At 34.6% G+C, this 259,458-nt stretch overlaps 24 protein-coding genes, 3 long non-coding RNA genes, 2 other non-coding genes and 2 pseudogenes across 58 annotated transcripts; 13 read left to right on the top strand and 18 right to left on the bottom strand.

Moving 5' to 3' along the window:
* The first annotated feature begins 7,968 nt into the window (after positions 1 to 7,968).
* On the top strand, positions 7,969 to 9,819 carry LOC146899177 (uncharacterized). Its single transcript, XM_085736707.1, has 2 exons — positions 7,969 to 9,477; positions 9,682 to 9,819. Exons 1-2 carry the CDS (start codon positions 7,969 to 7,971, stop codon positions 9,817 to 9,819), a joined length of 1,647 nt encoding a protein of 548 aa, XP_085592833.1.
* Positions 9,820 to 28,492: 18,673 nt separating this feature from the next.
* LOC146899176 (uncharacterized) lies at positions 28,493 to 30,229 on the bottom strand. The gene is made up of 2 exons (XM_085736706.1): positions 30,092 to 30,229; positions 28,493 to 29,374 (listed from the first exon to the last, which is right to left on the bottom strand). The coding sequence occupies exons 1-2, from the start codon at positions 30,227 to 30,229 to the stop codon at positions 28,493 to 28,495; spliced, it is 1,020 nt and encodes a 339-aa protein (XP_085592832.1).
* Positions 30,230 to 30,424: 195 nt separating this feature from the next.
* LOC146899175 (uncharacterized) lies at positions 30,425 to 32,137 on the bottom strand. The gene has a single exon (XM_085736704.1). The coding sequence runs from the start codon at positions 32,135 to 32,137 to the stop codon at positions 30,425 to 30,427; it is 1,713 nt and encodes a 570-aa protein (XP_085592830.1).
* A 5,444-nt stretch (positions 32,138 to 37,581) lies between these two features.
* LOC146899174 (uncharacterized) lies at positions 37,582 to 39,035 on the top strand. Its single transcript, XM_085736703.1, has 2 exons — positions 37,582 to 38,387; positions 39,023 to 39,035. Exons 1-2 carry the CDS (start codon positions 37,582 to 37,584, stop codon positions 39,033 to 39,035), a joined length of 819 nt encoding a protein of 272 aa, XP_085592829.1.
* Positions 39,036 to 40,011: 976 nt separating this feature from the next.
* On the top strand, positions 40,012 to 43,359 carry LOC146899173 (protein GRAVITROPIC IN THE LIGHT 1-like; annotated as a pseudogene). Its single transcript, XR_015022571.1, has 2 exons — positions 40,012 to 41,523; positions 41,694 to 43,359. The product of XR_015022571.1 is annotated as a protein GRAVITROPIC IN THE LIGHT 1-like (transcript).
* Positions 43,360 to 46,100: 2,741 nt separating this feature from the next.
* On the bottom strand, positions 46,101 to 50,089 carry LOC146899172 (Pentatricopeptide repeat (PPR) superfamily protein). Of its 2 annotated transcripts, none has more exons than XM_085733734.1 (3): positions 48,324 to 50,089; positions 47,087 to 47,320; positions 46,101 to 46,999 (listed from the first exon to the last, which is right to left on the bottom strand). In XM_085733734.1, exon 1 carries the CDS (start codon positions 49,962 to 49,964, stop codon positions 48,600 to 48,602), a length of 1,365 nt encoding a protein of 454 aa, XP_085589860.1. In that variant the 5' UTR covers positions 49,965 to 50,089; the 3' UTR covers positions 46,101 to 46,999; positions 47,087 to 47,320; positions 48,324 to 48,599. The 2 variants fall into 2 exon arrangements, with proteins under 2 accessions (XP_085589860.1, XP_085589861.1); XM_085733735.1 differs by having other exon boundaries at positions 48,564 to 50,089.
* A 1,346-nt stretch (positions 50,090 to 51,435) lies between these two features.
* On the bottom strand, positions 51,436 to 51,508 carry TRNAE-CUC (transfer RNA glutamic acid (anticodon CUC)). The gene has a single exon. It is a non-coding gene; the product is annotated as a tRNA-Glu (tRNA).
* A 4,746-nt stretch (positions 51,509 to 56,254) lies between these two features.
* Positions 56,255 to 57,028, bottom strand: LOC146899170 (uncharacterized). Its single transcript, XM_085736702.1, has 2 exons — positions 57,005 to 57,028; positions 56,255 to 56,970 (listed from the first exon to the last, which is right to left on the bottom strand). Exons 1-2 carry the CDS (start codon positions 57,026 to 57,028, stop codon positions 56,296 to 56,298), a joined length of 699 nt encoding a protein of 232 aa, XP_085592828.1. The 3' UTR covers positions 56,255 to 56,295.
* LOC146899169 (uncharacterized) lies at positions 56,887 to 58,416 on the bottom strand. Its single transcript, XM_085735173.1, has one exon. It carries the CDS (start codon positions 57,727 to 57,729, stop codon positions 57,040 to 57,042), a length of 690 nt encoding a protein of 229 aa, XP_085591299.1. The 5' UTR covers positions 57,730 to 58,416; the 3' UTR covers positions 56,887 to 57,039.
* Positions 57,764 to 58,766, bottom strand: LOC146899168 (uncharacterized). Its single transcript, XM_085736701.1, has 3 exons — positions 58,762 to 58,766; positions 57,841 to 58,633; positions 57,764 to 57,781 (listed from the first exon to the last, which is right to left on the bottom strand). The coding sequence occupies exons 1-3, from the start codon at positions 58,764 to 58,766 to the stop codon at positions 57,764 to 57,766; spliced, it is 816 nt and encodes a 271-aa protein (XP_085592827.1).
* A 168-nt stretch (positions 58,767 to 58,934) lies between these two features.
* On the bottom strand, positions 58,935 to 59,007 carry TRNAE-CUC (transfer RNA glutamic acid (anticodon CUC)). Its single transcript has one exon. It is a non-coding gene; the product is annotated as a tRNA-Glu (tRNA).
* Positions 58,960 to 69,157, top strand: APC6 (anaphase promoting complex 6). The gene is made up of 15 exons (XM_085735172.1): positions 58,960 to 59,571; positions 60,939 to 61,012; positions 61,225 to 61,264; positions 62,732 to 62,777; positions 62,916 to 62,995; positions 63,081 to 63,262; positions 63,398 to 63,523; positions 63,673 to 63,747; positions 63,941 to 64,066; positions 64,602 to 64,671; positions 64,927 to 65,009; positions 66,031 to 66,144; positions 67,124 to 67,220; positions 68,154 to 68,189; positions 68,859 to 69,157. Exons 1-15 carry the CDS (start codon positions 59,203 to 59,205, stop codon positions 68,958 to 68,960), a joined length of 1,620 nt encoding a protein of 539 aa, XP_085591298.1. The 5' UTR covers positions 58,960 to 59,202; the 3' UTR covers positions 68,961 to 69,157.
* An 886-nt stretch (positions 69,158 to 70,043) lies between these two features.
* On the bottom strand, positions 70,044 to 77,354 carry LOC146899165 (pathogen-related protein-like). The gene is made up of 4 exons (XM_085735171.1): positions 77,127 to 77,354; positions 76,900 to 77,032; positions 70,570 to 70,868; positions 70,044 to 70,409 (listed from the first exon to the last, which is right to left on the bottom strand). Exons 1-4 carry the CDS (start codon positions 77,271 to 77,273, stop codon positions 70,275 to 70,277), a joined length of 714 nt encoding a protein of 237 aa, XP_085591297.1. The 5' UTR covers positions 77,274 to 77,354; the 3' UTR covers positions 70,044 to 70,274.
* A 2,860-nt stretch (positions 77,355 to 80,214) lies between these two features.
* On the bottom strand, positions 80,215 to 81,833 carry LOC146899164 (uncharacterized). Its single transcript, XR_015023668.1, has 3 exons — positions 81,530 to 81,833; positions 80,826 to 80,931; positions 80,215 to 80,751 (listed from the first exon to the last, which is right to left on the bottom strand). It is a non-coding gene; the product is annotated as an uncharacterized LOC146899164 (long non-coding RNA).
* A 1,399-nt stretch (positions 81,834 to 83,232) lies between these two features.
* On the bottom strand, positions 83,233 to 86,677 carry LOC146899162 (SecY protein transport family protein). The gene is made up of 7 exons (XM_085735170.1): positions 86,619 to 86,677; positions 85,574 to 85,941; positions 85,226 to 85,453; positions 84,766 to 85,120; positions 84,551 to 84,678; positions 84,264 to 84,399; positions 83,233 to 83,757 (listed from the first exon to the last, which is right to left on the bottom strand). The coding sequence occupies exons 2-7, from the start codon at positions 85,915 to 85,917 to the stop codon at positions 83,518 to 83,520; spliced, it is 1,431 nt and encodes a 476-aa protein (XP_085591296.1). The 5' UTR covers positions 85,918 to 85,941; positions 86,619 to 86,677; the 3' UTR covers positions 83,233 to 83,517.
* Positions 83,725 to 84,208, top strand: LOC146899163 (uncharacterized). Its single transcript, XR_015022570.1, has 2 exons — positions 83,725 to 84,053; positions 84,125 to 84,208. It is a non-coding gene; the product is annotated as an uncharacterized LOC146899163 (long non-coding RNA).
* A 3,434-nt stretch (positions 86,678 to 90,111) lies between the features above and the next one.
* LOC146899161 (uncharacterized) lies at positions 90,112 to 94,247 on the top strand. 2 transcript variants are annotated; one of them, XM_085733885.1, is made up of 7 exons: positions 90,112 to 90,202; positions 90,287 to 90,355; positions 90,861 to 91,028; positions 91,407 to 91,577; positions 91,756 to 91,965; positions 93,283 to 93,371; positions 93,474 to 94,247. In XM_085733885.1, the coding sequence occupies exons 1-7, from the start codon at positions 90,130 to 90,132 to the stop codon at positions 94,131 to 94,133; spliced, it is 1,440 nt and encodes a 479-aa protein (XP_085590011.1). In that variant the 5' UTR covers positions 90,112 to 90,129; the 3' UTR covers positions 94,134 to 94,247. The 2 variants fall into 2 exon arrangements, with proteins under 2 accessions (XP_085590011.1, XP_085590010.1); XM_085733884.1 differs by having other exon boundaries at positions 90,284 to 90,355.
* A 3,605-nt stretch (positions 94,248 to 97,852) lies between these two features.
* LOC146899160 (LIM domain protein) lies at positions 97,853 to 101,822 on the bottom strand. The gene is made up of 3 exons (XM_085734055.1): positions 99,566 to 101,822; positions 99,251 to 99,442; positions 97,853 to 98,911 (listed from the first exon to the last, which is right to left on the bottom strand). The coding sequence occupies exons 1-3, from the start codon at positions 101,728 to 101,730 to the stop codon at positions 98,332 to 98,334; spliced, it is 2,937 nt and encodes a 978-aa protein (XP_085590181.1). The 5' UTR covers positions 101,731 to 101,822; the 3' UTR covers positions 97,853 to 98,331.
* Positions 101,823 to 104,909: 3,087 nt separating this feature from the next.
* On the bottom strand, positions 104,910 to 117,113 carry LOC146899158 (putative LRR receptor-like serine/threonine-protein kinase At1g53430). 2 transcript variants are annotated; one of them, XM_085732462.1, is made up of 24 exons: positions 116,878 to 117,113; positions 111,837 to 112,014; positions 111,384 to 111,455; positions 111,043 to 111,111; positions 110,777 to 110,848; positions 110,607 to 110,678; positions 110,458 to 110,529; positions 110,296 to 110,367; positions 110,109 to 110,180; positions 109,502 to 109,573; positions 109,343 to 109,414; positions 109,189 to 109,260; positions 109,034 to 109,099; positions 108,885 to 108,944; positions 108,755 to 108,799; positions 108,626 to 108,672; positions 108,112 to 108,482; positions 107,813 to 108,008; positions 107,592 to 107,729; positions 107,136 to 107,248; positions 106,538 to 106,748; positions 106,174 to 106,411; positions 105,866 to 106,016; positions 104,910 to 105,653 (listed from the first exon to the last, which is right to left on the bottom strand). In XM_085732462.1, the coding sequence occupies exons 19-24, from the start codon at positions 107,653 to 107,655 to the stop codon at positions 105,258 to 105,260; spliced, it is 1,173 nt and encodes a 390-aa protein (XP_085588588.1). In that variant the 5' UTR covers positions 107,656 to 107,729; positions 107,813 to 108,008; positions 108,112 to 108,482; positions 108,626 to 108,672; positions 108,755 to 108,799; positions 108,885 to 108,944; positions 109,034 to 109,099; positions 109,189 to 109,260; positions 109,343 to 109,414; positions 109,502 to 109,573; positions 110,109 to 110,180; positions 110,296 to 110,367; positions 110,458 to 110,529; positions 110,607 to 110,678; positions 110,777 to 110,848; positions 111,043 to 111,111; positions 111,384 to 111,455; positions 111,837 to 112,014; positions 116,878 to 117,113; the 3' UTR covers positions 104,910 to 105,257. The 2 variants fall into 2 exon arrangements, with proteins under 2 accessions (XP_085588588.1, XP_085588589.1); XM_085732463.1 differs by lacking the exons at positions 104,910 to 105,653; positions 105,866 to 106,016; positions 106,174 to 106,411; positions 106,538 to 106,748; positions 107,136 to 107,248.
* On the bottom strand, positions 114,578 to 115,453 carry LOC146899159 (uncharacterized; annotated as a pseudogene).
* Positions 117,114 to 128,541: 11,428 nt separating the features above from the next.
* LOC146899157 (putative leucine-rich repeat receptor-like serine/threonine-protein kinase At3g14840) lies at positions 128,542 to 138,778 on the top strand. 8 transcript variants are annotated; one of them, XM_085732460.1, is made up of 25 exons: positions 128,542 to 128,760; positions 128,851 to 129,025; positions 131,341 to 131,386; positions 131,488 to 131,556; positions 131,699 to 131,770; positions 131,850 to 131,921; positions 132,037 to 132,108; positions 132,386 to 132,457; positions 132,560 to 132,631; positions 132,729 to 132,800; positions 132,973 to 133,044; positions 133,225 to 133,296; positions 134,107 to 134,169; positions 134,516 to 134,581; positions 134,673 to 134,708; positions 134,802 to 134,842; positions 134,949 to 135,331; positions 135,427 to 135,622; positions 135,709 to 135,852; positions 136,141 to 136,259; positions 136,367 to 136,577; positions 136,668 to 136,917; positions 137,129 to 137,279; positions 138,219 to 138,296; positions 138,370 to 138,778. In XM_085732460.1, exons 2-25 carry the CDS (start codon positions 128,968 to 128,970, stop codon positions 138,373 to 138,375), a joined length of 2,493 nt encoding a protein of 830 aa, XP_085588586.1. In that variant the 5' UTR covers positions 128,542 to 128,760; positions 128,851 to 128,967; the 3' UTR covers positions 138,376 to 138,778. The 8 variants fall into 8 exon arrangements, with proteins under 8 accessions (XP_085588586.1, XP_085588584.1, XP_085588582.1 ...); XM_085732458.1 differs by having other exon boundaries at positions 131,315 to 131,386; XM_085732456.1 differs by having other exon boundaries at positions 138,219 to 138,778.
* A 2,416-nt stretch (positions 138,779 to 141,194) lies between these two features.
* LOC146899156 (putative leucine-rich repeat receptor-like serine/threonine-protein kinase At3g14840) lies at positions 141,195 to 153,375 on the top strand. Its single transcript, XM_085732461.1, has 24 exons — positions 141,195 to 141,430; positions 141,520 to 141,694; positions 145,579 to 145,650; positions 145,757 to 145,825; positions 145,972 to 146,043; positions 146,123 to 146,194; positions 146,310 to 146,381; positions 146,658 to 146,729; positions 146,831 to 146,902; positions 147,000 to 147,071; positions 147,201 to 147,272; positions 147,525 to 147,596; positions 148,398 to 148,460; positions 148,796 to 148,861; positions 148,967 to 149,002; positions 149,096 to 149,136; positions 149,300 to 149,682; positions 149,778 to 149,973; positions 150,060 to 150,203; positions 150,491 to 150,609; positions 150,716 to 150,926; positions 151,015 to 151,264; positions 151,475 to 151,625; positions 152,809 to 153,375. The coding sequence occupies exons 1-24, from the start codon at positions 141,334 to 141,336 to the stop codon at positions 153,172 to 153,174; spliced, it is 3,015 nt and encodes a 1,004-aa protein (XP_085588587.1). The 5' UTR covers positions 141,195 to 141,333; the 3' UTR covers positions 153,175 to 153,375.
* Positions 153,376 to 157,676: 4,301 nt separating this feature from the next.
* On the top strand, positions 157,677 to 160,058 carry LOC146899155 (protein FAR1-RELATED SEQUENCE 5-like). Its single transcript, XM_085736700.1, has 4 exons — positions 157,677 to 157,707; positions 157,751 to 158,152; positions 158,198 to 159,801; positions 159,942 to 160,058. Exons 1-4 carry the CDS (start codon positions 157,677 to 157,679, stop codon positions 160,056 to 160,058), a joined length of 2,154 nt encoding a protein of 717 aa, XP_085592826.1.
* A 1,208-nt stretch (positions 160,059 to 161,266) lies between these two features.
* On the bottom strand, positions 161,267 to 162,379 carry LOC146899154 (uncharacterized). Its single transcript, XR_015021286.1, has 2 exons — positions 161,923 to 162,379; positions 161,267 to 161,750 (listed from the first exon to the last, which is right to left on the bottom strand). It is a non-coding gene; the product is annotated as an uncharacterized LOC146899154 (long non-coding RNA).
* A 6,819-nt stretch (positions 162,380 to 169,198) lies between these two features.
* On the bottom strand, positions 169,199 to 173,789 carry EMB1473 (Ribosomal protein L13 family protein). Its single transcript, XM_085731897.1, has 4 exons — positions 173,486 to 173,789; positions 172,739 to 172,924; positions 171,297 to 171,467; positions 169,199 to 169,615 (listed from the first exon to the last, which is right to left on the bottom strand). Exons 1-4 carry the CDS (start codon positions 173,726 to 173,728, stop codon positions 169,499 to 169,501), a joined length of 717 nt encoding a protein of 238 aa, XP_085588023.1. The 5' UTR covers positions 173,729 to 173,789; the 3' UTR covers positions 169,199 to 169,498.
* A 17,282-nt stretch (positions 173,790 to 191,071) lies between these two features.
* LOC146899152 (uncharacterized) lies at positions 191,072 to 191,503 on the bottom strand. The gene has a single exon (XM_085736699.1). It carries the CDS (start codon positions 191,501 to 191,503, stop codon positions 191,072 to 191,074), a length of 432 nt encoding a protein of 143 aa, XP_085592825.1.
* Positions 191,504 to 205,725: 14,222 nt separating this feature from the next.
* On the top strand, positions 205,726 to 207,442 carry LOC146899151 (protein ROOT INITIATION DEFECTIVE 3-like). Its single transcript, XM_085732451.1, has 2 exons — positions 205,726 to 206,250; positions 206,432 to 207,442. Exons 1-2 carry the CDS (start codon positions 205,842 to 205,844, stop codon positions 207,298 to 207,300), a joined length of 1,278 nt encoding a protein of 425 aa, XP_085588577.1. The 5' UTR covers positions 205,726 to 205,841; the 3' UTR covers positions 207,301 to 207,442.
* Positions 207,443 to 210,723: 3,281 nt separating this feature from the next.
* Positions 210,724 to 215,727, bottom strand: LOC146899150 (Pentatricopeptide repeat (PPR-like) superfamily protein). 8 transcript variants are annotated; one of them, XM_085732956.1, is made up of 4 exons: positions 213,686 to 215,727; positions 211,386 to 212,622; positions 211,271 to 211,290; positions 210,724 to 211,143 (listed from the first exon to the last, which is right to left on the bottom strand). In XM_085732956.1, the coding sequence occupies exon 1, from the start codon at positions 215,634 to 215,636 to the stop codon at positions 213,696 to 213,698; it is 1,941 nt and encodes a 646-aa protein (XP_085589082.1). In that variant the 5' UTR covers positions 215,637 to 215,727; the 3' UTR covers positions 210,724 to 211,143; positions 211,271 to 211,290; positions 211,386 to 212,622; positions 213,686 to 213,695. The 8 variants fall into 8 exon arrangements, with proteins under 8 accessions (XP_085589082.1, XP_085589084.1, XP_085589083.1 ...); XM_085732958.1 differs by having other exon boundaries at positions 210,724 to 211,290; positions 211,386 to 212,455; positions 212,522 to 212,622; XM_085732957.1 differs by having other exon boundaries at positions 210,724 to 211,290; positions 211,386 to 212,401; positions 212,522 to 212,622.
* Positions 215,728 to 219,328: 3,601 nt separating this feature from the next.
* On the top strand, positions 219,329 to 223,618 carry HEI10 (RING/U-box superfamily protein). 10 transcript variants are annotated; one of them, XM_085732449.1, is made up of 10 exons: positions 219,329 to 219,469; positions 219,650 to 219,730; positions 221,180 to 221,294; positions 221,448 to 221,520; positions 222,001 to 222,046; positions 222,150 to 222,180; positions 222,357 to 222,612; positions 222,689 to 222,852; positions 223,037 to 223,277; positions 223,355 to 223,618. In XM_085732449.1, exons 3-10 carry the CDS (start codon positions 221,225 to 221,227, stop codon positions 223,359 to 223,361), a joined length of 888 nt encoding a protein of 295 aa, XP_085588575.1. In that variant the 5' UTR covers positions 219,329 to 219,469; positions 219,650 to 219,730; positions 221,180 to 221,224; the 3' UTR covers positions 223,362 to 223,618. The 10 variants fall into 10 exon arrangements, with proteins under 10 accessions (XP_085588575.1, XP_085588571.1, XP_085588568.1 ...); XM_085732445.1 differs by having other exon boundaries at positions 219,645 to 219,723; positions 223,007 to 223,277; XM_085732442.1 differs by having other exon boundaries at positions 219,645 to 219,730; positions 223,007 to 223,277.
* Positions 223,619 to 227,764: 4,146 nt separating this feature from the next.
* Positions 227,765 to 231,808, top strand: LOC146899148 (zinc finger BED domain-containing protein RICESLEEPER 1-like). The gene is made up of 3 exons (XM_085732438.1): positions 227,765 to 227,822; positions 229,076 to 231,077; positions 231,512 to 231,808. Exons 2-3 carry the CDS (start codon positions 229,109 to 229,111, stop codon positions 231,565 to 231,567), a joined length of 2,025 nt encoding a protein of 674 aa, XP_085588564.1. The 5' UTR covers positions 227,765 to 227,822; positions 229,076 to 229,108; the 3' UTR covers positions 231,568 to 231,808.
* Positions 231,809 to 234,196: 2,388 nt separating this feature from the next.
* On the top strand, positions 234,197 to 253,304 carry LOC146899147 (alpha,alpha-trehalose-phosphate synthase [UDP-forming] 1-like). Of its 3 annotated transcripts, none has more exons than XM_085732435.1 (18): positions 234,197 to 234,274; positions 243,506 to 243,905; positions 246,069 to 246,166; positions 246,424 to 246,812; positions 246,889 to 247,003; positions 247,174 to 247,275; positions 247,395 to 247,545; positions 247,799 to 247,887; positions 248,376 to 248,424; positions 248,681 to 248,781; positions 249,364 to 249,551; positions 250,158 to 250,275; positions 250,662 to 250,829; positions 250,911 to 251,033; positions 251,120 to 251,213; positions 251,303 to 251,433; positions 251,665 to 251,763; positions 252,330 to 253,304. In XM_085732435.1, the coding sequence occupies exons 2-18, from the start codon at positions 243,545 to 243,547 to the stop codon at positions 252,744 to 252,746; spliced, it is 2,793 nt and encodes a 930-aa protein (XP_085588561.1). In that variant the 5' UTR covers positions 234,197 to 234,274; positions 243,506 to 243,544; the 3' UTR covers positions 252,747 to 253,304. The 3 variants fall into 3 exon arrangements, with proteins under 3 accessions (XP_085588561.1, XP_085588563.1, XP_085588562.1); XM_085732437.1 differs by lacking the exon at positions 234,197 to 234,274 and adding an exon at positions 242,591 to 242,910; XM_085732436.1 differs by lacking the exon at positions 234,197 to 234,274 and adding an exon at positions 243,039 to 243,076.
* Positions 253,305 to 259,458: the final 6,154 nt, after the last annotated feature.

The following is a 259,458-nucleotide window of genomic DNA, read 5'->3' as shown; positions in this document are numbered from 1 at the left end:
ACAAAATTCTAGTTTGAGCGTATGTTATTGGTAGACTGCGAATCATTTAAATTCCTTTAATCATGTGCATCCATTCCTTTTAATATCTTCCGCGATCGTTAAAGCTGATAATTGTTTATCTTGAAAGAGCTTTGAGTTTCTAGCTTTCCATATTCAAAGAATTTCATTGTAATTCCTTATAAATTATAACCAATTTGCAACACTAAATTCATCCTTTATGAACAAAATTTATCCTTTATATATGTGTCATGCCCTAATTTTGCCCCATATAAAAATATGTTTCTTTTTCATTCATTTTTAAAAAAATTATTATTAAAAAGTCAACAAAATGTTAACCTTTGCCCCAAAAAGTCAACTTATGCGAAAAAAATTATTATTAAAAAGTCAACAAAATTATTATTAAATATGTTTCTTGTTGTTTTCGTTTTTATATTTTTAAGCCTCTTTTCGAAAAACTAGGACCGGATTCGGAACCTATGCGAAATTTCGAGTAACTCCAGCACGGTGGCCGAAGGTGTCGCCGCCGTGCCGGACCAGCGATGATGGTGGCCGGACTGAGGTTGAAGATGAAGATTCATCTTCATCCTTCGACCTAAACTCAGAATATATCCTAGCCGTCCGATCAAATCATTTAAATTCCTTTCATCTATAGCCCATAAAAAAATATGGGCTATAGATGTGTGGTACCCTGATTTGGCTGATGTTGCGCCACACAAGATATCTTTTTGGTTGACCTTCTCCGTTTTTGTTTGACCTTAATCATGTGTCCATCCCTTAATCACCGGTAGGGACTTAAAAGGAATGGATACACATGATTAAATGAATTTAAATGATTTGATCGGACGGCTAGGATATAATCTGGGTTTAGGTTGAAGGATGAAGATGAATCTTCATCTTCAACCTCAGTCCGGCCACCATCATCGCCAGTCCGGCACGGCGGCGACACCACCGGCCACCGTGCTGGAGTTACTCGAAATTTCGCGTAGGTTCCAAATCCGGCCTTAGTTTTTCGAAAAGAGGCTTAAAAATATAAAAACGAAAACAACAAGAAACATATTTATTTTGTTGACTTTTTAATAATAATTTTTTTCGCATAAGTTGACTTTTTGGGGCAAAGGTTAACATTTTGTTGACTTTTTAATAATAATTTTTTTTAAATGAATGAAAAAGAAACATATTTTTATATGGGGCAAAATTAGGGTATGACACATATATAAAGGATATATTTAGTTCATAAAGGATGAATTTAGTGTTAATTTATAAGGAATTACAATGAAATTCTTTGAATATGGAAAGCTAGAAACTCAAAGCTCTTTCAAGATAAACAATTATCAGCTTTAACGATCGCGGAAGATATTAAATTGTTGTCTTGGAATTGACTGAGAGTAAAATCACAAGGTTTCAACTTTGCTATCTCGCAACGGCTGACTACTCCGATACATCGTTTGCTATCTGTCAAATGAATTATACAGGTGGAGAAGCGCTCGGTGTGCAATCTGTGATTTAGTGTCTCAAAGCGTGAAGGATTTATAGAGGAGTATCGTGGTTTCAGCAGCGCAGTACCTCTAATCCTGAGTTGTTGGAGTTACTCGAAATTTTGCGTAGGTTCCAAATCCGGTCTTAGTTTTTAGAAAAGAGGCTTAAAAATATAAAAACGAAAACAACAAGAAACATATTTAATAATAATTTTGTTGACTTTTTAATAATAATTTTTTCGCATAAGTTGACTTTTTGGGGCAATGGTTAACATTTTGTTGACTTTTTAATAATATTTTTTTAAAAATGAATGAAAAAGAAACATATTTTTATATGGGGCAAAATTAGGGTATGACACATATATAAAGGATATATTTAGTTCATAAAGGATGAATTTAGTGTTGCAAATTGGTTATAATTTATAAGGAATTACAATGAAATTCTTTGAATATGGAAAGCTAGAAACTCAAAGCTCTTTCAAGATAAACAATTATCAGCTTTAACGATCGCGGAAGATATTAAATTGTTGTCTTGGAATTGACTGAGAGTAAAATCACAAGGTTTCAACTTTGCTATCTCGCAACGGCTGACTACTCCGACACATCGTTTGCTATCTGTTAGATAAATTATACAGGTGGAGAAGCGCTCGGTGTGCAATCTGTGATTTAGTGTCTCAAAGCGTGAAGGATTTATAGAGGAGTATCGTGGTTTCAGCAGCGCAGTACCTCTAATCCTGAATTGTTGGAGTTACTCGAAATTTCGCGTAGGTTCCAAATTCGGTCTTAGTTTTTCGAAAAGAGGCTTAAAAATATAAAAACGAAAACAACAAGAAACATATTTAATAATAATTTTGTTGACTTTTTAATAATAATTTTTTTCGCATAAGTTGACTTTTTGGGGCAAAGGTTAACATTTTGTTGACTTTTTAATAATATTTTTTTTAAAATGAATGAAAAAGAAACATATTTTTATATGGGGAAAAATTAGGGTGTGACACATATATAAAGGATAAATTTAGTTCATAAAGGATGAATTTAGTGTTGCAAATTGGTTATAATTTATAAGGAATTACAATGAAATTCTTTGAATATGGAAAGCTAGAAACTCAAAGCTCTTTCAAGATAAACAATTATCAGCTTTAACGATCGCGGAAGATATTAAATTGCTGACTTGGAATTGACTGAGAGTAAAATCACAAGGTTTCAACTTTGCTATCTCGCAACGGCTGAGTACTCCAATACATCATTTGCTATCTGTCAAATGAATTATACAGGTGGAGAAGCGCTCGGTGTGCAATCTGTGATTTAGTGTCTCAAAGCGTGAAGGATTTATAGAGGAGTATCGTGGTTTCAGCAGCGCAGTACCTCTAATCCTGAGTTGTTGGTTGTGCCATTGTATGGTATCAACAAAGTATTGTTAAATTTCAAGCATTGTATGGTGATTTATCTTGAAGGCTGGTTGTGTTATTGGTAGTACTAGTAGGAGCTACCTTTTACATCTATGATATTGTGTTAAGAAATGCCTTGGAGTTGTTATAACAAGTGTGCTATGCTGGGTGATTGTCTGGTAACATGCTTTGGGTAGTTTTTTAGCAGGTAGTATTGGTTTCTCCAATTTTTTTTAGGAAAATAATTAAAAAAAATTAATAATGAAAGAATGTTAAAAAAATTAATCATCATTTATGCGTAATTACTAGTGCGATCCACCTTGTTTTATGCAACCGTGGAAAGTTTTTTCGTTATTATGGCCATAAAATTTTGTTAATATATTTTTTTCGGCCACACCAATATTTCAGGTCTGGATCCGTCCCTGCTCAAGCATTTAAAAAAGTACTTGTTCAACTTAAGCACTTATTTGCATAAGCTAAAAAAGCAATTAAGTGAAAAAGGACTTATGAAAAATAAGCAAAAAGAAATAAAATGGGTGTTCTAAAAAGATCTTAGATCACCGTTATTTAAGCTGAAATCTGGATCAATAAGCTTAAATAAGCTATTTTATTTGAATATGCTTAAAATTAATTAAAATTAAGTTCCAGAAGGGGGTGCAGGAATTAAGTCTGAGTGGTGCAAATAGCAGTTCTGGGTCCAAAGCCCAAGTCTAACCCTAGGTCAAACAAAAACGGAGAAGGTCAACCAAAAAGATATCTTGTGTGGCGCACCATCAGCCAAATCAGGGTACCACACATCTATGGCCCTCAGATTCAGTCACTTAAACCAATCTCAGATCTGACGGTCGGGACTTAAAAGGAATGGATGCACATGATTAATGGAATTCAAATGATTTGATCCGACGACTAGGATATAATCTGAGTTTAGGTTGAAGGATGAAGATGAATCTTCATCTTCAACCTCAGTTCGGCCACCATCCTCGCCGGTCCGGCACGGCGGCGACACCTCCGGCCACCGTGCTGGAGTTACTCGAAATTTCGCATAGGTTCCAAATCCGGTCTTAGTTTTTCGAAAAGAGGCTTAAAAATATAAAAACGAAAACAACAAGAAACATATTTAATAATAATTTTGTTGACTTTTTAATAATAATTTTTTTTCGCATAAGTTGACTTTTTGGGGCAAAGGTTAACATTTTGTTGACTTTTTAATAATAATTTTTTTTAAATGAATGAAAAAGAAACATATTTTTATATGGGGAAAAATTAGGGTATGACACATATAAAGGATAAATTTAGTTCATAAAGGATGAATTTAGTGTTGCAAATTGGTTATAATTTATAAGGAATTACAATGAAATTCTTTGAATATGGAAAGCTAGAAACTCAAAGCTCTTTCAAGATAAACAATTATCAGCTTTAACGATCGCGGACGATATTAAATTGATGTCTTGGAATTGACTGAGAGTAAAATCACAAGGTTTCAACTTTGCTATCTCGCAACGGCTGACTACTCCGATACATCGTTTGCTATATGTCAAATGAATTATACAGGTGGAGAAGCGCTCGGTGTGCAATTTGTGATTTAGTGTCTCAAAGCGTGAAGGATTTATAGAGGAGTATCGTGGTTTCAGCAGCGCAGTACCTCTAATCTTGAGTTGTTGGTTGTGCCATTGTATGGTATCAACAAAGTCTTGTTAAATTTCAAGCATTGTATGGTGATTTATCTTGAAGGCTGGTTGTGTTATTGGTAGTACTAGTAGGAGCTACCTTTTACATCTATGATATTGTGTTAAGAAATGCCTTGGAGTTGTTATAACAAGTGTGCTATGCTGGGTGATTGTCTGGTAACATGCTTTGGGTAGTTTTTTAGCAGGTAGTATTGGTTTCTCCAAAAAAAATTTAGGAAAATAATTAAAAAAATTAATAATGAAAGAATGTTAAAAAAATTAATCATCATTTATGCGTAATTACTAGTGCGATCCACCTTGTTTTATGCAACCGTGGAAAGTTTTTTCGTTATTATGGCTATAAAATTTTGTTAATATATTTTTTTCGGCCACACCAATATTTCAGGTCTGGATCCGTCCCTGCTCAAGCATTTAAAAAAGTACTTGTTCAACTTAAGCACTTATTTGCATAAGCTAAAGACTAAGGTTTTAAAATATTTATTGAGTTACGGTGGAATCTTTACATTCTCAAACACTAATTATTGTTCCTCAGATTGCCTTTGAAGATTCTTCCTCAGAGAGGTGCCCACTGCGAGAATCTTTCTTTGAAAATTAAGTTATTGCAAATTGAATTGGCCCGCTGCAAAGAGAAGCAGCATCAGTTACCTGATACCTCATCTGATGTTTCTAACCATTTGGGAGAGCTGGGCCAAATGCTTGAAGAAAAAAAAAAGCAAAGTTGGATCACTGAACTTTTGGGATGTCTTTCCAGCCTGTGGATCAGGACCCTTCTAATCTTTGATTCTCTCCTCCTTTTGATGCTTGCCTACATGCTGTTTATGGTTGCTTGCTGGATCTTTTTGACTACCGCCTTTGCTAGTTTTATCATGTTTAGTTTGGAATAGTCTCATTTCGTAGCTTTATATATTGGTTACTGCACTGCCTGTTTGCTTGCTCTCTTCATTTAAAGAAAAAACATGTTTGTCTAGTCTTATTTATGATGACTATTACTGATTATGTCATTGAGACACACAAATTGCAGGCTTTTATTATAATATTAGCAATTACTTTTTTCTTTTTTTTTTTTACAACGAATATTAGTAATTACTTAAAATTAACAATCAACATGTATAGAGTAGGGGTGCTCGCGGTTCGGTTTGGATCGGTTTTGAGGCAAAAACTCATCCGATCCAAAAATTAATTTATTTGCGGTTCGGTTCGGTTTTGGATGACAAACAAAAAAAAATCCAATCTGATCTGATCCAATTATAAAAAACACTATAAAATAATAGTTTGACTTTTTTGACAAAATAAATATTTAGTTTGATGTAAGAAATAACATATCTACTTACAATATATTAAAAGAAATTACTATTAAAAATTCAAATTTGTCCTTATCACTTTTAACGGTGTTTCAAGTTTTGTGGCCTTAAATGTAATTTTAACTCTAAACTAATAAAAAAATACAAAAAACTAAGAAAGAAAGATAAGCATAAAAGAAATATTCTCATAAAAATAGCATTAAAAACCACATCTCTAAACAAACAAACAAAAAAGGAAAAAAAGAAGATAAGCATAAAAGAAATTTTCCCATAAGAATAGCAACGGAAACCACCTCTAAAAAAAATGATAATAATCCAATCTATTTTAACTTTAAAAATAGGAACAAAAAATTTAATTAAAATAAATTTACGCATAAATTTTTTTTGATAAAAGATACGCGCCAAAAATAGTAACTTTTTTTTAATGAAAAAATAGTAACTCAATCTAACATAAAAAACACCTGATCGTACCTGATCAGAAGCTGACTGCCGGTGCTTTGAATGAGGTGGTTGTGATGGTGGTGGAATGCGTCAGAATGCTTCTTGGAGCGGATAGGGGGCGTGTACCTGCAGGCACTCCGACGCTCAAGTCAGTAGAGATCAGAGAGTGAGGGTTTAGAGGGAGAGTGAGATTCTACCTGGGGGACTGCATTGAGTCCCCTATTTATAGAGGTGGAGGGCTGCAGAGCCGTTGTGGTGGCACACCTAGCTCTGGAGGTTACGAAATCGTGGGAAGTGTAACCGCCAGAGAGTTTATTGCGGGAACGTGCAAAATGTGCAAAGAGACGTTGAGGGTTCGTTCGAACCGGTCTCCTTTGCTTCGTGCACCCCCTTTGCGGAGAAGGGGTATGTCGCAAGCAACACTGCCAAACATGGAGCTTGGGCTTTCGAGTGTATTGGGCCTAAGTAATGGGCCAAGGATCCTTTGGATCGGTACAGAACAGTAGCCCCCCAAGTCGTTGCTCTTAACTAAGAGTGATGACTTAAGTGCGGGCGTTTGATCGTTGGCGACCGACCGCCGGAGGATATTTTTGTCGAGCATCTTTCCCGTTGGAGGGTAAAGAGAGTCTTGCTCGTTAGATCTTTTTGACCCGGGGGATCGCTTGCGAGGGTGGTCCAGAGCGTTAAGAGGGTTAGACGAGCGGACTCGTTTTTCTCTAACTTGGTTCGCCTTGTACCTGAGTGAATTTGCCAGTTTTGATGAGGCATGCTCGGCACCCTGGTGTTCGGAGAGTAGGATAGGACGGAAAGATTCCCTCACCAGAGAGTTTGGTCGAATGTCATTCCGCAATTAATGCCCTCGTTTCGAGGGAAAAACTGAAGAGACGTGACATTTGGCTTCTGCATGACATGTGTAAAGGCTATTGCAGTACTTGAGTGCCTATAGTCTGTAGAGTGTTCTCAGTTTGTGTTTCCGAGGTGTCGTCATAACAGTTGATTCAATCCTGACGTTCCATGAACCGTTACTAAAGATCAGGGCTTTTGGATGAATGGTTTGATCAGATCTCGACCGTAGGAACACTACAGGGAAGTAGAGTTGTATGTGAAGGGTTGTATTGGATAGAAAGTCGCGACTTTTGAGTGGTTTATGAAACGAGTATAAATAGCCCAAACGTTGTTTGGGACATTGGCTTCCACTGTGCATCAGAAAGACTTCAAAAATATTTGCTTCATCCATAAGCATCAGAAAGACTTCAAAAATATTAGCGTTTAGAAGGACATTGGCGACAGGCTTAGGCTTCATCCATAAGCTTCGAGTTTGTTCGCCGGGAGTTGGTCTCCGATGCTTAGGTTGGGTCTGTTTCCCTTGTCTCCTAGCGGTACTGTTTTGACCCCTTCCTCGCCGTGGTCGACTTGATAGGTGAAGGAAGGGTGGATCTGAATGCTGGATTCACTTTTTCCTTTGCTTTTTCAGGTTTTTCATGGCGGATGAGGGGAAACCTGCTGCTTCCTGGCTAGGAGAAGAACCCTTAGCAATAGAGTCTGTCTTCGCTGTAGATGGTGTGGGCGAAGTTCCCTTTGGGTTGTGTTTAGGAGAGAGTTTCTAAACAGATACTTTCTGGAGGATGTTCGCGGGAGAAAGGAGATTGAATTTCTTGAGCTGAAGCAAGGTAATATGACTGTGACAGAGTATGCTGTAAAGTTTGTGGAGCTAGCTAAATTTTACCCGCACTACACCGCTGAGAATGTTGAGTTTTCCAAGTGTATCACGTTTGAGAATGGACTGCGTGCTGACATCAAGCGGGCCATTGGTTATCAACAGATCCGTGACTTTTCTGAACTAGTGAGCAGCTGCAGAATCTATGAAGAGAATACGAGGGCTCATTACAAGATTGTGAAGGAGAATAGAGGTAAAGGTCAGCAAAGTCGCCCAAAGCCTTATAGTGCCCCTACTGATAAAGGAAAACGAAGAGTTAATGATGAGAAGAGGCCGAGAAGGGATGCTGCTGCTGCTGAGATTGTTTGCTTTACTTGTGACGAGAAGGGCCATAAGAGTAATGCTTGTACTAAGGATGAGAAACGGTGTTTCCGTTGTGGCAAGAAAGGACATTCGCTTGCAGAGTGTAAACATGAGGATGTTGTGTGCTTTAATTGCAATGAAGAAGGTCATATTGGGTCTCAATGCAAGAAACCGAAGAAGACTGAGACTACTGGGAGAGTGTTTGCCTTGATTGGTACTCAGACAGAGAATGAGGATCGCTTGATCAGAGGTACTTGTTACATTGATAATACTCCTCTAGTTGCTATTATTGATACTGGTGCTACGCATTGTTTTATTGCTATTGATTGTGCTTCTAAGTTGGGTCTTACTATGTCTGACATGAATGGGGAGATGGTTGTCGAAACTCCAGCTAAGGGTTCTGTAACTACTTCTCTTGTTTGTTTGAGATGTCCTTTGTCTATGTTTGGTCGAGATTTTGAAATTGATTTGGTTTGGTTACCTTTGACCGGAATGGATGTAATCCTTGGTATGAACTGGTTGGAGTACAACCATACTCATATTAATTGTTTTAGTAAGTCAGTGTATTTCTCCTCTACTGAAGAAGAAAGTGGAGCAAAGTTTTTGTCTACTAAGCAGCTGAAGCAGTTAGAACGTGATGAAATTCTAATGTTTTCTTTGATGGCATCTTTATCTTTGGAGAATCAATCATTGATTGATCAACTACGTGTGGTATGCGATTTTCCAGAAGTTTTTCCTGATGAAATTCCCGATGTTCCTCCAGAGAGAGAAGTTGAATTTACAATAGATCTTATTCCGGGAACGAAGCCTGTCTCTATGACACCTTACCGTATGTCGGCTTCTGAGTTGGCTAAGTTGAAGAAACATTTGGAGGATTTGCTTGACAAGAAGTTTATACGACCGAGTGTTTCACCTTGGGGAGCGCCCGTTTTGCTAGTAAAGAAGAAAGACGGTAGTATGAGGTTGTGCATCGATTATCGACAGCTGAATAAAGTAACTATAAAGAATAGGTATCCACTTCCAAGAATTGATGATTTGATGGATCGGTTAGTGGGTGCACGTGTGTTTAGCATTATTGACTTGAGATCGGACCAGATTAAAGTGAAGGATGAAGATATGCAGAAGACAGCTTTTAGAACGATATATGGACACTATGAATATAAGGTGATGCCTTTCGGTGTTAGTAATGCACCTGGTGTGTTTATGGAGTATATGAATCACATTTTTCATGCATTTTTGGATCGCTTCGTGGTTGTGTTCATCGACGATATTTTGATTTATTCTAAGACTGAAGAAGAACATGTTGAGCATTTGAAGATTGTCTTGCAAGTGCTGAAAGAGAATAAACTTTATGCTAAATTGTCAAAGTGTGAATTCTGGTTGAACGAAGTAAGTTTTCTAGGCCATGTTATTTCTGGTAGTGGTATTGCAGTTGATCCGTCTAAGGTTGATGCAGTATCACAGTGGGAGACTCTTAAGTCGGTTACCGAGGTTAGAAGCTTCTAGGGATTGGCAGTTTATTACAGGAGATTTATAAAAGGGTTTTCTAAGTTTGCACTTCCGTTAACGCAGTTGACTTGTAAAGGTAAAACTTTTGTGTGGGATGTTCATTGCGAGAATAGTTTTAATGAATTGAAGAAGCATTTGACGACGGCTCCAATTTTGATTTTGCCAAAGTCCGATGAACCTTTTGTGGTGTATTGTTATGCGTCCAAGTTGGGCTTAGGTGGTGTGCTTATACAAGGGGGCAAAGTGGTTGCTTATGCATCAAGACAGTTGAGAATTCATGAAAGAAATTATCCTACTCATGATCTTGAATTAGCTGTTGTGGTATTTGTGCTTAAAATTTGGAGACATTATTTGTATGGTTCGAGATTCGAGGTGTTTAGTGATCACAAGAGCTTGAAGTATTTGTTTGATCAGAAGGAATTGAATATAAGACAGCGAAGGTGGCTCGAATTGTTGAAAGATTATAACTTTGGTTTGAATTGTCATCCGGGTAAAGCTAATGTTGTTGCAGATGCCTTAAGTAGGAAGACTTTACATATGTCTGCTATGATGGTTAAAGAGTTTGAACTGCTTGAATAGTTTAGAGATTTGAGCTTAGTCTGTGAAATGTCATCTCAGAGTGTTAAATTAGAAATGCTGAAGATTGATAGTGAATTCTTGAAAAGTATTAAAGAGGCGCAGAAAGTTGATGTTAAATTTGTGGACTTGTTGGTTGCTGATAATCAGAATAAGGATGGTGACTTTAAGGTCGATGATCAAGGTGTGTTGAGGTTTCGAGGTAGGATTTGTATTCCAGACAATGATGAGATGAAGAAAATGATTCTTGAAGAGAGTCATAGGAGTAGCTTGAGTATTCATCCGGGAGCTACGAAGATGTATCATGACTTGAAGAAGTTGTTTTGGTGGTCTGGATTGAAACGTGATGTGGCACAGTTTGTGTATTCTTGTTTGATTTGTTAGAAGTCGAAGGTGGAGCATCAGAAACCTGCTAGGTTGATGACACCGTTAGATGTGCCAGAGTGGAAATGGGATAGTATATCCATGGATTTTGTGACGAGTTTGCCCAATACTCCTAAAGGTAATGATGCCATTTGGGTGATTGTTGATAGATTGACGAATTCGGCTCACTTCATTCCGATTAATATTAGTTTTCATATAGCTCAGTTGGCAGAGATTTATATTCGAGATATAGTGAAGCTGGATGGTGTTCCTTCGAGCATTGTGTCAGATAGAGATCCAACGTTTACTTTTATATTTTGGAAGAGTTTGCAAGAGGCTTTAGGTTCTAAGTTGAGGTTGAGTTCGGCTTATCATCCTCAGACAGATGGTCAGTCGGAAAGAACGATTCAGTCGTTGGAGGACTTGTTGAGAGTTTGTGTACTTGAGCAAGGAGAGACTTGGGATAGTCATCTTCCATTGATAGAGTTCACGTATAATAACAGTTATCATTCTAGTATTGGAATGGTACCTTTCGAGGCTTTGTATGGTCGGAGGTATAGAACTCCGCTGTGTTGGTTTGAATCAGGTGAGAATGTGGTTTTAGGACCAGAAATTGTCCAACAGACTACTGAGAAGGTGAAGATGATTCAAGAAAAGATGAGAGCGTCGCAGAGCCGACAAAAGAGTTATCATGATAAGCGTAGGAAAGACCTTAAGTTTTAAGAAGGAGATCATGTGTTCTTAAGAGTTACTCCCATGACCGGTGTGGGTCGTGCATTGAAGTCAAAGAAGTTGACTCCGAAGTTTATTGGACCGTATCAGATATCAGAGAGAGTTGGAACGATGGCTTACCGAGTGGGTTTACCACCGCACCTTTCGAATTTGCATGATGTATTTCATGTGTCGCAACTTCGGAAGTATGTTTCGGATCCATCTCACGTGATCCAAAGAGATGATGTGCAAGTTAGAGATAACCTTACGGTGGAGACCTTACCTGTGCGGATTGAAGGTCGTGAAGTGAAGAAGTTAAGAGGCAAAGAGATACCTCTTGTGAAAGTCGTTTGGGACGGAGCGACTGGTGAAAGCTTGACATGGGAACTAGAGAGTAAGATGTTGGAGTCTTATCCAGAGTTGTTTGCTTGAGATAAATTTTAGAGGACGAAAATTCTTTAAGTTGGGGAGAGTTGTAACGCCCGTCGTAATTATTTAATTATTTTAATGAGTTTTAGCATATATTTATATGAATTATGTGATTTATGAGAGATATATGATTTATATATGATTTATGTGATTTTTGTGATTTATGGATTTTATGACGAGTTTGCCCAATACTCCTAAAGGGAATGATGCCATTTGGGTGATTGTTGATAGATTGACGAAGTCGGCTCACTTCATTCCGATTAATATTAGTTTTCCTATAGCTCAGTTGGCAGAGATTTATATTCGAGATATAGTGAAGCTGCATGGTGTTCCTTCGAGCATTGTGTCAGATAGAGATTCAAGGTTTACTTCTAGATTTTGGAAGAGTTTGCAAGAGGCTATAGGTTCTAAGTTGAGGTTGAGTTCGGCTTATCATCCTCGGACAGATGGTCAGTCGGAAAGAACGATTCAGTCGTTGGAGGACTTGTTGAGAGTTTGTGTACTTGAGCAAGGAGGGACTTGGGATAGTCATCTTCCGTTGATAGACTTCACGTATAATAACAGTTATCATTCTAGTATTGGAATGGCACCTTTCGAGGCTTTGTATGGTCGGAGGTGTAGAACTCTGCTGTGTTGGTTTGAATCAGGTGAGAATGTGGTTTTAGGACCAGAAATTGTCCAACAGACTACTGAGAAGGTGAAGATGATTCAAGAAAAGATGAGAGCGTCGCAGAGCCGACAAAAGAGTTATCATGATAAGCGTAGGAAAGACCTTGAGTTTCAAGAAGGACATCATGTGTTCTTAAGAGTTACTCCCATGACTGGTGTGGGTCGTGCATTGAAGTCAAAGAAGTTGACTCCTAAGTTTATTGGACCGTATCAGATATCGGAGAGAGTTGGAACGATGGCTTACCGAGTGGGTTTACCACTGCACCTTTCGAATTTGCATGATGTATTTCATGTGTCGCAATTTCGGAAGTATGTTCTGGATCCATCTCACGTGATCCAAAGAGATGATGTGCAAGTTAGAGATAACCTTACGGTGGAGACCTTACCTGTGCGGATTAAAGGTCGTGAAGTGAAGAAGTTAAGAGGCAAAGAGATACCTCTTGTGAAAGTTGTTTGGGACGGAGCGACTGGTGAAAGCTTGACATGGGAACTAGAGAGTGAGATGCTGGAGTCTTATCCAGAGTTGTTTGCTTGAGATAAATTTTCGAGGACGGAAATTCTTTAAGTTGGGGAGAGTTGTAACGCCCGTCGTAATTATTTAATTATTTTAATGAGTTTTAGCATATATTTATATGAATTATGTGATTTATGAGAGATATATGATTTATATATGATTTATGTGATTTTTGAGATTTATGTGAGTTATATGATTTTTGTGAAGTTATAATGATGGTGTGACTTATTTTATTATTAAATAAAATAAGATTCGAAAATAAAATAATTATAGAGAAGTGGGGCTGTTTTACAAATTTAGAGAGTTTAGTGGTTTAAGAGGAAATAGAAAAGAATAGAAGAGATATAAATAAGAGAAGTTAGGTAGAAAGACACAGAACGTACATTTTTGTGAAAAAGGGAGAAAAAGTCAGAGAAGAGGAGAAGACCTGGAGAGTGCCGATTTCATCTGTTATAAGGTAAGGGTGAGACTAACTTTCAATATTATTAAGTCTATGATTCTGAAAAATAGATTTGGCATGATGTAGGTAGAGTTTTATGAGAATTGAGAATTAGGGTTTAGAGGCCGATTTGATGATTGAACCATGAAAACTAGTTGAATTGATGAAAAACTTGTGTACAGACCTTAGATAATCCATAGGGTGATTATTAGAAGTTGTTTTGAGGTTAGAACCATGAGATTAGGTGAAAATATGAAGAAAATTGAATTCTGGCCGAGATGACCTTCATCGCTCGCAATGGCGAGTAGCTTAGCTCGCTTCGCGAGCTATGAACTTCATCGCTCGCCTCGCGAGCAGATCAACTCGCAATGGCGAGTAACCCAGTGAGAAAATCATGATTTTGTAATTGATGTTTTAGGCCAAGTTTTATATGGTTTTGAGTGCCTTAATAGTTATAAGAATGTTTGAGTGACAAGTTTTATAATGTTTGAGTGCCAAGTTTTAGGGTCAAGATTGGACCCAGGGAAGTTAAAAATGGGATTTTTGAGTGAAAAATGTCAAGAACCCGAGAGCAACCAAACTTCAGCTCGCCTCGCGAGCAGACCAACTCGCAATGGCGAGTAGCCCAGAACATGAACTCGCAATGGCGAGTAGATGAGCTCGCCTCGCGAGCAACTAAAAGACAGATAACCTTGTTAAGTTTTTGCGATCCTTTTTGCACATGTAGTTATGAGTTGCTCCTAGAGGTAAAAATGAAGTTGTTTAGAATGATTAAAGCTATCCAGAATCTGAATTAGATGACTAAGATTATTAATGAAGTGATATTGTTATTTATACACTATACGTGTTATTTATGATGCTTATGTTAATGTGAATCCATTCTTTAATGATGATATGATATTCAAGCACTGTTATATGATGCATTTGTTGTTGTTTGCTGCTGTTGACCATTTAATGTCATGGAGTTGTATAAGTCGGTCTAAGTTGTAAAGATTTGAGAAGTTGTCCATAATAATGGAATTATAAGAGATGTCCATGAAGTTGTCTAAGATGTAGGAAGTTGAGTCCATTGCATACTCATTAAAGATGGGGGCTTGATGCCCTGGAGCTTTTGCTCAACTACGTTGGGGGCTTGATGCCCTGGAGCTTTTGCTCACTTTTGTTGGGGACTTGATGCCCTGAAGAGCCTATTTACGCTCATATATGTTGGGGGCTTGATGCCCTGAATGGTACCACATGCATTTGCATATCAAGAGGTTTTAAGATGATTTAAGATGTTAAGAGTTGCATTGTCAAGTTGAGTCGCATTGTCGAGTCAAGTTATGAAATTGAATTTTTATAATGAAATATGATTTTGATGATGATGTTTAATTACGAATTGATTATGATTTGATATGATGCTAAGTGATAAATGTTTGATAGGTTAATGATGTTTAATGTTGTTAAATGTATTTTGATAAATTATACACTTAATATGTTGTTTGTGAAATCTCACCCCTTCTGCTTGAAAATGTTGCCCTTTGTATGGGTAACTTGCAGGTAATAAGGATTAGAGGCGGTCGTGAGTGGACTCCTCACATTGTGTCTAGGTGCTCTGATACGTAACGGGATGGGACTTTGACCTTACTTCTATTCCTTACGTATTATCTATGGATTTTTATGATTAAATGTTGAACAAGACTTATGAGATTTTATGATGAGGCCTGCGTGCCAAAGACTTTTATTGATGTTGAACTAATTCCGCTGCGTAGTTTTGAAACGATTATGTCGAATGATTTTTGAAGGTTAAATTGCTATTTATTCAATTTATGAATTTTTAAGAAGTGTAGCATTCCGTTTAAAGTTGATAAACTCTGATTTTTAATTGAGAAATTTTTATGTTGGGAAAACGGGGTGTTACAATTGGTATCAGAGCTGGTCGGACCGTCCGGCCAAGTAGTTGAGTCGAGTAGTGTCGTTTAACAGTTGGAGTACCATTATTATGTTATTCTGATTGTTGTGTGATATGCAGAGAACTAGGATGGCTGGAAGAAACAATGTTGCGATTGCTGATGCGTTGGAAGCTGTAGCTCAGGCTGTGGGGCAACATCCCAATGCTGGTGCTGGCCCTAATGCTGAAGTGAGAATGTTGGAGACTTTCCTAAGGAATCATCCCCTACTTTCAAAGGAAGGTACGACCCTTATGGATCCCAGACGTGGCTCAAGGAGATTGAGAGGGTCTTCCGTGTTATGCAATGTACGGACGATCAGAAGATGCGTTTTGGTACGCACATGTTGGCTGAGGAAGCTGATGATTGGTGGGTGAGTCTTCTACCTACCTTAGAGCAAGATGATTCGGTCGTGAGTGGACTTCTCACATTGTGTCTAGGTGCTCTGATACGTAACGGGATGGGACTTTGACCTTACTTCTATTCCTTACGTATTATCTATGGATTTTTATGATTAAATGTTGAACAAGACTTATGAGATTTTATGATGAGGCCTGCGTGCCAAAGACTTTTATTGATGTTGAACTAATTCCGCTGCGAAGTTTTGAAACGATTATGTCGAATGATTTTTGAAGGTTAAATTGCTATTTATTCAATTTATGAATTTTTAAGAAGTGTAGCATTCCGTTTAAAGTTGATAAACTCTGATTTTTAATTGAGAAATTTTTATGTTGGGAAAACGGGGTGTTACAATTGGTATCAGAGCTGGTCGGACCGTCCGGCCAAGTAGTTGAGTCGAGTAGTGTCGTTTAACAGTTGGAGTACCATTATTATGTTATTCTGATTGTTGTGTGATATGCAGAGAACTAGGATGGCTGGAAGAAACGATGCTGCGATTGCTGATGCGTTGGAAGTTGTAGCTCAAGCTGTGGGGCAACATCCCAATGATGGTGTTGGCCCTAATGCTGAAGTGAGAATGTTGGAGTCTTTCCTAAGGAATCATCCCCTACTTTCAAAGGAAGGTACGACCCTTATGGATCCCAGACGTGGCTCAAGGAGATTGAGAGGGTCTTCCGTGTTATGCAATGTACGGACGATCAGAAGGTGCATTTTGGTACGCACATGTTGGTTGAGGAAGCTGATGATTGGTAGGTGAGTCTTCTACCTACCTTAGAGCAAGATGATGCAGTCGTGAGTGGACTCCTCACATTGTGTCTAGGTTCTCTGATACGTAACGGGATGGGACTTTGACCTTACTTCTATTCCTTACGTATTATCTATGGATTTTTACGATTAAATGTGAACAAGACTTATGAGATTTTATGATGAGGCTTGAGGCCAAAGACTTTTATTGATGTTGAACTAATTCCGCTGCAAAGTTTTGAAACGATTATGTCGAATGATTTTTTAAGGTTAAATTGCTATTTATTCAATTTATGAATTTTTAAGAAGTGTAGCATTCCGTTTAAAGTTGATAAACTCTGATTTTTAATTGAGAAATTTTTATGTTGGGAAATCGGGGTGTTACACCATAGGCGACGTGAAAGACTGGTAGCTGGTCCTTCCGAGCACATCGGATCGAGTGTGTTCGGAGTACGAGAACCATGTCTTTCCTATGTATGAGGTTGTTTTCAGAGACATGGGTTTCCGGCTCCCCTTCTCCAATTTTCAGCGAGAGGTGCTACGCTGGACCAAACTGTCTCCTACCTAGATCCATCCTAACTCTTACGCCTTTATGAGGGCTTTCGAGTTGCTATGTGACTACCTTCGCCTCCCAGCCTCTAAAAATGTCTTTTTCTCTTTCTTCACCGTGCAACGGGGCGCGGATTGGGTTTCCTTCCGCCAAACCCAGAAGATGTTTGAGATTTTTGCTGGGAAGGTTCGGAGCTTTAAAGAGCGTTTCTTTCTGGTTTGGCCAAAGAGTAGGGCCGCCTTGGATAACCTTCTGGAGATCGTGGAGGATGGTGCTCGGGAGCGCCGTCCGCGTTTCCACTTGTGCTGGTCTCAGGACCACTTTGTTTATGAACCGAGGGATTTTGGCCACACCATGGCCAACCTTTCTGATGAAGAGAGAGACCTGCGTCAAGAACTTTGGGCCTTCGTCCAGTCTCTCCTAGGGAGGGCTAAGACTGATAAACGGGGGAACCCTGTGATGAGTGCGGATGGGACCCCAGTAATAGAGCCCCGCCTCATCAATACTTATGAGTTGTTGACTTCTGAGAACTTTGAGGACTGCCTTGGTAGTTCATTCTCCTCTTTCACCTTCTTATTTGCTTTATTCTTGTTTTGTTTCCCCTATCTGACAGATCTCCTTATCTTTGTGTTGCATAAAAAATGAAGGATTTGGGGGCTCTTGTGAACGCAGCGAGTAAGAAAATCTCGGCCAAGAAGAAACGCAAGAACGTTCAAGACCTGGAGCACCTTATAGCTGATTTCGGCCCTGCTTCAACCTCTAGTCCTATGGTGGACTTGGAAGGCGAGGGGCCTTCTGAGGAGCTGGTGCAAGATTCTGCAAAGAGGCAGAGGGTGAGAGTACCCTCCGAGGACCCAATCACGCCGATCAAGGCCGTTCCTGTCTGTTCTGAGAGAGGGGACTTCCTCCAGCTTCCAAAAGTGTGGTCCGAGCCGGAGCTGTGCGGCCCCACTCGACCCTTTTCTTGGATGACCCTGAGCTGAAGATCATTCAGGACCTGGGTCCAGCTGGCCGAAGTAAGGCGATAACCGCTGGGGTTATTGCTACTATGAAGGCTTTGGAGGTCGCTGCCTCCCCGAACAACGCTTTGCTGGAGAGTAAAGTTCGGGTCGATGCTTTGGTGCGGGAAATGGATGATTTGACCGCTAGGGTTGCCACCCTCGAGGAGGATCAAAGGAGCAAAAGGTCAGTTGCGGAGGAGCGTGACCGTCAGCTTTCTTCTTTGAAGGAGCAGTTGTCTAGGGCTCGGGCTGCTCTTGAGCAAGCGACCTCATCTTCTCGGAAGCTGGCTGAGGAGAAGGCGTCCTTGGAGGAAGCTTTGAAGAAGGCGGACCTTGTTTTATCTTGGTTTTCGGGTGTCAAGCATTGATTGAGCTTGGACCTTTTTAACCTTTGATATCTCCATTTTTTCCTTGGGAAGGGCAAAATGAGGAGAAAACCCTTGAGGATCGAGGTTCGGGAGTTGTTTTCGTTATAGGAAGGTGTTAGGCACCCATAACGACTATAGTATCCTATAGGAACCGTCTTTACTTTCTACACCTAACACTTTACTTTTATATGCTATTTATTGAAAACGTTATTCACACCTAAAGGCTTGCTAGGTTAAGAATTGGTGGGAGAAGAATTTGTTTGGATTTTTGTTTTATTTGATTTGGAGGAGTGTTGGCTCCTTGCCTACGTACCCTTTTAAGGGATCAAAACCAATCGTAGTTCACTCTCAAAATTGTTTTTGGTGGGTTGTAGTTGATTTTACATTTTTTGAAAATAGAAGTTTGAAGAAGAGAAAAGAGGCCTTAAAGACTTGAGATTGGAAAATAGTGAGGTTGGTTCAATTATTTGCAAAAAATTTAGCCAGAGTAGAAATTAAGATTCATTTGGATTTTTGATTAAGAAAATTGGAAAGAAAATTCAATGGGATTTTGATCCCAAGGTTTATTTGGAAATATTTTGAGTGATGCTCATTTTTTTTCTTGAAAATAGTAATTTTCTAAGTTTCACGCTTCCTAAACAACTACGTCGTAAAGCGGTAAGATTCATACACCGTGTGTGCATTGTGTCGGTGTTTGTGTCGGTGCATTTCCACTATTTGCTTTTGGAGTTACATTGGCCCTAAGTACAAACTAAGGTCTTGCAAGAATTTTAAAGACATGAAAGTAAAAAATTACAAACCCTAGTTTTACATTCTAAATTTTGCAAGAAAACTTAAAGTGCAAGAAACCTAAAGTTATCACAATTGAAGATGAAATGCTATGAGAAAATGCATGAAATGGTTAGTATATAATATGGCATAACATGGTAGAGATTATTGGCAAGTGAAATAGCACTAGATAATGGAAAAAAAAAATATCAACAACAAGTGACAAAATGTGCCTAAAATTTGATCATAAGTCTCACACAAGCACATGACCTATAATTTTCATACCACAGCAATTTTCAAAGGTTCTTTTTCAGTCATAACATGAAAATTATAAAGCAATATCAAGCCAAAAATTATGACTCACTTTAGGCACATTTTACATTTTATTTTCACATTAGAAAAGTTCACATAACTTGTAAAACAAGAAACTACCAAATCAATACCCAAAACAGTGAAGTGAACACAAAAATCAGTGGTAAACACATCACAAAATCACATGTCAAGTACCAATATCATGCATCAAAGTATCATGATTAAAGACATAGCAAAATTTCTCAAAAATTAACAAAAAGTAAACAAATCGCAAGAGACAACACACATATTTTTTTTATCAAATTTTATCATGAAAAAATACCACAAAAAACATCAAGAAAATTATCAAGAATTCGTAGAAATTTATTAGGAATTTTTGCACAAAATTTTGACATGCAGAGGGTGTAAAAAGCAGGATCCAGTGGTGTGCATAGCAAAAAATGAAGGAAAGAGAAACAGACAAAGTCCAGGCCCAAAACACGTTGAACCAGAGCCACAGGATTGATCCAGATGGATCAACCCTAGATCTGATGGCCTAGGATGGAGGAAAGTTGAACCGGAAGTGAACCGGACCGGTTCAGGCGCCTATATAAGCCTATAGGCGCCGGTCCAATTCATTTCCACTTCTTCTTTCTCTCTGTATCACAAATCTAGTGAGATGTGCTCTCACTTCTCTCTAAAACTCACCATCGGAGAAGGTCGGAGAAGATGACCGGAGGAGGCTCCGGTACGGCGGTTTGCCGGTGGCGCCACCGTACCGGAGTCTTTCTGACTCCTTTTTCAAAGTTTTTTTACATGATTCTTCTCGTTTCTTTCTCCTCTTTGTGGTTTTGAGGTTATTTTTGTGAAATTGTGGCTAAAACGGAGTAGATCGGGGTTTGAACCTTACGGTTTTTCAAGAACTTTTCAGATTTTGAATGTTTTTTGCAGATGTTCTCCAGAAATCACCGATCTATTCCGATCTAGCTTCGTTGATGTTTTAAAGAAGAAACTGAGGAGTTTTACGTGTTTACCTGTGATTTTATTCGGAGATTGGAAGGAGAAGACGAAGGAAAACTTCTTGAATCTTCTCTAACCTTCTGGTGAACACTTCGTCGTTGTTGCAACCGAAAATAAATAGGTGAGTTTGTTCCTTTTCTTCTCCGGTTCAATTCGAATTCGATCTCTCTTATTCTCTTTCGCACCAAATCCTACGTGATCGCGTTGGATTCGTCACAACTTGTGATGGATTCACCCAGGAATTGCGAAGGTTACCGGTTCAATGATGAAGATTCTCCATAGAATCTCTGAGAACTTCTTGCAAAATTCGAACTGGTTTGATAAAGTAATTGTTGGATTGAGTCTGTTTGTGATGAAATTGTTGTGGATTTGCAAGGAATTGATGTGGAATTGTGTTCTGGAAAGTTAGGGTTTATGATTTGGGGATGAAGTTCTTCATGAACTTCATCATGTTCTTGATGATTTCTAGAAAAACGGTTAGAGTTTTGATCCTTGAGATCGGAGAGAGAAAGTTGAGAAGTGTTTTTGGTGATGTGGCGCGTAATGGATCGATCCCCCTCTGTTCTTGGCTTAGGTGGCCTTTTATAGGCTGCCAAGTGGCCTCTGGACCTATCAGGAAATGACATGTGGCGCAGGCCATGGACTTGGACAAAAGGACCTCTCTGCAATTGTTAGAAATAACAGGACTGGACTGCAAAAGGACTAAAATGTAAAATTATAATAAAATTTGAATTAAAAAAGGGTAATTTGGAAATAAACGTAAAGTGAAACAAAAATTTAAAATCAATCAAAAGGACTAAAATGAACCAATTACAAAAAATGAGGTACTTTAAAGTAACCTCTCTGCCAAAATTTTGTGTGAAATGACCAAAATGCCCCTAGGGACTAAATTGACTCAAAATGACTCAAGTGCAATTTTCGAAAAGGTTTTTTAACATGGAATTAAAGCAAGAATTCATACAAACAAATTGAAAAGACTCAGAGACAATTTACAGGGAATAAAATGAGTTTGAATGCAGGAAATGACTAAAATACCCTTTTTCATGATTTTTTTGCAAATAATATTGAAAAAAAAATGCAATTAACCAGAGACAATTGGGAATGCAAGAAAACCTTTTTGGATGGTTTGAAATGCAGGAAAACACAGACAAAATTACATTTGAAAATATTTTCAAACACAGACAGTAGAGATATACAAATACAGCAGAGTAAAATATCAGAGTAGACAGTAGCAGATTGGCAATCTCTCAAAGGTCAGAGACACACATCAGAGATAAAAGACATTTTGAGCAAGTATTTTTAGGTCCAAAATTAGGGTATGACAGCTGCCCCTATTTAAGTTTCTTTGTCCGGAGAGTCAAGAGACGAAGTCTTTGATTTGACGGGGCGAAGATACTTAAATATTAACATTTGCACTATTTTTGGACATAAAAATACGCTTTCACATTTTCAAAAGCCACGAATGCCATGCAACATTTTGATTATGAATGCAAGACAAACAACTAGGATCTTCAAGATATGTCATATCACTGGGGACCTGAGTAGACATTAACAGGGTAGACAAACCAGGGGGCAAAAGGTAGGTACAAGCTGTTCTTTGGAAAGAACTAGCCACTTGACCGAGAATACAAACAAAAGACGGGTACAAGCTGTTCTTTGGATCGAACTTGTCACTTGACCGGAAACATAGGCATATAAGCATATACAAGCTGTTCTTTGGATCGAACTTGCTACTTGATCGAAAACACAAACAGATAGGCAGGCACAAGCTGTTCTTTGGATCGAACTTGCTACTTGACCGGAAACATAGGCATATAGGCAGATACAAGCTGTTCTTTGGATCGAACTTGTTGCTTGACTGATAACAAAGACAGATAGACAGGTGCAAGCTGTTCTTTGGATCGAACTTGATGCTTGACTGATAACAAAGACAGATAGACAGGTGCAAGCTGTTCTTTGGATCGAAATGGACGCTTGACCGATAACAAATCATATAGCAAGATACATTGGAATTTTGATTTAACAAGATGCAAATTGAGAGTAGATTAACATTGACTTGATTTGAAGATAGCCATGACCATTATTGTTGGCTCAAAAAGACTTTCACACAGATTTTAATACAGACATCAATTTTGAAGGTAGAAACATGGCCAAGTAACGTTGGCTCACAGAAATTTTCACAAGGGTTTTTACATAGACATTGAATTGAATTGGAAATTGAGATTGAGAATGCAACATGTATGTATGGTATAACAATTTTACAAATGCATGAGCACGTAGAATGCATGATTATGCATGTATGGATGCTTGGAAATGCATGATTGTTTGCAATTTGGCAGGATAGTTTCACAGAGACAGACAAAACATTAGAAGATTGGGCACGTAATGGCTCATGCCATAACATATACATTTGGGAATTCTCTTTGGAGAGATTGACGTATCGAAACCAGGGCTGAGGGCATCACATATGCAAAACTTGCAGAAGAAGGAACCTTGGAGGATTCTTTGATACAAGTCGCCATTGCTAGGCGCGTCAGTGTCGGGTAAACATTGGATGTTCGCATCTGTGGTCAATGCTTTTCGTATCATCTTTCATTTTCCATTTTTCACTTTTCACTTTTTAATCCCATTTTTGCATGAACCGCCCTTTCGGGTTTTCGATCCACCGGGAACACTTTTTTTCATTGCCCCATTTTTGCCTGAATTGCCTTCACGGGTTATCAATCCAGCGGGGTGCTCATTTTTGCCTAAGCCGCCCTTTCGGGTTTTCGACTTAGCGAGCCTTTTATTTTCATTTTTTATTCTCATTTTGTTTTTTCATTCTTGCCATTGACCACAGATCATCTTGGGGAACAACCTGCTTGTAACATGTATTGAAATGGACATTGACACACATTTGTTCATGCATATTTCACTTGAGTGTACCCTGTTGCTCAGGTTTATTTTCAAAATAGACAGGAAAAGGATTTTTCAATTTTCAAAAATGTTCGTTTCAGACATTGATATTATCAAATAGAAAGAAAATATTTTGTACATAGCATTGGAAATAGAAGGAAAGTAGAATTTTAAACAAAAGCACAGGTTCAAATTGATTTGGAAGAGTGAAAGTCAGCCAAAGGCATAACTCCACGGATTTACAAAGCTTGGAACATGGTAATTTTATTGGTTGGTGGTACATTGAACATGATGACCCCTACATTCCATGGAAATTTTGAATTCACCGGTACAGAAGCCTCTGATGAAGACAATCGTTGACAGTTGCAAATGCCCCAAGGGGTGATGGTGACTTGCCAGATATAGTTACTTGTCTCTTCATTTTCAATCTCATTTTTGCATGAACCGCCCTTTCGGGTTTTCGGTTCATCGAGACGCTCATTTTTGCCTGAGTTGCATTCAATCTCAGCGAGCTTATTTCATTTTCATTGTTTTTTTGGTCCCTAACTTTTGCCTGGATCGCCCTTTCGGGTTTTCGATCCACCGGGAAGCGCATTTTTGCCTAGGCCGCCCTTTCGGGTTTTCGACCTACCACGCTGTTCTTTTCATTTTTAGACAAAGTATTTCTTGACTATATCGGCATTTACATGATTCGGAAGCTCAACACCATCCATGTGTGTAAGGATCAAAGCACCACCAGAGAAAGCCTTCTTGACAACATAAGGACCTTCATAGTTAGGTGTCCACTTGCCCCTTGGGTCGGGTTGCTGGCTTATCCTTCTTTTCAATACAAGTTCGCCTTCCTTGAACTCACGAGGTCGGACTTTCTTATCAAAGGCACTCTTCATTCGTACTTGATACAACTGTCCATGAGCCATAGCATCCATGCGTTTTTCTTCAATCAAATCCAACTGATCATACCGACTTTGACACCATTCAGCCTCAGTTAATTTTGCTTCCATGATCACACGAAGAGATGGAATCTCCACTTCCAGAGGGAGAACTGCTTCCATACCAAATACCAGAGAGAAAGGAGTTTCCCTGGTTGAACTACGCACCGTGGTACGGTAACCATGCAGGGCAAACGGTAGCATCTCGTGCCAGTCTTTGTAAGTAGTGACCATTTTCTGAACAATCTTCTTGATGTTCTTATTAGCAGCCTCAACTGCGCCATTCATCTGAGGTCTATAAGGAGAAGAGTTGTGATGTTCAATCTTGAATTCTTCACATAAAGCTTGCATCATGTTATTGTTAAGATTGGAACCATTGTCAGTGATGATCTTGCTGGGAACACCGTATCGGCAGATGATGTTATTCTAGATAAACTTCACTACCACTTGCTTGGTCACATTTGCATAGGAAGCAGCTTCAACCCACTTGGTGAAGTAGTCGATTGCCACCATAATAAAACGATGTCCATTAGAAGCTTTTGGCTCGATTCTTCCGATCATGTCAATGCCCCACATAGAGAAGGGCCATGGAGAAGAAATAACATTGAGAGCATGTGGAGGCACATGAATTTTGTCAGTATAGATTTGACATTTGTGGCATCTCTTGGCATGTTTGTAGCAGTCGTGCTCCATAGTCATCCAGTAATAGCCGGCTCTTAACAATTTTCTTGACATAGTGTGGCCTGTAGCATGGGTTCCGAAGGTACCGTCATGTCATGCATCAATTTCTCAGCTTCTTGCTTATCCACGCATCTCAACAGGACCATGTCATAGTTCCTCTTATATAGGATCTCTCCGTTCAGAAGGAATCTACTAGCCAATCTTCTCAGGGTCTTTTTATCTCTGTTGGAAGCCCCGGGTGGATATTTGTGATTCTGCAAGAACTGTTTGATGTCATAGTACCAAGGCTTTCCATCTTTCACATCTTCATCAACCTGACTAGGCACTTCTTCAATAGTAAACACATGAGCAGGTCTATCAAGACGTTGCACCTTGATTGTGGGCACATCATTCCAGTGATTCACACGAAACATGGAAGATACCGTAGCAAGGACATCAGCCATCTGGTTCTCATCCCGAGGGATATGGTGTAGCTCAACCTTTGTAAAGTATGTCAACAGACGTCTTGCATAGTCACGGTAAGGAATCAGCTTCTCATGATGGGTCTCCCATTCACCTTTTATCTGATTGATGACAAGCGCAGAATCTCCGTAGACATCAAGATGCTTGATCCTCATGTCAATTGCTTCTTCAATTCCCAAGATGGATGCTTCATACTCAGCCATGTTGTTTGTGCATTCAAAAGTTATTCGAGCAGTGAAAGGAATGTGATGCCCCTGCGGGGTTACAATAACGGCCCCAATCCCTTTACCATAAGCATTGACAGCACCATCAAATACCAACCCCCATTTGCTATTGGGATCTGGCCCTTCACCAATCAGTGGTTCCTCACAGTCTTTTGCTTTCAGATATATAATCACTTCATCAGGGAATTCGAACTTGATCGGCTGGTACTCATCCAGAGGTTGACAAGCAAGGTGTTCAGCGAGGATGCTTCCTTTGATCGCCTTTTGAGCTTTATACACAATATCATATTCAGACAACAACATCTGCCAGCGCGTAATCTTCCCAGTAACAGCAGGCTTTTCGAAGATGTACTTAACTGGATCCATTCGGGATATCAACCAAGTCGTATGATTCACCATATAATGACGTAGGCGTTTGGCAGCCCAAACTAGGGCGCAACATGTCTTTTCAAGCATTGTATATCGAGTCTCACAGTCGGTAAATTTCTTGCTCAGATAGTAGATAGCATGTTCTTTCTTTCCAGTCTCGTCTTGTTGACCGAGAACGCATCCCATGGATTCATTCAATACTGACAAGTACATAATCAAGGGCCTTCCTTCCACTGGCGGGACGAGGATAGGAGGTTCTAACAGGTATTCTTTAATGCTATCGAAAGCTTCCTGGCATTCATCATTCCATACAACGGGCTGATTCTTTCTGAGCAGTTTGAAAATTGGTCCACAAGTAGCAGTCATGTGAGATATGAATCTAGATATGTAATTCAGGCGTCCGAGGAAACCTCTGACTTGCTTTTCAGTTTGAGGGGCCGACATCTCTCTGATGGCTCGGACTTTGTCATGATCAACTTCGATGCCTCTTTGGCTGACAATGAAGCCTAACAGCTTTCCATATCTTACACCGAATGTACATTTGTTGGGATTCAACCGCAGCTTATACTTTCTCAACCTTTCAAACATCTTTTCCAAATATACAACATGCTGCTCTTCGTCACTTGATTTCACAATCATATCATCTACATATACTTCAATCTCTTTGTGAATCATATCATGAAACAAAGTGGTCATACCCCTTTGATAGGATATTCAGCTGTCATGAGGAAACCCGCATCAATTTGCTTTTGCACCTCAGCCTTGATCTTAAGGGCCATGTCTGGACGAGACCTTCTCAATTTCTGCTTGACAGGAAAGCATTCAGGTCTTGTCGGTATCCGATGCTCCACAATCTTGGGATCTAGACCCGGCATGTCTTCATAGGACCATGCGAAGACATCTGGATAATCACGGAGAAGCTGAGTAATCTTCTTTTTTACTTCTGGCTCAAGTGCAGCACCGATTTTGATCTCTTGCTTACTCTCTTCAGTGCCCAGATTGACGAGCTCAATTTCTTCCTGGTGAGGTTGAATGGTTCTTCTTTCTTGCTCAAGCAGTCGAGTGATCTCATATGGTATCTCTTCATCACCTTCCTCATCTTCAGCTTCATATACAGGGAATTCAAAATTTGGAAGAAGCGAGGACCACTGTGTTCAACGGGTTTATTATGGTTCAATCTGCATAATATGATTGGGATGATTTTAGAAAAAGGTTTTTCATGCAGATTTTTGAAATTAATAAGAAAATAAAAGATGTTTTGGTTCTTTCTGGCATTACCATTATTTCCAAGAAAAAGGCACTAAAAAGTAAAAAAAATCAAAGAGTCGCGGAAGAAACGACAATTTTTATTGCTAACGGCAATGCCGAAACAAACATGCCCTTACAAAGACATCACTTTCGCCTCGGGCAGAGCGAAAGGATTGTTATTTTGAAAAAGGTGACTCGCAGTAGTGGAGTGGGGAGTAGTTCAATAGGCCCAGAGGACCGCGTGTAACTCTTCAGCCCACTGGGTTTTGGTTGCGTCTAGCCTTCTTCGTATCCCTCGCAGAATGACCCTGTTTGCGGCTTCAGCCAGGCCGTTGGCTTGAGGGTGTTCTACGGAGGTAAAGCTTTGCTTTATGCCGATGTTCCTTAGGTAGTCCTGGAATCTTTGGTCCGTGAATTATGTACCATTGTCAGATACGACTAGAGCTGGTACTCCAAACCTTGCTAGGATGTTTCTTTTGAAGAAACGGAGTACATTTTTAGCTGTGATCTTAGCCAGTGGTTCGGCTTCGATCCACTTTGTTGAGTAGTCGATGGCGACTACCAGGTATTTCAGCTGCCCGACGGCTTAAGGGAATGGTCCCAGAAGGTCGATGCCCCACCACGCGAAAGGCCAAGGGGAAACTAAGGACGTTAGTTCAGCGGGAGGTGCTAGGTGCATGTCCCCGTGTCGCTGACATTTGTCGCAGAGGTTCACGTAGTCTTGGGCGTCTTTTAACATGGTAGGCCAGTAATATTCAGCTCGTAGGACCTTTTTCGCGAGAGCTTTTGCACCGAGGTGTTATCCACAAATGCCTTCATGGATGTCGGCGAGGACTTCTTGGGTCTCGTTAGGTCCCAAACACTTGATAAGTGGTGTTATGAAACCCCTTTTGTATAAGGTCCCTCCCACCAAAGTGAATGAGCAAGCCCTTCGTTTCAGCCTTGTTTTCTCACGCGTGTCGGAGGGGAGCTCCCCACTTTCTATGTATCGAGATATGGGTCTCCTCCAATCTTCCATCCCGATGATTGAGTTGATGTCTTGCGATTAAGCTTCTTTTTCTTGGATGCTTGGTTTGTCGAGAACCTCCTGTATTACGGTCTTGTTTCCGTTCGCAGTTTGCGTACTTGCGAGTTTTGAAAGAATGTCTGCCCGAGTATTCTGTTCGCGAGGAATTGAGTTACCTTGACAGTTTCGAATTCTTTCATCTTCTCTAGTACTAACTGGACGTACTTCTGGAGATGGTTTTCTTTTACTTGAAATTCTCCTGTGACTTCGGAAGCCACGAGTTGCGAGTCGGTGAAGATTTTCACCTTTTTGGCCCCCATGTCTTGGGCGGTTCGTAGGCCAGCCAAGAAGGCTTCGTACTCTGCAGTGTTATTTGTAACAGGAAAAGATAAAGTGAGGGAGATTTCGACAATGATACCTTTGTTGTCTTCTATAATTATTCCGGCCCCGCTTCCCTTGGAGTTGGATGATTCGTCCACGAAGACGGTCCACTCTTCTGAGTTATCCTCAGCTGGGAAAGTCATCTCAGCGAGGAAGTCGGCGAACACCTGTGCCTTCAGTGCCTTTCTGGATTCGTAATGTATGTCGAACTCGGATAGTTCGAGCGACCATTTCATCATCCGACCGGCTATATCTGGGCGACCCAGGATCTGTCTGATGGGTTGATCTGTTAGGACTACCACCGTGTGAGCTAGAAAGTACTGCCTCAATATCCGGGCTACGGTGAGGAGTGCGAGAGCTACCTTTTTGACTCTCTGGTACCTTGTCTCTAGCCCTATCAGTGCTTTGCTGGTGAAGTAAACCGGTTTTTGTCCATCCGTCGTTTCTCGAATGAGCACAGCGCTCACCGCGTCGGAAGAGACGGATAGGTACAAGTATAGTGTTTCACCTTGGTCGGGCCGCGAGAGTACGGGCGGAGCCGAGAGGGTCTCTTTAAGGTGTTTCAGAGCGTTCTCGCATTCCTCTGTCTAATTGAACTTCGTTTCTTTCCTCAAGAGCTTAAAGAAGGGAAGAGCGTGTTGAGCGGATTTTGCCACAAATCTGGATAGGGCAGTTAGCATTCCGTTGAGTGTTTGGATGCACTTCTTAGAGTGGGGAGTTGGGAGCTCGGTAAATGCGCGGCATTTATCCGGGTTCGCCTCAATTCCTCTTTCCGTTAGGTAGAAACCAAGGAATTTACCCGTTTGGACTCCGAAGGTGCATTTCTCTGGGTTGAGTCGCATGTTGTACTTCCGAGTTTGTTCAAAAACTCTTCAGAGGTGAGCGGCATGATACATCCCTAGCTGGGATTTTACAATCATGTCGTCCATGTAGACTTCAAGGACGTCTCCTAGAAGTGTCTTGTCATAGACTCTGTTCATCATTCGTTGATAAGTTGCCCCCGCATTTCGTAGACCAAAGGGCATTACGTTGTAGTAATAGTTCCCTGATTCGGTCATGAAGGTTGTTTTCATTTTATCTTCTTCGGCCATGGGTATTTGGTTATACCCAGAATAGGCGTCCATGAAGGATAAAAGTTTATAGTCGGAGGAATTATCTACGAGTTTATCGATGTTAGGAAGAGGATATGCGTCTTTAGGGCAGGCCCTATTAAGATCGGTGTAGTCAACACACATACGCCATTTTCCGATAGATTTCTTGACAAGTACAACATTGGAGAGCCAGGTCTAGGAAATAAAATTTGCCTCTAGGAGGTCTTTTACAGCTTTTTCTGCAGCCTCTGATTTTTCAGGGAACTGCTTTCTACGTCGCTGGGCTACCGCGCTAACTCCGGGATCTACGGTCAGTTGGTGACAAGCGACGCTAGGGTCGATTCCGGGCATGTCGGCCGCGCTCCATGCAAATAGGTCAGCGTTCTCCCTGAGGCAAGCGATCAGCTGTGCTCTGACAAGTTCGGGAAGATCCTTGCCGATTTTGAAGTTCTTGGAGGGGTCGTCTCCGAAAGGGACCAGCTCGAACTCACCGTCAGGAACAGGTCTAAGAAGTTTCGCATTGAGCGGATCCTTCTTTTCCCGCTTTTATTCCTTGAGGTCTCCCTTGGTGAACCTAGGATCAAGTCCGACCAAGTTGGTGTCCAGGGTACTCGCAGCAGCTTTCCCTTTGTCCTCAGCAGGTTTGCTGGACTGGGAAACCGAGTTGTGGGATTTGTTAGCTTGGAGGAAACATCTTCTTGCAGCTTCGATGTCTCCGATGAGAAAGGCGATGATGCCATCTTTTGCATGGTACTTCAGCTTCAGTTGAGCGGTTGAACATGTAGCCCCAAGTTGGGCGAGCCCGGTTCTCCCTATAATGCAATTATAGAGAGAAGGGCAGTCGATCACCAAGAATGGGATCTTGATTGTTTTCTTGGCCTCCTTTTCGCCAAAGGTGACCAGCAGCTCCACGTATCCCCATGGCTGTGTAGATGAGCCGTTGAAGCCGTAGAGTTCATTTCCAACGGAGGGAGAAAGGTTTTTCTTCGTTAGTTGAAGGGTTTTGAACAGGCTGGTGTACATGATGTCGCACGAGGCCCCTGTGTCAATTAGGACTCGTCGGACATCCGCGTTGGCCATCGATGCTCGCACGAGCAAAGGGATGGCAGAATTTGAAGCTCCACCAGGAAGTTCTGAATCGTAGAATGCCAAAGGTGGCCTTCCTCCGTGATTGGAGGGGGCCAGCAAGTTGATGCTCATGAGTTCCTCAAATTTTCTTTTCATGCTCCCCATGGAGACGTTCAACGTTCCTCCAGTGATGACGTTGGCGGCGGGGAACTGTTCCCAAGTGCACGAGTAGGGGGTGATTTCCACGTTGTCAGGGAAATCTCCGAGATGTTCCACGGACATGGCGATGGTTTTACCCGGTTCAAAACCGTCGCCGATAAGTTCGACAGTCTTTCTTTCTGCCTCTGGGTTCTTGATGAACTGTTTGAGCCTGCCTCTCTGAATGAGTAGCTCAATGGCATCCTTCAGATGGATGCATTCATCAGTGGTGTGGTCGTGGCATTTGTGGAATCGGCAGTACTTCGTTTTGTCGACCCCCTTCCTCTCCTGCGACGGAGCCTTTGGTGGCTTGATGCCAGCTACGTTCAGATCGGCCACTGCGATCTCGGCGAGGATTTTCTCTCTTAACATGGCCAAGGGAGTGTACTCGGTGAAGTGACCGTTGGGCCTCTTGCTTTCCCGAGCAGCTTTGCCTTCCTTATTTTTCTCATGGAAGGGCTTTTTGGAGGCTTCAGAAGCAGGCTCCTCCTTCCTGGATTTGTTGAGGCTGTCTACATACAACTCATCTTCGTATGCAATATAGATCTTGGCGATCGCTAGGAACTCGTTGAGAGTCCTTGGACGATCTAAACGGATAGCTTTCTTCACGTCTGTGCCTTCGTGCAGACCTTTGGGGATGAGGTACCGCTTCATAGTCTCATTGGCACCTCTTACTTGAACGGCTTCTTTGTTGAACCTCTCAATGTAGTATCTGAGAGGCTCGTTTCTTCCTTGGACGATGGCTTCAAGAGAGGCCACCGTTTTTGGTTGCGTCCTTGACGCGGTGAAATGGGTTGTGAACTCGTGACAGAGGTCGCTCCATGAGTTGATGGAGTTTCTCCGTAGGTTCTTAAACCACGTAATATCTCCTCGCCTCAGGGTAGTGACGAAAAGCTTGCATTTTACGGTGCCTTGCACCGACCGGTAGGTGAGAACTGCCTCTATGTTCTCGATGTGCTCGTCTGGATCGGTTGTCCCGTCGTACGAGTCCATTTGTGGAGGCTTCTCCAGCCCACAGGCAATAGGAGCTTCCTGGATATGCCGTGTGAACGGACCGTAAGCGTTACGATCGGTTCGGGTATCTCAAGAGTCTTCTGAATTGGAGGATGACAAAGAGCGCCCGCCGCGTCTGGGTTGAGATCTTCCAGGGGGAGTCCGACGTGGAGGAGATCTCCTAGGGGGAGTCCTCTTGGGAGGAGATCGCCTAGCTGAAGACCGTCGAGGGGATCTCCTTCTGGTTGATCTCCTGGTGTAATCTGGAGATTCGATGCTCACCGAATGTCTCGGGGACCTGGAGCGTGATCGACGAGGGCTCCCTCATCTTCTGCTACGTATGGGGGAAGGAGTCTGTTTGGCTCGAACTGATGGGCGTGTTTGCTCCAAATCCATCAAGCGTCGGTTCCGTTCCTCGATTAACGACGTCTGTCGTTGAACCGTGCGGATCAGGTTGCCGATGAGTACACCGGTTGGTGTTGCATCTTCAGGTGTCTCTGTAGGTCGCAGGGGACCCTACAGAGGTCTTTCTTGGAGAGGAACTATCTGATTTGGTTCCTCCCTAGGTGTGTCCATAGGTGAAGGTGAAGATGTCACGCCATCCCGTTGAGGGATACATATCTCACTTCGTATCTGGGGATTGGCATCGTTGGCAGCCATGGTATATCTTTTGGAAAGCTTTGGTTTTTAGGAGTATAAAAACGGGGAGAGCTTATATTTTCCCACAGACGGTGCCATTGATCGTACCTGATCAGAAGGTGACTGCCGGTGCTTTTAATGAGGTGGTTGTGACGGTGGTGGAATGCGTCAGAATGCTTCTTGGAGTGGATGGGGGGTGTGTACCTGCAGTCACTCCGACGCTTAAGTCAGTAGAGATCAAAGAGTGAGGGTTTATAGGGAAAGTGAGATTCTACCTTGGGGACTGCATTGAGTCCCCTATTTATAGAGATGGAGGGTTGCAGAGCCGTTGTGGTGGCACACCTGGCTCTGGCGGTTACGAAATCGTGGGAAGTGTAACCGCCAGAGAGTTTATTGCGGGAACGTGCAGAATGTGCAAAGAGACGTTGAGGGTTTGTTCGAACCAGTCTCCTTTGCTTCGTGCACCCCCTTTGTGGAGAAGGGGTATGTCGCAAGCAACACTGCCAAACATGGAGCTTGGGCTTTGGAGTGTATTGGGCCTAAGTAATGGGCCAAGGATCCTTTGGATCGGTCCAGAACAAAACCTATATATAAAAAAATAAAAATAGAAGAAGTTTGTATGCTGATGTTCCTGCTTATCTGGTACCATAGGGTTGTTCACTGGCTGGTGAGAGTCCTCGTACATTTGCAAGAGGGGAAGGTTCTTCTAAAGAGTGCCAAAGGTGCAAAGTTATATCAATCAAAATCAAGATTTTGGAAGCCAAGTTGGAGGTTGCTCGATCTCCGGAGAAGCATTCTAACACATCATCTGCCATTTTATTCGATGCTTTGGAAGAGGTGTCTGACGCGGTGGAGGGACTATCGCTGGACCATTAACCAAATATTTCTTAGAAGAATCGCCTTGGCATCATTCTTGTTAATATATTGGGTTTTGACTTTGTGTGTGTGTGTGTTTCTGTAGTGGTGATAATTTGGTGCAATAGGCTCCTCTTCAATGGCAATGTCAACAAATGTATGATATTACAAATTACAATGTAAAAAGCTATGACGTTAATAGTGGCGCAATAGCGTGGCGTCAGACCACCTCTCCGCTATGCTATAAGGCCGCTTTCCGCTATTTAGAGAAGCGGAAATAGCGGCTGTTATTTGCAGAAAAAAAAACCCGTTGTGTGTTTAGTATTTATGTATGTTGTTGGAATTTATGTTTAATTTTGAGAGTCGGCGTTACCCGCCACATTGGAGAAAGTTCCGCAGTTTATTTTGTTAATTTTTTTTTTGTAGGATACAAAAACGAGTCAGCCTGTTAAGCTCTGTGCAAGCTTACAAACACTCGTGTGTCTGACCCGTAACTTAACTCCTGAAAAAAAAAAGGCTCTGATGAGCAACTCTGTTTTCAGAGGTTTCTTAGAAATAGAAAATGGTAGAGAAAGTTCAGTTACATTGATTTCCAGTTTCTGTGACATTTATGAATCGGCAATGAAAGTTTTTGTGTTGAACAACTATGCTTCCTTTTCTTTTTGTGTTAGAGAGGTAGCGTATGTTATTGGTATGGAAAATACCGGAACTAGTAGTTTAGCAATCTCTCATGAAGGAAAATTTCCTCAATTTATCTTTGACTTGAAAAAATAGTTGAACTTGCCAGAATCAAAAAAATTAAAAACATCAGATGTTAAAACTATTTTAGAAAAAATGGACATAACTGACGAAAGGGATAAATATGGAACCAAAATCGCTCATTTGAAATATGAGGTCAAAATCACTCATTTAGGTAATCATGTTGATTTGAAACTTTGCACCTTTGCACCTTTGGCACTCATTTAGGTAATCTTGATTTTGATTGATAAAACTTTGCACCTTTGGCACTCTCTAGAAGAACCTTCCTCTCTTGAAAACGCACGAGGACTCTCACCAGCCAGTGAACAACCCTATGGTACCAGATAAGCAGGAACATCAGCATACAAACTTCTTCTATTTTTATTTTTTTATATATGGGTTTTTATATGTTAGATTGAGTTACTATTTTTTCATTAAAAAAAAAGTTACTATTTTTGGCGCGTATCTTTTATCAAAAAAAATTTATGCGTAAATTTATTTTAATTAATTTTTTTTCCTATTTTTAAAGTTAAAATAGATTGGATTATTATCATTTTTTTTAGAGGTGGTTTCCGTTGCTATTCTTATGGGAAAATTTCTTTTATGCTTATCTTTTTTTTTCCTTTTTTGTTTGTTTGTTTAGAGATGTGGTTTTTAAGCCTCTTTGATTAATACAAGTGTTCTTAAATTTATTGATATTAATTTGGATTTTGCATCGTTGTTAAAAATAAGTGCTTAAGTGCTTATTTGGAATAAGCAGTTAACTCCCGTTGGCCTCAGCGGTAGTTAACTGCCGTTGCTTTTTTTTCCCCAAAACCAGAAAACTTCTTCCTCCTATTCACTCATCACCTTACCTCACCATTACCTAAACTCAAAAAATCCCCATTTCAAAAATATTTTGTCAAAATCTTGGTTCAAAATCATTGTTGATCGATTGCTAAGACGTTTCTACACACAATATGCATCAAAGAACAGGTATTGCAAGTTTTAACTCGTTTACATTTGATTGGTTTTGCTGGTTTTTTTTTGTATTGTCACAAACTTGAACGGCAGTTAACTACCGCTGGGAGTCAGCGGCTGTTAACTGCCGCTGGACACTTAGAAAAATTTGCAAATGGCAGTGCTACTGCCCAATTTTTTTTTTTCAATTTTTTTCTTTTGTTTTTTTTTTGTTTGATTATGTTTATATGATATTAGATACATGTTTATTGATTATTTTAGCAATTATATGTCGTTTATTTATAGATATCGTTGAGAATGCGGGTGATGATCCGGGTGATTGAAAACCTAGTGTTGTCGATTCAATTAAGGTTGAAGCCCGGTTGAAGCTTCCGTTAAAGTTGAGGCTTCAAGCGTCAATTCCGATGTGTGGAAACTTCGTGACAACGAAGTGGACACGACTCATTTTTTTCGACCCGAGATACATGGAAAGATAAAGATGAATTGCTCAGTTGGGTTCGTCGACAAGCAAATAGGGCTGGATTTACGATTATCATTAGAAGATCTTGTGAAGGTAGAAATGCTATGTTGGAGTTGGTTTGTGAACGGAGTGACGAGCACAAAGTAACGAAAACAAAAGTGAAGCATGAAGCAACGGATCAAGAAAATGTGCATGTTTGTTCAAGGTGTGTGGATATGTCGTCAGGAAGACAATGTTTGGAAATTGGCTATTCTTAATGGCGTTCACAATCATGAGTGAAGGTGAGAAAAACACAAGAAGGGGGGGTTGAATTGTGTTAGATTTTTCTTCGTTTCTCCTAAACTGAAGCACACAGATCAGAAGCAAAGTCAGCTACTGAAGTGATATTCAGAATCTAAATGCAGCGGATAGGAACAGAGAGAGAAGAAGAAAGACACAAAGCAATTATACTGGTTCCTTCCACAAACCGGAAGTAGTCCAGTACCCCTTGCACTTCCAAGGAGATTTCACTAAAATGTAATGTCAAATTACAACTGCTCACTGCTACAACTAGCAAGAGACTTCAAATTGCTCAAGCACACACGCAAGAGACTTCCTATGCTCAAGAACACAATCAAGAGACTTCTAATGCTCAAGCACACAAGCAAGAGACTTCTAAACAAACAAAATTACACAGAAAGATGTTTGAGTTTGAACACTTGATATACAATCAGAGGTGCTCACAATACAAAACATATACAAACTCTTAAGACTTTAGAATTTCTAAGATGTGAACTTGAAAACAGAAATTCTAAGTGACTTTGAAAGCAAAGCAATTTCACCAGAGTTTTGGCACTTGTAAATTGTAGTTGAGTCGTATACCAATCTCTAAGTCTTCACTCCTTTATATAGAGGTGTGAAAGAGACGTTGTTAAATTTCCAGCACATCAAAAAGAGTCGTTGTTGAAGCTTGATCTTTCACCAATGATCTTTTGCCTGATTTAGTTATTCCCCTATGAAGGATCAATTTCAAATCCATTCCAGTTGAGAGGGAACATTTCTGCAGGCTTGGTTGTATATTCAGAGATGTTATCTTGTCTTGTAGTGGAGACACAAAACAGGGTAGTGGAGAAGGTGGTTGTACAGTTCGTACAAAGTACAATGTCAACTCTCTTGTTCCTTTTGCAAGCAAATGCCTTCAAATCCTTTTGAAATGACCGTTGCAAAGTTCCACTAGTCTTCTGTCATCTTTAGACGAGTTTCAATCCATGAAACAACTCTTGAATCCTTGAATTCCGGAAATTCAGTTGATCTTCAGCTTCTGGTGAAAATTAGCTTCTGATGAGGCAGCTTCTGATGAGGCAGCTTCTGATGACGTGGCACTTCAGAACCTCCAGTCTTCAGGAGCACTAGTCTTCAGGAGCTTCTAGTCTTCAGGAGCACTTCGCCTTCAGGAGCTTCTAAGCTTCAATCTTGTTGATTCCTTTGCTCTTTATTTTCTCATTCAGAACCTTTGTATGATATAAATTTTTGTCTATGATCCTGTACACTTGAACAAATATTAGCAATTCCAATTGTCAATTTTTAATACCTTGTTATCATCAAAACTCTAAAGGTTTATTGTTAAACACATTTTGTTCCAACAATGAGATGGTGTCGTATGTAGCAGGGCACCTTCTTGCCGGAAGATTAATGGATGACGACAAGAAGATTGTACATGACTTGACAAATTCTTCGGTGAAACCAAAAAATATTTTGACAAATTTGAAAAAGAAAAGGAAAGAGTCCATGACAAATATCAAGCAAGTCTACAATGAATGTCATAAATTCAAAAAGGCAAAAAGATGCTGGCATTCGCATTTCTCCGGTTCCGGTTCCTAAGCCTATCTTGGTTTCAAGAAATTATGATCCATCGAGTCCTATGTATTACATGCCAAAATTCATGAGACCATACATTGAGGGAATTGCGGATGTTATTGGCGATGGACATTGTGGGTTTAGGGCTATAGCCGAATCCGTGGGTTTGACGGAAGAAAGTCATGTTATGGTGCGGAGAGCACTTATTAAAGAGTTGAAAGAGCATAGGAACAAATACATCGAGATATATGCGAGCGAGCGCCGTTACAACTACATCTTGGATGGATTGCATCCTCCCAAAAATGCTAGTAGTTTTGCGCCTCCCGACAAATGGTTGACATTGCCGGATATGGGACACATCGTTGCATCTTGTCACAATAGGCCGGTGTTAGAGATGACTACCCTTGATATTGGAGTCTCAGAGATCTTTTTCCCACTTAGAGGTAGGCCTCCGGTTAACCCGAAAAGCAACATGATTTGCCTTGGTCTAATCCCAAATCATTTTGTCCTTCTTTCGTTGAAAGATGGTTGCCCACTACCTTCATCATCCACGGAGTGGAGAAATCACAGGAGCATCGAGGCGGCAACATGGGAGGATGAATTTTTGGATCAACACGATCGTTTCCGAACACTCATGGAGATTGAGCTACGAGAGAGACCGGTTCCACCAAAAAAACCAACAAATCAAGACAATCCTATTTTGTTGAATGACACTCCGGTTAAAGCAAACGAAGACTTTGAAGATGTTTTGGAACATTTAGGGTGTGTTTGGGAAGAGGGTTTAGGAGGGGAAGGGAGGGGAGGGCTTACATTCCTTTTTTAATTTAAAGACATTATAAAATGATTTTTAAAAAAATTGAATTAACAACATGATAAATGATCATATAACACTTCAAAAACACTTAATTTATCTTAAAACGACATTTTACATTGTTCGTAATTTAAAAAATAAAAATGAGCCCTCCCCTCCCTTCCCCTCCAAACCCTCTTCCCAAACACACCCTTAGATGATTTAATTTCATTAGGTGAAATATGACACTTTTTGGTCGGTGTTCATCCGTTTTTTTGGTCGATATGCGCCGACGTATTTTTTGGGATATATAATGTAATGACCAATTTTTTTGGATAATATGTAATTAACCTTTAATGAATTATATATATATATATATATATATATATATATATATATATATATATATTTGAGTTTTGCATTATTATAAATTCATGTACTTTACAGTTAATGTGTTGCATAATGTGGAAAATTTGACGAATTTCAAACAATTGTGAAACGTTAACGCATTATCGGTTTTGTGCAATGTTACCGAATAATTGATAAACTATGAAATGTTGATGTTTGTGATTGCTGGATGTTGTTGTTTCGGTTTGATTTCATGCAGAATTGCCGTTTGAAATTACATGTATAAATAGGCCAAAATGGCAGGAAAAACCATTGCAGATTGTACTGGTTCTGTTTACTGATGCGAACGGCAATTAACTGCCGCTGGTGCCAGCAGCAGTTAACTGTTGCCGGTTACTTAAGCGGCAGTTAACTGCCGTTGGTAGTTTTTAGGTAATTTACATGGGTCAATATGAACTTTTATTTTCTAATTATATTCCGTCCCAGTCCCAGTCCCAGTCCCAGTCCCACCAAATGTAACGTAGCGTTTTTAAACTCCCAAACAAACCAAAGCCTTATTCGTCATCGCACTCAAGATTTTTCTCTCTCTCCTCCTCTCAAAAAAAAGTATAAAAAACCCAGTCAATAAAATAACTCAGGGTCCTATAACTCACCCTTAAACCCAAAGAGTTTCTTTCTCTTTGTTATTATTCAACGAAAGAAAGCTTCGCAGCAAGCAAACGGCACTTACTTAATACAACACAAGTGGCTCACTCAATATTTTCCTTTTCCAATTAGCCCAGGAAATTTCGTAAGAAACTCCATAAGATTAAATTATTTTTAATTAATATATTCATTCAATCAGTTTTTATTGCTTCTTTCTTTTCATTTATTTTCTTCCCCTCTTTTCTGCTTATCTATCGGAAGCAGAATCATAATCTTAAAGTCGGTGTTTTTTCAAAAAGGAATTATTTTATTTTGAACGCGTTTTCATTTCACCAATTAGTATTCATTATTTTTCTTTATATTCTTCTTAACCTTTCTTCTAACCTCTCTTCTATCTGTATGTAACTTGCTGCTACTAAGTAAGCACTCGTTGTTTGTTTGTCTTAATTTCTCTTTATTTTTTTTTTCTTTCTATTTTCTGATTTTGATTTTTGTTTTGCAGGTTATTTTTCTATGAAAACAACATAATAACAACGTCTTGGTTTATTCCTGATTTCTTGGAGGTATGTATGTTTAATTTAATCTCCTTCCTTCCTTGCTTTGATTGCTATTTTACAAGTTAAATTAATCTCCTTTGGTTTGATTCATGTATGGATTTGGGTTTTGGTGACTGTGAAATAATCATATATACAAAAAAAATCTTTGCAAATTTTTTATATTCTACAAGGGTAGTTTAGTAATTGTGTTAATGGTTTTTGAGGGCCCGCCTATTGTCTTGTGTTGTGCTTTCTTAAGGTAGCATGTCCGGTGTCGGAAAGCACTTGGCTGACATAGTTTTTTTTGTTGTGACGTTACTGTATTTTAGTTGAGAGAGAATGATCGATGAATAATTAAAATAAATTATTTAGGTTAGAGAGAATGATTGATTAAGAGATAGAGGAACAATGTTCCCAAAAGCTATGTCACCCGGGTGCTATCTATCCTGTGTTGTGTCAGGTAGATTCTCATCGTGTGATTTTGACTTGTTTATTTATATATAAAATAAAAGGCTGTAAATGTTTGTCTTAGTTAGTGGATGTTGAAATGACTGTGGTGGGAAAACAGTAAATGGCACTGCAAAATTTGCTTGTAGAGTCATGGAAAAGATCAAAATATTTTGAACGGATTCAAATCTTTTACTAGTACTATACACACACTCTCTTCTGTTGTGAAGCACCAACCCCACTTCCTTTTCCCTTTATGATCACACACTGGTATTGATGTTAAGAAAAGTAGTATGAAAAAATTGAAACTCTTGTTGAAAGATAAATGTGTCTTCTTTATAGTTTTAGTAGTGGATGGAAATAGGTATCTCTTGTGATGGGATGCCTCAGGGGTGTTATAGTTTCTCTCATTGTTATGTTATGATAGTGAAATAACAATGATGTCCTGAATGTCCTGAATGATAGTGAAATAGGTATCTCTTGTGATGGGATGCCTCAGGGGTGTTATAGTTTCTCTCATTGTTATAGTTTCTCTCATTGTTATGTTAAGATTTAAAATCTGCAGTTCGGACAGTCACTGATGTCCTGAATGCAGCAGTTTTTCATGACTGCTTAATCCAATTTCACAAAAGGTAGTTTCATTGAATTTAGTTTTGGATTTAACTATTCCTTTTATGTTAGAATTCCTCTTTCAAAGGAAATGGGTAGTAAGTGATATTTATGCTGATCATGACTGTAATCATTCTTGTTTTGCCAAAACACAAACTAATTAAGCTGACCACTTTACAAATAAGTTCTGGTTACTTTGAATGGTGGGCCAATTCTCTTTTTTATCCTAAACAAAGCCTGAAAAGCCTATCCACAATAAAATATGTAGAAATAAGGACCTTGTTTTTTTTGGATTGAAATTGATGTTAAATTTGACCTTGAAGCTTTGCTTTTCACTGTATACAACTTTATTTTTGTATGTATATTGTACACTTTTTAATACATGTTTTGATCATGTCCTTTAGAGCTTTCTAAACATGCTTGTTTAGAAATGTCTTTTGAGGTCTTTGATATTAATAAAGCAAAAAACTTTTGTTAGATGAAAGAACAAAAAGAAACTCCAACCTCTATTAAAGGCCTTGATGTATGCGTTAAAGCATATTACTTTTTTTTATTTTATTTCTTTTATCTTTTGCTGAGAAAACTCATCATGATCACCATCTTTTGATGACTTAATTGCCCTACTTATTCTTTTTAAACACTATTGAATTATATTTTAAACCATTTTCATTCTTCGTTATAATTCTTCAATAGATGGATTCTGTGAAGCATTCAGCAGTGACACCACACAAGAGTAAACTGGCTCGCACTTTATCGAAGATTCTTCGTGTAAAATCAATGACTGGAGTTGCAGAAGTTGATGGACTGAAGAATGTTAAAGTTGATGTCAATCTCAACCATGAAGAAGATGAAGAGCTTAAGAAAAAAGTGGTCACAGAAGCTTTGCTTTCAAAAGTTTTTGCTAGCATTTCAACTATAAAAGCTTCATATGCTCAGCTACAACATGCTGAATCCCCTTATGACCGTGATGGAATTCAGGATGCTGATAAATTAATAATCTTGGAATTGAAGACCTTAGCTGAGTTAAAGCAATGTTGGTTCAAAAAGCAATTCAATTTCGATCCTTCACCGGAGGGAGCAATTGTTGCCGCCGAATTAAAGGAGCTGAAGAGTAATATAATAACCCATAAAATCGTGGGGAAGAAGTTGGAATCGAAGTCGCTTCTTAAGGATTCTGAGATAATGTTTCTTAAAGAGAAGTTAGAGGAGGCAAATAAACAGAACAAGTTAATTGAAAGGAGGTTAAATCAAAGTGGTTCATTATCATCTCTTGATAATCTACACATCTCAGGACTAAGTCCTACACATTTTATATCTGCTCTTCGCCACGCGGTTAAATCAATTCGAAGCTTTGTGAAATTGTTGGTTTATGAGATGAGGTCTGCTGGTTGGGATATTGATGCATCTGTGAATGCTATTGTTAAAGAAAATGTTGTTTATAGGAAAGAAGATCACAAGTGTTTTGCAATTGAGTCTTTTGTTTGCAGGGAAATGTTTGACTCTTTCAACCTCCCTTATTTCGATAATCACAATGATTTTCTTCCTGATAAAAACAAAACACAATTTTTCTTTGGGAGGTTCAATGAGTTAAAATCAGTGAATGCAAAGGAGTTTCTTGCTTTGAAACCAAAATCACCTTTTGCCATCTTTTGTTGGGTGAAATACTTGAGACTAGTTCACTCCAAAATGGAGGCATCATTCTTTGGTGACATGAAACAAAGGAATGTTGGAGAATTTCCCGATGACAACAACTTGTTCACTTCATTTGCTGAAATGGCTAAGAGGGTATGGCTTCTGCATTGCTTAGCATTTTCTTTTGAACCTCAAGCTGAAATATTTCAAATAGGGAAAGGTTGCAGATTCTCTGATGTATACATGGAGAGTGTTGTAAATGATGATGAAGTAGCACAAGCAGATGAACTTGAGCAACAAGTTGCTTTCACTGTAGTTCCAGGTTTTAAGATTGGTAAAACTGTTTTACAGTGTCAAGTTTACCTCTCACAGTTATTACAGCCACAAGCTCAAGTGAAAAGAAAAATGTCACTTCCATGAAACAAAGGTAGCAGCAGCAGCAACTGTGACCCCACAATTATATTCTATGGTCTGTGCTGTGGGGACTGAGTCAGCTTTGATATGGTTGTCCATTTGTATTTGGCTATTTGAAAAGAAAAGGGCTTGAGAATTTGCAATAGGAACCGTCCTTTTCTTCAGAATGTTATTTATTTATTATTATGCAGTTTAATCAAAGGACATGACACAAAGTTTTGTTGATATTAGGCCAATAACAGGGATTGTTTAGCTGTTATGGTATCGTTTACATGATATTGCATATGTTAAAAGTAGTAGGTGGTAATTGTTAGCTCTTGTTTCATTTTTAATTTCTTTGTTCTGTTCATACCCTCTTTACTCCTTGCTATTTTTTTAAGGAGAAAGCTGACAAGTACCAATTGATTAAATAATCAAAATAGGTGAAATTGTATAGGAAAATAATGAATTTGTTCTATTCAAAAGGGTTTAACTTGTATTTCTAACATAAGTTTGTCTTTTATGTATTTTTTAATTGATGTCTTCTGGACACACCTATTTTGTGTTAACCCCCTGCTTAGGAATGAGGCTCTAGTAATTTGGAGTTTAATTGAGGTAAGTAAAGTTTGGTTGAGAATTGTTCCACTAAAAAAATTAAACTCAAATACTTCTAAACAATTTGTTCTTTGATGGCTTTAATAAACTCACAAGATCTTAAAGGCTTAATTACTCTTTTGGTCCCTTAAGTTATTTGTTGGTTACATTTTGGTCCCATAAGTTATTAACGTTACAATTTGGCCCCTTAAGTTACTTTTTGGTTTCGTTTTGGTCCCTTAACTATTAAAGTTTCGTTTTGGTCCCTTAACTTTTTTTTTTGTTTCGTTTTGGTCCCTTAACTTAGTTTTTGGTTTCGTTTTGGTCCCTTAACTTATTTTTTGGTTTCGTTTTGGTCCCTTAACGCTAATACATTCATCATAACGTAAAGGACCAAAGTGGTTGACGGAGGAAGAGTTAAGGGACCAAAACGAAACTAAAAATTAAGTTAAGGGACCAAAACGAAACTTTTAATAGTTAAGGGACCAAAACGAAACCAAAAAGTAACTTAAGGGACCAAATTGTAACGTTAATAACTTATGGGACCAAAATGTAACCAACAAATAACTTAAAGGACCAAATCATTAATTAAGCCAAAAATGAAAATGGAAAGGAAGACCAAAGTTTTTGGATTGGATTAACGTTCTAATCTTAAAAATTCCACCTTTGTCCGAAAATCTCAAATGTACCATATTCTTTTTATGACAAAATCATACTAATCTATTGCAAAGCCAAACTGAACCTCAATTTTTTTTGTTGAGGGAACCTCAATTATTTTTTGTTAAAACTTCGGCAAAATTACTCAATTCACATTTTATCCAAACTTGTTTAAGTTCGAGTTCAATTCCGAATAAAACTTATCAAACTCGAAGTAGTTTGAGTCTGGTATAAAGTTCATGATTTTAAACCCGTGAACTCAACCTATTTCAAAAATTTGTTAATTTTTTTTCTTCATAATTTAATATTTTTGACATAAAGTGTTTCAAGTAAATCCAAATAAGTTTAAATATTATTTTTTTAAAAAAATATAATATTATTTAATTAATTATTTATTTTGGATTTTTTTCAAAACATAATGTCTAATATTTCGTCTATTAACTCAAACCAATCCACTCATCATTAGATTGAGTCCATTCGAGTTTGACATAAAAATACGGCATTTTACCAAACCAATCCAATTAAGTTTGATTGAATCGGATAATGAATTTCGTCATAACCGGTCCAACCCGACCCGTGATCATCCCTATTCGCCAGTATATTAATTGGTTCATGACTTTTGTATTATTTTCCTATTTCTCTTTTTTCGGCTCCGATGTTCACACTTCCTCGTTTACCATGTTGAGACGTCTCTAAGTAACACAACTATTTTTTGTTTGATACAAAAATGGCTCTTCACGCTAAATAATGTTAATTGATATTTTGAATGTATTGAAAGCTAAATTCATCCCGCATGATACCAATTTTATACAATGAGGCCGGTAGTGAAAGGGACATGTAAAGACTATGTGATAACCTTTCATTTCATGTCTCGTAATGAAGGTTGTGATGTAGATTTACATCTTAATCATATTCAAATAGTCATAATTATATTCAATTATGTAAATTGTGATGTAGGTAGGTGTGTGGATCATCCAGCTAGGTAAAGATCTTTTGGTCATGTCTTTTGAAGAGAAATGATATTTTTACAACTTTTAAACATTCTCTCTCATACTCACATTATCTTCTTACTCCCTCCTTTTTCCTTTTTATATTTTTTTGGTCAAGTTTTTATATTGTTTTTTTACCAATAAGAAGAGAGAATGAAAATGAACGTTGCCACAAAAGTTGTCACCAAATTATTATAAAATATAATTACTCTTTATTGAAAGGATCTTGTCCCTTTGGGTTGTTTCGAGGTTACTGTTTGTAAACTCTGATTTTTAACCGTACATATGTATTTTTCTTATAAACACATCACATCGAGCGAAAATATGTAGTATCGTTGTTTTTAAAATAAAGACTTAAATACACTTTTGACTCTAACTTTACAAAAGTTGTGATTTTGACCCCAACAAAATCTGATGGTTATAGACTCTGATGAGCCTATTTCTGAACCTGCTTATGAAGTTCATAACCTTGAACCAACATCTGCTGCATAACCTACGATTATTAATTCTGAAACTGCATCAGAGGTCACCCTACCTGAACCAACTTCGGTCATCGAACAAGTTAATTCATTCTCTGACATCCCTTCCTCTTCCATAACCAACAGTTTATAGCCTAACACCTATAAACTTCTCAATCTTCAATCCCACTCTATCCAAAACTCCACCTTGTTGGTCAAATGATGGATACAACGATAATCTAGATGGGGGTTAATAGCTTTTCCACTCAAAAGTTTTTGCAAAAGCATGCCTTTAAAATTCTTTTTGAAAGTTATTAACTATGTAATTTTAAGCGACGAATGGCAATGATAACAAGCTAAACAATGTGTACAAGCAATTCAAATCGAACGAGAAATTCACTTGAATTGTGTTAAAGCAATCAAATATTATTACACTCAATAATCTACAAATCCACAAACTATTTCAAATCAAACCTAATCTTAAGTAAGAAACCACTACCACAAGAATATATGGTAAGGTGAAGACTCTGCTGGATGAGAGGTCTCAAATTGATAGCTTTGAAGAGAATGACCATGAATGGGATGAGCTAAGAAGTCAAGTGCATGAGTTCCTGATTAAGCTGAAGGAATCTAGAAGAGAGAAAGTGCAAGCAAATAAGGATGCTCTAAGATCAAGGTTCTCAGACCTGCTCAGTCATATGGACTTGACTGATCTCAGAAGGAACCATGTTGCAACAAAGATATAAAAAAGTACATCATTCCAATAACAGAGAATACTTCGCAGCAACCAATATGTCGCAACTAAGAAGGAAAAAAATACTAAACTACGGCATAAAGAGAACAAAGATAGTATTCCAAATTATGACATTACCAAACATATTTCCCACAACATGTAACCAAAATAAAATGCATCCCCGTCTCAAAAATAAAATGCAGTAGCCTGTCCTAAAAAAATATTGCTTTGTCTAAAAAATGGTTTGAATACTCCATTTCCTATAGGTGTGACTAATCTAGTTCACAGTCCAAACTGTGGAACGATCCTCACATGTATGACTTTATCAGATGCTTCAGATGCTCTGAGCTTGATAGGCAATCCTTCAAAGAGCCTTTGTACTTTGCAAAGATTAACCCACTCTCCAGAAATTGTGCAGATCATCTCTGAATCATGGCGAAACTTAAATACACATTTCCAGCTATAGCCAAAGTAATCCACCAAAATCAGTTATGTCTCATTATTCAGAAGAGCAGTTCGACAGAATCTGAGCCAAGTCAAAGTCTATTTGCATATGAATTAAAAACTAGAATTAGAACATATGACGACTTACAAATAAAAATAAAAATAAACTTGAAACTTAGTACATACCAGCATTCTAGTAGTTACATCAGATGTAGTCAATTAATTGCCGGTAACTTTGTGAGCCATCTTATGGTAATCACCCAAGCCATGTCAACCATCCTTGAAGTATAACTTACCATTATTCTTTTCAACCATTACCTCAGTTTCAATTTCATTTGGATCGCGCAATGTTACATATGTAGCATCAATAATTTTCAACCCAAACTCTCCTGTAGAGCATGCCTGTAACTTTGCTTTTTTCTGTTATGATTTAAACAATAAATTTGGCTTAATTGCATGTTTGATCCCTTATGTTTATTTTAGTTTTCATGTTGGTCCCTTATGTTTTAAAAGTTTCAAGTTGGTCCCTTACGTTTTAAAAGTTTCAAGTTGGTCCAAAACGTTACTCACGTTGGAATAAGTTAGTCCCTTCCGCGACATGATATTGAGTTTAATAAAACAAAAAAAATTAAAAAAATATTTTAAAACTGATTTTCTAAATAAGTTAGGTTCCATCACCCATATTGTCAACCCGAATCTTTAAACATTAAGTGACTGGAGGGACTAACTTATTCCAACATGAGTAACGTTTTAAATCAACTTGAAACTTTTAAAACGTAAGGGTCCAGCTTGAAACTTTTAAAACATAAAGGACCAACTTGAAAACTAAAATAAACATAAGGGATCAAACATGCAATTAAGCCCAATAAATTTTTACCACCAAATCATAGTAGCATACAATCTTAATATAAAAAACAGTAGCATAAAATATTATTTCTCTTGTATATTTTGACAATATTTTCAGTTTATAATTTAAACAACATATTTTTAGAACCAAATCATAGTAGCATAAAATCTTATTATAAAATACAGTAGCATAAAACCTTATTTCCCTTGTATATTTTGACAGTATCATGTATTTCAGAGTGCAGAACACAATTTGTAGCAGTCCACAGTATTATTGTTTTTTTTAGGAGCAATCCACAGTAACTTAAAAAGACAATGCAATTTTCTATAAATACATTGCAATCATTGCAACAAATGGACTAAGCGGGGTCAAATTCGAATAGAACTCTATAAGCCATTCTACTTTAAAGCATGTCAAATTGAACAACATAGGTCATGCATTATATGAAGCATGTAGAATTTCTATAAGCCAATGCTTAAACAAAATCTTTATCCAAAATTCCTACAAATTTATTCATCTTTGTATAACTAAATTTCTGAAGACTAAAGAAAGCAAAATATCAAGAGACATTCTCACCAAATGCTTAAGCAAACTCCCAACATAGAGCATGAAAGTGCATAAATTTACAATATTTTTGTGGATGCTGGCAACTTCACAGAGGGTCGAAAGGGCAGGGAATGGGCATTTATGACAGAGCTGATACTGTCGAATTGACAACATGCTTGATTAAAAATGACATTTTTTAAGTCTAGATGTTTTTTTTCTTAACTGCAAATGTAACTCGGTTACATATTGAATAGCAAGGAGAGAAAGTACTTATTCTTTCGGAGAGAATTAGATCGACAATACAGTTCATGATACCGCCAAGGCTTTGAAAATTTCAAAAGGTTCTGCTGCCAGCTTTTCCTGTTTGCAAACGACAGAAACCAAAACATTCCATATACCCTCGTTACAGAATTCTCCTCTACTTGCCAAACCACTCAAAACTGTTGACAACAACTCAAAATTACCTTCCCTACACAACCTACAGACAAATTCATTCAAACTCCTGGAATGGGGAACATATCCTTTAAACAACATCTCATCCAAGACAATAGCAGCTTCCCGGAACTGTGTCCACCGACAAAGCCCATCAAACAGCGTGCGGTATGTTACACCATCGGGAACACACTTTCTCCTCGGCATATCCTGAAACAGATCATTTGCTTCAGTCCATTTCCCTTCTTTACACAACCAACCAATCACCACATTGTAACCAAAAACATCAGGCTTGACACCTTCCACCCCATCCAAAATCCTATAAGCTTCTTGGAAATTCTTTTGTCTACAAAACTCCCCAATCATTACATTACAAGTAACTGAATTCCAATGGTAACCACTCTCTTTCATTTCCTCCAAAACCCTTAAAGCCTCTTCCTTTCTCCCCTCCTTAAAAAGCGCATTGACCAGAGTGTTATAAACAACTACATCCAATCTCAATCCATTCCTCTCCATCTCATCCTTGATCTCAAATGCGCGATGAAGTTCCCCAATCTCACAAACCCCTTTCATCAAGTTAGTGTAAACAGAAACACACGGCTTCAGCTTGAACTCCTTGATCATCAATTTTTTCATTCCGAACGCCTGATGCATCCGCGAATCCTTACACAAACCATGGATTAACGTTCCAAAGGTTACCTCGTCAGGACGGACATTGGTTCTGCGCATTTCATCGAACAGTTCCAAGGCGCGATCAGTTCGGCCTTGAAAGAAGCACGAGCGGATGAGAATGTTGTAAGTGCACGGATTAGCGGGACCGAATTCGTTTAAACGGGATGCGAAGTGAGTGATGGTTTGAAATTGGCGGCAAGTGAGGAGAGCATTGAGGAGGGAGTTGAATGATTTGAGAGTAGGGGTGCAGCGGAAAGAAGGGATGGAGAGGAAGGTTTGAATGGCACGTGAAGGAAGACGGGCACGTGCATAGAAGGAGATGACGTGGCAGAGGAGGGGTTCAGGGACGCGGTGGCGAGTGTCGTTATGGAGTTGTTGAAGGATTAGTTCCATTTGAGGGAGCATTTTGGCGCGGCCGAGTTTGGTGATGATGAGGTCGTAGGAGAGAATGGAATAACGATGATGATTTAGAGGGTTGAGGAAGATTTGAAAAGCGAGAGATGGATCCTTTTGGGAACGGAGGAGGGAGGAGAGTCTGAATGGAGATATGGGTTTTGAACTTCCCATTGGATTGGATTGGATAATGAATCAACACGATTTTTTGGATACACGTGAGAGGGAAACTGACTTTGCAGGTTCACCGGCGAGAGTAACAACGGTTTGCGGCACGTTTGACAGAGACTTCTGGGTTTGAGCTGGAATGTGTTTCGTTTTTGAGTTTGAAGATGTTTTTTGTCTTCTTTTACGAAAATACCCTTCCGTACGCTAGTTGCCGTAAAAGAGAGATGTTCAAAACTTTAAACGGAGTAAATAGGCAATTACCCCCTGAAATTGTAAGTTTCGTCAATTACCTCCCTAAAATTAACAAAACTTCAATTACCCTCCTGAAATTGCACAACGTTAATCAATTTACCCCCTCCGTCAAATTTTTCTGTTAGTCAACATGACGTTTTGCAAATACCCCATAAAGTTTTATACTTATGTGCAAAATACCTCCCAAACTTAAAAACAAGCATCATACATCCTTTTTAATGTAATTGTTCACATAATTGATCAATGATCATAAGATGTTCCTTCTTAGTAAGTCTAAATATAAACAAAAACAAAATTTCATAAAAATAAGTTTTTACCTGAAGAAAATAAAAACATAAACAGAATGTATAGTGAATACGAGAGAATTTCACCTTTAGGATCTACTAGTGGGATGCCCAACTTCCAACTTAATATTTTTATTTTAAAGTGATGAAATCAAAGCTAGAAGATGATACTAGTTTAGGAGGCTAAGAAAGGTGACTAATTCATATTTAATTGCCAGTTTGTATAGTGGGATATTTTTGGTTTGCTTGTGAGTAACTTAATCTAAGGGTGTAGGTATTTATAGTGAAAGTGGAAGAGTAAAAAGTTCATTTCATGGTTAAAATTAGTGCAAAGTGTCATTCAATTAAGCTAGCCATGTAATTACTAAGATAAGATCAAATTTATTATTGGATAAATTCATTGCAGATGTGCTTAATTAATATATATTTTTTATTCTAATTCCACGTATCTAGTTACTATACTATTAGTTCATGCATGCATGTGGTTACCACTGTTTTTTTTAAGAAGCTAAATCAGCTCATCCAAATTGGAATTAGAGGGAAACAAACCTGAGACCTGGAGTACACTCCCAAATCCCAAGCCATACCACCAGTCAACCCAAGTGGCATGTGGTTGCCAGTATTAGTTCATTTGTAAGAGAAGTCTACTCTTTAGTATGTGTATCTACGTGTCAATTTATTAAATTATTTAATGCAGAATTGTGTTTATTAAAATCAATGGTATCCTTAAAAAAAACTAATGGTATTTTGAAGAAATTTAAGTAGAGAAATTAATTTTGAAAGATAATTCTTTTTAACGTCATTATTAACGAGGGAGTTTTCCTCAAAAAAAAAAATATATACGAGGGAAAGTAAAGGCTGGAAACACACTGCGAATGAATTTGCAGTAAATTTTAATAAAAAAAAAAGTTAGATTCCGTTGCCGAAAATAAAAAGTTAGATTCCGTTGCCGGGACTTGAACCCGGGTCTTTCGGGTGAGAGCCGAATATCCTGACCAACTAGACTACAACGGAAGCGATGCAATATTGAAGTAATAAAAAATAAAGTATTAACATTTAGAATGTTGTTTCTGCAGATAAACCAACTTTCCTTCATTTCACTTCCTCCCGCTTCACTTCACTTTCAATTGAAATTGAATCGAATTGATCAAAAGAGCAAGAGGAGGAAGAAGAAGAAGAAGAAGAAAACCCTAGAAGTAGAAAGTAAAAATGAAGGAACAAGAAATAGAGAAGCTTCGAGAAGTAGTTCGTGACTGCATGAGTAAACATCTCTACTCCTCCGCGATCTTCTTCGCCGATAAAGTTGCCACTTTCACCAACGACGCTGCAGATATCTATATGCACGCACAGTCTCTATTCCTCGGCCGCCATTACCGCCGCGCCTTCCACCTCCTCAACGCCTCCAAAATCGTCCTCCGCGACCTCCGCTTCCGCTACCTCGCCGCACAGTGCCTCCAGGAATTGAACGAGTGGAATCAATGTCTTTCCATGCTCGGTGAGGAGGTTAAAGTCGATGAACATGGAAATCTTTCTAATGCCGCTAATATATACTTGGATAAAGATCGTGGTGAAATCAATGTCAGTTTTTTTTTTTTTTTTAATTTAATTTTTGCTTTGAGCAACTAATTTCAAACTTATATACTGTTTAGTGTAAGTTGCAATTTTATATAGCTCATGAAAAAAGCAGGACCATTTTGGTCCTTGGAAGTGTAATTCTCCGTCACATTGGTCTCTAGATGAATCAAAATTGCAAAGTATTTGCAATTGTTTTTTTTATTATTCCTTCTCGAATCTGGTTTTAGGTAATCAATTTTGGTGGTGGGATGTGTTTTTCATTGGTCGATTTAGTCCATAAAATTACTAATAGAGGCACTAGAGATCTGTTTGTAATTATGATACATTTAGGGACTATAGGGGCAATGTTAGCATATTCAGAGACGAAAAAGGTGGTTTTCACAAGAACCTACAAATAATCTATTTCTAATGAAGGACAGAGATATATACTAGTAACGAACCCACCTAAGAAAATAAAACGAGAAGAAACGAAAGAAAGAAAAAAAACATAACAAGTGAAGTGATCATGGAGTGGGTTGAGTCTGCTGCCGTTCAGGAGTGATTTGAGTTGGGGGTCATGTTTCTGGAAGTGTTTTGGGAGGCTGTTTTGGTTTTTGGGTGTCTGCATTTTCGGTTTCAGGATAGCCGTTTTGTGCAGGTTCTATTATGTGTTTTGAGGGCTGATCTTTTTATTTCTGTTTGGGCATTTTTGAGCTGTCTGCGTATTGTGTTTATGAGCTGTTGTGTTGTTGTTAACCGTCCAGCAATCTGATTTTTTAGGCTTTGTGGTGTCCGGTTATCCCTTTGGCATAGGCTTTGGCTGTTTTCTGTTGTAAATCACTTTTTGCTCGTGTCTGTATTTCTTGTGCAAGATACGATGATTAATAAATTGTCTGTTAAAAAAAAATGATCATGGTTGCCTGTAGACATAATAAACCAATCCAAAATGGGGCTTAATCTTCTATGGTTCAGTTGTGGATCAAACTTGCACATTTTCTATATTCTTACATCATACATCCTTTTTGATGTAATTGTTCACATAATTGATCAATGATCATAACTCTTGCAGATGTTCCTTCTTAGTAAGTCTAAATATAAACAAAAACAAAATTTCATAAAAATGAGTTTTTACCTAAAGAAAATAAAAACATAAACAGAATGTGTAGTGAATACGAGAGAATTTCACCTTTAGGATCTACTAGTGGGATGCCCAACTTCCAACTTAATATTTTTATTTTAAAGTGATGAAATCAAAGCTAGAAGATGATACTAGTTTAGGAGGCTAAGAAAGGTGACTAATTCATATTTAGTTGCCAGTTTGTATAGTGGGATATTTTTGGTTTGCTTGTGAGTAACTTAATCTAAGGGTGTAGGTATTTATAGTGAAAGTGGGATGCCCAACTTCCAACTTAATATTTTTATTTTAAAGTGATGAAATCAAAGCTAGAAGATGATACTAGTTTAGGAGGCTAAGAAAGGTGACTAATTCATATTTAGTTGCCAGTTTGTATAGTGGGATATTTTTGGTTTGCTTGTGAGTAACTTAATCTAAGGGTGTAGGTATTTATAGTGAAAGTGGAAGAGTAAAAAGTTCATTTCATGGTTAAAATTAGTGCAAAGTGTCATTCAATTAAGCTAGCCATGTAATTACTAAGATAAGATCAAATTTATTATTGGATATATTCATTGCAGATGTGCTTATAATATATATATATATATATATATATATATATATATTTTATTCTAATTCCACGCATCTAGTTACTATACTATTAGTTCATGCATGCATGTGGTTACCACTATTTTTTCTAAGAAGTTAAATCAGCTCATCCAAATTAGAATTAGAGGGAAACAAACCTGAGACCTGGAGTACACTCCCAAATCCCAAGCCATACCACCAGTCAACCCAAGTGGCATGTGGTTGCCACTATTAGTTCATTTGTAAGAGAAGTCTAGTCTTTAGTATGTGTATCTACGTGTCAATTTATTAAATTATTTAATGCAGAATTGTGTTTATTAAAATCAACGGTATCCTTAAAAAAAAAGGCTTAAACGCACTTTTCACCCCCTAACTTTGCATAAATTGCAATTTTGACCCCCTATTAAAAAAATGGCAAAAGTTACCCCCCATGTCTACCCCCTTTTGCAAAAAGCCAATTTTGACTCAGTCAACCATAGCTGGCACGCCACATGTATATTTATATTAATTTTGTATTTTTTTTAATTCCACGCGTATAATTTGGTAATTAAAAAAACAAAAAAGAAAAAAAAGGTCTGACACGTGAGAAGCTTTCCAGCGGTTATATGGGACCCTTTAAAAACACATCCTTCATCTTCATCTTCTTCTTCCATATCCAAACAAAATCTGCATCTTCCTCTTTCAAACACCTCCTTCATAATCGATTACGCCTTTCATCATCTTCTTGTACTTTCTACAAAATTCTGACCAGAACATTCATGTTTTTGTGATTTCATCTTCATCTGCTCGTGTTTCATCCTCATCTCCATTAACAGACCTTGGTTTTTTCAGAAAATTTGAAAATGTCTCAATATTCATCTTCAAGCTTGAATGGGTCGGTATTCAAAGAGAAATTTGGGTTGGTTTGTCACTGTGGTGTGGAGTCTCCTTTGGTGACTGCGTGGACAGATGAAAACCCAGGAAGGAGATTTCATGGGTGTGGAAGATTTTTATTGAGAAGAAAATGCAACTTCTTTCGTTGGTTTGATCCTGAAGTTTCAGATAGACAGAAGAAAATCATCAGAGGATTGTTGAAGAAAAACAATGAATTGAAGAAGAAGTAAAAAAAGTCTATTGAAAGTGATAGTGATATTAGTGATTTTGTTGTTGTTGAGTGTTGGTGTAGTAAGCTATAAGTGTTTTTAAGTTTCTGATGTTTAGATGTTTTTTTATGCATTTTAGCTTGATGTTAGTTTAGTAATCGTACCTTATTGTGTTAAGTGTGTTTATGAAACACTATGTATTGTTGAAGTTTGATGTAATTTATGATGAAATAATGAAAAGTGTTTGTTTGTTTGTGTTAATCCAACATCATGGTTACCTTATTGAACAAAAGTTAAATGCCAAAAGATATCTTAAACATTATAACATAGAAATAAAACCATAAAAGTAACAGAATTACATCCCAAAATAACAATAGCAATGTACTTAGCAGAATTACATCCCAAAATAACAGAAATATTGCAGAGTAGCAACATAAAGTACTTAGCAGAATTACATTCCAAAATAACAGAAATATTGCAAAGAGTACTTATGAATTACATCCCAAAATAACATAAGTCTCATGACAGTTTAAAAAGACTAGTTCTTGTTGACAGATTGTTGAGTTCCAATTTCATCCACCTTCCTCTTGACTCTAGTTGTCCTTATCTTTCTTGGCACAAACATTGTAGACTCACCAACAATTACATGTTTCCCACCACTAACAGAGGCTGTTGTAACAGCTGCACTCCCAACTTGAGTGCCACCAGCTTGTTGCCCACCACCAGCTTGAGTGCCACCAACATTACTTATAGCTTGAGACTCACCAGCTTGTTGCCCACCACCAGCTTGAGTGCCACCAACATTACTTACAACAGCATGACTGCCACCAGCTTCACTCCCACCACCGGCATGACTGCCACCAGTTTGTGTATGCTTTTTAGCTTTCTTCTTTGATGCACCTGTTGCAACTGTTTTTCCTTTCCCATTATTTGGATGAGTCACAGAAGTATGTGTCTACACAGAACAGACAAAACATTCATATACAACATATGATTAGTTCAATCATGTACAGTTCATAAACAATCATACACAACATACAAACAGTTAACAATTAAATTTACAATAGTCATACCTTGTTACTACCCTTAGGAAGCTTTCTGTCTGCACCAGTCTTTCCCCCACAAGTTCTCTGATTATGTCCCAGTTCTTTACACCTTCTACATCTCACAGTGTGTTGGTTTCTTTTGTTCATCCCACCAACAGCAGTTAGTTTTTTTGGTTCATCATTTGTCTTCCTCCTCAATTTCTTAGGTCTACCAGGAGCTCTCCTCATGTTTGGTGGTAATATGGGATCACCAATTACATCTGGCCAAAGCTTAGGTCCATTTGATGGCAGAATCAAATTGATATAGCAGTCTAAGAAAGTTTTTCTCCTGTACAAAATAGTTACCAACAAAGTTAAGTATAACTAAAGAAAATATGGCAGAATGAAATTACTATAACAGTCTTTAAGACTAACAAAATATTACATGTACCATTGGGCCACAAATTCTTCTGGATTCTGGTTATTAAACCGCATACAAGAAATAGCATGAGGGCAAGGTATGCCACTGAGGTCCCATTTTCTACATGCACATGACTTATCCTTAAGACTAACTACATACTTGTCAATGCTATTACTGACAGAGAATGAAGAGTAATCCATGTCCCCATGCCAATTAGGTGACCATCCATCAGCATCCTTCTTATTCTTTTCCATAATTTGTGCAATTTTAGGACAAAGCTCACCTTCATATCTTAACATGTAATCTCTCAGCCTTACAATCCTATTTGTTAAGTAAAACTTCAAACCCTCAAATAGAGAAATGATGGGATACTCTCTATATTCTATTATGGCACTGTTAAATGCTTCACACATGTTGTTGACTTTTAGGTCACAACATGTGTAAGTACTATACCCTGCTCTAGACCACATACCTACTGCCAGCTCAGCCATCTCCTTCCATGCAGGTTTACTCAATTTTTTAAGATTTTCCATAGCTTTCTTGAACTCAGGCTCAGTTGTTGCTCTTGCTGCAATCCACAAAGCTTCCTTTAAGTGTTGGCCACCATGTCTCTTCCTCCAGTTTCCATACAAATGTTTCACACAAACTCTGTGTTCAACATATTCTGATGTAGCAGCAATTGTGTTAACCAGGCCCTTGCAGAAAATAAATCATTCAAAAGTTAGTAACTTTACATATATTGAAACAAAGCATTAATTAATGTATTATATAAACATTTTGTTTACCTTTTGTTGATCTGATATAAAGGACCATCTCTTATGTTGAATCCCATTCAAATCAGCTAGCAACAAATCAAGAAACCAATCCCAAGATTCAGTGGTTTCAGCCTCCGCAACAGCAAATGCAATGGGCATCATCTGATTATTCCTATCTTTTCCAATGGCTGACAACAAATGTCCTACATACCTACCCTTCAAGAAACACCCATCCAGACCTATCAATGGTCTGCAACTTTGAACAAAAGCTACCTTGTTTGCATTGAAACACACATACATCCTCTCAAACACAAGACCCTCAAGACCAGCAGTACATTTGATCTTCACAGTACTCCCAGGGTTACTCCTACGCAATTCCTCAGCATAATTCCTAATATGAGCATACTGCTCATCTATAGCACCATGAATCATTTCCAAAGCTTTGTTTTTTGCCCTATACATCTGAAACTTACTTAAATGAGCACCCCACCCAGTCTTACACTCTTCCCTGAAAGCTTTTAGTTTCATAGTTGGTGTGTGTTTCAGGATTGGAACAAGTTTCTTAGCTAAAAAAGTTGTTTTCAAAAGCCTAGCTTTTTTCCCATAATAACACTTATGAGCAGACCTAAACCTAGTTAACACATAAAAGGTATTTGGTTCAGCCTTACTAAACCTCATATGGTATGGACACTTAGGCATGCATTTAACAATGACTCTTTTGTTCTCATTTTTCTTAAGATACACATTTTTTCTAGTTTGTAAAGCATACTCTTTAACAGCATCTCTAATTAGTTCAGCACTAGCAAATACCTGACCTACCTCAAAGACAATTTGCTCATTGTCCTTGAAAACAAACTTATTCACTCTTTTCTTACCAGCACCATCATCAGATGAAGAGTATGGACTCTCTAGGTCCTCTGAATCACCATTCTCATCCTCAAAATCAGATAGAGTGGTTGCACCAAGGTTCCTAGATGATTCAGCAGCAGCAACTACAACAGGAAACACACTTGAAGATGGAGCAGTAGGATTCAAAGTGTGATCAGGCAACACAGATGTCCACTCCCAGTCTTCATCATACTCACTGTCATACTCTGATAACCCTTCAACACTTCCTTCTTCAGATTGTTTCTCTTCACCACCTTCACTACCTTCACCTTCCTCTTCACTACCTTCACTACCTTCACCTTCAGCTATGTATTCACCATTTGAGCTAGAGTTTTCACTACCTTTTACCTCTTCTACCACCTCAACATCACTGTCATACCTACTATCCAATCCTTCAGTTTGTGGAGTCTCAACATAAAAATCAGCAGCTACCTCCTTTTGAAACTCATTAATGAACCTCACAATGTCTCTATCTGTTTTCAACAACCTTAAACCACCATCCAAGCTTCCACCAGGTATAACATACCACATCTTATAGTCACCTTCCACACATATCTCCCTTACTAGTTTGTCCAAATCTTTGAGATTCACCACATATGTGTTCCACTCACCCCCAAACTCGTGAACCTTACCACACTTATATGCAAAATCAGGGTCACAAATAAAGTAGCCTTTGTAATGAAACCTTATATTCAAGTAGTTGCCAGCAGCAAACCTAGCAATAAATAAACCAATTTACGTATAAGGGGGTGAAAAGTGCGTTTAAGCCTAAAAAAAAAACTAATGGTATTTTGAAGAAATTTAAGTAGAGAAATTAATTTTGAAAGATAATTCTCTTTTAACATCATTATTAACGAGGGACTTTTCCTAAAAAAAAAATAATTATACGAGGGAAAGTAAAGGCTGGAAACACAACGCGAATGATTTATTTGCAGTAAATTTTTTTTAAAAAAGAAATAGATAAAAAAATTAGATTCCGTTGCCTTTTTTAAAAAAGAAATAGATAAAAAATTAGATTCCGTTGCCGGGACTTGAACCTGGGTCTTTCGGGTGAGAGCAGAATATCCTGACCAACTAGACTACAACGGAAGCGATGCAAAGTTTAAGTAATAAAAAATTAAGTATTAAACATTTAGAGTGTTGTTTCTCCAGATAAAATAAACCAACCTTCCTTCATTTCACTTCCTCCCGCTTCACTTCACTTTCAATTGAAATTGAATTGAGTTAGTTGATCGAAAGAGCAAAAGGAAGAAGAAGAAGAAAACCCTAGAAGTAGAAGTAGAAATGAAGGAACAAGAGATAGAGAAGCTTCGAGAAGTAGTTCGTGACTGCATGAGTAAACATCTCTACTCCTCCGCGATCTTCTTCGCCGATAAAGTTGCCACTTTCACCAACGATCCTGCAGACATCTATATGCACGCGCAGTCTCTCTTCCTCGGCCGCCATTACCGCCGCGCCTTCCACCTTCTCAACGCCTCCAAAATCGTCCTCCGTGATCTCCGCTTCCGCTACCTCGCTGCACAGTGCCTTCAGGAATTGAACGAGTGGAATCAATGTCTTTCCATGCTCGGTGAGGAGGTTAAAGTCGATGAACATGGAAATCTTTCTAATGCCGCTAATATCTACTTGGATAAAGATCGTGGTGAAATCAATGTTAGTCTTCTTTTTCATTTTTTTGATTTTATAATTTGAGCAACTAATTTCAAACTTAGTATATATATTTTAGTGTAAGTTGCAATTTTATATAGCTCATGAAAAAATTTGGTCCTTGGAAGTGTAATTTGGCGTCACAATGGTCTCTAGATGAATCAAAATTGCAAAGTATCTGCAATTGTCTTTTTTATTATTCATTTAAGTCCTCGAATCTGGTTTTAAGTAGTCAATTTTGGTGGTGGATTGTGTTTTTCGTTATTCAATTTAGTCCATAAAATTACTAACAAAAGAGGCACTAGAGATCTGTTTGTAATTTTGATACATTTAGGGACACTCCATTTAGTGACAATGCTGGCATATTTAGGGACCAAAATGGTGGTTTTCACAAGAACCTACAAATAATCTATTTCTAATGAAGGACAAAGATATATACTCGTAACGAACCCACCTAAGAAAATAAACCGAGAAGAAACGAAAGAAAGAAAAAAAAAACATAACAAGTGATCATGGAGTGGGTTGAGTCTGCTGCTGTTCAGGAGTGATTTGAGTTGGGGGTCATGTTTCTGGAAGTGTTTTGGGAGGCTGTTTTGGTTTTTGGGTGTCTGCATTTTCGGTTTCAGGATAGCCGTTTTGTGCAGGTTCTATTATGTGTTTTGAGGGCTGATCTTCTTATTTCTGTTTGGGCATTTTTGAGCTGTCTGCGTATTGTGTTTAGGGAATGTTGTGTTGTTGTTAACCTTCCAGCAATCTGATTTTTTAGGCATTGTGGTGTCCGGTTATCCCTTGGCATAGGCTTTGGCTGTTTTTCTGTTGTAAATCACTTTTTGCTTGTGTCTGTACTTCTTGTGCAAGATACAATGATTAATAAATTTTGTCTGTTAAAAAAAATTATCATGGTTTCCTGTAGACATAATAAACCAATCCAAAATGGGGCTTAATCTTATATGGTTCAGTTGTGGATCAAACTTGCACATTTTCTATATTCTTACGCGTGACCTGGAACCATGTCCAAGCTTTGGTGAACCATCTAGCTTGAATAGCTAAAACAAGTATAGACATGGAATGTGTTTCCCCCATGTTTCTTTTTACAACTACTGAATATTGATGATTAAATATTTCGGCGACATTTGTTATGGTGGTTTGGAAGAGACAAAAGAAAATGATAACATCTTATAGATAAACTAATCTACTGCCTCAATAAACGTATCTCTGGTGCCGTAATTTGATATAAATGCGGTTTTGGAATGTGAAAATATGGAAGAAGTTAAACTTTTTCAGTAGCTTGGAATTTTGTGATTGGATAGTAATAGTATCCTTATTACAGACTTTGTCCCCTTATTTGAATCCATTTTTTAATGCTATAACAGATAACTGCTGCAATATGTTTCTTGAGAGGCAAAGCATACGAAGCTCTAGAAAACCGTTCTCAGGCTCGATCGTGGTGAGTGTATTTGGGGCATTTATTCCCTGTTATTGCCTAGCTTACAAATAACACTAAGTCAAAAACATTATATTTTTCTTTGTTGACATTCCGCCTTTAATATGAGGTGCAAGTATAATTGCTTGCTACTTGTGTGAAGAGTTAAATAGGTATGATGTGTACCGATTTAATTTGATAAAGCCTCATCGCCATTTTATCTGCTTTTGTTGAAGGTACAAAGCGGCTATAAAAGCGGATCCCTTATGCTATGAGGTACACATTGATATTCACCTTATTACCTTTTATACTATCAAGTTATTGATTTTGTGTGAGTCACCCACCTTATTTGGACATTTGCTTGCAAGTTATTGTGTGTGGTTTAACACCATTGAAAGTAACAACTGCTTTTCCTCGTGTACTTGGTCCCCTAACCTTTAGATCTTTATGGGTGATCCCTTAGGTACCACTGTAGTGCAATACATCTTCGAAACCACAAGGAAAATAAGAAAGAGTAATGGAAATTATGGAAACTGCAATGTGTTATTATTGATGAAGAAGGAAAATACGGTGGAACCCCTATTGCAATTTTTTCAACCACTAACTGCTAACAATTTTTTCCTCAAAAACAAAACTGCTAACTATTACCCTCAAAATCTCACTCTCACATACTATTCTTATAACTTAAACCCACACATTCCACAACTCTCTCTCTCTCTCTCTCTCTCTCTCTCTGCCACCTCATCATTCCCTCCTCGCCTATTTCTATTTTTCCTTACATAGATTCTCCAAACAGTGGGCCTATATTGCTGGTTCTCCTTGGCTTGTTTGGGCCCATATTCTTAAATCGAGTCCTACCAATACATCCTTTGACTTCTAATAAGGGCCCAATAGTTAAAAGTTTGTATGTTAAGAGATATAATAATTAGGCAAAGGAGAGGGATTAGTTGAAATATAACTAATCCCTGCTTGCCTATAAATAGAAACATGTCTGTAGGTAGTTAGGGAGGTAAGTACTGAGACAAGGAGATGAAAGGTGCTCCGGAATCAATCCCATTGAATATCTGGCTGATCATATTTTACTGGTTCTGTTTAAAACTCCCATGGGTTCAATTCCTTGTGATCAATAAAAATATGATATTCTAAAGTAAAAACAAATGACGAACACAAATGCATAAGTTTAGATATTATACATTAACTTCAAAATAATTCAAGATGAGATTATCAAAATAACAAAAGAAAAAGTGGATGGTTATTAGTTATATTGATTACTGATGGCGGACCTTGGAGAAAAGCCAAAAATCCACAATCAATGCCATGGCGCCACCATTCTTCATGAATTGACCATGGTAGTTGTCAAAAAATCCGCTGCCACCATAACCGACATTTAACAGCACTCTTGGTTATACAAAGTTGACGAAAAAATAGTTCGGTACATAGAGTTTAGAAGTAAGTTTCAATTCATCAGAATGAATCGAGAATTTGAGATTCGTGTTGGAGTTCATGTCCAAAATAGACACACCAAAGTTTAAATTGGGGTTGCAGTTGTAGGGAGGTTGCAGTCACAGCGATTGCTGAGATGTTTAGTGCGACCGCTGTTACAGTAGCCTTTAATGAGTTTTAGATCGCTGTATTGTTTTTCGCCATTCTGGAATGTATCTTTTGTAGCATAGATACATGCTTATATTTTTCTCAACTGACCCTAGTTATCTAATTCTTCTTTGATGCCTGCTAATTATGTAGGCTTTGGAATGCCTTATTGAAAATCACATGCTTACATGTGATGAAGGTAATCACATTCACTTATACCTTGTAGACTTCGATTTCAATTTATATGTTTTTTGAAAATAGTCTAAGCAGTATATTGTCTACTTCAAAATTGATCATAGTATATATCTCTCTCTCTGCACTTTATGTTGAATACCAGAAGCAAATTTGATTTCGTCATTGCAATTTGGAAGTGAGGATGGATGGCTCTCATCATTTTATTCTTGTTTGATTAAGAAGGTAATAGCAGATGCCAAATGGGAATTGTCTATATCCAAATGCTTTGTACTTATGAAATGAAATATTATTTCTTTTTCTTTCCCAGTATGACAAAGAAATTGTGGTAGAAGCCAAGTTTAGAGATCTTGAGAACGAAAGCTGTAAAACTGACCAGTCTAATCCTTCTTTCTTCCGCACACTGAAAACCAATAATGATTTATTGGCCTGCAAAGCTGAATACTATCATCAGTGTGGTGAATATCAGAAATGTTTTGAATTAACATCTGTGTAAGTTGAGGATCTGATCTGGAGACTGAAGTCAGAGTTAGATAAAGCTATAGCTTTTACATCATTCATTCTGTCCATTCATTTCTCTCTTTATTTCTTTATTTTCAATAACTGAGCTTTCTACTGATATTACAGTTTGCTTGAGAAGGATCCTTTCCATATCAAGAGCACATTAGTACATCTGGCAGCTGCTATGGAGCTTGGGCAATCAAATGAACTTTATCTGATGGCATGCAATTTAGTGAAGGATTATCCTCAAAAGTAAAACTCTTATCCACAATATTGATTGGCTTCTAAAGATTTTGCTAGATATCAGAATCAGTTCCTTTTTAGACTTTTGCTTCACATTTATGGTTATCTTCTAACGCCTTTGCTTCATATAACAACAAAATCTTATTCATGTTGTTTAGGGCTTCATCATGGTTTGCTGTTGGTTGCTATTACTATTGTATCAAGAAATATGACCAATCCCGCCGTTATTTCAAGTAAATTTAACTCCTGACCTTTCTGTTTTAGGAAATCAGTTTATTTGTCGAAGACTCAATTTCTTTGTAACCTTTCTTAAAAATATTGTGCATGAGTTTGGATTATCAAAGGGTTTTTTTTTTCTGTGTACCTGATTGCTTTTATAGCATCATTTTCAAAACTTATTGTTCAATTTCATTTTCTACCTTACAGCAAGGCAACAAGTCTAGATAGAACATTCCCCCCTGCATGGATAGGCTATGGGAATGCATTTGCAGCTAAAGAAGAGGGTGATCAGGCTATGTCAGCTTACCGCACTGCAGCTCGATTATTTCCTGGGTATTGATTTTTCTCACTTTATCCCCTCCTACCCCCAAATATAATTAAATTAAGCAACTTTCTTCTGCACATTTCTTCAGTAATAATGTTAAAACTTAAACAACTGTTTCTGAGATATTTAATACACGTTTTTGTCAGATTTTTTGTCTTGCAAAAAGAAACATACCACATAAATTAAAAAAACACAATTAACATGGTTTTTGTGAATCGTTTTCGAGCAAAAAGTATGCTTAATGAAAGATCAAAAGTATAACTCTCTGCCATTCCTTTCAGATTTTTGTCCAATGACCCCAAACAACATGAATTTATTTATTGAAATCCCTAGCAGCGAAGCACCGTGGCCAACTTCTTTTAGTTCCTTTCATTTTTCTTACGACCATTAACATTTTTCTCCATTTTTGAATTTCTTTGTATTATTTTTCAGAAGTTTTACTACATTTGTGGTTAATAAACAAATATAAAAACTGTATGAAATCTTCTTGTTATCTATACATTGTTCTTTTACAGGTTGAATCTTGATGTTCTCTTATTCCAGGTGCCACTTACCAGCTCTTTATATTGGAATGGAATGCATGCGAACCCACAGCTATAAGCTTGCTGAACAGGTATATACATTAGAACTGGAAAGTCCTATTTCTACTACATATAGTTATACATGCTATCATTAAGTCCTTTTAACGGTTTAGTTTGTGTTAAGTGAAGCGTCTTCAAATGATTTGGATGTTTTGATCTTTCTTCACCTGATAAAGTCTAGCAATGACTTATTACCAGATCAATCAGTCCTCTCCTATGAATCTGTGAAAACTAATGTATTATTCAGGCCCATACCACAATACTGATTTTCCTATATTCTTCCTCAGTTTTTCATGCAGGCGAAGTCAATTTGCTCATCAGATCCACTTGTGTATAACGAACTAGGTGTTGTTGCCTATTATATGAAAGAGTAAGGATATCTTCCTGATGTAAATTACTAGGCTTAATTACTTTTTTAGTCTCTCTAGTTTGAAGTTAGAACTATGTACGATCCCTCAAGTTTTTTTTTTTTTGAGTCATTCAAGTCCCTCTACTTTAAAATTAAGCAAAATATAATTCCATTTTCAATTTTCTTTACCATCTCAAATACTCATTTTTCTATTGCAATATTTGGGGGTTAATGATTTTAGAAGTTATAAATTCTGAGAAATTTTGATATAATTTAGAGAATTTTTTAAGATGTGAAATAAGGGTTTGAATTGGTGAATTGGGATTTAATGAAGTTTAATATTTTGATTAATGACTTTTGAAAAACAGACATTTTTAAAAATGTAATTGATTCAATTTGTGAATATTTTGAATAGATTATGAATTTATGAGAGTTTTATGAAATTAGAAAGTGTGAAGGGACTTGATTGTAATAACTGAAAGGTAAAGGACTAAACTCGCTAAGGTATTATTCTGGGAGCAAAATGACACACTATGCAAAGTGACTGAAATTACAATCAAGTCAAACTACTATTCTATAAGTTACTTAATGTAAAGTTCATGTCACAGAATTCTCCTTCGAATGCAATTCAAATGATCCTAAAAAATAAAAACAAATGCTTGTATCTGAAGAGACCGATAGATATGCCCTGGCCCAGTTTTATTCATAATAGGAGTTGCTTTAACTATACTAGGAACATTAATGTAAAGTTCATGTCACAGAATTCTCCTTCGAATGCAATTCAAATGATCCTAAAAAATAAAAAACAAATGCTTGTATCTGAAGAGACCGATAGATATGCCCTGGCCCAGTTTTATTCATAATAGGAGTTGCTTTAACTATACTAGGAACATATTTAGTGTTCATTTGCAAGAACATATATTGCACTCTCTTTATCTCCAAACAGTTAAAGTTCGGTTTTCTTAATTTTGCCAGCCAAGTTTGCATGCTACTTAGAATATTTGAGTGATTACAACTTGCATAATTGTGATTTCTGATTCAGGTATAAGAAAGCAGTGTGGTGGTTCGAGAAAACATTAGCCCTCATCCCTACCGCTTTAAGTGAAACATGGGAGCCAACTTTAGTCAATATTGCTCATGCATGCAGAAAGTTGGAGTAAGTTGATAAATGTCTTAGTGCTCATCTGACTTGAATTTTTCTCGTTATCAGCTAATAGAATATTTTGAATACAAAGAGATATCCTTTGAAAAGTTGAAACATGATTTTCTAGCTGACTTGATTTAAAAGCATAATATATATATATATATATTCATTTCTAGGTATTTTAATTTCGATTTATAAAAACCTAGGATATGAAAAATTGTGCAAATCAGAAAGGGATGAGATTTATGAGCCATAGAGTGAAGTGATTGGAAATGGTGATTGAACAGACTAAGAAAGCAAACAAAAAAATTACAAATAATCAAATTGATTTTATGCCCAAGAGGTCGACCATGGAAGCAATTTACTTGCAAAGACGATGATGGAGCAATATTGGAGGGATTAAATAGACTTGCGCACGGTCTTCTTTGATTTGAAAAAGACATGATAAAGTGCCAAGCGATGTTTTGTCGTGAGAGGCCCTAGAAAGAAAGGGGTTTGGTTTGCCTATATTTTGGCTATCAAGGGTACGCATGGTCTTCTTTGAGTACCCTATTACTAGAATACAGGAAAACCAAAGAAACCCTTAGAAGAAAATAAAAGAAAGTCCTATAGGTCAACCAGCAGATCTGATTTTTATTACCTTGATAATTTGAATAAAATTATGATATTTTCTAGAGCATTTTGTTTGGTTTATGTAGCTGACCTCGTAGTGGGAAAAGACTTGGTTGTTGCATTTTGTAGTGGGAAAAGACTTGGTTGTTGCATTTTGTAGGTGCTTTGATTATATACATATTTCTTGCTAAAATTTTATGTTTCTGATTCTGAATATCCTCAACTGCTTTTTATTATAGTTTGAATGGAAGTTGGAAACATTTTTTTCATGATGTTGATATAATTTATAGTTTTGGCAAAAAGTTATATCTAAATAATGGTAGCGTCAATATGCAATTCATGACTTCTCGACCCTGATTTTCTCACTAAACCATCTCAGGATGTACCGAGAAGCAATTTCATATTATGAGAAAGCACTTGCATTATCAACAAGTTTGAGCACTTATGCTGGTCTTGCATATACTTACCACTTACAGGTATCTGAAATGATCTTCCAGCTTGTTGTATTCTGTATGTTATTTTAAAGCAAAATGTGGATTTTTATGTATGTTTGGAAATGTACCGACTGTTTGCTTTTATCTAAAAGGCTGTTGGCATTTGGGTAAATAGACGACTATTGGCATGGGAATGACTACTCTTAACTTTTACTGATTTTTGTAATTTCTGAGAGGAATAAAGGATGGGATAACCATTTCCTATATTTGACTATAAAATCTGATATTTTTTGTTTTTCCAAATAAAGTTCACATTATGTGGCGGTGTTTTGTTTCAAATATTTCATAGTGCGTGGTGTTAATTGCTAGAATTATTAATGCATTGCCCAATAAAAGTCATTTTTTTAATGGATTTTCCAAGCATTGATAATTCTAGTAACTAACACCATGCACTATTCTTGACATAATCATGAAAATAAGTTGGACACAGATAGAGAATAGCACGTGCGAAAAGGAATACATTATGCTACTCAATATTAAACGACCTATGTCTAAAGTAACCACATGTCCTTTCTTGGCAAACACCGGCTTTTAGATACACATCATATACATTCTGCATATCTATTCTTGCTTGAAATTTTTTTGGGCAATTTCACAATTGTTGTAGTATCTTCATTTGTGGGTAAATTTATTCAACATTATAATAATACCTAGAAATTTGAAATTGGCTTTTAATTTATATTTGCTGACAGTGTAAATTAATTTAACAGATGTTTATTCATATTTCATGGTTTTATCAGTGTCAATATATTTTATGAATTGATGTTACGATATGGAAATTATTTGAAATATAATATGATGTATGTTTAAAAGAAGTTTACAATATCAGAACACAATTATTATACTATTAAGTCTCTAGTTATAATGATTAATTTTGGACTGAGGCTGATGTTTTGTTGTATGTAATTTGTGCAGGATGATTTCAGTACAGCAATTACATATTATCACAAAGTGAGTGATAGCTATCTGACATTGCATGTACCCATGACAATAAATCTATCTAAAACATGCTTCTTCTTTTATACAATTAAACTTATTGACAGAACAATTAAGCTTATTCTCTACCTTGCTTTACTATTTTGGGGTATAACTTTCTCCAGTTTAACTGTCTATTTTTCGCCCCAGTATGTGCCCATTATTTGCAATATAGTATCAGAAGTATATTGAATTACATTGGAGAGTGGACAAGACTCATATAATGTGAGTTGATGCCTGAAGCAATGGTGTACAGTTGATAAAGATATGATGCATTTTCAATTAAATCTACTAGAGTGCATCATTACCTTTTGATCCACTAAAGGCTACGCGCTCTTTGCTCACTTCTACGACAAACTCACTTTATAAAAGTTTTTTTTTCTTTTCCAATTCAATTAGAAGAAAACTGTCAAACATTGGTTACTGTGTTAAACATTTGAGATGTGTAAGGTTGTATTGGCCATGTTAGAGATGTTCTTATCCCCGAAGAATATTCATTCTTATGTCAGTTGTTGAATGGAGTGTCTATGCTGGGTAGCTTCTAAAGATCGGTGTTACCTTTGAGATTATATCATGTTTATGCATGAACGTTCTTAAAATTCACCGCCTACGAGTTTACTAATCATATTGTTCATTGAAAATCAGGCGTTGTGGCTGAAGCCAGATGATCAGTTCTGCACTGAAATGTTAAGCTGGGCTTTAATAGATGAAAGTAGAAGCAGCGGTGATCCCCACCTTGAACTCTAATGGATTTATCGGTGCAACTTCATTTGCTTGTTGTATATGTATGTAAACATTACAGTAACTGCAATTATGATTATTAAACTATTTAGCATTACTAGATTTTTTGTTTATCCTTTTCTTATTGAGGAATGTAATTTTTAGGTGCTGTAACTAACGAGGTGTTGATTTAATTGCCAAACTGCAGTCAATTTATTTGGGTAGCTTCATATTTATTTATTTATTATTATTTAAGTTGGCTAATGTGGTATAACGTTTTGGTGAAAAGCTATTTTGATCATTTTTGACAATTAAACTAAAGAGGCAGAACAAACACATTAGCTAGGAATAGAATGGATTATAGACAATTTGACTCGTTTGTCCCTCCATAACTCATACAACAAGATTTGAAGAACGTTGGTTAAATCTACGATGATTCGGTAACCATTACATGAGAAGACATCAAATTGCAGATGGACTAGCTAAATATGGACTAAGTTTGGATTATAATCTTAGGATTTTTTAATTTTTTACGAGCTTTTATTTCAAATGTTTTGTTGACGGATGCCATTTGTACCGTTTTAAATTGCTTTAAAAAAATTAAACTGGTTTTTGACATAATCATATTTTTAAAACAAATTTGTATTAAAACTTGTTTTCGACTACAATATGGAACACAATGATTTTTAACAAGGTAAACCACCTACCAAAATCTGAGGATAAATTGGATAGAAAAACATCCAAATTATGCTTCTGCAAAGAAAATGCAACATCCAAATTAGGGTTGTTCATTTTAACCGCACAAGTCGTTTATCCAAAATCATATTCAGATCTGGTTATAATATTTTGTTATTTTAACCTGTTCATTTCCTACTACGGTGGATGACAATCTCAAATCCCTAATCCTCGAGCATTTATTAGCAAGACCCTATTTATTATTCACACTCCACACTTTGTTTGTGAGTTCATTCATAGAAAGCTTGAGTTGGTTCAAGATTCCTTTCTTCCCATTTTATGATTCACGTCTTCACACTTTGTGATTTAATTTGTTCATGATTCCTTCCTTCACACTTCCATTCCTATATCAAATTTGTCACGTGCGAGATGAAATTCTAGGCAATGATGCAATCAAGATTATGCAGTATCCTGTGATTTTTGTGCTTTAACTGTAACATAGTGAGACATTGTATTTCTACGGAAGTCGTGTGTTAAATATTACATGGATCACACAATTGCACTTATTGTAATAAATAAACATTTTCTTTTATTTCAGTTCCACCCTTGCATGGAAAACTTCGAACATAGATTAAATTAAGGACAATCTTTGATAGTACTGTACTATTATTTTTGAAAAGGACATCCTTGAGAAGTTTTGGTGTTATCCTCAGTTGTTTGCTTTCCAGCTAGAAGGTCTCCCATCAGCTCTGCAGGGTCGTAGTAAATCTCCACCTCTTCTGCTTTCATTAAATTGTCTACCTGTCATTGGAATCCATGCTAGTAACTCTCACTAGAATTATACATGGTCGTAATTCTTCGTTAAATAACTGATGTATCTTAATTATATTATAGTTAAGATTCATCAGTTATTTAATGAATTTAAAAAAGTAAAAATTGTCGATTTATTAAATAGAGATACTTTGAGAGTTCCAAAGCCATAGAATTCAACCATGTTTCCAGTGGGTGCATGTCCCTTGTAAGGACCTTCAAAAAATCCCCAATGCCTAAACTTGTAAGCAATATCAGGGGGTCCACTGTAAACTTTGATGACTTCCCATGCAAATCCTCGAGGAAATGCTGATCTAAAGGCTTCATGAGATGATTCAAATGTTTCTTCTTCAGCTTTGTAATACTTGTATTCTTCTGGCAATGAGTTTTTCATCAAAGCATTATAGCTTCCCAACCTTAGTGTTTCCTCTGCTGTTAATCCCTCCCTCCCTTCAAAATCAAACATTATTAATAATTAGCATTTTTTTTGTATTTGTTAAAAAAAAAAAAAAACCTTTTTTTTGTATAATCCATATAGTACAAAAACACCTTCAATACTAAATATAGAAAGGAACAAGATGTTCGGTGCCATTATGTTAGCCAATTCACCTGAAGAATAAAACAAAATTTTGCCTCTTTCAACTGGAACAAGCAAAACCAAGACAAATACTCCTTCTTCTGTTCTATTATATTATACTTTTTATGTCGTAAATGGGTTAGATAAGTTTTTTGTCTTTAATTATATAGTGAAATTTAATTTTAGCCTTCAAAAATAAAAATATGTTGTTTTCAAACTCATAAAAAAAATTGTTTTGTTTTTGGTCCCAACAGCATGATTTTAACATTTTTTTTTTTTTTTTTCAGGGCTAGTTGATTCGGCATGTGAGTTGATTTTAACATTTCTTGAACATATAATATATACTACATACCTCTTCAAAAAAATAATATATACTACATAAGAGCTGTGCTAGGGGCAATCGCTTGTGCAATCGCTGTTGGTCACTCTCTCCATATGCATGACACGTCACTTGTTTTTTTAATCTCTTAAACCTTTAACCGGCTGAACAAGTCAAATGAATTTATTAGCATTTATTTTTATATTTTAATTATTATTACTCAAAAATTGTGTTGTACAACAAATCTAAAAACACCCTCAATCCAATCCAATTCCAACATCTCCAATCTCTATTAGGCTTAAATATGGTATTGGTCCCTGCAAAATAGGCCAGTTTTGGTTTTAGTCCCTGCAAATTTTTTTTATAGTTTTTGGTCCCTGCAAAAATAGGTCAATTTTGGTTTTAGTCCCTGCAAATTTTTTTTATAGTTTTTGATCCCTGCAAAAATAGGTCAGTTTTGGTTTTAGTCCCTGCAAATTTTTTTTTTATAGTTTTTGGTCCCTGCAAAAATTCTGGAAAAATGAAAAATTAATAAAAAAACTAAAAAAAATTTTAAAAAATTCTGGAAAAATGAAAAATTAATAAAAAAATTGAAAAAAATATTAAAAAATTCTGAAAAATTGAAAAATTAATAAAAAAATTAAAAAATATTAAAAAAATCTGGAAAAATGAAAAATTAATAAAAAAATTGAAAAAAATATTAAAAAATTCTGGAAAATTGAAAAATTAATAAAAAATTAAAAAATTCTGGAAAAATAAAAAAATTGTAAAAAATATTAAAAAATTCTGGAAAATTGAAAAATTAATAAAAATGGAAAAAAATTTAAAAAAATACGGAAAAAAATTAAAAATTCTGGAAAAATTAATAAAAATAAAAAACGATTAAAAAAATAAAATAATCTAATAAAATGAAAAATAATGCTAAATTCTGAAAAAATAAAAAGATTAAAAAATTCTGAAAAAATAAAATTTTGAAATTTTCTAAAAAAAAATTAAAATTCTGGAAAAATTAAATTTTCGAAATTTTAATAAAAATTCTGGAAAAATTCTAAATAAAATTTTAATGAAAAATAAAAATTCTGAAAAAATTCTGGAAAATATCTAAAAAATTTCGAAATTTTCGAAAAAAATTAAAAAGATTAATCATTTTTAAAAAAAATGAAATTTTTGAAATTTTCATTAGTATTTTTCAAAATTTTGATTAGTATATATTCGAAATTTCCCTTATTCTCGATTTATAAATACACAAAAGTTCCCGGTTTATAAATACATAAAAATTCCTGGAAAAAATACTAATGAAAATTTTGAAATTTCGAAAAATACACAAAAAACCTAAGCTCGGTTTATAAATACACATATTTTTTCCCTTATTCTCGGTTTATAAATACACAAAATTCCCGGAAATTTTTTTGGAAATAAATACACTGAAAAAACTTAAGCTCGACATATATACTAATTAAATTTTCCAAAATTTTTATTAAAATTTCGAAAATTTCATTTTTCCAGAATTTTAATTTTTTCCAAAAAATTTCGAATTTTTTTTTCTGAATTTTATAATCTTTTTTATTTTTTTCAGAATTTATCATTATTTTTCATTTTATTAGATTATTTTATTTTTTTAATCATTTTTTATTTTTATTAATTTTTCCAGAATTTTTTAATTTTTTCTAATTTTTTTCATTTTTATTAATTTTTCAATTTTCCAGAATTTTTTAATTTTTTTTTCAATTTTTTATTAATTTTTCATTTTTCCAGAATTTTTTATTAATTTTTCAATTTTCCAGAATTTTTTAATATTTTTTTCAATTTTTTTATTAATTTTTCATTTTTCCAGAATTTTTTAATATTTTTTTATTACATAACTGGGGTCAGGGACTATTTCCAAAAACAAAAATTTTGCAGGGACTAAAACCAAAACTGACCTATTTTTGCAGGGATCAAAAACTATAAAAAAATTTTGCAGGGACTAAAACCAAAACTAGCCTATTTTGCAGGGACCAATACCATATTTAAGCCTCTCTATTATTGTTGCAGAAGGAAGAATATCCATAACAACATGAGAAAAAGCTCATCTTTAGCGATTTCTTTCTTTGTTTTAAATAATGAATCTCCTTTGTGTGCCAAACCCATTGAATTACGTCATATCAAATTCCCCAATTGCAAGCTCTCCAATTTTGCTACAGATTGATGAATGAGGTAGTAGCAGTCCGTTTTGTGAAATTTAGGGAAAGATTTGTTTTTTGTTGATGTTTAGTTGATTTAGGTGCTTAAGGTTGAACCATGGTTATGAGGCGTCAGGTTGCTGTGAATGTGATGTCGGTGGTTCAGATCTTTTGGGTTGCTGCATCTATGGATGGAGTATTTGTGAAGTGAATGGTTATATTCTTCAATATTTTCCCAAAACAATTGTACAACGTTCTGCGACTCCAATCCAGAGCCCATGTTCTCTCTAGGTTCTTCAATCTGGGTTCTCTCTTTCTCTCTACAGTCCAGAGTCCATGTTCTGCGACTCCCAACAGTTTTAAAAAATTGCTTGCTCACATCTCGTCATGATACGACACAAGTTATTCACTTATAAGGATGATTTCATGCTTGAGGATGAATGAATACAGCCTTGCAGCAAAAGACTTTTTTTTTTAACAAAAAGACTTGATTAAAATTAAAATAAATTAAACCATATTAATTGGTTTACTCGGTTGCCTTTTACAAGATTTTAAATAACAACCACGTGGACCAATGGCAGCGAAGGTGTCAAAAGGAGAGTGTTGAAGCAACTGTGCTTAGCATTCCTCTACTACATAAATGAGTTGGACATAATGAATGACATAAGTAGCGCACATTCTTGAACATAAAATAGCTATAACCTTTGCATAAATATGAACATAAAATTGCCATTAGGGACAGAAAAAATGAATCAAATTTTTTTGGAAAGATGAAAACATCATCCGTCTTTATTTTTAAAGACAAAAAAACAAAATTTGCTATATTTTTATAGACAAAAACATATTAGTCCCGTAAGCTTAGCTAAGCTGGTAAGGACAATGCATAATATATGCAAGGTCTGGGGTTCGAACCTCAGACACCGCAAAAAAAAAAAAAAAGACAAAAACATATTAAACCCTTTATAACCCTTTATAATATAACAAATTACTTTTTATAACACAAAAGATTACTTTTTTGTTATATTTCTAGTTATTTATTACTCTATATTTTATAATTTTTTACACTATTCATTAATTTATAATATAGGAGGAAGGGAAAATAATATTTGAAAACTTTCAACATTAAATCATCAAGTCATAGAATTGTAGGTGAGATCATTTGATAAAGAAACGAAATTTCAAATGGTCACTAAAATAATCATTTGATAATAAAAATTTCAAGATCATTTGATAATGAAAATGTTCTTGGCGGTGCATCCGCACTCTGAGGACCCGGACTCGTGGTCATAGAGGTGTTTTCGGCATATGGATACCTCTCTGATGTGGTCCACCCAGGGACATGCAGTAGAGTGGCTGAGTTGTTTACTATCCTGCCTTGGTTTGGAAGAGTTGGGCTCCGCCCAAGGTTCAAGTTTTATCCTGACAACTTCTCCTTGATAGGATTTCGACTAGGCTAAATCTCCTAAGACGCAGAGTGTTGATAGATTAGGCGGCTACTCTATGTGGCTTGTGTGGTGAGGAGCCGGAATCGACGAATCTCCTTTTTGTGACGTGTGGGGTAGCGTCGAGGGTGTGGTATAAGATTTTTAGATGGTTAGGTTGGGAGTTTGTCCTTCCTCGCGATGTGTTATGTCTTTTTCAGGGATGCTGTTTTTTTTCCCGGGAGAGAGTTTTAGGCGTTGTTTTGTATTGGTCTGTCATTATGTTGTGTGGTCAATCTGATCTGCTCGCAATGATTTGGTGTTCTCTAGTAAGACGGTAGACGTGGAGCAATCGATCGATAAAATTCAATTCATCTCTTGGTATTGGCTTTTCGAGAGGCACTGGTCATCCATGTTTTCATTATGAATCGATGGTAGAACTAACTATTTGTTGGGATCGGTAGTTTGCTATGGTGGGGAGGGATTTAGGTGCCTTTGAGCGGGGTCTGGGGACCAGGGGCAGAGCTAGGTGGCTTTGAGGGTGTGCACCTGCACACCCTGGATTTCTGCTATTTGCATCAGTTTTCCTACGTTCATTGCTATTTGCACACCCTGATATTCATGCTTTGCACCTCACCTAAGACTGGAGTGGGTCTGACTAACGTTCTATATTGATTGGTGTGTGTACATACTGAGTTTACTGACGTGCACATGTACCACCAGTACTACATATGTTTTAATTTTTAAAGTGTTATTATTTTATTATTTGGAAGATTTTTATCACTTAAAAGCCAAAAATAAATAACCTAGTATCGAATTCATGTTATAGTATAGGGCTTCATCTACAATTAATCATCCCATTAGACCAATCAAACACATTTGTTATATCTTTGCAAATAAGTTACGTGATGTATATTATTCAAAACAAAAATCCTTCTACTCTTTGTTTTTAGAGGAATCATTTCACTCTTTATTCTTCTATTTTTATTCTTTTTCCTATAAAGTGTATATGATGTAAATGATATTACTCTTTTGAATTCCTAGTGGTAAATACTTGAATTTACACTTTGTCAAAAATCATAAAATTTAATGTGATTATTTATTAAAAAGAATAAAAAAAACTCAATTTTTTATTGGGTAAAAGTACACAAATGTAAATTTAGTAGTTTAAATTAATAAGAAAAGAGTTTACTTTCTTTTCACATACTCTAAAGTTATTTTACACATGCATTTAATGATGTGCTTTAATATCAATTAATGAATATGATAACTTATGTGTTTTCACTCACATTAAATGACGCCATAACACATTATTTAACACATGTGTGAAATAAGTTCACATTGTGATGTCTATGCATACTAATTAGTTACCAAGAGAAATGAGTAGATCAATATATATTAATTTATAATATTAATGATTAATGAGGTTTAAAAATTTGCACCCCCTCATACAGGGTCCTGGATACGCCACTGCTGGGGTCTATCCTTGTCTTTTGTCTCTACTATTAGGGTATAAGGTTTAGTTCATCTCTCCTAAAAGGTTGGCGTTGGTGTTGAAGGGTTTCTGGAGTCTTTCGTCCTTGGTCTCCTTTTGTCCTTCAACAAAAAAAGTCTTTCCTTTTGCCATTCTTTGATATTATAATCTTATGTTACAAAATTCAGATCCTTCGGAACGACTGTAAAATGATCATTAATGTCACTTTAATTAATAAACATTTCCCAATTTTCAATTTTTTTTAAAAAAATAATAATTAATAATTTTATGTTTAACGTTAAATTTCACTAATTTCAAAAAATTGAATTGTATGATTCATACAATTTAAAAGACTAAATCGAGTTTTATCTCTTGTACGAATTGCTTTCAATTCAACAGAGGAAAATAAAGAATATATAGCATTATCATATTCACTCAAATTAAACTCCAACTTTTCTAGGAATAGGAATAAGATAGAGAAGAAATAAAGAGGTTATATAAGGTTAATTAATAAGGATTGGATTGTACCATTAACAAAGAGCTTAAACTTTTCAGGATTTATAGTCTTAAAATCCTGCACGCGGGTTTTGTGTGAAAGCTCCATCTCCCATGATTTTATGGCGTTTTGGACTGTTTCCTCCAATGATCCTTCTGGCCACACCTAAAGATTATACATAATATATACTAATTCATCATAATATAGATATAAATATATGTTATTAAAAAGTATAGAGATATATAAATGGTGCATGCACCTTGGTTCGTCCTTGTTCAAAAAGCTTGTTGACAACATCATATATGGGTGGTCCACCATGTCTCCACTGTGTGGTATGAGCCTCATCATCTAAGTAAGATCTGTATTTGTCTCCTTCAACTTTTCCAGGTACAACTTGGCTGGCCATGGTGGAACTAGCTAGCTAGCTTTGACACAACAACACATAAGGTAGAAAACTTATAACACTTGTTGCATTGTATACAAGAAAGATGCGGTGATCGTTGTTGTTTTATATAACAAACATTTTCATGAAATCAAATTTATATATACTCTACAAGTGATGTCGTACGTCATCTTCGCACAAGAAATGGTTAATTTATGGTCTATTTTTTCTAGGATTGAAATCACCTTGGCTTTTACTCCACCAAAATAAAAAAAGTATAACATTTCATCAAGATTGTAAAAAAAAAAAAAAAAACATTACGTGATAAGGAGAAAAATGTTAAGAAGAAGATTTTTCTTCTTCTTCGAGCTACTGTTTTTTTATTTAATTATTTGAGATCAATTAGATTTTACTAAAGAAATATATGAATTTAGTGGAAAAAATAATTTCCCCCACACCCAGTTAAATCGGTTTTTCCCCGTTAAACATGGGGTGGAGGCGGGTTTTGTTGCCATGTCTACGTTCCAATGAAATTGGAGGCTCGGCTCTAATATTAAAAATGGCCCCTAATAAAAATAATTAATGATAATTTAAACAATTGCAAATAAACAATGAGGATTGTTTTGATTTTAATTTGTTTTGTTGAATTTTTTGTTTGTCGATAGATGTGTGGGTTTGGCCTAACTTGTCCATTACTCTTTATTTTTGTCAAATAATAAGTGTTTGATTTGGGTTAAGATCCTCTCCATTTGTAATTTGTTCCATTTGTTGCAATTTGGAGAGAGATAGACACAAAAAAATAAGTGGTGGGTCCTATCACTAAGTGGATCCCACCATTATACTACATCCCAACAATTATACTTGTACCACTACAAATAATTGAGGCCCCCATAAATTGGAGGCTCGGCTCCGTAGAGCTCGTTGCGCTTGGCAAGGAACGGCTCTGCTGTTCACATAAGACTAGGAATCGATACTATCGAGAGTGAATTTCCTTTTTTGGCATGGATGTCTTCAAATGTAGGTGACGTTGCATCGAACTAGGTTACCAAATCTCATGTTCTTCTTTATCGCACTTTACCTTACTTTTGTCTATTGTTCATTGTGATATATTGCCGTACATGTTGTCTTAGACATCACATATTATCATACCTGTTATCCAGAACATCAAGATGAAAACCAACATTAGAACAGAACCAAAGCACAAAAGAAGCAAGAAAACACAAACATGCAAGGCGATTAAGCAACACAGACCTTACAACCACAAAAAACCGGACCAGAAGCTTCTTTGGCGAAAAAAAACGGAACCGGACAGAAGACATGAAGAAATAGGAGGAAGTAGTATTGGGAATGAAATAGTTGGAAAGAGAATTGAATCATATCTTCCCATATATATAGATAGGTGAACACCATGATTTACTAATTTACCAAACTGCCCCCACAGGGGTAAAATTGGAAAAAAACGAGTACTAGAATTTCACAAGCCAACTCCACTAAGAGTTAATTAGGGACAATTGCCCTCAATAAATGTTTTTTTTCCATTGTAATAAGATATTACCCCCCACTAAAAGTTGTTCAAAAGTTTTACAATGTTTGTTTAATAACATATAAATATCTTTTTGATAGTTTTGAAAATGAAAAGAAATATAAATAATAAGAGATACGAAGATCAATCATACTCCCTCCGTTTCATAATATTTGTCGCTTTTGAGTAATTTACACACACCAAAAATCAAATAAATTTTGTTATTTTTGATGAAATTATATGTGTTATTTTCTATAAGGGTTTGTCTAACATGTGCGTAGTAACTTTTACTTGGAAAACAACAATTATTTATTCAAAAGTTTTATACTTAATATTAAATGTGCAAGTTCCATACAAAATTTTCAATTTAAACTTCTTAACATATGCAAATTTGCACATGATAGAAAAACTCTTTCTATAATACCCTTAACCATTTATTATTCTATTATATTATTTCTCTCTCTACAGTAAATAAGTAAAGGTATTATTGACAAACCAATAATTAATGTTGCATTGAAATTTGAAAGTGATAAGTAATGTAAAACAAAATTATTCTCCAAAAGCAACAAGTATTGTGAAATGGAGGGAGTAATTTTTAAATAGCAATGTATCATTAACTTGTTGGGTATATAATGGTATAGTTTTGTAATATCCAAGTTATTGTCCATGAGTCATCATTTTATCATTTATACATTGTTGTAATAATTATTTTTAAATGACTTATAATTTCGAATAGAGAAATTAAATATTTGCAAACAAAATCTAAAATTTGTTTAAGAAATTTTTTTTGCTAACAAGTGTCCTCTCATGTAATCTTTAAAAAATTTAAATTAAGAAATTGTTCTTTAAAAAAGTAGGCTTAATTGCGGATTTGGTCCCTTTATTTCCAAAATTTCTCAATTTTGGTCTCCCTATTTCTAAATCAGCAATTTTAGTCCCCCTATTTTGTGAAATTCAGAAATTAAACTCATCCCTTGCCACTTGTGCTGATGTGGCATTTTCTATTTTAAATAATTAGTGCCATGTCAGAAGATATTTAAAAATCTAAATAATTTTACAAAAAAAATAACTTTTAATTTTTTAAAAACGTAAAAAAAAATAACAGTATTTTTTAGAGAGAAAAAAAGTTAAAAATCAAGGTTTTTTTTGAAAAAAACTAATAAAAGACCAGAAAAAATTAGTAAAGCAATAAAATCATGTAAAATACCAGAAAAATAAGATAAATGCCTGAAAAATATAAAAATACCATAAATATTCTAATAAATACCAAAACAATATGATAAATGCTACAAAAATAAAAAAAGTACCAGAAAAATTAGAGAATATATATATAACAAACAAACAAACAAATATGCGCTTATAAAATAGCTAAAAATTCATTAGCATAATCATTCGGACCATAACTCACATAAGTCGCTAGTTGTAAACTAATCAAGGTAATGTCGTAATGATACCCAAGTCATAAGTTATAAGCAAAAGCTATAATGCTAAAAGTTTCAAAAATAGGCATAACACTGCCATTACAAAAATAGGCTTAACTATCTAAGACCAAAACCATCTAATGACTTGATGCTTGTGATCCTCGAGGTTGAGGTGCTTGTGAACTCTCACCAGCCTGTGACTTCTTTTTTGAATTCTGCTCCTGCATAAATAGATAATAAGCTATATAGTTACAACGAACAATTATATGATTCGATCAACAACATAAACCACACACATTTAGGCATCACTCTATCTGCCGCTGTTTTACCCTTGCAAGTCCTCACATTGTGACCAAACTTTCCACAATTTCTGCATTTCACTGTTGGAAGGTCCCTTGGAAGTATTTTAGGATTCTTGAGCTCATCGTTACTCTTGTTTCTTTGTTTTTTTTTTTGTCTTCCTGGTGGATAGATTGACTCACTATCTATAATAGGCCAAAGCTTTGGACCATTCGAAGGCATGATGATGTGAGGATATGTTGCCATAAAGGTTGTTTTCCTATATGAATTGATGAAATTAAATTAAGAACTTACAAGTAAAATACGAATTTAAAAGTTGAGTTAAAAATGTACCTGTAATACGAAGCAACATAATCCTCTGGAACTTCATGGTTATGCCACAATGAATGGTGAAGAAAGCAAAGAAGCTCAAACAAGGTTGATATGGAAAAGAATAGAACTGCAGGGTTAGTGAAAATACAAATTATCAGTATATTCAATTATCAGTATATTGACAGACAGTACAATAATCATAATCAATATTCAATAAACCACATGATCATAGATATCTTTTTTTTTTTTTACACAGATCATGGATATCTTTATGAATTGTAGGAACCGATACTAAAAAAAAATCAATTTTCATTTTGCAAAGTTATTCTTGTCAAAATTAATAGAATAGAATAGAGACAAAAACTACTTCTATGTTTCCATGCTAAGCATTAGAGTGTTGAACTTACTTGCTCCTTTGTGAAGACCGTCCTTAAAATTTTCAAATATTGCTTTTGTAATTAACCTCAATGCCCTAAACTAGCTACTGTAAATTAGAAACAAAATTCCACAATTTTTATTTGCAAATAAACGTCACAATTTTTATTTGCAAACCCTAAACTAGAGATACAAAATTAGTAACAAAATTTGCAAATAAACGTCACAGTAGCTACTATAAATTAGTAACAAAATTTCACAATTTTTATTTGTTATGGAACTTTTATGAATACATTATACACACACCTTAACTACACCATATTGGGTCAAAAGAGAAAATATATACATACCTTGAATACAGAGATGCATCTTGACTCCCTTCTCCTTTCTCCACCACCTTCGCCTTCATAGATGAATTCATCACGGAAAATGAGTTGATGGTCAGCAGAACACGTGAATTTATGATGATTTGCAGAAAAATGAAAGTTGTCGATGAAGAACAACTTGAGAAAAAACAATTCGATGAAGAATATGAGTTTTGGATTTCAAAATTGAAGCATCAGAAACACGATTTTGGTTCCAAAATCGCAAGAATGGAGTTGTGGCATTTTAGGGTTCTTGAGCGGTTCTGCAAGCAACAATCGCTTTTCATGTTTCTGCGTTTGTTTTGTCGTTTTAACAGTGTTTGGTTTTTTCAATATCCATTCTTTTAATTATTTTGCTTAACAATAATTAAAAATATAATGTTATAATTAACAATATAATATTGTTTTTTTTTTTTCTTTTAAATATATTCTAACGTGGCACTGATTATTTGAAATAGAAAATGCCATATCATATATTAATGCGCCACATCAGCACAAGTGGCGAGGGATGAGTTTAATTTCTGAATTTCACAAAATAAGGGGACTAAAATTGCTGATTTAGAAATAAGGGGACCAAAATTGAGAAATTTTAAAAATAAGGGGACCAAAACTGCAATTAAGCCAAAAAAGTAAAACACTTCAATTTTCAATGGATTGAATACATATTTATTTTGTGAAAATGTATCATTTATGATTCTTAAATAGTTTTCCGAAAGCACTAGTTAGCATTTTCCTTAAAAAAATTATGACAAGTTTTTAAACATCATTCAAAATTTATTGTTGTGTTCTTTTATTTATATTTATAGGTGCTGATGTTCGGTCTCAGAATTTCAAAGACTCAACACTCAAAAGAAATATTTGAGTCAAATCAACAAAGAAGTCAATTTAGGAAAAGAAAACATTGTTGGAAAGCCACCCTCTTTTGATGGCATTGCTAACCAGAAATATCATCGTAGAGTGGGTTATTAAATTTAGAGTTGTGAGAGATAATTGAATCTGACTTCTAGCTGAAATAAAGTACTTATTATTTCAGTAGTTTAAGGGTTGGCTTTATCAATGACAATGGGTAGAAGTCAGATTAAACCCTATATTGTTGGAAGGCACCCTCTTGTAATGTTAAGCAATTATGATATTATTGGAAACCCTATATTGTACTTGACCAATTCCTCTACCTTTCCTTCCATCTGTTCCCCACCAAAAAGAGTTGTGGTTGGTAGCAAGAAAGTACTCATATAATAAGTTTGAATTGATTGTGCAACGGATTTGATGAGAACCTCTCGACCTGCTTTTGAGAGATGTTTCCCACTCCATTATTTTTGGTTACCTAAGAGATAGAATTTGGAAAGAGATACAACAATAAACTCCGAGGATATACACTACTTGTGAGCAAGCTCTTATTAGATATCAATAAGACACATAGTCGCTCACAATAGAAAAAAGAAGTGCGGGAAGAAATGGCAACCATTCATCAAGGAACTGCTCGGGTGAGAGACGCTAAAGCTGGTGTTCCAAGTCATCAATTTGTTTGGAAAATTTCACACTCGAGTTAACATAGATCTTGGGACAAGAGCTACCCAAAAGGAGATCTATCTAGAACTACCCAAGAGCGACCCAAGAATATCCTCGTATGTCTTCAAAGAAATAACATACCTCTTCAAAGAAATATTCATCATACATGGAACACAAAATAAATATAAATATCAAAATTAATTAACTTCTAAAAGTACGCTTTACTCGTTGGTGTCTAATTTTGAAATATTAAATTAACACAAATATTTTCAAAGAAAATGCAAAAACGTTTACAACGATATGCTACTTTGGTACTTCCTCACTTTAGAAAAAGGTGATTAACAAGCTAATCTACGTTCTTCCTTACTGTGTTAAAGGACCTACTTCAATTCCTCAATACCCCCAAAACTGTGGGTGCGGGATAACCCCCGATTGCGTCACCAACAGTGATGACTGAGCAGAGCTTAGAAACCAAAGAAACCAAGCTCGCTGGCTCTTTCCTTCTCAAATGTCTCAAAGTACTGATAGATGATTGTTACTGCAAGTAATATTCCAGTCCCGGAACCAATTGCACCCATGAAATCTGCCAATACTGTCAGGGCACCAATACACATGCCTCCAAATGCAGCAGCAGTGGGAATATATCGGTTCAGCTCTTTTTGCAAATTTGATTCCCGATGACCAGGCATTACCATTTGTTGTTCCTGCAAGTTGAAAAATGATTGTTTTCACTTAGAACTAGAAAGAAATAAAACCAATCAGTTCACTCATGGACTTCACTACAAAGACCAATTTCAGTTTTAAAAAAGTGAATAGCCTTAAGACGGTTATCAACTGCAGAAATGCAATAATAGTAGAGATGCCATCATGATAAAAATTTCATACAGTATAATCAGAAGCAAGTATTTAAAGCCTAAAAAATAATCAGCAAATGGAGACAAGTATAAATAAAACAATTGGGGAAAAAAATACTTTCAGCATATGTAAACTTCATAAATAGGTCACGCTGGTTATTCTGAGCAAATAAATATGGAAAAAAATACTTTCAGCATATGTAAACTTCATAAATAGGTCACGCTGGTTATTCTGAGCAAATAAATATTTTAGTTATGAACATGTGCTGAGGAAAAAATGCTCGTTATAAACCTTAGTACTAGATAAAAGTATAGAACAAAAACGAATTTTACATAAATGCATGTCAAATCTGTACCTTCAACTGCTTGGCAACATCTCTAGCAGACGAACCAGAGACTTCAATCCATGTTTTAGAGAACAAGGCACATGCTGACAGCATAAACACAAGGTAGAACAATGCATGGAAAGGATTGGCTGCCATATCAGCTAAGCTGTAAAACATAACAGTTTGAAATGACAAATTAGAGCTAAGACAATAAATATCATTAAATATCGATTGAAGCTTTAAATCAAACTAGGCAAAGAATCTAATAGGTGTAATTATAATTAAAAAAACCAACTGAATAGAAAGTCCTCTATTACCTAGAGGGTGCAGTTATATAGTATGCAATGCCACCAACAGGAATAGAGTGACCACCTCCATATTCAGATTCCTTCCATTTGCCCAACAGATTCACAATGAAGTTTCCACTGTATTTTCTGTGTAGCAGCTGTAAAAATCAAGTAAAATATATTGTTAAAACGGATAGAAATGTATTTACTCCAATTAGCAACATACCATAATAAAACTCTACTACCTGGGAAATGAAGTAGAGATTGGAAACAAGGGCAGACTGAAGAATAATGGGCATGTTGGAGGTGTAAAACAGTTTGATTGGATATGAACCCTGCTGTCCACGGGCATTCTTTGACCTTACAGGCAAAACCACGCGGAAACCTTGGAAGTATATCACAATTAGGAAGATCAAGACAGTAGCCAGCAGATTTGTGACATTGGGAAGATTTTGCCGGTAAAATGCTTCCCGAAGGGCACGAACCTTGTCTGTTCTAGTTATCAACAAATGGAATAGAGCAATAACAGCACCCTCAAACTCAGCTCCCCGACCACTGTTAATGGTTGTGGGACTAAATGCTTTCCATATAATGTTTTCACTGCATCCAAATGAGACAACTCTTCCTTAGATTTTTTTTATATAAAAAGGACATGTTTTTTGTTTAGCAGTTGCAACAGGACAATTCATAAATAATAATAATTACCAGATATTGGTGGCAATGAATAGAGAAATTCCAGATCCCAAACCATAGCCTTTTTGAAGGAGCTCATCTAAACATATGACAATGATACCGGCAAAAAAGAGCTGGAGGATGATGAGGATGGCATTTCCCACTCCAAGCTGGCCTACACTACCATACATTCCAGACAGAACATAGGCAACAGCCTCTCCAACAGCTATCAAGATGCCAAGTAGCTTCTGTGCACCGTTTCTGGGAGCAAAGAGTAATTTATCTCATTAGCCAATCTACTTTCGTATATTAGATCAAACAAAAATTTCCACCATATTGCACCACAAAACTCTAGGAAATATACAGAAATAAAAAACTTACAAGAGAGCACGATCCTCACGGACATTGTTGTCGACTTCAATGATCTTAGAACCAGCCAAAAGCTGCATTACAAGACCAGAAGTGACAATGGGGGTGATTCCAAGCTCCATAACAGTTCCACGGTTTGAAGCAAGGATAACACGCATCCAATAGAATGGATCTGCACCTGTTGTCGAGTGTATTCCATACAGAGGAAGCTGACTACAAACAAGAAAAATGAAGAGGGAGATCACGGTATATATAACCTTCTCTCTAAACGGCACTTTCCTGTCCGCGGTCTGAACTTCAGGAAGGAATGATAGAAATGGCCTTACTAAGTGAAGTACCCTAAACCCACCACCCATCTTACCAGAATACAGTAATTTAACCTGCACCACAAATTTACAACGCAATTATAACTAAGAACACGTCGGCATCAAAATCAAATCAAATTGATATGAATTGAATTTCATGATATAAATAATAAGACATGATGTTTTGGTATTATGTTGCAAGAGAAATAAACAAGAAACATGCGGACATAATGATTTTGAGCATTGAAACAAACACACAAAACAAAAACAAATACAATTTCTAATTCAACGACATTACATTACAAAGCAAATTATTCAGTTATAAAATTAATACAAGATTCGTGAATTCAAAGAATTACAAATTCAATTCTCCATATATTAATCAAATAATTACTAAATAGTTTACAATTCAATATTTTGGTACATGCATTGAATAATAATACAAACAAATAAACTAGGTGAACACGACAAGATCATTGTAAAACCGAAAATCCACCTCGATCCAGCTAGATCCGTATGAATACATTCAAAACATAAATCCTAAACACATGCACAGACAAAACATAAATCCGAACATACACGAATTCAAAACCCTAATTACACGCCACAGATCAACAATTTGCACACACAATGTTGATCCAGACAAATTATACAACGTTAACGCACATGCATAAAACGTAGATCGAACGAATCCGATGAATTGATACAAATCTGAGAATGAGAGAGAGAGAGAGAGAGAGAGAGAGATTTACCTATTTGTGAAAGATCAATTGAGAGAGATTGAGAAATATGGTTCCGGTGGGTAAGAAGTGGATCTGAGAATTAGAGCTTCCGATTCAAATAGAAGAAAGGGTGGAGGAGATGTGTACGTGGGCTAACCAATGGTATTCTGACACATGTCTTTTTATTCTGATGTGGCGAAAGTTTTCAATTTTGACCTCTTTTTTGTTTTTTTTTTGTTTTTTACGCGTCATTTTTTTTCATAACTAAAACCATTTTTCTGAAAATTAAATAAAAATACGAAGGTAGGTAAAGGTGGGAAAAGCCACAAAATGTCCAATGGGCGATGGATTTTCGCTCTTATGACGCTATATTTATGGCTTTTTTCTTTTTTTAATTATTATATATATTTTTTTTTATATATTCCTATTCTTAGAGGAGATTTTTTTCTTTTTCTATGTAAGAAATGATTTTTCTTTAAAAAAAAAAGAGTAAGAAATGATTTGTCATGACTCGAACGATGTTTATTTTATTTTTTGATAAGTCGAACAATGTTTATTCTTTCGGTAGATAAATTCAAAAAATATAAATAAATTAAATAATAAATTTTTGATCCTCCACCATGCCACAAGTAGCCATGCACAAAGAATCATTGTAATCCAAAATGTTTCTCCTAAACAGATTCATTTTTGTTGCTAATCTATTCAGGAACGCCAAATAAAAATAATGACCTTAAGTGGATTTTGCTTTAACCACAAAATATGATTAAAACAATCATCAACACCAACTTCAAAAGTTGTCAAAAGATTATAAGCACTTTTCATTGTGTATCGATGGGAAAAATGAAACTTCCAAATCCACATGTTAGTCATACCAGCCTGCAAAATAACAAGTGACAGCTGCTTTGCACACTCCCTCTCCAACCCATCCTCCCACACAAACAATCTCCTACGCCACTCTCACGCCTCACCATTTGATTCCCACCCCAAAGAAAACATCTCCGCAATCGTGGATAATTTATTAATAGCGATATCAAATAACCTAGCATATCTAACATCAAAAGATACACCATATAACCACGGGTCCTTCCAAAACAAAGTAGAAGCCTCATCCCCCACCTGTCTAATAATATTATCTGACGGCCACCTATCATCTAACAAACCACCCCCATTGGGATGTGATGCAAGTGTTGTCACCACATTGAACTCCCTCCTCTACCAACACATAACCACCCCTCCTCTCCACATTTTTCATAAAACACATTATACCACATACTTCCACTCTCCTACAACATCCTCCACACCCATTTACCATAAATTAAACTCATTCAACCTCCTAACCCCCCAAACCTCCATTCTCCCTAATTAGATCAACCCTCTCAATCATAAGTAGTCTTAAACAGTAAATCCCCCAAACTCAGTCTATCTATCTCCACCTTTTCGAAATGGTTATTGAAATGATCCAAAACAACACTTCTCACACCTTCGACCCCCTCTATTTGCGCCCCATTCACTAAAATAGAAATAATAGTATTCGAGTGTCTCCTAGAGGACATAACCCCAAGGAAAAATTTAGAGTTATCACTCCCCTCCCTCAACCAAGTAATTCGAGATTTTTGTCACTGCATACTTGCAAATAATTTAGACGAAGCCATAATATCAGCTGACAACCAATGAAGCTCTTCTCAACATCTTGATTTGGAAGCTTCTTAAGGACTCTTAATGTTCTGACAACTCTGTAACGTCTCTCATTTCCTTCCCTATACAAGGAGATGAAGACTTGAAAAAAATCAATAAGACTCTGCAGTTTTCACAAGTGCCCTTACTCTGTCAAATTCAAAAATGCATAAACATTTAAGAATTTCTTACCAAGTTTATATCTTAGAAATTCTAAAGTCTTAAAGTCTAACTCTGGTTTGTAAAGAATTTCTTACCAAGTTTATATCTTAGAAATTCTAAAGTCTTAAGAGTCTAACTCTGGTTTGTATTTTGTTCACACACTTGATTGTATATCAAGTGTAAAAATCAAACAACCTTTTATTTGATTAAGCTAGACAATAAGAAGTCTCTTGCTTGTGTGCTTGAACAATTGTAATATTTGAGATTATAGTAAAACTCTCTTAGAAGTCCGGGGTTCGAACCCGGCCACCACCAAAAAAAAAACGCACAACATCCATATTAATCGCATAAAATGTCAAAGTAGACATATGCCTACAAATATGACTATATTCAAGTCTCCTGAATACTCATGTCTCTGGATCTGCAGTGTTGACAATGTCAAAGTCATCGATTGAATCTGAACTTACTCAAAGATAATCTTGCAACCTGAATTAAATAAACACCGCACTAAGACAAGAAATAAAAAAACATATCTTACAAAGACGTGAATCAAAACAAACAAAGTGTAAAGACGACCAAATCACAAAAACAAACGAAATAGGTGTAAATATATGAAAATCACTTATTTAACTAAAAAAATAAGGAAAAGAATTCTAAAAAAAATAGTTTTTGTGAGGAAAAAGTGGAGAAAAGAGAGGCTAGGATTTAGAAAGGAGAGAAGAAAGAGTGTTAGAGATATTTACCATAATAAAAGATAGAGAGAGTAATTGTTTTTCGCTTTACCTTTTCATTCTTGAAAAAAATTGTTTTTATTGAAATTGGAAAGGAAAAAGTTTTTTTATTTTATTTTGAAAAGGTTAAGAAAATATATTAATAAACTATGATGAATCCATTTAACACAATGTCAAAAATTACATTACACACCAAAGCTGCCAAAGCAGCAAAAGAAAATAAAAATTAGAAAACTACCTTTAAACACAACATAGGATGCATCTAATTAAGGTAATCAAAATCAAAATCAAACAAAACATAATACGATTTTAACAAAAAAAAAGTTTATTATAAAAAGAAAGGAAAAATTAAAGGTAAAGAATAGTACTACTAATCAGTTAAGAGATGAAGGTGAAAAGTGTATTTAACATTCACGTCATGTGGAAAATTACAACTATTAACATTAAAAATAAAAATAAATAAAGTTAATTTTTTTTTTTTGAAAGAGTAAATAAATAAAGTTAAATTAAATTGTAATAAATGAATAATAAAATAATGTATTAATTAAACATAAAACATAAGCTTATGTTAATAAATATCTTAAGAACATTGTTTAAAAAATTCATTATAATAATTTTATTTACTAGATATACACAAACACTTGTAAAAATAATAATTACATTTCTTTTATCTTTTTTTTTTTGAAAGGAATTACATATCTTTTATCTAAAAGTAACTACTTTTTTTATTTTTATGGTGGCCGGATTTGAACCATATATACTATCTATTATCCTTATCAAATGAGTTAAATCCACTTATTTCTTATAAAGTTCCCTAAAAAAGTATTTCTTATAACATTTACATCAACATATTTTCCCGATGTGCTAGTGTTTGTTTGTATGTGTGAAAGAGATTGAGTCGGTGAAGTGAACAATGAAGTAAAAGTACAAGTACTTGGTCTCGTTGAATTTTTCTCACAAACGTACATACTAAAATGAGAAACTTGGTACTGTTTTATGCTCTTGCTGTCCTCTCTCTTCATTTTCCAGCTCACGCTGCTCCTTCAGGTTAACTAACTAACTAACTTTTCATTTTCCCTTTTCTTCAAACTATCTTCCTTATTGGGTGATGATTTATTGATTTATCAGCAGGAACATTGATCAACCATCTATCTTCACTTCTCATACGGAAATTGTCTAACACCAAGACCTCGAAATCAGGTTTCATCTATGTGATTATATTTTTTTTAAATTAATATTGGTGTCGACGTATCAGTGTCCGGTGTCTGTGTTCATAGAGTTTGAGGACTAATTTGTTAATTGTATTGTGAAATTAAATGAATGGTAACGTTTCAATGGTGTGGTTTATCAGATGTGAAATTAATTGTCATGTGATCATTACATTCAATCATGTCATTTTTTAAATTAATCGTTCATAGAGTTTGAGGACTGATTTGTTTTTAAATTATTACTGGTGTCGACGTATCAGTGCGGGTGTCTGTATTCATAGAGTTTAAATTATTACTGGTGTTGACGTAGCAGTATGTGCTCATAGAGTTTAAGGACTAATTTGTTTTTAAAATATCGCTAGTGTCGACGTATTAGTGTCCGTGTTTGTGTTCATAAAGTTTGAGGACTAATTTGTTAAATGTATTGTAAAATTGAATGAATGGTAACATTTTCATGGTGTGGTTTACCAGATTGTAATTTCATTTTTGCTTTTCAGATGGGAATGTTGTTCAATTCGAGAATGGTTATATAGTTGAGACTCTTGCAAAGAGAAATGATATTGGGGTCATTCCATATACAATCCGTGTCTCGGACGAGGATGAACTCTTTGCTGTTGATGCAATTAATAGCAACATTGTTCGAATCACCCCGCCGTTGTCCCAATGTATGTAGGGTTGCTTGTCTCATCTTTTCCTTTTATAACTATGGTTCAATTTTTTCTTTGTATGTAGAGAGAATATAGAAGCTAGCTAGAGAGAATGCATTTCCGAAAACAATGATTTTTTAAAAACTTCCATAATGTATCACTAGAAATGGAAATAGAAAAACTCAAGAAGTAAACGAGCTCTTAGTTCTCCAAACACAAAGATGAAAAAACAAGAAGAAAATTAAGAAGGAAAAAAAGAGGAGAAACTCATAAGCTTCATTGTACTTTATTTATGTATGCAAATAGCAGCATGCGAGCAGCATCAGTTGCAGTTAATGAAACGGATTTTTGGACTTGGCAATTAATTCCCACTTTTATCTGGTTATATTATTGCAGATAGTAGAGGAAGATTAGTGGCTGGGTCATTTCTGGGCCGCACAGGTCATGTGGACGGAAAGCCAAGTGATGCCCGTTTTCATTATCCGAAAGGCATAGCCCTTGATGATAAAGGGAATGTTTATGTTGCTGATACTCAGAATATGGCCATCAGAAAAATTGGAGATGCTGGTACGTGTTAACTAAGTTAAAAGAATACACATTTTCAGGATCTAGTGAGGATTAATATCGTCTACTAGTATCTGACAACATCAAAGTTGAGTTTGAAATTCAATAGATAAGTGTTCTGTTACTATGTGAACTATGAAAAAGATGACGATCCATTGTAGCGGATCTTTGTATTTTTTAGGTGTGACAACCATTGCTGGAGGAAAGTCAAATGTTGCAGGCTACAGGGACGGGCCTGGTGAGGATGCTAAGTTCTCAAATGATTTTGATGTGGTGTACATTCGGCCAACCTGTTCCTTGTTGGTTATTGATAGGGGAAATGCCGCTCTTCGGCAAATTTTTCTCAACCAGGAGGATTGTAATTATCAATCTAGTTCAATTTCTTTGACAGGTTTAAATTCTAAAACTTTTTTTGATATGTTTGGTTAATCATCATCTCTCTTGATATATTATAAGATGATAACAATCTGGTGCTTTTATTTGACCTTACGAACATGTAAGGACAAAACAGTTTTGAATGACTTTTTCTTAACTAGTAACTAAAAACTTATTGTGTTTGCATCATGTGATTTGGATTTTAAAATTCTGGTTCGGAATTTTGGATATCACCAACCGATTACAATTTACACAAACTAAAAGAAAAGAAAGAAGAATAAGGTCATATCAATATCAGTTGTGAAGAAAGAACAGAGAAAAATAGTTTGTGTGCTGATGTTTTGGCATCAGTGAAGAAAGAACAGAGACCAATGCAAACATCAATTGCTGGACAAATGCTTGTGTGATAGTTCCTTGCATATCTCTAATGGCATTTTTTTCATCTAAACTGGGGATGGTGACTTTATTAGTTGTTTTTTTTATGCGGTAGGTTTCTTGATTTGCTTCTGTTGTCAAATTTAAAGGAGCAGTTGTAACCTAGACTTGTCTGGCAAATACATAAAGGGTCTGTTTGTTTAGGCTTTGAAAAAAGTGATTATATGAACATTTCGCCTTGACAAGATCTACGGAGAGTCAAACCCATTATGAATATATTGCAGGTAGCCATACCCTTGCATTTCTACAACTAGAGGCTAATTCTATGCCTTGAACCCATGACCTTTTAGTTATAGAGCAATAAAACCAACATTGCACCAATGGTCCCCTTCTTTAACACATATTTTGATGAAAAAAATGTTGCTGATGTGAATTTACTGAAGTTTTGAGAATTGAACTAAGAAACGGGGCATATGAAAACTTGAAAACAAAGTTTTAGCTTTCTAGTTAACTCATCGAGACTGTTAAAATTAAGAATCTTTAGATATTCCTTTAATTGTACAACTTCCTAGATTGATTCTTCTTACTCCTAGAGTATACAACTTCCTAGGCTATTGCTTACTCATTAAGCATCCAATGCATTTATCGTAAACCCATCTTAATTTTAATACCCCCCCTCAAGCTGGAGCAGACATGACATATGCACCCAGCTTGTTACAACAAAACAAAAGGCACCATCAAGATGTTATCAACTGGAAGAGAAAGCACCGTTAGTTAATAATCATCTGTGGGAATATAGTCGCCATTAAGTGATTTTTAATTTTATTATTTTAGTGGCTTCATCTTACTATTTAGTCCCCTATATGCTCTCTGTTACCAATTAACTTAGATTTTTATATTAAATTGCATTATTCTTTGTTTAAATTTAAACTGCATTACTCTTGCTGGTTTTCTGCAGATATCCTTACAGTTGTTGGTGCTGTCATAGTAGGATATGCTGCATCCATGCTTCAGCAGGGACTGGGATCCTCTTTCTTCTCAAAAATGGTATTCCTATTTTTCCACAATAAAATTTGTACTGATAAAATAACTTAAGAGGTATCTTTTATTCTTTGGTGGTTGGCTAATTACATTGCATACATGCTGCAGCAACCATCAGAAAGTGATTTTAAAGGCGAAGCAAGCAGTGATAAATCTAAGTCCACTCTAGAGAGAACTAAAGAGGAGACGGGATGGCCATCCTTTAGACAAGTTGTTGATCTTTTGAAGCTCTCTCTTGAAGAATTTACTAGTTCGATCCTTAAATTTATGCCCTCGAATTTCAGACTTGACGGCACTAGGAGAGGCCTCACACCACTGAAAGATCGTCTTCGGATGCCAGAAGATGAATTAGAGCCCCTGTCGGTCAAAAGGCAGAGTGCTCTTGCTCCTCCTCTTACTGAAACCAGGCAGATCCATCTTACAAGTGCAGCCGAAAAATATTCAGAAACAAAGATTGCTAAGGTAAAATCAAGCACTCCCAAGGATCCTTCTTTGCCGAGCAAGCACCGTTTGTCAAAGAGACAGGAATATGCTGAGTTTTATGGATCAAGTGAGATTCCAGCTCCCACTAAATCCAAGATCCAGAAACAAAGGCCAAGACACCGGCGACGGGAAAAGAGTGAAGAAGTTTCGGGGGCAGGAGCCGAGCAAAAGCCACTTGAAATGAGGGCCGCTGATTATTCTAATACAAAGTATGACCAATACAATTATAATATGATGAGGACCAAGTACGTGCCCGAGGATACTTCTCGATTCAATCCTCATTAACAGATTTTTCATTTTTTTGATGTTCACTTGTATTCTGTTGTCCTTTACATCTAATATGTAAAATAGGCAAACTAGATATCATATGTCCAATGAGGAGCCAACTATTTAGATAAATGATAGTTAAACATGTCGCATACGGTATTACTCTGTAATGAAATATAAGCAAAAATGATAGTTAAAAAAATTGATGTATATGCTTAAAAATATACTCCACAAACAACTTTTCAACTACATTTTTTTTGCTTATATTTCATTCGAGGGAGTACATTCACAGTGTTTTGCCCGAGCTTACACTACACATGCCTGTATCAAATCACATTCAACCCTTCTCCATCACAGCTTCTGTCCTGACTGACTGACCCACTGTGCCACCGCTGCACCCCACTGCATCACCACTCATTATGTATTTTTTCCTCAGTCACTCTCTGCCATGTACTTTTGCCCAGCCTTCCCCTCTCTTTCGATCTGCGAAACCCATATGTGGGCTTTGGGAAAATGGTGCTGTGTTTGAAATTTGAGAATGGTGCATGACATAATTTCACATCGAAAATCAACGATTAAACATTTGATTTTTTAATTCTTTAATTTTTGCTGTTCAAACTTGAAAAGTTTATTCATGTGAAGTCATAGTTGTCCATGGTAGTGATATCATCCTAATTAACATAAACAATTAAACCAGAAAAATTATACTCCACGGTTTAAAATATGATGAGGACCAAGTATGTGCCCGAGGATACTTCTCGATTCAATCCTCATTAACAGATTTTTCATTTTTTTCTTCCATCAAACAGTGCTATTTTTGTCTCTGGAATCGGAATCGGAAGGAGTTTAAAATATGATTTTCTTCCATCAATGAAGAATCATCAATGCTATTTTTGTCTCTGGTTTATCATCCCAAAGCTCCTTTACAAGGTTTAAATCAGTGCTATTTTTGTCTCATATTTCTTCCCACGGATTTAACCCACTCCACAATATGATTTTCTTCTAACACCTTTTTTCCTTTTTTTCTAGCTATTAACTCTAGCAAAACTATTCCATAACGGAAAATACTTACTTGGACACAAGTGTTTGGTCACACATACAATTAAGAAAAAGTAGAAAGAGAAAATAATTAAATAATATTTATTTTTTAAATAATGAAATAAAATGTATTTTTATGCGTGTGTGCTTAAGTGGTGTGCCCAAAAGCTTGTGACCATGCAAGATTTTCTTTTCCATAACTATATACATCTGATATGCTCGTGATGGATGCATATGCTTCTCTTTGTCATATGCCAAAGTAAAACATGTGTTATTCTATATAATAAAAATTTGTGAGTTTAATTAAACATTTTCTGTCTCTCAGAATTTTCAAAATTTATTTTAATTTTTCCTTGGAAATTGTTTGTTTTGATCTTCCAACTTTAGAAATATATTGTTCCGGACTGGCCTAAAGCCCAATCCGGCTCCGCTCTAGCTAATAAGGGGTGTATAAAAGTTACTTTTGAACCCGGAGATTGGGTTTGGGTTCATGTGAGAATGGAACGTTTTCCAAATCAAAGAAAATCCAAACTAAAGAATTCTTCTCTTTACCCAACAATTATTGCTCGCTCCCAACTGAATTTCCCAAAATACCCCTGCGTGAGTTAACTCACGCACGTGTTAATTCCAGCGTGAGTTAACTCACGCAAGTGTTAATTTCCAGCGTGAGTTAACTCAGACAAGTGTTAATTCCAGCGTGAATTAAGTTACGCAGCGCATGTTAAGATGTGGACTTGCGTTACTTAACTAACGCAGCGGTATTTTCGGTATTTTAGTTGGGCGCGAGCAAAATGTGTTGGGAGAAGAGCAGAATTCCAAACTAAACCCAAGAGAAGATGGACCTCTTCAAATTCTAGAGAAGATCAATGATAATGCATACAAGCTGGTTTTAAGTGAATATGGAAATATCAATGACACTCTTAATGTAGTTGATATATCTTTGTTTGATGTAGGTAACATATCAAATTCGAGGATGAATCCTTTCGAAGAGGGAGGGAATGATAGAGATGCGATTGGTCCATCCGCAAATCCTTTGAATGGAATATGAAGTCCTATGAATAAGTCCAAGACTAGGAGGATGAATCAAGCTTTACAAGGCTTAATCATAAAGATCAAAGAAAAAGAAATTCAATATGTTTGATAGTAGTCCTCCAAGTCATTACAAAAGCCTAGTGGGAATTCAAATCATGTTAATGCTTATTTTCTAAGTAATAAACATGCACTTATCAATGTATTTGGTAAATGCATGACAGTGAGAATTTATTTCTAGTATTTCAAGTTTAGGTTATAAATAAGAAATCCATGTACTTCTCAAATCACAATTTGAAGATTAATTAATTTGAAGTTTTCTATATTGTGAGAACTTTTCCTTTGTTCTTGAGTCAATAACTTTTATAGTGTTGGTTCTACCAACATGTCGCGGTTAGGGTCAAGTTCCTTACCTGTTTTCAAGACGGTCCTAATTAGACACTTATCAAATTCTCCATCACTTCAATATACACCAAAGAGTTCTATTGAGTTATAGACAACTCCCTCTTTCCGCTTGATGCATTTCTGAGTCACTTCTCCCCTCTCTTTTCCGTCCCTTTGAAATTAAGAGTGTTCTTAAGACCATAGTTCCTTTCGAGATATAATGTCTCTTCGAAATTAAAAATAGTCTTAAGAGCATAGTCCCTTTGACAATTTATGTCCCTTCATAATTAAGAGTATTTTTAAGGCCATAGTTTCCTCGAGATATATTGTCCATACAAAATTAAGAATGGTCTTATAGTCCCTTTCAATATTCTCTACCCTTGGAGAAGTTAAAGGTTAGAATGGTGGTAGCACCATATTTGAGTAGTTATCATAGTAGAGTGGTCTTAATACCACATTTGAGCGTTATATATTTGAGTGATCTTAGTATCATAATGAAGGGCGTATTTCTAGAACATATCCTACAGTGCAGGACTCCGATACAAATATAGTTAGTTAGGCTGTTTTATCTGAAGACGTCGTGGTTGATAGTCTACTTGCACAATTTTAGGAAGTGTCACGAAATGTCTTAAAGAACGCGACCTAGTCTGCAACTTATCCCAGTAATCTCTTCGATGACTGGAAATATTTTTGAACTGTTTTTAACTATAGTTCGAACACATAAACATCACATAAAAAATCACAAGTTCAAATCTTTCCTCAAACCCATTCCAAAGCAGTGATCATTGGATATATGGTTGGAGCATCTTTTTGCAATCAAACTTCGCAATTGTATGCTCTAACAGTTATGATATTCAGTCCTCCAACAATAATGATTATAAACAACTGAATAGAGAAAGAAAATCTAACAAACTATTCATGATCCCCACTTGCTCATAATAACCAACCATAATAACAATCATATCAGTACAAGTCATAATTACACTCAAACAAGTATAAACTATGAATCAACAACAATCATAAAAATTGAAAAATAAGTGACAGATTGAATTTGTTACAAGATCTTACGTCTGAGAATCACAATATTTATTTATAATGATTAGAGGAAAAGACCAAGCAGATATTTAGCCAAAAAAGTTATCAAACAATTGGGAGTGCAAAGACATTGATCATTACGGCTATCTTACACATTCATCCGTCTTGTGTGGATATGATGATTTAAGGAGGAATTTCCTGCTCGAAGCATATATAATGTGAGTCTGACATGTCTAACGGAAGAAGAGAAGTTTTCGGAGACGATACCTAAGCTTATCTTTGGAAATTCTTATTGAAGTTTTACAAACTTAACCAACAAACTGACATCACTGAATATCCGGACCTACATCAGTATTACACTTGGTAGTAGATATTAGTATCTACAACAGAAAGCAATATCTAATAGATAGAATAGAAAAAGGGAGTTTGGTAGCTATTAAAATAGAAACTATGATTATACAAATGCATTGAATTGAGCATATGATTTATTTACTATTATAATGTAATGAATCAGCTGACATGTACGTAAATACTGGGAAACCAATCTGAATCCAGAGTCCAAACAATAACATTCCACCATTAGTGGTCAAACACTGACAATCTAAACTGAAAGAGCTATGTCAAGTTAGATCATATCTAGTATTCAGAACTTGCCTCAATTTGCTCTTGTAGTTGGCATATACAATTTTTCTGTCAGTCCGATTCAGGTATGGTTTAATCAAATCAAAGATCATACCTGAAACAATGCCTTAGCAACTGAACCACATACTTGATTCCCATCAGCCATGTAATTGTGGTCATCTGAACCTATTGACTGCGGGCTTGACCGTGTGCTTCTTGTCATTGGCGTCTCACATACAGTATTTTTTGTCATTGACCGTGTGTTTCTTGTCATTGGTGTCTCACATACTGTGTCATAACATGCCCTTGTTCGGTCTTTCCTTTTTGGAATCTTCGAAAGGTGATCTTTCTTGGATTTCATACCCTTCTGTTTTGGGGCCCAAACTCGCAAAGCAGGCATTCGAATTTTGAGAGCTTCAATTAGCGTTTTATTATGACCCCCTTTTATATTCTTATGCAATTTTCCTCTTACATTCTTCTGCAAATGAAAAGGCTCGTTTTCTGCTGAAAAAGGTCCATTACCGACATCATTTTCACCCATCTCATCTCCGTAAAATTTTCTATCCAATGATTTGCTGCTGTCCTCGCTGTTAAATAAACAATCCGGGGATTCATCCTCATTTACAAACAGAAGCAGATCCATTTTGTTGTAGATTTTATGAACAATGTCTTCAAGGGTGTGAGAATACCTGAAATTTTGCACGTTTCACAATCATAAGTGTGTGTGCTTTCTTTACTTTAGGCAGTTATTAACTAAAGTTCATTGTTTCCATGATTTAAGAGAATCAAACTAAAAGTAACTCATAAAAACTCTAGTACATAGCAAAACAAGAAGCAAGCACCGAAAATGTTATATATATTGGCATAATTGCAGCAAAATGAGAATAAACTGAGTTATTGACTGATCTCTAAACAGAAACTAAGAAATCCTTAAATCTCCATAGTTCATGCTAAAGCATAATATAACTTTTCAGAGCAATTATCAGTCAACATATAAGACATCTCAATCTAGTTATATAAGCATGTACCTGCTTTTTATGATCTTTGCCACATAATTTTCAAGGTTCCAATCACCAAAGAACCCCCCTTCCATGTGGCACTGAATGTTCTCTAAGAGTAGGCATATTTGTTTGACAAACTTCTGTTTACTGGAATCTTCAATTCCGCGTCCAACCTCTGATTGTAAAATTTCCAATCGAAATAAAATTTGCAGTTCATATCTAATTCTTACTTAAGGAAAAACATGAAACAAAATTTCACAAATTTTATAACCGTAAATTTAGAAAACAAAATATGCATCATAATCATAAACATAAATTACGGAAAATGTGATAAAAGGATACTCTCTAACAACATGTTCTGTGATTATAGTAGGTGGTCCTGCTGCATCAGATGCCTGAGCGGACGAATCTCTACTTTTATGCTTTGCAGCTATGTCCTTGGGATCCTTCAACAGTTGTTTTACTAATTCAGATACAACCATGCTACCACAGGCATTATTATCTTTCAGAGGAGAATGGACCTGGATCGGAGGAATTGTTTCCCTATCAACCTTCTGACATAGCCAGTAAATAGATGAATTAACAAGTCGCTCAGCCAAAGCTATGAGGTCTATGACATCAGATTCAATTCCCTGTTGGATCCTGTTCGAAAGATTACTAAAAAATGCTTCAGATGTTTCTAACGCATCATCCTTTTTCGTTGCAACCTCAGCATTAATTCCAGCTGACAGAACCACCTGTGGGATTGGCTGTTCACCATTTTGAGGTAACTCGTTCAATTTACTGTCAGTCCCTTCTGCAAATATCTGATTTGGCTTGGGATATTCTGACAAATTCAGATCATGGCAGCTAGATTTCTTCACCTGCTTCATCCAGCATTTTAAAAACTTCAACTTCTTTGACTTATTACATTCCATCGCATAGTAAACCTCATGCAGATCCATCTCAAATTGATCATATACCAAATCACAAAAGGAGCTCCATGTGAGGTTTCGAAGTACATTTAAATCCGTCATCTTCTTTTTCTGCTCACCCTTAATTCCCACAGCACCGTTGACCTGAGAATCCACCAAATCCCTATTCTTGTGAAATATGCAATCTGATTTTAAAATACCTGTCCTATTAAAAGAATTCATATTGGCTGCACCAAAATCAGAAGCCGAGTGTGGATCCTCCAAAACAGATAAAAGAGCCGAAGAAACGGTAAAAGGTCTAAGAATACCAACACAAGATCCACCACCTTTACCATTGTCAACCGACACCAAAGCCCAGCAATCTTCTCTATAAAGATAACTCAACAACATCTCCCAAACGGGAACAGATTTTCGCCGCCCCTGACAGCCAAATTCAGTTGCTAGCAACTCAAGAACCCTATCAGCGAAAAACTCACCTGAATCTCCCTTCATACATTCCCCTAAAACCTCACGCACCAGAACCGAATCAGAGAGACATGACCTAAACTTCACAAACACATCATACTTACGCACAACCGTAACTTTCAATTTCGCCGTTCCATCTGAACACACATTCCACAACCTCTCCTTCCTTCCACCACCTTGTAAATTCACATCCTCCCCTCTACCAAAAACCCTAAAATCCAAAACTTCAAGATCACAACAATTGTACTCAATAGGACTCCCATTCACATCCAAAATCTCAAGAGTCAATTGAACCTTTACTTCCCTAGAACAACAACGAACAGAAAACCACGAAACCCCAATTTTGGGATATATCAAACCAAAAGGAACAAGAGCAGAACCAAGCAAAATTGAATCCAAAGAACAAAAACCCCAACCCAATTTCCTAGTCCCAATCTCAAACAACCCACGTATGATACCAACCTCATCCTTATCATCACCATCACCACCACTATTAACACCAATCCAACTACAATGAACACCTTTAGACCTAAACCTACGACTGACATTCCCAAAAAACCCTAAAAACCTCTCACAGAAAGAATTCTCAATTCGCAACGAATCCTCATCAGAATCGAAAAAACCTGCAAGAGAATTAAATGAATTGAAGAAAGGAGTAAACAATAGAATTAAATTAGGTGAAACAATAGAAGTTGTGGCGTCAGTGTCGGCGTCGGAATTAGGTTCCCAGGGGTAGTCATGAAGAAGCTGAGTGAGGGAATCGATGAGATTTGCGGCTTTCGGGTGATATGAAAGAGGGAAATTGGGGAAGGTGGATAGGGTTTTGGAGAGGAGATTGAAAGTGGAGAAAGGATGATCGAAGGAGAAAGAGTATTTAGGGAGAAAAGGATGGAGTTTAGAGAAAGAGAGATGAGGTGGGAGAGAAGAGAAGAAGAATTTGAAGGCGAAGAGAGAAGAGGAAAGTGGAGGGAAAGAAAGTAGGGTTTTAGAAGTGGAGAGAATGTTTTTGATGTAGTTGGTGGTGGTGTTGTGAAGGAGGAGGAGTGGGTCTAGATCTATGAGAAGAACGATGCGGTTTGTGTGGGAGTAACGTATCATTGGATCTGAGTTTGAACAAGAAGAATTCATTGTTGTTGTTGTTGTTGATGAAAGAGGGAATGAGACGGTGGTGTTTTTATTGACTGAACCGTCTTCTTTGTGTTTATTGGGTTCATTCTATCAATGGAAAATGTTTTTTTTTGGTGATGGGAGGGAGAAAGAGAAAGAGAAACATCACCACTGTACAAAACTCCCGCCAAAATGATTACTCGACAATTTTCTATTCACTCCTTGCCGCCTAAGGTCTAGTGTCATTGGAGTGTTCTAGATCCACTTTGATTCGATTTTCAAGGTAAAAATAATCAATACTATATGTTAAAATTCTAAAGTAAAAATTATTTTGAGATAAATAAAAAATGTTAAGGTGATAACTAAAATGAAACGGAAGGATCATTAAAAATATACGGTTTGATTTGTTTTGATTGATTTTTTAAACAAATCAAAACGAATTGTTCCTATCAACTGAGTTAATCTCACGAACTCTGACAACAATTTTAATTATTGTAGCCATAACAATTAATAATTAATTTTAAATGTGATTAAGGTAGATAAACCAAAGATGCAACAATTAAAAATCGACTCCAGTTACAAAATGAAGGGGAAAACAAAGGTTCAGTGAAAATATACCCAAAATCATTGGTATTTATAATTACCTCTTCGTTTATATCATTTTTAAAGTTTATTCTTTATTTTAGAGGTTTTGGTGAAATATTTTATGGATAATGTTGATTTTGTTTATTTTATATGATTTGCACAATATAATTTTTTAGATTAATTTAAAGAAAAAGAAAAAAGGTCCAAAGAAAATATAATAAAAAATGGGTTATTTTTGGGTTGAGTAAGTGTTTGGGAGTAGTGAGTGTTTATCTAAGTTTGAGGTTTGGTTTTTTCATATGGCAAAAAGAAACTACAATCGTATGTGAAAGAGTGCCCCAAGTAAATCCAAACCAAACGCGATTGTTTGCGAATTTTTGATTTGCGTTGGTTCGATTTTAAACACCTCTAGTCATTGGTATTGCTAAGATGAAAATGAATGACAATGATTGCATAAATAATTTCAAACCGTGTGTGTATACTAAGCTTTAGATTTGATTTGTGTTGACCATTTTATCTCAATTAGATGCAAATAAGTATACTTAGAAATTCTCTTCATGATACTTTGGAATCATTGACAAGAATTGCACAATCACATAAGAAAAATCGATCAACGATAGTTTACAGAATAAAGTTTTCTTAACTACACTTATGCACTAGAGAAAAGAAGAAACAATTTAGAAACAGTTCGACAGAATTTTGACTCACAAGAATGTGATTTTCTATTGGTATATAACTTATGTCATTTGGAGACGAGTAACAACACCTGAAAGGGTTTCTTCAATGGAAATTGAAGGAATGGATAGTCCCACACTATTATGTCCTTCTGCAAGTTATAAACCAGTGAATATTGAAGAAGTTGTGCAAGATAAGAGACGGGAACATCTAACAGACGAACAAGTTCAAACTATTAAGAAGTTTAATGTGTGGGACCACGTCTTAATTCCAAAAGATCGTAAGTCTATCAATGGCAAATAGATGTACAAGACAAAAAATAATGTCAAAGGAAAAATTGAAGGACACAATGCAAGACTAGTTGTAAAAGACTACGAAAAAAGGTTTATTGTGATAAGGTCTTTATCCCGAGTCGCTTGTTTGGATATCGTAAAGATCATAATTTATTTAGCATTTCAACACAAGCTAAAAATTCATCAGATAGATGTGAAGTGTGCCTTTTTGGATGGATTCCTCGAAGAATAAGGGTACATCAAGCAACCATTGGGATGCAATGTGAAAGAGAGAAAAAGGACATGGCGGCTCTCAAGTATTTTTTTTTCTTTTGGGGGGGGGGGGGGGGGTGGGGTTGGATAATAAACTTGATATGGTTCATTGGACTAATAAAGTGTTAGGCCAAATTAGGTAATAAGTAGTGTAGTCCAAAGAAAGTTCTAAAGAGGTGTAGAACTAAATTGATAGTGTAGAGAAATAACATTAAATCTAACTAGTTGAGAGAAGTGTGCAAAACTCTCTTTTGAAGTGTATAGAACATTATCATAAAATGTATCTAGAACTCTCTCTCTCTCTTAGAGAGGGGAAGAAATGAAAGTATCCTCGCATGCAATAGAGATTGTTCGTCTCTAAACTATTATACCCTCCTCAATTTCTTATAAAGTTTTCACTAAAACCTTCACCTTTTCCAACATTATTTTCAACCAGTAATCAAGTTGGATCAAAGATTAAGACCTTTATGTACTCCGTCATGTGAAACTTGGGTGACCCAAGTCAGAGCGTCAAATAACCCTTCTTGAAAGAATATCAAGTTTTCATAATTTTACAAAATAGAGAAATTTGGTCATTAGATTCTCATACTTCTTTACAACTTATGGCTATGCATGTTGTTTTGCGCGTTGTGGTCCTAACTCACTTGAGAGATTAGTCTTTACCGTTGTGCGCGGCGGATACCTATTTTACAAACATAAAATCATGGCTATTATGAGGTGGGCTTTTAAAAATGTTGGGGTAAGCACAAATTTAATTTTTACATGATAAATTATGTCCGAAACCTTTAAGATACTGTAATATTATAGCATATATTTTTGCTTCATCAAGAGAAATTCAAAAGGAAACCCTAAAGGTTAGCTGAGTGGTGAAGGCTTGGGACTTGGGAGTGTACTTTTTTTTAGGTCTCATGTTCGAACCCTCCAAATGCCAACAATTCTTGTGTTGGTCTAGTCCATACAGAACTTTGTTTTGACTTCAATTAGGCCCTGTGATAGTGGACGGTGCGTGTGGTCTCCCATCCTTGGTCCAAATATCGATTTTCATAAATTAAAGAGAGAGAGAGAGAGAGAGAGAGAGAGAGAGAGAGAGAGAGAGAGAGAGAGAGAGAGAGAGAGAGAGAGAGAGAGAGAGAGAGAGAGAGAGATTGAAAAGTCTTAATAACCATGTGATTAAAGAGTTGAAGGTGAAGTTCATAGGGGAAGTAGACTTGAGAATTTGATACAAAGGAAAAATCCTTATTATTCATATTGAATGATTTGATGAAAAGATGAGTAATGAATGAGTACAAGGTTTGCTCTATATATAGAGTTTGTAAGGAACTAACAAACTAACTACCTACTAACAAACTCTTAAATAACTAACTCAATATTAACTTCTATATTCTAATATAAAGGTTTGTTGAGAATAATATAAATCATTGAGAAAGCTGTTCATACTAAACTTGTATTTCGTTATCAATCTTTTGATCATATTCAATACTTAAATGCAAGCCAGCTGGAGATTCAAAACTGAAAAATCAATATAATCTTGATAAGAAAAACACACGAGAAATGCCTTTTAATCATACAATTTAGCAGCAAATACATGTAAATGTGCTATGCATTTGTAAGCCTGATGGAGAACTAAACTTCTATTCTTGCTTATCTTCTTGATATGCTGTAAATATGCAGTTTATACACTATATATCTATCACCTTCTTAAAACAACTTCAAATTTAGCGTGCTCTGAACACCATGTGAAATTCAAGGAGTTTTACTGCTTGAAGAAAAATCATCTTCACTTAGAAGAGATATGGAGGAGTGAACCCATGGCACATTTGCTGATCCTTGTCTTTGCTCTATGCTTTCATGTGAGAATGTAGAAGAATCAAGAGGTTGGCTTTCTTGTGACTGCAATCTGGAGGTTTTAAATCTTGCGTGTTGGCCGCTCTCACCGCGGTTGATTACTGGCGCTTGGATTGGAGTTTTTCCTTCAAGCATGCTTACTACCAATGACATGGATGGTCTAGGACCAGGAGATGTGTTGGTGCATAACAATGCCAAGTTCAGCATTCTCATGGCTTCCTTTTTCGAGTACCTTGAACCAAGACTTGGATCCACCAACTCCAGGAGGTTTCCTTGATCTTGGAGATCATAGGCCTTCAACGACACATGCACAAATTAAGAGAGTAGAAAATTAACCAAACCAGAAAGAGAATAAGTTTGGCGACGATCTCCATAGTATGTATAAAGACACATATTTCTAGAATTTGTGACAAAATATTATAGTAATGAAGGTCTCAATTCATTTTGAAAATAGAGAGAATCTATAATCTCTGTCCATACAAATCAAAAAGGAAGTTCATACATACCCAATCCAGAAGATATACAAACTCCTCCATTGGCTGGAAATTTGTGTTGCTTTTTCCGCTAACAATCTCTAAAGCTACAACTCCAAAGCTATATACATCTGCTTTATCAGTCAAGTATCCCCGCATGGCATATTCTGGAGCCATGTAGCCACTATTAAGAAGCAGTGAAACATGAGTGGTTACAAAAGATGCTGTATAACTTTAAGCGATAATGAACAAAGTCTTGGCGGTTAATGCTAATAACAAAACATCAACTAATTTTGAACGAAGACTTGGGCTCAAGCTAAATAGTTGTGGCAAGTACTAACATTGTTCCAGCTATTCGTGTACTGATATGGGTATTCCCTTCTTCATTAAGCTTAGCTAAACCAAAGTCAGAGATCTTGGCATTAAGATCCTTGTCAAGTAATACATTAGTTGCCTTAATATCCCTGTGTACTATTTTCAATGTCGATTCCTCATGAAGATAAGCTAACCCCTTTGCTATACCAAGACAGATCTTCATTCTTGTAGGCCAGTCCAAGTCCAGCTTCTGTCCTTCATGTCCTATTTGAAATAAGGGGGGAACGAAATAGATTTTTCAGTTATATCATGATTTTTAAAAAGAAACACGCTGACACTCACACACACAACAACAACTCAACAAGGTAATATTGTTAACAAGGCATTCACCAAAAAGTGCACGGCCAAGACAATTGTTCTCCATGTATTCATATATCAGCAGCAACTGCTTTCCTTCAATACAACAGCCATAGAGCTTAACAAGATTTGGATGCTGCAAAGCAGATATCATTCCGATTTCGTTAACAAATTCGCGATTCCCTTGGTTTGATTTCGAGGAGAGCTGCTTAACAGCAATGACATCACCATCTGACAACACACCCTGCATTAATTAAGACATTAGACTAACAGCTTTATATACAAGTTAGTAAAATTTTAAATCATAGTTAAAACTATTAGACTATATGAAGTGCTGTTTTATCACAGTTAGACTAATCAAATGAACTATAGTAAGACATTACTTGCTAAACAAGTTACCTATGGTTTTTGTCACCAAAGGTTCGACCATTAACAAAATTCTGTATGGAGAGCTGCTTAACAGCAATGACATCACCATTTGACAACACATCCATGCATTAATTTGCATGGATGTGGAAAAAAAGGGCGGATAATAGAGGTATAAAGTTCTTGCATGTGTTATTAGCAGAAGACTTTTCTTAAAATAGATAGAAGTTATGCGGGATAAGTGGTATGTTCTATCCGTAATTACCTTGTATACTGGCCCAAATCCCCCTTCACCAATCTTATTCGAAGGATCAAAGTTATTAGTTGCTGCTTTAATTTGTCTTAAGCTGAAATAACCTGTTTTCAGATCAAAAAGCTCTACAACATGGAAGATTTACAAGTAAGTCACCATTCAGATTTTTAAAAATTGGTAAGTAAGAGAATAAGGAGAGGCAATTTAAAAAGGAAAATATAGCGAATCCTACAACTTTATAGGAGAAAAAAGTTTTGTTGCCTTAATATTGATTCCAAATCAGCATTTTCTTTTAAATTTGTCCTCATTCTGTATCCATACAGTAATTTTATGCCTCCAAAGAATATGGATGCATAAAAAACATGTTTATACCATATATATATATATATATATATATATATATATATATATATATATATATATATATATTGTAAATTAAACTCATGTTCTGTTGAACTAGAATCTTACCTTGGTCTCTTGTATCTTTTTCACCAAGGATACCCATTTTCCAAAGGGTAACCAATATAAGCATGAGCAGCACACATGATGCAGCCACAATTCCAACGATAACTCCAGCAGACAGCCCTTCTGAGTGATTTTTAAAGTCTACAACAAAGTTGCGATGCTTATAGAATATGACATAGCATGATAGTTGAATTAAAAATGATAAAAAAAAAAAAAAAACTTACTAGGTGTTACTGTGATAGCAGATATAAGAGGTCCATAAACACCTCTGTCAGGAATGGCAGTGGTTCCTTTCCCTGCTCAGTATAAGTGAATTTCCAAGGTGGTGTCATTCACTTCGACATTAAATTCCTTAACCATGCCCTTTCCAACTCCACCAGCTTCTTCCATAATGTTAAAATCTTTCAAATATTTAAAACCCTGTGAAGATGTAGCATTTTAAGTTCATAACTTCAATTTAGGACACCTGCTTTCTTCAAATCGAAGTAATGTAAAGAGATATTTTGTTTAAGTACTCACTCACTTGAATTGAAACATCAAATATGCGCTTTCCAAGACTTTGAAAAGTCTGGTCATCAGAAAACATTATCTCAGCAAAATGGAGTTTCACTTTATAATTTCCCTTCTGCATACAGAGGCCATAGTATTTAAGTGACAGAGGGGCAAGCCGCGCGGTTTCATAGTATTCTGGGCCATTAATATTCAAAGGTAATGTATTTAATGCAGTATAATCTGCTTGGACATTTCCCATATACACTCCTGTACTGCTATAAGCCCATTGCCCTTCATTTCTAAGAACAAAATTTGAAATTCCATCTCTCTGCAGATCACCGAAATAGTTATTTCCATCATAATCCCCTTGAGGTCCTCCGCAATTTATGAACAATGAATTATCTGAAAAGACAGGGAAAAATCTAATCAAAATTCAGTACAAAAAAACTATCATCATACATTTTCATTTGATTAACTTTAACTTGTTCTATTTTATGGATTATGGGTCATGTACAATCAATTTACTAAATATGCGCAACACTCACACAGGGGTTTTCTTGCACAAGGAAGGTTCCTCTTCAAACAAAACGTTCTACAAGATGAATGCAGTTAGTTTCAATGGATTATCGAATTCAATGGTGACAAGCCACGTGAAAAATAAGCAAAAAACTTACGAAGGTGAAGTGACCGCTGAAGACGAATGGCTCGAAGCCAAGTTCCTTTTTAGAAACAGGAAGTTATTAGCAAAAACTAGCTTTGACACCAATGAAATGTGTATATATTGCTAAACAAAGAGAACCTTACAGATTCAACTGCTGGCAGCTAGTTGCAGAAGACTTTGTAAAATTGTTGTCAGATAAATCTCTGAAAGAGACCATATAGTTAGACTAAAATCCTAGTGACAGGTTTAAATTATGCAATCGGAGAAAGCATGGTAAATGAAAAATGCTAACATGTTAATTTTGAAGTTCAGTATCCAGTCTTGAATCGGTCCATTCAAAGAATTATCAGTCAGAAACCTGCATCCATACAAAAAAGTTAAATCAATAAAGAAAAAGCAGCATATTTTCCAGATAGCCTTTGGTCAATAAGTCGAATGTTCACTTACATGTAATCTAGCCTTTTCAATCCTTGAATTGAATTTGGGATTGAACCAGTCAACATATTGAAGCTTAGATCTCTGCATGAAAGTAGATTTACTATAATGTTAGTTAATAGTCTTATGAATCATTACACATACCATATACTTCAATTTGACTCACAAAGTAATTAAGTCTGTCATTTCACCAATGTAATCAGGAATAGGACCTGTGATTAAGCAATTTCTCAACTCCCTGAATCACAGAAGTGTAACATTACATTAACGAAACGAAATGAATCATATAGTTCTTCAAAAAATATCTGAAAATGACTCAACTCACAGTAGTTGCAAGTTTTTCAAACCCTTCAGATTAGGAAATGTCATGGTTGGTCCATTCAAATCACTTATTCTCCTGATACAGAGAAAAAATTTCATCCGTGAGAAGGAAATGTTCCACTTTTGAAAGATTTTATTCCACAACAATTGTACAATATATGCATATTAAATACAAAAATTTAGGAATCTTCAGAAGAGTTTACTTTCGATACATTGTCTGTATAAGAAGTTTTCGCTGTCCACAAATCACGACCATATGTGTGACTTTAAATTTGTTACGATTAAAATCAAATATTTTAATGATCAACCCCCACCATGGTTTGACCTGGTGTTGTAGGTTTTTGACCTTAGAATATGATCCTCTCATGGTCTCAGGTTCGATTCCTCCAAATGCAAACAATTCCCGTGTTCGTTCAGTCCATAGATTTTACTCTGACTTCAATTGGGTCCACCTCTAGTGGACGGTAGTAGGATTGATCCGCATGACTAGGCTTCCATTTTTTTTTTGTTTTAATGTTTTGACGATTACGATTGATTGACAATTTGAAAAGTCTTTACATTAACGGTATGCATGAATTAAATCATATTTTGAAAAGGTGCAAAGCACTCACAACTCAGTCAAAAGTTCCAACTCAGATATGGTGGGAGGAATTGGACCATCCATAGATGTACCCTGCATATTCCTATAAAAATCATAAAATTTCTGTCAGAAACTAGAAAAGATGTCAAGCATGATATAAATTTTTTTCCCCCCTCCAACAAGAAAAAATTCACTGATATATTTAAGTGTATACTAACAATCTCTCAAGTTTGGTCCAGTTCCCAATAAAACTAGGTATCTGTCCAGATAAATTGCTTCCATCTATCCTACTGCAGAAAATGCAAACACTGATTTCAGAATTCAATAGAGACATATATACAAATGTATAAAAAGCATTTGTATCAGTCGATATCACTCACAAATCAGTGAGATTGTTTAGTTTGCTAAATGAATCTGGTATTATCCCAGTAAAGTTATTCGAAGAAAGGAGCCTGCAAATTCATTTAAAATATTAAAATTGGTCCTTTATAACAAAATGATAATGAGTAGAAGAAAGAAACAGTCTTACAGTCTCTTCAAATTGATCAAATTTCCAAGACTAGGAGGAAGCGGTCCTCCTAGTTGATTACTTTCTAAGACCCTATGAACATGCAAAACAACATTGTCAGTTAAGTATTAAACCTTCCATATATAACATTTTTTAACATAACATCGAAATTAATCTTCTCCAACACTTACAGTTCCTCCAAGCTAGCCATATCACCAATTTCTGTGGGAATTGGACCGCTTAATCGGTTTCCCAAAAGCGACCTGAATCACAATAAAAGTAATGGAAGCCACTTAGGCAAAGTTAGAAATGCTTCTTACTCTCAAAGAAAGTTTCCAAGTTAAGAAATTTTTAATATAAAACAATTCAGCTGGTTAACCATTAACAAAAATGAATTGCATGACTCATGCATAAAAAATTACACAATACTTAGAGAAAAAAGGTAATGCTGACTTACAAAACAACTAGCGAAATGCTAGCAAAACTCGTCGGAATTGTGCCATTGAGATAGTTGCGAGTGAGATCACTGCAAACAGAATATAAGCTTCAATCACTCTTTTGCAGATTTTATTTCATTTTATGAAGTTAATCATTTTTTAAGTATCCCTTAAAAAAAATTACTTATGGAATATTGCTATCACAATTTTTTTGTTCACACTCGATTTAGCAATAGAAACTAAAGAGTGCCACTTATGAAATTACTTATGAAAGTTCATTCGGATTGTAACATAAAAAGACAGAAAATTTTATGAACGCACAAAAGCGAAGACGGAGGAAACAGAATATACAACCACTTACAGTACTTTCAACTGAGTAAGATTTCCAAATTCACTAGGCATAACTCCAGCTATATTTTGACCTTTTAGCATGCTGTCATAGCCAAACTTGTATTAATGTCCCATAAAAACTAATCAATAAAATTACAAATATAAGCTTTAGATGAATTCAGTTAACTAGAGACAATGTTAAATGTTAAGAAACTTTGAGCTATAAGTATAAGTAATGGTTTTAATTGATTTTTTTTTTCTGTCGTATCCCTCTGGTTTCCGACAAAAAGGGTCTTGGTAATTTAGAGTTCTTCCAAGTCCCGAGAGACAAGTAAAGTATGAGTAAACATTGTTTTTGTCAAGGATCAAACTAACGTACTCGCAGATCCCGAACGATCCGACCTTAACTTAAAACTCATTACCCACTTGAACACATAATTGAAACAGTTAAAAATATAGAAAGAAAAGAAAGAACGTAACGTACATGCTAGTAATATGGCAAATGGTGTTATTTTGGAAAGTGCAATCGCATGTGACTGTCCTCACTATGTCATCATCTACAATATTGTCATTATTAAAGCCTCCATCGTCAATGCAGGAACGTTCTGTGACTTTCCAATTCACGTTCTTTAGTTTATCCGATATTGCTTGTAGAGATTTCACTGCAACACACAAATATCAATTGCTCTAGTTATACCACTACATGCATTTTAAGTCTTGCTAATAAATGTCCTAAAGACATTGTTTAAGGAGAATATTGATATCCCCCGAGACAGAAAAAGGTAGAATAACACTCCACTCCAATTTCCAGAAACACAAAGCAAACAATTAAGCCGGCTCAAGCACCAACTTTATCAACACTCAAAATACCATCTAAAAAGAGACACATTCCAACATCTCTACATTTCTTAAAATAAATAGTAATATCTATTACTATAGTTTTGATGTATAAATACACAATTAATGTCACATATTCTAAAAATATGTGCATTTATATCATACATTTACTATAGTAATGGACACTGCTATTTATTTTAGTGTCACTTTTTATGCTATCGACCAAATTATTTATTTTTTTATTTTTAAAGATATGCTATGGACCAAATGTTTCAACAAAATTTAGCCGATTAAAAATTATATGACACAGCATAATCATAAAATATAAGGGATCGTACAAGTATAACTTTTTTACTCTAGCAACAACTATTTTTGTAACAGTCGATACATGGTTATTGAATTCTAATTTTAACTTTACACTCCATTTCTATTCTCTCTAATCTATTCTGTCCATTTCTTTATGTTGCTATCCTTGTATTTACTTTCGGTCGGTCAAAGTCATTGGTGGTGGGCAAGATAAAAGAAGATAGAGATAAAAAAACGTGATGAATGTACCCAAAAAAAAAAATGTGATGAAAAGGAGAGGAAAATAGATAGAGTAAAAAGGTGTGGTCCATAATATTTTTCGTTGAAATTTAATTTTAATATTATTGTAAATATAAACACATTTGGGTTGGCATAGTGGTATTGGCTTGGGACCTGGGAGTGTGCTCCTCCTCGAGGTCTCAGGTTCGATTAATTAAGGGCTTTTCTATTATGGAGTCAATTTAGGTGGGCTAATTTAGCTTCTTCAAAAAAAAATAAAATTAAGGGCTTTTCTATTATGGAAAAAAATTTGAATACTATAAGAAATAAAAAAAAATAGTAAGTTTATCTTAGAATTTTTTTAGTAACTTTATCTTAGAACTTGTACACTTTTATATTAAATATACAATTTTATAATAAATAATAGTTGTTTTTGATAAAAATTATCATTTTTTCCTTAATTTTTTTAATCATTTTTAGATAGCTTAACCAATACAATAATGCACAGGCTAACAAATCTTTTCATTAAAAAAAACAACTTTTCATAAATATCATTTCATACTTGATACTAAGCACTCGTTTAGTTATCTCCTTCTGTGATAGTAAGATCCAATTTTGCTATTGAAATTTTGAATGTAAAATTCAATTTTGCTAATGAAATTAATATTGAAATTGTCATATGATTAGAAATGTTTGTTGATTAATTCTTTTTTAAGAAAAAGTTATGTATTGATGATTTATCTTGAGATTAATCCGGTTTTATCATGGTATTGTCTTGTTTTTATTGGATGCAAACTTTATTAGGTTTAACTAAATTTAAGATCGGATTTAAATTTAGAGTAGTGATATATATACAACCATTTATGATAATTTTGATAACAATTTTCATTTTCTCTCTTCTCATTGGATCAAAACAATAGAGAGAAAGAAAAAGAGAGAATAAGAATATAATGTGATGTCGTGCAGATAAGACCTCAAAGTAGCTTCAACCGGGTAACGTTTAGCATGGGAATGGATTCTTTTTTCCCATGATGGGAAAGTGTGCTTTAGAACCATAGATATAATAGTATTTTATTTGGATGGCTTGGATCAATTACCTGGTACTTGCTGTTACTTTTTGTAGAGTATAGCCATACAAAAACGTGGACCCCACTAAATGATTAAATAACATTTTTTCATTTGCTTGGTATATTGGTTTTTTTTTATTAAATCATGGGCCTTTGCAGATTTTTTTCGACTTTGTTGTTTCTAAGTGTTTCATCTGATTTTAATCCTACCATGTTAATTTGAATTAGAAAAGGAATAAGCAATTAATCAGCTGTTAAAATTAGATAAAAATGATAACTAATATCAATAAAATAAATTTATGTGGACTATTTTGTGTGTCATAAAATAAATTTATTTGGACCATTTTTCGTGACGTAAAATGATTTTTTTTTGACAAATGTAAAATGCATTTATGTTGACCATTTTGTGTGACATAAAATAAATTTATGTGCACTATTTTGTGACATAAAATTATTTGTGACATAAAATTAATTGATGTGGACTATTTTGTGTGATATAAAATAATTGTGTGCAGTGTTTATTTTATTTTTTTAAAAAAATATGTACTATTTTTAAATAGCATGCTTATCGTTTTTTAAAATTTTTTTGCAGTAAATATTTTCTTTTGGGAATTCGATCAACAAGAAAATATAATATTCCTTAAAAAAATATAAAATTAGTTAAGAGAAATTAATTGTGAATAAAACATTTAATTTTGTACATGGTTTCTTACTCTATGTGAAAAGAAAATTCTTCACTTTATTTTGTTACTGTATTTACTAAAAAAAGAATGATTTTTTTTTTGTGAATAAATCATCAGTAAAAGAGATACTGATACACATAAAAACCCAGTAGCAAATCATCAGTAAAAGAGATACTGATACACATAAAAACCCAGTAGCAAGTAAAAAAAATCAACCAAAACATCTACAGTAAATAATGATATAACTGAAAATTAAAAAAATAAATTATTTTTTGACTGGTTTGCGGCGGTGATCATCTTCATCGGGAGAGCTAGGGTCGTCGTCATCATCTTCAACATCAGATACAGTCGGCGACGGAGGAGAAGGATACGTACAACATCTTTAGCCCATTCAATCATTTTCCGAATCTGAACCTCTTCATCCTCTTCCTCTTCACTTTCATACCCAAATTCAGTTTCGATGCAGAGACAGTATAGCCGGCAGGATTCGATTTGGTTTTGAGAGCATCGAAACTAACGTTGATATCCAACCGTTGTTGAGGTTTGGATTTGTTTTGAGTGCTTGAAATCCACTTTCCAGATAGAGATCGAGATCGAATTCGGGATCGGGATTAGGGTTAGGATTGGGATTGGGATTGGGAATGGTTGATGAAGAAGGTGAAGGACGAGATAGGTGGGAATTAAGCGAGAGGTTTAAGAGGATTTCGTCTTGTGCCGGGAGCGTAGGATTTGTTCAGCTTCATCTTCTGGTTGTTTCTTCTGCGTTCTGTTTCCTCTCACTAGAGTTTTGGAAAGAAACAAATGATGTGAGTGAGAACAAAGTAAATGGGGGGTGCCACTGGAAGAAACAAAAAACATTAAAAATCAATTTTCAGTTTTTTTCTTCTCTCTCCCCAGCCGGTTTGCAACTGTCACCTGTCCTGGAAAAGGGAAACTTTCCCATCATGGGAAAATTCTTCACTTTCCCATGCTAAACGTTACCTTCAAACCTGGTAACAGGTTTGAAGTGTCCATTTTCAAGTTGTTTTTGTCAATAAATACAAATGAATCTACTTTTTCAATTTGCCACCTAAGCGTACCATCTTAATTTCAACGGAGATGATGATAATACAAACGGTTAAATCCCATAAAGAATTCACGGCAGATTTGACATTGCCATGCACTCTCCAGTTTGACTTGTACGCGTTAATTAATTAATAAAGAAAATTCTCCCAATTAGCCATCATTTATGAAACATTATTTTCAACTTTCAATAATTATACACTACTGTATCTTGTTAATGATTCAATTCAATCTTGATTAAGTAACTAAATGGTCCCATTTTCTACAAAATTATCATAATATCACATCACTTGCCCATGCCTCGATTTGACTAATTATTTTTATATATACTAAATAATAAACACACAGGGCTGGTCCAAAGTGAAATGAGTAAATAACTAAATAAGTGTAGAAGTTATGCTTGGAGACCATCTCACATGGGATGACGACAATAATAAGCTTATCATAAGTCATCATATTACTTGGTTACCAACTTGATATTTTTCATCACAAGCATACTTCAAAGTGACAATAATGAGAAGTCCCAAAGTAAAATAATTTCAGAAAATAAAAACACAGCCAGGGTCCGGTTCACCTTCTTTTTATTAGAGCTCTAGTGGTTAAAACTAAGTTGACCATGGTGAGGAAGTTTGTCACTTTCCCATGCTAAATGCCCGATTCCCCTTGTGTGACACTGCGGCGAAAATGTCATATGACATTGACCAACCACAATATAACACATGGTTTTTTGGTTTTCTTTTCTCTCTTTGACAATACTTTTTTATTTTATTTTAATATAAGATTGTCACAACATGTCACATTATGGTATGGAAATGTAATGTGAAATTCCCGCTACACTTGTGACACTAGTATTATATTACAAGTGTGGATAAAAGTTCTCCTTTCTTAATTCTTTTTTAAAAACAAAGTTCTGTTTAGTATCATAAATGGAAACGAGGGAATACTTAACAACTTAAAGCAAAAACTCAAATGTACAGAAAGAAAATAGTAAAAAAACAAGTTAGCAAAAAAGTATTGGAAATCTCGTAAAAAAATAAAAAATATTGAAAGTTCATAAACTAAATTGTAGAAATAGAAACAGAGCCAACCAACAGTAACAACACCCTTAACTATTGTAAATCCAAAGAAAGCAAGAGACAATGATGCAAAACATATATTGTATAAGATTATCAATATTATTTCAATGTTAGATTTCTTAATTTCTATGGTTTATAGGGTATAGAAGTGGAAACGGTTAGAAGGGTGGTTAAATTAAATGCTCAAAGGCGGTTTCCTTTTGAAAGTGTTAACAATGAATTAAACAAAGCATTGATCATCATAATAAAAAAAGAAAGCGTGAAATTAAGTGTACCTTCATCTTGTGGTATGAGTTGAGCGTTGGATCCAAACTCTTGAAGAAAGCAATTCAAAGCCAGAAATGAACACAAGATAATATAATTCACCAATTTGGAACTTGACATCGTAGACCATATATTTGGCTTTGAGACACAACACAGTACCGAAACGAAGAAAACAAGATTTGGTGTGCTAAAGTAGGATACTAGGATTAATTGTGTTATTGGTTGGATACTAGGATTAATTGTGTTATTGGTTGTATTTTGTTAATGGAAAAAAGAGTGAAGCTTTTTATTTATAATATAAAAAGGGGAGTTTGAGTGATAAAAATAATAAAACTTTAATTAATGAAAGGAAAGTGGTCTGGATGAAGAAAGGAAAATAATTGTACGACATGTGGAAACAATAAAACGAGAATATGAAAGACATATATACCCGTAAGTTGATCTTTGTGTTTCAAAGAGCTACTGTATATCCGCGCCTAGATACTCGTTGATAAAAGTTTTTATCATATTTTTTTGGGTTAAATATGTTTTTGGTCCCTATAAATATACCAACTTTTCGTTTTAGTCCCTCTAAAATTTTCCTTCAACTTTTAGTCCCTATAAAATTTTCAATCACTACTTTTGGTCCCTATTTTAAAGTTAATTTTTGTATTTTTTAATGAAATTATGCAGAAATGTGAAGAATATTGTAAAAATCTTTCCCAAAAAAAATTAGAATTTTTTAACAAAACATAAATTTAATATGAATTTTTAACCATAAAAAATATAAAAATTCATATTAAATTCATGTTTTGTTAAAAAATTCTAAATTTTTTTGGGAGAGATTCTTATAATATTATGAATTTTTCTGCAAAATTTTTTTCAAAAATATGAATTCTACATATGATTTTACTTTAAAATAGGGACCAAAAGTAGTGATTCAAAATTTTATAGGGACTAAAAGTTGAAGGAAAATTTTAGAGGGACTAAAACGAAAAGTTGGTATATTTATAGGGACCAAAAACATATTTAACCCTATTTTTTTTGAAGGTAAAAGTTTTTATCATATCAAAATTTTAATAATTACACTTAAAATATTTACGTGAAAACATTTTTGAGTCATTCTTGACCTAGAATCACTTTTATGCATATTTTGTAGAGGGGGGCTTGAAATTTTTTTTTTTCCGACCCTGTTTGCCAAAAAAATTCCAAAGTTGACCCCCTATTGAAAAAAAATACAGAAATGACCCACTTTCAATTTTTGGGGTTTTTTTTTTTGTCGTTTTCTTCAGTCCCGCCGTTTCAATTGGCGGGAATGAGCCGTCATCCTGACAAACGTCGCGTCGTGACAGGCCAGGCTGCTGCAGGGTTTTTTTTTATTATTTTTTTTGGTACCGCCATTTGAAATGGCGGGAATGAATATATTATTTTTTTTTCGTTTTTTTATTTTTTTGGCCATTGTTTGTTTAATAAAAACAGAAAATAATAATAATAAAAATTATTTTTTGGCAAGAAATAATAATAATAATAAATAAAAACATAAATAATAATAATAATAAATAAAAACATATTAATTTATTTGAACACATAATACATAACGTTATTAACTATCGGTTATTTATACTTGGACAATTTCTCCTAATATGACCGGTATGCCGACACAACCCACACTGTCTCGGTGTCGGAGTCTTCTCTACCACCTCCTCGTCCATTTCAGTCCTTATGCGGGTACTATTGGGTCGACCTTTCTTCTATTACTCCTTCCGTCCCGGAATATCTGACCCATTTTCTAAAAAAAAGTGTTCCAAAATAACTAAGTCATTTCAATTTTCAATACAACTTTCATCATTCCCAATACAATATAACTCTAATTAATACTACTTTCATCATTCCCGATACAATATATTTCATTTTCCCCTTTATTTATATATTTTTCTTAATCTGTGTGAAAAACCAAACTGGCTTTGATAAAACGGGACGGAGGGAGTATAAAGTAGCAACAGATTGGAGAAGATGTTTATTGTAATTAAATTGAATTATACTGTTTTAAAGAGTTATTCTTAAGAATATAAATAATTATTTTGGTTAAAATATATTTAAAATTAAAAAGATTTTATAGGTACGTAGTTAGATTTTAAAAAAATTCGATAATAATAAAATTATTTACAGTTTAGTCCCTATACAATTTTGTTCAATTATTGTACCGATTTTAAAAAAAATATAAAAAATGAGTGTTTATAATCCCTCCTTTCGCATGTCTGGTTCAACTCATGTGTACTGCATGCGAAGACTAAAGAAAGGTCGACCCAATAGTACCCGCATAAGGACTGAAATGGACGAGGAGGTGGTAGAGAAGACTCCGACACCGAGACAGTGTGGGTTGTGTCGGCATACCGGTCATATTAGGAGAAATTGTCCAAGTATAAATAACCGATAGTTAATAACGTTATGTATTATGTGTTCAAATAAATTAATATGTTTTTATTTATTATTATTATTATTTATGTTTTTATTTATTATTATTATTATTTCTTGCCAAAAAATAATTTTTATTATTATTATTTTCTGTTTTTATTAAACAAACAATGGCCAAAAAAATAAAATAACGAAAAAAAAAATAATATATTCATTCCCGCCATTTCAAATGGCGGTACCAAAAAAAAAATAATAAAAAAAAACCTGCAGCAGCCTGGCCAGTCACGACGCGACGTTTGTCAGGATGACGGCTCATTCCCGCCAATTGAAACGGCGGGACTGAAGAAAACGACAAAAAAAAAACCCCCAAAATTGAAAGTGGGTCATTTCTGTATTTTTTTTCAATAGGGGGTCAACTTTGGAATTTTTTTGGCAAACAGGGTCGGAAAAAAAAAAATTCGTCTATGGTGTAGTCAAGAAAATGACTTTTTTGAAAAAGTCATTTTGTATAGCATAGTTCTTGATGTCATGTTAGCTAGTGTCTTTGTGATGGACCACTGTAAGACTAAATTTTACTTTATTATAAATAAGTCCTTGTATAAAATATATTACTTTTGATTTATTAACTTATTTAATTTAAAATAAAATCATTTTTTGTTATTCATCTGTTCATTTTGTTCGTTATTTCTTCTTCATCCGCAAATTATTCATTTTTCTTCATCTTCATCCCAAAATCGAAAACATATTCATCACTGACAAAAATCATTCAAAACCCAATCAAAATCGAAACGCAAAATTGTAGATTTGTAATCAACAGGATGCAAGGCTGCACCCACACATCACACAATTTTGGCACGACATCAATTTTAAAATAATCGCTTATATGAGAAACACATACAAACCAACCCTCTGTAGTTACACAATATCACGACAAAATTAGGAACAATTAATCTGTCATTGTATTGTCCATATGCTCGTACTGTGTTTTATAAGTGTTTCCACAAGCTCAACAAAGTCTGGAATCGGTATGATAAGCGAACCCTAAAGAAGATGAAGATGAACAAGTTTTTCAGATTTAGTTTTAATTTTACAATTTAATTTTGATGTTTTGATGCATAAGTTTTACTAAGGAATTTTGGAGAGAAAGGGAGGAAGAAATCTGAAATTTTGATGAAGCTATCGAGGAATTTGTGTGATGGGGAAGATGGAATGAATTGGTCGTATCCAATTTTTTTTTTTTTTTTTTTTGGTGTACTTGTATCCAATTTAGATGCATAAGTTTTAAGAATAAAAAAAAATAACAAAAATGTTTAATTTTAATTTAATCGATGACACAATTGCAATAAATAAAAAAAATAGTGGTACACCGTATGAGTAAATGTACAATACACAATATAATTTGATGTGACATGCATTAAATACACAAAGGCATTCTGATTGGTCATTCTAACGACTTCACCAAAAAAGTCATTCTAAGAACTTCACCATAGAATTTTCCTTTGTTAGAATTAGCGTTCTTATCAAAGTCTGAAACAGAGTTATAAAACGAAATCAGATTAAACACACACACACAGAGAGAGAGAGAGAGAGAGAGAGAGAGAGAGAGAGAGAGAGAGAGTCGATACAAGCAATTATTCTAGTTCCCCTCACAAATTGAGGTTAGTTTAATCCCCTTGCACTTCTAAGGGATTCTTCGCTATAATCTCACAATATTATAATTTGCTCAAACACACAAGTAAGAGACTTACATTGTTCAAACACACAAGTAAAAGACTTCTACAATAAGAGTTTAACAAATAAATAAGTTTGTGTTTGAGATATGATAAATGGACACAATAATAGACACGTTTTAGATACTACCGTATATGCTCTTTTTCTTTTTCTTTTTTCTTTTCCTTTTTTCTTTCTCTTTCTTCCCTTTCTTTCTTTCTCTCTCACATGACTTCACTCTATCACCGCCGTCGATGACAACCCTTCTCTCTATTACCGTCGGCAACCAACCACCCGACACTGGCGTCATCTCTGTCGTTCTTGCTCCGGTTCTCTCTCTTTCTTCCCTTTCCTTCTTTCTCTCCCACATGACTTCACTCTATCACCGCCGCCGATGACAACCCTTCTCTCTATCACCGCCGGCAACCAACCACCCGACACCGGCGTCATCTCTGTCGTTATTTCTCTGGTGCTTGTTTCATGAGTTCTCTCTCTCTCTCCAACTCGTCGGTAAGATCTCTCTCGTCGCCTGTGAGATTCCTTTCCCTCTCTCTGCAACTCGGCTCTCTTTATCTCTTTGCAACTCCTCTTTGACGACCAAATGCCAACATCGACGTCGTCTCCACCATCACTTGAGGTTTTCCGGTGACCTGTGTTGTTTTCCAGCGACCGTCGTCTTCAAGGAGAGAAGTGAGAAATGGGACGTGAAAAGGCGTGATGTTGTTGTTAGTGGTACAGGGAGGAACAACAACTGAGATGTGAAAAGCCAATCTTGCCCCTGTACTTTAATGAAAATATCAAAATTGCCACTCGTGTTATACTCGTGTTTCAGTATGGTGTCTTTTATGTGTTTGTTTTTTTGTGTCCACTTATCATTTCTCATTGTGTTTACACTTGATATACAATCAGAGGTGTAAGAAAGCTAAAGTGCAAGTGACTTCATAATACTTAAGAAATTCTAAGATTGAAAGTGTGTAATAATTTTTCTAAGCGTTTGTGCGCTATATAATTTGACAGAGTAAGAGCACTTGTAAAACGATAGAAGTCTTGTTATTTTTCTTCAACTGCTTAGATCATTATATAGGGGAGAATGAGAGAGTCGTTGTTGAAGAAGTGACATCATATGAAATTAGTGTCCTTGAGAAGTTTAATAAGAAACATTGAGTTCTTGCCTCAAATGGATAATGTCATTGAGTACTCATTTGAAATTTCTTCGCTTTCAATAGAATTACCAGTTACATTCTCTTTGTTCTTGAATTTCATTGTTTGTTTCTGCATTGGTTAGAAGATGACAAATTGTACTACTTTTGAGGCTGATAGTTGTAACACCTCGTTTTCCCAACATAAAAATTTCATTTAAAATCAGAGTATTTTGATCACAACGGAATGTCACATACTTCATTTAAATCATAAAATGGATAATAATAATAATTATCCTTCAAATTCAACATCATAAAAAAAATCTTAAACTATTGCAGCGGAAAATAGTTCAACATTTAAAAGTCTTGGCACGCAGGCCTTATTGAAAAATCTCATAAATTAGTTCATAAAAGAGACACGTAAGGAATAGAAGTAAAAGCAGCCCCCATCCCGTTACGTATCAGAGCACCTAGACACCAACTGAGAGTCCAATCATGAACGCCTCTAATCTTTATTACCTGCACATTACCCACGGTCGAGGCAACATATACGCAGAAGGGGTGAGATTTCATAATCAATACATTAAGCATATAATCCAATAAAATGCATTTAACAACTTAAACATTAATAACAAAATCAACAATTAACAATTAGCATATTTTTCATTACATAACAAATACAATCATCAAATACCATTACTAATTTTCATCACAAATCATAGTCAACTTAACACTTAACTTGACGACACAACTCATCCTTGACCATGCAACTCTATCAACTCGACAACAGCTTGACAACTTAAACATCATGAACTTCTTGATATGCAAATGCATGTGGTACCAATCAGCAACAAAATGAGCATAATAGGCTCTTCAACGTGTGAGCACAAAGGCTGTCGGGCCTAAAGCCCCCAACTTTAATGAGCACAAAGGCTGCCGGGCCTAAAGCCCCCAACTTTAATGAGCACAAAGGCTGCCGGGCCTAAAGCCCCCAACTTTAATGAGCATGCAATGAACTCAACTTCCAACAACTTAGACAACGACGTGTACAACTCATACGACTCATAATCATGGACAACTTCTTAAATCCCAACAACATAGACCGACTCATGCAACCTCAAGACACTAACAGTCGACAACAGAAAACAGCAGCAACATACAACAATTAACGACGCTTGAATGTGTTAACATTCACATAAAGAATTAATTACATCAATATAAATATCATAAAACATCATTATAGCAATCATGCAGCAACACTTCTAATTTCAGTCACCATAACAGACTTCTGGAGCCTATGAAAGCATCCTAAACAGCTCTCTAACTTACTTCTAAGGTCATCTCAAGACTACACGTGCGAAAGGATCGCATCGGGACAATTTTGGGCAACTAACAGCCTAACTCGCAGTGGCGAGTAACTTTGCTCGCAATGGCGAGCAAAGCGCACATTCTGGGATTCCTAAGGTCCTGCTCGCAATGGCGAGCTATCTTGCTCGCAATGGCGAGTGTTTGGTTACTCGCAGATGCGAGTTGTTTTGCTCGCAATGGCGAGCGATGGCTCCTAGCTCGCAATTGCGAGTGTTCTTGCTCGCAGTTGCGAGCGATGAATGTCAGTACGGCCAGAAACCTAAAAATCTCAACTTTTCACCTATTCTCATGTTTCTTTCATCCAATTAGCATCCAATTATCGTCTTAGGCAATATCTAAGGTCTGTACACTGATTTTGCATCATTCTAACATCTTTTCATGGTTCAATCATCAAAATCGATCTTAACCCTAATTCCCAATTCTCACCAAAACTTAACCTAATCATGTTAAATTCATTCTACAGAATTACACCCTTAATAATATTGAAAATTAGTCTCACCCTTACCTTGTAATTGCAGAATCGATAGCCTCTCCCTCTGGTTCTCCTCTTCTGACTTTTCTCCCCTTTCTCCAAAAGTGTTTCACGTAAAAACGTTTCCCACTTATGTCTGTATTATTTATTTACTCTTATTACTCATCTCACCTATAAATTTACTCTTTCCACCTCACAGCCCAACTTATAATATTTTTATTTTATTTCGAACATCTTATTTTATTTAATAATAAAATAAGTCACACCAACATAACAACTTCACAACATCATATACTCCACATAATTTCTTCATAAATCGTATAACTTACTCAAATCATAAATCACATAAATTACTCAAATTATAAATCATATAAGCATATATTTATAAATATATTCTAAACTTCATTGAATTAATTAAATAGTTAAGACGAGCGTTACAATAGTGACATTCCTTCAGAAGGTGACAAAATGAGTCAAAGTCTTTGGCTTCTGACATCACCTTCAAATGCTTCATCCTTCAGAGTCTTCATTCCTTTATATGCTTATGAGAGAAAAGTTTCTTCTGATCAGGGCATTGACTTTTTGGTTGACCTTTCTTCAAATCTTGTTCCAAGTCATATAAGCTTCTCTTTTGCTTCAAATGCTTTCTAATACATCCAGAGTCTTGATGTTTTAGAACTAAAACTTCGCTTTGAGAGTCAGACTTTAATTCTATGGTTCTGCATACTTGAACACACATTAACACATATCCATTTTTATTTTATTTTATAAATTCTTATCATAAAAACTGCAGAGATATTGTTCAAAACCCATTTTAATTCAACAATTTCACTTTTTGATGATGAAAAACTTGTGTAATTTTAAGAACAATTATATGTATTATTTAACTTGGCATCTTAAGAGGATGGGGTTTGAAAGCTCCCCCAGAATCTAAGAAGCCAAAAGATGAGGTTTGTAAGCCCCCTTACTCTAAGTCATCTTAATTAATTCATAAGAAAATAAATTAAAGCACCAGAAGCTATAAAATCTATTTTTTGCATAGTGTTAAACAATTGATTAGAAGAGAATTAAATTACTATTTTCTTACTTCGTTTTCTCATCAACAAAAATATAAACATTTAAAGAACATAACTTACATAAAAGATACTGAGAATATTCAATACAAGTTAAAAATGTTGATTAAAGGTTTAAAGCTTGTGCAAAAGCAATAAAAGAAGGGGTAAACAAAGACAATCATAAGATGCTTGGTAGCAATTCTCCAAACTCAGGTTCTTCAATAATAAAAAGAGGGAACTCAGATTTCCTGAAGATCATTAACAATAGTCTTAGGCTTTGGAGCTTTCATCTGCCTTTGATCATTACACATGAGGTCCACCAGATCCATATGGTGCAGCACCTCTGTATGCCATTGCTTGACTATTTCTCTGTTAGCTTCAATAGCTGGTTTTCCGATTCCTTTAAATCTTGTACAACTTTGTCCACTTGAGTTTTGAGGTTGTCCCATTTTGCTGAGTGCTCATCAAAACTGTAATCTGCCAATATTTCCTCTAATAAGTTATGTACATTATTATAGACCAGAGTCTAACAAATTATTTACATTATTATAGACCAGAGTATTGAACTATAGTCACATCATTCGTAATTCGCATCGGTACGTGGTACGGGTTCGTGGTACGCGACTTGAGAAGAATTCGGTACGTATAGAGGTATAGAACTTCGGTACGCTTCGGTTCGTTGTACTAATATTACCTAATTAAATACAATAAGCCATCAATAAATTTTTAAGAAAAATATTTATTTTTACTAGAATTTTTAAACAAAACTTAAATTTTAGTTGTAATCACTAAATATTTATAGAAGAGTATCATCTCAATTTGAGTTTTACGACTATCTCCGTTCCGATACTCTAATTTTTTTAATATTTAATTAAATTAATTTTATATTGAGTAATAAGATTACTTTATTATCACTCTCAGGTTACTCTTGATTCACTTGATTACGCAAATTTCTTCACGAATTTGCACGAACCAGTACTCGAAAGTACCGCAAACCAGTTAGTATGAACCAATTCGCGGTTCTATAGTATCCAGCGAATTTTGTAACTATGTATTGAACTCCTCAAGTTCATGGTTTAAAGAGGGTGGTGGTGAGATTCAGGTTAAAGGTCGAGAAACTGATAGGTTGTGGTTTGAGAGAGGATGTTGAAGCTTCTGAAACAGTTGTCAGAGGTTCAAGGACTGGCTATTACAACATCTGAAACCATTTCAGTTTAGGTAAAGGGATGACTTCTGATGTAGGTTCAGTCATTGTTTCAGAGGTTTGATTATTTGTCTTTGAGAACAAATAACCTTCGAGAAGGTGGGGTGCAATAACTAGATGATGAACAAATAATCACGACGTCTTTTTTTATAGCATAACCGATGAGAATTTGAGCCAAATATTCATTCCACTATTCTATTATAATTCTTTTTATATTGAGTGTTCTATGTAAATGTTATTTTTGCTTGAATTTGCGGCCGTTCTTTATGGACTATCAATCATGCTATACTACACGAGTCAGTTTATTTTGGTCCCTTGAGCCTTTCAAGCCACCCTTATTACTATCATCCTTTGCTAACCCTTTTGGGCCTCTACGCAATAATTTTTTTTGTTGCTGCTAAGTGATGAGTCAAGTCACAAGTTTTGAACCTTAATGTCATCTATTTGATTTCTCTTGGAGTTAGATATAATATTTTTAATAACTTGGTATGATTTGAAACTATATTTTAAATTTAGGGTTGCTTTTTGAAATTAGCATTTTCTAAAGTTTAGGGTGGGGTACCAATGGAACTTGTTTATCAAAAATGAAATAAAAATGTAGATAAAACTATACAAAAATATGGGTCTACAAAAAAAATAGTAAAAGAAAAAAATCGAAAGCCAAAAACATAAAAAAAGACTTTGATGACGATCTTGGTGTTGAACCAAACCACATGAATGTGGACTCTATTGTGGTCAAACACTACTTTATTTTGATCCATTCCATTTCCATGCGGCCACCCTTCAATAGTTTTCATGCATGCATGGGATATAAGTTTGTTAGCTTTAACACGATATTGTTGACTATTTTTAATAAGCAAAACATGATTTTTGACATAATTAGTGATTATAATTTCACCTTTAAAATGAATAAATGAGAAATAAGTTCGAACACATGCTTTAAATATTCCAATTCATTGTCTCTAAATGAATTATGATATGGAAACTCTTGCCATCTATTTTATGTCCCTGTCCAAAGAAAGCGATCCAGATGTCCTAAATTAAATGAATTCACACATGGTCAGCAACATTAACGGTTGAGATTAACGCAAGATGGAAAACATGAGAGAGATAGTAAGAGACAAAATGTTTCCAACTCTTGGGTTTTTTTTTTCCTACTATAAAATATCTCAAAGTTGGGAAACTAAAAAATTATATTGAATGAGGATTTTTGAGGGATTGTATAAATTCTTCAAATTTAATTTATTTTGTTAAAATTCTCTGAATATTTAAAATATAATAATCGCCAGTATTTATTTATCATTATCAAACCCTAGCCGCCACCATTTTTCTTCTTCTTGATCTATTCGAATTGTTTTTGTTTCTTTCTTAGTTAAATAAATGATTTTCACTTATTATTAATCTTATTTTTTGTTTTTGTGATTTTGACATGTTTGCACGACTCTGTTTATTTTGATTTTCCGTCTTTGTGTAGTGTGTTTTTTATTTCCCGTTTTAGTGTGATGTTTATTTGATTCTGGTTGAAAGATTAACTTTGAGCAAGTGCAGATTCAATCAATGACTTTGACGTCGTCAACGTTGCAGATCTGGAGACATGGATATTTCGAACACTTGAATATAATCATATTTGTACGCATATGTACTATGTTATTTTATGCTATTAACATGAATATTGTGAGTTTTTGCCGATTCATCATTTTTTGTATACAAAGACGTTAAATTTGTATTGTATCGATGTACTCTTTCTTTGGTCAAGTAGCCTAGTGGCTAGATTCACACACATTATGTGTGGGGAATCCGGGATTCGAACTCCGGCCCTTGCACAAATTATCCCTGGTAGCTACCAACCGAGCTACACTTACGGGACTTATATCGATGTACTCTATCAATTTGAATAAATGAATATCGTTTATTTTTGTCAATTTTTTTATCATTATCTATAAAAACACTTTTAAATTTTTACAACGATTTCTCTATTTTTCCATATTCTCCTATGCTTTAAAGTCCTATCCCATCTCCCTCTCCAAATCACTGCCAGAATCTAAAAATGTTTGAATGAGGTAATTAATTTTATTTAAATTTATAATTATAAACAATTCAAATAATTGAATTGAATTGTATTGTCTTAATTTTCAAATAATTTGTCTCAAAAGTATTGACTATACTGTAGTTGAGATTTTGCCTTCATATATTTGACTAAAAATATATTATTACTTTACAGTGCGAGGTCATTGACTACTCTACCGCGAAGTTGATAAGTCTTTGGTGGAAATTACCAATCAGGTGAGTTTCACACTCAATAATATATATTGTCATGTGAACAAAACTATTTTGATTCGAATTGCATTTCTAAAATAAAACACTCATCCATTTTTTCTTCACTTCTTCCAAAACAGCAAAAAGGTTTTTATGTCATATTCATCATCAAATCAAATCAACAACAAACACAAAAACTATGAGTTTCTTCTTTTTCTCTCTATTTTCTCTCCTTTTGCTCTTTCCTCTTTGTTTTATTTCATTTACTCTAGGAGCCACTTTACAAGAAGATGAAGGTACATATGATATTATGACACATACCAATGAATTTTACCCATTTTGCATGTTGTTGTTGTTCTAATCTTTTGTGTATTTATTTATTTCAGTGGAAGCTCTGAAAGACATAGGTAAAACACTTGGAAAGAAGGATTGGGACTTCAGTGTAGATCCATGTAGTGGAAAGAATAACTGGATATCTTCAACTCAATTACTTGGTTCTGAAAATGCTGTTACTTGCAATTGCACTTTTCAAAACAACACACTCTGCCATGTTGTTAGCGTGTACGCATACTCTTCTTCTTTCATTTACTCTTTTTTTAATGTGTCTTGTTGTCTCCAATAATGCTAGAGTAGAGATAGATAGATAGATAGATGATTGTAGATAGTTGAATATTTTAATGGGTTGGATTTTGTGTATATAGACAATGATAAGATCTTGTGGGTCATATAATCTGATGGTAGAAAAAAGTGGTCTAACTTGGTGGTTGTGCAAACTAAAATATGACCCTTCAAACTAACCAAATTTTCAACATTAGACCACATGCAATGGAATGAATGGTTTTGGTAAATCTATGGGCGAAGAGTTGTTAGATATTTCCTTAAAATAGATGAAGAATTTCAATTTTCTTTAAAAGGAAAAAAGGAAATGTTAACTTGTGCCCTTAAGGCATAAGTTTAGAAGTCAAATGTACAAATAATGTATTGGAATGCGTGCATTAAATTTAATCTTTAATGTTTTAATGAATTGAATGCACAAAGTTTTAGGGAATATTTATTTTTTTAGATTTCTTAACATGTGCCATAAGAGCACAAGTTAACACTACCCTTTTTTAAAAGGCTAAGAAAAATATATTAATAAACCAACAAAACCCCTCTAGCACAAGATGTATCAAGTAAGCTTAACCATCCAAAGTGTTTACATTACAATACAAAGCTATGCAAAGAAACCAAAAGGCAGAGAATTAAGAAACTGTCTTTGAACCACAACAAAGGATCAAGCCTCCACGTCAGATAATCAAACTCAAACAAACGATAATAAGATTTCAACCACCAACATGTCTGGACTTTAACCTTTTCAGTTAAAGACTGTAGAAGAGCTGCCTTATGAGTGAAAATTCTTCCATTTCTCTCCTTCAATATTACAAAAAGCATAGAAATCCAAATAATGCGAAAAGTATGCCGGGAATTTTTGGGAAACCCCCTAATCCACCAAACTAAAGATGATATTTTAAATAACCATGATGTGTTCGGTCACGAAGGGAGTCAGGGGGACCACCCACATAACCATGATGTGTTGGGTCACGAGGGGAGCCAGGGGGACCACCCACATCTAGGCCAGGGCAACCATGCAAAGTCCATCATTCATCATGATCACCCCTTACGCGGAAGCTATTTCATCCGCACACACTTATACTTGTACCGCTGTTGTCTTCGCACACAACGGAACCCGCTGCCTGAACACCGTTGGTTAGGAGGACTTTCAACACAAAGAGCCGATCGAACCCTTCATTGAACCACGACTTTGATACCACTGTTGGGTCATGAGGGGATCCAGAGGGACCACCCACATCTAGGCCAGAGCAACCACACAAGTGAGAGAGACACCACATTCTTACCCAAAACCTTAAGGCAATGGGACAAATAAAGTGTTCAACCTCCACTTTTTTATATCCGATGTGAGACATATAACTCACACTTGCACACAACATGATGTACCGACGAAAAGCCTAACTAACAAGAAATCATAGGCCAAAGACGACCATATAAATTACATTGAAAAAAAAGAAGATGATCACAATCTTCCATAAAACCACAATCAACCGAACAAAAAGTGTCAACATTAGCCAAAATTTTCCGCCTAAGCAAATTGTCCTTAGTCGGAATCCGATTCAGAAATAGACGCCATATAAAAATATTGACTGAATGCTTTCAAGTAATTATAAGCACTTTTGACTGTGTACCGTTGAGTAGGATCAAGTTTCCACACCCAACGGTCCGCGGTCTCAACCTGCAAAACAACATGTGTTAATCGATTCACACATTCCCTCACCAACAACTCCTCCTCCCACACAAACAACCTTCTTCGCCATTTCCACGTCGCGCCATAACCCCACACCCCAAAGCAAACATATCAACCACCAATGCCAATTTGTTATCTGGCAACTCAAAACGCCTTATAAAACCATTATGATTATATAAGAAAACTAATATTTGTACAACTATTTTGGAACAACTGTTGGGATAAATCCTTCTTTCATAATGTCATTGTGTTCTTACTCTCTCATTCTCTCTCTATTATTCCAAAAGTTGTTCCAAAATGATTGTACAAATATCATTTCTCTTTTTATAAACACGACTTATTTTTTCATACATCGAATAATGCTACCATACTCTTTATTGGCATCATCACTATGCTAATTTCTAATATATCTCTTTAATCATCTCTGTGGTTAAATGCGAATGTATGCATGTATAAAACTTTTTTACACTTAATATGCATATCAATTAAACTCGTTGTTTTTAAAGTTTTCACTTCTAACAACATTTATTAATGTTTTAATGGCCTTACAGTGTTCTAAAAGCACAAAACCTTTCAGGTACTCTTCCACCTGACCTAGTGAGGTTGCCTTTTCTCCAAGAAATGTATGTTACACTCAATAAACTTACAGTCTCACTATTAAATTACATCATTTTTATTAACTTTTATTATTGTACTGATTACTTTTTATTTTTGGTTGATACAGTGACCTAACCCTCAACTATCTTAACGGTACAATTCCAAAAGAATGGGCCACATTAAAACTTGTAAACATGTAATTCATACATATCTTTCTCTCTGGTTTCATTTTAAATTTCATGAACCAATTTTCATATTTATTCATGTTTTCTAATGGTTATTTATCTTGTACAAAACTCATGAAACATGATTGTACAATATTGTTTCTTTTGGTTAAGTTCCTTCTACGGAAATCGTCTATCTGGTCCAATTCCAAAGGAGTTTGGAAACATCACCACTCTCAAAAGCTTGTAAGTATTTTGTTTGAGAATTTGTCCCATTTCAATTATTTGTTGTAATATGTTGAGCAACTTTATTTTAAATGAACAGGGTATTGGAGTTCAATCAATTATCCGGGAATCTTCCCCCAGAACTTGGGAGTCTTTCCCAGATTGAAGGACTGTAAGCCTTTCATATGATTTTTGTTTAGAGACACTGATATAGTGATCATTAATAGCATTAATTAATATTTGATGCATGTTATTTGCCTTTAATTTATTCTTTGTTGTTCTTGCAGGCTTCTTTCTTCCAATAACTTCACCGGAGTGTTACCTGCAACATTTGCTAAGCTCACTGCATTGAAGCAATTGTAAGTATCTTACTTTCATTAATGCTGAATTGCATTGATATGTAGCATCGACACTTCAGGTTTAAAGTGTGTTCGGGTATGGGACATGTATCGGTATTTGACACTCATAAGACACTTACACTTGTGGTTACGTTACACCACTGTTGCTTTCTCAAATTATTACCGGTGCTTATGTGTGTGTCGGTTTCGTGTTTGGTGTTTGTATTTGTATTTGTGAATTATTACCATTGTTATTTATTCCAAGGTGATATTCACTTCTAATTGTTTCTTAATGCAGTCGAATTGGTGACAGTCAATTCTCTGGAGCAATACCCAACTTTATACAAAGTTGGATAAATCTTGAGATGCTGTATGATTCTTTTTCTTCTCTACTACAAAAATTAATTGCTTCAGGTTGCATCAGTATTGTCATTTATTTGAAGAAAATTTTCCTTCCTAAATGTTTTCACAGCACAATCCGAGGGAGTGGTTTGAGTGGGCCAATTCCTTCTGGAATTTCACTTTTGAAGAACCTCACTGACTTGTAAGTATGACACGTGAGTACGCACACACTACATAAAGACATATTTTAAAGCTTTCTTTTTCATTGTGATTAACTATACTTAAAATGTGATATCTAGGACTATTACTGACTTGAATGGATCTGATTCACCTTTTCCACAACTTCAAAACATGTCAAACCTGTCAAATTTGTAAGTTAACTACTCTCGTCGTATTTATTACTCTTATCACTCGTTTAATATACCCTCAAAGAGGCTTTGTTTTAGGGTGATTTACATAAATTATATTGTGATGACTTATCATAAAACAAAAATAAAGGAGAAATTTCGGCAAAATATTTATATATGGTCTTATTGGTTCCAGAGTATTGAGAAGTTGCAATATCAGTGGAGCATTGCCCGAATATCTTGGAAAGTTAACTAATCTGGAAGTGATGTGAGTATAGTGATAATTCTTTCCATTTCCTATAGGCTTTTTATACTCGTTGATTTGATGAGGGACTGGGACATCATTGACATGGTTCTTTTCTTCACCACATAATAGGGAACTGTATTTTATGTTAAAATTTTTTTTTAACTCTTTCTCTGAATTACATATTCTTAATATTCTTTTCAGTGACCTCAGCAACAACAAATTAAGTGGACAAATCCCCATGAGCTTTGATGGTCTACAGAACATGTATTTGCTGTAAGAATTTTTCTACAGGTTCTGCTATGATTACTTGAAATCGTATATATCATTTAGTTTTTCTTAGTAACTGGGTGTTGATTCTTATTTTAAGAAAGAGTCGAATTGGGCTGCTTATCCTTGAGATATATCATTTTGATATGCCAAGTACTAATACGTTCGTTTGGATGATAGAAACTGTGTTACCAAACATAGAATTGTAAAGGAAATAAATGACTTTTATCCAACAATTCAAGAATCTTTTGCTCTCCCTTCTAAGAATTCGAGAGCTCGGTCTCTCCCAATCAATATCCATTCCCAAAATAAAATGCCTATTGATTTTTCAAAATCTGTCTAATAGCATAACTTTCTGCCTAATATCAGAGTTCAAATCTTTGATTGGTTTTTTTGCCAATTATGTACCTTGATTTTACCAGTTGGAATTCGATTTTCTTATATGTTCCTCTTAAAGCATCTGTCAGTGAATCATGTTCCTTCTTATCTGAACGAGATGCAAAATATGCCCCTCTTAAAGCATCCTGCATTTGATTTTAAAAATGTAGATGCAAAATAGGGAAGCCCAGCTGCAAATACAGTTAAGAATTGGAGAGTATTTTATGCTGAACACTGGAAATGGAAACATTTTCTTTCATTTTTTTTTTTTTTGGTGAGTAGACTAAAACAAAATTGATGTCGCCAAAACCATAGTCAATAAGAACCATTTGGGGACTGTACAAATTATTTTAGATGGTTTTTACTGGTCTATCTGCTAATTTTGTTCAACCATAATTTGAATTCTATTTATTAACTTTTTGATGTTGATTTTACTAGAATTTTATCTGGGAATCAGTTGTCTGGATCGCTGCCAGACTGGATAGCTAAACCAGACTTTGTGTAAGACGTTTCTTATGCTACTTGATTAAATGTGAAATTTCTTGTTATTTTTTTATGTAAGAACTGTAGCTTTAGCTTCATGTGTGTGCACTCATTCTCTCATTTTTTTCAGGAAGTTAGAATATTGTACTTTTTTCATTGGAAAAAGTTAACGCCAATCATGTTTGTACTATAAAAACATAAAAAAGTATTTCATATTCCAAATAGAAAAATATATTCCCCATGTGTTTTTTTTTTTGTTGCAAGAAGTATGATTCATGAATTTGCTAATGATATTTTTGCCGTTAAGTTTATCTGTTGCATCTTCATATCAGATTCTGAATCAGATTTTAAAATATTTATGCAGAGACCTGTCATATAACAACTTCACTATAACAAACTTTGAGCTGCAGACTTGTCAACAAGGAAGTGTGTAAGAGTCCTATCTGTTGCGTCGCCTTTGTTTTCTTGGTTTATACTTTTATGAAGCAACTTGAGCCTCAGCCAATTTCCATATGCCACAGGAACTTGTTTGGATCTTCTTTGAAGGGAAACAGCTTGTAAGTTTTTCTTCTCATGATAACTAATTACCTATTTAGTTCTATAGTTTACAGTGCTAACCTGTTCCCCCCTTCCATTATTAATCTTCTCAGAGGAAATATTTCATGTATGGCAAACTATCAATGTCCTAAAAGTAAGTTTACTTTTCATGGATTTCCTATATAGCATTATTTGAACTGGTTAGTTTTTAATGTATTTATATATATTTCTCATGTTTGATATATTTTTGCTTTTCCAAGCTTGGTATTCTCTCTATATAAATTGTGGTGGAAAGAGCGTAACAGTTGATGGAAATAAAACATATGATGATGATTCAAATGAGATGGGACCAGCAAGGTATCGTCAAATTGGAGAAAACTGGGCACTTATAACTGCTGGTCACTTCTTTGATAGTGGACGCCCTGACTACTACACATGGTCTAATACAACAAAGCTTTCTGTAGACAACGATGATCCTAAACTGTACATGGATGCACGCGTTTCTCCGAATTCTCTAACTTATTATGGTTTCTGCCTTGGAAACGGAAACTATACTGTGAAGCTCCATTTTGCAGAAATAATGTTCAGTGATGATAAAACATATAGCAGCATTGGAAGGCGTGTATTTGACATCTACATCCAGGTGCATGTTTTTTCATTTTATAACATAATGCCAACCAATTTTTCTTAAATTCATTCAATTCAATATTTTACATTTGAAGGATTTATACATGGCAGAGAAAGTTGGTGGCAAAGGATTTTGATATTGTAAAAGAGGCGGGTGGTGTTGGCAAGGCTGTCATTGAAACTTTTACTGCTAGTGTGACTAGTAATGCATTGGAGATTCGCTTATATTGGGCTGGGAAAGGAACAACCACTATCCCATTTGGATCAGTATATGGTCCTCTTATATCAGCTATATCAGTAAATTCTGGTTAGTTGTATCTGTCTGAGATTTCCTGTTGTATTCAATCATCTATTTTGTGCACTAAAAATCTAATGCACATAATAATTTTGCAGATTTTACGCCCCCATCAGAAAATAGTAGAAGCATACCTGCCGGGGGTGTTGCTGCGATTGTGGCTGCAGCAATTGTTTTCATCTTGATAATCGGCATAATGTGGTGGAAGGGCTGTTTAAGACTGAAATGTTTAGGGTCAAGAGGTAATCACTGAGAAATTACTTCAATAACCATGAATACCATTCTTTTGATAAAATTCAGGAAATCTTGGGACAGTGATGGGATTTAGCATGTGAAGGATATGAATTGATTTTATCACTTATTGATCTCTATCGAATTATTTCCCCTTTCTTTCTGCGTAAACACTTTACTAACTACCCTTCTAGAAAGTAATAGTACTTAGATGATGAACTTGGTGATATCATTTGTTTCTAAAAGTGCTAGTTTTCCCAATATAAGATATCTCTGATACTGTTTACTTTTATTGCCAGAGCGAAAGGGTCTTGCTTCACAAACTGGCTTGTTCACCTTACGGCAACTTAAAGCAGCAACAAACAACTTTGATGAATCCTTCAAGATTGGAGAAGGAGGATTTGGTCCAGTTTACAAGGTATATTCACAATTTGATATTATTGTTCTTATCACCATGTGTTGTGAACTCAATAATAAGTTGTAATTGGGCTAAACATAATTTGTATATTGTTTCTTTAAATGCAGGGAGTTCTATTAGATGGCACCATTGTAGCGATTAAGCAGCTATCTTCTAAATCAACACAAGGATCTCGTGAATTTATTAATGAGATTGGCATGATTTCTACTTTACAACACCCCAATCTTGTTAAGCTCTATGGCTTCTGTATGGAAGATGATCAGTTGTTGTTGATATATGAATACATGGAAAACAATAGCCTTGCTCATGCTCTATTTGGTAATTACTTGTATGTGTAATATAATTTACAATCTTGAACATTTAACATATATTCATTAATTAATGGTACTGCCATCTAATTTCTAACAGCCAAAAAAGAAGACCTAGAAAATCGTCAATTGAGATTGGATTGGAAAACAAGGAAGAGGATTTGCATTGGTATTGCTAAAGGTTTAGCTTACCTTCATGGAGAGTCGAAAATAAAGATCATTCATAGGGACATCAAGGCCACTAATGTGTTGCTAGATAAAGATCTCAACCCCAAGATATCGGATTTTGGTCTCGCTAAGCTAAATGAAGACGACAAAACCCACATGAACACCAGAATAGCCGGCACTTAGTGAGTTCCCATACTTGATACTATCTTGTTATGACCTTTATTGAGTTTTCATGCTTTCAAGAAGCAAAAGAGTCGAGGTTAAATATTGAAATACTTGTCAAATATAACATCATTTACTTTTTATTGATATAAAATTAATTTTTTTTAAAAGTAGAAGAAACAATTAAATATGATATATAACGGGTATATTTGATTTGTTTTCATGCCACAGTGGATACATGGCTCCTGAGTATGCCATGCATGGTTATTTGACAGACAAAGCAGATGTTTATAGTTTTGGAATTGTTGTATTGGAAATTGTTAGTGGAAACAACAACACCGTTAGCCATCCTCAGGAGGAATGCTTCTCTCTTCTTGACTGGGTAACTTATGTTATTTTGCTCTCCTGGATTCATGCTAATCTTTTTGTCCTTGAGAATATCTGACATGTTTGTGTACATTGTCGAGAAAGTGGAAAATATATTAAGAGTTTCATTATATTAGAATACATGAAAAAATATCTCATGATACTTCATTATGTTCTCTTAACATTGTTTGGAATATTTCTTTATTTTTTGATGATATATTTTCTTATTTAATTGACATTAGGAGTCTAAGAATTAACCAGTTTTTATTTTGAACGGCCAAAGCTAGTTAATTGTTATTAATTGTCAAAATGTTAGTTGGCAGGGACCGAGCCGAGCTTTATACCTCTCAATTTCTAAATCCCTCACCCAATACCACCATACCACCTTATGACTCCCCGGTAATTAACCAAGTTAGGTTGGTTGAGTGGTAAAGACTTGAGTTTCTTAAGCAAGTGGTTAGAAGTTTGAATCCAGACTCTTGTGCCTCAAGGTTTCCAATAGAGTTTAATCACTGTTAGTGGCAGAAGATTCTTCCCAACTATAACATAACCACCCCAAAAAAAAAAGAAGTTTAGCAATTATCAGGATTAGTTTTCCCGTTGTATTAGTATTACAAATTTACAAGCCAGTGAACATCTAGTGAATTGAATCATCATTAGTCCATAAAATTGTAGGGGCATTTAGGCCTCCGAAAACCTTTTTTTTATTTTTTTTTAATTTTTAGTCCCTAAGTAACTAATGCAATAACTGATTTTCAATTTTATGGATCATTTTAACATAAAATTAAATTGAGAGATAAAATTGTAAAAACTTATATCGGTGATTCATTGATACATCGTAGTTTTTGTGATTACTTGTCTCGTGCTTATTACAACACCTTGTATACTTAATATCATATTGTGAATGACTGGGTTATCAGACCATTACTTGAAACTTAGAATTCTACATTAACAGGCACGCCTCTTGAAGGAAAAAGATAATCTAATGCAGCTTGTTGATCGGAGGTTGGGCGAAGACTTCAAGAAAGAGGAGGTAATGATGATGATCAACGTTGCTCTTTTATGTACCAGTTTTTCTCCATCGCTCAGGCCCTCCATGTCTTCAGTTGTAAGCATGCTTGAAGGAAAAACAAATGTTCAAGAAGTGGTGGCAGAATCAACTGAGGTATTGGATGATAAGAAATATAAGGCGATGCAACAATACTACAAACATGCAGGAGAAAATAGTACAAGTGAGGCTGGAAGCCAAAGCATCACATCAGATGAATCGCATGCCTTTATATATTATACAGATTCTACTGAGAACCAAGAAATTAGGAAAACTATGTAACTTGCATTAATTGAGTTATGACACATGTTACTATTCTTTCTTAGGAGAAATGATAAACAAACACACAAATTTTAACACAAATACAAGGGATATACATTTTTTTGACTCGTGTGTGATTACTAAAGTAGGTTTAAACAAGGGATATACATTTTTTTTAGGAGATTTATTAATTTATCTTTGAATATATACTTCCTAGCACAATTATTGTTATTTGTGAATAAAAATGAAACTCCATCAATAATAAGGCTTTGAGCTCGAATCCAACGAGATTATGGTTACAAGAGCTTGAGGGATGTTTTACTTCACACTCCTACATTTATACCTTGACTCAAACATTTGACTCAAGCCTAAACTCAAACCCTTCATTTGGATCGCGTTTATTTGAGAAGGGGAAGGAAGAATGAAGTGGAAATAATATAGGACTTTGAGAACAAAGAACTTTTGGATCCTTTCCAATTGTTGGATGGTGTTGTGTAAACTCAACCACTCATCCTGATCTATGACATGTGGTCAACGACATTAATTGTTGGATGAACGGTTGACAATAACGAAAGATAGAAAATATGAGGGAGACAGCAAGAGATTATGTTTTCGATTTTTGGGGGTTTGTTTTTCTTCCAAATATAAAATATCTCAAAATTGGAAAACTAAAAAAATTATATTGAATGAGGATTTTTGAGGAATTGTATAAATTCTACAAATCCAAGTATTCATTTATAATAATATCAATATTGTTATAATACTCTCAATATTAAAAATATAATAATCACAAGTATTCATTTATCATCATATACAAAAACACTTAAATTTTTATGAAGAATTTCTTTATTTTTTCATGTTCTCCTCTGGTCCAAAATCCTCTTCTCTCTCCCTCTCCAGATCCAATACTAAGCCTAAACGTTGTTTTTGTTTCAACTGTTTATGCAAGGAAAGTGGTGATGGAATAACATATGATGTTTTAAGCTATGTTTTTAATGTATTGTTTTGCATTTGAAGGAAAATTAGAAGGCAATTAGAGGATTTGTCAATGGTTTGAGGAACTTTTTGTATTGTTTTCATTCGAGTCGTTGTAATTCACTTTTATCCTAAATCATACAATAACATAGGTGTTTTGAGTCTTTTTTTAGTGAGAAATCATGTAAATCGACAAAACAAGATATCATGTGAAGGATTGAGGATACGAAGATTGAAGTTCAATGGTTCTTAGAAGGTATTTGAACACAATACAAAGTGAAGAAAATTCATTTGAAGTTCCAAGACATCACAAAACGGAAGAACGCTTGAAAAAGGGTCGAAAATTGTAGAATTCGCGTAGGAGGGGCTGACCCATATACCCTTGCACATGGAACCATGCGCCCCTGTGCACCAAGTCATGCTCCCTGCGCATGGACACGGGGGCAATGAGTGTTTTTTGCTTGTTTTTCGCTAGTCTATAATCACATTGCTTAGTTATATATTTTCATAAGATATAAGCTTTTAAATAGGCTAGCAAGTCGTATCAGACTTTCTGAAGGTCAGATTCAGGTCTAAAAAGTTGGCCTATGATAGGTCGTAGGCCAGACTTAGGCTTTAAACAAATTTGACAGGCCAGACTTAGGCCTTGAAAAACCTAGTTCGGCCTAGCCTATTCTCACCCCTATGTGTATGAACAGGGTCGTTCCTACGAATCCGGAGGCTCGGCTCTGTAAGTAAAAGAGGTCCGTAATAAAATAAAAACGTATTTTTTTTTTTAAAAAGAACAATGTTCTAGTTAAATTTTTTAAAAGATAAATACAAGGTGTCGTATATATGCGATACACCCAAAGATTAAAATCACCACCGTATATATGAGGAACCTCAAACCACCCTCCCAAAAAAACACTCATCTAACACCAAAAGGAAGAGGATACAATTCTAATAGGCCTAAAACAAAACAACAGAAGAGGAAAATGAAATCAAATCGGGGAAGAAGAAAAGGAAAGTCTGATGGAGTGATGATGATGGAACACGTGGTATCAGAGAGAAAGAGAATAAGGAATTTTTGTTTTTAGTGGGGTAGTACTACTGAGCTATAATTTTTTTTTTAGGTCCATACCTTGGAGCAGTCCAGCTCCATTGAGCTCCTTGCACACCCCAATCTCCAACCCTGTGCATGGATATTTGTGTCATTAACTAAATATCTCACATTTTTTCCTTCACTTTCCTTCTATTTTCACTAATACCAAACAAATTATCACACTTTCTACCCACTTTCATTTCTTCAACAATGTTTCCTTTTACTTTTTTTTTCCTATCACTTTTCCTTCCAATCCAAACAAAGCAAAAATATATTTGACTAAAATGTATTTGAATGAGATAATTGAAAATTTAAAATTATAAAGAATTCAAATTATTCAATTAAATTGTATTAATTTTCAAATGATTTTGTCTCCAAATGGTAATAAAAAAGAGAGTAGGTGATTGACTAAAAATATATTTATTTTTTGAAAGAGACTAAAATATATTATTGACTTAACTGTTGGAGGTCATTGACGACCTCTAGCGCTAATTGAGATAAGTCGCACCAATCAGGTGAGTCGTACATTCAATAATATATATTGGCGGCATGTGAAGAAACAGAACGAGTTGAATATAGCTATTTTGATTGCAATTTGCATTTCTAAAACAAAACACTCATCCATTTTTTCTTCACTTCTTCCAAAATAGCAAAAGGGTTCTTATATCACATTCATCATCAAATCAACAACAAAACACAAAAATTATGAGTTTTTTCCTTTTCTCTCTATTTTCTCTCCTTTTGCTCTTTCCTCTTTGTTTTGTTTCATTTACTCTAGGAGCCACTTTACAAGAAGATGAAGGTACATAAGATATCACACACATACCAATGAATTTTACCCATTTTGCATGTTGTTGTTGTTCTAACCTTTTGTGTATTTATTTATTTCAGTGGAAGCTCTGAAAGACATAGGTAAAAGACTTGGGAAGAAGGATTGGGACTTCAGTGTAGATCCATGTAGTGGAAAGAATAACTGGATATCTTCAACTCAATTACATGGTTCTGAAAATGCTGTTACATGCAATTGCTCTTTTCAAAATAACACTCTCTGCCATGTTGTTAGCGTGTACGCATACTCTTTTTCTTTCATTTACTTTTTTTTTTTAATGTTTCTTGCTGTCTACAATAATACTAGATATAGATAGTTTACAATAATGCTAGAGAGAGATAGATAGATGATAGTTGATAGTAGTTTAATATTGAAACTAACCAAATTGTCAACACTAGACCACATGCAATGCAAAGAATGGTTTTGGTAAGTCTATGGGCGAAGAGTGGGTAGAGATTTTTCTTAAAATAGATGAAGAATTAAATTTCTACTAGTTTTTATTTTTATTTTTACAAGGGATATTTTTCTATAAGGCAAGAAGTAGGTTGGACATCAAGGACCGTCACAAACATCCCAACTAGGTTGGCACCTAATCGAAACTCTCATCCTCTACCTCCTACTCCATATATATTATTAAAAAAGAAAAAAAGACATATACAAGAGGGGACACTAAGCCAAAACCCTAAAAAAGAAATGCAGAAAAAGAAAAGAAACGAGAAATCGATAGGAAGTGAAAGGAACTTCAGCTGAGACACTTTGAGCTAATAAATTTTGCACTAAATTCATTTCCTTCTATAGAACTGGTTCCACCGGGTCATTAGGACTAATAGTAATATTCTGAATATCTGGGCATAAAGTCTGTAGCCAAAGTGAGAACCAGCTGGACACCATGGGCACTATGCACTAAGGCCGTGTCATGTAATTGCCTAACTAGCTCATTAGAGACGTTGTGTAAAGACATATGAAACGTAGTCTGAGACTTTTCAATATGTTGTGGGGGCTGTATCAATAGAAATAAAAGAAAATACTTGCGCATCAATATGGTCTGTTGGCTGCTAAGCTAATGCTGAGTAACATGTAACTTAACCTTATCTGTGTCTGTGTGTCTGTTTGCAACCTTAACTCCATGGTCTGCGTGCACCTCCTGCTGACATGGGGAGAAGGAGAGGCTTGTATCGAAGCCTCAAAAGCTTTAGAGGAGCCAATGTCGGAGGGATTATCCTTTGCTTTCCATCCTTGCGTGGACTGCTTCTACGAAAGTTCAGTTTTTTTCCCTTTATCAATTAGAAGAACCTTATCTTGTTTGTCTTATTTTTTCGGATGTAACCACCGGCAAGATGTTATATTATGTCCAATACTTTTACAGTGAGTGCAAAAGTCAGGCAGCCCCTCGTATTCAATTTCCACTGGAAATGCATAACCTTCCTGTTCCACCATAACTTCGTAAAAATGTTCCCGGAAGGGTCTAAGTCCACCAAAACTTTGGCATAATGACCAAACAATCTGTTGTTAGTAACATTATCAATTAACAACGGAGTCCCGATATCCCCTGCTATTTCATACAAGGTTCTCTCCACCCAATATTCAGTGGCAATTACCACAGCCGTATCCAAACTTGAGTATGCGTCTGTCGTTGAGTATGTGCTTTAAAATCTTTCGTCCATTCAAATAGACACATCACACCCGGCTGCAAATTGACCATGCCTAATGCTCATACTGCTCGCAAGTCTTCATAGGTGGCAAACGAGAACTCATAATACCCAGGCCCCAACGAAAGCATATGTCACTGTCCCGCTGTCTTCAACAGTTTATGCAACTTTGCAACAATATCCTTGGAGGAGTATGGCTTATCCCCCTTGTTCAGTACTAGTCTGCCACGAAGGTTAACCTTACAAGGTTCTAACCCTTGCACAAATGTCTCATGCGTAATCTTAATTGAAAGAGTGTCTCCACGAATTAAAGGTGTTGGAAGCGGTTCAGTGAATTGTACCTGAGATACTTTAATAGACTGTGCAAAAGAGAGAGGTTTTGGAGGAGCAACCACTGAAGGAGAGACCTGCGCAGTTGAGGAAGGAAACACCGGAACATCAAGTTCAGTTTGCCAATCAAAAGTCATGGCTGGGCTCGCGATAATTGACAAGTTGTTAGATAGAAAGAAGAACGAGGCAGCCACCCATGTGTCAACGAAAATCAAGAATCATGTAACCACCCACCCATGTTTTCCATCAAATAACATTATAGAGAAAAAAATTGCAATGTGAGTGCTTTTCATGTAGCCACGTACACCTTTAGTGGTTTTCATTGCTTTTGATTCGTGGTATGTAGCACCACTGCTTCTACAACCTACTAAACATGACCAAAATTTCGAAGTATACAGATGATTTTACTTAAATACAAAGATCAAAAGTTGTGATGGAAAATTTTTAAAGACTTAATTGATGAAATTTTTTTATAGAAACTAAATTTGAAAATTTTATAAATATCAAAAACATATTTTATCATTAAAAAATGATAAATATGACTCCTTTATTTGACCTTTTTGCAAAAGTTATCGATTCATTTAATTTTGACCGAGTGAACACATACGACTTCTCATTTAAGTGAATAGGATGTTGACCGAGTCAATACTGATATGACATCTCATTTAAGTAAGTTGAAAAGAAAAAAAAAAAAAAAGGAGCACATGAAGTCACAATGACAAACCCAGGAACTTTACTTCATCAAACCCAAAAGAAAAATAATTTCCAAAAATCTACAATGGTCATCGTATCATACTACAAAGAGAAAACTCAAATATAGAGAAAATTATTCTTTCGCGGTGTCATCATACTACAAAGATAAAATTCAAATTCAGCTTCAAAAAATCGTCAACTACGGTTAATTTAAGCTAAATTAGTCACATCAACGAAGTGTAAATTACCGGAACACAGAGTTCACCGGTGAGATGAACATCGCCGCCGGAGAAACCATAAGGAACAATTGTGAATTCAAATCGGTTGTCTCCGGCAGAGCCAGACGAGTTACAGCTGTCAACGGCGGTGACATTGAAAGGTGGTTCCTCACGTGCCCCTTTCAATTTTCTTTTCCTTTCATTTTTTTTTTTTAATTTAGTATATACATGTGCGGCAATTTTAAACCTTAAAATTTCACATGTGGCGTCTTACTCACTAAAGTGAGATGACATGTATGTAATGACTCAGTCAAAATCAAAGCGAAGTACTATTTTTGCAAAATTGAAGATGTTAGGGGGCAAAAATGCTGAAAAACCAAATTTTTACTAATAACAAAGTTTTAGACATGCATTAAAACACGAAGAAATCATCAATTTTGTTTATAAACTACCACTCTATCACTAATTTAGTCTCTAATAGCATCCACAATAGTAGTAAACTAACAATGATTTTAAAGAGTTCATAGATAGGTCCACTGATATATACTTTAATGTGTATTTAGAAAATATATAAAAAACCTGACCAAAAAATATATATATATATATATATATATATAAATTGAAATAAGTAAGAATCGCATTACTTCCAGATGGTGTGACCAACATTTGTATACTTTCTTTTCTATTTTAATTGTGGATCTCATTAGTTGTTGAAGAAAGATAGTCCTTATATAGTTGTCTGTAACTAATAGGTACCTATTTTTTTTTTCTTCCTCCAATGAGGTTATTGTTAAGTAAATGACTCTTCATTGAAGATGCTCTAAGGTATAGAAATAGAAATTTATTAATATAAGTAGTCCCTAAACTATTTTTAGACCATCAACATTATCTTTGAATATAATTCTCTCTCTTATTTTTAAAGTAAATGAGACTATATTAAAGGATTGATTAATAGTAGGTTATGAACTACTTAGTATATTTCTATAGTTTAGTAACTATGCTGGTGAGAGTGACTGTTTAGGGATTAAATTGATGATTTATTCATTAAATCACATGTCATCTTTAGGCAACATTGCTATGCCAATTTGAAATTTCTAAATTATCTCCTTAATTATCTCTGTGGTTAAATGTGGATGTATGCATGTATACAACTTTTTTACACTTGATATGCATATTCTTTTTAAAGTTTTCACTTCTAACAACACTAATTAATGGTTTAATGGCCTTACAGTGTTATAAAAGCACAAAATCTTTCAGGTACTCTTCCACCTGACCTAGTGAGGTTGCCTTTTCTCCAAGAAATGTATGTTACACTCAATAAACTTACAGTCTCACTATTAAATTACATCATTTTTATTAACTTATATTATATTATTGTATTGATTACTTTTTATTTTTGGTTGATACAGTGACCTAACCCTCAACTATCTTAACGGTACAATTCCAAAAGAATGGGCCACACTAAAACTTGTAAACATGTAATACATACATATCTTTCTCTCTTATGGGTTTCATTTTAAATTTCATGAACCAGTTTTCATTTATTCATGTTTTCTAATGGTTATTTATCTTGTACAAAACTCATGAAACATGACATTGTACAATATTGTTTCTTTTGGTTAAGTTCCTTCTACGGAAATCGTCTATCCGGTCCAATTCCAAAGGAGTTTGCAAACATCACCACTCTCAAAAGCTTGTAAGTATTTTGTTTGAGAATTTGTCCCATTTCAATTATTTGTTGTAATATGTTGAGCAACTTTATTTTAAATGAACAGGGTGTTGGAGTTCAATCAATTATCCGGGAATCTTCCCCCAGAACTTGGGAGTCTTTCCCAGATTGAAAGACTGTAAGCCTTTCATATGATTTTTGTTAAGAGATACTGATATAGTGATCTTTAATAGCATTAATTGATATTTGATGCATGTTATTTGCCTTTAATTTATTCTTTGGTGTTCTTGTAGGCTTCTTTCTTCCAATAACTTCACCGGAGTGTTACCTGCAACATTTGCTAAGCTCACTGCATTGAAGCAATTGTAAGTATCTTACTTTCGTTAATGCTGAATTGCTTTGATATGTAGCATCGACACTTCAGGTTTAAAGTGTGTTCGAGTATGGGACATGTATCGGTATTTGACTCTCATAAGACACTTACACTTCTGGTTACGTTACACCACTGTTGCTTTCTTAAATTATTACCGGTGCTTATGTGTGTGTCGGTTTCGTGTTTGGTGTTTGTATTTGTATTTGTGAATTATTACCATTGTTATTTATCCAAGTTGATATTTACTTCTAATTGTTTCTTAATGCAGTCGAATTGGTGACAGTCAATTCTCTGGAGCAATACCCAACTTTATACAAAGTTGGATAAATCTTGAGATGCTGTATGATTCTTTTTCTCCTCCACTACAAAATTATTTGCTTCAGGTTGCATTAGTATTGTCATTTATTTGAAGAAAATTTTCCTTCCTAAATGTTTTCACAGCACAATCCGAGGGAGTGGTTTGAGTGGGCCAATTCCTTCTGGAATTTCACTTTTGAAGAACCTCACTGACTTGTAAGTATGACACGTGAGTATGCACACACTACATAAAGACATATTTTAAAGCTTTCTTTTTCATTGTGATTAACTATGCTTAAAATGTGATACCTAGGACTATTACTGACTTGAATGGATCTGATTCACCTTTTCCACAAGTTCAAAACATGTCAAAGCTGTCAAAATTGTAAGTTAACTACTCTCGTCATATTTATTACTCTTATCACTCATTTAATGAGGCTTTGTTTTAGGGTGATTTACATGAAACAAAAATAAATTTCTGCAATATATTTATATATGGTCTTATTGTTTCTAGAGTATTGAGAAATTGCAATATCAGTGGAGCATTGCCCGAATATCTTGGAAAGTTAACTAATCTGAAAGTGATGTAAGTATAGTTATACTTCTTTTCATTTTCTTTGATTGATGAAATGATAACTTTCAAATTTTCCTATAGGCTTTGCAAACACATTTAAGAACTTTTATTCTGTATCCTTGCTTTTTATACTCGTTGATTTGATGAAGGACCGTGACATCATTGACATGCTTCGTTTCTTCACCACATAATAGGGAACTATATTTTATGTTAAATTTTTATTAACTCTTCCTCTGAAGAACATATTCTTAATATTCTTTTCAGTGACCTCGGCGACAACAAATTAAGTGGACAAATCCCCATGAGCTTCGATGGTCTACAAAACATGTATTTGCTGTAAGAATTTTTCTACAGGTTCTGCTATGATTACTTGAAATTGTAGATATAATTTATTTTTTCTTTGTAACTGGGTGTTGATTCTATTTCATTTGATGTGTATGATTTTTAGAAAGGGACAAATTGGGCTGCTTATCCTGGACATATATCATTTTGATATGCCAACTGCTAATACATTTGTTTGGATGATAGAAATTGGTACCAAGCATAGAATTATAAAGGAAATAAATGACTTTTGTTGAACAATTCGATAGTCCCTTCCAAGAATTCAAGAGCTCGGTTTCTCCCAATCAATATCCAGTCACAAAATAAAATGGCCATTGGCATTGATTTTTCAAAATCTGTCTAATAACATATCTTTCTGCCTAATATCAGAGTTCAAATCTTTGATTGGATTTTATGCCAATTATGTACCTTGATTTTACCATTTGGAATTCGATGTACATCCTGCATTTGATTTTCTTATATGTTCTTAAAGCATCTGTCAGTGAATCACGTTACTTCTTACTGAACCAGATGCAAAATCTGTCCCTATTAAAGCATTATGCATTTGATTTTAAAAATATAGATGCAAAATATGGAAGCCCAACTACAAATACAGTTAAGCATTGGAAATATTTTCATTCATTTATTTTGGTGAAAAGACTAATGCAGAAATTGGTGTCGCCAAAACCAAGGTCAACAAGAACCATTTGGGGACTGTCCAAATTATTTGAGATAGTGGTTACTAGTATATCTTCTAATCTTGTTCAACCATAATTTGAATTTTATGTATTAACTTTTTGATGTTGATTTTGCTAGATTTTTATCTGGGAATCAGTTGTCTGGATCGCTGCCAGACTGGATAGCTAAGCCAGACTTTGTGTAAGAAGTTTCTTATGCTACTTGATTAAATATGAAAGAACTGTAGCTTTAGCTTCATGTGTGTGCATTCATTCTCTCATCTTTTTCCGGAAGTTAGCATATTGTACTCTTTCATTGGAAAAAGTTAATGCCAATCATGTTTGTACTATAAAAACATAAAAGTGAGACAATAAAAAAGTATTTTGCTATTCCAAATAGAAAAATACATTCCCCATGTTTGCTAATGATATTTTTTGCATTAAGTTTATCGGTTGAGCCTGTCATATTTATGCAGAGACCTGTCATATAACAACTTCACCTCAGATTCTGAATCAAATTCTAAAATATTTATGCAGAGACCTGTCATATAACAACTTCACAATAACAAACTTTGAGCAGCAGACTTGTCAACAAGGAACTGTGTAAGAGTCCTAGGATATGTAGTTTCTCACTTTTAGTTTACTTCTTTGTTTTCTTGGTTTATACTTTGAGCAACTTGAGCCTCAGCCAATTTTCATATGCCACAGGAACTTGTTTGCATCTTCTTTGAAGGGAAACAGATTGTAAGTTTTTCTTCTCATGATAACTAATTACCTATTTAGTTCTATAGTTTACAGTGCTAACTTGTTCTCCCCTTCCATTTTTAATCTTCTCAGAGGAAATATTTCATGTATGGAAAACTATCAATGTCCTAAAAGTAAGTTTACCTTTCATGGATTTCCTATATAGCATTATTTGAACTGGTTAGTTTTTAATGTATTTATATATATTTCTCATGTTTGAGTTACAAGAGAAAATAAAATTTGTCTTTTGATTACTAATTTATAACACTGATTGATTCCTATTTCTGCTTTTCCAAGCTTGGTATTCTGTCTATATAAATTGTGGTGGAAAGAGCATAACAGTTGATGGAAATAAAACCTATGATGATGATTCAAATGAGATGGGACCAGCAAGGTATCGTCAAATTGGAGAAAACTGGGCACTTATAACTGCTGGTCACTTCTTTGATAGTGGACGCCCTGACTACTACACATGGTCTAATACAACCAAGCTTGCAGTGGACAACGATGATCCTAAACTGTACATGGATGCACGTGTTTCTCCGAATTCTCTAACTTATTATGGTTTCTGCCTTGGAAATGGAAACTATACTGTGAAGCTCCATTTTGCAGAAATAATGTTCAGTGATGATAAAACATATAGCAGCATTGGAAGGCGTGTATTTGACATCTACATCCAGGTGCATGTTTTTTCATTTTACCACATAATACCAACCAATTTTTCTTAAATTCATTCAATTCAATATTTTACATTTGAATGATTTATACATGGCAGAGAAAGTTGGTGGCAAAGGATTTTGATATTGTAAAAGAGGCGGGTGGTGTTGGTAAGGCTGTCATTAAAACTTTTACTGCTAGTGTGACTAGTAATGCATTGGAGATTCGCTTATATTGGGCTGGGAAAGGAACAACCACTATCCCATTTGGATCAGTATATGGTCCTCTTATATCAGCTATATCAGTAAATTCTGGTTAGTTGTATTTGTCTGAGATTTCCTGTTCTATTCGATCCCCTATATTGTGCACTAAAAATCTAATGCACATAATAATCTTGTAGATTTTACGCCCCCATCAGAAAATAGTAGAAACATACCTGCAGGGGGTGTTGCTGCCATTGTGGCTGCAGCAATTGTTATCATCTTTATAATCGGCATAATGTGGTGGAAAGGCTGTTTAAGACTCAAATGTTTCGGTTCAAGAGGTAATCACTGAGAAATTACTTCAATAACCACGAATACCATTCTTTTGAATAAAATTCAGGACATCTCGCGACAGTAATGGGATTTAGCATGTGAGGGATATGAATTGATTTTATTACTTATTGATCTGTATCGAATTATTTTCCCTTTCTTTCTGCATAAGCACTACTAACTACCCTTCTAGAAAGTAATGGGACTTAGACAATAAACTTGGTGATATCATTTGTTTCTAAAAGTTCTAGTTTTCCTAATATAAGATATCTCTGATACTGTTTGCTTTTATTGCCAGAGCGAAAGGGTCTTGCTTCACAAACTGGCTTGTTCACCTTACGGCAACTTAAAGCAGCAACAAACAACTTTGATGAATCCTTCAAGATTGGAGAAGGAGGATTTGGTCCAGTTTACAAGGTATATTCACAATTTGATATTATTGTTTTAGCACCATGTGTTATGACCTAAATAATAAGCTGTAATTGGGCTAAACATGATTTGTATATTGTTTCTTTAAATGCAGGGTGTTCTATTTGATGGCCCCATAGTAGCGATTAAGCAGCTATCTTCTAAATCAACACAAGGATCTCGTGAATTTATTAATGAGATTGGCATGATTTCTACTTTACAACACCCCAATCTTGTTAAGCTCTATGGCTTCTGTATGGAAGATGATCAGTTGTTGTTGATATATGAATACATGGAAAACAATAGCCTTGCTCATGCTCTATTTGGTAATTACTTGTATGTGTAATAATTTACAATCTTGAACATTTAACATATATTCATAAATTAATGGTACTGCCGTCTAATTTCTAACAGTCAAAAAAGAAGACCTAGACAATCGTCAATTGAGATTGGATTGGAAAACAAGGAAGAGGATTTGCATTGGTATTGCTAAAGGTTTAGCTTACCTTCATGGAGAGTCAAAAATAAAGATCATTCATAGGGACATCAAGGCCACTAATGTGTTGCTAGATAAAGATCTCAACCCCAAGATATCGGATTTCGGTCTGGCTAAGCTAAATGAAGACGACAAAACCCACATGAACACCAGAATAGCCGGCACTTAGTGAGTTCCCATACTTGATACTATCTTGTTATGACCTTTATTGAGTTTTCATGCTTTCAAGAAGCAAAGGAGTCGAGGTTAAATATTGAAATACTTGTCAAATATAACATCAGTTACTTTTAATTGATATAAAAACAATTTTTTTTAAAAGTAGAAGAAACAATTAAATATGATATATAACGCTATATTTGATTTGTTTTCATGCCACAGTGGATACATGGCTCCTGAGTATGCTATGCATGGTTATTTGACAGACAAAGCAGATGTTTATAGTTTTGGAATTGTTATATTGGAAATTGTAAGCGGAAACAACAACACCGTTAGCCATCCTCAGGAGGAATGCTTCTCTCTTCTTGATTGGGTAACTTATGTTCTTATGCTCTCTTCGATTCACGCTAATCTTGTTGTCCTTGAGAATATCTGGCATGGTTTGTGTACTGTGTACATTGTCTAGAAAGTGGAAAATATAGTAAGAGTTTCATTATATTAGAATACATGAAAAAATATCTCATAGTATTTCATTATATTCTCTTAATATTGTTTGGCATATTTCTTTATTTTTCGTGATATATTTTCTTATTTAATGTATATCCCAAATAGAGATTAATCATTGTTAGTGACAAGATTCTTCCAACTATAACATAACTATCCCAAAAAAAGGAGCATAGCAATTACCAGTATAAGTTTCCCCGTTGTATTAGTAATAGTATTACAATTTTAAGTTACTATTTTTCTTCTTCCCTCCTTCCTTACCTAGAATCAAATAACTTCAACACGCTTTATTTTCATCTTTCGACACCATTGAATGGAGAGGGTTTTTAAACGTTCAACATGCCAGTTATGAAAACTGCAATAATGTCTAAAATTTAAGAGACATCATTCAATTTCTAGCTTTTGTTAAGCTATGGTGTTTGGCAAGGTAAATGTGATGAAGTCTTTGTTTGAAAAATATCCAAGCTAGTGAACATATAGTGAACTAAATCATCATCATTAGTCCAAAGAATTGTAGGGGCAGTGAATTTAGGCCTCCGAAAACCTTTTACTCTTTTTTTTATCTTAAATGCTACTTGAAATAAAACTGTCATGTAAAACTAATCATTTTCGTCGATCAATTGTTAAGAGTCCCACATCGAGTACATAAGTGCTTGATGTGGTACTTAAGTTACGAGGCTCCCCCACCTAATGGACTTGTCTTTTGGTTTGGGCTCTCCTCATGGGTTTAAGTCCTAACAATCGGTGCTCTCGTTGAGATTTGGACCACGGAAAGGGCTACCTATAGGCTGGATTAAGGTGCTCCACCAAATGCTGATTGGTGAGTGAAGCCGCCAAAAAGGCGAAGGGCTACCACCAGGTCATTTTAACATTAACATTAATTTTAGAGATAAAATTGTAAAAACTTATATCGGTGATTCATTGATACATTATACTTTTTTTTAATTATTTGTCTCGTGCTTAATAATACACCTTGTATATTTAATATTATGTTATTGTGAATGATTGGGTTATCAGACCTTTATTTGTAACTTAGAATTATACATTAACAGGCGCGCCTCTTGAAGGAAAAAGATAATCTAATGGAGCTTGTTGATCGGAGGTTGGGCGAAGACTTCAAGAAAGAGGAGGTAACCATGATGATCAACGTTGCTCTTTTATGCACCAGTTTTTCTCCATCGCTTAGGCCCTCCATGTCTTCAGTTGTAAGCATGCTTGAAGGAAAAACAAATGTTCAAGAAGTCGTGGCAGAATCAACTGAGGTATTGGATGATAAGAAATATAAGGTGATGCAACAATACTACAAATATAGAGGAGAAAATAGCACAAGTGAGGCTGGAAGCCAAAGCATCGCAACAGATGAATCAAATACCTTTTTATATGATACAGATTCTTCATACTTGGAACCAAGAAATTAGGAAAACTATAGAACTTGCATTAACTGTGAGTTATGACATGTTTCTTTTAATTATGTAATATTCTTTTCGAGGGAAAGGGTGTTAAATTGCACATGGGTATTGAAATTTGAACTTGTGACCACAATTTACACTTTAGTGTGCCAATTTTGTAAATAACGAAGTTAAGTATTATTTATTTATTGTATATACCGTCTGATTGAATCCTTTGGTGGTTGGTGGTCTGGCCTCTTCGATTCTTTGATGTTCCGGGTCTGTTGACATCTGTTGATTTCAAGGCGTCGTGTCTGCCTCCGCTTTGGTACGGACTTTTATCGTTTCAATCTTTGTCGTTGTTCGGACTGTTAATGTTTGAAATGGCTCTAATGCTTGCTGATTTCTTCAGGTAGTTATCGGTTTGTAGATTTTAATACCCCATTGCCGATTGATCCATACGCTAGATTAAACCCTAACTGTTCTTTGTAGATGTTCAATCTTCATCTTTTTTTGCAACTTGGTTTCACGCCTATAAACGAGATCGCTAGGTTGTGCCCGTGAAGGGTGACTATTTGTTAGGATAAATTAGGGTTGATCCACTTGGTCTCATTTTTCAAGTTGTATTCCTCGTTTGGGTTGTACCCGAGTCAGGTCTAATGCCCCCAAGTCTCTGTATCTCTTTCTTTTTATTTAATATTAAAATTCTTGTTCTCATAGGACAAATGTTCTACATAGTTTCCGACAATGTGTACGATAATTATAGCTGAATAACAAACAAACAAAAATAAAGTAAAGTGCGGTAAAGAAGAACACAAGAGATTTGGTAGCCTAGTTTGGTGCAACGTCACCTACATCTGCGGGGGCATCCACCTAAGAAAGGGAATCCACTCTCCATGGTATTAGTTCCTATATTTATGTGGACGAACCTTATTCACCGCCTCTTCACCTAATATTACCCGTGTATTTCTATCTAGGACTCCCCCTAAATATGAGAAACCCCTCTCACTTTATCTCAACCACTATACCCGTGATTGACTCAATCACGGTTACAATAAATGGGAGAACAACTCCAATACACAAACCAACACTTGTAAGATGCACTAGAGTGGTATACAAAACACAACGCAACTAAAAGAAACCATCTCTATGCTTTGATGATCAATGACGGCGCATAGAGTAGTATACAAAATAAAACAAAAGGACTAAAAACACGAAACCCTAATGACTCAATTCTTAAATGCTTGGTTTCGTGAGTAAAAGCTAGGTCAAAATCTCCTTATATAGCCATTGTTTTGCGTGGTCTTTTTCTTCAATGGGCATAATTATATTTTCAGCAACAATCTTCTAGAAGCACAAAATATATTTGTCCCAAATCTATTTTGAAAGTAACTTCAAGCATACGACAACTTAAAACGACAGAGGAATACTTCTAGAACCACATGCTTCTTGGAGCACAAGTAATATGACAAAAACTTTTGGAGCATACGCGAGAAACATTACTCCAAAGAATGCGAAATACGGTACACCACTCTATGTAAAGATGTTGTACTACATGCTTAGAACATCTGGTACTAAATCTTGCCAGAATATATTATTTTAACAAAATGACACCAACACAACACATATTTTTTCTTCTGTCTATAAAAATGTATGGTTTTTCTTGAATAATTAATTTTTTCAAAATTATTTTCCAAGATTATTTAAAAAAAAAAGAAAATTATTTTCCAATATTTAATATAATAATTCATAGTTTTAAAACTCGGACCGGTCATCGACTCGGCAAGGCCACTGGGTCGCTGAGTCAATGGTCGAACCACTGGGTCACTGGTTGAACCGCATGACTGAATCGGATTAAACCGGATGACTCGGTTGTATGACTCGGTCTCTATAACAAGTTTACATAGATGTTAAACCGGATTAAACAATTGGTATCCATAACTATAAATATAATAAATAAATAAATTTTTTAGTATATTATAAAAAATATGGTATGAGTGATTTTTTTTTGACAAAATATGATATAAAGTGATTTACATATTTTAATTCTATAATTTGATTCTTATAAAAAAATTCCTAATATTAAAAATAAAACATTTAGTTCATCAATATTATATTTGAGTTGTAACCAAAAAATTAAATATATTGGAGTAAGTCTATATTTCTTTACTGAAAACAAAAATTCAACATTAAATTAGAAGTGCCTTCAATGTTTAATTATTATTAAATTAAATTTGCATTTAAAAAACAAAAAGCTATCAATGGCCAGCGGTTGAATAGCATCCTTGTGCTGCCATAGGTAACAGGTTCGATTTCGATTCCTGTGTGAGCCATATTTAAGATTTTTAACATTTTCAGTTTCTAACCAAAAAAAAAAAAACGCGAGTTTGACCTTTGACCCGGTTTTCCGTACCGATTCGACAACCGGTTTGATGACATGGCACCGAGTCAATTGCATGGGCGATCCAATAACTGGCTCGAACCGGTCATGTGTCCGGTTCATGGTCGGACCGGTTGAACCGGCCGGTCCGAGCCGGTTTTTAAAACTATGTAATAATTTGTTTTATGTAGCAAAATAATTTACTCAATAAATTTTTTAAAAACAATTCAAGATTTATATTTTAAATATAAAATCAAGGGATATGCACTTTGAGTGTAATGTTATTTTACACTGACATCTAATCACAACTTTTAAATTTCTCAGAGCATACTATACACAAAACAAAAAAAATGAAAAAGTAATTTAACGCAGATATCTAGGCAAGTTATTGTAAAATAATTTTACATTGACAACGAATATCTTTTAATCTCTTAAATATTTCATTCAAATGTCATAACTTCAAATAAAGTTGACGTTTCATAGAAAAGAGATTACATTTTATGTTTATTTCTTTTTAAGAAAAAATTATTCTATGCATAGAAACAATATAATACAAAGTTTATTTTATGCATAGAACTTTTCAAGAAAAAATTATTCTATGCATAGAAACAATATAATACAAAGTTTATTTTATGCATAGAACTTTTCAATTTTATTTTGTTTTTAACCCTTCAGGGGTAAGGGGCCCTATAATACAGAGTTTGGTTGAAAGATAAGTAAAATCTAAATAAAAATTGTTTCATCGAGGAAGTTCTCCTGAACAATTCGTCTATGGTTAAACAATTTTTCTATTCAAACTCATGAATCACTTGAGTCAAATTGCTTGGTTAAAGAATTTTTCAATTATATATTGATTGTTATTTATGAGGAGTGTTATTTGAACAACCAATATGGTGACAACTTATTTGACAACCATATTTTATAAAGAAAAAAGTGGTATTGGCACGAAAACCATAGCAATAGAGAGATAAAGTAAAAGATAATGTGAGTATGAGAGATAAAGTTGTTGCAAAAGTTGTCACTAAATGGATGTTCAAATATCATTTCTCTTATAATTATATAAATTTTTCAAAAAAACTCTAATTCTAATATTTGATAAAAAAAAATAAACTTTTTAAGTTAAAAATAACAATATTAGAATTAGAATTAGAGTTTCTAATTTTATTGTTCTGTTCGTTCTTCTGCATCTCCTTGTGGTATTGTTTTCTTCTCTTCTCTGCTGCATTTTGATATATTCCTCCCAGAAATGATAATCATACACAAAATTAGAGACAAATATACGACACCATTCACTGTTACCTAATACATATGTATTTTTATTTATTTTCTCCTCCTTTCCTTCTTTCTTATTTATGGGCATCTTTCCCTCGTTTCTTTTCCCTCTTGTTTCTTTTTTGTTCCCTCTTTCTGATTCACTCATTTCCTATGAGAAAGAACTGATCATCTTTCATTCACTAGTAGTTGCTCATCACTCCTTCATCTTTGTGCAGTGCCACCCTCTCATGCTATTTTCGGTCACTCCAGCTCCCGCCGTAACGCCGTATTCCTCCACTGTTCCTCCTTGTTTTCATGCTCAGGTTCTTACCTTTCTCTACTCTTGTTTTTAGAATTTTAGTAGCTTGTAGTTATTGTTTTACCTTGGTTGAGGAAAACGTACGTTTGATTCATAAATAGATAGGAAAAAAAAATTCTAAACCCAAATAATTTTTGTTTTATTCCCACTTATTATCTCATTTCATTACTTCCTTCTTCCATTTTTATCATGGGGTGAGATGGTCCCTTCATCATTTTCGTTTTCCCCCAATTTCAAATCACAAACCCTAAATTTTTGAATTGACTAAATAATAAAATTGATTCAGGTTTTATATAATGAATATGCTCAATATTAATTTTCTGAACTTAATTTCATGATTACAGACTTAGACATTGCTAATACTTAAATCTGATACCCCATAATTTGATACCCTCCTTTGTATTACAATTTTTCTCTTATATTTCTCTGTTATGTTTTTCTGCTGTGTTGTGATGTTTCTTTCTAATGACAAAGTATGTGAGGTACATTATGTGTGCTTATCTCGACGAAGTCCACGCTTACATTTTGAGTTATTTTGTGCAGATTTGGGGTGTCAATTGCCCCCACAATTGAACATTCATGGATGATCCAAATGCTTTTGTGGATTGTGGTAGTATTCGTGATGAAGGCATAGAACAACTTTAATGTTGAAGATGAAGATGCATTGTGGGAGCCTAAAACAGATATGTGTTTTTCTAGCATAGATGATGTTAAATCATTTTATAGAGAATACGCTTTGAGAAAGGGTTTTGATTGGAAGATTAGAACATCGAGAAAAGGAAATGATGGGGAGGTATGCTACTTAATTCTTGCATGCACAAGAGATCGGGCTAAAGTGACGAAAAGTGTATGTACATTGAAGACACGTCCGACAATGGGAAAAAGTTGTCCTGCTAAGATTTGTATCAAGTTGAAAGCAGATGGATTGTGGTACATTAAAAAATTTGAGCCTAATCATTCTCATCATACCAGCCCTACAAAGGCAAGGTTGTTCAAGGCTAACAAGAATATGGACTTGCATGTAAAGAGGACAATTCAAATCAATGATGATGCAGGTGTGAGGATCAACAAGACTTTTCAATCTCTTGTTAAAGATGCAGGTGGGCATGAAAATGTACCATTTAATGAAAGAGATGTGAGGAATTATGTTAACAAGGAACAACGTGCAATTGGAAAAGAAGGTGATGGCAAGGCCTTGATAAACTATTTTTGTCAAATGAGGGAACAAAATCCAAATTTCTTTTATGAAATAGATTTGGATGACGATTTTCATGTAAGGAATGTCTTTTGGGCTGATGCAAGAAGTAGGGCTGCTTATGAGTATTTTGGAGATGTTGTAACTTTCGACACAACATATTTGACCAACAAATATGATATGCCTTTTGCTGTTTTTGTTGGTGTGAATCACCATGGTCAATCAACATTACTTGGATGTGGGTTGCTATCAGGAGAAGACACAGAGTCGTTTGTATGGCTTTTTAATTCATGGTTTCGTTGTATGCTGGGAAAGCCCCCTGTTGGTATTGTGACTGACCAATGTAAGGCAATGCAAAATGCAATCGAGGCAGTTTTCCCTACAACTCGCCACAGGTTATGGCATATAATGAAAAAAATTGCCGAAAAACTCAGCGGATATGGTGATTATAAAAGGATTAAGTTTGCAATGAAAGAAGTTGTTTATGATACGTTCACAGTAGATGATTTTGAAGAGAAATGGTGTTCCTTCATCGAAAAATTTGAGCTTCAACAAAATCATTGGTTGACTGGGTTGTATAATGAACGTCATAGATGGGTACCAACCTTGTTAAGAAATTATTTTTGGACATGTATGTCAACAACTCAACGAAGTGAGAGCATACACGCTTTTTTTGATGGTTATATCAATTCAACGACAAGTCTAAATCAATTTACGAAACAATATGATAATGCTCTCCGTAGTCGAGCAGAAAAAGAATTTGAAGCTGATTTTAATTCGATGAATACCACAATTTCTTGCGGGTCAAACTCGTCAATTGAAAAGCAATTCCAAGGTGAGTATACTCATGCTAAATTTAAGGAGGTTCAAGTTGAATTTAGATCTAAAATGAATTGTGCTTCTTCATTGAACATTGCGGAGGGCTGCTTTGCCACATATCATGTGTTGGAGGATGTGTTAGTTGGGGATAGAACGAAAGAACATGTATTTAAAGTTGTGTTTAATCGAGAAAACCATGATCTTAGTTGTGAATGCTCATTGTTTGAATTTAGAGGTATTTTGTGTCGGCATGTGTTATGTGTGTGTGCTCAAGAGAGGGTTAAAAACGTACCAGAGAAGTATGTTTTTACTAGATGGAAGAAAAATATTAAAAGGAAGCATACATATATTAAGACCAGTTATTGTGTGACACAATTGAAGCCACAAATGGAGAGGTTTGACAAATTACGCAAGCATTTCTACGAGGTTGCTGAAGTAGCGGCAGAGTTTGAAGACACATCTAAGGACCTCTATGAAATTTTACATCGGTTTACTTCTGATTTACCCACCAGGAATGCTACAACTGAAAATGTTATAGGAAGTTTCAATGGTGACTCAAATCCAAACAATGGTATTGAAAGTTTCAATGGTGACTCAAATCCAAACAATGGTATTGAAATTCACAGTCCATTGCGGGTTAAACGTAAAGGCCGCCCTCCATCAAAAAGGAAAATGTCTGCAATCGAAAAAGTTGTTAAGAAGCCAAGTAAACGATCCAAACAGAGTGATGGCAGAGGAACTAATATATGTTTTATTTTATTTATAAGTTTTGTAATTACCATGTATATATGGATATTGCATCTTAATTTTCTGTTTGTCCAAATTTGTAGGACACCAATTCTGAAAGAGTGACAAATCAGTTTGACAACAACATCTACATTGAACCATATGTTGATGTTGTAAGTGGTGGAGATTTGCTAGATGCAAGTACAATGGTAGTTAACTAGTATGAACAGCTCTAATATTTTTTGGACAAAAGCTAAAGCACTCATTGCTAAGAAGATGAAGTGGCCCTTTTGTGTGTATATAACAAGACTTTTATAACAATGATATTGTGTTTTTTGGTGGCCAAATCATGGGGACAAAGGTTAATTCATGATCATGAATTTCGGTTTTTTTTTTTGGGAAAACATGTTTAAAACATGTTTGTAAAGTTAACATTAGGTACAATGCTAGTTAACTTATGTAATTTAACTTTTATTTTGTGATGTAATTAATCAACCATGAAAATGGTATGGTAGTAATGGACAAAATTAGTGAACAATATAAGGTAGCAATGTTATTTTGCAAGTTTATGTCAATGAAATATCACTGGTGTGTGCTTCTTATGTGTCTTGTATCATTATAAGGTAAAAAAATAGTCAGAACTTAAAATTTAAGCATAGAAAAAAGACGCGGTTATCTTTTGTTAAATATCATGTATTCTCTTCAAAGATTTGGTTAATTTGCAAATTTCCGCAGTCGCCTTGTTAACAGTACCAGCAGCGAACTATTGTTTCTATTTTATTGTGGCAGTCCTGTTATTTGGTTGGTGCATTGGTCGAGACGGTTGGTTGGTGTCCTGGACCAGTTTGAGAGTGCGACAGACCTGTTTGGAAGTGTTTTATCTGTCACTTTAGTGCTGATTGTGAGGCAACTGTATGCGTTTTTGGGCTTTAGGGAGCAGCTGTTAGTTTTCTTGGTTCATCCCAAAACAAAGCTTACATATCCTGGTCTTGTTGGTTTCACTCATTTCCATTGTGAAATAATTTGTATGAATTATTTAGCTTGTTCTCTTTTCTGAAAAATCGTGATTGATAGAGCTGTAATGATTATCTGAGCCATACATTATACATGTTAATCTTATGTTTTAGATTGGCTTATGATTATGGTATATTCAAATTTAGTTTATTTGTTTTTAATCTGAGCCCTTGTTTACAAGGAGAACTACATAATCATAATTTGAATTAGAATGGTTAAGATCTTGACAGTTATGTTTAACTAATCTAGTATGAGATGTGTTTTGCATAAATTTGTTAAATGAAGTGTAATTTTCTATTGTGTGTTCTGGTTTTGTTTGTACCAATGATGTTTTTTAACAATCCAACTTGTCTGAGGTTGTAGTTAACCCAAGATCTTGTTCGCAGACTGAAATTGAACCAGTAGTCACAATAAATTTCGAAAGCAATCATTGCCATTATCATAATACAATACATTTCCATTTTGATACAAATACTATGATGTTCACCAATACATTTCCATTTCGACGAGTCTATGCAAGGTGCACAAAAGAACTCGCAGCAATGGAAAAGATAAGATATAACAATGGTGCCGCCTATATGCGTAACAACTCCACCAAAGAGAAACAAAAAACCACCAAAAACCCGAACAAGGTATCGGACATTGAGGCTGAGATATACATTTATAACGAAGCATACCACCGCCTCAAGTTCGAAGACATCCCAATAAAAAATCTAGCCGCAAAAACACCCTGACAACCTAAACCAGCATGCGTATATCAGTCACAACAGGACAATAAAAACTTGCTGCATGACCGCAGTAGCAAAACTAGATGGCAAAAAAACTCCCAGCAGGCGCATATGCATATCAGTCCCAGCAGTACAAGAACCTGCTGCATAAGTTTGTAGACATTTTTTTCACTGCAAAAGGCAAACACAGTCATGAAACAAATCAATACAATGTTCACTGACAAAAGAAATATAGTTTCAAAGGGAAATTAAATGTTTTACCTTTTTCTTTTTAATACCCATACCATCAAAAGAAAAACTAAAAAACACATTGATGAAAATGAGTTGGAGATTTGAGATTTACCTATATCAATTTGCTTCAGTCAATGGTGAAAAATTTGAGGAGCATGATTTGAGAAATGGAGATAAGAGAGAGGTTCGATTGAAATGGGACGTTGTAGTGACAACTCGGATTATGGTGGCGGCGCAAAGAACAGGGAACTCGCCGACCTAGTCATGCGTGCTCTCTTTCTCTAACCGTTCTCTTGCCACCGACCACCGCCTATATTCCGTTTTCTAATTTTGCAGGTTTGTAGAGAAGATGAAGGGAAAATGGTATTGTAGACAATGTTGACGATGATGGTAGTGTTAAGGACGGTGTTATGGTGGTGGTGAGGATGGATCTGGGCTCAGTTCTCTCTCGTCGGAGTTCTGAACCGATCTGAGTTCAGTTTTGAATGGATCTGGAGCATGAGATCGATGACTGTGGGCGATTCAAGGTGCGATGATGAAGATGGCAGGCACGATGCAGGTGGTAAACGATGAGGAAGGTGGAGGTGGTGGTGAGAGAGAGAAGAGAAGAGAGAGTGATAACACGGTGGCTGAGAAGAGAAAGAGAAGATACAGAGAAGGGAGAAGGAAGAGTGTAACATTTTTACAAAATTGCCACTGCTTTATGGGTGAAATGTCAAAATTGCCATGGTGTTGTATTTGTGTCTTGTCATTTGTGTTTAGTTATCATTTCTGTATTCCTCCTGCATTGTTTTTTTTTTCATGATGATTTTGTTGTCTGTACTTTGTACTTTCTTAGCAGCAGTACACCCTTTTCGTCGCCACAACTATGAACATGTTTTCTTCACTGTTGCTCTTGTTTCATTTAATTCCGGCTGCTCTTGGTGTTGGGATCAGAGTGCGCAAAGCGGAATATGCGGAAGCTTAAATTATCTCTTTTTGTGGAACTTGAACAATCCAATTTACCATCACAACCAACAACAATAGTAGCAACAATAAAAAGGAGTAAAAAACTGTAAATGAGAACACCAGAATTTTTACGTGGAAAACTCCTCTCAATGTGAGAGAATAAAAACCACGGGACCTAGTCCAGCCAAAAACTTCCACTATCACAATAATGGTTACAATCAATGTCTTCCTAAACCTCTAGGAACTGACAATCATCAAATAATCACCAACTATGGTGATTCTAACAACCAGAGAGCAAACCCTAAATAGGTATCCCAAACAGACACAAAGAGAAGACAAAACTTCTTAGAAAAATTATATAAGTATCAAACTAGGTAACAAAAATAACATACTCAAATTTCAGCCGAAACAGATATCGTTTGCCGAACACACTTTTGTCACCGGAACCCACAATTTCTTCCTCTTTGCCGTAACCGTAACACTCTCTGTTTTCTTCACTGTGCGCGGCTCACTTTTGTTTTCATGCTGCACACCCACACTGTTCTGAAACTAGGGAAAAAACAATTCCCTTTATAACACCACACACACATCACGTGTGGGCCTAGCCCATCACACATAGCACACACACATATATTTTTCTATTTTGTTAAATAAATGTGTGGTCCCACTTGAGGAGGGACCCACCCAACAATTCTCCCCCTCACGACTCAAGTGGACAATCAGTTGTCTTTTCAACAACTATGTCGCAAACATTAACATTCTTCATTACTTGAGAATCAGAAACAAGTGCTCTATCATCAATTGCAATAGCAACTCCTTCAGCAGTGTACCTCTCCAAAGGTTTTCTAACTTGGGTGGTTTTTATCTGTGCAACAGGCTCAACCTCAGACTGCACCTCTCCCCCGTGACAAATTTCACGGTCTTCATCATGAGTTGGATCAACAACAATAACTGTATCAATGTCTTTCAACCGCTGGTCTTCAATGAACTCAGCCTCACAACATCTGATAAGTTTCTTCAAAACAGGATCATACAACCTGTAACCAACTCCATCTAGGCCATAGCCTAGAAACACACACTGTTGACTCTTCACAAAAGCTTTGCATCCAAAAACACGTAAATGGTCATAAGAAACATTCTTACCTGACCAAATCATCTCTGGTACTTCATGTTGCAAGGATACACATGGTGAAAGATTCAAGACATGCACAATTGTGCTCAATGCTTCACCCCAAAACGGTTCTGGAAGCCCTCCATCTAACAACAAACAATTAACTCTTTCCACCAATATTTTATTCGTCCGTTCAGCAACGCCATTAAAACGTAAAGACCTCTGATATCTAATCAAGTTCTCTCTACAATAAACTCCAATTTTTCTCAGAAAGTCACCTCCATTATCTATGCATATGCACTTCAACTTCTTCCCAGTTTCACGCTCAATTGAAACCTTAAATTTCTTAAACATGCTCAAAACATCATTTTTACTCTTCAATGTGTAAACCCAAGTCTTTCTTGAATGGTCATCAACAAAACTCAGAAAGTATGCGCTTCCCCCAATTGTTCTTGTCTTCATAGGACCACATAAATGACAATGCACCAAATCAAGAATTTCTGGTCTTCTAGGTGAGTGAACCTCAAAAGAAACTTTGATTTTCTTCTCAACAAAACAGTGATCACATTTCTTCAAGTGTGGATTACTCATGTCAGACAACACATTACTTTTGCATAGCTTAACCATGTCTTTCTCACCCATGTGACACAACCTCTTATGCCACAACTCAACTTTCTCAGCTGATTCAACCACATGCACATCTTTAATTACTTTTGCATGTGTCAAGTAAAGGTTAAAACATTTTTTACCTCTTGCAACAATCATAGATCCCTTGGAAAGTTTCCAAGAATCCCTCGAGAACAAGTTGTCATAACCTTCATCACATAGTTTAGCCACAGAAAGCAAATTCAACCGGATGTCTGGAACATGCTTCACATCCTTGAGAGTTAACTTTGTCCCATTGGACATCTCCAAATTAACATCCCCAAGGCCAACACACTTTAACACATCTTTATTAGCCAACTTCACATCACCAAATTCACCTGAAGTATATGAGCAAAAAACATCTCTCCTGGAAGTGACATGTGTTGAAGTACCACTGTCAATCACCCAACTGGATGCACTAGCAATAATATCATGTTCTTCAACAAGAAGCAATTCATCATCATATGTCAGAATAGTCGAGCCACCATCTGAATCTTCTTCTTTTTTTTACCTTTACCTTTGTCCTCATTCTCCTTTTTCAAATCCCAACAAAATCTTTGTTTATGCCTCTTTCTACCACAATTGTAACACTCAATAACTTTCTTGGAATTACTTCTGCTTTGGTCTCTATTACCTGAATGCCGGTTCATGTTTCTCCCCCTTGATTCAGTAACCAATACCCCTGACTCCAAAGATGAGTCCTGAGACTTTCTTCTCATTTCCTCATTCAAAACACTACTTTTGACAAGGTCCATTGACAACACACCATCAGAAGCAGAATTAGACAAAGACATTCTAAATGTCTCCCACGAGTCGGGCAATGAACCGAGAAGAAACAAACCTTGAATTTCATCATCAAACTTAATACCCATAGCAAATAACTGATTCATAATTCCTTAAAAAGTATTCAAATGATCTGCAGACGAAGTCCCTTCTTGGAGCTTCAAACCTAACATTTTCTTTATAAGAAACATCTTGTTATTACCTGTCTTCTTCGCATACAATTGCTCAAGCTTATCCCATAATGATTTTGCATTGTTATCCCCACTAATGTGGTTCAAAACATTGTCATCAACCCACCGACGAATGTATCCACACACCTGTCTATGTAGTAGAGTCCACTCATCATCAGTCTTCTCTTTAGGCTTCGCTGCAACAAACACAGGTTCATGATATTTCCTAACATAAAGCAGATCCTCCATCTTAGTTTTCCAAAGGGCATAATCCGATCCATTCAAAGACAACATACGAGTTGTGTTGACTTCCATTGTTCGCCAAAAATTAATTTCCACAAAAAGAACCGAAGCTCTGATGCCAGTTGTTGGGATCAGAGTGCGCAAAGCGGAATATGCGGAACCTTAAATTATCTCTTTTTGTGGAACCTGAACAATCCAATTTACCATCACAACCAACAACAACAGTAGCAACAATAAAAAGGAGTAAAAAACTGTAAATGAGAACACCAGAATTTTTACGTGGAAAACTCCTCTCAATGTGAGAGAATAAAAACCACGGGACCTAGTCCAGCCAAAAACTTCCACTATCACAATAATGGTTACAATCAATGTCTTCCTAAACCTCTAGGAACTGACAATCATCAAATAATCACCAACTATGGTGATTCTAACAACCAGAGAGCAAACCCTAAATAGGTATCCCAAACACACACAAAGAGAAGACAAAACTTCTTAGAAAAATTATCTAAGTATCAAACTAGGTAACAAAAATAACATACTCAAATTCAGCCGAAACAGATATCGTTTGCCGAACACACTTTTGTCACCGGAACCCACAATTTCTTCCTCTTTGCCGTAACACTCTCTGTTTTCTTCACTGTGCGCGGCTCACTTTTGTTTTCACGCTGCACACCCACACTGTTCTGAAACTAGGGAAAAAACAATTCCCTTTATAACACCACACACACATCACGTGTGGGCCTAGCCCATCACACATAGCACACACACATATATTTTTCTATTTTGTTAAATAAATGTGTGGTCCCACTTGAGGAGGACCCACCCAACACTTGGTTCACTACATCCTTTGGGTATCAATCTCCACTTAATTTAATTTTTGCTGTTATATTTTCTCTGCATTATGGGTTTCTCGATTTGGATTTTCGGTTTTATTCTAGTTAAACTATCTTATATACTTGCTATGAATACTAAATCATAAAGTAGAATTGTTTTTGTTTTTTGTTGCATGCCTTTAGATTTTCAAGTGTTAAGTTTATATTGCTAGTTTATTATCAGCAAGGTTTCTTGGAGGTGCCGACCTAGTCGGGATGTCTAAGCTTCTCATTGATGTCTTCCTCACTCTTAGTTTAGTAAAAAAAAAAAATCCGCAAGGCTATGTTTATTTATTTGGGTTGGAGTTAGATGTGTCCTAATTTGAATTAAGTTATTATATTCACTTGCATAAAGTTTGTTTTTCTCTCTAAATTGTTCATATGTTCTATGTTCTATTTTAGTACATCTATATAGTGCCGCTTTTCCTAAGATATCTCGGATATATTGTTTGCTTAAATTTCTAGGGCAAAAGGGTCTTGCTTCACAAAGGAATGTATTCGCCTTACAACAAATCAAAGCAGCAACAAACAACTTCGATGAATCTCTCAAGATTGGCGAAGGAGAATTTGGTCCAGTTTACAAGGTATATGATGCACAATTTAACGATCCTCACGAACAATAATCATAATAAGTTGTAACTGGGTTAATCATAAGTGCATACTGTTTCACGAAATGCAGGGCGTTCTATTAGATGGCACAATTGTAGCGATTAAACAGTTATCTTCTGAATCAAAGCAAGGAACTCGTGAATTTACTAATGAGATAGGAATTATGTTAAGTTTACAACACCCATTATGTTAAGTTTACAACACCCTAATATTGTTAAGCTCCATGGCTTATACGAAGAAGATGATCAGATGTTGTTGATATATGAATACATGGAAAACAACAACCTTGCTCATGCACTATTTGGTAATTACTTTTCTGTGTCCACGTTTTATTGTTGCTAACTTACTTATATGTTCATAATAGTAGAAACGTACAAAAGGTGTTTAAACTATGTATGTGTTTGGTACTATTATATGGTCTTGAAAATTGCTTTTGATTAAAATTGAGTTTAACCTGAAATTATTTAGGTTTGAATTCATTTATAGTAAAAGTGATTTTGTAAAGACATATTATTTGAATAGTTCTATTAAAATGAATTTTGAGCTGGTAATTTCTAACAAAAAAATCAGCTGAATGAGTAACCGGCTCCAAAATAAAAGTGTGTTGATCATTATGGCCAGCCCATGTCGTTTATATGTTATTTTGTTGAAAAAGATTGTTATGGAGTTTGAAATTTTAATTTATATGTTAATGGGTGTTTATTATAAAATATATGTCATTTTGTTTTTTAAATTCAATTTTGATTTTTCGTAGACTCATACGAGTCTACGAGTCGAATTTATATGTCGAGTCTACATAATGTTTTTGAGTCAATGCATCCTCGCTAGTCTATCAACCTTGGACCTACCTACTATCTCTAACGCGGTAGCACCTAGACATAATTTAAACCATGTCCCTTAGATAGTAAGGCCCTCAAACAAAATCAAAAGATCAATTGTTGAACACTACATCATCGATAAAGCATTAAGAACATATTTATATTAAACACTATATTGAATGCATAAATCATATAAAACCAACCAGACTAATAATTCTACAAAGATTCTAATGGCAGTTTGTATCATCATATTTATTTTTCTTTCATTTAAACTTTTAGAACTAGAAAAATTATTTCTCATTTTTTTTTCCTTCCATTTTCTAAAGAAAGGACCCATAAATGATATTAATTTGTAAAGGGAAATGTTAACTTGTGCCCTTAAGGCACAAGTTAAGGAATCAAATATAGAAATAATGTATTGGAATGTGTGCATTTCATTTAATCTTTGACTTTTTAATGAATTCAATGCACAAAATTTTATAGAATATTTCTTCTTTTGGAGTTCTTAACATGTGCCCTAAGGGCACAAGTTAACACTACCCGTTTGTACTCCCTCCGTTTCAAAATGAGTGTCGTTTTAGCTAAAAAAAATTGTTTCAAAATGAATGTCACTTTCAGTTTCCAATGCAATAACAACTTTTTCTTTTCAATTGTACCCTCCAATTAATACTCTGCATACTACTTCCAAAGTATTACTTTTAAAACTAACCAATAATTAATAAGGATAATTTGGTAAAATAATCATTCTCATTCTTTTAATCATTGCATTCTTAATATGTGTGTAAACACCTAAAACGACATTCATTTTGAAACGGAGGGAGTAAATCATTGCCTTCTATATTATTCAACCAATAGTAGTAACTAGTAAGTAGTTGCTTCTTTGACATGTACTTCTTTTGGCCCCCACAAATGCGCAAATTGTTCGGATCGTAACCACCAAACACCATTTTTTGGGTTTTTAAAAGGCTTCCCAAAAGTCATTTTTTAGGATAAAGAGAAAATAGGGAGGCCAAAAGAGCACGCATCCTTTCTCTTTTGTATAAGGCAGTAGCTTATTTTGGTGGCTAATCAGCTTAAAAATGGTATATGGGTCCTAAGCCCCTATAGATCTCATCAAGCTCTCAATTTTATGGCTCAATGGTTCAACGTTTGTTAATTTCTGAGAGGGAAAAAGATAAGAGATGGAATATTTACTTAAAATGGAAACATTGCTAATAAACTCAAAAACCATATTTAAAAATGGTACATGTTTAATCTTCAAAGGTACACAAAAAAAGGTCCTATCAAGATTCAACAAAGAACCTTGGATAAAAAACAATACAATACAGTAATGAGATACATCTACAGACAATATAAACATCAAATGAAATACATTCAAAGTAGCAACTAAAGCAAAAAGCTCGATGTTCAGTGAAATGGACAAGAATGATCAGTGTTTGTCATATACTCATATTTCATTCCATGCTCTAAACAACATACACCTATGTCTTTATCTCTGCAACTGTATTCTCTTATCCCTAATTGGCAAATCAATGGGCTGCTGCGCTTCATGTGGATGATCTGGGCCGCTATAAACCTTCAGGCGTGTAAATAGAGTCCTGCCAAGCTGCATACACCAACCCTTGGTTACTGTAGATTCAACTATATACAACACCTTTTTTGTTTACAAAAATAGTATCCAAAAATCAATTTAAAGAGATAAGGAACCCTCTTAAGAATAAACACAAGTTATTCAGTCTTTCTGAGAAGTAAGCACCACAAAAACAACCAATGAACTTGACAGGACGATTTTGTTCAAAGAAAGACCATGAGTATAAATTGTATACAGTGTTAGGATATAGAATAGTAGAGTAGTTAAAGTAGGATTATCATGTATAAACAGGGAGGTTTTGGAGGTTTTGGAGTTAGAAAGCGGATGATTGAATATTGTAAATATTGTAAACATTGTGAAATAGAGTAGCGACTCTATTGTGAAGGGGAGAGATTTTCTCCTATTCTTTCTTTTCTTTTTTTTTAAAAAAATTGTTCTTTCTATTCCATTCAGTTCTTGGGTTCCTCCTAACAGTTGCTCAACCTGCCTGATCCTCGAGAGAGTTTCAGCATTGCAAGATGGATAAAAATTCAGCCAAGATGGATGAAATGCAGAATACCCTGACAGAAATTAAAGATATTCTACTTGAATTGACAGGCCAGAGTAAGCCGGTAGTGGTTGCGGAATACTCTGCACGTTAAATCCGTTGCAGAGGAGAATGAAGAAGCAGAAAACAATTGTGAAGATGGGGGTCTGAAGACCAATAATCTGTAACAAGATCAAAAAGAGAAGAAATCTGATGACAAGGTGGTGTAGCCAAAGCAAGACAAATCACAAATTTGGTCCAAAAATAATTTTAACCTAGCATTGATGAGGGGTATAAGGAAAAAGTCAAGAAGAGTGAAGACGGAGCAGAGGCGAAGTGCAACCCACTGTCAAGATGGAGAAAACAACCTTTTGGTGGCCAAGATATGGTGCAGGAAGCCAGAAGTAATAACAATGGAAAAGGAGAAATGGGAGGTTAACAACAAGCAAGAAAAAGAGTGAAGAATACCAACCTGAATGCAATAGAAGAACCGCCGGATGTGAATCGGCACAGCGGAGAAGATGGTTCACGATAAAGATGCAAAAAATGGATTCTTGCATGTTAGTCTGACCGCCACCGAAAGTCTGAAACCATCAGGTGGTGGTAGATGCAAGGTAACTATCGAGGAAGGAATATGGTTCCGTCTCATACCTTCAAAGTCGAAGTTGTGCTAATTGGGTCGTGGACGAAAATAGTAGCACCGTTATTCATTATGTGACGGAGGGCATCGAAATAGAAAGGTTGATGTCAAAAGGTTTGGAGCCGACAACAAGGTGAATGGATGGGTCTTAAGAAGGTCGAACAACCCACCACCACTATTCAACCCACTAGATTCAAGCTTGGTAGTGGAAAGGAAGGGAACACCGGTGAAGACAAAGTCTACTTTCAGGCATCCCTTTCAAACCAAAAGGTGTACTCTCTAAGGGTTTCCTTTCAAACCAAAAACGTGTACTCTCAGGCATGCATAGACTGTGAGATTTCCTTTCATTCTTCACTTCTATATTCTTCCATCAGTTATGGAAATGAATCTAGTACGTGTGATATGTTTTTGTCATAAAAATTAAACACATAGTTTAGATTTATATTCAACTTCTCTATGCATCAATGATCCATCTTAACATGTCTACTGTACAAGTCTCTTGGAAAAACATTAAACTTTGTTGAACTTACCCTCCCTTTTGGAAGCATGCCACGAACAGCATGTTCAATAATTCTTTCAGGAATTCTGTTCTGCAGCTGGTCAAATGTCTCGACTGTCATACCACCAGGTCGACCTGAGTGCCGCCGATAAAGCTTCTGGGTCCTCTTTTTCCCACTGACAGCAACCTTTTCTGCATTTATCTACACAACCCCAGTTAAAATAATAGGCCAAGACTTCAGAAAGCAATCGTGAAACAGAACATTATTGACAATACTCCTAGCATAAAACTTCATGAGAAGGGTGAGCCTCATAAACATAGTCATTAATGTGAAAAGCAAGTTTTATAAACAATACAGCCATTTTATAGGAGATTTTGTTTCCTCTATTGATATTTTAGTTTTTTTTTTTTTTTTTTGTGGAAAATTGAAATCTGTCGCCAAATCATTAGTCATACATGCCTATAATTAAAATTTAAAATCAAATGCATAATAAATAAACTTCCTTACAATCTATAGAATGTAGAAAGCGGAGAAGTCATTAACATCAGATATACATAACAAAAAGAACATGTCTTGCAGCTTCCCATTATGATCGAAAAAACATGACAAACATTCAGACATAACAAGATTAAGAGCAGCTTCATCAAGACTTTTCAGAACATGCAATAAAGCAATACATTAACTACAAACTAAGTTGAGTGAGAATCAATATACAAAATTGTGAAATGTGATCCAAATTTCTTTGTCAATGTGACATTATTATAGCAAAGGGCTAAATATGTGTTAGTAAACCACTCACTAAGAGTACTAGTATTTAGGAAGAGGAAGAGTGGTAAGACGATATTGGAATTAAATAGAGGAGCAGGTATAAAAACAGGGAAGACAGTTAACAACTGTACAATGGATGGTATATTACAAGAAAAAAGACTGAAATAATTAGAGAAATAAGGCCTGTTATAAATAAGAAAACGGGTAAAGTGGCTGAGATATCTTGACATTTGAAATTTTGAATAAGTGCTGAGGCCTTTGGGTCTAAGGAGACGCATTCCCTTGATGTTTTGCAGTGCTCTAACTTCCCAAATAGGGCTTATCTCCGTCTTTTTTACAAATAAAATACCAGTTTCTATCAGAATGATGATAGCAATTTGAAGGGAAATGACACCGAGCCTCTACGCCATTTCATGGTGACTTACCGCAAAAAGGAAAGGCTAAAATGCAAGAAACTTCATTAACCTATATGTCCGTTTCAAAAAACTTCTTTGGTTTGAGATTCAACTTGACTCCTTCTACTTACAAAACAGTCCATCATATATTGCATAAGTTCCATCCATTTTAAACCAAAAGAAAATTAACAAGAAAGATGTTCAACTAAAACTTGACTTATATAACAAATAAGCTTATTCAGTAGAAGTAGTAAACCATAAAACAACACTTCCATGCCAATTGCAAATAATGAATGCAGAAATACGTACCACAATTACAAATGCACCCATGTCCACACTAGGTGTATAAGTCACTAGATTTTTCCCTCGGATGTGATTCGCAATTGTTGATGCTAGTCTTCCAAGAATTTTATCTGTAGCATCAACAATATACCACGTTTTCGCTGTATTGACATGATCCGAAGCTTTTGGATACCAGGTTGTGTTCCAAATGTCCTGCAATCATTACTCTTTTCAGTTAGGCCGCTTCAAATACATTAATTCGAAAAAAGCATCAACCAAGTTAAAAGCTTTAAAAATAATACAAGACATGGATACCGACGTAAAGATTTAAAGCAATTTCAACTTTCAATCATTCCAAAAAATAAAAACTGAAAAGAAAAAATTGGATGAAGTAATAACCTATACATTTCCAAGCTAATTAAACTAATGAGACAAGAAATGTAGGCATAAATGAAGTAAATTAACATGGATTTACATGTTAATTTACTTCAATTACGAGAAATGAATACTGGTAAAGTGTTAATTACAAACCAGAAAGAAGATAATAAGGCTTAATTACCATAAAATTATAATAAAATTTAAAAATGATGGATTTAAACAAACACTAAAATTTGAAAGTTTTGACAATAAAAATTGAGACTTTTCTATTCCATATGGTAGATTACAGAGACCCAGAAAATTAATACCAGAAAATTTCAACAAAATCATATAGAACAACACTTTGTGTGTAAAATGAACAAAACCCATTAACAAAAAAAGAGAGAGAAGTTATACCGGGCCTTGAAAGCGGGGCTCAGGTTCAACACAAATGAAGCGAGGATCTTCTTCAACTATGGAAGTGTCCTGCTGAGAATGGACAATGAAAGATGGAGTACGAATTGAAGAAGATGATAATGAAAGGTTTGAAAGTGGTAATTGAGAAGCAAGAAAGGAAGATTTAGAAGTTGAATTTTTGTGATGAGAGAATGAAGAAGATGAAGGGAACGTCACTGATGGTGAACCACACAGCAAGGACATTGTCGCAGTTGATGGATATTGTTGTGTGCTCACTCTATCTTTACTGGGAGGGATAATGTATGTAGAGCGAGTGTGGGATAGATATGCCTATATTATATTGTAATAATCACTTTTTAAAATCATTTTCAAGTACTCTTTCACTAGAAATAAATAGATATAATATTATTAAGTTTATCGAATAATTGTGATTGGATGGATTCATGTAATGCGATTATGTAAATATATTTGTTACATCATGTTAACAATGGAAAAAGAAAAAAAAATGATATAACCATAATGAAGGCACGCTTAAAATACATAAGGTAAAATAAATTAAGTGATAACTCTCAAACATAAAAGTGGATTAAGCTACCACATGTGATAATTAAAAGCAAAATTAGGATGATTTGCCTTAACCACCAGAATGATTAGAGCTTACCTTTATCTATAAGCTAAAGTGCACTTTTCCCCCCTTAACTTTCAAAAACTTGCAATTTTGGCCCCCTAACTATGAAAACTACAATTTTGGCCCCCTAAGTTTTAGCCCCATTGCAAATTTGGTCCTTTTCGTCAATTTTGACCGGTCAATGTCCATGTGGCATGCCACGTGGGTAATTATTAAATTAAAAAAATAAAAAAAGCCACTTAATCATTTTTTAATTAAATAAATAAAAAATCTAATTAAAAATATTTAAAAAATCAGGAAAATTGAAAAATTAATAAAAAAATTGAAAAAAATTCTGAAAATATTAAAAAATTCTGGAAAAATGAAAAATTAATAAAAAAATAAAAAATTCAGGAAAATTGAAAAATTAATAAAAATGAAAAAATTGAAAAAATTTAAAAATTCTGGAAAAATAAAAAAAATCTGAAAAAATACGGGAAAAATTAATAAAAATAAAAAATGATTAAAAAAATAAAATAATCTAATAAAATGAAAAATAATGAAAAAAATAAAAAAGATTAAAAAATTCTGAAAATATTAAAAAATTCTGGAAAAATGAAAAATTAATAAAAAATATTAAAAAATTTCGAAATTTTCGAAAAAATTAAAAAGATTAATATTTTTAAAAAAAATGAAATTTTTGAAATTAATTTCGAAATTTTCATTAGTATATATGTCGACTTAGGTTTTTTCAGTGTATTTATTTCCAAAAAAAATTCCGGGAATTTTTGTGTATTTATAAACCGGAAATTTTTGTGTATTTATAAACCGAGAATAAGGGAAAAAATATGTGTATTTATAAACCGAGCTTAGGTATTTTGTGTATTTTTCGAAATTTCGAAATTTTCAATAGTATTTTTTCCTGGAATTTTTGTGTATTTATAAACCGGGAATTTTGGTGTATTTATAAACCGGGAATTTTACAATGAAAATTTCGAAATATGCATATTACAATGAAAATTTTGAAATTTTTTTAAATATTTTCCAGAATTTTTATTTTTCATTATTTTTCATTTTATTAGATTATTTTATTTTTTTTAATCATTTTTTATTTATATTAATTTTTCCAGAATTTTTAAATTTTTTCCGTATTTTTTCATTTTTATTAATTTTTCATTTTTCCAGAATTTTTTAATATTTTCAGAATTTGTTTTCAATTTTTTTATTAATTTTCATATTTTTCTTCAATTTTTTTTATTATTTTTGATTTTTCCAGAATTTTTTAATATTTTTTCTGATGTTTTTTAATATTTTTAATTAGATTTTTTATTTATTTAATTAAAAAAAGATTAAATGGCTTTTTTATTTTTTTTTAATTTAATAATTACCCACGTGGCATGCCACATGGGCATTGACCGGTCAAAATTGACCAAAAGGACCAAATTTGCAATGGGGCTAAAACTTAGGGGGCTAAAACTTAGGGGGCCAAAATTGTAGTTTTCATAGTTAGGGGGCCAAAATTGCAAGTTTTTGAAAGTTAAGGGAGGAAAAGTGCACTTTAGCCTTATCTATAAGTTGAATGATTGAATTCCTTTTTGTTGAAAAACTCTAGCGTTCCTGTCATGCCAAATAATCCAAACGCAAGAAAGTCAAATTAAGTAAAAAGTAGAACAAATGTTTTTTGAGAAGCCACCTAACGATCGGAGCTGGTGTAGTTGAAACCACTCCGAGCCAATTATAAATTTCATACCAAATTTGTCCCAAATAGTCACAGGTCAAAAACAGATGATCATATTCCTTTTCTGAGCCACAACCTCTTGAGCAAAAAAAAAAACATATTTGGTTGAAAAACCCTTTGCCTGATTAAGTTATCGGTTGTTGGAAGGCGGATTTGCAAAAGACGTCACGCAAAGATGTTGACTTTTAGAGGAACTTTCTTGTGCCAAAGAGTATTATGATCATTGTTTGACGGTTGGTCCCTTGAAGTCAAAAAGTTGTAGACGCTAGTAACGTTGTATTTTGAAGAGGTATGAAGTTGCCAAATCCACTTGTCATTCATATCAGTCTGCAAAACAATTGGTAATAAAATAGCACAACATTCCCTCCCCAGATCTTCCTCCCAAGCCAACAACCTCCTATGTCATTTCTAAGCCACTGCTCCCTCCCCTCATCATAACGAAAACATGTATGCCACAGTCGCTAATTTGTTATCAGAAATATCAAAAAGGCGACTGAATATATCCTTCAAAATTCCTTCTTCTAACGAATGATCCCGCCAAAATAAAGTTCTCACTCCATCCCCCACCTCACCTCGTATATGATCTGTAAACCAACTATCAACCCCATCTCCATAACCTCTCTGAACGCTAAGCAAATTATTCCACAGCACCGAAGCTAATCTCCCCCCATCGCCTAGAGATCCACCCTCTACACCATAACGCGTTGTTAAAACTCTATACCACAAACAACCTTTTTCCTCCCTCAACCTCCAACACCATTTGCCAAGTAAAGATAAGTTAAACTCTCTAATCCTCCTAACCCCCAGACCTTCATCCTCCTTTTTGAGACAAAACTCGACCATGAGAAACCATTTTTGCTCGATTTTTTTCACTCGTAAGACCCTAAGTCTGTGCCAACCGCCCGCTGAATAGAATTTGGTCACGGTTAGTATCGTTTTCGGTCAGGTCTGATATAGCTGCTCACCCCTAACTCATACCTAGAAACAACTCTGGTGGTGGACGGCAGTTCCGGCATGGCAGACACATGCCATTGGCTGTGTGTTAATGACATTGTAGCTTCGACAGATGTGACAGCACCTCCAAAGACCTTTGCAGCGGCTTTAGGAGGCAAGCATTTGACTAATGACACTCCATTTCCAACTACCTGTATCAATGGAGATGCTTTATGTATTTTAATTGGTCAAGATGAATATTAACGAGGTTTGGCTGAGTGCCAGAACGCTCTTAGGGGACGTTTGGCCTTGAATAAAAGGGACAAACCGTATACAGTGTGGGACTTAAGCACCAAATTGGTCAAGATATGGAAAACTACAGCTAAATAGAAAATGGTATCGCTTGGCAAGGGTTTCTATGATTTCCATTTTTAGATGGCTGACGATTTGCATAAAATTTGGGAAGCAGGCACCATAAATCTTAAGCCGGGTTTTCTCCGCTTATCTCAGTGGACCAAGGACTTTAATTTCTATTCGCAGAGGCAGACGCATGCATCGATTTGGATTTGTTTGGTTGAATTGCCACAAGAATATTGGTTGGAAAGAGCTTTGAAGGAAATTGCAAGTGTGGTTGGCACTCCTATTGATTTAGACGGCCCGACACACAACAGATCTTTTGGCCATTATGCAAGAATATTGGTGGATATCAACTTATCTAAGAGGACCTTTGGTAAAATTCTAGTGGAACGGGAATGTTTTGCATTTAAGGTGGAAGTTCAATATGAGTGGCGGCCTCTTTTCTGCCATCATTGCTATGTTATTAGACATAATGTTACTAATTGTAAGTTGATACACCCGTAGGCAGCAAAAGAGAAGCAAGATCATGGGAAACAACCAGTGGTGATCGTGTCTGATCCACTTAGGCCAACACAGGTGCATCATGGTGATGTTGGTGTTTCCACCTCGGCTAATGGAGGTACTATGGCTTGGGTACCAGTTGTTGTTGCGTCTACTGCAATGGCTACTCAAACTCAGAATGTTGTTGTCGTGCCCAGTAATACTTTGTCCTCAAATTCCTTCAATTTTGCTTTGCAAAATGTATATGATCACATTCCTCAAGAGATACTGCCTCACCCGACTATCCTTGTGTTGGATTTGGTTTCCCAAGTAGCGCACGATGACGTGCATTCAGATGTTGTGGAGCAGGAGCATCCGGAATTGCAGGAGATGGTGTAGATTCCCAAGGTTTTTGATGCCACAGTTGCACTTTCATCCCAATTGTTGTTGGTTTCCCAAGTAGCGCACATTGACGTGCATTCTGATGTTGTAGAGCAGGAGCATTTTGAATCGTGGGAGATGGAGGAGATTCCCAAGGTTTGAGATGTGACTGCTACACTTTCATCACCTGTAGAGCACGATGACTTGCACGAGATTTCTGTTGAGTTGGTTTCCTCTGCTTATGGAATGGAGGTGTCACCGGTTCAAATAGATCAACATGTTGTACGCATGATGACGTGCATTCAAGTTCCCCTACTGGCCCTCTCATAGTTTGGTCCATTCCCGTTGAGTCGGTTATGGTAACAAATGTTGAGGGGCGGTCTAAGGAGGTGGCTACGGCTATGGTGACGCAAGTTATGGATTCAGATAGTTTGATTTCGGCAGCACAGGAAGACATTCACAGCAATCTGAGAATTCAGCAAGATATGGAATTATGACGCCTTGTTCGTGAATATGATAAGGAGACGGCTGAAATGTCATTCACGTCGGTTTTATCTAAGAAGCAGAAGCAACACCTAAAGAAAGTGAAAATTGGTAAGCGTCGTACAGAACCCACTCTTGAGGTGCGCCCTCTCTGACTGATCACTGATTTTTTTTGTATTGGAATGTTTGAGGTTTTGGTAACTTAGACACGAAAATTTCTAAAAAAAAATTCATTTGTCTCATAATGTGATTATTTTTTTGGCTGAACCTATGATTAATTTTGTCCACGAAGGTAATTGTTGTGCTGATAAGTTAGCTAATATTGGTCACTTGATCCATGGTGAGGTTTGGTTATCGGTTTTACCTCCTGACCTACATGCGGAGTTTTATTTGGACCGTTGTCGTATGCCTCGCTACAGGTTTCCTTAAGCGGTGGTTTGCTTTTTGTTTCCTTTTTTATTATTTCTTTTTCTTTTAGGGTTTTGGTATAATCCCTCCTCTTGTAAATATTTTTCCCCCTTTTTTAATAATATTTGAGTTTGGCGGCATAGGATGGGGATTCTACGGAGTGCCAACCTAGTTGGGATGTCGTTGCTTCCCCTTGATACCTGTCTTTTCTCCTGGTTTTGCGAAAAAAAAGGTCAAATAGCTAAAATTCTTTTATCCAAGCTTTTACAATGTCCAAAATAAACTAAATATTCAAAGTGCTTTTCGAATCAACTCTCATTTCTAAGCACTATTTTTTATTAAATCAAATAGTTCGTAAATCATTTAAAATTCACATATAAACTCTACTCAACCAACCATGTTTAGGCATGTTTGTACATAAGATAATCTACCTGGACAACTTCTAAGTTGAGTTACATCAATATTCTTCTTATATGAGAACTTCAAAGTCTTTTATGTCTGACTTTGATTGTGTTCCTATCATTCTTATTAGATCATAAACATCTTGTAGATAACATAACATTAAGAATGAGACGCATACCAATTTGGGTGGAACGATTTAGCTTTTTCAAAAGAAAAAAAACAAGAATGAGACACATTTTTATATTCCTAAGTTCATCGGATTGTTCTCGAAGGCCTCCAACATCGATTTCCTCTCAATTCATAATGAAACTTCAAGGTAGTGCCTAACTTGAAATTAGCAAAATCACTAATTGAATAAATAAATAAATTTAAATCACAAAAATATAAAATAGATAAATATATAAAATACATTGAAAATATAGAGGTGAAAATAAATATATAACAGTTGATAACAATTAACACTTTACTACTATAAACAAACTTCAAAATTATAAATAATTAATTTTAATATGATTTTATTGAAAAAATATTATATTTTATCCATACAAAACAGTTGATATGATAATATTATGAATCTTAAATTAACTTATGCAAATATTACACAAGTTGTCATTTCATAGGCTTCTTGGGTAGCAATGATGCAACAAAAGAAAAACATAAATATGCTCTCTTCTTTTCTCGTCATCCACATGAAAAATAGCATATCCATATTAAATGATAAAAAAAATTATGAAAGAAAGATAAAAAAAAAAAAAAAGAAGAAAAAAAAGTAGACTAATGAGCATTCTATCAATAAAAAAAATGGATGGTAAAATATTTGACAAATCTATATAACGAAGTAACTTGAGTATCTATAGCCTACCATGCAACAACTTATTAATAAATTGTCACACATTATAATTCCATAATTATCTATATGTTCTTGTCTGTGTCCTTAGCTACACAGTTATTAGTTATCACTCAGTAATCGAGTTTTAATATGTTAGATCACATCCTACCTACCTGTGAATTTTTTATTTAGAAAATAAATAATTTTTTTTTAGTGATAAATGATCATATAATGTGTGATCACAACCAAAATTATATAGTATCGTGATAAGTGCTATGGAAAATAATTTTTTTTTTTTGCGTTTATCAGCTATGCCTAATGTTCTTGCAATAATGTCATCGTAAGAAGCGAACAAGAATTCGTAATAACCCTAGCCCAAGGATAACATGTCATTTCTCAGATGTATTCCATTGCTTCTGAAGCTTCGTCGTAATATCCTTGGATGTATATGGCTTATCCTCCTTGTACAACACAAGTATGCCTCGTAAATTACGTTTATAAGCATCTAGACCTTGCGCATAGGCTTCTTGCATAATTTTAATAGTTAGAGCTTCCCCTTAGATTGTTGGTGTTGAAAAAGGTTCAGATGTGATAGAGCTCTTATAGCTGTTACAACTTGAGAAAACGAGAGATACTGATTATGTGGTACAACTGTTGTTAACATTCTTCATATCTCAACCTTCCGTTGAACCGGATGTATTTTGTAAGTGACACATGGCCAAGGACAAAAGCCATGGCCGCCGTTGTAACGGAAGGAACCTGACTTGCACCTTGAATCACAAACGTACTTGTATCCACAAAATGGTGGTCATTCCAATGATATCGCGGAAGCGGCGAAACTCACGTGGCAAGGAACTCGTGGTTTCAGAAAACAAACAGTGTTAAAATTGCAAAAGGCTGAAATTTAAAATTGAATGAAATTGTTCGATGTTAAATGGATGAAAATTGGAACAATATACTACACACACCCAATTGATTAATAAATTACTTAAATAATTCAAATCAATAATTAATTAAAAAGCAAAAAGCAATAATCAATTGCACGTTCTTGAACAAATGGATGTGGAATTGAGAATATGATGTGGCGACACTTGTTAGTGGTTGTGCCCTAGTAGAGCATTATGATTAATTTTTTTAGATTATGTCTTTAACCAAATTTAGACAGAATAAGAGTATAAGAAAGAAAAAAGTAGAGAGAACAAGAGTATAACGGAGAAAATAAAATAGATGAAAAAAAATTAGAGAAAAGATTGAAGTGACAAATGAAAGGGAAAAATAATAAGTATGTAGATGAAAGTTTACCATAGGATATGGTCAATAGTACCACCAACACTCTTTTTTTTTTGTATTTTTTTCTTCAATATTTTGTGGGAAATAGTCTTCAGTAATTTGATTTTGTTTTCCCTCTAAAAATAGTCAATTATGGATGAGGCCATCGGTATTATCCAACACTCATTTGGTCATTACTTGTGGCCCAAACTATAACACCCTAAACCCCACAAAATATTTTTCAACGAAAATTCAATAAATAATATAAAAGCACTCGGGGGTGTCACATATCTAATTAAATTCCATGTGTTTAAGTAAAACAAAAGAAACGTCGCAACAGAAAATAAAGATAAAATTCTCAAACCCTAAGTGTCACAAATCAGTGCATTTCTTTAAAGACTCCCAAAGCAATAAACAAAGCGAGTAGGCTCCAAAACCTTCCTTAGAAACTCACAACTACTGAGCTTCCTCTTCCTGCAAATCTACACCAAGGGCATAGGCAGCGCATCCACAACAAGAGGGTGAGAATATAATCAACATAAATGAGATATAAACTCATGTATAGCTTCAAGGTGGACAACACATCATTTATATTTATACACATATTTATCACAACTAGATAATATTCTCATTTTGAATACATATATTTATGTCAAAAAATTTAATAAGTCTCAATCAACATCTCATAAACATATATCAAGCATCAATGATAATTAAAGATGTCACGTTGACATGTAGCAAAGTGTACATCATCCACACATTACTAGAACAAAGGCACATCATTGAATATCACATCTTTAAACAAATACACATCTTTAAAATAACACATTTTTAGATATTCACATCGTCATATCACACATCTTCAAATATTCACATCGTCATATAACACATTGTCAAATTTCACATCTTCAAATATACTTGCAGTTATGTATGCAATGTCCCTAACCTTACTCTATATGCATGTGGTACCAAACCTATCACCATCTTCAAATATTTTGGACATCTGAGGTATGTTACTAATTTTGTCCACGCCATCTTTAAATACAACATCATTAAATAGAATCGATCATGAATGCATGAATGCCAAATGTATTGGTGTAAGACCTAGAGGCCAATAGTTTATGTTAAAACTTATATTATGTATCATGACTTTTATTATTAAATAATATATGACACTCTTTATTATATTTGTTGTAATGTTAATAAAGTCCCTAGAATAGATAGTTCGCATAATGGTATATTAAGTGTGACTTAATCATGAGATTACATTATCTTAAAGAACGTTATTCTTAAATGTATCAGTAGTCAAGCTTTAATATGAATTGGGATAATAATAAAGCGTCGAGACTATTATGTATGTAGATTGATGACCACATCTCATGGGTCATAAACATGAGATATTAAGTCTATACATAGGTATAAATATTTGGAGTGATATTTATACTGGATTGACCCACCATGAGAATACTACATAGTATGTTATGAAAATGTCATAAGATATTCTCACAGTGATAATAATGTATATCACTCTTAAACCTAAACCCACTATGATCTCTAGATGTGGACTCAAGTGTTTTATTGTCATTCTAACGTTGTTTGTAAAAGGATAACCATAATGTTGGCTAATGGGTACTTGATGAATCATGCTTAGGGACATTAGTGTCGTAGATGGGATTTGTCCCTCCTCATAACAGGAGATATATCTTTAGGCCTCTTGATGAAATATGACTGTAAAGTTGCATGGCCATGTCAAACTAACTCAATATGAGATATTGGATGTATTTGTTATTCAATATATTTCGGGATCAATAAATATAAATATTGATCTATACAAGGGTGACAATATATATGCCTTGCGATCAATATAGATATGAGGACAAAGGAGTAATTGTATACATGAATATTATCATGGAAAAGGTTTCGTCAGATCACTTGACATTCTTGTCACTTGGATAGCAATAATGTGTTGCTAAATACCACTCATTGTTTTTAATATTAAACATTAGATTTAATATTATTGGCAACGTGACTATAACATATGAGGTCACACACAAAAGAACGATCAAGAGAGAAATATAAGTAAGACTTATATGATGGGTGCGTTTAGTAAATAACGCTAATTAGTTAGCAAAAGACTAAACTCATTATTGGGCTTACAAAAGCCCAATATCGACTTCTGACTTGTAGAGCACACTAGGAGTTCTATAAATAGAACCCTGTGATGAAGTCTTGGTTAACACAGTTCTTGTGAAACTTTAATTCTCAGAAACTTCTGATTGCTGGGCTAGCACCTGGAATTGGAGGAGCAACGTTCGTGGGGACTAATAGAGGCTCTACTCCTTGCTTAGCTATGATCGAGATTCCAGTTTGCACACTTCGAAGTAACATTTATTCACCGAATCATGTTAAATTTGTGATGATCCAAGGAAAGAAAATCGAAAATTTTATTTTGTTGCTTATTTATTGAATTCGATTTTCCTTCAAAATGACCACATCAACATTACATCATTGAATGACTCGGCAAGACACATCTTTAAATAACACCATCATCAAATACAACATTGTCATATAACACAACTTTATATAGCACCGTCATCAAATACAATATCGTTAAATAGCACATCACTTCCGCATCGTTAAATACTTCTCATTAGGTAACACATCATAAATACACACCATTACACATCCTTAAATGATACATCATCAAATAGTCATCAACATATATAAATCAAATATTCATCACCATACATCATCATATGTAAATCAAACATTCATGATTTATACATCATCGGATAACACATCAATAAATAACATATTCGTTTACACCTCTTTAGATAACTCATCATCATATCATCACATGTATATAACAACACATCCTCACATCATCACATTGTAATTTCAACACATCATGATATCAACACATCGTTATATAATCACTTTATTATTTACACATCTTCATTTAATCACATCATTATATAATCACTTCATTATATATCACATCTTCAATTAATCACATCATTATATAACACATCTTCATTTATCACAACTTCATATATCACATCTTACAACTATCCATCATATTCAAAAAAAAAGTAATCATAATTCCAAAACTCACACAGTTATGTTGCACTCGGTTCTCATCCGACCTACGAATGTTATATAGCAGGAGACTAGACAGGCTATACCAACTTGCTTGATAAGTAACCAAATTGCAGAACACATCCTCACATCATCACATTGTAATTTCAACACTTCATGATATCAACACATCGTTATATAATCACTTTATTATTTACACATCTTCATTTAATCACATCATTATATAATCAATTCATTATATATCACATCTTCAATTAATCACATCATTATATAACACATCTTCATTTATTACAACTTCATATATCACATCTTACAACTATCCATCATATTCACATCATCATATATTATCAATTACTCATCATCATGTATCATCAAATAATCTGTATTATATATAATTACAATATTCATCACTCATGCATCTTTAGGTCAACATCTTATTAGCACATATTTATGTCAATACATCTATAACACATCTCTATATCAACACATCGATATATAACCACTTCATTATACAACGTGTAACGCCCTATTTATCTATTTAATTATTTTATTGGGTTTAGAGTCTAATTATTTGATTTAATTGATTATGTGGTATGTTGTTATTTTGTTAAATGACTTTATTTTATTATTTAGTAGAATATGATTAAAAATAGAATAATTAGACTTGAAGGGCTGAATTAGAATTTAGAGGAGTTTAGTGGAAGTAAGTAGAATTAAGAGAATTGGTTAAGGAAATAAGAATAGGAAAACTAAGAGCCAGAGAAGAGAAAGCTTGTAGAACCTTGTAATCAACCAACCTAAGGTAAGGGTTGGATTAACTTTCTCTAATTTTAGGTTGTATAATTTTGAAATTGAGTTTAGCATGTTGTTGTTTGTGAATTTGGGAATTAGGTTTTGAAGACATAAATGGTTGTCAATAGAGTAGAAAATCCATTGAATTTGTGTATAATTGATGTTCAGGTTGTAGAATAATCATAGGTTAAGTTTCCTATCAAATTTGGGGTTTGGGTAGATGAAATTTGGGTTTTTGGGTGAAAAAAAGGTGTATAAATCGTAACAGCAGGAGAAAACTCGTTGAGAAACTCACTAATGGCGAATCTGTCTGGAACTTTTTCGCTAATAGCCAGATTTTCGCTATCAGCGAAATTGCACAGTGACAACATTCTCTGTTTCACGTTCTTGCATCTTTTTCACGCATTTCTGTTTTGAATTGGCCTTTGGTGTAAACATGAAAGTTTTAGGTAATTGTGTTAGTTTTCCAATGGTCTTGGTTTGGCTCAAAAATGATTTTTAGATTTTGAGTTATGATGAAAATACTCCAAGTGGGTCTTAGTAAAACTTTATGAAAATTCAGCATAACTATTTCTAAGTTTAACCAAAACTTATGGATTGTCTCCAGACTTCAAAGCTTGTGTACTATGAGTTCAATTAAGGTATTTAAGAGTATTTAACCTATGTTGTGATGAATCTAACTTGGTTTGACGTGAATATCTTTGATTAATGAATTATGATATTATGATGCGAAGTCGTTGTTGTTGTCGTTGCCGCTGTTGTTGTCAATGTCGTTAAAGTTGTAAGTTGTTGTCGATGTCGATGAAGTTGTTGGTTGTTGCATTTGTTGCTGAGTCCATGCATATTCATATAAGTTGGGGGCTTGATGCCATGTTGAATGTATAATCATTATTATAAAGTTGGGGGCTTGATGCCCTGTTGAATGCTTGATCATTCAAACTACGTTGAGAGCCTATGCTCTATAAGTTGAGAGCCTATCCTCTATAAGTTGGGGGTTTGATGCCCTGATTGGTACCACATGCATAGTGCATTGTCAAGTTGATGTTGTTGTCGTTGCATTGTCGTTGATGTTGAGTTGTCGGTGTTGTCGTCGTGTTGTCAAGTTGTTGAAATAATTAATGAGTTGTTATTGAGAAATTATGAGAACCATTAATATTGTTTAGTTGTTGTTGTTTATGTTGTTAAATTCTGTTGATGAATTATATGCTTATTATTATTGAATGTGAATCTCACTCCTTCTGTTTGAATGTTGCCTCTGTAACACCCATACCAGACGTATCTAGAAAGTCTGGCACGTGCGTTAGCATTAGTACTGGATACATTAAAATATACAACATAAAAAAAATTACATTCGAATGAATATTATACAACAAATTGCGTTCGTACATTAATAACATAAACATCTCAACCATATATAATTTCATCCTTAAAGTCCCAAGCATCCTGCAGCGACACGAACGCACACACTTGCTGAAACATCCATCCGACTTCAAGCTTGCATAACGTCCTGCTTATCTGAAACAAATAAGGATTGGGATGAGACATAATGTCTCAGTGAGTTCCCCTAAATCCTAGGCTATAGGCAACCTCAAGGGGAAACCTACGGTCACCACGTGTCTACATCACAACCTGACGGTTGATTATACGTGTGTGGGGACTTGCATACTTAGACGGTAGTGCATACTAGAGCCGTCATAGTCTTATCTTAACTTGTTATAGGCTTCACTTCCTATACGTGTCATGGCGGTTGAGGGGGAATCTAAAACCTCATTGCCAAGAATACACTCTACGTATCGAGGCTTAAACATAACATATCATGACACTAATCTAAACCGGACGATTAGGGGAAACCTAAGATCGTCATCGGTATCATGTTCTTTACTTGCTCTAATCCATGCCTTGTACTTATCATGTAGCATCTAATGCTCTTGTTCTTGAACATAAACGTGCATGGAGTCATTTTCACATAATCATAAACATAACATACATATTCGTATCTAAGTTCATTCATTATGTTAGTGTTGAACATACAAACATTATCTTGATTCATTTTACGGAGAGCCCCGGGGTGGAGTAAACCCGAGTACAATCCCATACATACCGAAAATACCTAGCTAAGGTAATCGGACTCCCTCGGTGACGTACGGGCCCCTCTCGAAAGAAGCTTATCCCGTTCTCACGTTACCTACGTCTTACTTACTCATTTACCACGGATCCTTAAGCGATCCCAAGTGTGATAAACTACACATACATATCATGGTCTTAACATTCATAAACATTCATGAAAGGTTTCTAACCTATCCATGCATACTCGTTTACCTCGGATCCGGGGTCGATCCGATTAGTAGTAAACTACCTCTTTATTCATTCATATTCATATCTATACTTGCCATACTTATCATGGTCTTGCTATCTTTCTAGTTCTCAACACTATGTTGAGGCTCTACATTCATGCCCTTTCTTATTTCATAGCTACCCGAGCAATATCGGCTTAAACTCTCTTGATTCACTCTTGTCATTCATGTTAAGATTGCCATGATTTTCATTTCAAGAATCGTTTGATGTTATGTGCATTGCCTAGATGTTGTTTTAGGGTTATAAAGTTATAAAAAGTTGAAAGAAAAGCTTCGGAATGCACCACGAACCCTGAACTTGTCCAACAGGCCAAAGCAAGTTGGCCAAGTCCAGAGAGCTGCGCTAATAGCTCAGCTGGGGCGTGGCTCATCCTGAGAATTTCGCTATTAGCGTAGATTTCGCTAATAGCGTGGCTCTTCGGGTCTGAGGTACAAAATTTCCAGTTTTGACCCAAAACTTGTCCAGTTTAATCCTGCAATGCACCATAATCATCCAGCAACATATATATACATTTATAAACATATTTCATGGCAAACTAACATGTAATTGACAAGAATTTATCAAATGTACATTAAGGTTTAAAACCTCTCATAAACATAAATCACTACTTTCTAACATGAATTTACACAACCAAGGGAAGGTAAACTATCTATGGAACTCACCTAACATGTTCTTTGCAATTTCCAAGCATCAACCCTAGCTTTGATCCATTCTTGATCCTTAGCCCTTTTCACCAAATCATGCTTAATCCTTTCCTCCTCTTGTTTCTTGCTTGCTAAGTTACCATAATCCATGCTTAATCATGTTTTGAAGGAAGTTTGGATGATTAAGAGAGGAGAGGGAGGAGCAAATCTAGAGAGAAGGAGGAGAGAAATGTTTTTCCAAAACCTAGAGAGAGAAGTGGAATGGGAAAATGAATATTTTGGAACCAAACTTGCTTATATACTCCCTTGTGCGAGTTTACTTAAATGCCCTTCGTCTCAGTCGTGTTTACCTGACACTGATACACAAGTCCATATTTGACTGATATCACATATTATTAGCTTCCCTCGTACTTAACATTTTCGTCATACTCGCTTTCCATGAATCTTAGTCCTCTGATACATTTAAACAGGTAAAATTTCCATTAGCTGACGAGCGGGATATTACAGCCTCTACGTGGGTAACGTGCAAATAACCAGGATTAGCTGCTGATGTGAGTTGACTCTCTCACGCGTCATCTTAGGGTCGCTCTGATACGTAACGGGACGGGGATATTTGCATTGTTTTCCATTTGTTACGTATTACTATGAATTATGTTGATGAACCATTGAAATGGAATTTTTAAGAAGTTGTTTATGTTGAGGCCGTAGTGTCATTTTGTTGAATAATGAAATGTTTTTCCGCTGCGATGTAATTTGAATTATAGATAAAAGATGTTTAAATAAATAGTAATTTTACTCTATTTATCTTTTAAAGAAGTGTGACATCCTGTTTAAGTTGAATACTTTGATTTTTATGTATTATATTACATGTTGAGAAAACGAGGTGTTACACAATGCATCTTCATTTAATTATACCATGATATAATCACTTCATTATATAATCATCTCTAATTATCACTTCAATATCACATCATTAAACAATTCACAAATTACAATTGATCAAATAATTCGTCATTTACACATCGTTAAATAACTCAACAATTACTCATCATTCACTAGTTCATCAATTCAATTCATCAAATAGTTTCCAACATTCAAATTTATCAAGGCTGCATGCTTATACATACTTATTAGTTATGTACATATCCCTGTGTCCAACACCATACTAGTTCAATCACTATTATCAATCAAAAACCTTTCCAAAATCAAGTTCATTTCCAAGTTCCATAATCAACCTCATTTTACTTCAAAGTAACCACGTATGATCAATTCATTGCAAACATTCATCACTCATCATTAAACCATCAAAATAGTAGCAAAGTTGTGCCAAAGGAATGCCCAAGGATGCACGGAACCTACCCCGCAAGCACCCAAAACGCCAAAACAACAAATGATGTCATGATGTTTGGCGTCTGGCGCCAGGAAGTGACACCCTGGGCGCCAACTTTCTATAACAGGGCGTAGGTGTTTGCATGTGATTTTGGCAAACGGGGTTAGTTTTCATTATTACAAGCAAGATCGAACTAGAAATCTCAAGATCGTTGTGCAAAGGTTTTTATCGAAAAAGAGTTTGAAAGAAGGCCGTGAAATGCACTCAGATTGCTTAGAGTTGATGTATAAGCCTTGGACTTTGTCTCTAAGCAACCTGAGTGCATTTCGTGGCCTTTTTTAAACTCTTTTTCGATAAAAACCTTTGCACAACGGTCTTGATATTTCTAGTTCGATCTCACTTGTAATAATCAGAACTAGCCCCCCATTTGCCAAAATAACAGGCACTTATATATCAACTTTTATGGTTTCTACTCATTTTAACATAAAACTCAAAAGCGCCAAATCAACACAATTAAATCATGGATTTAGCATAACAACACCATGGATTCACAAATAATCACATACCCAAAATCACAACAACAACTAGAGCACAAAATTAACACTATTTCATCACAAAATTCATGGAAAAGAGAAGAATCATACAAACTCATTATCCCCCAATTGCTCATATAACCCATATATGAAAAATAAACTGGATCTTGTGCATCTTCAGACATGTTTCACTTCACAAAATATAATGAAAAACAAATATTTTAGCTTATTGAGATAAAATAAATAGTTGAATAATTAGAGACCAAAAAATGCGAGCAATAATTGGCGTGACATAACCGGCCACCAAAAAAAATTCACTTCATATATTTATATAATATTAGTTATATATTGGCTACAAATATCCAAAATATCCAAATTACATATTCGGCCACCAAAAAATATGTAAGTGTGATATCATGCAAAAAATAGGACAAACACCGACCAAAAAGTCTCAAAACATATAACATATCTAAGTAGTCTAGTGATAGTGCAAAATTTCCGTCTTCTTCCATGTTGTCTTCCATGTCTTCCATGACTTCAAATTGTTGTTTCTTTTTTTTTTTCCGGAGTGGGAGTATCACCACAAATAATTAGATTGTGCTCATTTGTTGGTTTCTTTGACGGCTTCGGCTCCTTGGACATGAGTTCATTGAATGTGTCTTGTCTATCCAAAAATTCAAAATGCCATTTCTCCGTCTCACCAATCTTGTTGTTCATCCACTTCATACAACTCGGTGGTAACGGACAACCTTCTTTCAAAATAACATGAAGATAGTGGCCGGGAATTAAGCAAAGACACATTATGTTGGAATGTGGCTTAAGTGGTGAAGCACTTCGGATTGGGAAATATGTCTCACATATACCCTTTTCGGGAAAAGTGAATAGAACAACGGCTCTATTGTAGCAAGTAGCAATAATGTGACCCATATCCAGAGTGGTTAACCACTTATCTACCAGCGCAATACCACTTACATTTTGGAGGGTGTAAACCATTCAAGATTTTGTTATAACGCTCCTCCGTGTCATATATCGGCATGAAGTCACTCTTATGATTTCTCAACTCATGAATAAGTGCTTGACGAACCAATACACAATCTTCCTCATCCATCCCCAAGTGCCTAACTATCACCCAGAATCCACAATGACCATCCCCTTTAACATTCACAATTTCTTCAACAAAAGGTCTCATGATATTTGGAATTTTTGAAATGTATGGGATATTCCAAAAAGGTTTTGAAGTAGACGATGAAGCTTGTGAGCGGGAGTAAGTGCCAAGGTGTGCATATTTCCTTTTTGGAAGTGACTTCTTGGGTTGTGAAGGTTGACTATCCGGATTTTGAGAATCAATAGTCTCCCACTTAGAGGGGATTCGACCCATTGATGACACTTTGAGTGTAGTCCTCTTCCTTTTAGGTGCTCCCTAGGTTACCACCTTTTTGAAGGTGGAGAAACATTTGTGGATTCCGGAAATTCTAGTTGACGCATCATCTCTTTGATGTAGAGTTTCATCTTGTAAGGGCATTTCTTGAGACGTTCTTGAATGCCATTCCACTCCTCGTCACGGAAAAATCATCATCAACCACTTCTCCTTGTATACTCAACCTTTTCCAATGAGGGTATATATCATCCAATACAAGAGGCAATTTTTGCTTACTTTTCATGGCAATAATACACGAACAAGGTAAGCTGTACGATATCTTTTGCACGCAACCACAAACTTCCTTACCAAAGTCGAATGTCTTAGAGTGTTTCAATTCATCATAGATAAATTTCAAGGTACGTCTAGATACATAACCCTCCAACTCTCGCATCATCTTGATTTTTTGTATTTGTGTTCTAAGACCGTTTTGTTCCTCCCAAAACTTCCTTGTATCTCACCAAATTTCACGGTCAACATCTTGTCAATTTCATCCCAACATGATTCCAAATCACCCACACTACTCCTCAAATATTTTTTCAACACTCCATGAGCGGATTCAACAATGTTGGTGGTTCTACACCCTATATGCAAGACTTTATTCGTCCATGCCCTCACAAATTTTTCCTTAAGGTTCAAAACCGTGGTTTCAACATATACAATGAACAAGGGAAATGGCATGCATACTTCTTTGAATTTCAATAAAGCACTTGCATATGATTCCTCCGTATGAGATTCGACCAACTCTTTCCAAGCACTCACGATTTTCTCAACAACATCTCTATTCTTCTCCTTGTCCTTCTTCACTTGTTTCTTGTCAACTTTTGCACCCTTAGGAGGCTTTGGTTTAACTCTACAATCCGTGATGCACTTAGCCCTTACATTTTTTCCAATATGAAAAAAACAAAACATAGTGTCTGCTTCAGGGAAAACTGTGGCAACGACATTCATCAAAGCACCATCCCTGTCGGTCACAATCACCTTAGGCATGTTGTCTTTTGAGGACAAAAGACCTTTCACCATCTTAAGTTCCCAAGTAAAGTTATCCTCTTGTTCAAAGTGAAGAAAGCAAAACCAACGGAATACGTCATTTTGGTAGAGGTGCAACAAACTATCTCAAATAACGGCATTCGGTGGTTGTTGGTTTTGTAAGTGGAGTCCATGACCAAAACGGTCGAAAAAGTGTTGAGCAATTTAATTGACTTCGGATGAGCAAAAAATATGTCTTCAAGAGTGGTTTCCTCACTATTGCATCTTGTGTAATAGACGTATTGATGCTCCACCAACTTCGAAATCAAGTATTGCAACTCAGTCATGTCACCTCTTTGCCCCTTGCGCCATCTTGTTCGCACATTGTACACTTGCTTGATAGTTGTCACACTTTCTTTGTTATTTTGCTTCAAATTGGTGAAAATATTTCGAGGCACCGTCAAGCTCTTTGTCATGTCGATAACTTTTTTCTTCTCCTCCGCACTAAGTCTACCCGCAAGAAGGTGTCCTTGTAAATTTTCCTCCAAGTCATGGTTGTGCATTACACAAAGCATTACAACCCACCAATCATTGTATCCTTATCAAAGAAACCTTTCAACCTAAACGGACATTGACATTTCCTTGAGCCGATGCCTTCAAGGTTCGATTTCTTCCTCGTCTTAGGCGGCTTGTATACCCCACTCCTTTCACATTGCATCGTCAAGTACTGCCTTTTTAAACTTGATTTATCTATACAAACAGTAAATCTGACCCTTTCCCCTTGTCGACGAACCCAACCAAGTAACTCTTCTCGCTCTCTCCATCTTGCATTTGTTGTAAAAAATGAGGCGGTGTCGCGAACTTTTCAATCAACACCGATAGGTATCGATTTAGGTTCTTCAATTTTACCAATGTTAGCGTGAAAGGGAACTTTGACCTTAAACGGTTTCACATTAACAGTTGGTTTGACATCGCCGGAAGCTTCAATTTTGGTCGATTTCGGTTCAACGTCATCACCCGCCACATTGTCAACCATCTCACTCTATGTCTATTGAATAAAAAAGTAACAAAAAAAAATAAGTAAATTACTTGTGGAACAAGCTAACCAAGAACAAAAGTGACGCAAAAAATTCAAAAAATTGGACTGCACAGTAGCATGACTTAAGCCACGCAACACTTAACACCTGCGTGACTTAAGTCACGCAACCTTCTCCATAGCTACTCATTCTATAAAAATAAAAAATAAAATACATAAACAAGAAGAATAAGAATGAATTTAAAGAGATTGTTATGATAAGTAATTAAACAACGAGGAAATAACTTTATTCTCATAAAAATAAAATAACTTTTTTTAGTGATTGTTGATAAAGGTCAACCAAATGTTTTGGTGTACGACAGGTACGAGACCAATAACATTTTCCTCCACATCGATAACAGATATTTTCATTTATTTTTTTATTTTTTTACTTTGTCCACCTTTTCCCTTTTCATTATTTTTCAACTTCTGATGAAAAGATATCTTTCTTTCAACTTATTCCATAGCACAAGTGGATCTTTCACAGTAAGATATTCATTCTTAAGTGCCTCATTAATATTCCCTCGTTTTTCTATTTCCCTTTTATTGAAATAAGTGATTTTCACATCTATTTCGTTTTATTTTGTGATTTCGTCGTCATCGTGCGATGTTGGTTGTTCGTCGTCTTTGTGCGACGTTGTTTGTTTTTCTTGTTTCTTTCAAGTATTTGATCGCTTCAGATTGTCAGATCAGCTTCGATCTAGTGCAGATCCAATCAATGACTTTGGCGTCATCCACGTTGCAGATCCGGAAACATGGTTATTCCGGAGATTCAAATATAGTCATATGTGTAGGCATTTGTACTTTGTCGTTTTATGTTATTAACATGGATGCTATGAGCCTGTTCATAGATTCATCCTTTTTGTTTTTAGCGAATTTGCATTATATCGATGTACTCTTTCAATTGGAATGAATGAATATCTTTTATTTTGTCAAAAAAAAAAAACTAATTATTAGATGATACATGTAAAGAAAATCATAAAAATAATGGTATGTATGAGTTGATACTATTGCTTCAATTGAACATAGCTTTACAAAATATTATAGTTGATAATGCAACGTACTTTAATATATTTGATATTATTATCTCAATTACACAGAATAATAGTTACTTATTACATATATAATGTAACGAGGGTAAGTTAGTTTTAAAATACATATTAAAAATCTGACTGCTCATGCACTTTAAAATATTACCAATCATAAGTTATAATACAATAAAATATACATTAAAAATTAACATAGTGTATGCTAAACAACAAGTGTATGCTAAGAAATATGAACATTATAACTAATTTTGCAATCATCCAGGGATGCATAATTATTAAATTCTTTTGAGTTCTTCAAGAATAATATAATAAATCTCATCGATTTGCTTGTGCAATCCTTCAGGGATGCATCACAGTTGAGTTCTTCATGAATTTATTATAAAAATTGAGTTTTTTTTAAGCAATTCTTCGAGAATGCATTTCATTCTTCTTTTTTTTTTAATATCATATAGTTCTTCAAGGACTATGCAATCCTTCAGGGATGCATAATTATTAAATTATTGAGTTCTTCAAGAATTATATATTAAATCTAATCAATTTATTTGTGCAATCCTTCAGGGATGCATCATTGTTAAATTCTTCAGGAATTCATTATAATAAAATTGAGTTTTTTTTTTACATATCTAGATAATGAAAACAATTATTTAAGCGATCCTTCAAGGATGCATTCCATTTTTTTCAATTCTTCAAGAATCCGTAAAGAATAAAATTGTGAATTTTTTTAAGTTCTTCAGAAACTATATCATAGATTTGATTAATATTAATAAACCTACTAAATATGCTACATAGGGAGAAAATTAGTTACAATACCAATTGTAACAATTAGTGAAAAATAGATGAATCATAAAAATAAATCATCAAGAAACCAAACATATCATTTGTTTTGAAATCAACGAAGGAAACATTATATAAAAAACAAGAATTACTATTACCTCAAGTCCTTAGAGCTTCGTCCTGAATAATATTAATATTACTCTCAGTTGGTTAAAGCGTGCTGATAATGTGTTGTGAAAATATAGACGATGAAGAGAAAGAGAGAAATGTGAGAGAAAGAGTATTTCATTATCAATCTAATTCTATTACAAATGCACCCTATTTATAGGGAGATTACAAGAGTATGGAAATGGGTTAATGGATCAAATGTTTGGTCCAATGACTAATGGGCATCCACCATAACATATTCATAACAATTCTGATATATGACCAAATATGTGCATCTTGTGTATAAAATATGAATTATTTTTTCCCTTTTAGCTAGTATTTCTTTTATCTTTTATTTTAAAACTTGATCTCCCTTTAAGTTTTTGGAGGGTTCTACGATAAACTACTTTGATAAATAGTCTATGTTGAATCAAAACTTGAAAATTACTCAAGATAAAAATGGCAATCGATGTTGTCAGTAGCGGAGCCAGGAATTATGAATAGTGGGGGCATCATTACACGAAATTTGTCGGGAGGGAGAGTTGGTGTGGTTGATTTTTCGGTTCCATGAAACAAGTGAGAAAGAGATGACACTATTGTATTCACTACAAACACCCTCGTTCTTTTCTCGTATGGGTAATATTATGTTATCTCGTTCACTTGGTGCTATAATTGTTTTTAGTTGCTTGGTAAGTGTTGCACGAGCACAAAGTGCAGATGCTACAACATCATTAAATGAAGGTCAGTGAATTTTACTACCTCCACTGTTTTCTTATCTCTGTATATAAATTGCTTTCAACGTTATTTTTTATTTTCCGAGCCAAACATATAGCATTAATAAGGAGTATATTACTATATTTTAAAAAAAAAAGTAGTAAAGACATCTAAAAATTTGTAGAGGGGCAAACATATTTTGTAAATAGTCTGACAACGGGTAAACATAAAATTAGTCTGTTAAGTTATAAAATGTTTATTATTACCATTTTTTCATCGAACTCTATAGTGTCTTATTGAATTTAAAATTTAAATGCCGAATATTCTTAACATTTAACATATACCTTTAGACTCATTACATTTTCCTTTGTTAAATATTCAATTAAACATGCTAATATTTAAAATGTGAACCTGTCAATGCAGAACAAGTTGTAAATGCTATATTCTATAAATGGAAGATAGCAGCAGATTCAACGTGGAATATTAGTGGGGAGGTGTGCAGCGGAGCTGCCATCGAGGAAGACATTCTCGACCTATCCCCATCTTTAATAAGATGCAACTATAAGAATGTTGAGGACAAAAGGATCTGCCACATTACCACACTGTACATCTCTCTCTCTAAAAAATATTCTTCTTAAATTACCTCGTAAACTTTTTTTTCTCGTAAATTCTTATTAACGGTAGACCCTCACATCTTTAATTTTGGAGGAGTGATACTGGAAGACAACATTGACCGCATAGAGACACCGTCTGTACTGGGTAACCAAATATATTGTTCACCATAAAATTACAATAGACAGTACATAAGGGATCAAAGTTGAAAAAAAAAAAGTGTGCCATTATCATTTCTTAGTATTGTGTTTAGTAACAACCGGGAATGGATACTCTTGTAATGAACTGGGTAAAGAACTAATAAACAAGTGATGGAAATGATACGGTGTTATTAAATAATGATGGAATCTCAACTTCCACCGTAAATGGTAAGAATATTACATGGGAGTTACTAGAAGGGATACAACCCTGATGCATATACTCCCATGCTGCCTCTGATGCATGTGTATTTTCCCACTAAATCAACCCCCGATGCATTTGAATTGTTCCCCTGTTGTACAACCCTCCCTTGTAGCAACTTAGCTGGTTGCATAATATGACCACTATAAGACATAGTAATTGGTAATGATAGATATTGTCCAATAGAGTTTCCTACAAATGGTTTCAATTGGTACACATGGAAAACATAATGTATACGAGCTGTCTCTACAAGTTTCAGCTTGTAAGTTACCTCTCTTAGCTTAGTAATCAATGGAAAGGGTCCAAAAATTTGCATGCATGCGGGTGCGCCCGCGCGCGAGCGTGCGTGCGTGCGTGCTCTCTTGCGCGTGCGTGTAAGTCAACTTTCAATGATTTAATAAATGAAGGACTACTTACAAATAACAAATTAGTTTAGGTACCTAATTAGATCATGTGTGAACTTTGACTAACTGTTGACTAACGGTTGTTTAACGGGAGGACTTAATTAAAAAAATAAAATAGTTTAAGGACCTAATTACAACTTTTTTGAGCTTAGGGACATATTTAAAAATAATTAAACCTTATATAATAAACCTTAGAAACACCATTGGAAACAATTTATTTCTTCTCTGCAAGCAACGATTTCTCAACCTGCCACTCCCTGTTATCTTCTCTTCTTTCTTGAACCGTAAAATGAGGACACATTCTCTTATTTTCCTAAAAATGTCATTGTAGCAAGCAACAACACTGATATGAAGGGGAAAAATAGAAATATTGCTGGTGACTTTTGATGTTGCTAAGAGAATCGATTCTCTCACAATTGAAAAGCTAAGAATTCTAGCATTAGCCAAACATAACAGACTCGCGTTGGACAAAGGCAAAAACATTTGGTGTTTCCACCTACCAAACAGACGCGTAATTTCCATTTTAACTAAAAAAAGGAAAACAACTAGACTTGTTTATTTTTCAAAGAGTGAATACTAACCTACTATATTTAAGATAAGCTAGACGTGCAAAGAAAAAGCTAGATCATTATGATAAGTTGTTTATGATAAGCTAGGTGTGCAAAGTAAAAGCTTGATGTCCTGCATCCCGCCCTTCTTCATAATAATTGTTTTGATGCCTCGTTATGCGTGACAAATACAAAGAAGAACTGATTACTATGAAGAAGAGGAAAACAACTTATTATTAGGATGGGATACAAAGAAGAAGAGAAAATAGAGGCCACGCATTAATCAGTTCTAAATAAGAAGAGGAAAACAACTGATTATTAGGATGTGATACAAAGAAGAAGAGAAAATAAAGTTTATGCGTGGCTGTAATTTGATGGGATACAAAGAAGATAAAATAGGAGAAATACTTGCATAGAAACGTACATAACATGTGGCATTTACAAACATCCAATGGAAACATGACATGTCATTATCTTTTAATTTAAAAACATTGAAAATAAAATTGAAAATGTTGTCATCCTTTTGCATCGTGGTATAGATCATGTCATATTTCAAATTTCTCATAAACAATTCCATGTTCTTGTTTTATATCACTCTAATACTGTTTCAGAAAATCTAGAAAGTTGTACCAACAAATAAAAAGATCATATTCTTATTAGATTTCTACATTATTTTATTTCAAATTCATCAAGGTTTAGAAACAATCTCTACATAATTTAGATCCGATAATTGAGCATTGTATGGTGCTGCCAGTGGATGAGACATAACCATCTTCACACTTTAATCAAAGGAATTGCAATAAAAAAACAAAGAAATAGATCGCTTGATCTAAGATAAATATGAACAATAGAAGTTTGGCGTTTCTGGAAGTGTTCCACCGGTTTAAGGAAAGAGAAGAGAAAGATAACCGTGTTTTTATTTATTTAATTTAATATTTTTAATAATATTTTAAACTTTTATGACATGTCATGTTTTCATTGGATGTTTGTAAATGCCACATGTTATGTACGTTTCTATGCAAGTATTTCTCATAAAATAGAGTTTATGTGTGGCTGTAATTTCATTGGTTTTTAAACCGTTTTTTTTAAATAACTGGTTTTTAAACCGATAAATAACCGAAATTTATAGCCGTTATACATAATTTCAATTTTAACTAAAAAAGAGGAAACATAATAGACATGTTTTTTTTTAAATGAGGGAATACTATACTTGGTATTTATGATAAGCTAGATCGTGCAAAAAGAAAAAAAAAGTATCTAGTACTGGTCCTTCTCTTGCTCCCTATTATATATCACTTTTATTCTGCTCCTGACATATCAGTCTTATTCTGTTGTGTTGGTTTCTAACAAGAATGTCACAAGGTAATGAAAAGGTAAAGGCAAACCTTGCAATGGTAATCTTCGTTCTTAACTTGGCTTTTAATTTGGTTACAATCTTCACTCTATCATACGCCTTCTCCAAGGCTTACATCATACGCCTTTACCATACAAGTCTTGCCTAAATAAATAACGGTGATGCTTATGAATAACGGTGACGCTTATGATTATTTTATAATTGTTCTATATGAAATTTGTATTGCACCACTTAAAGTTATACGTCAAAGTTAATATGAATGGATTTAATAAATATAAAGAATAGTACAATATATATATATATATATATATATATATATATATATATATATATCTATATCTGTGTGTGTTTGTGTGTGGTGTGTGTGTGCGCGCGCGTGCGTACTCTCTTGCGCGTGCGTGTAAATGATTTAATAGTTGAAGGACTACTTACAAATAACAAATTAGTTTAGGTACATAATTAGATCATGTGTCAACTTTGACTAACTGTTGACTAACGGTTGTTTAACGGGAGGACTTAATTAAAAAAAATAAAATAGTTTAAGGACCTAATTACAACTTTTTTGAGCTTAGGGACTTATTTAAAAATAATTGAACCTTATATATATTGAATGTTTTTTTTTTGAAAGAAGGCCAAGTAACTAACCAAAATAGGCATGAGAAGAAATTGAACATAAGACCTTGAGGATAGCACATTTTGATATTTCAATCTAACACTACTAGATTAATCCAAATGGACTATTCCCATGAGAATGGTAGATTCTCACTCTTAACCAAGAGAATAAATGTCGTTAAAAAAACAAGGGAATAAAATATGAAGAAACCACGTGTTAATAATATTTATCGAAATAATTTTCTAAAACATGATATAAACATGAGAATATTGTATTTTCAAACTCACATATAACATTGTAACAAAAAAAACCTTATATATAACATTATAAACCTTGAAATAATTCCTTAAAAAAAAAACCTTGAAACAAACACATTCAAAGTCTTTAGTTGGCTGTTTCTGTCATCCATAAAACATTATTCTTCATTTAGGGATTCATATAACACTTGAGATTTGTATCTAAAAAGAAAAATAGGTGTTATATTGACACACAAATTTAAAATTAATTTTCTCTTTATCCAAAAATAAACCATATTCATGAGTCGATTATAATTACAATTTGTGTTCAAATAATGACGATTAAAATTGCGATTAATTATGTTAAGCAAATGATTTGAGTTGCGACATCAGGTTAATTATTAATCATCCGTTCCGCGTCACTAACTAACTCATAAATTGGGTTAACATTTTGTCAAAAAATAAAATAAAATAAATTGGGTTAACATGTAAAAAATTAGGACATGTGTACACGGAAGAAAGAAGCACCCTATTTTGATGTTGCGGTTGCAAAGGAAGCTTCCAATTCCATGTGGGAATAACAACTTCTTTGTCTTCTTTTCTCTATATTTAGCAAAAACGTGTTCTGTATTATTAATTTAAGTAATGCCTTGGAGATGAAGCAAAGGATTGAAGCAATTTAATTTGCCACGAGAGAAAAAAAGTGTCACTGTCAACTAATGACTTTAAATCGTTAGATTCCATATACGCGCTACCAGCGGCGAAGCTAGCAAAAAGTTTATGCAGGGACCAACTATAAAGAAAAAATTTAAAACCAACATATTAAATTTAAAGATAAAATATGTTTTTAGTCTCATAGATTACAATTTTTAAGGTTTAGTCCTTACAGACATTTTATGCAATTTTTGTCTCGATTCTTTAAAATTTCACAAAAAAATGTTTTTAGTCTTGTATTTAATTTCTATAACAAAAAATTAAGGACTATAATTAAACAAAATCTTATGAACTTAACTTAAAAATTGCAAGTACTGTAGAGACCGAAAATAAATTTAATCTGTAAATTAACCAAAACAAAACAAAAATCACAATAATTTTTATTTATACGAAATGTAAATAAAAGCAACAACAAAGGATAAAAATTGACGACAACTATTAGAAAATTTGGACAAAATGCATTTCAAGAAACCAATTTTATCCATAATTGAGTGTTTACTAAATAGATTAATAATGTATTTTTCAATGTAAACTAATAGGTTATTTGGAATAAACTTATTGTCCATTTAATTTGTTTATGACTATTGTCTTGATAATTTTTACCGTTGAAATTTTTTTCTCTATAATTGTTAGAGACTGGAAGTATCAAACCAATATAAATAAATATATCAATCATGTAGTAATATTTTTACTTTTTTAATTATCATAATTTTCGACAACAAAACTTGTTTGGGGTAGCTCAATGTTTATTATTTAGGGTAGCCGGATAAAATTACATACCAACCGATTGAAGAATATTTTTTCTTTTGGGGTAGCCAAGGCTACCCCTCCTACATGAAAGGAACCGCCCCTGCGCGCTACGTAAGAGATGATGGGGTTGGTTAATAATTGGAGGCTGTTTAATTGAAATTAGATTAAATTGGATGCTTGAAAGCCATTGAAATTGAACAAATAAAAAATTGGATTCTTGAGATTTTTAAGATTTTCTAGAGATAAGCTTTGAGTTAAAAACACCACGAAAACTCAAAACACTTATAAGCAAGTACCCCTAAATTTATCCTATAATATGTTATGCACTAATCAAGTAGTAATTGAGCTCATAAAAAGATAGTAATTATACGGTTTAAACAAGTTGTTTGGGTTCAATTTTCATTCTTACAAAATTCAGTTTGCAAAAGAGAATCCACCTTATGTGATCTAAAGATTCTACGTCGGAGATTAGTTACCTTCAAAGATCGGAAAAAATTTCTTAATTTTTTTTTACTCTAATTGAATTTTAAAATAGAAAGAAAAATTGCTTTAATAATATTAAACTATAAATAATTTTAAATTTTTTCTACGGATAATTAAATTTAAAGATAAGAAAATAAAAAAAAATGCTTTATAAATTTGTTTTAAATAGTATTATTTTTAAAGCGCGTTGCATTGAGTTGGAGTGACATGAACAAAGAGTTCTAGATGATGTTTTTCTTTTGAGGGAAGTTCTAGATGATGTTACCACTTACTACATGAATGCCTGTTAAAAATAAATAAATATCAGTGCAAGCAATGCTATCCTCAGAAGAAGAAAACAAAAGTGCAAGCAATGCTTACTTAAATTCTAACTTTGTTTTTGGCTTCGGTAAAAAAAGCATTTTTATTGTAAAAAAAAAGTAGATTCCACCATTTTAAACATTGATCTCACATAAAAATAACAGAATTTACATGAATTTTATTTAAGGATAAAAATTAAATAAAAAAGAGAGATATGAAGTCTGTGTTGTTAGTAATTTTCTAAAGGATAACATTACAATTATTGGACGAGGTTGGATGGTGTTTAACGTTATAGGGCATTAGTATATAAGGAAATTCTTTTTAACAAGTTAAAATGAAATTATATATTAATCAATCGACTTTACTTTCTCCACATAAGAAGTGTCAGAGAGAAGCAAAGATAAAAGTATCAGTTATATTTACATCAAAATAATAAAATAAATCATCAAAAATAAAGTCAATAAAGCTAATGTTACAAAACTACTCCCAAACATTAAAGGGGATTGAGTCATTGATAAGTGCCAAAATATTGTTATTTTTTATAGTACTTATCGACTTGTTTTGTAAGAAATCAGTTAAAAAACGCCAATTTAATACGAATATCATTTATATCAGTATAGTATGTGTTTAACCAAAAAAAAATAAATCAGTATAGTATGTCATGAATCTATTATGTCCACTTTCTATACAATGTTATAGGTTTAAGACAATGATTGCAACAATGCAGAGTAATCGAAGGCAAGCGAACACGTCAGAGTTATGCCAAATCATCATAAAGACATCTAGAGACAACTACGATTCGTTAAGTATGCATGGTGAGGTGAAAACGAACCCAAACAGAGAATTCTAGAAGAACATGCTAAAGTCGATTCAGTACGCATGAAAATTTTGCTTAAAACTGAATTAACTAAGTATGACCTATGTGGATACAATATTTTATTTGTTTGATAAAACTGGCATACTTACCATTGTGCTGGAGTAAAACCAATCGGTCAAAGCTACTTTATCAACCATTATGTATGAGGGTTAAAATCACTCTTTTTTATTCAAAGAAAACTAGAAATTATAACAAATTTTAAGATAAATTAATTATACACCAAATAAATACTATACTTTTCTTTCCTTATAAAAAAAATCCAGTATTTTTTACAAAGGGTGTGTTTGATTCAAGTTATAATTGTATATTCTTAAGAATAAAATGATAGAAATATACATGCCTATGTTTGTTACAAGTTTACTAATTCCTGTGTATAAAATGTTCATGAGAATAGAAATTTTTTCCCAAAGAAAATGGTGAGAATAAAGTTCCCATGAAAATAGAAATACATGTGTAATTACCTATTATAATCCCTAATTTTATGGTTTCTAGTAATATTATAAAGTTAACCAAACATATTTTTTTTAAATACCTTAGAATAAAATTTTCATTTTTATATTTCAAGAAATGTTTATTCCCAAGAATAAATTTGATAAATTTGAAAAAAAAAAAAAAGTTTTTAGACATGCACTCAATTAATTTTAAATTAAAAGTCTAAAGTGCGCAGTCACGTGATGTTGTCCTTGGAAGTAGATTTTAACAACCATCATTTTTCTCACCGAGTGAGAGAATAATTTGATTAGTGCCAATGTAGTGAACTAGTATAAATTATGGCATCGGCTCAGTTAGTAGGAGTAAGAGAACCACGAGATTCTATTTTCAGGGAGTATTGTTAAAATCTAAAACGATTTTAAAGTACCGGTCCATCATTTTAGAATTTGCCATGTCATTTAATTGTTTCAATTATGGAATATTTCTCTTTAGAGAATGTACTCAACATGTAAAGTTTATTTATTTTTTTATGAAAAATGCTTACAAATACCTTAAAAACATTTCTTAAGGAAATAAATTAGTAACATTTTATAAAAATTCATGTAGTTAGCTCTTTAAAAGTATGAAAAAAAAGTTATTTCCAACATAAAATTAAATTCATTATTTAAGAGTAAGAACACTTGTTATAACGTGACTACTTTTTTATTTATTAAAGACAAACATCCCTACTTGGAGGAATTATCTCGATCGAGAGAGGCTAGCCACATTGTTATCGGTTTCCAACATAACAAGCATACGTATGTTTACAGACCACATGCCTGATAACCTGGGAAAACAAATGACTGCATTGTTTTTTTGCATCATCATCATCATCATCATCATCCATTGTTGAGCCACAAGCATTGGATTGCAATAAACACATTTTTTGTTATTGCATCTTTTTTACATTTAGGAGTCAAAGGGTATCCACATGCACGAAGTGTCTTAGCATTAGTTAAAAAAAAAAAAAAGTAACTTTGCATAAAAAAAAATGTTGTAATTAATAATTATTATATTGGTAAAAATAACAATTTGTATTTGTTTTAAGATATAACTACCCCATTTATTTAAAATTTCTGGGTATCTAGAAGTTTACAATACACACACCTTGTGCACAAATTGTGTTACACTTCGGTGTTATTTTTTATTATAGAAGAAAATTAGAATAAGATGACAATGAAAAGAAGTATCAGTGATTTTTTTTTTCATTGCCCTTAAGATCAGTCCACGTCAAGTATATTTTAACAAGTTTTGACTTATATTATTTAGTTTCACATGAAATTTATATAAAAATTACAGAATTTATTACAAACATTATTATTTATGTTTATATTTCAATTTATTTCATGCATTTCACATTTTTCACCTCTTGTCATTAATTTAAATAATTATGTTCATTTGACCAAAAATAAATTAATAGTTAAGTAATCTTAATTAATATTTATATAAAATGTATTTAAAAAACAAAAAAAAATCAGCGTTGACGGCATTTATTTTTATTTTTATTTTGGTCAAGAACGACGATTATATTGATTTTTTTTATAATGTACAATTGTATTGGTATGATTAGATGACTACATAAATAATCTTACTAATATGTACAAAATTTTAATATAAATGCCACTGTTATTTCATCACATATATGTACAAAATTTATTTTCTAATATAGAGGATATTAGCCTATAAATAAAACATTTAGCGTGTACAAAAAAATTAAGCATTTCGATTTAGATTAGAAAAGCACGTTCATATCTTGAACTCTAAAGATATATACATTTTCTCATACCCTCACTTTCCACTCTAAACAAAGATGTATGAGATAATCCTAACCAGCTCACCAGAAGGTCCCATGATAGCATTTGATGCTTCCACCGGTGCCACGGTCGCACAGTTCACTGGTAGCCGGTCACCATGTCGCGGTCTAATGGTGACAAGCCAAGGATTCATTGCAGCTTCTCATGTGTCCTCGAACACAGGGTCGGGTTCGATCCACATTTACAATTGGCACACTCCAACGGTCTTCCAAAACATCCCTCTCCCCGAACCTGTGGCTCCACTAGCCGCCACCTTGGATGGTGACTTTCTCTTTGCAGGTGGCGTGTCGGGGAGTATCCACTCCCTGTCACTCCCTTCCGGAGAACTTATCAAATCATTCACTCCTTACTCGAAACCTGTTTCGAGTCTCCACCTTAGTGATGATGGGTCACTATTGATTTCAGGTAAAAAAATTGAGTGACAATTGTTAATATTCCTAGTAGGAGAATGTTAAGCAGTGCCCCTGAGACATTGGTTAAGCAACCAAAACAAGTAACTTCTTCGTATTATACTCAGAGTTTGTATTATCTGTCTATTTTTTATTTCTCGGAAATTATCAAGCTAATGATATATTGTCAATTTCAGGTAACAATGATGGAACTATTGTTGTGATCCCATCATTTAACCTTGTTGATGATTCCTCTTCTTGTAGTGATCCGATATTACACAAATGGAAGGCACATTCTGATTCAGTGACATGTTTCAACTCTGGAATTGGCATTCATACTGGTACATTTGTTTCTTGTTCCATGGACTGCACATGTAAGTTTTGGAGTTTATCGAATGAGATAACTCTAGTGCGAACCGTGACATTCCCATGTGCCATATTTGGGTTTGTTATGGATTCAACAGAGTCAGGTTTCTATGCTGGTGGTTCAGATGGGTTTGTTTACAAAGGGTTAATGAAAGTTGGGAATAGAAAAATGTTAGAAAAAGGAAAAGCTTATGAATTGGTTAATTTGGGTAACAAAACAAAAAGCCATGATGGGTCAATTATGTCTTTGGTTTTGGTGAATGAAGGGAGGAATTTGGTGTCTGCTTCAGAAGATGGGAGTGTTTGGATGTGGGATGTTGAGAAAGGTGAAGTCATTATGGTTTTGGGGAATGATCAAATATTAGGAAGAAGATCAACAAGAAGCATTAGTGATATGATAGTGGTCAAAGGGAGTAATGTTACAAAGGGAAATGGTAGTAGTAAAGGGGGTGCTAGAAGTGGTTTTAGTTCTTCTGGATTATGTGATGAAGAGGTGATTAAGACTTTCATGCAAATTACAGAGCTTGGAAATGTGATGGATGTGGCAGTTCATGACAAGAGAAGAGCCATTGATATGCTTGAATCTGCTATTGCAATGTATGAGAGGCTATTGAGGCTTATTCTTAAGGAAGTTACCAAAGCAATTGAAGAGGCAGATCATGAGGATGAAGACTTGGATAACAAAGGGAAAAAAGATTAGAATTAAGATTATTTCTTTTTAGGTGGAGATTTAAATGATCTTTTTTTTTTTTTTGTCAATAGATTTAAATGATCTTATTCCCTGTTATTTTAACATAAAAATACATTTATGGAATGTGACATCAAATAAATTTATCTCTATTCCTCCAATACGTTATGAAAAAATGTTACTCCCTCCGTTTCAAAATATAAACAAAATTCACTTTTTAGGTTCATTCATGTATGTGGTTCATAATATGGACCACATACATCATTAAATGAATAAATCTAAAAAGTGAATTTTGCTTATATTTTAAAACGGAGGGATTATCATATAAGAAATCATACATAATAATTATATTTTGAAAGTTGTGTAGTCAATGTTTTTTTAAAGACGTGTAGTCAATATTTTAAAAGTCAACAAAATGTTTTTTCAATGTAAAATTTTCTTTTTTTATTCTTTAACAAGTGCTCCAATTCCAAGGGCACTTAAATATGTATTCTTTTTAGAGGAAATTACGAACAAAAACTTAATTATTAGGAATTGAACATATGATCTTGCACTCTTATTAAATATTCTCTCCATCCATATATCTAAGTACTCTTTTGACTAAAAACTTATCTCTAAATATAAACCCCTTTTCAAATTACTAGATGCATTTATTATTATTTTTTTCCTAAACATACCCCTAATTAATACTATTAATTTGTCTTGAAATATGAAAAGTCAAATTTAATACACATAAAAACAAAGGACAATTTGGTAATATCAACACACAAAATAGACACATTAATTGCACTAACAATTTTTTCTTAAAAAATGTGAAAAATGCAAAAGGTATTTACATAGAGGGACATAGGGAGTATTTGTTAGCATGACCCTTGCATTTTATCTCCTACAACTTATAACATTTCTACATTTATCTTTTTATCTCCCTTTTTTCCGTATTTTTTTCCTTTTATCTTTCTACATTTATCTTGTTTTAATGCTAAAAAAACCCAAAAACAATTGTACTTATGGTTCTACTGGAGAAATAAGAGAACTCACAACTGAGGGTCAGAGTTTCTCCATCATATCGTCAATTGCTCGAAGCAAAGAGAATCACAATTGAAGAAATTTAGTCAACATCAAATGACTTTAACTTCCATCAACAATAGTAAATAAAATGAAGAAACTTAGTCAACATCAAATGACTTAAACCTCAACTTAATCAAATAGGGATAAATAATTTTTTGATTTCTATAAATATAACGAATTTTGTTTTAAAAAAAGATATATTTATAAGAACTAAAAACTTATTTCACCTAATAAAATATAAATAGTAATTAACTTAAGCCTTGTTATGAATATTATAAGTTGATGACACTTAGCTGCTGGTTTATTGAGTCATATTATTGGATCAAGTCAAACCATTAAACTTATCTCATAAGTAACATTATTATGCTTATATCACAAATTACACATTTGTACTTATCTCTCAAGTCATATAATCATACTTCTTTATAAATAGGGACTGCATGTAACATAATGGTACATCATAAGAGAATAATATAATCATCTCTCTTCTCTCTCTTTCCTATCTTCTTCTCTACTTCTCTTTAATCTTATTCTTATTCTAAGAGTTTCATGAGCACGAGCTTACCAACTGGAGTATGCAATTCTTCATAACCTATTTTTTTATGTAAATAAGTTTTAATTTTGTATCAATGATTATAGGTTAAACATTTACGATTCCATCAATTGGAATCAATGCCTTATAGACACATTAAATCATTATTATGTGAATTGTATTATAAAATTCAAGAGATCTATAATGTTATTCATGAAGAACTCAAAAGCGTAGTTCGTGAAGAACTCAATATTATTCTTTGTGAATTCATGAAGAAATACAAGATTCTGAAATGGCAAATGGCACCAACGAAAACATTCCACAGGCAAGATTTCATGATACACAATTAGCATGGATACATAAGTGTAACGAAACTCCTCATGGATGTCACATGCAAGTATATGAGTACGACCTAGCTCCAACTGAATGCCGAAGTACAACACAACTCCAGCCGAACGTCGCATGCAAATGATTCTAGAATTAACCGCTCTGCAGAGTGTTGTGCGAAATTGTGCCGCCTCTACATAAAGGTATCATAATCAAAGTATGCCTCCTATACACAGGAGTATCATGAGCAAAGTGTTTCTTCTCTACACAGGGGTAGTATCACATAACTATGATGTGCATGAGTCTACTCATACATTTTGAGACTTTAGGGTTTTTATGACGTTTGGGGTTTTATTTTAGTCATGGAGATTACCGCAATCGATTGTTCTATGTATGTTTGGTGCCCTTGTAAGGAATCAATTGTTTTCCAACAAAGATTTTAGGGTATTTTTGTATTTCAATTATTAGTGTTAAGACAAATATTAACATGTATGTCTTTCCTCTTTTTTATTGTGCTTAATTGTATATTTATTTCATCATATTTGGTTGTAAATTATTTGGGATACATCAAATAAAGATTTAACCAATAATATTATTCCTCTTGTAAAAAAAAACTAGTAGTATTATTCCTGTTGTAGTTGAATTATTCATATTATATTCAGATTTAACTGATTTTTATTTAGTTAAATATTTAAATAATATTGCAATAAAGAAAATTTTGTACTTACAATAGTTTAAACGAAGGATATAATTGCAGGAATGAAAAAGACACCCCAAAATGAACAGATTTTGACCCCTAATTTTAACCCCAGATTTTGTTGCAACTTACAAGTGACCAGATTATATAAGGTGATGCAGCTACTAGCTGTTTTATTTGCATCTCATGTTAATTGTTCGTCAACTAAAATAGAATAGGGCATCCATCATCATTCATAAAGTTTGCAAACTGGTACATCAAGCTATCAAAACAGGGTTGCGGTTTGAGACTTTAGAGACATACCATCCTTTGGAAAATCAACAGTGTAATAAAACATGTTGGACACTTTGTCGCAAAACATTTCAAAGAAAGCAAAATGGATGAAAAAAAAAATGAAAGAAGTTGGCAAAAATTTGTCGTAAGTATCAAACTGAGTGAGTAAACAACCGAAAAGAGAGAAAAAACAACTTAGTTAACAAACAAATCCCACCCACACAGACAATATGTAATTGATTATTCTCAACCAATTATTTAACTTTAAAAGATAGAAATCATTTGGTTGGTTTCGTTATAATCAAAATAATCAATTTAGAAGTGACTTTCCACTTGCACCTTTTTTTTTTTTAAACAGCAAATATTATTAACGACAAACGGGTGCAAGGCGCACAAACACATTCGCGAACAAGCCGAAAAGGCAAAACAACAATACAAAGCTAATGATGACAATGATAGAGATTATCAATGTAAAAGTTAAATGGATGGAGCAAATAAATGAAAGTAACAACATGAAAACAAAGGAAGGCAGAACGCATGATTCAATCATTGTGTATAAACTAATTCAACCTTTGTAACAAAGGCCTCATCCAGAGCCAGAAAGCATAAAGTACATAGAGGCTTTGTAAAGTTAACTAGAAGCTTGTCAAACATCAAAACCAAATGAACGCAACAATGCAAAACTAATAACTTCTGCCCCTCAAAAAAAATATTCCAAACAAAATCTCTGAAATTATCATTGTAATAATAGACTCTTACTATCACTGCCACTATATCAACAAGTAAGAACCGTTGTTAAAACCAATAAAAGCAAAGGAATTAGCATCTTCAATCCTCTCCATCCAATCCAATATCCAACATTTTCTTTTCATTATCTCTTTGCAAAATTCTTCATATTTATACCTCAGTCCCGTGATCCCATTTACAAACTGCAATTCACTTAACAGTTTCTCTGCCTCTGCAAGAATCAATCATCAAATAATCAGTAGAAAAATTAAAAAAACAAATCTAAATTTCAAAAACAAAATAAAAACACAAAGAGGAAAAAAAAAAAAGCGAGTAGCGTTGCTGGTGTATCTGCTAACCATAAACCAGGGAAAACAGCCTGAAAATAAAACAATGTAAGGAAGAGTTTTCAGAATAAATCAGAATACGAAGGTGTTGGTAGAGAAGGAGAAAATGAACGAATGAGAATCATACATCCATTTGTTTCTGAACATTATTTGGGCCTCTTCCTGGGCCTACGATTGGGCCTAGAACCATGCATGACAATTGACGAAGATATCTTCTTCTATCTCTTCCTTTGAAAGAGCAATCTAGAATTTAAATAAACAAGTAAAATTCAGATCATGTCTATATTGACACAGTTGCAAGACTGGGAGTTTCTGTGCAATTACAGACTTTGAGATGGATCAGGTTAGAGGAGTCGCTCAAAACCAGACCAATGTGTTACTTACTCCGGAAGCATAATACCGGATGCCTATTTTTTCAGAACAATATACCCCCCAAGGCTTTATTTTAAAGGAGCCGTTTGGAAGGATATTTGCGGAAAAATCCCGTCCGGAAGGATAATTTTGCCAACAAACTTAAATTTGGAGTTCTTTTAATGCAATAAAAAAATTTGTGAAAATAATTTCTGAAAATTAATTTTTATTTATTAGAATGAAGGGTAAATCAGGTAATTCATATGGTTTGGGGTTGGAAGGAGATGTTTCCAAAGTCTAAAGTGAATCCGATGGCAATAATAGTGAGCTATCATTGTTTCCAAAATCAAAATTTTATGAAAATGCCAATCGAAACATGAAGTACAAAATTGGACAATAAGTTAAAACCTATATTGTCAATCGCAGATAGTGGAAAACATCCGATTGCAAAAATTTCGACACGCGATAGTGCTATAGCGCCACAATAGCTGCTATTTGATAATATTTTATACTAAATAATGTATCATGGAACAATAGCGGTTTCTCCAAATTCTGCTACGCTATAGCGGTATAGTGCCGCAATAGCTGCTATTTAACAACACTGTTTAAAACTGTTGCTGAAACACATCATTGTTTCCAAACTCACAATTTTGTGAGATCAAAGTACCAAATGCATAATTTCCATTTTGGCTGGAAACTAAAGGCCAATAGCTCTATATAAAGGGGGGGCTGCTGCTAGCTAGAAGCTATTGATACTTGATACACGCGCTTCTAGCTAACAGATTACATCACCTGAAATTTCGAAAATATACTGATATTTTCAGCTACAACTTATCATTAGCGTACCTGAAATTTGCAAGGAAGTCAGAAATAAGCTGATAAAATTCACATTAGCATACATGTATCAAATACCTCATGAATATCTTTTCAAAGGAAGTGTTGGCCTCCATATCTCAATTCAAAAGCTTTATGGACACGTACGCATTACGACCCACACTATGTTCAAATGAAACCTTGCAGGGGAAAGGAATAAAACAGAATTATTTGAAAAACCACAAAAATCATATGAAGGAGTTGAGATGGAGGAGTGTGTGGGAGCATTTGAAAATGAAGAAGCATGAGAGAGAAACTAAATATGTTTTCAAGCTAAGGTGGTCAAGGGAAGAAATTATGCTAAAGGGTCCTAATATGAATGTGAATTTCATCATGCTTCAACTATTGTAACCTCAATTAGAAGTTAAAGCAACGCGCTTCACTTCATATGTGTTGGCGTGAAATGACAGTGTTGAAAAACTTCATTGTATGTATCATCGACCATCCAACCTCTACATAAATTCTTCATAGCTATCACAGGGTATAACAATTACTAAAGCAACCAACTAGCACAAGAGACGGATGAAAAGTTAATATGAATTTTCAAGCTAAGAACGCAGTCATTTCAGGTGAATTTAAAAGTTAATGTATGAATCTTCAAGCTAAAACACAACCATTTCATTCAAATTCAGTAGGGGAATTTTTTCCCCTTACATCAGATGGGAACTAGTAAGAAAGCATACCAACATTTTCATGACTCCTGTGTCTGAGACATGGTACATAATCGATCAAGCTACTGCATAATATAAATTAGGGTTGTGTTAACCGGTGCCCCCGGAGCACTGGTTAAGGTATCTAAAAAAAGAAAAATTAAATTGAAAAAGATACTTTTTTGACTTTTGAAGCATTGATTACACAATTATCAATGCAAAAGCTTCTATTTTTGCTTCCTTAACCGGTTAACATTTTCCTATAAATTAAGAGGAATCACATCATTCAGACTAGTGCAGTTTGACTTTCTTATTAAGACTACAATAATTGCACAACATTAGGAATCGTATCATTCTTCTGACTAGTGCAGTGTCACTCTCTTATTTGTCTATTTTGGTGAAACCTGCCGCAATTGTTTAATTGGTTCCATGCTATTATAAATTAGTATTGCTTCATCGCCAATACTACATCTTTTAGTTAACTATCTCCAACACATTCAAACTAAAACTGGCTTTGGCCTTTAGCTGTTTTCAAGGGCCATATGATACCTACCTGAATCAATTCAACTGTCAACAAGGGTTTGAAACTTGACCCTCATTTTAACACTCCGATATCGGTCATACCCAATACCAATCTTGCTATGCATCAACTTGATAGCCAAATCAGCATTCCCAGCTTTCCTCAAGGAATGAATCATCACAGTCCTAATCTTCCCAGGTATTTCTCTACCTCTATCAACAATTCCATCAGCCAATTTACATGCCTCTTTCACACGGCCGGCTTTACACAGCGCTCCAATCATATCTTCATAAGCCGTTTCAAGAACAACCCCCATAGGTGCAAGCTCATCCAACACTTTACAAGCCCTCGCAACCTTCCCCGAAAGACACAATCCAATCGAAAGAGCCCTGAAACAGGCAACGTTCGGTGTTATCCCTTTATCAATCATCAAATCCCACATCTTAACCGCCTCTTCATTCCTATGCACCCTAAAAAGCTCACTGATAAGTATAGTAAACGTATACACAGTCTGCTCACACCCATCGCGCTCCATCCTCTTAACCAATGCAAGAGCATCATCTATCCTCCCACACTTACAAAGTCCATCAATGAGCGCATTGTAGCAATACGAATCCGGCGGACATCCCTTCTCAGCCATTTCATCAAACACCTTCTCGGCTTCATCAACTCTCCCCGCCTTCCCAAGCCCATCAATCAAACTCGAATAAAACACAGCATTAACAACAACACCATTCTCATTACAAAACTGAAAATAACTCAAAGCTTCCTCCACTCTCCCACTCTTACACAACCCATTAACAATAGCACTATAAGTAACCTCATCAGGTTCAATCCCATCCATTTTCATCCTCTCAAACAACCTCAAAGCCCCATCCGAATTCCCACTCTTCCCATAACAATCAATCAAAGCAGTATAAACAGCCTTATTACCCTTACAACCATTTCTAATCATATTCTCAAACAAAGCATACCCTTCTAAAACCTTCCCCATTTTACAAAGCCCACATATCACCAAACTATAACCATGAGAAGGAACTTCCAATCCCTTATCTTCCATCTCATGATAAAGACTCAAACAAAAATCAACATCACCTTCAGCATAACAAGCCTGCATTACTGTCATATAACTAACAACATCAGGCTCCAAGTTAATAACCTCCATTTCGCGAACCATCTCAATCGCCTTCCGCGTTTTCCCCGCTTTACAATACCCTTTGATCATAGTATTGTAAGTAACCACATCAGGCTTAGTTCTACCTTCCTTCATCGCGTCGAAAACACGCTCTGCTGATTCGATAAAACACGAACCAACAAGTCCATTCAAAAGCGAATTATAAGTAAAAAGACTTGGTTGAATGTTTTGCTCATTCATCCCACGCCATACCAACAAAAGCTCGTTGACCAATCCGGCGTTACCAAAGCTTTTAATGAGAGAATTAGCAGCTGGTGGTGTAAGCGGGAGACGGTTACGTTGAAATTCGGTGAAAATGTTTAAAGCTGCTGCCGTGGTGGTGGTGGTGGGGGAGATGAGAAGAAGATTAATGATCGAAACGTAGCAATCGAGAGAATGGGAATAGTTACGTTGATGAGAAGCCCAAGAGAAGAAACGAAGGGCGGTGTGGTGGTTGGTAAGGGAACGGAGAGTATGAGCGACGAAGGAAGGGGAAAGAGTGATGAGGAATTGGTGGCAGAAGGAATTGAGATTTGATTCCATGGTTGGGGAATTGTCAAGGAGGTTGAGGATTTGGGAGAACCATGGAGAAGGTTGTTTAGATGAAACGACGACGTCGGAGAGGTCGCAGAATGGTTCGATGAGTTCTGGGGGAGGGAGGGATTGGGATTTGAATGTGCGATAAGAGGGTGTTGGTGGTGTGGCATTGTGGCGATTTGGGGGTTTAAGGAGTAAGTGAATGGAAGAAAGATGTGTGGTTGTTGAAGGTGAAGGTTGTTGAAGTAGCAGGAAGGGGATTCTTCTTTTCATTACTGTAGTCCACTTCAGAGGGTTTATTTTCGGAGAAGAGAAACACTTTGACACTGTCCTACTCCCATTTCATGAAGCCCCCCCGATGCGTACCAGTACCACGCGGATATGCAAAATTTTAATAAGATTTTTACACCAAAACTTTTTTTAAAAAAATATTACACTAAAACTTGTATATGCATATAATCGGGGGAAAAAAAACATCATGGTCACGATTTAAAAAAAAAAATATATATATATATATATATAATAACACATGTGATTTAAAAAAAAAAAAGTTAGGGTAAAAAAAACAAATCATATTTTATTGTCATTATAAGTCAAGATATAAAAGGATTATTAAAAAAATTTAAAACAAATTTTGTCTAACGTTGATCGATTCAATATTCTCTTTTATTATCTTAATCAATAAACATACAATTTAAAATGGTTCGTCGAGAAATAATTCTACATATTTTTATCTTAAATTGAATCATATACATCTCTGCTGAATTTTCACAACATTATCTCATATTTTTACTCCTCTTCTTTTTTTAAGATGTGTATTTGTGGAGTACTCCACCCGTTCCAAATTATAAGTCACTTTAGCAATTTCACATAAATTTTGAAATGTAATTAATGTTGTATAGAAAAGAGTAATTATGAGTTATTTTACAAAAATGTCATTCGTTAATGGTATGGAACATAGATTTAAACAATTGAAAAAAGATAAAGTAATAAATATTGAAGGGCTTAATAGGAAAATAAGTATTAATGATTTATTGATATTGTAAAATGACTTTTAACCTGAGAAAAACAAATTTTGTTGGAATAATATATAATTTAGGCGGAGGGAGTATGATAAAAAGGAATTGTATAATTTTGATACTTTGTGTATGTATCCACGAGAATCCACAGTGTATCGATATTCAGTATGTATCAGACACAAATATGTCTTCATGCTTGGAATATCCGAGCTTCATAGCTCCCATTTCATTTCTTTCTTTCATTTCTTTTTCTTTTTCTTTTTCTTTTTGTTATTTTCCGATTTCCAGGAAGAAGAAAAAAGTGTTGGTACTTCCAGTGGCGTATCCAGGACCCTGCACTAAGGGGTGCAAATTTTTAAACCTCATTAATCATTAATATTATAAATTAATATATATTGATCTACTCATTTCTCTTAGTAACTACTCCCTCCATCCTTATATGTAAGCACCATTTGTCTCTAATAAAATGGTGCTTACATATAGGGACGGAGGAAGTAATTAGTATGCATCGACATCACAATGTGAACTTATTTCACACATGTGTTAAATAATGTGTTATGGCATCATTTGATGTGAGCGAAAACACATAAGTTATCATATTCATTAATTTATATTAAAGCACATCATTGAATGCATGTGTAAAATAACTTTAGAGTATGTGCAAAGAAAGTAAACTCTTTTCTTATTAATTTAAACTACTAAATTTACATTTGTGTTACTTTCACCCAATAAAAAATTGAGTTTTTTTTATTCTTTTTAATAAATAATCACATTAAATTTTATGATTTTTAACAAAGTGTAAATTCAAGTATTTACCACTAGGAATTCAAAAGAGTAATATCATTTACATCATATACACTTTATATGAAAAAGAATAAAAATAGAACTAGAGAATAGAGAGTGAAATGATTCCTCTAAAAACAAAGAGCAGAAGGATTTTTGTTTTGAATAATATACATCACGTAACTTATTTGCAAAGATATAACAAATGTGTTTGATTGGTCTAATGGGATGATTAATTGTAGATGAAGCCCTGTACTATAACATGAATTCGATACCAGGTAATTTGTTTTTGGCTTTTAAGTGATAAAAATCTTCCAAATAATAAAATAATAACACTTTAAAAATTAAAACATATGTAGTACTGGTGGTACATGTGCACGTCAGTAAACTCAGTATGTACACACACCAATCTAGTCAGACGCACTCTAGTCTTAGGTGAGGTGCAAAGCAAGAATATCAGGGTGTGCAAATAGCAATGAATGTAGGAAAACTGATGCAAATAGCAGAAATCCAGGGTGTGCAGGTGCACACCCTCAAAGCCACCTAGCTCCGCCCCTGGGTACTTCGTAGTTCGGCCAAAAGTTAAGTAAAGTTAGATCAATAATTGTTTCATCTAAATATCAAATTTGATTCTCCTAAATAATTTGTCATTGATCGAGCTAATTAACCACTTGAACTCAAGTTCTTCTTTTTTCCATATTTTTTTTGTTGAGAGGGATTAAGAAAACTTTAATTCATACTCCATCCATTCCTTAATATAGGAGCATCTAACAAAGATCTTGCACATGTTTTCTTTGAATGTCCATTTATGATTCAAGTGTGTTGGTTGGTTGCCCTTTTGGACGTTGTCGTCTTGTCGATCAGGCTATACATACTTAGGACTCGGCGGTGAGTGTCATTTTTTCTTATTAAAACAATTTCAACCGAAGATGTCTAATGGTTACTATTATGTGGAGTGTGTGAAAACACCGTAATCTTAAACTTTTGCAAAATGAAAATGAATTATCTGTCCTCAAAATGAAAATGTCAAGAACTAATTTGAATTTTACTTTTGTCAAAGACTGAATTGGATGTCAGAAAATTATGATGGATCAATATGGATTTTCACTAAAAAAAATTCACATTAAGAGTAACAATTTTTTTCAAAACTCGATATCCAACCAAAGACTGACTAATTCCGAAGGTCTAATTCCATAGTCCACTTAGTCTTTAGAGTGGCAATCTTAGGCTCTGTTTGGTAAAAATAGCGGATAGCTTATAAGCTAGCTGATAGCTGATAGCTTATAGCTTATAGCTGATAGCTGATAGCTGATGACTTATAACTTATAAGCTAATTGAAGTGTTTGGTAAAATTAGCGGTTCAATAGCTGATAAATGTAAAATGACATAAAAGGACATTTTTAATTCATAACAAATTTATTCACTAAAAGGACATTCTTATTAAATAATTTTATTAACTAAAATTTTATTTCATATTCATTTTTAATTTAATATTTTTTTAATTGATGGATGGTCAAAGGCCAATCATTTTAATATTTCTACTACACAAAAAAATTAAACGTTATTATAAAATTTACTCAAATAGGAAACTTTTTTTTTAAAGGAGAATCGTAACTTTCATATCTCTTCCTATAAAACATACAATTTAATTTATTTTAGATTATAAATAATAATAAATAAGAAAAAAAATAAAGGCTATCGAATAAAGAAAAGAAATTATGTAACAAAAAAAAAAAAAAACTGAAACATTGATGGTTAGTGGCCGGTACCCAATGAGAAATTGAAAATAAAAATACTCAGCTGCCAAGTATTTAAACGTTACTCTCTCGGATATATAAAAAAAAAATAGAGGGTAAAAGTGGATTTTAATTAAAATATTAAGGGTAAAAATGTAATAAAAGATGATAAGCTATAAGCTATAAGCTCAAACGCTACTTGAAGTAGCTTCTGAAAAATAGCTTATAAGCTCGTGGAAATTCGTGAAATAAGCTATAAGCTCGTGGTAAAAGATTGTTACCAAACAGAGCTTTTTTTGTCAAACGAGCTTATAAGCTATAAGCTATAAGCTATAAGCTCATTTGGCGGGCTTACCAAACAGAGCCTTAGATGGGCCTTTCTACGATTACAGACTTTATAAGCCCATAGACCAAAGCGTGTCGGTTCATTTTCTCGATTCAACTTTCCATTTCCATTCTCGTTTTCTCTCTCTCACCGGAAGAACATTTCGCGCCAAAATTCCACCGATTTCTCTCTCAGATTCCATTCGAACCCTCTCTTCTTCCTTCGATCTTCATTCTACTCTCTGTTAAGTGCTATGTTCTTCAATCTCTTCCTCTATTCTCCGATTTCTATAATGTTACGCAAAAGAAAATTCTCAATATTTTTAACTTGTTAGTTATAATTTTTTCAAATTTTTCGTTCAAAATTTCATAGTTTGTCGTGTGATTTTGATTTCTCCTACTTTTTTTTCTCTCCTTAGTGCAGATTTCGTGTTCGGATACGGTGATTGAATTCAAGCTCCGCGGAAACGAAGAATTCAACAAGCAATTGGCGTTTTGGTAAATTGTCAGTGACGATTCTGAAGTATTTGTTTTATTTTATCTATATTTATCTGCAATATCTATGAAGTTTCGATAAATTTGTTCTTCTGGCTATTTAGGTTAAAGTTTGAAGTATTTGAATTTGAAATCGAAATTGAAATTTTAGAAATTGAAAATATGTGTCATCCTTCTAGCCCTAGGTTAATTAAATTATGTTTTGCTCCTTGATTATTTGTGAATATTTGCTATTTGGTACTATTGGGTGAAAAGAGAGATGATATAGTTACTTTACAAGAAAGATAAAAACAGAAATCATGCAAGAGTGTAAGAGAGAAAATAAAAAGATTCTTTCATTAAAGGTTTGAAAAAGCTTTTTGTAACATCTAATATTTTCAATATTGTGATATTTATGGAAATGAGTGAATAATTTGTTGATGATACAAAGGTGAAGGAATGTATGTTTGTCATGAGACTTTTGGTGTAGGGCACATGCATTATGAAGTGTTTTTCAAATCTTCGTTGGTTAATCTGCAATTAATTAACTCATTAGTACTTACAATTTTGTAGAAAATAAAAGTGCTGATCAGAAGATAACGATTTGTTGCTTGTTTGTGTTGATAAATACATACAAACTAGTTCACTTAAAAATGAGAGCCGGTGTTATTAATTGGAGTCTGTGTGCGTATAGGTTAGAATGCGTAAAATAAAACAGAGAGTGAAGCGGTTACAGTTCAGTAAGTTAGGTGTCTGAACTTTAAACTGTGAATTAGTTTGTTTGTTTTTCAATCATATAAGCAGTGTTTGGTGTTTAAGTTTGTTTCTGCTATTAAATACGATTACTAGTAGGCTATGACAGTCCTATGTTTCACATCTTTGCTTAGGTAAGCATCAGTTAAGGATCTAAATTAGTGTTCAAAATTTTCATCCGTTTAAGATTTAAAGTATTTAATCTTTATTCATTAAAAATAGTATTATTCTGATTATAAGATGTATCAATGTTTATATCGGAAATTGTTTATTAAGATGAATTCTTACATTCTTACTTTAGTTGTCCTGTTACTCGACTGATTTGTAGTACAGTCCATATATTTTGTATTCAGCTAGTTATATTTAAGTTGGAAGTAGTTGGCTGCTTTAACCGAAGAAGTATTGTATTGATTATTATCGTTTTTATCATAGTTGTTTCTGGTGTTGTCAAGTAGCTGCTATAGAAATTGAACATATCACTGTTGTTCCGTGATACACTATTTAGCACAAAGCATTGTCAAATAGACACTATAGCGGCACTATAGCATTGTAGCGTAGCAACATTTGAACAAACCGCTATCTTCAGCAATCTACAATTGACAATACTGGTTGTTTCGAAGATTATGCCTGCTATTTGAGTTTATACGCTAGCTCTTTTCTGCCTTTGAGAAATGCCACTAGTTGAATTGATCTATGTAGCATCCTGATGCATGGTTTTGTCTTGCAGGTATGTCAACCCTTGGACATGTGAAAGTAGTATCTGACTGCTGAAATGAGATGCAATGCATGCTGGCGAGAAGTAGAAGGGCGGGCCATTTCCACAACATGTGGTCACTTGCTGTGTATCCATTTGCCAGCAATTTTGTCCCTGAGTTCCTTAACTTCTAACAAAATAAAATCAAAATAGTTCATATCAAATTAGGTAGATATTCCCTTTGTTCTGTTATTCAAGTGGTTAATTCACATATTTCTGGTTTCCTTAACATAGTTAACAGGCACAGAAGATGCCAATAAGATATTAAGCAATGATGGAGCGTGCCCTGTTTGTGATCAAGTCCTTTCAAAGAGGTAAGGATTCTATTGGGATCTGTTGCTTATATCCAGACAAAAAAGAACTAGTGATTTTTGTTTTTTACATGATACAACACTAATTAAAAAGGTCGTCCAATTGATGCACTAATCATCCTTAGCGATTTGCACGTGTATTTGTTTTGGGTATTCTATCATTTATCTAGAGTATATGTTGTCGATGTAGATCCTCATAAATATGTACTAATTAAAAAGTCGTCCAATTGATGGCACTAATCATCCTTAGCGATTTGTACATACATTTGTTTTGGGTGTGCAATCATTTATCTAGAGTATACATTTGTTGTCAATTTAGATCCTCATAGACATGGTCATTTGGTGGCACTATTATTCCCTCAACGTTAATTACCAATACTTGGCTGAAATGTGATGTTTCTGTCATCGTTGTAAATTTGGGTTGTCAATTATAAGCTTCATGGATTACTTGTTTTTGTCTAATCTATGTGTTTCTCTTATCAGTCTTATGAAACCTGTGGATGTCAATCCCAATGATGAATGGGTCAATGTGAGTAAGCATTCTCCGGTGCACAGCTAGTAAACAGTTTAGATATTTTCTGTAATAATTTGAAGGATATCATTCCCTGTTAATGTGATGTTTTCCTTTGCAGATGGCCATGGTGGGAGTGTCTCCACAGATATGTATCCTTTATGCCCATTGTTTAGAAGGCACTGCGTAGAAAATTTGAAATTAAATTTTGCATGTTATAGCATTCTGTAGTATCTCAGGGGTTGACAAACGTTAGCGAAGGGGATATTCTGAAATTAAAGAACTTAAGTTTACATTTGACCAATTGTTTTACCTTAAGAAAATTTAGTAATGAAGAGTGCATATAAAAGTGTGATGTTCTACATTGGGCAAAAAGAACTGGAGATGCAGTGTAAGATGAACAAGATTGTTGGACAGTGCCGGCAGAAATGTGAGATGATGCAAGAAAAGTTCACAGAAAAACTAGAGCAGTTGCATACTGCTTACCAAAAGATGGCCAAGAGGTGCCAGATGATGCAACAGGAAATTGAGAGCTTAACCAAGGACAATCAAGAACTTCAGGAAAAATTTGCTGAAAAATCCAGGTCAGTCTCAATCACTTCTCCAGCTTGTAAAAATCAAATCTCCTCATCTGTTGATTCTAAGTTATTTCTATTTCAGGCAGAAGAGAAAATTAGATGAAATGTATGACCAGCTGAGAAATGAATTTGATTCCGTGAAGCGGTCTGCCATACAGCCTGCAAGCAACTTTTATTCCAGAAATGAGCGTGATTTGTTCTCCAACCCGCCCAACATATTGGATGATAGAGAAACTGGTCGAAAAGGTAATCTTTTACTCTCAACACTTACATTTCAGTTAGCTTTAAAACCAAATGAAGTATCTATAATTTAAACAAAATAATGAAAACATGATGTTATGATAATGACCTTATTTTTGCTTTTAGATGTTTCCAAAATTAGATAACTTATTTGTTGCAGGTCCACCGGTATTCACTCCTACCACTCCAGGACCAAGAGAGGATGTATGGCCAGCGAGGCAGAATAGCAATAACTCTGGTCATTTCGACATATCTGTTGGCTCACCAGCAAAACAGACCATCATTGCAGGGGATGCTGGGAACAGAAGGGTTGGTGCTCACCCTGTTTTTGGCCCTGGTGCTACTAGTAACCCATCAATGAATTTGAGGAACTTGATACTGTCTCCAATAAAGCGACCTCAGCTCTCACGTAACCGCACCAACCTATTCACGTGAGGAAAAAACTCAAGTCTGCTGCTAAGTTGGTCTACTATACACTTCTTAATCTTCTTGTATTTTGGTGTTTCAGATTGTAGACTCAAGGTCAAGGAGGCCAACCTTCTATGCTGTGTCAGTTATGCGTTCTGATTTGATTCTGGCTTCAGTTTCCTTGCTCTTTTATTTACCTTTTAGTTACAGTGAGCAGAGAAAAACGGTTCTAAAGTTTGCATATATGATATTTTAAACTTAAGACCTTCAAATTCTTATAGACAAAGAAGAGCTGCTAGCAGGAACAATGTATATATATCATTTCTTTGCCTTGTCAATCTATAGATAGATAATTCCCAGCGTAGTTTATGTGCGGTGATTGGTGAAACTGAAAACTCAAGTGTGCCGCTGAAAATTTCTCAACTCTGAAGGAGCTGGCCCATTTTGTTTCTATTGATTGAGTTTAAAGAATGAAATCAAGCGTATTCTTTTTTTTTTTTTTTTTTTTTGAAGAAATCAAGCGTATTCTTAAATCTTGTTTTTAGCCCCCAATTTCCTGGTTTCTTAAACAATCGAAATTGGCTTTTTTATGAATAAAATATTAGATAAGGAATATATGTATCTGTTCAAGGTCAAAAGTCTAACCTTTTCTGTTAACTCCCCGTATCGAAATTGGTTTCTTAATATATTAAAAAAAAAGTGAATATATATAGTTGTTAATATAATAAAAAAATTACAAAATAAATTCAAATGTACTTCTAGCACTTTCGGTTATAAGACATTTTAAATTTGATCTTTGCATATTTTTGGATATTCATCGTCATCATCTTATAAAGTTAAAGACCGTCATTTTTGGCTAATAAACCTTCATTTGATACTTGTGACATAAAATTATGTTAAATTTTTAAAAAAATGATTAAAAAAGACAAAATCATTTCAATTATTAACCCAAAAATTCATCTCCTCTAAATCTACCCCTAGCCGTCTTCACCCTTAGAAAACTTCTAATCGTTCTATTCAGGTAATCACTTGTGCATTTAAGGTCGTCCTATTTCAAGTTTTGGTTTTCTATGCATTTTGTTTTAGTCTAGTACAGATTCTAAACCTCTGTTATATCATTTTTAATTCAAAATCTATTTATCTAATAGATTTTAGAAACACATTATACAAAAATATAAATATAATAACACGTCTCGCATTAGTTAGTTTAACACAGAAAAACTGATGGAAATTTCTCTTTAGACACTCAGTCAATCCGAACGGTAGTTAACTACAGTTTAAAACACTTTTTAAATTGGATGAATCGAGAACGTTTCAACCGATTTTAAAAGTATTGAACAACAGTTAACTGTTGTTCGATAGATGTCTAGGAGTAATCATTGGGTGCCTAAAGAGCAACATTCAAACACATCTAGTCTATTCATAGAACTGTTAAGAAAGGGCGCAACACATTCTCATTCACCCTTAATTAAGGAAAAAAACACGGATTCTCATTCAATACTTACAAGGCTACTCATTATACATATTTAGAATAATTGCTCCTGCATTTTTTTTTTACCAAAATTCATTAAATAATAAACACACTCCATCCACCGTTAAATATAAGCCATGTTACAAATTACCTATATTAAAAAAAGTTGGTAGTGTAGTTTATTGTCGATATTATTTTTACAAAAGAAAACTTAATGCATTTCATTTTAAATAAAAGTAGGGATATATGATAGAATTTGAATAAAAATATGGAAACTAAAATGACATGAGTTGCCCTAGCTAAACTATGAGAAACTTCACTTGCTTGTCAACGAATGAACCTCCAATCAGAGGTTGCTAAGTCAAAAGAAAGTAAACGTCGAAAATCATGAATAACCGATCCAAAATCTAAAACACCGAATCTACTACCATAAATACCATCAACCACCACTTATGAGTTCATCTCAAAATCCACATTCAACAACTGATGATCACGCATCCATCAAAGAGCAGAGAACATGTCAAGAGCCTCCCTTAAATCAACATCCAATAAAGGAGATAGTCACTCTCTTTTAGACAACACAAATCATACTTTGTCATCCCGAATACACATACGTTGATATGGATGTGCCCCTTTTGCTAATTATTTTAAATGGCATAAAACAAAATGTTTTGTTTCTCGAAACTTTTTCTCTATTGACTTATTGACTCAATTTGATCATTAAAATGACAAACCTATAAAAGGTTGGGTAACTCAACTAGTTTGAACTAAGAGAAAGGAGTTAGAGGTCTTCGGTTCAAACCCGAACAAAAAATCAAATATTAAACTAACAAACTTACCACTAACATTTGCAATTGAAAAAAAAAAGAAAAAAGATAAACCTATAAGGAGGCAATTTACTAATCTACATATGGTTCTGCTGCAGAATCAACTATTGCAGCCTCTATAAATAACAAAGGAGGTGATATGCCGCATTTCTCTACAACAAGTATATGTTTTTTGCTAAGAATATGTTGATAGTGTAAGCATATGATTTTGTGGACTAATTTTGCTAGCAACACTACACCTAAGTCAATTCTTACTTGGATATTTTTCCGTCATGGCAATCAATGATGCTATTTTTCCTTTTTTTTTTTTATAATTTAAATTAAACATTTTGTGTTTTGTTATTTGTTGTATTTTGATAGAAGATGAGGACTGCGACATATAAGAAGGTGGTTCCTCATGTTAGACTTCGAGATTTTGAAAGTCCACTTTGTCCACAAAAGACTTCTTAAGCAACTAGAGAACTGAAGATAATTTGTGTCTACTCCAAAGACGATCGTAGATATACTCAATGGTTCATCAGTTTCAGTACCTGCTATGTTTTAATTTTTTTTTAACAATCCTGCTAAATTTGAGAAGGTCAATACCTACTATTATATATGTTATGTTTCATTGTAAGAAAAATGTTATATTTCTAATTAGAAATCATAATTTTTGTTTAAGAGTAATTCTAGGGCCACACCCACTAACACTCTCTTTTAACACACCCAATAAAAATTAGCCATGTGTAGATAGCCAATAAAAAAAAAAGTGTTTTATTTTGACTCAGACGGTGTATGAGTCAAACCTCTAACAAACGTAGTACGATATAATGAGGGTGAAGTTTTTTTTCTCCAAGTAATTTTGTTAGATTATGTGGCTCTAATTCTCCACTTTTACAAGCCATTATGTTTGACTTACTTTTTTTTTGAAGGAATTTATGTTTGACTTACTTATGAGGTAGGTTACTCTTGGATTTAATGTGCCTACAATCTTTGACCAAGAGAAATCATAATTTCCTTCCAATATGTGCCTACAATCTTTGACCAAGAGAAATCATGATTTTCTTCCAAGCTCCTACTCTAGGTGGATGTTCCAACTTTGATTCCTTCACTCTTAAGTTATATGTAAGCAACATGAAAGGCTTTATAGATTGAGATATCACATAACAATTAACACACTTTGTAACATACACTTGAGTGTATTTTTGGTGAGAATTCTTGTTCCATTTTAGAGAGTATTTTAGGAGATATTGAGAGAAAATATTGTCCTTTGTCCTCATCACTATAAGAGGACTTGTTGTACTCTTTTCTTTTACATAGTGGAACTTTGTTCGTGATCACCCATGGTTTTTTACTTCTCATATTGAGGAGTTTTCCACGTAAATCTTGTGTGTTATTTCTCTTGTTATTTTACTTACTTCTCTTTAATTCCCAATTGCATCGATCATGTGCTTCCGCATTGCGCTGATATCCCTAACAAATTTATTGCTTAGAAATTTACTTATTAAAGTGAATAAGTGTGATGTTTTGAGTTTGAACCCCGACCTTGAGATATATTATATGATGTTCTTGTCAACTGACATAAGCTCACGAGACTAAGCGCGGTTTTGATACTTGTATATTACGTGTAACAAAAAATATAATTGTATGAAATTAGAAAAAGAAAAGGTCGAAAAAAAAAAGTTTGATTACCATAAATATGTCTTCAATAATGTGTTGTCATATCAATTAACAAATGTCATACTAACTAATGTCTTCGGATCACAAGTTAAGAAAATCAAAAAGAAAAATTTGACATCGAAAACGTCATTTTTCACACATTTAATACTTTAACTATACAAGTTCTAAGATTTGTATACTATGTTGGTTTACTTAGCATTTTTCCATTGATAAATATGACAATTGTGTTTCAAATTTTCATATTGGTTAATCGGTGTGAGTATAGATCATTCATTGAATATATTTGAAAAATAATTTTATTCTAACCATGCATATATTATGATTAAAAAATAACCCAATTGGATTAAACCCAGCAGAAGTGGAGTTAGTCCGTCCAAATTTTGACATCGTGATCAGGCGAAACCAATACCCGACCCGCATTCCTCTTTCCTTTCAACATAGTAACACACCAGCCCTATTGGAACCGGACCCGGCCCAGTTTCCAACAAACCACAATCGGGTCATTTCTGTCAGTCTCTCCCTCTTTTACCACCTCTCCAAACCAAACCCTATCATCCATCGTTTTCTTCCGGATCGGACCCAACCACCTTCCCTCTCTTCTCTCTCTCAGAGTAAGTCTCTCTCTCTCTCTCTCTCTCTCTCTCTCTCTCTCTTCAATTCAACTTTCTCTTTTGGAATTGCATCATTTCATTGTTAAATTTGCAACAACTACTCAAAACACTTTTTTATTTTGTATTTCTGGTTTATTTCATTTATTTGTTTCTTCAATTAGCTTGAGACCTAGTTTGTAATGTTTGTGTGAGGAATATTTTGTGGTGTTTTTATTCAATTATTACCTGTATTTTGGTGTGAATGTGTAACAGATAGCCACAATAGTCTCTTTTTTTTTTTTTTTTTTTGGTTCAAACCCGGACCTTGCATATTTTACGTTGTCCCTACCAACTGAGCTAAGCACATAGCCACGATAGTCTACTCTATGTATGAAAATTTCAATATACTTAGTCAAAATAATCTCTTACGTTAAAATGATTCGTTAATATAGTTATATTAGTTTCCTTAAAAAAATATAGTCATATTAGTCATTAATATAGTTACTTAAAAAGAGTTAATGTCAACATTGAGGACTATTGTGACTATTCGTTACACATTCAGGAAACCAAAATGGCTATTATTATTATTATCCGTTGAAATATTAGTAAGGTTGTAAATTTAGGTTACAGTCATCCACAATCTCGGCCTTTTGGAGTTAAAGTTGCTTATCTGTTCTTGATTTGTAGTTTGTTAAGTTTACACTTAATTTGCATATCCCCTTCATGGTGTGTACTTTTTGTTCTTTTATTTTTGATGGGTCTAGGTTTCTTTAATGTTGAGTTTGTTTGAGTCAATATATGTCTAGATTCTGATTTAAAAAACTCATGGTTTGTTTTTGCCATATAAGGAGTATGCTATGATTTCACTTTTGAGTCGTGTTTTAAATTTCTGTCCACAAATGTCAATATTTGGTTTTCACAAGTTTCTTCAAATGCAATTGTAGATGCATTGGACATATTTTCTCCTTTTTTCTATGATTTCAAAGATTATAATGCAATTGCTCTTGACTGATGTAATGTAACTCGGTCGGCCTTTTAGTCTCTTATAATATTACTGGTCTAAATTCAGTAATTTATGTTTGATGGGATGAGCTTAAAGTGTAAGTTTTATCCCTTTATGTCTGTTTTTTCCCCGCTTTATTATTCACAAGAGGTTTACAATGATTTGGCTTTTTGACTAGATTCTACATGCCCTTTTGTTCAATCAACTTGAGTTATTTCTCGTGTAATTTTGTTGTAATTTGACACATCACATTGTTTTGTTTGACATACAGATTCAGGTTGCTCTCAACTCTCAAGCCTATGCGATGGAAATATCAAATGATTCAGAAGCTAAGAAACCAAAAAGGTTGACATCTGTTGTCTGGAATCACTTTGAAAGGATAAGAAAAGCTGACATATGTTATGCTGTTTGCGTGCATTGTAACAAGAGACTTAGTGGATCAAGTAATAGTGGAACTACTCATCTAAGAAATCACTTGTTGCGGTGTCTGAAAAGATCAAACTTTGATGTTTCTCAACTACTTACGGTAAAGAGAAAGAAAAAAGATACTACCGTCAGCCTAGCAAACATTAGTTTTGATGAAGGTCAGAGGAAAGAAGAATGTATAAAGCCAACGTTCGCCAAGTTTGAACAGGAACATAAGAAAGATGAAATCATTAACTTTGTAAGTAGTAAATTTGACCAGGAGAGGAGTCAACATGATCTTGCTCGCATGATCATATTACATGGATACCCAGTCACCTTGGCTGAACAAGTAGGGTTCAAGGTCTTTGTGAAGAATCTCCAGCCTCTCTTTGAGTTTTCGCCAAACAGCGGCGTAGAGATTTCTTGTATAGAAATCTACAGGAGGGAGAAAGAGAAAGTGTTTGAGATGATAAGCAAATTACGTGGCAGGATTAATCTCTCTATCGAAATGTGGTCTTCGGCAGAAAATGCCTCGTATTTGTGTCTATCTGCGCATTATATTGATGAGAAATGGACACTGCAGAAGAAAGTTTTGAACTTTCTTACACTTCACTCTTCTTACACTGAAGACTTGCTTCCAGAAGTGATTATCAAAAGTCTCGATGAATGGGATATTGACTGCAAGCTATTTGCATTGACTCTTGATGATTGTTCCGTTGATGATAGCATCACTTTACGAATCAAAGAGCGTGTTTCTGAAAAAAGGCCTTTCTTAAGTACTCGACAAATACTCGACGTGCGCTCTGCAGCACATCTCATAACTTCTATTGTTCAAGATGCCATGGATGCATTACATGAGGTGATCCAAAAGATTCGAGAGAGCATTAGATACATTAAAAGTTCACAAGAAGTGCAAGGAAAATTTAATGAAATTTCTCAAAGTGCTGGGATCAACTTTCAGAAGGCCTTATTTCTTGATAATCCACTTCACTGGAAGTCCACATTTATCATGCTTGAAACTGCACTAGAATACAGGAGTGCGTTTTCACTCCTCCAAGAACATGATACCTCCTACTCATCAACTCTATCCGACGAAGAGTGGGAATGGGCTAGTTCTGTTGCTGGATATTTAAAACTCCTAGTTGAAATTATGAATATCTTCTCAGGCAACAGATTTCCTACATCCAATATCTTCTTCCCTGAGATCTGTGACATTCATATTCAATTAATTGACTGGAGCAGAAGTTCCGACCATTTTCTTAGACTCATGGCTTTGAAGATGAAATCCAAATTTGATAAGTACTGGAGCAAGTGCAGTTTGGCTTTAGCTTTAGCAGCAGTCCTAGACCCTCGGTTTAAATTGAAGTTGGTTGAGTACTACTACTCGCTGATATATGGAAGCACTGCTTTAGAACGCATCAAAGAAGTTTCTGATGGTATCAAAGAACTTTTTAATGCATATTCTATCTGTTCAACAATGGTTGATCAAGGGTCAGCCTTGCCTGGAAGTAGCTTACCAAGCACCAGTTGTGGTTCCAGGGATAGGCTAAAAGGTTTCGACAGATTCCTTCACGAGACATCTCAGAGTCAGTCCATGACATCAGACTTGGACAAGTATTTGGAAGAACCTATCTTTCCTCGTAATTCTGATTTTAACATACTGAACTGGTGGAAAGTCCACACGCCGAGGTACCCTATTTTGTCTATGATGGCACGAGATGTTCTTGGGACTCCAATGTCAACTTTAGCACCTGAGTTGGCCTTTAACACAGGGGGCAGAGTGCTCGATTCTTCTCGTAGTTCACTGAACCCAGATACACGGGAGGCTTTAATATGCACACACGATTGGCTCCGAAATGAATCAGAAGGTACATTCTTACTTGACAGGTTCATTTTCTCCACCTTTAGAATAAGAGTAATGCTTGTTGGTGCGAGAAAACGAAAACGAATTTTGACAAAGCACAAACAATCCTTGTATTCTGCTCAGTGGAAGTGTTGTATGTTTATTTTTTATTATTAAAAATTAATTTTTAACTCCAACACCCATGTATGGAAGTGTTGTATGTTTATTTTTTATTATTAAAAATTAATTTTTAACTCCAACACCCATGAATTCCGGCAAAAGGGAGTTATATGTATTACCATTCTATTAAAACAATACAAGTTACATGATTCAATTACCCATTCGCCGTTTTTCGCACATGCATGGTTTGCACTAAATAGTAATACTCTTAGAATAATCTTAAATTTTAATTTATGGCTTATTTCTTATTGCATCTGTGTTACTCTGACATCTTATCAGGTTTAAACTCATCCCCAATCCAATCTATTCCACCCATTCTTCTTGAATCAAGTTAATTTTCCCAGGTATTCTTCTGTGAAACTTGTATCATATGTTCTTAATCTCTCCACTATCCGTAGTTCAACATTGACCGCGCTACTCTTTCATGTAAGAATTGTTAATTGTACTGTTAACTGTACTGTTGTTCTCCTGTGTCATTTCTTGTTGGGAAGTGATATATTGAAAATATTATGTAAGAACCCAATGTATAATATTCTTAGAATAGTGAAGTAGATTTTTTTTCGTATTTACAGCTAACGCTGTTGCTTAGCATTCAGATGTTTTTATTGGAGTTTCATTCACATGAATCTGATTTTGTATAGAGGGTTGCATGCCCTTGATATCAAAGTCGTCCCTTGCATGCTTCATTGTTCCTGCTATAAGAGTGCACAAAGTGAATGATCTTAATGAATGAAGATCTTCAACAATTGCATTATGGCATAGTTGTTAACTATCATTTCATCTAATCACATCTATCAAGTGAAGTTTCTATCTACACTTGCTCCCTTGACCAGTTATATAATTACATATGGTAGAGTAATTGAATTGGAACCACTTCCTTTGTTCTATATCTATTGATGTTTAAGGCTAGTACATACAAATTAGGAAAAACAATTAACTATATATATGGACTATAATAATTTATTAAAGAAATGTGAATACTTTCTTCACTGTCTTAAAACAATATGGTATATTATTAAAGAAATGTGAAGTATTTGAAGGGTAGGGATACGAGTATTAAGGTTGTTACCCATAGGGGTATGAGTTTGTTTGTGTGTGTGTGCGTGTATTTCCTTCAAACTGCGGGTACATGCACGGGTACTATAGTTTCTACCAATTGCCACCATCACATAAGTTCCATTTCGTAGGCAGGATAACATGCTATGTAATAAAAATTGCAATAAATATCAAAATACCCCTTAAAAAAATGCTATGTATATATTTCTCTTCTCTCTTTTCTTTTTTGGGTTGTTGCTTAAAATACCATATCTGAAACTCTTCAAAAATAAATAAATAAATAAATAAATACCATGAGTGTCATGGTTCTCGATTGTAACTGGAGATTCCTTAATGGTCCTGCCTCCTGGTATGGTGGTTGTTTTCTGTGGTAGAGGAGTTGGAATAATGTATCTCTCCAATGGTGATTTTGACAACAACTTGCTGTGGCCTGGCGTTATGGAATGGCACTACAATGGTGAGTTCAAAGTCGGATGTTGTCACACATTCGGTGCTAGCTCAGTTGTAAGAGCTTAGTCTTGTAACTTTGAGGTATTGAGTTCATTTTCTTGGGGTCCCTGTTAGTAGACAGTGAGATCGGTCTCATGGTTTAATTGACGAGTTTTTAAAAAAAAAACTTTTCGAAAAATTGTATTATACTTGATATTAATTTTCAATCACGAGTAGAAGCGAGATAGCGTATATTAAATGTAATTTTAGCAAAAAACAATATTTCTAGCTTCTAGGTGAAAGTTGGAATTCTTATCATATCACAAACTATAAGTTTTAAATAACTTGGATCAATTGTACAAAACGACGGAGAAATAAAAAGAAATGTAAGACCAACGATCTTGTATAGGGCAAAATGTTTGAAATGAATGATGGTCTCTAATGTTTTATGTGTTACCAAAGTAGCACTCAAGTTAAAGGAATTTTTTTATAGGAGTGGCAAAGTTGAGTGACGATGTTGTATAGGGCACTCAAGTTGGATAAAACATTATGACGTTATTTAGTGTATGTTGTCTACTTCAATTAGTCGGATACAATTTGATTGTTGTTGTATCGTTAGTATTTGATTTTTTACTGTTTTTTTTTTTATCATTAGCGGCCTTAAAAATTTGGTGAGTAGCTTGTGTTCTTATCTTTAATCTCTAACAAAAGTAATTTCTTTTGGGTACCTAAAGTCATTCATTTTTCAAGGCCTCTGACTTTTCTTAGTATAAAAATATTAAAAGCCTCAACCAAATGTTCACGTTAGGCAGTAAAAAAACGCCCTTAAAAAATTAAATTGCAAATTACAAGAAAATATATTACATCACGATTAAAGTATTTTAAGAAAAAATCTAAATTATACTACCCTAGACCTAGTAGAGAATAAAAGAGGGGAATTGATTCATCGGGAGGGGATTCTCTAAAAAAAAAACTATTTTACATTAAATTTTTCATTTTTTTAATTCAATTCTTTATCTATTTTTTCTCTCACCAAATAAACCAACGGTCAAGATTGGATTGGACTCATGTGACATGAGGCAATCCTCTCCCAATTCTCTTCATTAGGAATTTAGAATTCCCAATTTCAAAACCGATGGTGTGTTGGTACTTTTCATGGTGCATACCTTGTGTATGTTGAGTCAACAATATTTATTTTAATTACTTTTTAAAAGAAGAAAAAGATGGAACAAATTCCCTCCAAGTGATTGGGCAACTAGAGAGAGGGAGAGTGACTGCTTCATTCAAAAGAATCCTGTTCGTGATGTTATATAGCATGTCTCCCAAATACTTTCTACCATTCCTTGCTAATGCTAGCTTTTGAAAAGGAAGAAAAAGATGGATCAAATTCCCTCCAAGTGATTGGCAATGAGAGAGAGCTTCAGCCAAAAGAATCTTGTTGGTGACGATATATAGCATCTCTCCCAAGTGCTCACTTCCATTCCTTTCCTCCTTTATCTCTCTCAACACACACAAGTTCCAAGGCCATAGAAGTGCCATCACCTTTGTATCATCCCGGTTAGTTTTATCCCTCTTCCTCTCTCTTTTGCTGTTGATAAATTTTGTGGTTCTTGGTTTGGTTGAATTTTATAGAATTCAGAATCATGTGATGGTAACAATTAGACTAATAGCTATGGGAAGTGTCATCGTGAATTTAACTCAGTTGGTAAGGACAATGCATAATATATGCAAGGTCCGGGGTTCAAACCTCGACCACCACAAAAAAAAAGCTATAGAAAGTGTTTGTTGCTGTTATTTTGCATTGTTTTGTATTCTTTGCTTAGATCTTGGTTGTGATCTTGTTTAGTTTTCAAAGCTTTGCTTTGAATGAGTTAATTTTGGAATAGGAGATAATGTGTTTTGTTTGGTTGCTGAAACTTTTATGCAAAAAGATTAAGCAATAATTTCCAGAAAAGGTTATGTTTTATGAAAACGTGGGAGCTTTGTTTTTGTGAAAAAGAAGAAAAAGGTAGGAGTAATATTTAACTAGGATAATTATTTGATGCCACGATCACAAATCTTAATCACTTAAACATACACACATAAATAAATAAAAGGTTTGTCAAAAAATAAATAAATAAAAGGTTTAAATGCATTTTGATCCTCACATTTACATATCTTTTAACTTTTAATCTCCGTGTTTTTAAAACCAACTTTTAGGTTCCCATATTTAAAAAGTCAACGAATTGTTTTGGTCCCCCTCCTTTTAAGTGATATAGCGTGCTCATTAATGATGTGTCGCTGAGTTGGCATTAGTGAGTTGGATAAAATATTTTTAATCATTATTGTTTTAATTAATTTTATCATTTATTTTATTTATATATTTAAATATTAAAAATAAAATTATAGAGAAATATGTTTATCATCGTCGCACTCTTCATTTTCTTAAACCATCACCTTCCACCTTAACCCAAAAAACTCATTATCTTCTCAAATTTTTAAAACCCAGAAAACACCTAAATCCCGTAAATCGTAAACACCCAAATCTGAAGGGAAAAAAACCATAAAAACATCCAAAATTCACAAATCGAAGGTTTATGTATCTTCCATTTATAATGATTTGGATTGTTTGTCTCTACCATTGGAAGTCTTACCTTGCTCCGCCATTTGGATCTTCTTCATTGTTCTCATGTGTATGCATCTGACTGTGAACCATTGAAGACCCTCTTCCTAGCTCTCTATGTTTTGCACCATTACAACCTTAAGCATCCTCTGATCTTCAATCCTCAATTTTACATCGTTTCCTATTTGAAAAAAACTAGAGTGTTTATGATTGGAAAGTTTGAAATTGAAAGTGGGCGAGACCTTATTTTGGAGAAGAAGAAGTGGGGTGTTGAAAATGAATTAATTGAAATTTTATGGATTTCTTATTTGATTTTAAGGTTTATATTTATCCTCAATTTATTTTCATTTTTAATAAACTTTAATTGGTTTTAAATAATTTAATATATATTAAATAAATAAATAAATAATAAAATAAATCAGATAATAATGATGTTGCAAATGTTTAATCTAGTAACTCATGCCACCTCAGTGCCACGTCATTAATGAATGCGCCACATCAATTAAAGAGGAGGGGGGTCAGAAAATTTCATTGACTTTTTAAATATGGGGATAAAAAAGTTGGCTTTAGAAATAGAAGGATTAAAAGTTGAAAGATATGTAAATAGGGGGATAAAAAGTGCATTTTAGCCTAATTAAAAAAATGTTCATAAAAACCAATAATTGTTTGGTGCAAGTGATAAGACTCTTGAGCCCCTAAAACATGTGGTTAGGCTTTATACCAATAATTGATTGGTACCGTTTCTCCTGGCTGGATAACATGTTTTAGGAGAGGTTTATTGATCTTTTCCCTTTTGTTGAGTGTTTGTTCAACGCTCTTCCTCGTGGGATCGAAGGTTTCGATCCCACGAGGTGGTGCCACAACCTGCTTGGTGTGTGTATTGCTAGAGGGGGACTTTTGGATTCCGCTATCAGTTGACTCGTCTTGGTCTCGCCCATGAACCACTTGCTTTCTACACCCCATAGGATTTTGGCCTTTAATAAGTTCACCAGAGGACAGAAGGTAACATCATTTCATTCATTTTAGACTTTTCATCAGAAATCACCCCTTTATGCGACATGTAAGTGGCCTCTGGATTCTTGTCTGATCAGTTTTTGTCTATTGGGTTTCCCCACAACAAGTGTCTGATAGTTTGGTCGTGTCTCTTCGAGGCGTTTTTCTCTTATGGGATAAGCACTGTTGGATCAATTCCCTTTCACCTTCTCGCACTGACAACCGTTGGATCTTGTAAGATTTCAATCGTCCTTGCAAAGCTATTTAAACGAATTTTGTTGTTTCCTTTGTGTTTTTTACGTTGTCTCCTACCCCTTGTTGGTTCTCTATTTCATGGAAGTGATCTGCAGGGAAGTTTTCTTCATCATCTTCTTCCTTCATCATTCCCTTACGATGCTTTCCCATTCAAGTAAGGTTCTTTGTTTTTCTTATTTTTTGGTACTTTTCGGTATGCATGCTTATTGTACTATTTGGGGGATGATTAGATTTTAGGCTTCGAATGGTAAAGTGCCTTTACCACGGCGTTTGACCCTCTGGGTCACACCTATTTCGAAGATGTTTTACCCACGCATTCGTTTAGTAATGATAGGTGGAGGTACTTACGTATCCTTGCTATTATTCTTGTTTGCCTCCATCAGGCAATTCTAGGTAAGTTCTTTATCATGCTCAATGGGCGATGATGTTGTTCAATGCAAGCCCACATGTAATGCTAATGGGCCCACCTTCGTGAGGTACATTTTCAGTTGTTATGACCACGAATATTTAAAGCGTCGAGACCTGATTATGGGTTTTCCCCCAGTTTCCCTTCCAGAGGCTATGACCACATATAGTTAGTGTCAGGACTTAATTCTGGTCTTAGCCTTTATGAGGTATACTCTCTCTCTCTCTCTCTCTCTCTCTCTCTCTCTCTCTCTCTCTCTCTCTCTCTCTCTCTCTCTCTCTCTCTTTTCCTTTACCGGTTTGATCTTGGATTCCTTTAATGTGAACAAGTCTGAGGATTTGACTAGGAAGAGGAGTTACCCTCAAGGCGAGCCCATCGTCCCATCCAGATTTTGGATCCAATTCCTTTAGTTAGCAAGGAAATCTTGGGGCAACCCTCCATGTTTGGGGATCCAGAAGGCCTTCTTCAGTACCTATCAGATGTAATCTCGAACCTTCCCGACGCTTAGGCCATTGAGGCTCCTCCATACAAGGACCGCGTTTGTAGTCCGCAATGCTATTCTTTTAGTATGAATGAGTGTGTCATTTGTCAAATTGGGGTTAAACTCCCTTTATTGTATTTTAAGACAGGAGTTCTGTATCTCTTGACAGTACCCCCTATAAGTTACACCCTTTGTGTTGGGGCTACATAAAGGGCGCGTTAATATTACGACATTGAGGCTTAGGTGAAAATTTTCCTTTGCATATCTTATTCTTAATGGAAAATAGGCTCCTCCATACAAGGACCACGTCTGTAGTCCGCAACGCTATTCTTTTAGTATGTATGAGTGCGTCCTTTGTCAAATTTGGGTTAAACTCCCTTTATTGTCTTTTAAGACAGGAGTTCTGTATCTCTTGACAGTACCCCCTGTAAGCTACACCCTTTGTGTTGGGGCTACATGAAGGGCGTGTTAATGTTACGGCGTTGAGGCCTAGGTGAAAACTTTCCTTTGCATATCTTATTTTTAATGGAAAATAGGCTCCTCCATACAAGAACCACGTCTGTAGTCCGTAACGCTATTCTTTTAGTATGTATGAGTGCGTCCTTTGTCAAATTTGGGTTAAACTCCCTTTCTTGTCTTTTAAGACAGGAGTTCTGTATCGCTTGACAGTGTCCCCTGCAACCTGCACCCTTTGTGTTGGGGCTACATGAAGGGTGTGTTAATGTTACGACATTGAGGCCTGGGTGAAAACTTTCCTTTGCATCTCTTATTCTTAATGGAAAATCCAGTGGGGGACTCATTTCTTTTTTTAGCCTATATAGTTTTCAAACCTTTAGTTAGCAAGGAAATCTTGGGGCTACCCTCCATGTTTGGGGATCCAGAAGGCTTTCTTCAGTACATATCAGATGTAATCTCAAACCTTTCGAGGCTTAGGACATTGAGGCTCCTCCATACAAGAACCGCGTCTGTAGTCCGCAACACTATTCTTTTAGTATGTATGAGTGTGACCTCTGTCAAATTAGGGTTAAACTCCCTTATTTGTCTTTTAAGACAGAAGTTCTGTATCGCTTGACAGTGCCCCCTGCAAGCTGCACCCTTTGTGTTGGGGCTACATGAAGGGTGTGTTAATGTTATGACATTGAGGCCTGGGTGAAAACTTTCCTTTGCACCTCTTATTCTTAATGGAAAATCCAGCGGGGGGCTCATTTATTTTTTTAGCCTATACAATTTTTCAAACCTTTATCGTGTTCAATCGACAACTTTATGCATCACTATGTTGTGGTAAGGCTGACTACGGCTGCTGCCCCATAAGCCATTTGTAGGCATCCCTTCAGGGTCGCTGATAATCCTCACAATGGAGCTGCTGAGGGATGTTTCCCATTTTTTCTATCTATTCTTGGTCAAATGATCCCTTCTGGAAGGCGGATCCCCGATGCTCAACATCAGTTTTATACCCTCCTCAAAGAACTTTGCGGGGACGTTCGAACCTTTTTGAATTTGTTAATAACACTCTTACCTATTTATTGTAGGGAGATAAATACTATAATGAAATAATAAATGGTTAAGAGTATTATAGAAAAAAACACACATAATTTCATCAAAAATAACAAAATTTATTTGATTTCATGGTATGTGTAAATTCCTCATAAGCGACAAGTATTGTGAAACGGAGAGAGTATATTGTTGATGTCATTGAATAAATAAACATGCTATTTTGGATTTGTTATATAACACACACACACACACACAAGTGTAAATTAGCAAGCTACATTCACTTATATTTTACTTATATTTTACTAATTAAATTTAAATAGAAGGACAATTTTGTAACTATCTTAAGTAAGATCTTTACAAAAAAGAAACAGAAAAGACAATGACATGTTTAATATACAAAACATGACAAATTTTTAAAGAAACAATATTTGGAATGATGAAAGTGGGTGTAATTGTGTAAATTAGTGAGGTGAGTGTAAATAATTTGATAAAATTTATAAAATGAGTTAATATAATCAAGTGGATGTAGGTTGTTAACTTACATCTTAGTGTTTTTAGGTGGGTGTAGCTTGTTAATTTACACCTTAGTGTTTTTAGGTGGGTATAAATTAGCAGCTCCTTATATATACTTTTAATCAATTTTTTAGGATTCAAAATTAATTTTTATAAAAAAAACATCATTTATAATTTACAAACATTTATTAAAAAAAACATTAAAGCGATAAAAAAAGAGGAAAGATGGACATGTGAATGTCTCTCTTTGTGCTGGTATATATATAGGATAAAAAAGATTTTAGATTGACTTTTTCATTATTTCAATTATACAATTAAACATAATTTTTTATAATAATGTTATATTATTTGTCATTTGAAAAGAGAAAATTTATATTATATTATTTATATTGTTAGTGTCATGGTAAAAGATAAACACGATTTGTTATAATTTAAAAAGGACAAACATGTACTCATAGATTTTTAATAAAATCAAAATTTCATAAACAAAAATATATATCATTATTTACAAACTTTGACGCAATAGAAAGCATGACACATGTTGATTAAGAGGTTTAGAAATATTATAAAATAAAAAAGAAGGACAAAACCGAAGGTGGAAATGGAATCCTCGTGTAACCTTCACAGGGCGCTAAAGGTCCTAGTCATGCAGGTGACGGCATTTCTTTTTGGAAAGTAGAGACAAAGAAAGAACATATCTACACCATCCTTTTGTCAAAGAAAAATATCTACACCATCCTCGTCACAATAAGGGGGTATATTTGTAGAGGAATAATTATTCTTTCTAGTACGACAATATTTAATAGAGTAATGATATTTTGACATCCATTTGATTATAACTTTGTTGACAACCTTGTTTTTCTCACTTCTTATTGGTCAAAAACAATGGATAGAGAAAAAGGAAGAGAGAGGATAACAACATCATGTGAGTATGAGAGAGAAAGTTGTCCAAAAGTTGTCAAAAAGTGGTTGTCAAAATATCATTTCTCTATTTAATATATGTAAAATACCGTTAAATATTTACAATGTTCATGTTATATATATATATATATATATATATATATATATATATATATATATATATATATATATATATATATATATATATATATATATAACATGGTCTTGTTAGAAGACACCTATGAAGGTGTCTTTTAGCAACCCACACTTCAAGATGTGATTTCCACTTTTTAGTTATAACTTTGCTAAAAGACACCTTCATAAAAATTAGTTGGTGTCTTTTAACAAATGCTCATAGAATAACTTGCTAAAAGACACCTTCATAGAAAGTGTCTTCTAGCAAAACCCATATATATATATATATATATATATATATATATATATATATATATATATATATATGTGTGTGTGCGTGTGCGCACACGCGCGTGCGTGTGTATGTGTGTGTGTGTGTGAAACCAATTTTTTATGTATTATATGAAAAAATCGTTACGATAAAATTTTAAAAATTCGTTATTATTTTTAACATATCAACATGATGTAATTACTCAAAAAAAAAACGTTGATGTAATGTTTCTTTTAAATATTTTGTTATTTTACATGTAAAATATCGTTAAATATTTGCACATCGTTTGTTGTGGATTTATGTGTTCATATACGTGGATTAAAATTTATATGTATTGATATAAGAAAATCGATATGATAAAATTCTGATAACTCATGAATATTTTGAACATATCAACATTAATGTTATTTAAAAAATATTAATGTAGTGTTTTTATTAAATATTTTGTTATTTTAAATACAAAATTCCGTTAATTATTTGCACAACGACGTTTATAGATTTATATTTGTGAAAACAAAAATTTATCGATATAAGAAAGTTGATATGATAAATTTTGTGGCCCCTAACTTTGGCAACCTAGTCTAACCTACTTTAGACGATAACGATAATAGTGAGCTAGTGGTGGGAGATTTGATTCATCATGTGTGTTGGAACTTGAATGTTTTCCAGCGGCTCATTGGTTCATTATATACTAAATTGCCGGATAACTTGAATGTTATTGTTATCTATTGAGCTAAGCTCACGAGTACATATGTATTAACTTCTTATTGTAAAATAGATTAGACTAAAATGTCTAACTCCAAAGTTACACACCCAAGAGAAATGTGACATTAAAGTTTTGAATGTTACATACAATCACAATAAAAACAACAACAACAACGATGATTATATATACTCACTCAATTTAAAATTATATTTCTTTTTACCTAAATAAAAAAATTGTTTTACATCAATGAAATATTTAATGTTATTTTTCTATTGTACCTTTAACTATTTATTACTCTATCTTCTTTCAGTTCTTTAGTTTACGTTTCTCGTACCATAAGTGAAGGATTTTTTTTTAAATAAATCATAATTTCTCTTTTTCATACAACGTTACATATCTTTCTTAATTTGTGTTAAATGTTTGAAACGACTTATAATTTGGACCGAGAGAGTAATTGTATACGACATTCTCTCTGTTTAAAATACAAGGGTCTTGCTAACATGTTTAAGAAGCCATTGAAACTTTTTATCTTAAAAACCTTGCATTTAATTTTTTAAACATTATTTTTGAGGAAAAAATTCTTTAATATTTCGAAATTATTTTGTTCAATGTAAAAATTTATTTTTAATTTTTTAACATGTATCTTTATAACACATATTAACATTTGCCTAAAAATAATACTAGTAGTTTCCTAAAAACAAAATACTAGTAATATAAGATAGTCGATTAATGAATGAATAAATGTAACAATTATATATGCAAAATTATTCTTATTACTTATTGACTATCAACAATTTTGTGAATACAACGTTGAATATAATAACTACATTTCAAAAAAAGAAAAAGAAAAATGCTAACATATGTCCATGTTTAGTCATAAAAGATTAGTTTTTTTTTTATTCCTCAAAAAAAAAAGATTAGTTTTTTTTTTCCTCAAAAATAAAAAAATTAGTTTTTTTTAGAGGAAATGTAACATATGTGCATGATAAAAAAAGTGAAATGCTAACACATGCACATGTAAGGTTAAGGTTTTTTCAAAAGTTTGATAATTTTTTTTTTTCAATGAATACTTGCTGTATGAAATAACCTTAAACATATACTACTCTTTTTTTTTTAGTGGAATATACACTGCTCTAACGACACATGAGAGCAATACAATTTTAAAACCGATAATGGTTAGTGACAAGTAAAAAAAAATAAATACCAATGGTTAGTGACATTAATTCTGAAACGCAAGAAGTAAATACTACTAAGAATTTGCAATGGAATCACCATTGAAAACTGTACAATTCACAACAAAGTGTCTCTCTCATATGAACACAGCTGTTAAATTGCAGTCCAAACACTTTCCAAAAAATTGACTTACTAATTACTAACCTACAAGCTTTTAAGTCCATAGTTCCCTTCTTTTCAGGACACAATCCGCTAATTTTCAAGGTGACAAAATTTTGCATGTGAACTTTCTTCTTTTTCACCACCCACCATTATTTCCATAACATGTTCAGTGCTTCTACTATTTTTGCCTTTTATCTTCAATATAACTCTCTTGCATTCATTTCAACTCTGTTGTCTCCATCCATTTAGACTTTCATTCTAAATACTGGTCAGAAAATTTCCTTCACCCCATTTATTTTCCTCATTTTTTATTTGGCCTGTTTGCTATGAAACACAAACGCTAATCGGATTAGACGTGTTTTGATGTCGGACACGCGTCAGTGTCCGATATTGGCACCGACATAACACAGACGTGTCGGTGTCCATGTTTGTGCTTCATAGTCTTGTTAAATTTATGCACTCTATGTCTACACCGTTAATCTTGTATAGTGATTAAAATTTGTTAGTATCATTTCCATAATTAGAAGATTTTCTCCTCTTTTTGATTTGATATGTACTTTTATTTTATTGCTAATTAGAAGTGGTGTGAGTAAAATATATATAGCAACTAAATTCTTTGAGTAGTATTTGTTTGGGAATTTATATATTTGATTTGATTAGCTAAGATATTATTAATTAACCGAATAAGGAAATGCAGGTAAAGGAGTTATAATTATAACAAGAAGGAGCATAAAATATGGCAGGGAATAAATACAACGGTGATTCCAATCATCATCATCATATACCACCAGGTCGTGTAGAAAGGCTATTAAGGGAAAGAGAGTTGAGGAAAAGTGGAAATAGGGGAATTCAATCAAGTAATAATAATCAAATGGGTGATGTATATTTAGAACAGGATCAACATAAAAATGATGTTACATCATCATCATCATCATCAATAGTAACTCAGAGGCAACATGAAGAACATGATGTTGTTGGGAAATATAAACAAAGGCTTTTGGTTGTGGCAAATAGATTGCCTGTGTCGGCAAATAGGACAGGTGAAGATTCTTGGTCTTTAGAGATCAGTGCAGGTGGCCTAGTCAGTGCTCTCCTAGGTATGCATGTATCACTATCAATTATGATTTTATTATTTTATTTTATTTTTTAAACTAAATGTATCCTCTGCGTGTCCGAGACTAATCGTCTCGAGACAACTAAGATTCATTTAAGCTGTAAACTGGGGCGGGTCTATCCATATGACTGCTAACGTCACAATTATTAATTCTATATAATATATTTTGTTTGTATTTCATGATTCCTTACTTGACTTAATGGTACACGTTTCTTTAACGAACAGTGCGCTCAGCTCTTTACAATAAAAGAATGAGGGTTAGAAAGAGAATATTTCTATCATATATTTATTTATTTATTTATGTTGGATATACAAATATTAGGATGATCACGGCTGATGGCTCAAAGAACAGTTTTATATTTACCTCCATCTAATACACTAGTAAATCTGAAATTATTAGTTTTTAATTTTATTTTAGTGACTACATAATTTTTTTTTTTTGGTGGTGGCTGAGGTTTGAACATCAGACCTTGGTCTTTAACAACTGAGCTAATTAATTAAAACTTCCCATTCCTATATAATCTATTATTAATTAATTTATTTATGGTACGTGTTAATTACTTTAGTGACTGCGTGAACATTCGACTGCAGTGAATCGGTATCCATAGTTGTGTATGTCAATTTGGTGTTTTTTTATTAACGGAACCAGAAAAGTCTCAAAATATAAGGGTTTTTTGTGCTGTTTTTCATTGAGACATTTTTACATTCTTTCATATTATTCTTGACATGCGCTGGGTGTGAATAGTATTGAAAAAATAACATGTAACTAAAGGAAGGAAGGAAGGAGTGGAAGAAATAGAGGGGCTTCGGAGAGGGGGGCTTTATGTGTTTATTTTATTTATCTTCATACTGCAAAATTCTCTCAAAATGGGAAACTCGAGGAGTTTAGCGGGTTTAAATAAATTCTTCAAATTCAAATTCCCAAACAGATCTAAAAGAAATGTTTTCTAACCAAGAAGTTGAACTCAAGTGGTTAATGAGCTCCATCATGGTCAAATTGCTCAGGAGAACTTGAGTTCGATTCCTGTGTAGAACAATTTTTGTTCGATTCCTGTGTAGAACAAATTTTGGCCAGACTTTACTTACCTCTCAACCGAACTCCAGATTATTAGGGCTCCTTTCCCATTTCCCATAAGAAACAAAGGGTTATTACAAACAAAAGAGCTAAAAGAAAATTTAATTTTCTCAACTAGTACATTCAGTTTTCTCTTGGTTAAAAGAAACGTTTCCTTGTTCCCGTGAGCTTAACTCAGCTGGTAGAGACATTGAATAATATATGTAGGAGTCGGAGTTCGAACCCCGCACACACCACTTATCCATCTTAAGAGGTGAATTTATGACCATTAGGTTACTTGACAAGAAAGAAGTTTCCTTAGCTTGTAAAAATAAAGTCCATAGCATATCTCTTTAATATGATATATCTCAAATTTTCTCTTATATTTAAATGACATCAATTTTCCCTTTTATAATTGTGTAACCTCCAAGTATGTTGGTCTAGATGAAGAAGCTAATTTCCTATAAGAGAAGTGCTATGAACACCCTTTAAGACTCATTCTTTTAATTGATGAAATCATGATAGATCTCACACTTTGGAAATGGATCCCACATAGAGTGGTGGGACCTACATGAATTTCACCTATTAAGAAATGAGTGTTAAAGAGAACGCTGAAAATAGAATGTTGTTAGCATCTCTCTCTCTCTCCTATAATGTGACAAATGTTCCAATCCTAGCTGTGAATGTATCCACATTAATGTGGAGTAAGGATTCTCTCAATTTGACAAAATAAATAGAGTATGTAATTTGAAAAGAGATAGATACATAAAATAGATAGTGAGTCCTACCATTAAGTGAATCCTTATCCCACCATCATTAATTATTTTATACATTTTTCAAACTTTTTGTGTCTTTTATCTCTTTAAATGGAAGAAATGGAAATATGATTATTTCAATGAAAGGAACCTTCGAGAAATAAAAAAACCTGGAAATATATAATTGACATGGTTAGTTTGATTTTTTTTTTTTTTTAAAAAAAGAAAGTATTTATCTAGAAAAAAAAGACTAAGATTGTATTTAAACATTTTTCAAAATGACATCATTTTTTAGTAAGTGGGATCTATCTGCTAACTATTTCTTGTTTAACAAAAGGTGTGAAGGCTTTTGAGGCAAGGTGGATAGGTTGGGCTGGTGTCAATGTCCCAGATGAGGTTGGACAAAAGGCACTCACTAAAGCATTGGCTGAAAAGGTATTCACTTCTTTTTCACAAAATTGGCTAAACATTGATTAGTAGTAGATTAAGAAGAGTTCATCACCAAGTGATCTAACATTGATTATTATTTAAATTGATCAATGATTTTCAATTTAAGATAGTTGATTTTAGTATTTTGGAAATTCGATGATTGAATTGTCCGATTCTTACTATTTTGAGGATCAAAATAGTGAAGTGATTTATAATATTTTGGTGTCCTCATGTTGCTTGTCATGTACTATTAAACATTGCAGAGGTGTATCCCCGTATTTCTGGACGAAGAAATTGTTCATCAATATTACAATGGCTATTGCAACAACATATTATGGCCTCTTTTCCATTACCTTGGACTTCCACAAGAAGACCGTCTTGCTACCACGCGTAGTTTTCAGTCTCAATTTGTGGCCTATGAAAAAGCCAATCAAATGTTTGCTGATGTTGTGAACCAACACTATGAAGAGGGCGATGTTGTTTGGTGCCATGACTACCATCTTATGTTCCTTCCAAAATGCTTAAAGGAACATAACAGTAAAATGAAAGTTGGCTGGTTTCTTCACACCCCTTTTCCTTCTTCTGAAATTCATAGGACACTTCCTTCTCGTTCCGAGCTCCTGCGTTCAGTTCTTGCAGCTGATTTAGTTGGGTAAGTTCTAATCAATTTTCATATTTATATTTATGTCATTGTTCTGATTTGGTTAAGCACAATTTTTATTACACAGTTTTCACACCTATGATTATGCAAGACATTTCGTTAGTGCTTGTACTCGCATTCTTGGACTGGAGGGTACACCTTATGGGGTTGAGTATCAAGGGAAGTTAACTCGAGTCGCCGCAGTAAGTTCCCACGTAGTTTGATTATAAGTTCAATCTTGATTTATATGACTTTATTAGCAGTTATTATTGAAAGTTAAATAAAATTTCACCTATTAGAAGAGAAGGGGGAGTTTTGAGTAACCAATCACCACAGCGAGCTTAAAAAATATTCTGTTTCCCTTGAATGTCAGTTTCCGATCGGGATAGACTCTGGACGATTTATACGTGCACTAGACCTTCCTCAAGTGCAGAAACATATCCAAGAATTGCAAGAAAGATTCAAAGGAAGAAAGGTATATCTCTTAATTTGTTGTAATATTTTCGTAAATCATTAAGTTATTGCACAAGTTGATCCTATTAGTTTTTGAATTTATCTGAAGATTTACTTGGTTCTGTGAATTGAATTTGACAGGTAATGTTGGGCGTTGATCGCCTTGATATGATTAAAGGAATCCCACAGAAAATTCTTGCATTTGAGAAGTTTTTGGAAGAAAATGCTTATTGGCGTGATAAAGTAGTTTTGCTTCAAATCGCCGTCCCAACAAGAACAGATGTTCCTGAATGTATGCTATTAATTTTAAACTTAGAATGCCAAAATTCAACAGAATGTTTCGTAGATATATTGTAATTTATACATCATACATACTGAAGTATTTCGTTGTGTTTTGCAATTTATGTATGAGAAGCTTTTTCTGTTAGAGCATATATACTGGCATGAAAATGGAGCATTTACTTTTTTCTGTTCATTTTGGTGTACGGTTGTACTTTCGGTTTCTGAATCATAATTAGTTTTACACTTTTTCTTATATAACACAGATCAAAAGCTTACAAGTCAGGTTCATGAAATTGTTGGTCGCATCAATGGCAGATTTGGATCATTGACTTCTGTTCCTATTAATCACCTGGTACGTTATTGTTATTGATACAATTGATAACTTGATCAAAATTATATAGATTAATGCTGACTTACCATCACCACATATTTTCCTGCTGTATTATTTTGTTAGTTTCGGTAATGATATCTGTTTCGCTTGACTCCTTTGAAAAAGGAGTAATTAGAAATTGATTTTGGGAAAATGAAAATAAGAAGTCGTATTACGTTTCGAAGAAAAATGATATAATCAGTGGAATGAAAATCTGAGCATTATGAAGTTGAGCTTAGGTTTAACTCAACCCAAAAGCTAGATCGAGAGATGAGGATTTCCCAAACCTTATAATGACTACTTTGGCCGTCAAGTCATTTTCATATTTTAGGTATCTAGCTTTCATAGATTATGACTCTCAATTGACTTAAAACTTTGTTATGTTTGACAATCGCACGGTGAATGACTCTCAATTGACTTAAGACTTTGTTATGTTTGACAATCGCACGGGCTTTTTCTTCTTTTTGCAGGATCGCTCTCTTGACTTTCATGAACTATGTGCTTTGTATGCAGTTACTGGTAAAATTGTACACTTTTACATTTTTATTTTTAGCTTTACCATGACCTTTTCAGTAAATAACTTATTGTGAAAACATATTTTTTTATGCAAATAACCCATTTTCAATTATTCAAGCTACATGCCTCAAGTACATAATACCTTCTTTATCGCACATTTTCTATTCTCTTTGGAGAATCAAAATTTATTGTTGATGTTTAGTTTTTGTTATTGTAACTTTAATAATAATTGTATTCATACCAACTATATTTTACGCAGATGTAGCGCTTGTCACATCGTTAAGGGACGGAATGAATCTTGTCAGTTATGAATTTGTGGCTTGCCAGGAGAAAAAGAAAGGGGTTCTCATTCTTAGTGAAGTAATTACAGAAACATATTATTATTTTGTTTCAACTTGTCAATTAAAGCTATGTTAAGGTTCTTCATAAAAAGCTATGTTAAGGCTGAATTATTTTTGTATAATAAAGCATAATTTCAAAAGTTCTTAGAATTGTTCTTGGCAAGACTGTCTAGGATTATCCACTTTAGAGATATAAATCAATGTTGAGTTTTAAATTAAGTCGTTGAGATTTAAATTGTCGCATCCTACTTTCTCCGAATTAAAAATTCAATTTACTCCCAAGACAGTGGGCAAGAGCATTTTTCATGCTTCAAGACCAAAAGCCCTCATGTCATGGCTTGTGTAAAATACATAAGCTTTTTGGAGAATTTCTTCTCTTCTCGAGACCTCACGACATTCATGAGAACCTACCACCTCGTGGAGAGAAGAGATATTTAAAAATTGATTTTGATTTCAGTAATCTATGATGTTTCATCCGTTTATAGTTCCAATGCTGATTTATAGAAATCATTCATCTCTGGTACAGATAAATCATATTTGCATATTTTTTCATGTAACTAAATTTTGATCTGACACCTGATGTTTGGTATGCTTCATGTAGTTTGCCGGTGCAGCCCAGTCTCTTGGTGCTGGAGCAATTCTTGTCAACCCCTGGAACATTACAGATGTAGCTAGTGCAATTGCAAGGGCATTGAATATGGAACCTGAAGAAAGAGAAAAGAGACATAATCATAATTTTCTTCATGTGAAATCCCACACTGCACAAGAATGGGCTGGAACTTTTGTAAGGTATTCAGATTAGTATTTCGTACCAATATAAATCGTTTTGAATAATGCAAATTTTACCATACTGTTTCTAGGAGTCTAGAATTTAGATTACAGACCCAAATTCTGATGGCTTCTGCAGGATCTAGATTCCCTGTTGTGAGAGAAGAACACATTTACATGCAGTAAACAATCTCAACTCAACTATTGTTTTGAGATCAAACGGCTCAGATTACACAATAATAACAAAAACAGTTTTAAACCATCTTTTTCTTTGATCTAGAATGGACGGTCGAGATTCAGAATTGCGTGAGGCAGTTACTGCACAGAATCCGTTTCTGCTTCTGTAATCTGTTGTCAACTGTTTGTTTGTGCTTATTATCTAGTTTTAAATATAGACGTTGTTGTAGCCGGAGGCTTCTGGTGCTGTGATAAATCTGTGAATATATGCAGAGTCATACTTAAATATGATGGTTATTTATTTGTTGCTTTTGTATGATAGGAATAGTAGAAAGGCACGATGATGTGTGACTGTAAATTATTAACCAAAATATTTAAATAAAGAGTACATCTCTTGCTTTGATTATCAGGAAGATCAATATTATCTTATGAATCTTCGAATATTTGCAGTGAACTAAATGATACTGTTATTGAGGCACAACTGAGGACAAGACAAGTTCCGCCTCGGCTTCCAACTGAGATTGCAATCAGACGTTATTTGGACTCAACTAATAGATTGCTCATTTTGGTATGTTGTCTGACACTGAAGCTTGTCACTTCTCTGAATGTCCTATTTCTACGACCTTCACTCCTCATACAAGTGTTTCTTACAAGATGTTACTTTCTACATTTCCTGGATATATATAAAGAAAAAAGAGTAAAACTTTGCAAGGGTAGTGTAGTTAGAAGCAAAGTGCCAGGTCGTGTCTATTTCCTGGATATTCTTACAGTGATATATTATTTCAGAAGTTTCAAGTTTCCAATATTTGACACTGCCTAAAGCAATACTGTTATGATTGAAGAAATTTTTTTATTTGTTTTTCTACAATGTTTCACTAATAATAAGTCAGGACATTGAATCTATTATCGATTCTTATATCAACATTTGTACTGAGTCTGGTTATTAACGTACAGGGATTCAACGGGACTTTAACTGAACCGGTTGAGAAAACAGGTGATCAGATTAAAGAAATGGAACTTAAGGTGCATCCAAAATTGAGACAACCCTTGAAAGCACTATGCAGTGATCCAAATACCACAGTAGTTGTGCTCAGTGGAAGTGGTAGAAAAGTCCTAGATGATGTAATTCTTGCCTCTTGGCACATTACTTGTTTTGTTTATGAACTGCTATACGAATCCACTTGTAATATTTTCCTATAACAGAACTTCAAAGAATACGACATGTGGTTGGTAGCAGAGAATGGGATGTTTTTACAACCTTCAAAGGGTGAGTGGATGACAACAATGCCCGAGCATCTGAATATGGAATGGGTCGACAGCGTGAAGGTGAGCTCTAATCTTGAAATTTCAATTCTTTAATGTGACTTCGTTCATATATGTCATAAACTTACATTTCCAATCCTGCGTTACAGCATGTTTTTGAGTACTTCACAGAAAGAACACCTCGGTCACATTTTGATTTCGAAGAGAGGGAAACTTCACTTGTTTGGAATTACAAATATGCAGGTGCTTGTTTGAGTTGTTCATATATCGATTAGTCTTTTGATTTTACAGCTCTTTTTTGATCCTTTTACTGATTCATGAATTTCAAGCAGATGTTGAATTTGGTAAACTTCAAGCAAGAGACATGCTCCAACATCTGTGGACAGGTCCGATTTCTAATTCATCAGTTGAAGTTGTTCAAGGTAGCCGATCTGTTGAAGTTAGGGCTGTTGGTGTTACAAAGGTGATCTCATCTCTTGTTTCTAAAAATTTTCTTCACTTGGCTATAATCTCTTCAACAAATATTTTCTATAGCAGCAATATCGTGCAGCGCCAGAGGGCAATATATTTAGGGAGTGAAAATATCTGTATCAAAGAGCCCCTAACAGCTGAAGGGGATTCAATTTTATTATCATCGAAATATTTTTCTTTAGTACGTGTTTAAATGCTTACTCTAAATTCTTTTTATAATTAGGGAGCAGCTATTGACCGCATCCTGGGTGAGATTGTTCATAGCAAATCCATGACATCACCAATTGATTATGTTCTCTGCATAGGGCATTTTCTGGGGAAGGTGAATTATACTTTCATATATTATTGTTTATCTTGTATTTTATTCCTCTTAGACATGCAGTCAATTATTGCACAACTTTTTCTCATGCGAACCAAAAGATTAAAATGTTAGTGTTATTGAATGATATTTGAAGCAGTTTTTTCAGAAATAGGAATGATAATTCATGAGACAGCACTGCCTTTAAAAGTTACTATTTCTAATGTCTCGTTTATCTTGTAACTCTTGATCAGACGATATTCTGATCTTATTATTCTGGTTTATGTGCTATATATCGAACGATCATAAACTGTATATGTTTTCAATCTGTTTCTTGCTTTCAAAGATTTGTAAAGGGACACCTAAAAAAACAGTTTGTGTGTGTTTTACAAATCTTTAAAAACTGTAAATAGATTAAAGACTAGGGGACAATTATGCATTTAAAATGAAAACAAGAAAAGAAAACCAACAATGTTTTCTCTTTACTTCTCCACTCTGCTAAACCTATTTAACTTTCATTGCGATGAAATTTTGGTCCTTTTTATCTGTATAAATACTTTAGAGGATTGACCTTTTTTTTGTTGCAACAGGATGAAGATCTTTATACATTTTTTGAGCCAGATCTTCCATCTATTGGTGTGAGTCTTCCGGGAAGTAAGGCAACAACAGAAGCAGTTAAGTTTCCTGTTGAGAAGAAACCGGCTTTGAAGATCACCCCAACTAGTAGTAAAAATGGACCAAAGTCATCATCTCAAACCAAGGCACAAAAGCTACTCTCAAATTCTGATCAGAAGAAAACAAATAATCAAATTTCCAGTTCACAACGGCATCCTGCTCCAGAAAATTCATCATGGAACGTCCTTGACCTTAATAAAGATAATTACTTCTCATGTTCTGTTGGGCGAAATCGAACGAATGCTCGATATGTACTTGATTCACCAGATCACGTTGTTGAGTTTCTGATGCAACTAGCGGATTCATTACCGCATTCTTTACCATTTAGTTAAATGAGTTGAATATATTTTGTAACAAGTTTAATTTTTTTTTTATCCATACAAAAGAATTATTCATTTTCAATCCCAAAACATATATAAATTCTGTGCTTTTAGCCCTGTACTCGTGAGTACAATAGTATCTACCTCGCAAGCGATGTGCTTAGCAAAGGTTTGAGTTTTGCTGCTTTGTGAATGTAATGTAATAGTCTGATGAGAGCATAATTGTCCAAGATACAAGTCAAGCAATTCTAAGGGCTAGGAAGACCAATGACAAGGGCACATACCAAGAAAGCTAGGGAGGCTCTAAATCAAATGGTGACCACAATCATTGAAGCAAAGACAACAATAGAGGACTTGGAGGACAAAATGGTCAATTGCATCAAACCATTCTGCGCATGCCATGCTCCTCATTTTATTTAGTGTTGTGTCTTTGATTTGTAATAATAAAATGAGTTATGCTAACTGGTGGCCTTAGGACACTAGTTAAGGAAACAAAAAATGGTAAGTTTGTATTGAATTCAACAATTTTTTAACTTTTCAAAAGTCAAATCTATCACTTTTCACTATTTTCCAATACACCATTTCTAAATTTGTTCTCTTAAACAATGCTCTAAAGGCACTCTTTAGCGTTTCCCTAATAAAATTGGACCAGACTTTTCTTTATGCAACTAGTATGCTGAAGCAAGAGAGGTGCAAAGAGGGAAATTGACATTTAATAGGAGATATGGGGGTGCCACACTTAGCTATTTTTTTTTTTTGGTGTCCGAGGTTCGAACCCCAGACTTTGCATATAGAGCAATGATATGTGAACAACCATTAATGACTACTTACATGACAACTTCCATTTCCTCTATTTCTATTGGTCAAAAATATTAGAGAGAGAAAAAGAAAGAGAGAGAATAAAAACATAATGTAAGTATGAGAGAGAAAGTTGTCAACAAGTTGTTGCAAAATGGTTGTACAAATATCATTTCTCTTGCATATATTATGCATTGTCATTACCGACTGAGCTAAGCTCACAAAGACATGCCACACTTAGCTGCCTAGCCTTCAAGTGCAATTATACTGCCTTTCAATGATGCAATTAAAATATAACACTCAGCCAATGAAACCAGCCGCCGTCCCCATTCACTCCTTTTCATTTGGGAATCAATTTGTAACCATTTTGTAACAATTCAACAACCTAGACATTGATGTTAGCATTATTTACTTAACGTATGATTTTCCTTTTAGCTTTCCTTTCCTTTGTACAATCAGTGTGAATCTTTGTGTATAAAAAGGTTACACGAAAATTAAATAAGAATAAGATGAATTTTGATTAAAAAAAAAGGTGAGCATTACTCTTTTGGTTTTGGATTGGACCAAGTTTTGATCATATCAAGAATCTTTATTGTGGTGAACTTCACTCTCAAAGCCTTACCACTTTTTTGGATTAAAAAGCGTGGCTACATTTTTCTTTCAGTCCATTATTCTTTGAGTCCAATTCTTCCCAAATTCTTTTTTTGTTTCACAAATTCGTCAAAGTTAACCCAATTCACAATTTTTGTCAATTTAATTAAATTCACCAATTTTTAGACCAAATAGTCATAATCCACGAAAATTAAACCCAAAGTACATTAATCACAAAAATTTATGGAAAATTGTTGTTCACACATGTTATAAGGCTGAAACACACCATTAAAAGATCAAAATACCCCTCGGCAGTTAAGTGCCGCCGGTTTCTTATTTCCTCGGCAGTTAGCTGCCGTCAGTTTTTTGAATTCCTCGGCAGTAAAGTGCCGATGGACTGTTCCATCAGATCAAATAGCCAACTACTCCCGCTACTCACTATTCCATCGTCAACTTCCATACCTCTTCCATCTAAACCCCCAAATCCAATATATTTTTCATCCAATCTTGCTCCAAAATCATTGAAGCATCATCAATCCTAGGAGGTATCAACACACTTTTGATGTAAAAAAATAGGTATTGTTGCTTTTAATCGGTTTATTTTTTGCTGTTTTTTGGGTTTTTGCTGTTAGTTTTTGCAAAACACTGACATGGGGTCATCGCCACTTAAGTGCCGAGGCATGGGAGCATTGGCAGTTAACTGCCGATGGATTTCGGTAGTTAACTGCCGAGGAATAGTTGTTAAAAACACATGCTACTGCCACTTTTTCAATTTTTTTGTTTGTTTTTTTTTGTTTTTGTTTTAATTCATTATGCAATTGATGTTTATGCATTAGTTAGTTGTTAATTCATAGTTTTGTGTTGTTTAATTATAGTAATGGTTGAGAACACGAATGATGATCCGGGAGAGACAAAACCAAATTTTGTCGAAAAATTCGGAAATGTCAAACCTCCTAAGGTTGAAGGAAAACCAAATATTGATAGAGCTTCTGTCCATGTTGAAGCTTCATTACATGTTGACTCCGGTGTCGTCCCACTTGATGCCAACGAAGTTGACACGACTAAGTTTTTTTCCCGATGAAGTTAAATGGAAAATAGGGATGACTTGCTTAATTGGGTACGTCGTCAAGCCAATAAGGCGGGATTTACAATTGTTATACAAAGATCCAATTTGATCAATCCAATTTTTGCGACTGGTGTGTGAAAGGAATGGCGCTCACTGCAACAACCCAATTTTCGCTAGAATTATTTTAATTATATATTATGTGTGTTTACACGTGCTTGTATGTGATTATTTGTCTCTGTGTGTATTTTATTCGGGATTAGTGGATTTTGGCCTAAGAAGGGTATTTTAGTCATTTTAGACTCAGGGGTATTTTGGTCATTTGGTGAGCAAGGGTAAAATAGTCTTTTGGTTACGAGAATTATTTTAGTGTTTTAAGTGGAAATAATTATTTTTACTAAGTTACAAGTGAGAAGGGGTAATTATTTAGAGACGGTAATTATTCGTTATTTTGACGGTTAAGTGTGTAGTAACTCGGTGAATTAGTTGGTAAGAATAGTGATCCCATTAAGACAATTAAAGATTGAGCCCATTTGTGTAGTGACTATATAAACACCAGTCTTATGAGAAATTAGGTTCTTACCTTCATTCACTCACTTTTACAAAACATTTTGTGATAGAGGTAGAGAGAGAAAGGGGACCTTGAAGAGCAAAGAAGAACTAGAGAGAGAAAGCTCGGGGTTGGTGGCTAGGAGCTAAATTGAAGTTAGGAATTGGATTCTTGAAGCTTAGAGGTAAGGGGGATAGTCTCTTTTGACTAATTAAGCAATAATCACTTATTTTCAATTATGGGTTTAAGTGCTTTTGTGATAATTGTGACTTTTTGTGGTTTTGAATGATAAAATTGGTGCTCCTATTTCATGTGAAATTATGGGTATGATAAACTTCATAAAATTGTTGTGTTAATAGCTTAAACTTCATAGTTGTTGTTGTTGAGTTGTTTTGATGATTTTTTTGACTATTTGAGTGAAAATCATGAATTGGTGTGTGATTGTTGTTGAAACATGTTTGAGTTCACTTCATTAATGTTTATTGATGTTGTTATGTTGATAGAATTTGAATTGGTGTGGTTGTTTTGAAGTTTGAATGAAAAATGAGAAAATGGTGGTTTTTGGTGAAAATGAACTAGATAATGATTTTGTGATGAATTGGTGTTATAATTTGGTGTTTGTTGTTGTTTTGAATGCCTTTTGATGTTTGTAATCAAGTGTATAAGCTTTAGGGTTGAATTTGGGGTTGAAGTGATCAAAATTGGGGGTTTTGGGTGAAAAGTTGTGTATTCCCGTAAGAGTTCATCCAGAACAGGGGAATTGCTCTGAAGAAAACTGGCTCAGAGCGAGAATCTCACTTAGAGCGAGTTGCTCAGTGACAACACTCCTTGTTTTGGGTGTTCCGGGCTTTAGGGGATCGATCCGGACCTTCCAAACTAATTCTTTTGATGTAATTAAATGTATTTAAACCTTCTAAACCATTGGAAACATCAATTGAGTTAGATTGAACTTGGTTTCGTGGATCGTATCATAAACCTTTTGAACATGGTTCAAGAACATGAAATTTCCTAAAACTCATTTTCTCAAGGAAAAAGGGTAGGACTAGAGTTGTCTAGTATTGTTATGATTTATAAAAATGTTTTGGATGAGAATCATGAACTTTAACTTGGTTTTGCTTTTGCTTTGAAAACTTGAATTCTTTGAAAAACGGCAAAACGATACAAACTTTGTGAAACTTTGGGATTGATGTGAATTAGCCTATGAAACGTATATGTTTACGCTACTGCACTCATATGTGACTTGTGTGTATACTTAGTTGAGACATTCAAACTTGTTTGGTTTGTTTTGTGGAATAACTTAGAAAATGATAGAAACGATACGAACTTCGAGAATTTTGGTATTTATTGGATTTGGCCTATGAAACATATATGTATATGCTACTGCACTCATATGTGAATTGTGTATATACTCGGTTGAGGCGTTTGAACTTGTCTACTTTGATTTTGGAGAATTAATCGGAAAATGCTAGTTGGTTGTAAACTTAGACGAACTTTGTCAAATTGATACTTTATGGTCGGATAACTTTTAGGAGACTTTGAATTCATTTTAATATGATAGAGTGTGAATGAATTGATAATGCTTGGGTGTTTAAGATGATGTATATCATAATGTGGGTAGATGTTCGTCTTTTAGGTGAAATGTGAATTTGAAACTTTGATATTTCTTTAGGGTGATAGTTGTTGATGATAATTCTTTGGTGAATTTAATTTAATGGTTTGGTGATGACTATTGTTGAATTATGATTTATGAATTATGAAATGAAGGTTTTTCTTTTGATGATGACTAGTAGATGATAAATATGATTATGTTTGGTGATAAATATAATTATGTTTGATGATGATTATAATGATGTTGATGATTTTAATTACGATGATTGATTAATGGTGACGAATTGTTACATGCAATTGGCGACAAATTTGATGGTGTATGCATGTATGTTGATTGTTGACGACTTGTTGTTGAACATATGCATTGATTGAGTCATATGTTCATGCATTCATGATGTTGGTGTCGGATGTATATCCATATTGGCGACGATGAATACTTTGTATTCATATTGGCGATGACCGGATATTTATGTCCATATTGGTGACGACCGAATGCTTTGCATTCATATTGGCAACAATTATGACTACATATGTATCTTGAGGTGACAACCTCGGTGTTGAATTGGTACCACATGCATATAGAGTCGTGTCTAGGCGCATTGCATAACTTGACAAATGTCATACTTGCTTTTGTGCATTGGTGAATCATGTGAATTAATTGAATATGTGCTTGGTGGTTTATGTGCATCAGTGAACTTGGCGAATTGTGTACTCTTGATGATGTTTTGTTATACTTGTACACTTGGTGACTTTAACTGATGATGTTTATTTGGGTGAAAAATAATGAAGTGTGAATTATATGTGATTTGATGATCTCTTTGGTGTCGATGATTTCCTTTTTATATTTTTGAAATGATGAATTGTATTTGTCGAGTTAATTAGGCTAAATGAGGAATAAGGTGAATAATTCTTATGTCGATAGATGTTATAAATGATGAATTTTGATGATGATTTAAGGTATGATTATACTTGATGTGTTATGATAGAAGTATGATAACATGATTGATGTTGAACTTGGGTTAATATATTGTTTTATCTTGGTTTTTGGGTGTCAAACATTGATTACGTTTGAACCTTTTAAACCGGTGATATCTTATTTTTTCTTGGGAAGAGAAAAAGTAAGCAAAACCCTTGAGAATCGAGGTCCGGGAGTTGTTTTTGCTACGAGAAGGTGTTAGGCACCCATAACGACTATAGTATCCTATAGGAACCGTCTTTAATTTCTACGCGCGCGCTTTATTTTTAAATGCTATTTTGAAAATGATATTTACACCTAAAAGTTTACTAAGTGAAGAATTGGAGGGAGAAGAATGTGTTTGGATTTTTATTTTATTTGAATTGAAGGAATTTTGTTCCTTGCCTACGTACCCGTTTAAGGGATCAAATCCACCGTAGTTCTCTTCAAAAAATGTTTTTGTTTTTGTTGGTTGATTTTAAGTTTGAAAATGGAGTTTGAAGAATAGAAAGAGGCCTCAAGGGCATGAGATTTAGAAAAGGTGAGGTGGGATTAGTTATTTGCAAAACATGGTCTAAGCATGATTAAAGTTCATTAAAATTTGATTAAGAAAATAAAGGGAAAATTACAATGGGATTTTGATCCCAAGGTTTATTATGAAAAAGAGTTTGAATGATGTTGTTCACATTTTTTGGAAAATTGATTTTTCTAAGTATAAAGTGTAACACCCCAAATTTCCTATTCTTAAAAATAAATAATATTGTGATTAGTTATCATTATAATGTATATATTTGATATGATGTGATAATTATCTACTTGGTTGATTTGAGTTTTTGCATAGTAGTTTACTTATATTTAATGATAGTAAAGCTATTTAAAATACTTAATTACTTTGTTAATTATATTTTGATAATTGAGCTTACATTAAATTTTGTAAATAACAAATTACTAAATTATTTATTATATAGATAGATTGTGTATTTTAATTATTATATATAGATAGATTGTGGTGATATGTGATACCTTATGTATTTTCTATTAAACAAGTAGCCTATTATTATATTTGTTTTGAAAGGATAGTAGTATATATATATCATCCGTAAACCTAATTGGAGTTTCTTTCTTTCCACTTACGTGCCGTCAACAGTTTTTGGTTCCA

This window comes from Medicago sativa, chromosome 8, assembly GCF_051527215.1.
Source record: "Medicago sativa cultivar Bolivia chromosome 8, Bolivia_mono, whole genome shotgun sequence".
Lineage (NCBI taxonomy): Eukaryota > Viridiplantae > Streptophyta > Magnoliopsida > Fabales > Fabaceae > Medicago > Medicago sativa.
This window is presented reverse-complemented; position numbering and strand designations above follow the sequence as displayed.

Bases quoted from the DNA above. Each gene is read 5' to 3' on its own strand.
- LOC146899158 (XM_085732463.1), bottom strand. From the start codon at position 116,986: ATGTCAAGTTCCAAATTGGTGAATTATATTATCTTGTGTTCATTTCTG. The intron at 109,415-109,501 runs GTGAGTTGAGTC...TCTGTGATTCAG, and splicing joins TTGAAAAACTTGCAACTACT to GGAGTTGAGAAATTGCTTAA. The intron at 108,800-108,884 runs GTAAGGTTCTCT...GTTTCTAAAAAG, and splicing joins AGCTGCCAGCAGTTGAATCT to GAACTTGGCTTCGAGCCATT.
- LOC146899160 (XM_085734055.1), bottom strand. From the start codon at position 101,730: ATGAATTCTTCTTGTTCAAACTCAGATCCAATGATACGTTACTCCCAC. The intron at 99,443-99,565 runs GTATCCTTTTAT...AGTAAGAATTAG, and splicing joins ACAGAACATGTTGTTAGAGA to ATATGAACTGCAAATTTTAT. The intron at 98,912-99,250 runs GTACATGCTTAT...GCAAAATTTCAG, and splicing joins GCAAAGATCATAAAAAGCAG to GTATTCTCACACCCTTGAAG.
- LOC146899177 (XM_085736707.1), top strand. From the start codon at position 7,969: ATGACTGTGACAGAGTATGCTGTAAAGTTTGTGGAGCTAGCTAAATTT. The intron at 9,478-9,681 runs GTGATGCCTTTC...AAATTGTCAAAG, and splicing joins ATGGACACTATGAATATAAG to TGTGAATTCTGGTTGAACGA.
- HEI10 (XM_085732445.1), top strand. From the start codon at position 221,225: ATGAGATGCAATGCATGCTGGCGAGAAGTAGAAGGGCGGGCCATTTCC. The intron at 221,295-221,447 runs GTATCCATTTGC...CATAGTTAACAG, and splicing joins AACATGTGGTCACTTGCTGT to GCACAGAAGATGCCAATAAG. The intron at 222,853-223,006 runs GTAATCTTTTAC...TATTTGTTGCAG, and splicing joins TAGAGAAACTGGTCGAAAAG to GTCCACCGGTATTCACTCCT.
- LOC146899174 (XM_085736703.1), top strand. From the start codon at position 37,582: ATGAATGTCATAAATTCAAAAAGGCAAAAAGATGCTGGCATTCGCATT.
- EMB1473 (XM_085731897.1), bottom strand. From the start codon at position 173,728: ATGTCCTTGCTGTGTGGTTCACCATCAGTGACGTTCCCTTCATCTTCT. The intron at 172,925-173,485 runs GTATAACTTCTC...TAATGATTGCAG, and splicing joins AGCCCCGCTTTCAAGGCCCG to GACATTTGGAACACAACCTG. The intron at 169,616-171,296 runs GTAAGTTCAACA...TGGTGTATGCAG, and splicing joins GCATGCTTCCAAAAGGGAGG to CTTGGCAGGACTCTATTTAC.
- LOC146899176 (XM_085736706.1), bottom strand. From the start codon at position 30,229: ATGCCCGGAATCGACCCTAGCGTCGCTTGTCACCAACTGACCGTAGAT. The intron at 29,375-30,091 runs GCAAATTTTATT...AAGTTCAATTAG, and splicing joins CTGTAAAAGACCTCCTAGAG to ACAGAGGAATGCGAGAACGC.
- LOC146899175 (XM_085736704.1), bottom strand. From the start codon at position 32,137: ATGGACTCGTACGACGGGACAACCGATCCAGACGAGCACATCGAGAAC.
- LOC146899162 (XM_085735170.1), bottom strand. From the start codon at position 85,917: ATGGGTGGTGGGTTTAGGGTACTTCACTTAGTAAGGCCATTTCTATCA. The intron at 85,454-85,573 runs GTAAGTTTTTTA...CTTTGCTCCCAG, and splicing joins CGTGAGGATCGTGCTCTCTT to AAACGGTGCACAGAAGCTAC. The intron at 84,400-84,550 runs GTAATAGAGGAC...TATGTTTTACAG, and splicing joins TATATAACTGCACCCTCTAG to CTTAGCTGATATGGCAGCCA.
- LOC146899156 (XM_085732461.1), top strand. From the start codon at position 141,334: ATGAGTTTTTTCCTTTTCTCTCTATTTTCTCTCCTTTTGCTCTTTCCT. The intron at 147,273-147,524 runs GTAAGTATAGTT...TATTCTTTTCAG, and splicing joins TTAACTAATCTGAAAGTGAT to TGACCTCGGCGACAACAAAT. The intron at 150,927-151,014 runs GTAATTACTTGT...AATTTCTAACAG, and splicing joins CCTTGCTCATGCTCTATTTG to TCAAAAAAGAAGACCTAGAC.
- LOC146899151 (XM_085732451.1), top strand. From the start codon at position 205,842: ATGTATGAGATAATCCTAACCAGCTCACCAGAAGGTCCCATGATAGCA. The intron at 206,251-206,431 runs GTAAAAAAATTG...TGTCAATTTCAG, and splicing joins TGGGTCACTATTGATTTCAG to GTAACAATGATGGAACTATT.
- APC6 (XM_085735172.1), top strand. From the start codon at position 59,203: ATGAAGGAACAAGAGATAGAGAAGCTTCGAGAAGTAGTTCGTGACTGC. The intron at 61,265-62,731 runs GTACACATTGAT...CTAATTATGTAG, and splicing joins CGGATCCCTTATGCTATGAG to GCTTTGGAATGCCTTATTGA. The intron at 65,010-66,030 runs GTAAGGATATCT...TTTCTGATTCAG, and splicing joins GTTGCCTATTATATGAAAGA to GTATAAGAAAGCAGTGTGGT.
- LOC146899169 (XM_085735173.1), bottom strand. From the start codon at position 57,729: ATGCCTAAGTGTCCATACCATATGAGGTTTAGTAAGGCTGAACCAAAT.
- LOC146899170 (XM_085736702.1), bottom strand. From the start codon at position 57,028: ATGCTTTGTTTCAATATATGTAAA. The intron at 56,971-57,004 runs GTTACTAACTTT...ATTTTCTGCAAG, and splicing joins TTTGTTTCAATATATGTAAA to GGCCTGGTTAACACAATTGC.
- LOC146899150 (XM_085732955.1), bottom strand. From the start codon at position 215,636: ATGAAAAGAAGAATCCCCTTCCTGCTACTTCAACAACCTTCACCTTCA.
- LOC146899155 (XM_085736700.1), top strand. From the start codon at position 157,677: ATGGATGATCCAAATGCTTTTGTGGATTGTG. The intron at 158,153-158,197 runs GTGTGAGGATCA...TTAAAGATGCAG, and splicing joins TCAAATCAATGATGATGCAG to GTGGGCATGAAAATGTACCA. The intron at 159,802-159,941 runs GTTGTTAAGAAG...CCAAATTTGTAG, and splicing joins AAATGTCTGCAATCGAAAAA to GACACCAATTCTGAAAGAGT.
- LOC146899152 (XM_085736699.1), bottom strand. From the start codon at position 191,503: ATGGGTCGAATCCCCTCTAAGTGGGAGACTATTGATTCTCAAAATCCG.
- LOC146899148 (XM_085732438.1), top strand. From the start codon at position 229,109: ATGGAAATATCAAATGATTCAGAAGCTAAGAAACCAAAAAGGTTGACA. The intron at 231,078-231,511 runs GTACATTCTTAC...ACATCTTATCAG, and splicing joins GCTCCGAAATGAATCAGAAG to GTTTAAACTCATCCCCAATC.
- LOC146899161 (XM_085733884.1), top strand. From the start codon at position 90,130: ATGAGAAACTTGGTACTGTTTTATGCTCTTGCTGTCCTCTCTCTTCAT. The intron at 91,029-91,406 runs GTATGTAGGGTT...ATATTATTGCAG, and splicing joins CACCCCGCCGTTGTCCCAAT to ATAGTAGAGGAAGATTAGTG. The intron at 91,578-91,755 runs GTACGTGTTAAC...TGTATTTTTTAG, and splicing joins CAGAAAAATTGGAGATGCTG to GTGTGACAACCATTGCTGGA.
- LOC146899147 (XM_085732435.1), top strand. From the start codon at position 243,545: ATGGCAGGGAATAAATACAACGGTGATTCCAATCATCATCATCATATA. The intron at 247,004-247,173 runs GTAAGTTCCCAC...CTTGAATGTCAG, and splicing joins AGTTAACTCGAGTCGCCGCA to TTTCCGATCGGGATAGACTC. The intron at 250,830-250,910 runs GTAATTCTTGCC...TTCCTATAACAG, and splicing joins GTAGAAAAGTCCTAGATGAT to AACTTCAAAGAATACGACAT.
- LOC146899165 (XM_085735171.1), bottom strand. From the start codon at position 77,273: ATGGCCAGCCAAGTTGTACCTGGAAAAGTTGAAGGAGACAAATACAGA. The intron at 77,033-77,126 runs GTGCATGCACCA...TATAATCTTTAG, and splicing joins TTGAACAAGGACGAACCAAG to GTGTGGCCAGAAGGATCATT. The intron at 70,410-70,569 runs GTATCTCTATTT...TTCCAATGACAG, and splicing joins ATGGCTTTGGAACTCTCAAA to GTAGACAATTTAATGAAAGC.
- LOC146899172 (XM_085733734.1), bottom strand. From the start codon at position 49,964: ATGGGAAGTTCAAAACCCATATCTCCATTCAGACTCTCCTCCCTCCTC.
- LOC146899157 (XM_085732452.1), top strand. From the start codon at position 128,664: ATGAGTTTCTTCTTTTTCTCTCTATTTTCTCTCCTTTTGCTCTTTCCT. The intron at 131,557-131,698 runs GTAATTCATACA...CTTTTGGTTAAG, and splicing joins ACATTAAAACTTGTAAACAT to TTCCTTCTACGGAAATCGTC. The intron at 131,771-131,849 runs GTAAGTATTTTG...TTAAATGAACAG, and splicing joins ATCACCACTCTCAAAAGCTT to GGTATTGGAGTTCAATCAAT.